Below are 288,358 nucleotides of genomic sequence, written 5' to 3'. Positions count from 1 at the left end.
AGTATGTCCAGAGCCAAGCACCCTGAGACAGCTCTAGCGGAGGTGAGATCTCCGGGACCACCACGATGCCGAGTGGAGACCAAGTAAAGAGCTCGCTGGAGCTGGCCATGCTCTAAAGCACCGAGGGTGGCAGGGTAACGGACCAGGTCTCTGAGGGGCCGGGACAGGGCAGGCACCGGATAGAACGGTGTGGCACGCACCCCAGAGAGTTCTGTGTCAGGATCTCTTCATCAAAGCCTTCCTGTTGAAGATGACAGTCCTCAGATCTGTCACCACGTGGTCTTGGAGCCAGCGCGCGTGGGATCCCTCACTGGGAGAGCAAATCGCGACGCTGCGTTTCTGCACCTCCCGATGGGGACGAGTGCCGCGGTCGGAGCTGTGAACACCAACGGGTCTCTACTTGGTGGGCCATTACGGAGGCACAAGCCAGTACACTCTTAGTGCCCGTCCCAAAAGCCTGGGTAAATGGGTAGGGTAGCATCCAGTGTAAAACGTGCCAAATCAAATATGCGGATCACAAATGGGAATTTCATGCCGGATCGGTCGAGGCCCGAGTTAACAATACCACCACAGGTATCATTAGCCAACAGGGTACCAGTGGAAATTGGGCTACTGTTGGCCGAAGGAGGAGAAGGAGAGAAGGAAGACGTCTACAGAGACTGCAGGAAAAGGGGAAGTGTAGGAGAGTGGAGGTTCGGGTTGGTACTTTAAATGTTGGTACTATGACTGGTAAAGGGAGAGAGATAGCTGATTTGATGGAGAGGAGAAAGGCAGATATGTTGTGTGTGACCAAGTGGAAGGGGAGTAAGGCCAGGAACATTGGAGGTGGATTTAAACTGTTCTTTCATGGTGTGGATGGAAAGAGAAATAATGTAGGGGTGATTCTGAAGGAAGAGTACAGTAAGTGGAGGTGAATAGAGTATTGATAGGGTGATAAATGTGAAGCTGATGAAGGGATGATTATAAATGTCATCAGTGCCTATGCTCTACAAGTTGGCTGGAGGAGAGGATGGAGGAGAAGGAAAGATTCTGGAGTAAATTGGATGAAGTGGTAGATGGTGTACCTAGGAAAGAACGATTGGTGATTGGGGCAGACTTTAATGGGCATGTAGGTGAAGGGAACAGAGGTGATGAGAATGTGATGGCTAGGCAAGGTTTTAAGGAGAGGAATATGGAAGGGCAGTTGGTGGTGGATGTTGCTAAAAGGATGGAAATGGCAGTGGTGAACACTTCTTTTATGAAGACGCATAGGGTGACGTATAAGAGAGTGTAGGAAGGTGCACACAGGTGGACTATGTTCTATGCAGGAGATGCAACCTGAAGAATATTGGAGACTGTAAGGTGTTGGCGGGGGACAGTGTAGCTAGACAGCATCGGATGTTGGTCTGTAGGATGGTTTGGAGGCAAAGAAGAAGAGGAGGAGAGTGAGGTCTGAATGAAGAATAAAATGGTGGAAACTGAAGGAGGAAGAGTGTGAGGTTCAGGGACGAGGTCAAACAGGAGCTCGGTGGTGGTGAAAAGGTGTTGGATGATTAGGTAACTACTGCAGGAGTGATGAGGGTGGCAGATAGAAAAGTGTGACATCTGGAAAGAGAAAGAGAAATGGTGGTGGAATGAGGAAGTGCAGGAGATCATAAGAAGAAAGAGGTTGGCAAAACAGAATTGGGATTGACAGAGTGATGAGAAAAGTAGGCAGGAGCACAAGGAGATGCAGCAGCAGTTAAGAGGAATGTGGTGAAAGCCAAGAAAAAGGCATATAAATATAATAGTTATTTTGAATATATTAAATTTCATATTCATATAAGTTCATATAAACTGTTGTAAACCAAACTGTTGTAAACTTCAAAAACTGAATCAAAATGGGCTGGAAAACCATAATTAATCAAAAACATAACAAAAACATAACAATAGCACATATCTCGTGTTGTTATGATGAGCTTCATATTCGCTGAAAACGCGATTCCGCAAGTCTCAGGCTTCTAGGACGAAGAGAAAGCGTTTTTTCGAAAGACGCGTATATGCACAAACAGCCTGCATTTCCCCATGATATTTATACATGTTTTGTGATGATATATGACATAACAAAACATTTTCTGATCGAAATATGACATGTTTCTTATAAACATTGAGATATTTTTGAAAAAATTAATTTTCATATTCATAATCATAAGTTCATATAAACTGCCAAAACTGAATGAAAATGGGCTGGACAGCTCAAATTAATCGAAAACATAACACTAGCACATATTTGGCAAAGCCTATTCCGTGCTGTCAAGAATGAGCTTCATATTCGCTGTAAACGCGATTCCGCAATTCTCAGGCTTCTAGGATGAAGAGAAAGCGGTATTTCAATCCATGCAAATTTAAACAAACAGCCTTCATTTTCCTCATGATAATTTTATACCTAACAAAACATTTTCTGATCGAAATATGACATTCTTCATATAGATATTGAGGTTATTTCGAAAATATTAATTTTCATATTCATAATCATAAGTTCATATCAAACTGTTGGAAACTGCAAAAACTAAATGAAAATGGGCTGGAAAGCTATTATTAATCGAAAACATAACACTAGCACATATTTGGCAAAGCCTATTTCATGCTGTCAAGAATGAGCTTCATAGTCGCTGAAAACGCGATTCCGCAAGTCTCAGGCTTCTAGGACGAAGAGAAAGCGGTTTTTCGAAAGACGCGTATATGCACAAACAGCCTGCATTTGCCCATGATATTTACACATGTTTTATGATGATATATGACAAAACAAAATAGTTTCTGATCGATATAAAACTTTTTCCATGGTAATATTGGTTATTTCGAAAATATTAATTTTCATATTCATAATCATAAGTTCATATAAACTGCCAAAACTGAATGAAAATGGGCTGGAAAGCTAAAATTGATCGAAAACATAACACTAGCACATATTTGGCAAAACCTATTTCATGCTGTCAAGAATGAGCTTCATAGTCACTGAAAACGCGATTCCGCAAGTCTCAGGGTTCTAGGACGAAGAGAAAGCGGTTTTCAAACCATGCAAATTTATACAAACAGCCTTTATTTTCCTCATGATAATTTTATACCTAACAAAACATTTTCTGATCGAAATATGACTTTTTTCTTATAAATATTGAGATCTTTTTGAAAAAATTAATTTTCATAGTCATAATCATAAGTTCATATAAACTGTTGTTAACCGGAAAAACTGAATGAAAATTGGCTGGAAAGCTATAATTCATCGAAAACGTAACACTAGCACATATTTGCCAAAGACTAGTTCGTGCTGTCAAGAATGAGCTTCATATTCGCTGAAAACACGATTCCGCAAGTCTCAGGCTTCTAGGACGAAGAGAAAGCGGTTTTTCGAAAGACGAGTATATGCACAAACAGTCTGCATTTCCCCATGATATTTAAACATGTTTTATGATGATATATGACATAACAAAACATTTTCTGATCGAAATATGACATTCTTCATCTAAATATTGAGGTTATTTCGAAAATATTAACTTTCATATTCATAATCATAAGTTCATATAAACTGCAAAAACTGAATGAAAATGGGCTGGAAAGCTATAATTAATCGAAAACATAACACTAGCACATATTTGGCAAAACCTATTTCATGCTGTCAAGAATGAGCTTCATAGTCGCTGAAAACGCGATTCCAAGTCTCAGGCTTCTAGGACGAGAGAAAGCGGTTTTCGAAAGACCCGTATATGCACAAACAGCCTGCATTTCCCAATGATATTTATACATGTTTTATGATGGTTTATGACAAAACAAAATAGTTTCTGATCGATAAAAAACTTTTTCCATGGAAATATTGGTTATTTCGAAAATATTAATTTTCATATTCATAATCATAAGTTCATATAAACTGCCAAAACTGAATGAAAATGGGCTGGAAAGCTAAAATTGATCGAAAACATAACACTAGCACATATTTGGCAAAACCTATTTCATGCTGTCAAGAATGAGTTTCATATTCGCTGAAAACGCGATTCCGCAAGTCTCAGGGTTCTAGGACGAGAGAAAGCGGTTTTCAAACCATGCAAATTTATACAAACAGCCTTTATTTTCCTCATGATAATTTTATACCTAACAAAACATTTTCTGATCGAAATATGACTTTTTTCTTATAAACATTGAGATCTTTTTGAAAAATTAATTTTCATAGTCATAATCATAAGTTCATATAAACTGTTGTTAACCGGAAAACTGAATGAAAATTGGCTGGAAAGCTATAATTCATCGAAAACGTAACACTAGCACATATTTGCCAAAGACTAGTTCGTGCTGTCAAGAATGAGTTTCATATTCGCTGAAAACACGATTCCGCAAGTCTCAGGCTTCTAGGACGAAGAGAAAGCGGTTTTTCGAAAGACGAGTATATGCACAAACAGTCTGCATTTCCCCATGATATTTAAACATGTTTTATGATGATATATGACATAACAAAACATTTTCTGATCGAAATATGACATTCTTCATCTAAATATTGAGGTTATTTCGAAAATATTAACTTTCATATTCATAATCATAAGTTCATATAAACTGCAAAAACTGAATGAAAATGGGCTGGAAAGCTATAATTAATCGAAAACATAACACTAGCACATATTTGGCAAAACCTATTTCATGCTGTCAAGAATGAGCTTCATAGTCGCTGAAAACGCGATTCCGCAAGTCTCAGGCTTCTAGGACGAAGAGAAAGCGGTTTTTCGAAAGACGCGTATACTATGAAGCTCATTATTGACAGCATGAAAAAGGTTTTGCCAAATGTGCTAGACTTAATATTGGCTGGCTGTATGTGCATACATACAGCCAGCATTTCCCCATGATATTTATACATGTTTTATGATGATATATGACATAACAAAACATTTTCTGATCGAAATATGACATTCTTCATCTAAATATTGAGATTATTTCGAAAATATTAACTTTCAAATTCATAATCATAAGTTCATATAAATTGCAAAAACTAAATGAAAATGGGCTGGAAAGCTATAATTAATCGAAAACATAACACTAGCACATATTTGGCTAAACCTATTTCATGCTGTCGAAAATGAGCTTCAGATTCGCTGAAAACGCGATTCCGCAAGTCTCAGGCTTCTAGGACGAAGAGAAAGCGTTTTTTCGAAAGACGCGTATATGCACAAACAGCCTGCATTTCCCAATGATATTTATACATGTTTATGACAAAACAAAATAGTTTCTGATCGATATAAAACTTTTTCCATGGAAATATTGGTTAGTTCGAAAATATTAATTTTCATATTCATAATCATAAGTTCATATAAACCGCAAAAACTGAATGAAAATTGGCTGGAAAGCTATAATTCATCGAAAACGTAACACTAGCACATATTTGCCAAAGACTAGTTCGTGCTGTCAAGAATGAGCTTCATTTTCGCTGAAAACGCGATTCCGCAAGTCTCAGGCTTCTAGGACGAAGAGAAAGCGGTTTTTCGAAAGACGCGTATATGCACAAACAGCCTGCATTTCCCCATGATATTTATACATGTTTTATGATGATATATGACATAACAAAACATTTTCTGATCGAAATATGACATTCTTCATCTAAATATTGAGGTTATTTCGAAAATATTAATTTTCATATTCATAATCATAAATTCATATAAACTGCTAAAACTGAATGAAAATGGGCTGGAAAGCTATAATTGATCTAAAACATAAGTCTAGCACATATCTGGCAAAACCTATTTCATGCTGTCAAGAATGAGCTTCATAGTCGCTGAAAACGCGATTCTGTAAGTCTCAGGCTTCTAGGACGAAGAGAAAGCGGTTTTTCAAACCATGCAAATTTAAACAAACAGCCTTCATTTTCCTCATGATAATTTTATACCTAACAAAACATTTTCTGATCGAAATATGACATTCTTCATATAGATATTGAGGTTATTTCGAAAATATTAATTTTCATATTCATAATCAGAAGTTCATATAAAACTGTTGGAAACTGCAAACACTAAATGAAAATGGGCTGGAAAGCTATTATTAATCGAAAACATAACACTAGCACAAATTTGGCAAAGCCTATTCCGTGCTGTCAAGAATGAGCTTCATATTCGCTGAAAACGCGATTCCGCAATTCTCAGGCTTCTAGGACGAAGAGAAAGCGTTTTTCGAAAGACGCGTATATGCACATACAGCCTGCATTTCCCCATGATATTTATACGTTTTATGATGATATATGACATAACAAAACATTTTCTGATCGAAATATGACATTCTTCATCTAAATATTGAGGTTATTTTGAAAATATTAACTTTCATATTCATAATCATAAGTTCATATAAACTGCAAAAACTGAATGAAAATGGGCTGGAAAGCTATAATTAATCGAAAACATAACACTAGCACATATTTGGCAAAACCTATTTCATGCTGTCAAGAATGAGCTTCATAGTCGCTGAAAACGCGATTCCGCAAGTCTCAGGCTTCTAGGACGAAGAGAAAGCGTTTTTTCGAAAGACGCGTATATGCACATACAGCCTGTTTTTCCCCATGATATTTATACATGTTTTATGATGATATATGACAAAACAAAATAGTTTCTGATCGATATAAAACTTTTTCCATGAAAATATTGGTTATTTCGAAAATATTAATTTTCATATTCATAATCATAAGTTCATATAAACTGCCAAAACTGAATGAAAATGGGCTGGATAGCTAAAATTGATCGAAAACATAACACTAGCACATATTTGGCAAAACCTATTTCATGCTGTCAAGAATGAGCTTCATAGTCACTGAAAACGCGATTCCGCAAGTCTCAGGCTTCTAGGACGAAGAGAAAGCGGTTTTCAAACCATGCAAATTTATACAAACAGCCTTTATTTTCCTCATGATAATTTTATACCTAACAAAACATTTTCTGATCGAAATATGACTTTTTTTCTTATAAATATTGAGATTTTTGTGAAAAAATTAATTGTCATAGTCATAATAATAAGTTCATATAAACTGTTGTAAACTGCAAAAACTGAATGAAAATTGGCTGGAAAGCTATAATTCATCGAAAACGTAACACTAGCACATATTTGCCAAAGACTATTTCGTGCTGTCAAGAATGAGCTTCATTTTCGCTGAAAACGCAATTCCACAAGTCTCAAGTTTCTAGGACGAAAAGAAAGCGGTTTTTCGAAAGACGCGTATATGCACAAACAGCCTGCATTTCCCCATGATATTTATACATGTTTTATGATGATATATAACATAACAAAACATTTTCTGATCAAAATATGACATTCTTCATATAAATATTGAGGTTATTTCGAAAATATTAATTTTCATATTCATAATCAGCAGTTCATATAAACTGTTGTAAACTGCAAAAACTGAATGAAAATGGCTGGAAAGCTAAAGCTATAATTAAACGAAAACGTAACACTAGCACATATTTGCCAAAGCCTATTCCGTGCTGTCAAGAATGAGCTTCATATTCGCTGAAAACGCAATTCCACAAGTCTCAAGTTTCTAGGACGAAAAGAAAGCGGTTTTTCGAAAGACGCGTTTATGCACAAACAGCCTGCATTTCCCCATGATATTTATACATGTTTTATGATTATATATGACATTCTTCATCTAAATATTGAGGTTATTTCGAAAATATTAATTTATTATTATTATTAATATTAATATCATATAAACTGCAAAAACAATGAAAATGGGCTGGAAAGCTAAAGCTATAATTAATCGAAAACTTAACACTAGCACATATTTGGCAAAACCTATTTCATGCTGTCAAGAATGAGCTTCATAGTCGCTGAAAACGCGATTTCGCAAGTCTCAGGCTTCTAGGACGAAGAGCAGTAATGTCGCAATATGACATTTTTCTCATAAATATTGAGATTCTTTAGAAAATATTAATTTTCATATTCATAATCATAAGTTCATATAAACTGCAAAACTGAATGAAAATAGACTGGAGCGCTATAATTAATCGAAAACATGATACTAGCACAAATTTGGGAAAGCCTATTTCGTGCTGTGAAGAATGCGCTTCATATTCGCTGAAATCGCAGTTCCGCAAGTCTCAGGCTTCTAGGACGAAGAGAAAGCCTTTTTTCGAAGGACGCGCATATGCACAAACAGCCTGCATTTCCCCATGTTTATGATGATATGACATAATCTGATCGAAATATGACATTTCTTATATAAATAGTTATTTCAAAAAAATATATATATTTTTCATAATCATAAATTCATAAACTCGATTAAAAACTGCAAAAAGTGAATGAAAATGGGTTGGAAAGACATGTTTAATAAAAAACGTAACAACAGTATATATTTGGCAAAACCTTCTTCTTTCTGTCAAGAATAAGCTTCATATTCGCTTAAAATGAGATTCCGCATGTCTCAGGCTTCTAGGACGAAGTAAAAAGCGTTTTTTCGAAAGACGCATATATGCACAAACAGCCTGCAGTTCCCCATGTTTATGATGAAATATGACATAAAACATTTTTTTATCAAAATATGACATGATTATGAATATGAAAATTTATATTTTTGTACAGCAGGCCAAGTGGAATCAAACTGGACGCAGCTGCCATAAGCCCTAGCAGTTCCTGGAACTGCTCGACAGTGAGAGGCTGCCCTTCTCTGACCTTCCTGACGGCCGTGAGGATGGCCACAATGTGGGCAGGGGAAGCTGCGCACACAAAGTAGTGAATCCCATATGACACCGAGATAGGTGGTTCTCTGTCAGAAAGCACACTTTTTCCGGCATTCAGCCGAAACCCCACATCTTCATGTGCGAGAACGACATCTCGATGCTGGACCCCCAACTGCTCATATTGAGCTACGATCATTAATGTAGTTGGGGCTGCGGATGCCCTGAGACCTCAGGGGAACCAGAGCTCTATCCACACATTTCGTGAAGGTAAGGGGTGAAAGGGCACGGGAAAACAGAAGAACCCGGTGTAACTAACTCTAAGAAAAGAGTAAATAAGGTAATCCTTTTTTAGCTCCATTTTGTTTGGTCTCTTCTGCCCCATATGGTATAGTCTTTTCATCCCACCCCCATACGGTATAATCCTTTAACTCTGCCCCCACTAGTTAGTGTGACGCACACATGGTAAAGGAAAGTCATGTTGCTAAAATGCTCTGAAATCGTACAAGGTTCTTAAGGAAAGTAAGGGATATTTAAGCACCTAGCTGGAACGGGAACAAACTCTTACGGTGTTTCACTAAGAAAAGGTTTTCATCAAGGAAAGGTAGATTTTGTGTTTCCAGAGAAAAGGCTGACGGCTGAACACAAAATAAAGGCTTTTTGAAACATCAGTACGCTTCACCATTGTCTGGCTGGGGGTTTGCTACAGTAAGAGCTTGACCTGCATCGATTCAATAACTGTTGTCTACAACGGGCCACGGAGGGTCTTCAAAGCGCCAGTTACAGCTTCTGCTACATCACCGTCACAAGGCATCAGCATGTACTCATCAAGCTGCTTCCTCGTACCTGACCTATACTTCGGACAGCAGTCTCACAGATTCGGTGCAATGGTCAAGTATACTGTAAACCCTAATTCTGTCATTACTTAAATAATCAAGTAATCTTGAGTTAACACTACTTGAAATTTTGTATTTTCTAACCCTAACGCAAAAATATAAGTTTAGATTAACTTACTTAGCTGCAAAATACTTCAACTTAAAATTTTGACTGTTATGAACTCAAAATCCTGATTCATCAAAATAGCCACTCTGGTCTCCTTTCATGGTGATTGGTTATTTAAGGACTTCTGCCAAGAGAACTAATGCAGTGATTGGTAGAATAATCCTATAGGCGGTCCTTAATGCCTGTTGCTGAGACCGGAAAATTCTGGAATTGTTCTTCTCGTCTTTCGCCATTTTCAACTCGGTAAGTAAAGTTATTATGTAGAAATTAACTTGAATATATTATTTTAATTGTCAAATATGTTTAAAGCTTAATTTTACATTTAACAAAGAACCGCCCAGTCATCCTTACAAATCTTTCAGACACGTTGTGTTTCCCATTTGCTAACTTTGCTAACATCGCTATCAATTTTGTGAACATAACTTTAGAAATCATATTGAGAAACTGAATTTGACTTGTAAGATGTAAATTCTTTATACATTAGTTACTCGTGTGTAGTCCATCTTCACATTTATCATCAATAATTAATTGTCTAGCTAGCCTATCCGTTTTTGCTGGTTTAGGCTGGTTTAAATGAAACATTAATTTTGAATATTATTAATTATAATAAAATATAATTTTCTTCATGATGTTTTGTACAGCAACTTGAGGTTAGTGATTATTAGTCTCATTTACTATAAGACAACTTGAAAGCCTTTCATGTTTTCAACATTCATTTCAAATTAATTGTGAATGGTTGTGGCATTAATGGAATTGTATGTTTTCTCTAAAGTCAGCCCAGCCAACTGAGGTCCGAACCCTTGTGCTGCGAGGACTGCCTGTCCTGCTCGGGGATGATGAGTCTGCTTTTTTTAAGTCATGTTTGGTAAGTTCATCTGATTATAACCTGTTTACATTTTAAGAGCTACCTGTGCTCACAGCAGTCTCAGTATTTCAGGATCATGTTGATTTTAAAGCAATAGTTCACCCTAAATGAAAATTTGTTTAAGATGTACTCATCTTACAACAGTCTCAGGAAACAAAGGAACAGAATTGTCAATGCCCTGACAAAGGCCTTTTCAAACGACTAATAATAATCCGTTTAAGGGTAAATAAGGTACAAAATTGGCTGCCCTGGTCACATGTATGTATGTATATATACATTATTACACATGTATATTTGTTGCAAAACATTTATGAATAATAAAAATACATTTATATATGTAAACAATTTGCTTTGTGCTTACTTGTGTGTGGCTAATGTGGTAGTATGTGGCTAATAACAGTGTCAATATAAGTGATGTGCATATATTTAGTGTGAAATCTGCTAAATATGCATTGATGTTCTACAATAAATGCATGACCACAATATAGATTTATTCTTGTCTTCACTAGGTGTCTGATCATCGCAATTCTATCCATGATGTGCCACTGGGGATCTTATTTGAGCACACCGATCTTCAGCCCCCCAACTCCTTGCATTTCAATTCCTCGATTGGCATAATTCTTGAAGGTCAAATGGTGATGGACAAGATGCCGGACCTCACACAAGCAATGTGTGTCCTCTTTGGGATAATTTATGCGTTAGACCTGAATTACCCCAAATCCCTTGCAAACACTTTTGATTTTATACAGCGGGTACTGATGTCAATGGGACAGAATGCCCTCAAGCCCAAAGTACAGTCTTTGGCAAACCAGCTTTACTGTTAATAATGTTTAGTTGTTTATGTGCACAAAGTTGCAGCAGTGATGTTGTGCAGCAGTTAAGGTGATGTTAATTCTGATGTTTTTTTTTATTTACACTGAAATTTAATTCATTTATCTGTACATTTTTGTAGAGTGTGGCTGTGACCAGTTGTGTTTTATTTATTGAAATTTAAATGTTTTAACATATAAACAATACATGTTCAATGTTCAATATGATGTTCAATGTGTTTTTTGGACTGAATAAAGATTTAACAGTCAAAAGAAAAATAATATTAGTCAATTCAATTTATAATCATTTGCAATTTCAGTTTAATTGTTAAGTTGACTTGAATATGTAAGTAAGTGAACTTAATACTTTAAGTGCAAATTATAAAACACCAAGTTAGATGAACTTAACAATTTAAGTACAGTCTACATGAGCACCAAGTTAACTGAACTTAACAATTTAAGTACAGTCTACATGAGCACCAAGTTAACTGAACTTAACAATTTAAGTACAGTCTACATGAGCACCAAGTTAAGTGAACTTAACAATTTAAGAACAGTCTACATGAGCACCAAGTTAGATGAACTTAACAATTTAAGTACAGTCTACATGAGCACCAAGTTAAGTGAACTTAACAATTTAAGTACAGTCTACATGAGCACCAAGTTAGATGAACTTAACAATTTAAGTACAGTCTACATGAGCACCAAGTTAAGTGAACTTAACAATTTAAGTACAGTCTACATGAGCACCAAGTTAAGTGAACTTAACAATTTAAGAACAGTCTACATGAGCACCGAGTTAGATGAACTTAACAATTTAAGTACAGTCTACATGAGCACCAAGTTAAGTGAACTTAAATAAACAAGTTAGGGAAAATACATTACTCAATTCAATTGAGTAAACGAGTTTACTCAATAGGTTGAGTTCATTAAACTTATTAGGGTTTTCAGTGTAGAAGCCTGAGACTGTTCAGCGAATATGAAGCTCATTCTTGACAGCACGAAATAGGCTTTGCCAAATTTGTGCTAGTGTTACGTTTTCGATTAATTATAGCTTTCCAGCCCATTTTCATTTAGTTTTTGCAGTTTACAACAGTTTATATGAACTTATGATTATGAATATGAAAATTAATATTTTCGAGCTAACCTCAATATATATATATATATATATATATATATATATATATATATATATATATATATATATATATATGAAGAATATATATTTCATATTTTGATCAGAAAATGTTTTGTTATGTCATATATCATCATAAACATGTATAAATATCATGGGGAAATGCAGGCTGTTTGTGCATATACGCGTCTTTCGAAAAACCGCTTTCTCTTCGTCCTAGAAGCCTGACACGTGCGGACTCGCGTTTTCAGCGAATATGAAGCTCATCATAACAACACGAGATATGTGCTATTGTTATGTTTTCGATTAATTATGGCTTTCCAGCCCATTTTGATTCAGTTTTTAAAGTTTACAACAGTTTATATGAACTTATGATTATGAATATGAAATTTAATATATTCAAACTAACTATTAACTATAACTATTATATTTATATGCCTTTTCCTTGGCTTTCACCACATTCCTCTTTACCTGCTGCTGCATCTCCTTGTACTCCTGCCTACTTTTCTCATCACTCTGTCAATCCCACTTATGTTTTGCCAACCTCTTTCTTCTTATGATCTCCTGCACTTCCTCATTCCACCACCATGTCTCTTTCTCATTCCAGATGTCACACTTTTCTATCTGCCACCCTCATCACTCCTGCAATAGTTACCTAATCATCCAACACCTTTTCACCACCACCGAGCTCCTGTTTGACCTCTTCCCTGAACCTCACACTCTTCCTCCTTCAGTTTCCACCATTTTATTCTTCATTCAGACCTCACTCTCCTCCTCTTCTTCTTTGCCTCCAAAACCATCCTACAGACCAACATCCGATGCTGTCTAGCTACACTGTCCCCCGCCAACACCTTACAGTCTCCAATATTCTTCAGGTTGCATCTCCTGCATAGAACATAGTCCACCTGTGTGCACCTCTTATACGTCACCCTATGTGTCTTCATAAAAGAAGTGTTCACCACTGCCATTTCCATCCTTTTAGCAAAATCCACCACCAACTGCCCTTCCACATTCCTCTCCTTAAAACCATGCCTAGCCATCACATTCTCATCACCTCTGTTCCCTTCACCTACATGCCCATTAAAGTCTGCCCCAATCACCAATCGTTCTTTCCTAGGTACACTATCTACCACTTCATCCAATTCACTCCAGAATCTTTCCTTCTCCTCCATCTCAAGGCCAACTTGTAGAGCATAGGCACTGATGACATTTATCATCATCCCTTCATCAGCTTCATATTTATCACCTTATCAATACTCTATTCACCTCCACTTACTATACTCTTCCTTCAGAATCACCCCTACATTATTTCTCTTTCCATCCACACCATGAAAGAACAGTTTAAACCCACCTCCAATGTTCCTGGAATTACTCCCCTTCCACTTGGTCACACACAACATATCTGCCTTTCTCCTCTCCATCAAATCAGCTATCTCTCTCCCTTTACCAGTCATAGTACCAACATTTAAAGTACCAACCCGAACCGCCACTCTCCTACACTTCCCCTTTTCCTGCAGTCTCTGTAGACGTCTTCCTTTGCTCCTTCTCCTCCTTCGGCCAACAGTAGCCCAATTTCCACTGGTACCCTGTTGGCTAACGATACCTGTGGCGGTATTGTTAACCTCGACCGATCCGGTATGAAATTCTCATTTGTGATCCGCATATTTGATTTGGCACATTTTACACTGGATGCCCTTCCTAACGCGACCCTACCCATTTACTTTTGGAACGGGCACTAAGAGTGTACTGGCTTGTGCCTCCGTAATGGCCCACCAACGAGATCCCGTTGGTGTTCACAGCTCCGACCGAGGCCCTCGTCTCCATCGGGATGTGCAGAAACGCAGCTTCGCGACTCGCTCTCCCCAGTGAGGGATCCTGCCCGCTCGCGTCAAGACCACGTAGGTGACAGATCTGAGGACTGTCATCTTCAACAGGAAGGCTTTGATGAAGAGATCCTGCCACAGCCCTTTCTGGGGATCCGGCCGTGAAGGGGCGTGCCACACCGTTCTATCCGGTGCCTGCCCTGTCCCGGCCCCCTCAGAGACCTGGTCCATTACCCTGCCACCCTGCTCGGTGCTTCAGAGCACGGCCAGCTCCAGCGAGCTTTCTACTTGGTCTCCACTCGGCATCGTGGTGGTCCCGGAGATCTCACCTCTGCTAGAGCTGTCTCAGGGTGCTTGGCTCTGGACATACTGGAGGTCGGTCTCGAGAGACTGATACCCTGAAGCGTACCAATACCGGGTTCTTCCATTTTCCTGTGCCCTTTCACCCTTACCTTCACAAAATGTGTGGATGCGGCTATGGTTCCCCTGAGGTCTCAGGGCATCCGCATCCCCAACTACATCAATGATTGTGGCTCAGTATGAGCAGTTGGCGGTCCAGCATCGAGATGGCATTCTCGCCCACATGAAGGTGTGGGGACGAGTGTGCTTTCTGATTTACAGAGAACCACCTATCTCGGTGTCATATGGGATTCACTACTTTGTGTGCGCAGCTTCCCCTGCCCCTACAACAAAACCGGTTGTAGCAAACCCCCAGCCAGACAATGGTGAAGCATACTGATGTTTCAAAAAGCCTTTATTTTGTGTTCAGCCGTCAGCCTTTACTTTGGAAACACAAAATCTACCTTTCCTTGATGAAAACCTTTTCTTAGTGAAACACCGTAAGAGCTTGTTCCTGTTCCAGCTAGGTGCTTAAATATCCCTTACTTTCCTTAAGAACCTTGTACAATTTCAGAGCATTTTAGCGACATGACTTTCCTTTACCATGTGTGCGTCACACTAACTAGTGGAGGCAGAGTTAAAGGATTATACCATATGGGGGCGGGGTTAAAGGACTATACCATATGGGGGTGGAGTTAAAGGACTATACCATATGGGGCAGAAGAGACCAAACAAAATGGAGCTCAAAAGGATTACCTTATTTACTCTTTTCTTAGAGTTAGTTACACTCCCACCAATCATGAGTGAATAATGGGACGTACACAGACTACATTAAGCACGAATGATTTGAACTGAAAAGACAACTTATGCCAAAGTTGGAAACTTAGCAACGACTATGTACTATTATGCACTATTGAGGGAAGGAGCAGATTTAATTAGACTCCAGCAACAGAACAAGCTTCTGGATTGGGCGCTCAACTTCTGACAACTCGTGAAGACGCTCCCCTTTTTTGCCAAGCTTACGGTCACCAAGCTGGAGTTTAACTCTCCGTACAAGTCCATCTTTGTCAGTAGTGACTTTTGAAACTCTACCCAATCTCCACTCATTCCTCTGCAAATCCTCTTCTTTCAGGATTACGATATCTCCAACTTGTAAATTCCTTCTTGGAGCATGCCAGCGCTGTCTAAGAGCTATGTTGGCGAGGTATTCCTTTCGCCATCGACTCCAAAACTGTTCTGCAAGGTATTGAACATGTCTCCACCTTTTCTTGCCATACATATCTTCTCTGATGAATTCACCTGGAGGAGGTAAGGCCTGGACAGATTTCATTGTCAGAAGATGATTAGGGGTGAGTGGTTCGAGGCCATGGGGATCACTGAGATTGTCAACAGTCAGAGGACGGCTGTTGACTATAGCCATAGCTTCATAGAAAAAGGCCCGTAAGGAAGCATCATTTAGTCTACCAGAGGAAAGGGCGAGAGTGGATCTTAGGATGCTTCTCACAGTCCTTATATGTCTTTCCCACACCCCTCCTGAATGGCTAGCATGAGGTGCATTCATTCTGAAGTCGCACTGCCTATTTGCAAGAAATACAGCAAGACGAAATACATCAACTTCCTTTAGAGCTTCTCTGAACTCATTTTTGGCTCCTACAAAGTTGCTTCCTGGGTCAGACCTGATCAGACGAACAGCACCACGTATGGCGATGAAACATCCAAGGCCGTTGATGAAAGCATCTGTTGACATGTCTTCGAGAATCTCAATATAGACAGCACAGGAACTAAGACAAGTGAAAAGAAGACCGCATCTCTTGTACTCTTTTCTTCCTTGTTTTGTAAGGAATGGCCCAAGCAATCCATGCCACAGAAAGTGAAAGGAGGATGGCTCCAACCGTTCCGGCGGTAGATCGTCCATCTTTTGCTCCTCCATAGGTCTGCATAGCCGTCTACAGATGACACATTGACGAATGTAGGATGCAACAGCCCGGTTGATTCCTGTAATCCAGTAGCCACTGCGCCTTATTTCATTGATAGTAAGACCTTTACCTTGATGTTTCATCTTTTCGTGATGATAAGCAATAATCATCCTTGTGATGTGATGATCTTTGGGAATGATTGCAGGGTGCTTGAAGAAGTTGGGAAGAGAGGTTGCATAGCCTCCTCCCACCCTGAGTATGCCATCGTCATGGAGAAAAGCGTCAAGAGCGTGCAAAGGATTATGCCGTGGTAGAGGGATTCCTTTGCTCAGCAGTTTCAGCTCTTCTTGATACACATTTTTCTGCAGCATTTTGATTAGATGATGTTCTGCCTCTTCACGTTTGGTTACAGTGGTGAGATTGTTTGATCTGTTATTGCTTATGCACCTTAGAATGCGTGCAATCGCTCGTATAGCTAGCAACCAAGATGAGAACTTAGACAGACGATCAACGATGCTTACGTGTTCCGTGGTTTTAGTACTGAGTGCTAGAACACTCCTGACCTCTGGATCTCCGACTGATAACTCTGGTACTTTCTCTGTAGCCAGCTTTATTTCCTTGTTCCATAAGAACATAGGTAGATGATAAAAACTCACTGGCAGTCAAGACCCGGGAGGCGTGGTCAGCAGGATTCTCATTTGTCGGGACATATCGCCACTGTTGTGGGGCTGAGCTGAGCTGAATCTTTTGAATCCGGTTAGCTACAAACATTTGGACGGTCGCGCTTCATTTCTTATGTATCCTAAGACCACTTTAGAGTCAGTCCAGAAGAATTCTGGTGATTTTCCTACAACCAAGGCACAATGAATATCTCCCTTTTCGTTTTGAAGCCGCAGGTATGAACACTGGCGTAACCCTTCATAATGGCATCAGAGAAGTGATGCAGCTCTGTCTTAGAGACCCTTCCAAATCCAGCAGGTGAGTAGGTACGGGCTATGGTAAAATTATCTAAGTGGGCTAGATCTCTTTTCCATTGTTCCCATTTATGTCGAAGCTCATCAGTAAGAGGATCGTCCCAGCCAGTACCTGCAAATCTCTTGAAGAATGCTCTTTGCTTTGAGGACGACTGGCGCTACAAACCCAAGAGGATCGTACAGTGAAGCTACTGTAGATAAAATGCTAGATAAAAAAGGCTGTTCTTTGAGGCTGACGTTAAGCTTGAAGCGGTCAGACTCCAAATCCCATTGAATCCCGAGAGCTCTCTCGAGTGGCAATTCATCAAATGAGAGATTCTTATCCTTCACGTTGGTGGCTCGTTCGGAGAGTGGTATACTCTCTAATACCCTTTTGTCATTGGACACAAATTTATGTAGTCGGAGACCGCCCATGGCGCAGAGTTCACGAGCTTCCATGGCAAGCTGAATGGCATTTTCAGTGTTTTCGACGCTTGCGAGCCCATCGTCCACATAAAAGTTCCTCATAACAAGTCTTGGGCCTTGAGGGCAGATGTCGCGATTCTACTCAGCTAGATGTTTCATCCCATAGTTTGCACATCCTCATCGTCAGAAGAAGCTGCACCGAACAAATGTACCTTCATGCGAAACTCGGTTCAAATTTCCTTGTTTCCACCAGAGGAAGCGCAAGAAGTTGCGATCAGATTCAACCACATGGAACTGATGGAACATCTTCTGAATGTAGAACATCAACGCAACTGGGTGCTGTCGGAAACGGATGAGAACTCATGTCGGGCCCAGAAAGGAGGTGCTCAGTCAAGCTTGTTCCTTTGTATCTGGCTGAGCAATCAAACACCACACGAAGTTTATCTGGCTTCTTCGCGTGACGCACACCATGATGGGGAATGTACCATCTCTCCCCTTCACTCCCAACGTCATTGACCTGCTCAGCATCTCCCTTCCCAATGACATCCTCCATGAACTCAACATAATGATCCTTATACCTTTCATCCCGTTGTAATTTCCTTTTAAGGTGAAGAAGGCGTGTAATAGCTGAGCCTTTGTTGTCAGGCAGGCTGGGTCTGGTTTTGAAGGGCAGAGGCATTTCATAATGTCCAGACACATTTTTCCTTATTCCCTTCTCCAATATATTAAGAAATGTGATGTCGTCTTGTGACACAACTTTGCTGTCGTCATTGCCATCTTTGAAGTCAGACTCTAGAACGCGAATGACATTGGTAGGAGTTAACGGAGGTAGCTCTTTAACTGTAATTCTGTGACACAGATGATATGTGCTCAACGCATCCTGAGTTTGTAGTGAGCGCCCTACAATACTCCATCCTAAATCAGTCCTTACAGCATAGGGTTCCTTGTCGTCTCCTAAAAGGACCTTCCTTGATGCCATAGCTCTTGAGCAGTTGTAGCCAATCAAAAGACCTACTACACAGTCCTTCAGTGGTTGTATTTCATCCACTATTTCTGCCAGATGACTCCATTTTTTAGCCGTCTCACAAGTGGGAATGTGAGAGCGGTTGACAGGTATGTAGTCCTTTGTATAGGTGACCGGAAGATCGACCTGAACTGCAGAACTATATCCTCTAACACGAAGCCCAGAGACACCTTCGCTTGTGATCACCGTATCCCTGCCGCTCATAGTCACCAACTTCAGTTTCACTGGATACTTGTCAGCATTAAGACCATCACTCACTTCTTGGTCAATAAACGTAGTATCGCTTTAAGTGTCGAGCAGTGCATAGACGAGTTTCTCAGTGGTTGGATCATTTTTTGATGAAACCCAGACTGGTATCACCATAGATGTGTTTGATGAGCCTTCACCTGCTACACTGAGTGCAGCAACACTTTGATTTGTTTCTGGTTCTGATGTAGTCCTTTCTCTTTTATAGTTGTCATCATGCAGGGCTGTAGGATGCTTTCCTTTACAGTGGTCACAGAAAAGACGATGACGGCAGTCTCTCACGCTGAGTTTCTTCTCCGTTATATATTTGTGTCGCGCAACTAATACTATCTCAGTGAACTTGTAGCACGCGTGTAGTTGGTGTCTATTATCTTGACAAAGGATACATGAAACCTTAACTTTCCCTTGTTCTGACTTGTGTTTTTCATTTTTAGTGACTATTTGAGTGGTAAACACACTAGCTTTGGTTTTCTTCACATCTCTGAGGTTTCTCTTCTCAGTGATAGAATCTGACAAATGAAGGGCATAAAAGGACGTAATGGGATTACAAGCAATCTCGGCTTCATCTGACGTGAATCGAGCAAACTTTTTGAAACTTGGGAATTCTTGATTCTCATTTAGGCTTTGTGTGACTTGTCGGTTCTTCCCAGTCGTTTAATATGTGGAGACCCTTGACATGAGGCATAGCATTTTGACAAGCATTCAGAAAATCTGAGAAGCGTCTCAGTCCTTCAGCATCCTTCGATGGAATTCTCGGCCAGTTGGTGAGCTTCTCTCTAAACGCTCTCTGAATGGCTGGCCAAAGCGACGATTTAGTTTGTCCCACGCGTCTTGGTATGCTTCATTGTCATTTCGGTAAAAGTTGCCATCTAAAGCCTGCCGTGCTGGGCCACCAACGTACTTTTTTTAGGTAGTATAGTTTTTCGGCTGGCGTGATTGCCCTTTGGTCTATGACTGAAGTGAATGCTACCTTCCATTCAATGAATTGTATGGGATCGCCATTGAAGACAGATGGCTCAGGAACAGGAAGCCTATTTAAGGCTATGTTGTCTTGAAAGAGCTGAGTGAGAGAGGAAATGTCTGTATGACGGGCGTTGCAACTTGAGAGAGGGGCACTGTAGTTACAGGTGTATTCTTTGCTTCCATGTTCCTTTCCTTCTTGAGATAAATAGCATCCTTGTGATCCGTCTCCCTTTCGTAGAGCTTCAACTTGGCTTGAGCAGCCCTTATCTCTTTCGCTGCCTGTAATCGCTCCAACTTACGCCTTTGGGTCTTGCGTTGTTGTTCCTCTAGCTCTCTTATAGATTCCTTTTGATTTTCTCCTTCCAGCAGCATCTGATAATTTGCTTCCTTTACTGCTAGTTCAGCTGCTGCGTCCACGCGTTTTAATATCATGGATGAAGTTATTGAGTAGAGATCGGACTGGCTGTGACTTGTCCAAAAAGCTGCGGATCCATAGACAGACTTTGCATAGTCGTGGCGTAGCAGTTCGTGAAGGCGGTGTCTTTCCTGCGGCTCATCAAACCCGCTTTTATCATTTATAGCTCTGCTGTATGCAATGTTGATGATTTCTGTGGTCACAGCTTCACACGTATCAACTCTTCCTCTTATGTCGATGGAGGGTCAGGTGAGATTTCATAATAAATGTTCATCATGTTATCTTTACTTTTCTTAAGCTCGTGAATGAGAGGCTAGAGTTGACTCTCTTAGATATTAGTCTTTAGCTGCTCTCTTGCCTTCCTTGCATGGAGCTTCCACTGTTCGTACATGGCGAACAGGCTTTTCTCTTTTCTCTTGGCCTCTTCATATTGATGCGCGAGCATCTTCTCTGTAGGATGGCGTGTGCGTTCAGAGCGTCTTGGACGTTCAAGAGCATTATCATCCTTATTAAATTTGCCTTGGAGCTCAGTTAGACATTGTTGTTAAACTTCATTTGTTTCCTTCAGACACGGTCGCTCTGATTGGTCTACCATTATGTGGGTTTCACCTTGTAAATTTTCATGCTGGTAACTAACCATCTGCTCCTCCACCTCTATCTCATTTCCTCACTGTGACATTATCACTTTAAATTTTTACTCTAATGGCGGAAAAAGACCCCCCTTAACAGATATGGAAAAACCCTGAATATAAACTTTATAAACATAAAATATCAGAACATCAATTCTGACACATATGCATGTACATATAGACACTAGAAATATTGTAAATGTCAGGGTAATTATTACAATGAACAAGTTATCAACAATAATAAATCCAAATGAGGGAAATGTGAATGTTAAATCCTCAATAAACACTGTTAACTAAGTGGATAAATGCAAAATCCAAAAAACAAAATCTATGTCCTTAATTAGACAAAGTCCGGATGCCTGCAGGGATGCGCGCAACTATAATCACAGTTTATCTTGTTGCTCTTGTTGCTGAGAATTGAATGTTCAGTCCGAGAAGCCGTTCTTCCGTTGCCCGTCGTATTATAGTAGATTAATACTCACGGTCTTAAATCAATGTTCGTAAGTGTGGCAAGACGAAGAGAAAGCGGTTTTTCAAACCATGCAAATTTTTACAAACAGCCTTCATTTTCCTTATTATAACTGTATACCTAACAAAACATTTTCTGATCTAAATATGACATTTTTCTTATAAATATTGAGCTTTTTTTGAAAAAATCAATTTTCATATTCTTAATCATACGTTCATATAAACTGTTGTAAACGCCAAAAACTGAATGAAAATGGGCTGGAAAGCTATAATTAATCGAAAACATAACACTAGCACATATGTGGCAAAACCTATTTCATGCTGTCAAGAATGAGCTTCATATTCGCTGAAAACGCGATTCCGCAAGTCTCGCTTCTAGGACGAAGAGAAAGCGGTTTGTCGAAAGACGCGTATATGCACAAACACCCTGCATTTCCCCATGATATTTATACATGTTTTATGATGATATATGACATAACAAAACATTTCCTGATCGAAATATGACATTCTTCATCAAAATTTTGAGGTTATTTCGAAAATATTAATTTTCATATTCATAATCACAAGTTCATATAAACTGCAAAAACTGAATGAAAATGGGCTGGAAAGCTATAATTAATCTAAAACGTAACACTAGCACATATTTGCCAAAGCCTATTTCGTGCTGTCAAGAATGAGCTTCATATTCGCTGAAAACGCGATTCCGCAAGTCTCAGGCTTCTAGGACGAAGAGAAAGCTGTTTTTCAAACCATGCAAATTTTTACAAACAGCCTTCAGTTCCCTTATGATAATTTTATACCTAACAAAACATTTTTTGATCGCAATGACATTTTTCTTATAAATATTGAGTTTTTTTGAAAAAAATAATTTTCATATTCATAATCAAAAGTTCATATACACTGTTGTAAACTGCAAAAACTGAATGAAAATGGGCTGGAAAGCCATAATTAATCGACAACATAACAATAGCACATTTTTGGCAAAGCCTATTTTGTGCTGTCAAGAATGAGCTTCATATTCGCTGAAAACGCGATTCCGCAAGTCTCAGGCTTCTAGGACGAAGAGAAAGCGGTTTTTCGAAAGACGCGTATATGCACAAACAGCCTGCATTTCCCCATGATATTTATACATGTTTTATGATGATATATGACATAACAAAACATTTCCTGATCGAAATATGACATTCTTCATCTAAATTTTGAGGTTATTTCGAAAATATTAATTTTCATATTCATAATCACAAGTTCATATAAACTGCAAAAACTGAATGAAAATGGGCTGGAAAGCTATAATTAATCTAAAACGTAACACTAGCACATATTTGCCAAAGCCTATTTCGTGCTGAAAACGCGATTCCGCAAGTCTCAGGCTTGTAGGACGAAGAGAAAGCTGTTTTTCAAACCATGCAAATTTTTACAAACAGCCTTCAGTTCCCTTATGATAATTTTATACCTAACAAAACATTTTTTGATCGCAATATGACATTTTTCTCATAAATATTGAGATTTTTTTGAAAACATTAATTTTCATATTCATAATCATAAGTTCATATAAACTGTTGTAAACTGCACAAACTGAATGAAATTAGGCTGGAGAGCTATAATTAATCGAAAACATGATACTAGCACATATTTGGGAAAGACTATTTCGTGCTGTGAACAATGAGGTTCATATTCGCTGAAATCGCAGTTCCGCAAGTCTCAGGCTTCTAGGACGAAGAGAAAGCGTTTTTTCGAAGGACGCACATATGCACAAACAGCCTGCATTTCCCCTTGATATTTATACATGTTTATGATGATATATGACATAATCTGATCGAAATATGACATTTTTTATATAAATATTAAAGTTATTTAAAAAAAAAAAATAATATATATATATATATATATATATATATATATATATATATATATTTTTTTTCATAATCATAAATTCATAAACTCGATTAAAAAGTGAATGAAAATGGGTTGGAAAGACATAATTAATAAAAAACGTAACAACAGTATATATTTGGCAAGACCTTCTATTTTCTGTCAAGAATAAGCTTCATATTCGCTTAAAATTTGATTCCGCAAGTCTCAGGCTTCTAGGACGAAGTAAAAGCGTTTTTTCGAAAGACGCGTATATGCACAAACAGCCTGCAGTTCCCCATGATATTTTTACATGTTTATGATGAAATATGACATAACAAAACATTTTCTGATCAAAATATGACATGATTATGAATATGAAAATTTATATTTTTGTACAGCAGGCCAAGTGGAATCACACTGGACGCAGCTGCCATAAGCCCTAGCAGTTCCTGGAACTGCTCGACAGTGAGAGGTTGCCCTTCTCTGACCTTCCTGACGGCCGTGAGGATGGCCACAATGTGGGCAGGGGAAGCTGCGCACACAAAGTAGTGAATCCCATATGACACCGAGATAGGTGGTTCTCTGTAAATCAGAAAGCACACTCTTCCTGACATTCAGCCGAAACCCCACACCTTCGTGTGCGAGAACGACATCTCGATGCTGGACCCCCAACTGCTCATACTGAGCTACAATCATTAATGTAGTTTGGGCTGCGGATGCCCTGAGACCTCAGGGGAACCAGAGCTGCATCCACACATTTCGTGAAGGTAAGGGGTGAAAGGGCACAGGAAAACGGAATAACCAGGTGTCACTCACTCTAAGAAAAGAGTAAATAAGGTAATCCTTTGAGCTCCATTTTGTTTGGTCTCTTCTGCCCCATATGGTATAGTCCTTTAACCCCACCCCCATACGGTATAATCCTTAAACTCTGCCCCCACTAGGTTCTTAAGGAAAGTAAGGGATATTTAAGCACCTAGCTGGAACGGGAACAAGCTCTTACGGTGTTTCACTAAGAAAAGGTTTTCATCAAGGAAAGGTGGATTTTGTGTTTCCAGAGAAAAGGCTGACGGCTGAACACAAAATAAAGGCTTTTTGAAACATCAGTACGCTTCACCATTGTCTGGCTGGGGTTTTCTACAGTAAGAGCTTGACCCACATCGATTCCGAATGTCTACAACCGGCCACGGAGGGTCTTCAAAGCGCCAGTTACAGCTTCTGCTACATCACCGTCACAAGGCATCAGCATGGACTCATCAAGCTGCTTCCTCGCGCCTGACCTATACTTCGGACAGCAGTCTCACAGATGGTCAAGTACAGCCACACTTACGAACATTGATGCAAGACCGTGAGTATTAATCTACTATAGTACGACGAGCAACGGAAGAACGGCTTCTCGGACTGAACATTCAATACTCACCGGCTCAGCAACAAGATAAACTGTGATTATATTTGCGCCCATCCCTGCAGGCATCCACATGGACATTGTCTAATTAAGGACATAGATTTTGTTTTTTGGATTTTGCATTTATCCACTTAGTTAACAGTGTTTATTGAGGATTTAACATTCACATTTCCCTCATTTGGATTTATTATTGTTGATAACTTGTTCATTGTAATATCTACACTGACATTTACAATAATTCTAGTGTCTATATGTACATGCATATGTGTCAGCTGCTTAAATTGATGTTCTGATATTTTATGTTTATACAGTTCATATTCAGGGTTTTTCCATATCTGTTAAAAATTTAAAGTGATAATGTCACAGTCAGGAAATGAGATAGAGGTGGAGGAGCAGATGGTTAGTTACCAGCATGAAAATTTACAAGGTGAAACCCACATAATGGTAGACCAATCAGAGCGACCGTGTCTGAAGGAAACAAATGAAGTTAAACAACAATGTCTAACTGAGGTTCAAGGCAAATTTAATAAGGATGATAATGCTCTTGAAGGTCCAAGACGCTCTGAACGCACACGCCATCCTACAGAGAAGATGCTCGCGCATCAATATGAAGAGGCCAAGATAAAAGAGAAAAGACTGTTTGCCATGTACGAACAGTGGAAGCTCCATGCAAGGAAGGCAAGAGATCAGCTAAAGACTTATATGTCAGAGAGTCAGCTCTAGCCTCTCATTCACGAGCTTAAGAAAAGTAAAGATAACATGATGAACATTTATTATGAAATTCGAAATCTCACCTCACCCTCCATCGACATAAGAAGAAGAGTTGATACGTGTGAAGCTGTGACCACAGAAATCATCAACATTGCATACAGCAGAGCTATAAATGAGAAAAGCGGGTTTGATGAGCCGCAGGAAAGACACCGCCTTCACGAACTGCTCCGCCACGACTATGCAAAGTCTGTCTATGGATCCGCAGCTTTTTGGACAAGTCACAGCCAGTCCGATCTCTACTCAATAACTTCATCCATGATATTAAAATGCGTGGACACAGCAGCTGAACTAGCAGTAAAGGAAGCAAATTATCAGATGCTGCTGGAAGAAGAAAAGCAAAAGGAATCTATAAGAGAGCTAGAGGAACAACAACGCAAGACACTTGAGGCACAAAGGCGTAAGTTGGAGCGATTACAGGCCGCGAAAGAGATAAGGGCCGCTCAAGCCAAGTTGAAGCGCTACGAAAGGGAGACGGACCACAAAGCTGCTATTTATCTCAAGAAGGAAAGGAACATGGAAGCAAAGAATACACCTGTAACTACAGTGCCCCTCTCTCAAGTTGCAATGCCCCATCATACAGACATTCCCTCTCTCACTCAGCTCTTTCAAGACAACATAGCCTTAAATAGGCTTCCTGTTCCTGAGCCATCTGTCTTGTAAGAATTACAGAATGCCTCAACCCAGATTCCACCCCACGCTATATCAAATTAAGCTCATCCGCAAAACGGCTTACATTTCACAAAAGTATTTATGTAGTTTGACATAGAATTTCAGTTGTATCAATCCTAATCATAGTCTTGATTGAATCTGTCTGGAAGAGACAGCAAGTCTTCAAGGACCATTTCTAACCAAAAGGTGTCTGAGACCATGATTATCATTTAAACAATACCCTATCCTGTCCTGCTGGGGGGCCGGCACCAGCAAAAGTGTCGACAACAGAGACCTCCGCCTCGATCACCCAGCCAGTTGTTTCCTCATGCATGTCCTATGTCTAATTTACATTTAAAGAATACTCTGGTCTATACTTCAAAGGGAAGAACAATGTAAAATATCTGGGCAGGGTTTGTTCTTTCTGACTCCGATGAACCGAAAGTGCTTCGTGTATTTTGTCACTGCTACGCTGTTATAAACTTCTTCATTACGTTCTTCGTTGTCCTCTTCATTTTTTTCTTACAGTCTTCAATGGCGATCCCATTGATTGGAAGGCAGCATTCACTTCACTCATAGACCAAAAGCCAATCACCCCAGCCGAAAAACTATACTACCTAAAAAAGTACGTTGGTGGCCCAGCACGGCAGGCTTTAGATGGCAACTTTTACCGAAATGACAATGAAGCATACCAAGACGCGTGGGACAAACTAAATCGTCGCTTTGGCCAGTTATTCGCCATTCAGAGAGCGTTTAGAGAGAAGCTCACCAACTGGCCGAGAATTCCATCGAAGGATTCTGAAGGACTGAGACGCTTCTCAGATTTTCTGAATGCTTGTCAAGATGCTATGCCTCATGACAAGGGTCTCAACATATTAAACGACTGGGAAGAAAATCGGAAGCTCGTTCACAAACTACCAGACTGGACAGCTTTACGCTGGAACCGACAAGTCACGCAAAGCCTAAATGAGAATCAAGAATTCCCAAGTTTCAAAAAGTTTGCTCGATTCACGTCAGATGAAGCCGAGATTGCTTGTAATCCCATTACGTCCTTTCATGCCCTTCATTTGTCAGATTCTATCACTGAGAAGAGAAACCTCAGAGATGTGAAGAAAACCAAAACTAGTGTGTTTACCACTCAAATAGTCACTAAAAATGAAAAACACAAGGCAGAACAAGGGAAAGTTAAGGTTTAATGTATCCTTTGTCAAGATAATAGACACCAACTACACGCGTGCTACAAGTTCACTGAGATGGTATTAGTTGAGCGACGCAAATATATAAAGGAGAAGAAACTCTGTTATGGATGCCTGAAACACTGAAAAGACCACAGCGTAAGAGACTGCCGTCATCGTCTTTTCTGTGACCACTGTAAAGGAAAGCATCCTACAGCCCTGCATGATGACAACTATAAAAGAGAAAGGACTACATCAGAACAAGAAACAAATCAAAGTGCTGCTGCACTCAGTGTAGCAGGTGAAGGCTCATCAAACACATCTATGGTGATACCAGTCTGGGTTTCATTAAAAAATGATCCAACCACTGAGAAACTCGTCTATGCACTGCTCGACACTCAAAGCGATACTACGTTTATTGACCAAGAAGTGCGTGATGGTCTTAATGCTGACAAGTATCCAGTGAAACTGAAGTTGACGACTATGAGCGGCAGGGATATGGTGATCACAAGGTGTCTCTGGGCTTCGTGTTAGAGGATATAGTTCTGCAGTTCAGGTCGATCTTCCGGTCACCTATACAAAGGACTGCTACCTGTCAACAGCTCTCACATTCCCACTTGTGAGACGGCTAAAAAATGGAGTCATGGATGAAATACAACCACTGAAGGACTGTGTAGTAGGTCTTTGATTGGCTACAACTGCTCAAGAGCTATGGCACCAAGGAAGGTCCTTTTAGGAGATGACGAGGAACCCTATGCTGTAAGGACTGATTTAGGATGGAGTATTGTAGGGCGCTCACTACAAACTCAGGATGCGTTGAGCACATATCATCTGTGTCACAGAATTACAGTTAAAGAGCTACCTCCGTTAAATCCTACCGATGTCATTCGCGTTCTAGAGTCTGACTTCAAAGATGGCAATGACGACAGCAAAGTTGTGTCACAAGACGACATCACATTTCTTAACATACTGGAGAAGGGAATAAGGAAAAATGTGTCTGGACATTATGAAATGCCTCTGCCCTTCAAAACCAGACCCAGCCTGGCTGACAACAAAGGCTCAGCTATTTCGTGCCTTCTTCACCTTAAAAGGAAATTACAACGGGATGAAAAGTATAAGGAACATTATGTTGAGTTCATGGAGGAAGTCATTGGGAAGGGAGATGCTGAGCAGGTCAATGACAGTGGGAGTGAAGGGGAGAGATGGTACATGCCCCAACATGGTGTGTGTCACGCAAAGAAGCCAGATAAACTTTGTGTGGTGTTTGATTGTTTAGCCAGATACAAAGGAACAAGCTTGAATGAGCACCTCCTCTCTGGGCCCGACATGTTGAACAACTTAAGTGGAGTTCTCATCTGTTTCCGACAGCACCCAGTTGCGTTGCTGTGCGACATTCAGAAGATGTTCCATCAGTTCCAATGACAAAGGGTATTAGAGTATACCACTCTCGAACGAGCCACCAACGTGAAGGATAAGAATCTCTCATTTGATGAATTGCCACTCGAGAGAGCTCTCGGGATTCAATGGGATTTGGAATCTGACCGCTTCAAGCTTAACGTCAGCTTTAAAGAACAGCCTGCAACGCGACGCGGCATTTTATCCTCAAAGCAAAGAGCATTCTTCAAGAGATGTGCAGGCGAGGTACTGGCTCGGACGATCCTCTGACTGATGAGCTTCGACACGAATGGGAACAATGGAAAAGAGATCTAGTCCACTTAGATAATTTTACCCGTACCTACTCACCTGCTGGATTTGGAAGGGTCTCTAAGACAGAGCTGCATCACTTCTCTGATGCCAGTATGAAGGGTTATCCTTTGCACGCTCTTGACGCTTTTCCCATGACGATGGCATACTCAGGGTGGGAGGGAGGCTATGCAAATCCTCTCTTCCCAACTTCTTCAAGCACCCTGCAATCATTCCCAAAGATCATCACATCACAAGGATGATTATTGCTTATCATCACGAAAAGATGAAACATCAAGGTAAAGGCGCAGTGGCTACTGGATTACAGGAATCAACCAGGCTGTTGCATCCTACATTCGTCAATGTGTCATCTGTAGACGGCTACGCAGACCTATGGAGGAGCAAAAGATGGCCGATCTACCGGAACGGTTGGAGCCATCCCCTCCTTTCACTTTCTGTGGCATGGATTGCTTCGGGCCATTCCTCACAAAACAAGGAAGAAAAGAGTACAAGAGATGCGGTCTTCTTTTCACATGTCTTAGTTCCCGTGCTGTCCATATTGAGATTCTCGAAGACATGTCAACAGATGCTTTCATCAACGGCCTTGGATGTTTCATCGCCATACGTGGTGCTGTTCGTCTGATCAGGTCTGACCCAGGAAGCAACTTTGTAAGAGCCAAAAATGAGTTCAGAGAAGCTCTAAAGGAAGTTGATGTATTTCGTCTTGCTGTATTTCTTGCAAATAGGCAGTGCGACTTCAGAATGAATGCACCTCATGCTAGCAATTCAGGAGGGGTGTGGGAAAGACATATAAGGACTGTGAGAAGCATCCTAAGATCCACTCTCGCCCTTTCCTCTGGTAGACTAAATGATGCTTCCTTACGGGCCTTTTTCTATGAAGCTATGTCTATAGTCAACAGCCGTCCTCTGACTGTTGACAATCTCAGTGATCCCCATGGCCTCGAACCACTCACCCCTAATCATCTTCTGACAATGAAATCTGTCCAGGCCTTACCTCCTCCAGGTGAATTCATCAGAGAAGATATGTATGGCAAGTAAAGGTGGAGACATGTTCAATACCTTGCAGAACAGTTTTGGAGTCGATGGCGAAAGGAATACCTCGCCAACATAGCTCTTAGACAGCCCTGGCATGCTCCAAGAAGGAATTTACAATTTGGAGATATATTAATCCTGAAAGAAGAGGATTTGCAGAGGATTGAGTGGAGATTGGGTAGAGTTTCAAAAGTCACTACTGACAAAGATGGACTTGTACGGAGAGTTAAACTCCAGCTTGGTGACCATAAGCTTGGCAAAAAAGGGGAGCGTCTTCACGAGTTGTCAGAAGTTGAGCGCCCAATCCAGAAGCTTGTTCTGTTGCTGGAGTCTAATTAAATCTGCTCCTTCCCTCAATAGTGCATAATAGTACATAGTCGTTGCTAAGTTTCCAACTTTGGCATAAGTTGTCTTTGTCCTTATACGGGTTCCGGAAAGATACATTTTCAGTTTAAATCATTCGTGCTTAATGTAGTCTGTGTACGTCCCATTATTCACTCATGATTGGTGGGAGTGTAACTAACTCTAAGAAAAGAGTAAATAAGGTAATCCTTTTGAGCTCCATTTTGTTTGGTCTCTTCTGCCCCAAATGGTATAGTCCTTTAACTCCGCCCCCATACGGTATAGTCCTTTAACCCCGCCCCCATACGGTATAATCCTTTAACTCTGCCCCCACTAGTTAGTGTGACGCACACATGGTAAAGAAAAGTCATGTCGCTAAAATGCTCTGAAATCGTACAAGGTTCTTAAGGAAAGTAAGGGATATTTAATAGATATACAAGCTCTTACGGTGTTTCACTAAGAAAAGGTTTTCATCAAGGAAAGGCAGATTTTAAGTTTCCAAAGAAAAGGCTGACAGCTGAACACAAAATAAAGGCATTTTGAAACATCAGTACGCTTCGCCATTGTCTGGCTGGGGGTTTGCTACAATTGGTTTTGTTGTAGGTGCAGGGGAAGCTGCACACACAAAGTAGTGAATCTCATATGACACCGAGATAGGTGGTTCTCTGTAAATCAGAAAGCACACTCGTCCCCACACCTTCATGTGGGCGAGAATGACATCTCGATGCTGGACCGCCAACTGCTCATACTGAGCTACAATCATTGATGTAGTTGGGGATGCGGATGCCCTGAGACCTCAGGGGAACCATAGCCGCATCCACACATTTTGTGAAGGTAAGAAGTGAAAGGGCACAGGAAAATGGAAGAACCCGGTATTGGTAAGCTTCGGGGTATCAGTCTCTCAAGACCGACCTCCAGTATGTCCAGAGCCAAGCACCCTGAGACAGCTCTAGCAGAGGTGAGATCTCCGGGACCACCACGATGCCGAGTGGAGACCAAGTAGAGAGGTCGCTGGAGCTGGCCGTGCTCTGAAGCACCGAGGGTGGCAGGGTAACGAACCAGGTCTCTGAGGGGGGCGAAACAGGGCAGGCACCGGATAGAATGGTGTGGCATGCCCCTTCATGGCCGGATCCCCAGAAAGGTCTGTGTCAGGATCTCTTTATCAAAGCCTTCCTGTTGAAGATGACAGTCCTCAGATCTGTCACCTACGTGGTCTTGCGGGCAGGATCCCTCACTGGGGAGAGCGAGTCGCGAAGCTGCGTTTCTGCACCTCCAGATGGAGACGAGGGCCGCAGTCGGAGCTGTGAACACCAACGGATAGAATGGTGTGGCATCAAATATGCGGATCACAAATGAGAATTTCATACCGGATCGGTCGAGGTTAACAATACCGCCACAGGTATCGTTAGCCAACAGGGTACCAGTGGAAATTGATGCACAAACAGCCTGCATTTCCCCATGATATTTATACATGTGATGATATATGATATACCCAAACATTTTCTGATCGAAATATGACATTCTTCATATAAATATTGAGGTTATTTCGAAAATATTAATTTTCATATTCATAATCATAAGTTCATATAAGTTCATATAAACTGCAAAAACTGAATGAAAATGGGCTGGAAAGCTATAAATTATTGAAAACATAACACTAGCACATATTTGGCAAAACCTATTTAATGCTGTCAAGAATGAGCTTCATATTCGCTAAAAACGCGATTCTGCAAGTCTCAGGCTTCTAGGATGAAGAGAAAGCGGTATTTCAATCCATGCAAATTTAAACAAACAGCCTTCATTTTCCTCATGATAATTTTATACCTAACAAAACATTTTCTGATCGAAATATGACATTCTTCATATAGATATTGAGGTTATTTCGAAAATATTAATTTTCATATTCATAATCATAAGTTCATATAAACTGTTGTAAACAAAAACTGAATGAAAATGGCTGGAAAGCTATTATTAATCGAAAACGTAACACTAGCACATATTTGGCAAAACCTATTCCGTGCTGTCAAGAATGAGCTTCATATTCGCTGAAAACGCGATTCCAAGTCTCAGGCTTCTAGGACGAAGAGAAAGCGGTTTTCAAACCATGCAAATTTATACAAACAGCCTTTATTTTCCTCATGATAATTTTATACCTAACAAAACATTTTCTGATCGAAATATGACTTTTTTCTTATAAATATTGAGGTTATTTGAAAATATTAATTTTCATATTCATAATCAAGTTCATATAAACTGCAAAACTGAATGAAAATGGCTGGAAAGCTATAATTAATCAAAACATAACACTAGCATATTTGGCAAAGCCTATTCCGTGCTGTCAAGAATGAGCTTCATATTCGCTGAAAACGCGATTCCGCAAGTCTCAGGCTTCTAGGACGAAGAGAAAGCGGTTTTCAAACCATGCAAATATACAAACAGCCTTTATTTTTCATGATAATTTTATATAACAAAACATTTTCTGATCAAATATGACTTTTTCATAAATATTGAGATTTTTTGAAAAATTAATTTTCATATTCATAATCATAAGTTCATATAAACTGCAAAACTGAATGAAAATGGGCTGGAAAGCTATAATTAATCGAAAACATAACACTAGCACATATTTGGCAAAACCTATTTAATGCTGTCAAGAATGAGTTCATATTCGCTGAAAACGATTCCGCAAGTCTCAGGCTTCTAGGACGAAGAGAAAGCGGTTTTCAAACCATGCAAATATACAAACAGCCTTTATTTTTCATGATAATTTTATACCTACAAAACATTTTCTGATCGAAATATGACTTTTTCATAAATATTGAGATTTTTTGAAAAATTAATTTTCATATTCATAATCAAAAGTTCATATAAACTGTTGTAAACAAAAACTGAATGAAAATGGCTGGAAAGCTAAATTAATCGAAAACATAACAGCACATATTTGGCAAAACCTTTTCATGCTGTCAAGAATGAGCTTCAAATTCGCTGTAAACGCGATTCCGCAATTCTCAGGCTTCTAGGATGAAGAGAAAGCGTTTTTTCGAAAGACCCGTATATGCACAAACAGCCTGCATTTCCCAATGATATTTATACATGTTTTATGATGGTTTATGACAAAACAAAATTTTCTGATCGAAATATGACTTTTTCATAAATATTGGTTATTTCGAAAATATTAATTTTCATATTCATAATCAAAAGTTCACATAAACCGCAAAAACTGAATGAAAATTGGCTGGAAAGCTATAATTGATCGAAAACATAAGTCTAGCACATATTTGGCAAAACCTTTTTCATGCTGTCAATAATGAGCTTCATAGTCACTGAAAACGCGATTCCGCGAGTCTCAGGCTTCTAGGACGAAGAGAAAGCGGTTTTCAAACCATGCAAATTTATACAAACAGCCTTTATTTTCATCATGATAATTTTATACCTACCAAAACATTTTCTGATCGAAATATGACTTTTTTCTTATAAATATTGAGATTTTTTTGAAAAAATTAATTTTCATAGTCATAAACATTTTCTGATCGAAATATGACATTCTTCATCTAAATATTGAGGTTATTTCGAAAATATTAACTTTCATATTCATAATCATAAGTTCATAAAAACTGCAAAAACTGAATGGAAATGGGCTGGAAAGCCATAGTTAATCGAAAACATAACACTAGCACATTTTTGGCAAAGCCTATTCCGTGCTGTCAAGAATGAGCTTCATATTCGCTGAAAACGCAATTCCGCAAGTCTCAGGTTTCTAGGACGAAAAGAAAGCGGTTTTTCGAAAGACGCGTATATGCACAAACAGCCTGCATTTCCCCATGATATTTATACATGTTTTATGATGATATATAACATAACAAAACATTTTCTGATCAAAATATGACATTCTTCATATAAATATTGAGGTTATTTCGAAAATATTAATTTTCATATTCATAATCAGCAGTTCATATAAACTGTTGTAAACTGCAAAAACTGAATGAAAATGGGCTAGAAAGCTATAATTAAACGAAAACGTAACACTAGCACATATTTGCCAAAGCCTATTCCGTGCTGTCAAGAATGAGTTCATATTCGCTGAAAACGCATTCCGCAAGTCTCAGGTTTCTAGGACGAAAGAAAGCGGTTTTCGAAAGACGCGTTTATGCACAAACAGCCTGCATTTCCCATGATATTTATACATGTTTTATGATTATATATGACATTCTTCATCTAAATATTGAGTTATTTCAAAATATTAATTTATTATTATTATTATTAATATTAATATCATATAAACTGCAAAACAATGAAAATGGGCTGGAAAGCTAAAGCTATAATTAATCAAAACATAACACTAGCACATATTTGGCAAAACCTATTTCATGCTGTCAAGAATGAGCTTCATAGTCGCTGAAAACGATTCCGCAAGTCTCAGGCTTCTAGGACGAAGAGCAGTAATGTCGCAATATGACATTTTTCTCATAAATATTGAGATTCTTTAGAAAATATTAATTTTCATATTCATAATCATAAGTTCATATAAACTGCAAAACTGAATGAAAATAGACTGGAGCGCTATAATTAATCAAAACATAACACTAGCACATATTTGGCAAAACCTATTTCATGCTGTCAAGAATGAGTTCATATTCGCTGAAATCGCAGTTCCGCAAGTCTCAGGCTTCTAGGACGAAGAGAAAGCCTTTTTTCGAAGGACGCGCATATGCACAAACAGCCTGCATTTCCCCATGTTTATGATGATATGACATAATCTGATCGAAATATGACATTTTTTATATAAATAAAGTTATTTCAAAATAATATATATATTTTTCATAATCATAAATTCATAAACTCGATTAAAAACTGCAAAAAGTGAATGAAAATGGGTTGGAAAGACATGTTTAATAAAAAACGTAACAACAGTATATATTTGGCAAAACCTTCTTCTTTCTGTCAAGAATAAGCTTCATATTCGCTTAAAATGAGATTCCGCAAGTCTCAGGCTTCTAGGACGAAGTAAAAAGCGTTTTTTCGAAAGACGCATATATGCACAAACAGCCTGCAGTTCCCCATGTTTATGATGAAATATGACATAAAACATTTTTTTATCAAAATATGACATGATTATGAATATGAAAATTTATATTTTTGTACAGCAGGCCAAGTGGAATCAAACTGGACGCAGCTGCCATAAGCCCTAGCAGTTCCTGGAACTGCTCGACAGTGAGAGGCTGCCCTTCTCTGACCTTCCTGACGGCCGTGAGGATGGCCACAATGTGGGCAGGGGAAGCTGCGCACACAAAGTAGTGAATCCCATATGACACCGAGATAGGTGGTTCTCTGTCAGAAAGCACACTTTTCCGGCATTCAGCGAAACCCCACATCTTCATGTGCGAGAACGACATCTCGATGCTGGACCCCCAACTGCTCATATTGAGCTACGATCATTAATGTAGTTGGGGCTGCGGATGCCCTGAGACCTCAGGGGAACCAGAGCTCTATCCACACATTTCGTGAAGGTAAGGGGTGAAAGGGCACGGGAAAACAGAAGAACCCGGTGTAACTAAATCTAAGAAAAGAGTAAATAAGGTAATCCTTTTTTAGCTCCATTTTGTTTGGTCTCTTCTGCCCCATATGGTATAGTCTTTTCATCCCACCCCCATACGGTATAATCCTTTAACTCTGCCCCCACTAGTTAGTGTGACGCACACATGGTAAAGGAAAGTCATGTTGCTAAAATGCTCTGAAATCGTACAAGGTTCTTAAGGAAAGTAAGGGATATTTAAGCACCTAGCTGGAACGGGAACAAGCTCTTACGGTGTTTCACTAAGAAAAGGTTTTCATCAAGGAAAGGTAGATTTTGTGTTTCCAGAGAAAAGGCTGACGGCTGAACACAAAATAAAGGCTTTTTGAAACATCAGTACGCTTCACCATTGTCTGGCTGGGGGTTTGCTACAGTAAGAGCTTGACCTGCATCGATTCAATAACTGTTGTCTACAACGGGCCACGGAGGGTCTTCAAAGCGCCAGTTACAGCTTCTGCTACATCACCGTCACAAGGCATCAGCATGTACTCATCAAGCTGCTTCCTCGTACCTGACCTATACTTCGGACAGCAGTCTCACAGATTCGGTGCAATGGTCAAGTATACTGTAAACCCTAATTCTGTCATTACTTAAATAATCAAGTAATCTTGAGTTAACACTACTTGAAATTTTGTATTTTCTAACCCTAACGCAAAAATATAAGTTTAGATTAACTTACTTAGCTGCAAAATACTTCAACTTAAAATTTTGACTGTTATGAACTCAAAATCCTGATTCATCAAAATAGCCACTCTGGTCTCCTTTCATGGTGATTGGTTATTTAAGGACTTCTGCCAAGAGAACTAATGCAGTGATTGGTAGAATAATCCTATAGGCGGTCCTTAATGCCTGTTGCTGAGACCGGAAAATTCTGGAATTGTTCTTCTCGTCTTTCGCCATTTTCAACTCGGTAAGTAAAGTTATGTAGAAATTAACTTGAATATATTATTTTAATTGTCAAATATGTTTAAAGCTTAATTTTACATTTAACAAAGAACCATGATCATCCTTACAAATCTTTCAGACACGTTGTGTTTCCCATTTGCTAACTTTGCTAACATCGCTATCAATTTTGTGAACATAACTTTAGAAATCATATTGAGAAACTGAATTTGACTTGTAAGATGTAAATTCTTTATACATTAGTTACTCGTGTGTAGTCCATCTTCACATTTATCATCAATAATTAATTGTCTAGCTAGCCTATCCGTTTTTGCTGGTTTAGGCTGGTTTAAATGAAACATTAATTTTGAATATTATTAATTATAATAAAATATAATTTTCTTCATGATGTTTTGTACAGCAACTTGAGGTTAGTGATTATTAGTCTCATTTACTATAAGACAACTTGAAAGCCTTTCATGTTTTCAACATTCTTTTACAATTAATTGTGAATTGTTGTGGCATTAATGGAATTGTATGTTTTCTCGTAAAGTCAGCCCAGCCAACTGAGTTCCGAACCCTTGTGCTGCGAGGACTGCCTGTCCTGCTCAGGGATGGTGAGTCTGCTTTTTTTAAGTCATGTTTGGTAAGTTCATCTGATTATAACCTGTTTACATTTTAAGAGCTACCTGTGCTCACAGCAGTCTCAGTATTTCAGGATCATGTTGATTTTAAAGCAATAGTTCACCCTAAATGAAAATTTGTTTAAGATGTACTCATCTTACAACACTCTCAGGAAACAAAGGAACAGAATTGTCAATGCCCTGACAAAGGCCTTTTCAAACGACTAATAATAATCCGTTTAAGGGTAAATAAGGTACAAAAATTGGCTGCCCTGGTCACATGTATGTATGTATATATACATTATTACACATGTATATTTGTTGCAAAACATTTATGAATAATAAAAATACATTTATATATGTAAACAATTTGCTTTGTGCTTACTTGTGTGTGGCTAATGTGGTAGTATGTGGCTAATAACAATGTCAATATAAGTGATGTGCATATATTTAGTGTGAAATCTGCTAAATATGCATTGATGTTCTACAATAAATGCATGACCACAATATAGATTTATTCTTGTCTTCACTAGGTGTCTGATCATCGCAATTCTATCCATGATGTGCCACTGGGGATCTTATTTGAGCACACCGATCTTCAGCCCCCCAACTCCTTGCATTTCAATTCCTCGATTGGCATAATTCTTGAAGGTCAAATGGTGATGGACAAGATGCCGGACCTCACACAAGCAATGTGTGTCCTCTTTGGGATAATTTATGCGTTAGACCTGAATTACCCCAAATCCCTTGCAAACACTTTTGATTTTATACAGCGGGTACTGATGTCAATGGGACAGAATGCCCTCAAGCCCAAAGTACAGTCTTTGGCAAACCAGCTTTACTGTTAATAATGTTTAGTTGTTTATGTGCACAAAGTTGCAGCAGTGATGTTGTGCAGCAGTTAAGGTGATGTTAATTCTGATGTTTTTTTTTATTTACACTGAAATTTAATTCATTTATCTGTACATTTTTGTAGAGTGTGGCTGTGACCAGTTGTGTTTTATTTATTGAAATTTAAATGTTTTAACATATAAACAATACATGTTCAATGTTCAATATGATGTTCAATGTGTTTTTTGGACTGAATAAAGATTTAACAGTCAAAAGAAAATAATATTAGTCAATTCAATTTATAATCATTTGCAATTTCAGTTTAATTGTTAAGTTGACTTGAATATGTAAGTAAGTGAAGTTAATACTTTAAGTGCAAATTATAAAACACCAAGTTAGATGAACTTAACAATTTAAGTACAGTCTACATGAGCACCAAGTTAACTGAACTTAACAATTTAAGTACAGTCTACATGAGCACCAAGTTAGATGAACTTAACAATTTAAGTACAGTCTACATGAGCACCAAGTTAATGAACTTAAATAAACAAGTTAGGAAAATACATTACTCAATTCAATTGAGTAAACGAGTTTACTCAATAGGTTGAGTTCATTAAACTTATTAGGGTTTTCAGTGTAGAAGCCTGAGACTGTTCAGCGAATATGAAGCTCATTCTTGACAGCACGAAATAGGCTTTGCCAAATTTGTGCTAGTGTTACGTTTTCGATTAATTATAGCTTTCCAGCCCATTTTCATTTAGTTTTGCAGTTTACAACAGTTTATATGAACTTATGATTATGAATATGAAAATTAATATTTTCGAGCTAACCTCAATATATATATATATATATATATATATATATATATATATATATATATATATATATATATATATATATATGAAGAATATATATTTCATATTTTGATCAGAAAATGTTTTGTTATGTCATATATCATCATAAACATGTATAAATATCATGGGGAAATGCAGGCTGTTTGTGCATATACGTCTTTCGAAAAACCGCTTTCTCTTCGTCCTAGAAGCCTGACACGTGCGGACTCGCGTTTTCAGCGAATATGAAGCTCATCATAACAACACGAGATATGTGCTATTGTTATGTTTTCGATTAATTATGGCTTTCCAGCCCATTTTGATTCAGTTTTTAAAGTTTACAACAGTTTATATGAACTTATGATTATGAATATGAAATTTAATATATTCAAACTAACTATTAACTATAACTATTATATTTATATGCCTTTTCCTTGGCTTTCACCACATTCCTCTTTACCTGCTGCTGCATCTCCTTGTACTCCTGCCTACTTTTCTCATCACTCTGTCAATCCCACTTATGTTTTGCCAACCTCTTTCTTCTTATGATCTCCTGCACTTCCTCATTCCACCACCATGTCTCTTTCTCATTCCAGATGTCACACTTTTCTATCTGCCACCCTCATCACTCCTGCAATAGTTACCTAATCACCCTACATTATTTCTCTTTCCATCCACACCATGAAAGAACAGTTTAAACCCACCTCCAATGTTCCTGGAATTACTCCCCTTCCACTTGGTCACACACAACATATCTGCCTTTCTCCTCTCCATCAAATCAGCTATCTCTCTCCCTTTACCAGTCATAGTACCAACATTTAAAGTACCAACCCGAACCGCCACTCTCCTACACTTCCCCTTTTCCTGCAGTCTCTGTAGACGTCTTCCTTCTCTCCTTCTCCTCCTTCGGCCAACAGTAGCCCAATTTCCACTGGTACCCTGTTGGCTAACGATACCTGTGGCGGTATTGTTAACCTCGACCGATCCGGTATGAAATTCTCATTTGTGATCCGCATATTTGATATGGCACATTTTACACTGGATGCCCTTCCTAACGCGACCCTACCCATTAACCCGGGTTTTTGGGACGGGCACTAAGAGTGTACTGGCTTGTGCCTCCGTAATGGCCCACCAACGAGACCCCGTTGGTGTTCACAGCTCCGACTGCGGCCCTCGTCTCCATCTGGAGGTGCAGAAACGCAGCTTCGCGACTCGCTCTCCCCAGTGAGGGATCCTGCCCGCAAGACCACGTAGGTGACAGATCTGAGGACTGTCATCTTCAACAGGAAGGCTTTGATAAAGAGATCCTGACACAGACCTTTCTGGGGATCCGGCCGTGAAGGGGCATGCCACACCATTCTATCCGGTGCCTGCCCTGTTTCGGCCCCCTCAGAGACCTGGTTCGTTACCCTGCCACCCTCGGTGCTTCAGAGCACGGCCAGCTCCAGCGAGCTCTCTACTTGGTCTCCACTCGGCATCGTGGTGGTCCCGGAGATCTCACCTCCGCTAGAGCTGTCTCAGGGTGCTTGGCTCTGGACATACTGGAGGTCGGTCTTGAGAGACTGATACCCCAAAGCTTACCAATACCGGGTTCTTCCATTTTCCTGTGCCCTTTCACCCCTTACCTTCACAAAATGTGTGGATGCGGCTACGGTTCCCCTGAGGTCTCAGGGCATCCGCATCCCCAACTACATCAATGATTGTAGCTCAGTATGAGCAGTTGGCGGTCCAGCATCGAGATGTCGTTCTCGCCCACATGAAGGTGTGGGGACGAGTGTGCTTTCTGATTTACAGAGAACCACCTATCTCGGTGTCATATGAGATTCACTACTTTGTGTGTGCAGCTTCCCCTGCACCTACAACAAAACCAATTGTAGCAAACCCCCAGCCAGACAATGGCGAAGTGTACTGATGTTTCAAAAAGCCTTTATTTTGTGTTCAGCTGTCAGCCTTTTCTTTGGAAACACAAAATCTACCTTTCCTTGATGAAAACCTTTTCTTAGTGAAACACCGTAAGAGCTTGTATATCTATTAAATATCCCTTACTTTCCTTAAGAACCTTGTACGATTTCAGAGCATTTTAGCGACATGACTTTCCTTTACCATGTGTGCGTCACACTTACTAGTGGGGGCAGAGTTAAAGGATTATACCGTATGGGGGCGGGGTTAAAGGACTATACCGTATGGGGGCGGAGTTAAAGGACTATACCATATGGGGCAGAAGAGACCAAACAAAATGGAGCTCAAAAGGATTACCTTATTTACTCTTTTCTTAGAGTTAGTTACACTCCCACCAATCATGAGTGAATAATGGGACGTACACAGACTACATTAAGCACGAATGATTTAACTGAAAATGTATCTTTCCGGAACCCGTATAAGGACAAAGACAACTTATGCCAAAGTTGGAAACTTAGCAACGACTATGTACTATTATGCACTATTGAGGGAAGGAGCAGATTTAATTAGACTCCAGCAACAGAACAAGCTTCTGGATTGGGCGCTCAACTTCTGACAACTCGTGAAGACGCTCCCCTTTTTTGCCAAGCTTACGGTCACCAAGCTGGAGTTTAACTCTCCGTACAAGTCCATCTTTGTCAGTAGTGACTTTTGAAACTCTACCCAATCTCCACTCATTCCTCTGCAAATCCTCTTCTTTCAGGATTACGATATCTCCAACTTGTAAATTCCTTCTTGGAGCATGCCAGGGCTGTCTAAGAGCTATGTTGGCGAGGTATTCCTTTCGCCATCGACTCCAAAACTGTTCTGCAAGGTATTGAACATGTCTCCACCTTTACTTGCCATACATATCTTCTCTGATGAATTCACCTGGAGGAGGTAAGGCCTGGACAGATTTCATTGTCAGAAGATGATTAGGGGTGAGTGGTTCGAGGCCATGGGGATCACTGACATTGTCAACAGTCAGAGGACGGCTGTTGACTATAGCCATAGCTTCATAGAAAAAGGCCCGTAAGGAAGCATCATTTAGTCTACCAGAGGAAAGGGCGAGAGTGGATCTTAGGATGCTTCTCACAGTCCTTATATGTCTTTCCCACACCCCTCCTGAATGGCTAGCATGAGGTGCATTCATTCTGAAGTCGCACTGCCTATTTGCAAGAAATACAGCAAGACGAAATACATCAACTTCCTTTAGAGCTTCTCTGAACTCATTTTTGGCTCTTACAAAGTTGCTTCCTGGGTCAGACTTGATCAGACGAACAGCACCACGTATGGCGATGAAACATCCAAGGCCATTGATGAAAGCATCTGTTGACATGTCTTCGAGAATCTCAATATGGACAGCACAGGAACTAAGACATGTGAAAAGAAGACCGCATCTCTTGTACTCTTTTCTTCCTTGTTTTGTGAGGAATGGCCCGAAGCAATCCATGCCACAGAAAGTGAAAGGAGGGGATGGCTCCAACCGTTCCGGCGGTAGATCGGCCATCTTTTGCTCCTCCATAGGTCTGCGTAGCCGTCTACAGATGACACATTGACGAATGTAGGATGCAACAGCCCGGTTGATTCCTGTAATCCAGTAGACACTGCGCCTTATTTCGTTGATAGTAAGACCTTTACCTTGATGTTTCATCTTTTCGTGATGATAAGCAATAATCATCCTTGTGATGTGATGATCTTTGGGAATGATTGCAGGGTGCTTGAAGAAGTTGGGAAGCGAGGATTTGCATAGCCTCCCTCCCACCCTGAGTATGCTATCGTCATGGGGAAAAGCGTCAAGAGCGTGCAAAGGATAACCCTTCATACTGGCATCAGAGAAGTGATGCAGCTCTGTCTTAGAGACCCTTCCAAATCCAGCAGGTGAGGAGGTACGGGCTATGGTAAAATTATCTAAGTGGACTAGATCTCTTTTCCATTGTTCCCATTTATGTCGAAGCTCATCAGTCAGACGATCGTCCCAGCCAGTACCTCGCCTGCACATCTCTTGAAGAATGCTCTTTGCTTTGAGGATAAAATGCCGCGTCGCGTTGCAGGCTGTTCTTTAAAGCTGACGTTAAGCTTGAAGCGGTCAGATTCCAAATCCCATTGAATCCCGAGAGCTCTCTCGAGTGGCAATTCATCAAATGAGAGATTCTTATCCTTCACGTTGGTGGCTCGTTCGGAGAGTGGTATACTCTCTAATACCCTTTTGTCATTGGAACTGATGGAACATCTTCTGAATGTCGCACAGCAACGCAACTGGGTGCTGTCGGAAACAGATGAGAACTCCACTTAAGTTGTTCAACATGTCGGGCCCAGAGAGGAGGTGCTCATTCATAATGTCCAGACACATTTTTCCTTATTCCCTTCTCCAGTATGTTAAGAAATGTGATGTCGTCTTGTGACACAACTTTGCTGTCGTCATTGCCATCTTTGAAGTCAGACTCTAGAACGCGAATGACATCGGTAGGATTTAACGGAGGTAGCTCTTTAACTGTAATTCTGTGACACAGATGATATGTGCTCAACGCATCCTGAGTTTGTAGTGAGCGCCCTACAATACTCCATCCTAAATCAGTCCTTACAGCATAGGGTTCCTCGTCATCTCCTAAAAGGACCTTCCTTGGTGCCATAGCTCTTGAGCAGTTGTAGCCAATCAAAAGACCTACTACACAGTCCTTCAGTGGTTGTATTTCATCCATGACTCCATTTTTTAGCCGTCTCACAAGTGGGAATGTGAGAGCTGTTGACAGGTATGCAGTCCTTTGTATAGGTGACCGGAAGATCGACCTGAACTGCAGAACTATATCCTCTAACACGAAGCCCAGAGACACCTTGTGATCACCATATCCCTGCCACTCATAGTCGTCAACTTCAGTTTCACTGGATACTTGTCAGCATTAAGACCATCACGCACTTCTTGGTCAATAAACGTAGTATCGCTTTGAGTGTCGAGCAGTGCATAGACGAGTTTCTCAGTGGTTGGATCATTTTTTGATGAAACCCAGACTGGTATCACCATAGATGTGTTTGATGAGCCTTCACCTGCTACACTGAGTGCAGCAGCACTTTGATTTGTTTCTTGTTCTGATGTAGTCCTTTCTCTTTTATAGTTGTCATCATGCAGGGCTGTAGGATGCTTTCCTTTACAGTGGTCACAGAAAAGACGATGACGGCAGTCTCTCACGCTGTGGCCGGGTTTCAGGCATCATAACAGAGTTTCTTCTCCTTTATATATTTCATATATCAACTAATACCATCTCAGTGAACTTGTAGCACGCGTTTAGTTGGTGTCTATTATCTTGACAAAGGATACATGAAACCTTAACTTTCCCTTGTTCTGACTTGTGTTTTTCATTTTTAGTGACTATTTGAGTGGTAAACACACTAGCTTTGGTTTTCTTCACATCTCTGAGGTTTCTCTTCTCTGATAGAATCTGACAAATGAAGGGCATGAAAGGACATAATGGGATTACAAGCAATGTCAGCTTCATCTGACGTGAATCGAGCAAACTTTTTGAAACTTGGGAATTCTTGATTCTCATTTAGGCTTTGCGTGACTTGTCGGTTCCAGCGTAAAGCTGCCCAGTCTGGTAGTTTGTGAACGAGCTTCAGATTTTCTTCCCAGTCGTTTAATATGTCGAGACCCTTGACATGAGGCATAGCATCTTGACAAGCATTCAGAAAATCTGAGAAGCCTCTCAGTCCTTCAGCATCCTTCGATGGAATTCTCGGCCAGTTGGTGAGCTTCTCTCTAAACGCTCTCTGAATGGCGAATAACTGGCCAAAGCGACGATTTAGTTTGTCCCACGCGTCTTGGTATGCTTCATTGTCATTTCGGTAAAAGTTGCCATCTAAAGCCTGCCGTGCTGGGCCACCAACGTACTTTTTTAGGTAGTATAGTTTTTCGGCTGGCGTGATTGGCTTTTGGTCTATGAGTGAAGTGAATGCTGCCTTCCAATCAATGAATTGTATGGGATCGCCATTGAAGACTGTAAGAAAAAAATGAAGAGGACAACGAAGAACGTAATGAAGAAGTTTATAACAGCGTAGCATTGACAAAATACACGAAGCACTTTCGGTTCATCGGAGTCAGAAAGAACCCCGAGCAAACTCTGCCCAGATATTTTACATTGTTCTTCCCTTTGAAGTATAGACCAGAGTATTCTTTAAATGTAAATTAGACATAGGACATGCATGAGGAAACAACTGGCTGGGTGATCGAGGGGGAGGTCTCTGTTGTTGACACTTTTGCTGGTGCCGGCCCCCCAGCAGGACAGGATAGGGTATTGTTTAAATGATAATCATGGTCTCAGACACCTTTTGGTTAGAAATGGTCCTTGAAGACTTGCTGTCTCTTCCAGACAGATTCAATCTAGACTATGATTAGGATTGATACAACTGAAATTCTATGTCAAACTACATAAATACTTTTGTGAAATGTAAGCCGTTTTGCGGATGAGCTTAATTTGATATAGCGTGGGGTGGAATCTGGGTTGAGGCATTCTGTAATTCTTACAAGACAGATGGCTCAGGAACAGGAAGCCTATTTAAGGCTATGTTGTCTTGAAAGAGCTGAGTGAGAGAGGGAATGTCTGTATGATGGGGCATTGCAACTTGAGAGAGGGGCACTGTAGTTACAGGTGTATTCTTTGCTTCCATGTTCCTTTCCTTCTTGAGATAAATAACATCTTTGTGGTCCGTCTCCCTTTCGTAGCGCTTCAACTTGGCTTGAGCGGCCCTTATCTCTTTCATGCCTGTAATCGCTCCAACTTACGCCTTTGTGCCTCAAGTGTCTTGCGTTGTTGTTCCTCTAGCTCTCTTATAGATTCCTTTTGCTTTTCTTCTTCCAGCAGCATCTGATAATTTGCTTCCTTTACTGCTAGTTCAGCTGCTGTGTCCACGCATTTTAATATCATGGATGAAGTTATTGAGTAGAGATCGGACTGGCTGTGACTTGTCCAAAAAGCTGCGGATCCATAGACAGACTTTGCATAGTCGTGGCGGAGCAGTTCGTGAAGGCGGTGTCTTTCCTGCGGCTCATCAAACCCGCTTTTCTCATTTATAGCTCTGCTGTATGCAATGTTGATGATTTCTGTGGTCACAGCTTCACACGTATCAACTCTTCTTCTTATGTCGATGGAGGGTGAGGTGAGATTTGAATTTCATAATAAATGTTCATCATGTTATCTTTACTTTTCTTAAGCTCGTGAATGAGAGGCTAGAGCTGACTCTCTGACATATAAGTCTTTAGCTGATCTCTTGCCTTCCTTGCATGGAGCTTCCACTGTTTGTACATGGCAAAGAGTCTTTTCTCTTTTATCTTGGCCTCTTCATATTGATGCGCGAGCATCTTCTCTGTAGGATGGCGTGTGTGTTCAGAGCGTCTTGGACCTTCAAGAGCATTATCATCCTTATTAAATTTGCCTTGAACCTCAGTTAGACATTGTTGTTTAACTTCATTTGTTTCCTTCAGACACGGTCGCTCTGATTGGTCTACCATTATGTGGGTTTCACCTTGTAAATTTTCATGCTGGTAACTAACCATCTGCTCCTCCACCTCTATCTCATTTCCTGACTGTGACATTATCACTTTAAATTTTTAACAGATATGGAAAAACCCTGAATATGAACTGTATAAACATAAAATATCAGAACATCAATTTAAGCAGCTGACACATATGCATGTACATATAGACACTAGAATTATTGTAAATGTCAGTGTAGATATTACAATGAACAAGTTATCAACAATAATAAATCCAAATGAGGGAAATGTGAATGTTAAATCCTCAATAAACACTGTTAACTAAGTGGATAAATGCAAAATCCAAAAAACAAAATCTATGTCCTTTATTGAACAAAGTCCATGTGGATGCCTGCAGGGATGGGCGCAAATATAATCACAGTTTATCTTGTTGCTCTTGTTGCTGAGCCGGTGAGTATTGAATGTTCAGTCCGAGAAGCCGTTCTTCCGTTGCTCGTCGTACTATAGTAGATTAATACTCACGGTCTTGCATCAATGTTCGTAAGTGTGGCTGTACTTGACCATCTGTGAGACTGCTGTCTGAAGTATAGGTCAGGCGCGAGGAAGCAGCTTGATGAGTCCATGCTGATGCCTTGTGACGGTGATGTAGCAGAAGCTGTAACTGGCGCTTTGAAGACCCTCCGTGGCCGGTTGTAGACATTCGGAATCGATGTGGGTAGAAAACCCCCAGCCAGACAATGTTGAAGCGTACTGATGTTTCAAAAAGCCTTTATTTTGTGTTCAGCCGTCAGCCTTTTCTCTGGAAACACAAAATCTACCTTTCCTTGATGAAAAGCTTTTCTTAGTGAAACACCGTAAGAGCTTGTTCCCGTTCCAGCTAGGTGCTTAAATATCCCTTACTTTCCTTAAGAACCTTGTACGATTTCAGAGCATTTTAGCGACATGACTTTACCATGTGTGCGTCACACTAACTAGTGGGGGCAGAGTTTAAGGATTATACCGTATGGGGGTGGGGTTAAAGGACTATACCATATGGGGCAGAAGAGACCAAACAAAATGGAGCTCAAAGGATTACCTTATTTACTCTTTTCTTAGAGTGAGTTACACCTGGTTCTTCCGTTTTCCTGTGCCCTTTCACCCCTTACCTTCACGAAATGTGTGGATGCATCTCTGGTTCCCCTGAGGTCTCAGGGCATCCGCAGCCCAAACTACATTAATGATTGTAGCTCAGTATGAGCAGTTGGGGGTCCAGCATCGAGATGTCGTTCTTGCACACGAAGGTGTGGGGTTTCGGCTGAATGTCAGGAAGAGTGTGCTTTCTGATTTACAGAGAACCACCTATCTCAGTGTCATATGGGATTCACTACTTTGTGTGCACAGCTTCCGCTGCCCACATTGTGGCCATCCTCACGGCCGTCAGGAAGGTCAGAGAAGGGCAACCTCTCACTGTCGAGCAGTTCCAGGAACTGCAAGGGCTTATGGCAGCTGCGTCCAGTGTAATTCCACTTGGCCTGCTGTACAAAAATATAAATTTTCATATTCATAATCATGTCATATTTTGATCAGAAAATGTTTTGTTATGTCATATTTCATCATAAACATGTAAAAATATCATGGGGAACTGCAGGCTGTTTGTGCATATACGCGTCTTTCGAAAAAACGCTTTTTACTTCGTCCTAGAAGCCTGAGACTTGCGAAATCAAATTTTAAGCGAATATGAAGCTTATTCTTGACAGAAAATAGAAGGTCTTGCCAAATATATACTGTTGTTACGTTTTTTATTAATTATGTCTTTCCAACCCATTTTCATTCACTTTATAATCGAGTTTATGAATTTATGATTATGAAATATATATATATATATATATATATATATATATATATATATATATATATATATTTTTTTTTTTTTAAATAACTTTAATATTTATATAAAAAATGTCATATTTCGATCAGATTATGTCATATATCATCATAAACATGTTTAAATATCAAGGGGAAATGCAGGCTGTGTGCATATGTGCGTCCTTCGAAAAAACTCTTTCTTTTCGTCCTAGAAGCCTGAGACTTGCGGAACTGCGATTTCAGCGAATATGAACCTCATAGTTCACAGCACGAAATAGGCTTTCCCAAATATGTGCTAGTATCATGTTTTCGATTAATTATAGCTCTCCAGCCTAATTTCATTCCGTTTGTGCAGTTTACAACAGTTTATATGAACTTATGATTATGAATATGAAAATTAGTTTTCAAAAAAATCTAAATTTTTATGAGAAAAATGTCATATTGCGATCAAAAAATGTTTTGTTAGGTATAAAATTATCATAAGGGAACTGAAGGCTGTTTGTAAAAATTTGCATGGTTTGAAAAACAGCTTTCTCTTCGTTCTAGAAGCCTGAGACTTGCGGAATCGCGTTTTCAGCGTATATAAAGCTCATTCTTGACAGCACGAAATAGGCTTTGGCAAATATGTGCTAGTGTTACGTTTTAGATTAATTATAGCTTTCCAGCCCATTTTCATTCAGTTTTTGCAGTTTATATGAACTTGTGATTATGAATATGAAAATTAATATTTTCGAAATAACCTCAAAATTTAGATGAAGAATGTCATATTTCGATCAGGAAATGTTTTGTTATGTCATATATCATCATAAAACATGTATAAATATCATGGGGAAATGCAGGCTGTTTGTGCATATACGCGTCTTTCGAAAAACCGCTTTCTCTTCGTCCTAGAAGCCTGAGACTTGTGGAATCGCGTTTTCAGCGACTATGAAGCTCATTCTTGACAGCATGAAATAGGTTTTGCCACATATGTGCTGGTGTTATGTTTTCGATTAATTATAGCTTTCCAGCCCATTTTAATTCAGTTTTTGCAGTTTACAACAGTTTATATGAACTTTTGATTATGAATATGAAAATTATTTTTTTCAAAAAAACTCAATATTTATAAGAAAAATGTCATATTTCGATCAGAAAATGTTGTGTTAGGTATAAAATTATCATAAGGGAACTGAAGGCTGTTTGTATAAAATTACATGGTTTGAAACCCCGCTTTCTCTACGTCCTAGAAGCCTGAGACTTGCGGAATCGCGTTTTCAGCGACTATGAAGCTAATTCTTGACAGCATGAAATAGGTTTTGCCACATATGTGCTGGTGTTATGTTTTCGATTAATTATAGCTTTCCAGCCCATTTTCATTCAGTTTTTGCAGTTTACAACAGTTTATATGAACTTATGATTATGAATATGAAAATTAATATTTTCGAAATAACCTCAATATTTAGATGAAGAATGTCATATTCCGATCAGAAAATGTTTTGTTTTGTCATATATCATCATAAAACATGTATAAATATCATGGGGAAATGCAGGCTGTTTATACGCGTCTTTCGAAAAAACAGCTTTCTCTTAACCTAGAAGCCTGAGACTTGCGGAATCGCGTTTTCAGCGAATATGAAGCTCATTCTTGACAGCACAAAATAGGTTTTGCCAAATATGTGCTAGTGTTATGTTTTCGATTAATTATAGCTTTCCAGCCCATTTTCATTCAGTTTTTGCAGTTTATATGACCTTATGATTATGAATATGAAAATTAATATTTTCGAAATAACCTCAATATTTATATGAAGAATGTCATATTTCAAACAGAAAATGTTTTGTTATGTCATATATCATCATAGACATATATAAATATCATGGGAAAATGCAGGCTGTTTGTGCATATACGCGTCTTTCGAAAAACCGCTTTCTCTTCGTCCTAGAAGCCTGAGACTTGCGGAATCGCGTTTTCAGCGAATATGAAGCTCATTCTTAACAGCATGAAATAGGTTTTGCCACATATGTGCTAGTGTTATGTTTTCGACTAATTATAGCTTTCCAGCCCATTTTCATTCAGTTTTTGCAGTTTACAACAGTTTATATGAACTTATGATTAAGAATATGAAAATTGATTTTTTCAAAAAAAGCTCAATATTTATAAGAAAAATGTCATATTTAGATAAGAAAATGTTTTGTTAGGTATACAATTATAATAAGGAAAATGAAGGCTGTTTGTAAAAATTTGCATGGTTTGAAAAACCGCTTTCTCTTCGTCCTGCCACACTTACGAACATTGATTTAAGACCGTGAGTATTAATCTACTATAATACGACGAGCAACGGAAGAACGGCTTCTCGGACTGAACATTCAATACTCAGCAACAAGAGCAACAAGATAAACTGTGATTATAGTTGCGCGCATCCCTGCAGGCATCCGGACTTTGTCTAATTAAGGACATAGATTTTGTTTTTTGGATTTTGCATTTATCCACTTAGTTAACAGTGTTTATTGAGGATTTAACATTCACATTTCCCTCATTTGGATTTATTATTGTTGATAACTTGTTCATTGTAATAATTACCCTGACATTTACAATATTTCTAGTTTCTATATGTACATGCATATGTGTCAGAATTGATGTTCTGATATTTTATGTTTATACAGTTCATATTCAGGGTTTTTCCATATCTTTTAAGGGGGTCTTTTTTCCGCCATTAGAGTTAAAAATTTAAAGTGATAATGTCACAGTCAGGAAATGAGATAGAGGTGGAGGAGCAGATGGTTAGTTACCAGCATGAAAATTTACAAGGTGAAACCCACATAATGGTAGACCAATCAGAGCGACCGTGTCTGAAGGAAACAAATGAAGTTAAACAACAATGTCTAACTGAGCTCCAAGGCAAATTTAATAAGGATGATAATGCTCTTGGAAGGTCCAAGACGCTCTGAACGCACACGCCATCCTACAGAGAAGATGCTCGCGCATCAATATGAAGAGGCCAAGAGAAAAGAGAAAAACCTGTTCGCCATGTACAAACAGTGGAAGCTCCATGCAAGGAAGGCAAGAGATCAGCTAAAGACTTATATCTGAGAGTCAGCTCTAGCCTCTCATTCACGAGCTTAAGAAAAGTAAAGATAACATGATGAACATTTATTATGAAATTCGAAATCTCACCTGACCCTCCATCGACATAAGAGGAAGAGTTGATACGTGTGAAGCTGTGACCACAGAAATCATCAACATTGCATACAGCAGAGCTATAAATGAGAAAAGAGGGTTTGATGAGCCGCAGGAAAGACACCGCCTTCACGAACTGTTCCGCCACGACTATGCAAAGTCTGTCTATGGATCCGCAGCTTTTTGGACAAGTCACAGCCAGTCCGATCTCTACTTAATAACTTCATCCATGATATTAAAACGCGTGGACGCAGCAGCTGAACTAACAGTAAAGGAAGCAAATTATCAGATGCTGCTGGAAGAAGAAAAGCAAAAGGAATCTATAAGAGAGCTAGAGGAACAACAACGCAAGACACAAAGGCGTAAGTTGGAGCGATTACAGGCAGCGAAAGAGATAAGGGCCGCTCAAGCCAAGTTGACGCTCTACGAAAGGGAGACGGATCACAAGGATGCTATTTATCTCAAGAAGGAAAGGAACATGGAAGCAAAGAATACACCTGTAACTACAGTGCCCCTCTCTCAAGTTGCAACGCCCGTCATACAGACATTTCCTCTCTCACTCAGCTCTTTCAAGACAACATAGCCTTAAATAGGCTTCCTGTTCCTGAGCCATCTGTCTTCAATGGCGATCCCATACAATTCATTGAATGGAAGGTAGCATTCACTTCAGTCATAGACCAAAGGGCAATCACGCCAGCCGAAAAACTATACTACCTAAAAAAAGTACGTTGGTGGCCCAGCACGGCAGGCTTTAGATGGCAACTTTTACCGAAATGACAATGAAGCATACCAAGACGCGTGGGACAAACTAAATCGTCGCTTTGGCCAGCCATTAAGAGAGCGTTTAGAGAGAAGCTCACCAACTGGCCGAGAATTCCATCGAAGGATGCTGAAGGACTGAGACGCTTCTCAGATTTTCTGAATGCTTGTCAAGATGCTATGCCTCATGTCAAGGGTCTCGACATATTAAACGACTGGGAAGAAAATCGGAAGCTCGTTCACAAACTACCAGACTGGGCAGCTTTATGCTGGAACCGACAAGTCACACAAAGCCTAAATGAGAATCAAGAATTCCCAAGTTTGCTCGATTCACGTCAGATGAAGCCGAGATTGCTTGTAATCCCATTACGTCCTTTTTTTGCCCTTCATTTGTCAGATTCTATCACTGAGAAGAGAAACCTCAGAGATGTGAAGAAAACCAAAGCTAGTGTGTTTACCACTCAAATAGTCACTAAAAATGAAAAACACAAGTCAGAACAAGGAAAAGTTAAGGTTTCATGTATCCTTTGTCAAGATAATAGACACCAACTACACGCGTGCTACAAGTTCACTGAGATAGTATTAGTTGAGCGACGCAAATATATAACAGAGAAGAAACTCAGCGTGAGAGACTGCCGTCATCGTCTTTTTTGTGACCATTGTAAAGGAAAGCATCCTACAGCCCTGCATGATGACAACTATAAAAGAGAAAGGACTACATCAGAACAAGAAACAAATCAAAGTGCTGCTGCACTCAGTGTAGCAGGTGACGGCTCAACAAACACATCTATGGTGATACCAGTCTGGGTTTCATCAAAAAATGATCCAACCACTGAGAAACTCGTCTATGCACTGCTCGACACTCAAAGCGATACTACGTTCATTGACCAAGAAGTGAGTGATGGTCTTAATGCTGACAAGTATCCAGTGAAACTGAAGTTGGTGACTATGAGCGGCAGGGATATGGTGATCACAAGCGAAGGTGTCTCTGGGCTTCGTGTTAGAGGATATAGTTCTGCAGTTCAGGTCGATCTTCCGGTCACCTATACAAAGGACTGCATACCTGTCAACCGCTCTCACATTCCCACTTGCGAGACGGCTAAAAAATGGAGTCATCTGGCAGAAATAGTGGATGAAATACAACCACTGAAGGACTGTGTAGTAGGTCTTTTGATTGGCTACAACTGCTCAAGAGCTATGGCATCAAGGAAGGTCCTTTTAGGAGACGACGAGGAACCCTATGCTGTAAGGACTGATTTAGGATGGAGTATTGTAGGGTGCTCACTACAAACTCAGGATGCGTTGAGCACATATCATCTGTGTCACAGAATTACAGTTAAAGAGCTACCTCCGTTAACTCCTACCGATGTCATTCGCGTTCTAGACTTCAAAGATGGCAATGACGACAGCAAAGTTGTGTCACAAGACGACATCACATTTCTTAATATACTGGAGGAGGGAATAAGGAAAAATGTGTCTGGACATTATGAAATGCCTCTGCCCTTCAAAACCAGACCCAGCCTGCCTGACAACAAAGGCTCAGCTATTACACGCCTTCTTCACCTTAAAAGGAAATTACAACGGTATGAAAGGTATAAGGATCATTATGTTGCGTTCATGGAGGATGTCATTGGGAAGTGAGATGTTGAGCAGGTCAATGACGTTGGGAGTGAAGGGGAGAGATGGTACATTCCCCATCATGGTGTGCGTCACGCGAAGAAGCCAGATAAACTTCGTGTGGTGTTTGATTGCTCAGCCAGATACAAAGGAACAAGCTTGAATGAGCACCTCCTTTCTGGGCCCGACATGAGTTCTCATCCGTTTCCGACAGCACCCAGTTGCGTTGATGTTCTACATTCAGAAGATGTTCCATCAGTTCCATGTGGTTGAATCTGATCGCAACTTCTTGCGCTTCCTCTGGTGGAAACAAGGAAATTTGAACTCGCAGCCCACCGAGTTTCGCATGAAGGTACATTTGTTCGGTGCAGCTTCTTCTGACGATGAGGATGTGCAAACTATGGGATGAAACATCTAGCTGAGGAGAATCGCTACATCTGCCCTCAAGGCTCAAGACTTGTTATGAGGAACTTTTATGTGGACGATGGGCTCGCAAGCGTCGAAAACACTGAAAATGCCATTCAGCTTGCCAGGGAAGCTCGTGAACTCTGCGCCATGGGCGGTCTCCGACTACATAAATTTGTGTCCAATGACAAAAGGGTATTAGAGAGTATACCACTCTCCGAACGAGCCACCAACGTGAAGAATAAGAATCTCTCATTTGATGAATTGCCACTCGAGAGAGCTCTTGGGATTCAATGGGATTTGGAGTCTGACCGCTTCAAACTTAACGTCAGCCTCAAAGAACAGCCTTTTTTATCTAGCATTTTATCTACAGTAGCTTCACTGTACGATCCTCTTGGGTTTTTAGCGCCAGTCGTCCTCGAAGCAAAGAGCATTCTTCAAGAGATTTGCAGGTACTGGCTGGGACGATCCTCTTACTGATGAGCTTCGACATAAATGGGAACAATGGAAAAGAGATCTAGCCCACTTAGATAATTTTACCATAACCCGTACCTACTCACCTGCTGGATTTGGAAGGGTCTCTAAGACAGAGCTGCATCACTTCTCTGATGCCATTATGAAGGGTTACGGCCAGTGTTCATACCTGCGGCTTCAAAACGAAAAGGGAGATATTCATTGTGCCTTGGTTGTAGGAAAATCACCAGAATTCTTCTGGCCTGACTCTAAAGTGGTCTTAGGATACACTGAAAACCTTAATAAGTTCAATGAACTCAACCTATTGAGTAAACTCGTTTACTCAATTGAATTGAGTAATGGATTTTCTTTAACTTGTTTATTTAAGTTCACTTAACTTGGTGCTCATGTAGACTGTACTTAAATTGTTAAGTTCACTTAACTTGGTGCTCATGTAGACTGTACTTAAATTGTTAAGTTCACTTAACTTGGTGCTCATGTAGACTGTACTTAAAATGTTAAGTTCATCTAACTTGGTGTTTTATAATTTGCACTTAAACTATTAAGTTCACTTACTTACAGATTCAAGTCAACTTAACAATTAAACTGAAATTGCAAATGATTATAAATTGAATTGACTAATATTATTGTTCTTTTGACTGTTAAATCTTTATTCAGTCCAAAAAACACATTGAACATTGAACATGTATTGTTTATATGTTAAAACATTTAAATTTCAATAAATAAAACACAACTGGTCACAGCCACACTCTACAAAAATGTACAGATAAATTAATTAAATTTCAGTGTAAATAAAAAAAACCATCAGAATTAACATCACCTTAACTTCTGCACAACATCCCTGCTGCAACTTTGTGCACATAAACAACTAAACATTTTTAACAGTAAAGCTGGTTTGCCAAAGACTGTACTTTGAGCTTGAGGGCATTCTGTCCCATTGACATCAGTACCCGCTGTATAAAATCAAAAGTGTTTGCAAGGGATTTGGGGTAATTCAGGTCTAACGCATAAATTAGCCCAAAGAGGACACACATTGCTTGTGTGAGGTCCGGCATCTTGTCCATCACCATTTGACCTTCAAGAATTATGCCAATTGAGGAATTGAAATGCAAGGAGTTGGGGGGCTGAAGATCGGTGTGCTCCAATAAGATCCCCACTGGCACATCAAGGATAGAATTGCGATGATCAGACACCTAGTGAAGACAAGAATAAATCTATATTGTGGTCATGCATTTATTGTAGAACATCAATGCATATTTAGCAGATTTCACACTAAATATATGCACATCACTTATATTGACATTGTTATCAGCCACATACTACCACATTAGCCACACACAAGTAAACACAAAGCAAATTGTTTACATATATAAATGTATTTTTATTATTCATAAATGTTTTGCAACAAATATACATGTGTAATAATGTATATATACGTACATACATACATGTGACCAGGGCAGCCAATTTTTGTACCTTATTTACCCTTAAACGGATTATTATTATTCTTTTGAAAAGGCACTGACTTTGCCTTTGTCAGGGCATTGACAATTCTCTTCCTTTGTTTCCTGAGAGTGTTGTAAGATGAGTACATCTTAAGCAAATTTTCATTTAGGGTGAACTATTGCTTTAAAATCAACATGATCCTGAAATACTGAGACTGCTGTGAGCACAGATAGCTCTTAAAATGTAAACAGGTTATAATCAGATGAACTTACCAAACATGACTAAAAAAAAGCAGACTCATCATCCCCGAGCAGGACAGGCAGTCACAAGGGTTCGGACCTCACTTGGCTCAGTTGAACCTCAGTTGGCTGGGCTGACTTTAGAGAAAACATACAATTCCATTAATGCCACAACCATTCACAATTAATTTGAAATGAATGTTGAAAACATGAAAGGCTTTCATGAAAGGCTTTCAAGTTGTCTTATAGTAAATGAGACTAATAATCACTAAGCTCAAGTTGCTGTAGAAAACATCATAAAGAAAATTATATTTTATTATAATTAATAATATTCAAAATTAATGTTTCATTTAAACCAGCCTAAACCAGCAAAAACGGATAGGCTAGCTAGACAATTAATTATTGATGATAAATGTGAAGATGGACTGCTAAAGGACACTTTTTTTCACGATTAACTAATGTATAAAGAATTTACATCTATCAAGTCAAATTCAGTTTCTCAATATGATTTCTAAAATAATGTTCACAAAATTGATAGCGATGTTAGCAAAGGTAGCAAATGGGAAACACTACGTGTCTGAAAGATTTGTAAGGATGACTGGGCGGTTCTTTGTAAAATGTAAACTTTATTTGACAATAAACAAACATATTTGACAATTAAAATAATATATTCAAGTTAATTTCTGCATAATAACTTTACTTACCGAGTTTAAAATGGCGAAAGACAAGAAGAACAATCCAGAATTTTCCGGTCTCAGCAACAAGCATTAAGGACCGCCTATAGGATTATTCTACCAATCACTGCATTAGTTCTCTTGTTGCCAGGCAGAAGTCCTTAAATAACCAATCACCATGAAAGGAGACCAGAGTGGCTATTTTTATGAATCAGGATTTTGAGTTCATAACAGTCAAAATTTTAAGTTGAAGTATTTTGCAGCTAAGTAAGTTAATCTAACATATTTTTGAGTTAGGGTTAGAAAATACAAAATTTCAAGTAGTGTTAACTCAAGATTACTTGATTATTTAAGTAATGACAGAACTAGGGTTTACAGTGTACATAAGAAATGAAGCGCGACCGTTCCACATGTTTGTAGCTAACCGGATTCAAAAGATTCAGCTCAGCTCAGCCCCACAACAGTGGCGATATGTCCCGACAAATGAGAATCCTGCTGACCACGCCTCCCGGGTCTTGACTGCCAGTGAGTTTTTATCATCTACCTATGTTCTTATGGAACAAGGAAATAAAGCTGGCTACAGAGAAAGTACCAGAGTTATCAGTCGGAGATCCAGAGGTCAGGAGTGTTCTAGCACTCAGTACTAAAACCACGGAACACGTAAGCATCGTTGATCGTCTGTCTAAGTTCTCATCTTGGTTGCTAGCTATACGAGCGATTGCACGCATTCTAAGGTGCATAAGCAATAACAGATCAAACAATCTCACCACTGTAACCGAACGTGAAGAGGCAGAACATCATCTAATCAAAATGCTGCAGAAAAATGTGTATCAAGAAGAGCTGAAACTGCTGAGCAAAGGAATCCCTCTACCACGGCATAATCCTTTGCACGCTCTTGACGCTTTTCTCCATGACGATGGCATACTCAGTGTGGGAGGGAGGCTATGCAACTCCTCTCTTCCCAACTTCTTCAAGCACCCTGCAATCATTCCCAAAGATCATCACATCACAAGGATGATTATTGCTTATCATCACGAAAAGATGAAACATCAAGGTAATGGTCTTACTATCAATGAAATAAGGCACAGTGGCTACTGGATTACAGGAATCAACCGGGCTGTTGCATCCTACATTCGTCAATGTGTCATCTGTAGACGGCTACGCAGACCTATGGAGGAGCAAAAGATGGACGATCTACCACCGGAACGGTTGGAGCCATCCCCTCCTTTCACTTTCTGTGGCATGGATTGCTTCGGGCCATTCCTTACAAAACAAGGAAGAAAAGAGTACAAGAGATGCGGTCTTCTTTTCACTTGTCTTAGTTCCCGTGCTGTCCATATTTAGATTCTCGAAGACATGTCAACAGATGCTTTCATCAACGGCCTTGGATGTTTCATCGCCATACGTGGTGCTGTTCGTCTGATCAGGTCTGACCCAGGAAGCAACTTTGTAGGAGCCAAAAATGAGTTCAGAGAAGCTCTAAAGGAAGTTGATGTATTTCGTCTTGCTGTATATCTTGCAAATAGGCAGTGCGACTTCAGAATGAATGCACCTCATGCTAGCCATTCAGGAGGGGTGTGGGAAAGACATATAAGGACTGTGAGAAGCGTCCTAAGATCCACTCTCGCCCTTTCCTCTGGTAGACTAAATGATGCTTCCTTACGGGCCTTTTTCTATGAAGCTATGTCTATAGTCAACAGCCGTCCTCTGACTGTTGACAATCTCAGTGATCCCCATGGCCTCGAACCACTCACCCCTAATCATCTTCTGACAATGAAATCTGTCCAGGCCTTACCTCCTCCAGGTGAATTCATCAGAGAAGATATGTATGGCAAGTAAAGGTGGAGACATGTTCAATACCTTGCAGAACAGTTTTGGAGTCGATGGCGAAAGGAATACCTCGCCAACATAGCTCTTAGACAGCGCTGGCATGCTCCAAGCAGGAATTTACAAGTTGGAGATATCGTAATCCTGAAAGAAGAGGATTTGCAGAGGAATGAGTGGAGATTGGGTAGAGTTTCAAAAGTCACTACTGACAAAGATGGACTTGTACGGAGAGTTAAACTCCAGCTTGGTGACTGTAAGCTTGGCAAAAAAGGGGAGCATCTTCACGAGTTGTCAGAAGTTGAGCGCCCAATCCAGAAGCTTGTTCTGTTGCTGGAGTCTAATTAAATCTGCTCCTTCCCTCAATAGTGCATAATAGTACATAGTCGTTGCTAAGTTTCCAACTTTGGCATAAGTTGTCTTTGTCCTTATACGGGTTCCGGAAAGATAAATTTTCAGTTTAAATCATTCGTGCTTAATGTAGTCTGTGTACGTCCCATTATTCACTCATGATTGGTGGGAGTGTAACTAACTCTAAGAAAAGAGTAAATAAGGTAATCCTTTTGAGCTCCATTTTGTTTGGTCTCTTCTGCCCCATATGGTATAGTCCTTTAACTCCGCCCCCATATGGTATAGTCCTTTAACCACGCCCCCATACGGTATAATCCTTTAACTCTGCCCCCACTAGTTAGTGTGACGCACACATGGTAAAGGAAAGTCATGTCGCTAAAATGCTCTGAAATCGTACAAGGTTCTTAAGGAAAGTAAGGGATATTTAAGCACCTAGCTGGAACGGGAACAAGCTCTTACGGTGTTTCACTGAGAAATGGTTTTCATCTAAGAAAGGTAGATTTTGTGTTTCCAAAGTAAAGGCTGACGGCTGAACACAAAATAAAGGCTTTTTGAAACATCAGTATGCTTCACCATTGTCTGGCTGGGGGTTTGCTGAGGGTTTTGTTGTAGGGGCAGGGGAAGCTGCGCACACAAAGTAGTGAATCCCATATGACACCGAGATAGGTGGTTCTCTGTAAATCAGAAAGCACACTCGTCCCCACACCTTCATGTGGGCGAGAACGCCATCTCGATGCTGGACCGCCAACTGCTCATACTGAGCCACAATCATTGATGTAGTTGGGGATGCGGATGCCCTGAGACCTCAGGGGAACCATAGCCGCATCCACACATTTCGTGAAGGTAAGGGGTGAAAGGGCACGGGAAAACGGAAGAACCCGGTATTGGTAAGCTTCGGGGTATCAGTCTCTCGAGACCGACCTCCAGTATGTCCAGAGCCAAGCACCCTGAGACAGCTCTAGCGGAGGTGAGATCTCCGGGACCACCACGATGCCGAGTGGAGACCAAGTAGAAAGCTCGCTGGAGCTGGCCGTGCTCTGAAGCACCGAGCAGGGTGGCAGGGTAATGGACCAGGTCTCTGAGGGGGCCGGGACAGGGCAGGCACCGGATAGAACGGTGTGGCACGCCCCTTCACGGCCGGATCCCCAGAAAGGTCTGTGTCAGGATCTCTTCATCAAAGCCTTCCTGTTGAAGATGACATTCCTCAGATCTGTCCCCTACGTGGTCTTGACGCGAGCAGGCAGGATCCCGCACTGGGGAGAGCGAGTCGCGAAGCTGCGTTTCTGCACCTCCCGATGGAGAAGAGGGCCGCGGTCGGAGCTGTGAACACCAACGGGGTCTCGTTGGTGGGCCATTACGGAGGCACAAGCCAGTACACTCTTAGTGCCCGTTCCAAAAGTAAATGGGTAGGGTCGCTTTAGGAAGGGCATCCAGTGTAAAATGTGCCAAATCAAATATGCGGATCACAAATGAGAATTTCATACCGGATCGGTCGAGGTTAACAATACCGCCACAGGTATCGTTAGCCAACAGGGTACCAGTGGAAATTGGGCTACTGTTGGCCGAAGGAGGAGAAGGAGAGAAGGAAGACGTCTAAAGAGACTGCAGGAAAAGGGGAAGTGTAGGAGAGTGGCGGTTCGGGTTGGTACTTTAAATGTTGGTACTATGACTGGTAAAGGGAGAGAGATAGCTGATTTGATGGAGAGGAGAAAGGCAGATATGTTGTGTGTGACCAAGTGGAAGGGGAGTAATTCCAGGAACATTGGAGGTGGGTTTAAACTGTTCTTTCATGGTGTGGATGGAAAGAGAAATAATGTAGGGGTGATTCTGAAGGAAGAGTACAGTAAGTGGAGGTGAATAGAGTATTGATAAGGTGATAAATATGAAGCTGATGAAGGGATGATGATAAATGTCATCAGTGCCTACGCTCTACAAGTTGGCTGTGAGATGGAGGAGAAGGAAAGATTCTGGAGTGAATTGGATGAAGTGGTAGATGGTGTACCTAGGAAAGAACGATTGGTGATTGGGGCAGACTTTAATGGGCATGTACCTACAGGGAACAGAGGTGATGAGAATGTGATGGCTAGGCATGGTTTTAAGGAGAGGAATGTGGAAGGGCAGTTGGTGGTGGATTTTGCTAAAAGGATGGAAATGGCAGTGGTGAACACTTCTTTTATGAAGACACATAGGGTGACGTATAAGAGGTGCACACAGTTGGACTATGTTCTATGCAGGAGATGCAACCTGAAGAATATTGGAGACTGTAAGGTGTTGGCGGGGGACAGTGTAGCTAGACAGCATCGGATGTTGGTCTGTAGGATGGTTTTGGAGGCAAAGAAGAAGAGGAGGAGAGGAGAGTGAGGTCTGAATGAAGAATAAAATGGTGGAAACTGAAGGAGGAAGAGTGTGAGGTTCAGGGAAGAGGTCAAACAGGAGCTTGGTGGTGGTGAAAAGGTGTTGGATGATTAGGTAACTATTGCAGGAGTGATGAGGGTGGCAGATAGAAAAGTGTGACATCTGGAAAGAGAAAGAGACATGGTGGTGGAATAAGGAAGTGCAGGAGATCATAGGAAGAAAGAGGTTGGCAAAACATAAGTGGAATTGACAGAGTGATGAGAAAAGTAGGCAGGAGTGCAGCAAAAGGTAAAGAGGAATATGGTGAAAGCCAAGGAAAAGGCATATCAATATAATAGTTATAGTTAATAGTGAGTTTGAATATATTAAATTTCATATTCATAATCATAAGTTCATATAAACTGTTGTAAACTTCAAAAACTGAATCAAAATGGTCTGGAAAGCCATAATTAATCGAAAACATAACAATAGAACATATCTCGTGTTGTTGTAATGAGCTTCATATTCGCTGAAAACGCGATTCCGCAAGTGTCAGGCTTCTAGGACGAAGAGAAAGCGGTTTTTCGAAAGACGCGTATATGCACAAACAGCCTGCATTTCCCCATGATATTTATACATGTTTATGATGATATATGACATAACAAAACATTTTCTGTTTGAAATATGACATTCTTTATCTAAATATTGAGGTTATTTCGAAAATATTAATTTTAATATTCATAATCATAAGTTCATATAAACTGTTGTAAACTGCAAAAACTGAATGAAAATGGGCTTGAAAGCTATAATTAATTGAAAACATAACACTAGCACAAATTTGGCAAAGCCTATTTCGTGTTGTCAAGAAAGAGCTTCATATTCGCTGAAAACGCGATTACGCAAGACTCAGGCTTCTAGGACGAAACGAACGCGGTTTTTCGATCGACGCGTATATGCACAAACAGCCTGGAATTCCCCATAATATTTATACGTTTTATGATGATAACATAAAAAAACATTTTCTGATCAAAATATGACATTCTTTATATAAATATTGAGGTTATTTCGAAAATAATAACTTTCATTTTCATAATCATAAGTTCATATAAACTGCAAAAACTGAATGGAAATGGGCTGGAAGAATATAATAAATCGAAAACATAACACTAGCACATATTTGGCAAAACCTTTTTCGTGTTGTCAAGAAAGAGCTTCATAGTCGAGAAAACGCGATTACGCAAGACTCAGGCTTCTAGGACGAAACGAACGCGGTTTTTCGATCGACGCGTATATGCACAAACAGCCTGGAATTCCCCATAATATTTATACATGTTTTATGATGATATATGACATAACAAAACATTTTCTGATCGAAATATGACATTCTTCATATAAATATTGAGGTTATTTCGAAAATATAAATTTTCATATTCATAATCATAAGTTCATTTAAACTGCAAAACTGAATGAAAATGGGCTGGAAAGCTATAAATTATTGAAAACATAACATTAGCACATATTTGGCAAAACCTATTTAATGCTGTCAAGAATGAGCTTCATATTCGCTGAAAACGCGATTCTGCAAGTCTCAGGCTTCTAGGACGAAGAGAAAGCGGGTTTTCGAACCATGCAAATTTATACTACCAGCCTTCATTTTCCTCATGATAATTTTATACCTAACAAAACATTTTCTGATCGAAATATGACATTCTTCATATAAATATTGAGATTTTTAAAAAAAATATTAATTTTCAGATTCAAATTTTTACAAACAGCCTTCAGTTTCCTTATGATAAATTTATACCTAACAAAACATTTTCTGAACGAAATATGACATTTTTCTTATAAATATCGAGATTTTAAAAAATATTAATTTTCAGATTCAAATTTTACAAACAGCCTTCAGTTTCCTTATGATAAATTTATACCTAACAAAACATTTTCTGAACGAAATATGACATTTTTCTTATAAATATCGAGATTTTTAAAAAAAATATTAATTTTCATATTCTTAATCATAAGTTCATATAAACTGTTGTAATCTGCAAAAACTGAATAAAAATGGGCTGAAAAGCTATAAATTATTGAAAACATAACACTAGCACATATTTGGCAAAACCTATTTAATGCTGTCAAGAATGAACTTTATATTCGCTGAAAACGCGTATCCGCAAGTCTCAGGCTTCTAGGACGAAGAGAAAGAGGTTTTTCGAAAGACGCGTATATGCACAAACAGCCTGCATTTCCCCATGATATTTATAAATGTACCTTATGATATTTGACAAAACAAAACATTTTCTGATCGAAATATGACATTCTTCATATAAATATTGAGGTTATTTCGAAAATATTAATTTTCATATTCATAATCATAAGTTCATATAAACTGTTGTAAACTGCAAAAACTGAATGGAAATGGGCTGGAAGGTTATAATTAATCGAAAACAAAACACTAGCACAAATTTGGCAAAACCTTTTTCGTGCTGTCAAGAATGAGCTTCATATTCGCTGAAAACGCGATTCCGCAAGTCTCAGGCTTCTAGGACGAAGAGAAAGCGGTTTTCGAAAGACGCGTATATGCACAAACAGCCTGCATTTCCCCATGATATTTATACATGTTTTATAATGATCTATGACATAACAAAACATTTTCTGAACGAAATATGAAATTTTTCTTATAAATATTGAGAGTTTTAAAAAAATATTAATTTTCATATTCTTAAACATAAGTTCATATAAACTGTTGTAATCTGCAAAAACTGAATATAAATGGGCTGGAAAGCTATAATTAATTGAAAACATAACACTAGCACATATTTGGCAAAAACTATTTCTTGCTGTCAAGAATGAGCTTCATAGTCGCTGAAAACCCGATTCCGCAAGTCTCAGGGTTCTAGGACGAAGAGAAAGCGGGTTTTCGAACGACGCGTATATGGACAAACAGCCTTCAGTTCCCTTTTGATAATTTTATACCTAACAAAACATTTTCTGCTCGAAATATGACATTCTTCATCTAAATATTGAGGTTATTTCGAAAATATTAATTTTCATATTCATAATCATAAGTTCAAATAAACTGTTGTAAACTGCAAAAACTGAATGAAAATGGGCTGGAAAGCTATAAATTATTGAAAACTTAACACTAGCACATATTTAGCAAAACCTATTTCATGCTGTCAAGAATGAGCTTCATAGTCGCTGAAAACGCGATTCCGCAAGTCTCAGGCTTCTAGGACGAAGAGAAAGCGGTTTTTCGAAAGACGCGTATATGCACAAACAGCCTGCTTTTCCCCATGATATTTATACATGTTTTATAATGATCTATGACATAACAAAACATGTTCTGATCGAAATATGACATTCTTCATCTAAATATTGAGGTTATTTCGAAAATATAAATTTTCATATTCATAATCATAAGTTCATATAAACTGTTGTAAACTGCAAAAACTGAATGAAAATGGGCTGGAAAGCTATAAATTATTGAAAACTTAACACTAGCACATATTTAGCAAAACCTATTTCATGCTGTCAAGAATGAGCTTCATAGTCGCTGAAAACGCGATTCCGCAAGTCTCAGGCTTCTAGGACGAAGAGAAAGCGGTTTTTCGAAAGACGCGTATATGCACAAACAGCCTGCTTTTCCCCATGATATTTATACATGTTTTATAATGATCTATGACATAACAAAACATTTTCTGATCGAAATATGACATTCTTCATCTAAATATTGAGGTTATTTCGAAAATATAAATTTTCATATTCAAAATCATAAGTTCATATAAACTGTTGTAAACTGCAAAAACTGAATGAAAATGGGCTGGAACGCTATAATTAATTGAAAACATAACACTAGCACAAATTTGGTAAAGCCTATTTCGTGTTGTCAAGAATGAGCTTCATATTCGCTGAAAACGCGATTCCGTAAGTGTCAGGCTTCTAGGACGAAGAGAAAGCGGTTTTTCGAAAGACGCGTATATGCACAAACAGCCTGCATTTCCCCATGACATTTATACATGTTTTATAATGATAGATGACATAAAAAAACATTTTCTGATCAAAATATGACATTCTTTATATAAATATTGAGGTAATTTCAAAAATATTAACTTTCATATTTATAATCATAAGATCATATAAACTGCAAAAACTGAATGGAAATGGGCTGGAAGACTATAATTAATCGAAAACATAAAACTAGCACATATTTGGGAAAACCTTTTTTGTGCTGTCAAGAATGAGCTTCATAGTCGCTGAAAACGCGATTCCGCAAGTCTCAGGTTTCTAGGACGAAGAGAAAGCGGGTTTTCAAACCATGCACATATTTAGAAACAGCCTTATTATAATTTTATACCTAACAAAACATTTTCTGATCGAAATATGACATTCTTCATATAAATATTGAGGTTATTTCGAAAATATTAATTTTCATATTCATAATCATAAGTTCATATAAACTGTTGTAAACTGCAAAAACTTAATGAAAATGGGCTGGAAGGCTATAATTAATCGAAAACAAAACACTAGCACATATTTGGCAAAACCTTTTTCGTGCTGTCAAGAAAGAGCTTCATATTCGCTGAAAACGCGATTCCGCAAGTCTCAGGTTTCTAGAACGAAGAGAAAGCGGGTTGTCATACCATGCAAATTTTTACAAACAGCCTTCAGTTTCCTTATGATAAATTTATACCTAACAAAACATTTTCTGAACGAAATATGACATTTTTCTTATAAATATCGGATTTTTAAAAAAAATATTAATTTTCATATTCTTAATCATAAGTTCATATAAACTGTTGTAATCAGCAAAAACTGAATGAAAATGGGCTGGAAAGCTATAAATTATTGAAAACATAACACTAGCACATATTTGGCAAAACCTATTTAATGCTGTCAAGAATGAACTTTATATTCGCTGAAAACGCGATTCCGCAAGTCTCAGGCTTCTAGGACGAAGAGAAAGAGGTTTTTCGAAAGACGCGTATATGCACAAACAGCCTGCATTTCCCCATGATATTTATAAATGTTCCTTATGATATTTGACAAAACAAAACATTTTCTGATCGAAATATGACATTCTTCATATAAATATTGAGGTTATTTCGAAAATATTAATTTTCATATTCATAATCATAAGTTCATATAAACTGTTGTAAACTGCAAAAACTGAATGGAAATGGGCTGGAAGGCTATAATTAATCGAAAACAAAACACTAGCACATATTTGGCAAAACCTTTTTCGTGCTGTCAAGAATGAGCTTCATATTCGCTGAAAACGCGATTCCGCAAGTCTCAGGTTTCTAGAACGAAGAGAAAGCAGGTTGTCATATCATGCAAATTTTTACAAACAGCCTTCAGTTTCCTTATGATAAATTTATACCTAACAAAACATTTTCTGACCGAAATATGACATTTTTCTTATAAATATTGAGATTTTTAAAAAAATATTAATTTTCATATTCTTAAACATAAGTTCATATAAACTGTTGTAATCTGCAAAAACTGAATATAAATGGGCTGGAAACCTATAATAAATTGAAAACATAACACTAGCTCATATTTAGCAAAACCTATTTCATGCTGTCAAGAATGAGCTTCATATTCGCTGAAAACGCGATTCCGCAAGTCTCAGGCTTCTAGGACGAAGAGAAAGCGGCTTTTTGAAAGACGCGTATATGCACAAACAGCCTGCATTTCCCCATGATATTTATAAATGTTCATTATGATATAGGACAAAACAAAACATTTTTTGATCGAAATATGACATTCTTCATATAAATATTGAGGTTATTTCGAAAATATTAATTTTCATATTCATAATCATAAGTTCATATAAACTGTTGTAAACTGCAAAAACTAAATGAAATTGGGCTGAAAAGCTATAATTAATCGAAAACGTAACACTAGCACAAATTTGGCAAAGCCTATTTCGTGTTGTCAAGAATGAGCTTCATTTTCGCTGAAAACGCGATTCCGCAAGTCTCAGGCTTCTAGGACGAAGAGAAAGCGGTTTTTCGAAAGACGCGTATATGCACAAACAGCCTGCATTTCCCCATGACATTTATACATGTTTTATGATGATAGATGACATAAAAAAACATTTTCTGATCAAAATATGACATTCTTTAAATAAATATTGAGGTTATTTCAGAAATATTAACCTTCATATTCATAATCATAAGTTCATATAAACTGCAAAAACAATGGAAATGGGCTGGAAGGCTATAATTAATCGAAAACATAACACTAGCACATATTTGGCAAAACCTATTTTGTGCTGTCAAGAATGAGCTTCATATTCGCTGAAAACGCGATTTCGCAAGTCTCAGGGTTCTAGGACGAAGAGAAAGCGGGTTTTCAAACCATGCAATTTTATACAACAGACTTCATTTTCCTCATGATAATTTTATACCTAACAAAACATTTTCTGATATATGACATAACAAAACATTTTCTGATCGAAATATGACATTCTTCATCTAAATATTGAGGTTATTTCGAAAATATTAATTTTCATATTCTTAATCATAAGTTCATATAAACTGTTCTAAACTTCAAAAACTGAATGAAAATGTGCTGGAAAGCTATTATTAATTGAAAACATAACACTAGCACATATTTGGCAAAAACTATTTCTTGCTGTCAAGAATGAACTTCATAGTCGCTGAAAACCCGATTCCGAAAGTCTCAGGGTTCTAGGACGAAGAGAAAGAGCGTTTTCGAACGACGCCTATATGGACAAACAGCCTTCAGTTCCCTTTTGATAATTTTATCCCTAACAAAACATTTTCTGCTCGAAATATGACATTCTTCATCTAAATATTGAGGTTATTTCGAAAATATTAATTTTCATATTCATAATCATAAGTTCATATAAACTGTTGTAAACTGCAAAAACTGAATGAAAATGGGCTGGAAAGCTATAAATTATTGAAAACTTAACACTAGCACATATTTAGCAAAACCTATTTCATGCTGTCAAGAATGAGCTTCATAGTGGCTGAAAACGCGATTCCGCAAGTCTCAGGCTTCTAGGACGAAGAGAAAGCGGTTTTTCAAACCATGCACATATTTAGAAACAGCCTTATTATAATTTTATACCTAACAAAACATTTTCTGATCGAAATATGACATTTTTCTTATAAATATTGAGATTTTTTTAAAACATTAATTTTCATATTCATAATCATAAGTTCATATAAACTGTTGTAAACTGCAAAAACTGAATGAAAATGGGCTGGAAAGCTATAATTAATTGAAAACATAACACTAGCACAAATTTGGCAAAGCCTATTTCGTGTTGTCAAGAAAGAGCTTCATATTCGCTGAAAACGCGATTCCGCAAGACTCAGGCTTCTAGGACGAAGAGAAAGCGGTTTTTCGAACGACGCGTATATGCACAAACAGCCTGCATTTTCCCTTTCCCATGATATTTATACATGTTTTATGATGATATATGACATAAAACATTTTCTGATCAAAATATGACATTCTTCATATAAATATTGAGGTTATTTCGAAAATATTAATTTTCATATTCATAATCATAAGTTCAAATAAACTGCAAAAACTGAATGAAAATGGGCTGGAAAGCTATAATTAATCGAAAACATAACACTAGCACATATTTGGCAAAACCTATTTCGTGCTGTCAAGAATGAGCTTCATAGTCGCTGAAAACGCGATTCCGCAAGTCTCAGGCTTCTAGGACGAAGAGAAAGCGGTTTTTCGAACGACGCGTATATGCACAAACAGCCTGCAGTTCCCCATGATATTTATACATGTTTATGATGAAATATGACATAAAACATTTTCTGATCAAAATATGACATGATTATGAATATGAAATTTTTTACATTTTTGTACAGCAGGCCAAGTGGAATTACACTGGACGCAGCTGCCATAAGCCCTAGCAGTTCCTGGAACTGCTCGACAGTGAGAGGCTGCCCTTCTCTGACCTTCCTGACGGCCGTGAGGATGGCCACAATGTGGGCAGGGGAAGCTGCGCACACAAAGTAGTGAATCCCATATGACACCGAGATAGGTGGTTCTCTGTAAATCAGAAAGCACACTCTTCCCGGCATTCAGCCGAAACCCCACACCTTTATGTGCGAGAACGACATCTCGATGCTGGACCCCCAACTGCTCATACTGAGCTACGATCATTAATGTAGTTGGGGATGCGGATGCCCTGAGACCTCAGGGGAACCAGAGCTGCATCCACACATTTCGTGAAGGTAAGGGGTGAAAGGGCACGGGAAACGGAAGAACGGAGTGTAACTAACTCTAAGAAAAGAGTAAATAAGGTAATCCTTTTGAGCTCCATTTTGTTTGGTCTCTTCTGCCCCATATGGTATAGTCTTTTAACCCCACCCCCATACGGTATAATCCTTTAACTCTTCCCCCACTAGTTAGTGTGACGCACACATGGTAAAGGAAAGTCATGTCACTAAAATGCTCTGAAATCATACAAGGTTCTTAAGGAAAGTAAGGGATATTTAAGCACCTAGCTGGAACGGAAACAAGCTCTTACGGTGAAAATGTTTTCATCAAGGAAAGGTAGATTTTGTGTTTCCAGAGAAAAGACTGACGGCTGAACACAAAATAAAGGCTTTTTGAAACATCAGTACGCTTCACCATTGTCTGGCTGGGGGTTTGCTACAGTAAGAGCTTGACCCGCATCGATTCCAATAACTGTTGTCTACAACGGGCCACGGAGGGTCTTCAAAGCGCCAGTTACAGCTTCTGCTACATCACCGTCACAAGGCATAAGCATGGACTCATCAAGCTGCTTCCTCGCGCCTGACCTATACTTCGGACAGCAGTCTCACAGATTCGGTGCAATGGTCAAGTACAGCCACACTTACGAACATTGATGCAAGACCGTGAGTATTAATCTACTATAATACGACGAGCAACGGAAGAACGGCTTCTCGGACTGAACATTCAATACTCACCGGCTCAGCAACAAGAGCAACAAGATAAACTGTGATTATATTTGCGCCCATCCCTGCAGGCATCCACATGGACTTTGTCTAATTAAGGACATAGATTTTGTTTTTGGATTTTGCATTTATCCACTTAGTTAACAGTGTTTATTGAGGATTTAACATTCACATTTCCCTCATTTGGATTTATTATTGTTGTTATTGTTGTTTATAACTTGTTCATTGTAATATTTACAGTAATTCTAGTGTCATGCATATGTGTCAGCTGCTTAAATTGATGTTCTGATATTTTATGTTTATACAGTTCATATTCAGGGTTTTTCCATATCTGTTAAGGGGTCTTTTCTGCCATTAGAGTTAAAAATTTAAAGTGATAATGTCACAGTCAGGAAATGAGATAGAGGTGGAGGAGCAGATGGTTAGTTACCAGCATGAAAATTTACAAGGTGAAACCCACATAATGGTAGACCAATCAGAGCGACCGTGTCTGAAGGAAACAAATGAAGTTAAACAACAATGTCTAACTGAGCTCCAAGGCAAATTTAATAAGGATGATAATGCTCTTGAAGGTCCAAGACGCTCTGAACGCACACGCCATCCTACAGAGAAGATGCTCACGCATCAATATGAAGAGGCCAAGAGAAAAGAGAAAAGACTGTTTGCCATGTACGAACAGTGGAAGCCCCATGCAAGGAAGGCAAGAGATCAGCTAAAGACTTATATGTCAGAGAGTCAGCTCTAGCCTCTCATTCATGAGCTTAAGAAAAGTAAAGATAACATGATGAACATTTATTATGAAATTCGAAATCTCACCTGACCCTCCATCCACATAAGAAGAAGAGTTGATACGTGTGAAGCTGTGACCACAGAAATCATCAACATTGCATACAGCAGAGCTATAAATGAGAAAAGCGGGTTTGATGAGCTGCAGGAAAGACACCGCCTTCACGAACTGCTCCGCCACGACTATGCAAAGTCTGTCTATGGATCCGCAGCTTCTTGGACAAGTCACAGCCAGTCCGATCTCTACTCAATAACTTCATCCATGATATTAAAACGCGTGGACGCAGCAGCTGAATTAGCAGTAAAGGAAGCAAATTATCAGATGCTGCTGGAAGAAGAAAAGCAAAAGGAATCTATAAGAGAGCTAGAGGAACAACAACGCAAGACACTAGAGGCACAGAGGCGTAAGTTGGAGCGATTACAGGCAGCGAAAGAGATAAGGGCCGCTCAAGCCAAGTTGAAGCTCTACGAAAGGGGGACGGATCACAAGGATGCTATTTATCTCAAGAAGGAAAGGAACATGGAAGCAAAGAATACACCTGTAACTACAGTGCCCCTCTCTCAAGTTGCAACGCCCCGTCATACAGACATTCCCTCTTTTACTCAGCTCTTTCAAGACAACATAGCCTTAAATAGGCTTCCTGTTCCTGAGCCATCTGTCTTCAATGGCGATCCCATACAATTCATTGAATGGAAGGCAGCATTCACTTCACTCATAGACCAAAGGGCAATCACACCAGCCGAAAAACTATACTACCTAAAAAAGTACGTTGGTGGCCCAGCACGGCAGGCTTTAGATGGCAACTTTTACCGAAATGACAATGAAGCATACCAAGACGTGTGGGACAAACTAAATCGTCGCTTTGGCCAGCCATTCGCCATTCAGAGAGCGTTTAGAGAGAAGCTCACCAACTGGCCGAGAATTCCATCGAAGGATGCTGAAGGACTGAGACGCTTCTCAGATTTTCTGAATGCTTGTCAAGATGCTATGCCTCTGTCAAGGGTCTCGACATATTAAACGACTGGGAAGAAAATCTGAAGCTCGTTCACAAACTACCAGACTGGGCAGCTTTACGCTGGAACCGACAAGTCACGCAAAGCCTAAATGAGAATCAAGAATTCCCAAGTTTCAAAAAGTTTGCTCGATTCACGTCAGATGAACCCGAGATTGCTTGTAATCCCATTACGTCCTTTCATGCCCTTCATTTGTCAGATTCTATCACTGAGAAGAAAAACCTCAGAGATGTGAAGAAAACCAAAGCTAGTGTGTTTACCACTCAAATAGTCACTAAAAATGAAAAACACAAGTCAGAACAAGGGAAAGTTAAGGTTTCATGTATCCTTTGTCAAGATAATAGACACCAACTACACGCGTGCTACAAGTTCACTGAGATGGTATTAGTTGAGCGACGCAAATATATAAAGGAGAAGAAACTCTGTTATGGATGCCTGAAACAGCGGCCACAGCGTAAGAGACTGCCGTCATCGTCTTTTCTGTGACCACTGTAAAGGAAAGCATCCTACAGCCCTGCATGATGACAACTATAAAAGAGAAAGGACTACATCAGAACCAGAAACAAATCAAAGTGCTACTGCAACGTCACTCAGTGTAGCAGGTGAAGGCTCATCAAACACATCTATGGTGATACCAGTCTGGGTTTCATCAAAAAATGATCCAACCACTGAGAAACTCGTCTATGCACTGCTCGACACTCAAAGCGATACTACGTTCATTGACCAAGAAGTGCGTGATGGTCTTAATGCTGACAAGTATCCAGTAAACTGAAGTTGACGACTATGAGCGGCAGGGATACGGTGATCACAAGCGAAGGTGTCTCTGGGCTTCGTGTTAGAGGATATAGTTCTGCAGTTCAGGTCGATCTTCCGGTCATACGAGCGATTGCAAAGGACTGCATACCTGTCAACCTCTCTCACATTCCCACTTGTGAGACGGCTAAAAAATGGAGTCATCTGGCAGAAATAGTAGATGAAATACAACCACTGAAGGACTGTGTAGTAGGTCTTTTGATTGGCTACAACTGCTCAAGAGCTATGGCACCAAGGAAGGTCCTTTTAGGAGACGACGAGGAACCCTATGCTGTAAGGACTGCTTTAGGATGGAGTATTGTAGGGCGCTCACTACAAACTCAGGATGCGTTGAGCACATATCATCTGTGTCACAGAATTACAGTTAAAGGGCTACCTCCGTTAACTCCTACCCATGTCATTCGCGTTCTAGAGTCTGACTTCAAAGATGGCAATGACGACAGCAAAGTTGTGTCACAAGACGACATCACATTTCTTAACATACTGGAGAAGGGAATAATGAAAAATGTGTCTGGACATTATGAAATGCCTCTGCCCTTAAAAACCAGACCCAGCCTGCCTGACAACAAAGGCTCAGCTATCTCGCCCCTTCTTCACCTTAAAAGGAAATTACAACGGGATGAAAGGTATAAGGAACATTATGTTGAGTTCATGGAGGAAGTCATTGGGAAGGGAGATGCTGAGCAGGTCAATGACGGTGGGAGTGAAGGGGAGAGATGGTACATTCCCCATCATGGTGTGCGTCACGCGAAGAAGCCAGATAAACTTCGTGTGATGTTTGATTGCTCAGCCAGATACAAAGGAACAAGCTTGAATGAGCACCTCCTCTCTGGGCCCGACATGTTGAACAACTTAAGTGGAGTTCTCATCCGTTTCCGACAGCACCCAGTTGCGTTGATGTGCGACATTCAGAAGATGTTCCATCAGTTCCAATAACAAAAGGGTATTAGAGAGTATACCACTCTCCGAACGAGCCACCAACATGAAGGATAAGAATTTCTCATTTGATGAATTGCCACTCGAGAGAGCTCTCGGGATTCAATGGGATTTGGAGTCTGACCGCTTCAAGCTTAACGTCAGCTTTAAAGAACAGCCTGCAACGCGACGCGGCATTTTATCTACAGTAGCTTCACTGGGACGATCCTCTTACTGATGAGCTTCGAAATGGGAACAATGGAAAAGAGATCTAGCCCACTTAGATAATTTTACCATAGCCCGTACCTACTCACCTGCTGGATTTGGAAGGGTCTCTAAGACAGAGCTGCATCACTTCTTTGATGCCAGTATGAAGGGTTACAGCCAGTGTTCATACCTGCGACTTCAAAACGAAAAGGGAGATATTCATTGTGCCTTGGTTGTAGGAAAATCACCAGAATTCTTCTGGACTGACTCTAAAGTGGTCTTAGGATACATAAGAAATGAAGCGCGACAGTTCCACACGTTTGTAGCTAACCGGGTTCAAAAGATTCAGCTCAGCTCAGCCCCACAACAGTGGCGATATGTCCCGACAAATGAGAATCCTGTTGACCACACCTCCCGGGGCTTGACTGCCAGTGAGTTTTTATCATCTACCTGGCTTGCCAGACCTAAGTTCTTATGAAACAAGGAAATAAAGCTGGCTACAGAGGAAGTACCAGAGTTATCAGTCGGAGATCCAGAGGTCAGGAGTGTTCTAGCACTCAGTACTAAAACCACAGAACACGTAAGCATCGTTGATCGTCTGTCTAAGTTCTCATCTTGGTCGCTAACTATACGAGCGATTGCACGCATTCTAAGGTGCATAAGCAATAACAGATCAAACAATCTCACCACTGTAACCGAACGTGAAGAGGCAGAACATCATCTAATCAAAATTCTGCAGAAAAATGTGTATCAAGAAGAGCTGAAACTGCTGAGCAAAGGAATCCCTCTACCACGGCATAATCCTTTGCACGCTCTTGACGCTTTTCTCCATGACGATGGCATACTCAGGGTGGGAGGGAGGCTATGCAACTCCTCTCTTCCCAACTTCTTCAAGCACCCTGCAATCATTCCCAAAGATCATCACATCACAAGAATGATTATTGCTTATCATCACGAAAAGATGAAACATTAAGGTAAAGGTCTTACTATCAACGAAATAAGGCGCAGTGGCTACTGGATTACAGGAATCAACCGGGCTGTTGCATCCTACATTCATCAATGTGTCATCTGTAGACGGCTACGCAGACCTATGGAGGAGCAAAAGATGGCCGATCTACCACCGGAACGGTTGGAGCCATCCCCTCCTTTCACTTTTTGTGGCATGGATTGCTTCGGGCCATTCCTTACAAAACAAGGAAGAAAAGAGTACAAGAGATGCGGTCTTCTTTTCACTTGTCTTAGTTCCCGTGCTGTCCATATTGAGATTCTCGAAGACATTTCAACAGATGCTTTCATCAACGGCCTTCGATGTTTCATCGCCATACGTGGTGCTGTTCTCTGATCAGGTCTGACCCAGGAGCAACTTTGTAGGAGCCAAAAATGAGTTCAGAGAAGCTCTAAAGGAAGTTCATGTATTTCGTCTTGCTGTATTTCTTGCAAATAGGCAGTGCGACTTCAGAATGAATGCACCTCATGCTAGCCATTCAGGAGGGGTGTGGGAAAGACATATAAGGACTGTGAGAAGCGTCCTAAGATCCACTCTTGCCCTTTCCTCTGGTAGACTAAATGATGCTTCCTTACGGGCCTTTTTCTATGAAGCTATGGCTATAGTCAACAGCCGTCCTCTGACTGTTGACAATCTCAGTGATCCCCATGGCCTCGAACCACTCACCCCTAATCATCTTCTGACAATGAAATCTGTCCAGGCCTTACCTCCTCCAGGTGAATTCATCAGAGAAGATATGTATGGCAAGAAAAGGTGGAGACATGTTCAATACCTTGCAGAACAGTTTTGGAGTCGATGGCGAAAGGAATACCTCGCCAACATAGCTCTTAGACAGCGCTGGCATGCTCCAAGAAGGAATTTACAAGTTGGAGATATCGTAATCCTGAAAGGAGAGGATTTGCAGAGGAATGAGTGGAGATTGGGTAGAGTTTCAAAAGTCACTACTGACAAAGATGGACTTGTACGGAGAGTTAAACTCCAGCTTGGTGATCGTAAGCTTGGCAAAAAAGGGGAGCGTCTTCACGAGTTGTCAGAAGTTGAGCGCCCAATCCAGAAGCTTGTTCTGTTGCTGGAGTCTAATTAAATCTGCTCCTTCCCTCTATAGTGCATAATAGTACATAGTCGTTGCTAAGTTTCCAACTTTGGCATTGTCTTTGTCCTTATACGGGTTCCGGAAAGATACATTTTCAGTTTAAATCATTCGTGCTTAATGTAGTCTGTGTACGTCCCATTATTCACTCATGATTGGTGGGAGTGTAACTAACTCTAAGAAAAGAGTAAATAAGGAAATCCTTTTGAGCTCCATTTTGTTTGGTCTCTTCTGCCCCATATGGTATAGTCCTTTAACTTCGCCCCCATACGGTATAGTCCTTTAACCCCGCCCCCATACAGTATAATCCTTTAACTCTGCCCCCACTAGTTAGTGTGACGCACACATGGTAAAGGAAAGTCATGTCGATAAAATGCTCGGAAATCGTACAAGGTTCTTAAGGAAAGTAAGGGATATTTAAGCACCTAGCTGGAACGGGAACAAGCTCTTATGGTGTTTCAATAAGAAAAGGTTTTCATCAAGGAAAGGTAGATTTTGTGTTTCCAGAGAAAAGACTGACAGCTGAATACAAAATAAAGGCTTTTTGAAACATCAGTACGCTTCACCATTGTCTGGCTGGGGGTTTGCTACACCCGGTATTGGTGTAGGGGCAGGGGAAGCTGCGCACACAAAGTAGTGAATCCCATATGACACCGAGATAGGTGATTCTCTGTAAATCAGAAAGCACACTCGTCCCGGCATTCAGCCGAAACCCCACACCTTCATGTGGGCGAGAACGACATCCCGATGCTGGACTGCCAACTGCTCATACTGAGCTACTATCATTGATGTAGTTGGGGATGCGGATGCCCTGAGACCTCAGGGGAACCAGAGGCGCATCCACACATTTTGTGAAGTAAGGGGTGAAAGGGCACGGGAAAACGGAAGAACCCAGTATTGGTAAGCTTCGGGGTTTGAGTCTCTCGAGACCGACCTCCAGTATGTCCAGAGCCAAGCACCCTGAGACAGCTCTAGCGGAGGTGAGATCTCCGGGACCACCACGATGCCGAGTGAAGACCAAGTAGAGAGCTCGCTGGAGCTGGCCGTGCCCTGAAACACCGAGGGTGGCAGGGTAACGGACCAGGTCTCTGAGGGGGCCGGGACAGGGCAGGCACCGGATAGAACGGTGTGGCACGCCCCTTCACGGCCGGATCCCCAGAAAGGTCTGTGTCAGGATCTCTTCATCAAAGCCTTCCTGTTGAAGATGACAGTCCTCAGATCTGTCACCTACGTGGTTTTGACGCGAGCAAGATTCCTCACTGGGGAGAGCGAGTCGCGACACTGCGTTTCTGCACCTCCCGATGGAGACGAGGGCCGCGGTCGGAGCTGTGAACACCAACGGGGTCTCGTTGGTGGGCCATTACGGAGGCACAAGCCAGTGCACTCTTAGTGCCCGTCCCAAAAGCCCGGGTAAATGGGTAGGGTCGCGTTAGGAAGGGCATCCAGTGTAAAACGTGCCAAATCAAATATGCGGATCACAAATGAGAATTTCATACCGGATTAGTCGAGGCCCGGTTTAACAACGACCGCCACAGGTATTGTTAGCCAACAGGGTACCGGTGGAAATTGGGCTACTGTTGGCCGAAGGAGGAGAAGGAGAGGAGGAAGACGTCTAAAGAGACTGCAGGAAAAGGGGAAGTGTAGGAGAGTGGAGGTTCAGGTTGGTACTTTAAATGTTGGTCCTATGACTGGTAAAGGGAGAGAGATAGCTGATTTGATGGAGAGGAGAAAGGCAGATATGTTGTGTGTGACCAAGTGGAAAGGGAGTAAGGCCAGGAACATTGGAGGTGGGTTTAAACTGTTCTTTCATGGTGTGGATAGAAAGAGAAATAATGTACGGGTGATTCTGAAGGAAGAGTACAGTAAGAGTGTAATGGAGGTGAATAGAGTATTGATAGGGTGATAAATGTGAAGCTGATGAAGGGATGATGATAAATGTTATATATATATGCTCTACAAGTTGGCTGTGAGATGGAGGAGAAGGAAAGATTCTGGAGTGAATTGGATGAAGTGGTAGATGATGTACCTAGGAAAGAACGATTGGTGATTTGGGCAGACTTTAATGGGCATGTAGGTGAAGGGAACAGAGGTGATGAGGAGGTGATGGGTAGGTATGGTTTTAAGGAGAGGAATGTGGAAGGCCAGATGGTGGTGGATTTTGCTAAAAGGATGGAAATGGCAGTGGTGAACACTTCTTTTATGAAGAAGCATAGGGTGACGTATTAGAGTGTAGGAAGGTGCACACAGGTGGACTATGTTCTATGCAGGAGATGCAACCTGAAGAATATTGGAGACTGTAAGGTGTTGGCGGGGGACAGTGTAGCTAGACAGCATCGGATGGTGGTCTGTAGGATTGTTTTGGAGGCAAAGAAGAAGAGGAGGAGAGTGAGGTCTGAATGAAGAATAAAATGGTGGAAACTGAAGGAGGAAGAGTGTGAGGTTCAGGGAAGAGGTCAGACAGGGGCTCGGTGGTGGTGAAAAGGTGTTGGATGATTGGGTAACTACTGCAGGAGTGATGAGGGTGGCAGATAGAAAAGTGTGACATCTGGAAATAGAAAGGAAGACAAAGTGACATGGTGGTGGAATGAGGAAGTGCAGGAGAGCATAAGAAAAAGAGGTTGGCAAAACAGAAGTGGGATTGACAGAGTGTTGAGAAAAGTAGGCAGGAGTACAAGGAGATGCAGCAGCAGGTAAAGAGGGATGTGGTGAAAACCAAGGAAAAGGCATATGAGGAGCTGTATGAGAGGTTGAACACAAAGGGAGGAGAAAAGGATTCATACCGATTGGCCAGGCAGAGGGACCGAGCTGGGAAGGATGTGCTGCGATTAAGAGGATGAATTAAGAGGATGAATTAAGAGAATGAAGACTGGAAAGTCGGTTGGACCAGATGACAAACCGATAGAATCATGGAGATGTTTAGGAGGAAAGGCACTGGAGTTTTTAACCAGGTTGTTTAACAAGATCCTGGAAGGTGAGAGGATGCCTGAGGAATGGAGAAGGAGTGTGCTGGTACCTTTAAGAATAAGAAAGATGTGCAGACCTGCAGTAACTACAGGGGAATTAAGTTGATCAGTCAGAACATGAAGTTATGGGAAAGAGTAGTGGAAACCAGACTGAGGGAGGAGGTGAACATCAGGAAAAGGACCACAGATGTCTTATTTGCTCTGAGAATGTTAATGGAGAAGTATAGAGAAGATCAGAAGGAGTTGCATTTTGTGTTTGTGGATTTAGAGAACGCATAAGACAGAGTGGCAAGAGAGGAGTTGTGGTATTGTATGAGGAAGTCAGGTGTGTCAGAGAAGTATGTGAGGGTGGTGCAGGACTTGTATTAGGACAGTGTGGCAGCAGTGAAGTGTGCAGTAGTAACGACAGACTGATTCAATGTTACATTGAGAAGAGGTGGAGAAGGTGGAGGAGATCAGGTACCTGGGGTCAACAGTGCAAAGTAATGTAGAGTGTGTTAGAGGAGTGAAGAAAAGTGTGCAGTCAGGGTGGAGTGGGTGGAGAAGAGTGGCAGGAGTGATTTGTGATTGAAGAGTGTCTGTAAGAGTAAAAAGGAAAGTTTATAGGACTGTGGTGAGACCTGTGATGTTATATATATATATATATATATATATATATATATATATATATATATATATATATATATATATATATATATATATAAGAGAGAGAGACAGAGAGAGGCTGAGGGCTTTGTTGTAACTGTGTCCCATTCAACTACAGGTCTCTAAATGTGCTCAGGTTATGTACGCAGGCAAGTATGAGTAGTGCATCACACTCTGGAACTGCCGCACGACAGCTATGTTTGTGAGCAACACCCAAACCCAACATCCATGCCTGGCTACAACTTCAATTTTTTTGTTTTCAGGTTTAACCCCTGAGTGAGAATCAAGAGTACAGTTTCCTACATACAGTTTCCTACATACAGTTTAGAAAAAGGGAAGGAGTGACATACTCAAAAGTATCTGCTTTTCATAGTAATAAATATATTACGGGTCTAGTATAATAATAATGTGGTCTGCTGTAAATCTAACATAGTGCTTTGACTCCTTCTTCATTTAAGCAGGACGTTGCATTTTTAACAAATATTTTTCTCCTCTGTAGGGTATTGATGTCTCTAAAACAAAGTTAGAGGCAGTTTGTATCATGGCTTGCATTAAATACACCAGCAAAAAAAGGTTTGGTTTAAGATGGAAAAAAATATCGGCAAGGAAGCGGCAAAAACAACATCAAAGAACTCTACTTAACACAAAAGTTAAAACTGCAAACAAATTAGCAGTTATATTCGAAAAGAGTTCAAACAGAAGTATACACATGGAATTTATGAAAAAAGAGTGATTAGGATAAAGGTTGAAATGCTCAAACACTAAATAAATTGTTGTAACTAGGGTTGCATTGATCCCAATACAGGCAAAGTCACACTCCTTTACCTGCACATGTAAAATGTACAGTATATCATAAAGGTTAATACACCCCTCACATTTCAGCAAATAATTTATATTATTTATATTTATATACTTATATTTCAGAGTAGTCAATGTGCAGCTTGTATAGCAGTGCAGATTTACTGTCCTCTGAAAATAACTTAACATACAGCCATTATTGTCAAAATAGCTGGCAACAAAAGTGAGTACACCCTAAGTGTGTCACTAAGTGTGTGTTCATGTTCATGCAAAGCCACATGTTCATCACATTCATCATGTTCATATTTTTGTCCAACCTTACAGGACCATACAAATTTGTGTATCATGTATCAGATCAGTTAAAATTTGAGTACAATTCTTTCATACTGACCACCATGTTTAACATGGCACCTCATGTCAAAGAACTTTCTAAGGATTTGAGAATTAGAATTGTTGCTGTCCACAAAGATGGCTGAGGCTATAGGCTATATCGATAAACTGAGTTAAAGTACAGTGGTCAGGGTCATACAGAGGTCATAAGATGGGTTCCACTCGGAACAGGCCTCGGAAGGGTCAACCAAAGAAGTTGAGTCCTTGTGTGTCAGGTGCAGAAGCTGACTTCAAATAACAGCGCACCAGTGCTGCCAGCATTGCTTTAGAGGTTGCAGAAGTGGAAGGTCCGCTTGCTCAGACTGTATGCCACACAATGCAACAAGTCTTGCCTACAGTCAAGCATGGTTGTAATAGCATCATGGTCTGGGACCGCATGAGTGCTGGTACTGGGGAGCTGCGGTTTATTGAGGGAAACATGGTTTCCAACATGTAGTGTGATATTCTGAAGCAGAACATGGTTCCCTCCCTTCGGAAACTGGGCCGAACGTCACTTTCCTACATAATAACACCAAACACAAGATGACAACTGCCTTGCTTAGGATGCTGAAAGTGACGGAGTGGCCAAGTATATCTCCAGACCTGAACTCAATTGAGCACTTGTGGGGCATCCTCATTGGAAGGTTGAGAAGCGCCTTGTGTCTAACATCCATCAGTTCCAGGATGTCATTATGGGAGTTGAAGAGGACCCCAGCAACATGCCCAGGATGATTAAGGCAGTGGTAGATAATCAGAGATGTTTTTAAATATTTCAGTAAAAGTTGAAGTACTGACTATACCTTTTTAACCAAGTTAAAGTAAAGAAATTTGAGCTCTGACGTGTACTTAAGTAAAAAAGTACCCATTACTACTATATGTTTTAGTGTCATGCTGGTAACTGGACGTATTAATATTAGGGCTGTCAATCAATTAAAATATTTAATCTAATATTAATACAGATTTACAGATTCAAATTATGTATAGCTGCATCTGTATGATAAAAAAGACAGAGTAATTTAAGTTTGTTTCGGCGTTATGAGGAAAAAATGTGACAAAACACATCAGCGCATTTGTTGACCTCAGAGGGTTAATTGTCTGATGTGTGCGTCATGGCGGATTATGGTGCTGATTTGAGACTTGACGCATCAGTAAAACAAATGATTACTGATTACAAAGTATTTTTCAGGGGAGTTTATTTATTTATTATATCTGAGTAAAAAAAGGAAGTCTTCTTTACTCAGATATAAACGTTTGTTGCACTAAAGGTTTTTATTTTGCCTTTTTAATATTTATTTATTCATATTTTTAATTATATTAAAATAATAATTCAAATATCATATTTTTTTCATATAATAATGGCTGCATGTTGTTATTTCCAGAGGACCGTAAATCTGTACTGCTATACAAGCTACTACTCTAAAATATATCCAAGTTTTATTTCTATAGTATCATCGTCTCTTGAGAAGATTTACTAAAACGGTTGCTGAAATGTGTGGGGTGTACTCACTTTTGTGAGATACTGTACACTGCCATGATAATGAAGTAGCTGCATCTGAACATATTGAATGATTAATTACATTGTATGCAAACTGTACTCTTATTTCTACTAAGCATCAGACATATAATGACATTAACTCAGTGCAGGGAGTTCTTAACAGCACACAGCAGCAAATGCTGTTCATTTGAGAAAAGAGGGTCTTTTCAATCACATAATATTTAGAAGAAAATTTTAACACTATAAAGGCTAACATACAGCTATACAGAATCACTTTTCTGAAGTGGACCAAAACCCCTGTTTAACCCAATTTCAAAAGCATTTAACAAATAATTTTCCTCAGCACCAGGGGATTTAAAGCTCTGGCTCAGCAAACAATAAGTACTATAAACCCAAAACAGGCTCATAAAGGAAACCAAATAAATATAATGCTGTTTATTTACTGTCTAATTGTCTCATGTCATGTATTTCAGGAACAGTTTGTCCAGATGGCAGATCACTGGGCAAAATGGGCATTGTAATTAGTCACAAATGTATCTGTGACTTATTACAAAGCCCATTTTGCCCAGTGATCATGACTTTCCATTGTGATTTTGGGTACTTTCTATGTAGTCCATTGTATTAACACTTATGTAATGGCAGTTTGATAATGTAATAAATGGTAAAGACTGCTTGCTGCAGCTGAGAGGTGGACATTGTGGTCAAGGATCAATTCATTTCTCTTAAACTAGGCTTATTCTATTCATTATTCTTACTTGGTCAAAGTATTAATACTTGCTTGGTTATGAGTAGTGCTGCACGATTAATTGTATCACAGTCGCGATGTCAGCTTGTGCGATTTTTGCGCTGCAACAAAAACAAAAAAACCCCAGATTGTCTCAGTTTAGGCAGTGCACGTGTGGCGTGTGTGGTCACGTGACTTTCCGGTGTGTGGCGCCGAGATCAGGTGAAGATGGATGCAGAGCAGCCTGACACTGGGCTGGTAGCCACACACAAAAAAAAAACGCTACCTCTGTTATATGCCAATATTTTAGATTTAACATCGCCATCACTGAGCAGAGAAAGGAACTGTGCAAGATTTGTTAAATGAAAGTTGCTACATCACGTGGCAATATGATAAATCTGTAACAGATCTCACTCCGGGTTGAAGGAAAGAGACGACAGGTGATGGTTAAACAGACCGAGCTTTCTTTTATTTTTTACTCACTTTTGTATTTTTTTATTTATTGTTTTATTAAATTTTGCTGTACCTTGGAAAAAAACTTTTTGCATTAATGCAAATGTTCTTTCATTTTGTAAAAAAAATGAATAATTAACAAAAAACTAGTTTTTCAAATACACATTTTAGCATTATCACTAAACTGTGCAATTTCCTTGATTACCAATCAAGTGGACTCATGAATCAGAATCAGAATCAGAATCAGGTTTATTAACCAAGTGTGTTGACACACACAAGGAATTTGGTTCCAGCTGTTTGTTACTCTCAAAAGTACAGACATAAATAAAAACCTATACAAGACAAAACAGACACGACAAGACAAAAACAGACTATACAAGACAATACAGACAATACAGACAATATGAGACAGTATAGACAGTGTAAATAATAGGGTAATAAATGATACCATTTATTATATCGCAATCGCATATCGCAATATTGACCACAATAATCACAAGACATTTTTCCCAAATCGTGCAGCCCTAGTTGTGAGTTTTTACTATGGTTATATTGAAAAATGTGTGTTAAAGGAGTCACACTTAGCTTGTGTGCTTGAGCTTTGGCTGCTTTCCAGAGTGCTGTATCCTACCTCTTTTGTCCCCCAGCCCAGTTGTCTGCAGTTTGCAATAAATCTTTGATCTTGCATGTTTTCCTGTTTACCTTTTCTATTTGTATAAGTTTGTCAATAATGTACATTTGTCTTAGAGTACAGTTCTTTAAACAAATGCACCAAGGCTGTGGTCCAACACTACTCATGTCCATCTTTTAGCTTATTCATTTTGTGATTGTAAAAATAAATGTTTTGTACACTTTTCTTTTAATTATTTTAATAGACACCGACATGTTTGTGCCTGTTTTATAGGAAAAGCAGATCAGCTCCCTTGACGCTGCTAACTCTCGCCTCATGAGCGCCCTCAGTCAGGTCCTTTGCAACCTTTGCAATGGCCTCACTTACCCGCTAATCCTACCAAGCTCTCCATCACTGAGAATGGAGAGTTCAAGAACAGCGGCTGCTGATCAGGATGTTTGCACCTGTCAAAATGTGTTACTTAATTCTCAGACATGTGATCACTATCTCCATGTAGACTTTGGACTAAAATGCAGAGTCGGTGGCCATGCTACAAAATTATTTTTAAGGAATGTCTGGTTACAAAATGTTTATATATTGTATCTTGCATCAGATTTGTACAGAATGGAGTATTCAGTGCTTCTGTTTAGAGGATGTTTAATTTGTTTAGAGATATACTATAAAAAAAAAAACTAAAAATCACTAAATCAATGATTTTATGTTTTAAATACTGAAAATGCCATACATGCAGAGGTGGCAAAAGTACACACATCCTTTACTTCAGTAGAAGTACAGATCCTCATGTTTTAAAATACTCGGGTAAAAGTTGATTTACTGATTATACTTTTTTACTCAAGTGAAAGTAAAGAAGTTTTGGCTCAGACATGTATTTAGTAGTTATTACTGATACCTTTTTTTAGCTGTTAATTGGACCTCACATCATTTTAGATAGATAGATAGATAGATAGATAGATAGATAGATAGATAGATAGATAGATAGATAGATAGATAGATAGATAGATAGATAGATAGATAGATAGATAGATATAGTCCACACTGGTAATAAGGTTTCAAAGCCAGTCCTACATGCCTTCTTTCTTATTGCGCTGGCATGAAACAAAGTATGAACCCTCCAAAAAGCACACATGCTTTTCAGCAGTGGTCGCTCAGTGGTTTAAGGCTTGTGCCTCATCTAATCATGCATCCCAGTCTGATCTCTTCCATGGTTCATCCGATTAAGGTTGGTGCCTCACTTATGGTAAGGATCAGGGTTTGAATCCTGCTAGTTGCGATGTCAAATATGTTCCTGCTTCCTAAATCTTTCTTTAGCTTTATTTTCTTGTGTTGATGGTTTAAAGGTAGATAGACCTGCTCTAAACAAACTACCTGGCCTGTCTTCTCTGATGGTTCAGTGGGTTCAATCAGGTGTTGTGCTTTTGGTGGGGTTCAGGGTTTGAATCCTGCTTTTTGCGTGCCAGTCACGATCAGGATTCACTTCCTACATCTTTCTTTAGCGATATATTTTTGTTTTTAATGGGTTAAAAAGAAAGATAGACCTGCTCTAAACAAGCTTCCTAGCCTGTCCTCACCGATGGTTCAATGGGTTAACCTTGGTGTCTTGCTGGTGGTGGGGATCTTGGTTTGAATCCTGCTATTTACAATGTGGGTTCAACTTGTGCATCTGTATTTGCTTTCTACATCTTTCTTTAGCATTAAATTCTTGTGTTGATGGTTTGAAAAGAAAGATAGACCTGCTCTAATCAAGCTTTTCATCCTGTTTTTTCCTGATTGCTTAGTGGGTTAAGCCTGGTACTTTGCTAATGTTGGTGGTCAGGGTTCAAACCTGGCTTTCTGTCTGCTAGTCATGAGGTAGGTTAAATTCCTGATTCCTACATCTTTTTGTTTTGATGGTTTGAAAAGAAAGACCTGCACCCCGGTTCAGAATACACCCTCTGAAACCATCCACATCCAACACAGCCATTTCTGACATGTTCCACACACTTAACTTTGAGCCTTGGCCAGGGTTTGAACCTGCAACCTCTTAAACCAGAGGCAAAGCTCTTTCAATTGAGCCACAGGATCTCCTACAAGAACCTGATTTTAGGACCTTTTTTGGTTCTTTAATAAAATGTTTTAAACAATTTAAAGGATAGCTAAGGGGTAGGAATTGAACCAGGTGAGTCAGATAGCAGAGGCTGCATTACTAACCACTACACTACCAGAGGGGTGGCAATCAATTTGCTTATTGGACTCTTGGTTTTTCTATAGTTAAGAGACCACTGTTTTCTCTTAGATCATGATGGCAGAGGGTCAAAACTTCTCCTTCCTGTTCATTCTCTCAGTTACTCAAAGTCTATGAGAAGTGACTCAGGTACAAGAAACCACAAAACGCCACCCAGAGGGTTAATTGTGTAAAACATGGCGGATTTGGTGTTTGATTTGAGACTTGGCGGAGAAATAAAACAAAAGTTTACTGATTAAAAATTTTTTTAGCTGAAGTTTTATTTTTTGCCGAAGGTTTTAATTGCGCCTCTTTTTTATTTAGTTATTTATTTATGTATTTACATTTTCTATAAAAATGGTAAAACAGAAATGCGCGCTGAATTGAGAGCGTGTTAATAAAATTTTGTGCCGTTTACAATTATTTAAATTTTGACAGCCAAATATACATTTATATATATATATATATATTATATATATATATATATACAACATTTTTAATTCGTTTTGTATTAATATATATACACAGTGTATATAGGCATCAAAACTATGAATTAACACGTGTAATTATATATGGAATTATAAACAGCTGAAAAATGTCATATTGTAGGTTCTTCAAAGTAGCCACCTTTTGCTTTGATTACTGCTTTGCACATTCTTGGCATTCTCTTGATGAGCTTCAAGAGGTAGTCACCTAAAATGGTCTTCCAACAGTCTTGAAGTAGTTTCCCGAGAGATGCTTGGCACTTGTTGGCCCTTTTGCCTTCACTCTGCGGTCCAGCTCACCACTAAACCATCTCGACTGGGTTCAGGTCGGGTGACTGTGGAGGCCAGGTCATCTGGCGCAGCACCCCATCACTCTCCTTCTTGGTCAAATAGCCCTTGATGCCTTCAGTGTGACTCTAAAATTTTCATAGTCATGAAAATAAAGAAAACTCTTTGAATGAGAAGGTGTGTCCAAACTTTTGGTCTGTACTGTATATATATATATATATATATATATATATATATATATATATATATATATATATATATATATATATATATTGTATATATTAATATTAATATATATATATATATATATATATATATATATATATATATATATATATATATATATATATATATATATATATATATACACAAACTTAAATTACTAAATTACTTAAATATATATATATTTTTACAAAACGAATTAAAAATGTTGTTACCTAATGAATGTGTCCAGGCTGAAGATCCACATATAGAACACAAGCAGAGAAAAGATGATGATGATCAGGAATGTGTCTGTTCTCAGTCATGTTTACATTATTGACTCCCTCTGTCTTATCCACATTAACCCCAAACTTCTTACTGCCTTCTGCCTGCTGATTCTTAGCTCTGTAAACTAGTTTACATCTGTGGTGAGAGAGAGTCAGGACTTTATACACCAGTGGATTGAAAAAGACACGCAGCAACAGGAAATCGGTTGTTCGGCTGAAATCGGTGCACAGTGAAAATAAAAAAAATATTTCACAAAATCAATGGATTAAAACTAAAGTAACGAGCCGGTTTTGAAAATGTAAGAAGTAAAAAGTACAAATATTTGTGTAAAAATGTAATGAGTAAATGTTAATGCACTCAATTTTATAACCAAAATTTTCTATGCTTTTGATCTCCCATTTAAATTCTTAGTTTTATTTTCTTGGTTTTTTTTATTTCATGTTCTCTGATTTATGGGCAAGTTTAGTACATAAATCACCTAGTTGGTATGGGGAGGGAGGGAGTCATTTTAGCTTTTACACCAGTGAAAAAATGTTTGATTGAAAATACATATTAGATTTGTCATCTACCTTTCCTGCTGCTCTATATGAATACAGGTTTGTGGACACTTTCTGGCAACAGTTTAGGAAGACCCACATATGGGTGTGATGATCTGGTTTCCACTTAATTTTGGCCAGATAGTCTATTAAGTATGTTTTCTGCTTTTCTCTTTTTATGTTAAAGTAGGTTTAGTGCAGTCTAGGGATTTTTTATTTTATTTTATTCATAGCCTAATAAAAAGATCTAACTAAACCAAAGTTGGCACTCTTAACTTCCTGCTGCTTTAAACAATGGTGGTCAAATAGATATTCTGTTGGATCATCAGTTACTTTCAAATTCCTGCTTGTTTGCTATCTTATTTAACGTTTACCAATGACTACTGTTAAATCACACTGTTATGCCACAATGGCTTCATGTTAATGTAATCTATTTTGTAGCAAATGCTAAATGCTTTTTTGCCATTGTCACTGTTTTGTAACATTATGACAAAATTGCCGGGAATAAAGTGGTTGAGACTCAAATGTTAGATTATTTTAATTTGAGTTTAAATTTAATGTGTTCCTTAAAAAATGTAATATTTACATTGTTTCAGTGCATGGAATTCCCTTCTTATATTATGTTCCACATGTCAGCATATATTATTTCCAAACCACAATGGTTATTGTTAAAATTGCATACTGCCTTACGAGCCAGTTCTGATCAAAGATTAATAGTAACCATGTTCTACCAACTCTTCTTTAGAAATATTTTAGCAAAGCATTTCTGAGGTTATTATACAGTGCATTCAGAAAGTATTCAGACAATTTTTTTTTCCTCATTAATCTACACTCAATATCCCATAAAGACAAATAAAAAAAACTGAATTATAGAAATGTCTATATTTTTTTGAATAAAAAAATTATAATAAAAAGTTAAATATCACATTCAGGGGTTCAACCTTTAGCCCAGACTAAGATCCTGAGCACTGTAAAACTGATTTTTTATTGAGAATATTTCTGTACTTTGCTCTATTCAGCTTTCTCTCAACCCTGACCAGTTACCCTGTCCATGCTGCAGAAAAACTTCCCTACATCATGATGGTTTTGGGTAGGTGTTGAGCAGTGCCTGGTTTCCTCCAGACATGACATTTAGAATTGGGATCAAACAGTTCAAGCTTGGTTTTATTAGCCTCAATAATCTTTAAATCCTTAATGTGCCACATCCATTGCAGTAGACTTCGTCAAGAACCTGGTGTACTGTCTGTAACAGGACTTGTGGTATCGCACCTCCAGAGAGACGCAGTCTTGTCTTGAATATGCACAAGAATGCTAGTGTCTTTCTTCATCTCGGCAGCTTTTAGCAACTGGCCTGTAAATAAATATTATATATTATACATTACAAAGGACATTGTAAATAAAAACCATTATATAAAAACAGTTATTAACAATATTGAGTATTTTGGTTGTAGCAGTATGCAAAACAATAAATAATTTATAAACATTACATAAATTATGTAATTGTGATTTAAATTTAGCATAAAACTTTAAAGTTAATACTTGTGTGTGTGTGTGTGTGTGTGTGTGTGTGTGTGTGTGTGTGTGTGTGTGCCCACCTGCACACAACGGTTCTGCCTGTGAAAGATCTGTCGTTTGCCTGCCACAGTAATGTACTTGTCCGTTTTCTTACAAATTATGCACAAGGCAGGAAGCACAGGACCTGTACAAGCTACTGGCAGGCCCGTCGTGGATAATATATATTTATACCCACATACATTTCTTTTTAGGACATTCAGTTGTTGATGTAATGCTATTTGATGACACAGATTGGTCTTTGTGAGCATCTTGAATTTCAGGATGCTGTATGACGTGTCTAGAATTTCAGGATGCTGTATTATGTGCATTGAATTTCAGGATGCTGTTTGACCTGTCTTGAAGACCAGTCTGTGTCATCGAGTAGTAGTACCTCAACAACTGAATGTCCTAAAAAGAAACCTAGGTCCATGGCGGGCCTGCCAGTAGCTTGTAGCAAGTGGAATTAAACCCAGCGTCTTCAGGAACATTTTTAAATTTAATTTCTAGACAATGTTTGTATGTTTCTGCTATTCTCTGATTCTCACCATGCAAACCAAGCCACCGTTTGATGCTATTTATGTATGTATCCCATCGTGTGTGTGTAAAATCCTTCGTTTCATCTTTCTTTATGGATGCGAGATGCATATAGCATTGTTTATCCTCCTTTTTACGGAGTTTAGAATGAGGTCTGACAGTAATTTCCAATTCTTCGCTACTCGATGTTGACAACAAGGGCGCAAACATCTTGGATTCATCGTTCCAAAAGCGGCCACCTTATTGGTTGTGCTTCCTACGTGAAGCCGGACCACTCATGATCAAAATACGATTACGTGATGAAGGAACTATTGCCGACTTTAAACACTAATAAAAAAAATAAGATGCAGGATTATACATGGATAAGTTTTATTTTCTCGTTTAAAACCAATAGCTCTTTTTATTGGAATGAAAATAATTTTGTGCCCTATATACAGTGCCCTCCACAATTATTGGCACCCCTGTTTAAGATGTGGTCGTGGACTTCTAAAAATTCTCCTTTTTTTTTAAAACAACATAGAACCCAAATGCAAAAAAAGAGAAAAATCCAACCTTTCATTTAAGTACATAACTTTGGTGGTAAAAAAAATCATACATTTAGAAAAAAAAAAAAACTTGAAATCATGTGTCCCACAATTATTGGCACCCCTAACAATTCCTCTGAAAAATTTAATTGTTTTTTTTTTTTAATATATTTTTCTGTAGTTGCTAAGGTTGTTCAGGGTATCTAGGGACTTTTAATTAGTAATTCATGATTTCCTGTTTCCCTGGGGTATAAATATGACGTGACACAGAGGCCTAATTCTCTTACCCATTTGTCAACATGGCAAAGACAAGAGAACACACCATTCAAGTAAGGCAGATGTGTGTCGACTTCATAAGTCAGGCAATGGCTACAAGAAAATAGCCACCGCCTTAACTTGCCGGTATCTACAGTCAGAGGAATCATTAAGAAGTTTAAAACAACTGGAACAGTGACAAACAAGGCTGGAAGAGGTCCCAAGTTTATCTTGCCACAACGCACAGTGAGGACGATGGTAAGAGAAGTAAAAACATTTCCCAAGCGCACCGTCACAGAATTGCATCAAAGAGTGGCATCTTGGGGTCACAGAGTCTCCAAAACAACCATCAGACGCTCTCTACATGCCAACAAGCTGTTTGGGAGGCATGCAAGGAAAAAGCCTTTTCTCACTAACACTCACAAACGTAAACGTCTGGAGTTTGCTAAGCGGTACTGGGACTTCAACTGGGATCGTGTGCTTTGGTCAGATGAGACTAAGATTGAGCTTTTTGGCAACAAACACTCTAAGTGGGTCTGGCGTAAAACAAAAGATGAGTATGCCGAAAAGCACCTCATGCCCACCGTGAAGTATGGTGGAGGATCTGTGATGCTGTGGGCCTGTTTCTCTTCCAAAGGCCCTGGGAACCTTGTTAGGGTGCATGGCATTATGAACGCTTTGAAGTACCAGGATATTTTAAATAAAAACCTGATGGCCTCTGCCAGAAAGCTGAAGATGGGTCGTCATTGGGTCTTTCAGCAGGATAATGATCCAAAACATGTGGCAAAATCTACACAAAAGTGGTTCAGCAGTCACAAACTCAAGGTCCTCCATGGCCATCTCAGTCCCCAGACCTCAACCCAATCGAAAACCTGTGGGGCGAGCTAAAGAGAAGAGTGCATAAGAGGACCCAGGACACTGGATGATCTAGAAAGATTGTGCAAAGAAGAATGGTCAAAATCCTCTCTCTGTGTTCTCCAATCTTGTGAAATGTTATAGGAGGAGATTAAGTGCTGTCTTGTTGGCAAAAGGAGGTTGTACAAAGTATTAACATCAGGGGTGCCAATAATTGTGGCACACATGATTTCAAGGTTTTTTTTTTTTCTAAATGTGTGATTTTTTTACCACCAAAGTAATGTACTTAAATAAAAGGTTGGATTTTTCTCTTTTTTTTGCATTTGGGTTCTATGTTGTTTTAAAAAATGGAGAATTTTTTGAAGTCCACAACCACATCTTAAACAGGGGTGCCAATAATTGTGGAGGGCACTGTATGGGAACGGGATGAAACGAAAAACGGCTTCACCTTACGGCCTACTAGTAGACTAGGAGAACCCGTGCAAGGAATCCAAAAAGTGTTTTTTTGGTTGGCACTATTGATGTTTTTTAAGTGCAGGTTGCAGGTTGTTTTTTATTTTATTTTATTGCTTTTATTTATTTGATTATTATTTTAAAGAAGCTAATTATTTTGAGTTCTTTACTGTTTAAAAATGTTAACATGTAAGTTAAAATATAAAAAATGAGAACTATTTATACTTCCATACAAAACAATGCCTTATTTTTAATTAAAAATTAAAAAATTAAAAGTTTGCAGTATTTCAGATTTGAGTTCTGTGTAATTTTTTAAACATTATATTGTATTATATTTGATTAGATTTTTGGATATTGTAGGAATTGTTACTGAAAAAATTGTAATTATTAACTTTTTGTTTACTGGGACATGGGCACATACCACATTTTAATTTATAATAATTTAGGGTGAAAAACAGACATATCATGTCTTTATGAATGATATATGTAGATAGGACCTATGGCAAAATAATATAATGCCAAATAATTGTTAATAGGAGTATTTATTTGCAAGACAAGTTTAAAAGAGTAGTAAAAGAAATAATGCATAATTTTACTGTATGTAAAAATACTATTATTTTACATTAATAACTTCGCTTTAACCCTTATATGATTGACTGTCTTCATTGGTAATACCACTGACTAAATTATTGAAAGAATAATCTGTAAATATTAGATGTCATTCTATGTAAAGTAGTTAAGTAAAGTAAAAGTTAGTAAAGTTATTCTGTGAAAATACAGCTAATTTCTTTAAAAAAAAAAGACAATTTCTATAATATCAAAATACAATGAATTTTTGATCAATTTAATGACCGAACGTTAAAATACAGAAAATATATGTAAAACAACAGGCATTTTGTTGTAAATTGAAAAAAAGGTAAATTTCTATAAAAAAATACAGACTTACAGAAAAAATACAGACAAAAAACAGTGTATGCTTTAGACTTTGTATCAGGACCTGCTGATTAGGCACAAAAGGGTGTGTTGGCTTTTCTGTGGGCAGAGGAAGAGTAAGTGAGACATCAGCACTAATAGAATTCAATATTCGGGAAATGTCGGCCTATTAGAATTTCAAAAGTGACAGTTTAGTAGTTAAAGATGGGTTTATTTTCATTTCTGTGGGTACTGCCGGGCGAACAACAGTCCATTTTCGGCCTGTTTTAATGCAGGCTTTAATAACACATTCCTTAATGGTTCTGTTTGTTCTCTCTACCACTTCAGCTGACTGTGTGTGATAGGGAATATTAAAATAGCAATCAATTGCTAAGCTTTTAGCCAAAAGTTGTGTTACTTTAGAAGCAAAAGTAAGTGCGACCAACTCTTTTGCAGATGTGTATGGTAATGGTTTAGCTTCAACTATTTCATCAGGTAATCTTACAACCGCATATCCACATAAATACACACCAGAGGGTTTTGAACACGATTTTTCTACATATTGGCAATCCCCCTCTTCAAGGGCCGTATCTAAACGATCGGGCTTACAAGATGTCTTGTACATATAACATAATTCAGAAGACCTAGAGCTGGAGCAGACTGAATAGCCTTTCTGTATTTCTTAGTGAAATTATGGTTATGAGTACTTTTTGCAATGAATATTTTCACTTTTAATGGTTTTTAGTTAATAATGATTACGAGTATGAAAAGTCATAATTTCACAATAACTTGTGAAAAGTTTTCAAGTAGTTTACCTATTAATTTCATATTTCTAAGAGAAAAGTCAATGTTATGTCAAAACATGGTATAATCATGAAACCTTTTTCATTTATCGATTGCACTTTTAACAATTCTTAGTGAAATGATTCTTTTGAATATGAAAATTCGTATTTTCACAATACTTATCACATTTTTTATGAAAAGTCATATTTTTGTCAAAACGTGAATGATTTGCCAATAATTTGCCATATGTGCTGTTGGTTCGGTTTTGATTAATTATGACTTTCTAACCCATTTTTTTGCAATAATTAATATATTTATATGAAAAATGTAATTAAAAAAAGTCAATTTAATGTCAAATTAATGAAATTTAATAAAAACAATATGACTTTTATTGATAAGAATATGATTGTTATCAGGAATGAAAAAATGTCATATTCATAAGCACATTTTTAATAAAAACCATTTAAATGTGAATAGGTAAATGAAAAATGTGTCATAACAAATTATTGTTGGACAAAAATATGCCTTTAAAAAAAAAGGAGATATTTATTTCAAAAATAAAAAGTATTCATATTCATAAGTATAATTCCATTAATAAACATAATTAATCGAAAACATAACAATAGCACATTTTTGGCAAAGCCTACTGCTGTCAAGAATGAGCTTCATATTTGCTGAAAATGCGATTCCGCAAGTCTCAGGCTACTAGGACTAAGAGAAAGCCGGTTTTTCGAAAGACACGTATATGCACAAACAGCTTGCATTTCCTCTTAATATTTATACATGTTTTATGATGATATATTACATAACAAAACATTTTCCGATCAAAATATGACATTTGTCATATAAATATTGAGGTTATTTCAAAAATATACATTTTTATTTTCATAATCATAAATTCATAAAAACTGTTGTAAACTGCAAAAACTGAATGAAAATGGGTTGGAAAAGATATAATTATTAAAAACGTAACAACAGCACATAATTGCAAAACATTCCACGTGCTGTCAGGAATGAGCTTCATATTCGCTGAAAATGCGATTCCGCAAGTCTCAGGCTTCTAGGACGAAGAGAAACCGTTTTTTCGAAAGACGCGTATATGCACAAACAGCCTGCATTTCCCCATGATATTTATACATGTTTATGATGATATATAACATAACAAAACATTTTCTGAATGAAATATGACATTTTTCATATAAATTTTATAGTTATTTAAAAAATATAATTTTTTATTCGTTTGAATATGAAAATTATGAAATTATGAAAATTATGTTTATTAATATTAATATTAATATTATTAAATAAAAATTCTATTAAATTTAATTATATATTTAATATAATTTAATCAACAAAAAAAAAGAAAATTAGATTTCTTTCAAACCATTGTTTGTCATCACTTTTTGCTATGAATAGTTTCACTTTCAATGGTTTTTAGTGAATAATGCTTATGAATATGAAAAGTCATAATTTCACAATAACTTGTGAAAAGTTTAAAAGTAGTTTACCTATTAATTTCATATTTATAAGGAGAAAGTAATTGTTATGTTAAAACATGGTATATCATGAAACCTTTTTTGTTCACTTTTAACAATTCTTAGTGAAATCATGCTTTTCAATATAAAAATTCATATTTTCACAATAATTTGTAAAAACTTGGTAATTTCACATTCCTCATTGAATTTTAGCATTTTTTAAAAGTTTTTTATTAAATGGTGCTTATGAATATGAAAATTCGTATTTTTACAATAACTATCACATTTTATGAAAAAGTCATATTTTTGATAAAAAAAAGTTTTTGTACTTTTTTGTTTTTCCTTCACCTATGGAACTTTTTTAAAGGTTTTCCATGATCATATGATTTATATTTTTACAATTACTCATATTTTCATGGTAAAGGTCAAACATTTTTTTAATGAAATTATGATTCATGAAAATTCATATTTTTCCGACCTTAAAAAACGTAAAAAGACTGGCAGAAATAACCATTTTACAAAATTACTAGCCTTTATGGTCAAATGTACTTAAATTACAGAACATTACTGTTGATAAATAATTTTTAAACTATAGAAAAACAGATAAATTCTGTCAAATAACACAGGTTGCAGGTTGGTTTTTCATTTTATTTTATTTTATTGCTTTTATTTATTAGATTTTTTTTCAAAGAAGCTAATGAATTTAAGTTCTTTACTGTTTAAAAATGTTAACGAAAGGTTTTTTCAGTTAAAAAATATAAAAAATTGGAACTTTTTATACTTCTATACTTACCAATGCCTTATTTTTAATAAAATAAAAAATGAGTTTGCAGTATTTCAGATTTTAGTTCTGTGTAATTTTTTAAACATTATATTGTATTATTTGATTAGATTTTTGGATATTGTAGGAATTGTTATTGAAAAAATATAAATCACAAAAACCTAAATTATTAACTTTTTGTTTACTGGGACATGGGCAAATACCACATTTTAATTTATAATAATTTAGGGTGAAAAACAGACATATCAATAACACGTTCCTTAATGGTTCTGTTTTTTCTCTCTACCACTCCAGCTGACTGTGGGTGATAGGGAACATATTGCTAAGATTTTAGCCAAAAGTTGTGTTACTTTAGAAGCAAAAATAGTGCTGTTATCACTTTTTTATTCAATATTTTATTAAATATTAACTATCATTAAATATAATCAATTTCATGGTTCGGCAAAATCATACACAGCACCATAAGCATACAAAGAATCAGTGTATAGTCACTACTTTACATTCAGACAACTGACATGCACTTGTAAGTGCGACCAGATGTGTATGGTAATGGTTTAGCTTCAACTATTTCATCAGGTAATCTTACAACCACCTATCCACATAAATACACACCAGAGGGTTTTGAACACGATCTATCTACATATAGGCAATCCCCCTCTTCCAGGGCCGTGTCTAAAAGATCGGGTTTACATGTCGCTTGTTCAATGTGTTTAAGGTAATCGTGTGCGTCGTCAAAACCATCTAAGTCAATAAAGTCTAGCAGATCACGCAGCGCTACTACAGCTGAATGTGGCTGAGAAGAAGCCTTAATGGTTACGTTTACTGTCGCCAAGAGCATGATTTCATAACCAGATCTACATCGTGCTGTCATATCTTGTGTGTTGAGGTTATGAAAAATAGCTCTTACCTGATGTGAGGTGTTCAGTACCAAAGGATGTGACAGCACCGTTTTCTCAGCATCCCAGACCTTGTGCTTGTTGCTTGTGTGCAGCCACTGCACACAACCTTTTGCTATGTTGTCTAAAGATTTGGAAAGATATCCAGGGCGATATCTGTCAATGTCTTCCTGGGCCTGAATATCCGGAGCCGTACCACCATGGTTGTTAACCTGGGCCTCGACCGATCCGGTATGAAATTCTCATTTGTGATCCGCATATTTGATTTGGCACATGTTTTACGATGGATGCCTTTCCTAACACAACCCTCCCCATTTACCCGGGCTTGGGACCGGCACTAAGAGTGCAGGCTTGTGCATCCATAATGGCTGGGTTATGATTTTTCCCTTATAAATATGAAATTAATAGGTAAATTACTTGTAAACTTTTCAAAAGTTATTGTGAAATTATGACTTTTCATATTCATAAGCATTATTAACTAAAAACCAATGAAAGTGAAAATATTCACTGCAAAAAGTAATGACAAACAATAGATTGAAAGAAATCTGATTTTCTTTTATACATTTTTTTAATTGTTTTTATTAAAATATAACATTTTATACTCATAACCATAATTTCACTAAGAAATACAGAAAGGCTATTCAGTCTGCTCCAGCTCTAGGTCTTCCGAATTATGTTAAGCATTTTCACCTTTATTTGCACGAACGTGGTGGTACGGCTGCGGGGATTCTAACCCCGGAAGACGGTGACAGATATCCCCCTGTTGCGTATCTTTCCAAATCTTTAGACAACATAGCAAAAGGGTTGCTTGTGTGCAGTGGTTGCTCTGGTGGTCTGGGATGCTGAGAAAACGATGCTGTCCACCTCACATCAGGTAACAGCTATTTTTCATAACCTCAACACACAAGATATGACAGCACGACGTAGATCTGGTAATGAAATCACGCTCTTGGCGACAGAAAACGTAACCATTAAGCCTTCTTCTCAGCCGCATTCAGCTGTAGTATTGCTACGTAATCTGCTAGACTTTATTGACTTAGATGGTTTTAACGACGCACACAATTGCCTTAAACACATTGAACAAGAGACATCTTGTAAGCCGGATCTTTTAGATACGGCCCTGGAAGAGGAGGATTGCCAGTATCTACATACTGGCAATCCTCCTCTTCCAGGGATCATGTTGAAAACCCTCTGGTGTGTATTTATATGGATATGCGGTTGTAAGATTACCTGATGAAATAGTTCAATCTTAACCATTACCATGCACAAGCTGCAGAGATGATCGCACTTAAAAGAGCATGTCAGCTGTCTGAAGGTAAAGTAGTGACTATATACCCTGATTCTTTGTATGCTTAAGGTGTTGTGCATGATTTTGCCGAAACACGAAATTAATTATATTTAATGATATTTAATATTTAATGAAACATTGAAAGTGATAACGGCACAACTTTTGCTTCTAAAGTAACACAACTTTTGGCTAAAAGCTTAGCAATTGATTGCTACTTTAATATTCCCTATCACACACAGTCAGCTGGAGTGGTAGAGAGAACAAACAGAACCATTAAGGAACATGTTATTAAAGCCTGCATTGAAACAGGACAAAAATGGACTGTTGTTCTCCTGGCAGTACTCACAGAAATAAAAATGAACCCATCTTTAACTACTAAACTGTCACTTTTTGAAATTCTAATGGGTCAAGAGACGCACTGGCATTTCTTCCTTAGGTAACCTGGAAGTGATGGTGGATGACTACATTTCTGCCCTGGTTAAAATTTTTTATTTTATTAATGCTGATGTCTCACTAACTCTTCCTCTGCCCACAGAAAATCCAACACACCCTTTTTTAGCCTAATCAGCAGTCTGAAGCCTACATACCTAAGGATGGAAAGATATGAATTTGCTTGAATCATAATTTCATTTAAAAAAATAACCTTTACCATAAAAATGAGTAATTGTAAAAATATAAATCATATATTTATCATATGGAAAAACTAAAAAAAAATTTCATAAGTGAAGGAAAAACAAAAAAGTACAAATCACATTTTGACAAAAATATTCACATTTCATAAAAAATGTGATAGTTATTGCGAAAATACAAATTTTCATATTCATAAGCACCATTTAATAAAAAACTGTTAAAAGTGCAAAAATTCAATGATAAACATGAAATGACCAAGTTTTTACAAATTATTGTGAAAATATGAATTTTCATATTCAAAAGCATCATTTCACTAAGAATTGTTAAAAGTGCATTCAATAAACGAAAAAGGTTTCATGATATACCATGTTTTAACATAACAATGACTTTTCCCTTATAAATATGAAATTAATAGGTAAACTGCTTGTAAACTTTTTACCAGTTATTGTGAAATTATGACTTTTCATATTCATAAGCAAAGTCTGAAGCCTACAAAGGTCGGTGCGTCGAAATATCCAGCGACTGTTCTAGCTGTAGCCAGAACGGAAGTTCTGACTGATTATCAGCCAAAAATTGGTCTGTTGGCCTATGAAGCCTACTTAAGTGAGTATTCAGGGCAGAAATAGTTGAGAGCCACAGAAAGATCCTTTCTTTATAGTAGAAAGGGGGCCACGTCCAGGGTCTGACTCACTCAACTGTTTTGTTTAGCTTACCCTGATAGGTAACGGATTAAATCACTAGGTCTAAATTCTATAACAAAATGTGCATAGTTGTAATTACACTCCGAATTTTCCTTATTCTCTTTGAACACATCATTCAAAGAGAAGAAACTGCTACGTATACCTGATAATAGTGCTTATAGACATATTGAACAAGCACTGAGTAACAATTGTCTCATGATGTCTTGGAGAACGTGAAATAAGTGCGTTCATAAAGTTTTTGAGAAGATTAAGAATTTATTTACAGTGGAACCCCGTTGTACGAGCATAATTCGTTCTTGAAAATTGCTCGTGTGTCCATTTGCTCGTATGTTCGAACTGATTTTCCCCATAGGAATGAATGTAAAAGTGATTTAATCCGTTCCGAGATCTCATCCGTTCGCTTATTTCTGCACTTAAAAAGTATTTGTAGCCTATTTTTAAAAACAAATACACAGCTCATGTGATAGTGGTTGATTGCGAGTGTGAGACGCACAAAACGCTCGTAACCTTCTCGGTTTCCATGTAATTCTATTTACTTTCGTTTTCTCAGCACCATCACTAATTTTCTTGGGAGACATTTTTCAAGATTTCTAGTGAAATAAAAATATAAAACTAAAAAAAGTTACTGTGGGAGAGCGTATAAATATGGGAATAAGGAACGCCACAACAGGTCAGGTGCAAAGGCTTCACATCCACTTTTATTTGTTTTTTTTGTGTCGGTCTGCTTAGTGCCCCACGCAGCACGTCTCTGGCGCATGCACGCACACACACACACACACGCACGGTCTCCTCCTTAAATGCACCCTCCGATCACTTGAAAAGAGAGAACAATCATTAGGTCACATTAACTTCAGGTGAGGCAATACCCTGCCTATCTGCTCCCGGACCCGCCCTCCATTCACAAACCGCCGCTCGGCCACGCCCCCGCTGCCACAGTTTTTTGCTGCACTAAACAATGAGAGCGACTGAGTGATACGTCATCAACTAAGCGACTGATGCTACCCTCCGCCGAAAACGGGGAACCGGCAGCGTGAGTTTGCTCGTGCCTTAGAAATTTGCTCGTGAAACAGGGTAAAATTTTGCGAGCTAGTTTGCTCATATCTCCGTTTGCTCGTACAATAGGATGCTCGTACAACGGGGTTCCACTGTACTTTGTTTTAGGATTGATTCTTGTATTGATTGTTGGAATTGTACTTTGTATGTTGCCATGTTTGATGACGATGGTAAATAGGCCATAAAGGCCTCGATTGGAGTGGTAATGATGAAGGATTATGTTCATGTAGGGATAGAATGAAATGAAATCTGTTGTTTTTGTTGTGTTATTATCTTTTTATTTGCAGTTTATATCACAGATCCTGTTCCCAGGAAAGAACATCCTATTTTATTGGTGTGTGATGCTATATTATAAATGATTTAAAGTGGCCATTGTTAGTGTTAAGATGGTTCTAATTTATATTTACATTTACATTTGCGGCATTTTTGATTTTTGATTGTTTTTATTAAAATATTGCATTTCATGTTCATAATCATAATTTCATTAAAATATATGTTTACCTTAATCATACAAAATATGAGCAATTTTGAAAATATGAATTTTCATATACATTAGCATGATTTCAATAAAAACTATTAAAAAATTGCAATAATTGCACGAAAGGTTATGACAAAATATGTTTAGACAGAAATATAAAGTTTTTCATAAAAATAGTTATTGTAAAAAATATGAATATTCATATTCATAAACACAATCAAATGCAATCCGTGAACGAAAATCTTGACCATGATTTTTGTCAAACCATGGTTTGACAAAAATATCATTTTTTACATAACAAAAATAATTGTCATTATATTCATAATATGAATTTTCATATTCAGAAGCACATGTTCATGGAACACCTTTGAAAAAATTATTGTCAAAATATGAATTTTCATATTTATAAGCATCATTTAATAAAAAACCGTTAAAAAGTGCAATATGCAAGCAAAAAAAACGTGCATTAAAATCCATGGTCTGAGAAAAATATATAACTTAAAAAAAAAAAAAAATTAATTTGTAAAATTATAAATTCTCATATTCATAAGAATCATTTTATAAAAAAATTTAAAAGTGCAAAAATTCAATGAAAACGTGAAATGACAAATCAGGTTTTTAGAAGTTATTGTGGAAATATAAATGGTCATATTCATAAGCATAGTTCACAAAAAAAAATTGTTAAAAGTGCAATTAGTAAAAGAAAATGGTTTCATGAAATGTTTGTAGACTTTTCTCAAATAAATATGAAATTAATTGGTAAAATATTAATTTTCATATAAAAAGGAATAATTTAATTAAAACTTTTTTTGAGGAGTGAAAAAAATCAATGAAAAACGTGCAAAACAAGATATTGTGAAATTAAGACTTTTCATATTCATAAGCCTAATTTAACCAAAAACTGTTAAAAGTGCAATTATAATTATAAAAAATATTCTTCGCAAAAAGTGATAATGTTTTGAAACAAATCTGACTTTCTTTTATACATTTTTTTTTGTTTTTATTAAAATTTTACATTTCATGTTCATGTCCATAATTTCATTAAAAAAATAATAAAAATGTTATTGTGAAAATATGAATTTTTATATTCATTAGCATAATTTCACAAACAAGTCGTTAAAAGTGCAATAAGTGAAGGATTTAATTATAAACCGTTTTGACATTATGACTTTTCTCATGAGAATATGAATATAATTGGTAAAATATAAATTTTCATATTGAAAGGAATAATTTCATGAAAAACTAAAAAAAGTGCAAAAATTCAATGAAAAACGTGACATTACAAGTTTTTGTGAAAAATATGACCATAAAATATTACATTTCATATTCAGAACCATAATTTCATAAAAAATGTTAACTTTTTCATAAAAATGAGTTATTGTGAAAATATGAATTTTTATATTCATAAGCATAATTTCATTAAAAACCATTAAAAAGTGCAATACGTAAATGAAATATGAAATATAATTTTTATATACAAAGGAATAATTTAATGAAAAACTGTTAAAAAAAAAAGTGAACTAATTCAATAAAATTACGGGATATGACAAATCAAAATATGACTTTTCATTAGCACCATTTAACTAAAAACAATTAAAAGTTGAAAAAATGAAATGACAAACAAAGGTTTGGAAAAAAAAATAAAGGATTCGTAAGGGCATCCAGCATAAAAACGTGCCAAATCAAACATGCAGATCATGAATACAGATGATCCGCTGTGGCGACCCCTAGAGATGCCGAAAAAAAGTTGTATTACATTTCATATTCATTTTCAAAATTTAATAAAAATACGACCTTTATCATACAAAATTAGTTTTTGTGAAAATATGATTTTTTTGTCAAAAACTTTAAAAAGTGCGAGACGGAAACGAAAAATGTTACATGACAAATAGTGGTTTGAAAACAATGTCTTTGTTGATTAGAATATGATTGTTTTGGGAAAATGTAAATTATTCATATTCATAAACTAATTTTAATTGAAAAACTTTCAAATCTGAAATAAGTAAACGAAAAAGGTGTCATGACAAATAATGGTTGGACAAATGATTTGTTCATTATATTAAAAATGAAAATAAAAATTATTTATATTCATAAGCATACTTTTATGAATTAACGTAATGAATTTATATGTCACAAAAGAAAAACCTAACAAAGCATGTTTTGATAAAAATAAGAATATTTTTTCGGGCTTCAGGACGGAGAGAAAACGGTTTTTCAAACCAAGCCCAAACAGCATGCATTTCCCTATTATAATTTTACATGTTCATGATGAAATATGATATACCAAAACATTTTCTGATCAAAATGTTAAATTTTTCATATAAATATTAATTACTAAAATATAAATTTTTATAATCATAATTTCATAAAAACTGTTGTAAACTGCAAAAAGTGAATGAAAATGAGCCGGAAAGCCATAATTAATTAAAAACGTAACAATAGCACATATTTGGCAAAGCCTTCTACAAGAATGAGCTTCATATTCGCTGACAATGCGATTCCGCAATTCTCAGGCTTCTAGGGTGAAAAGAAAGCGTTTTTTGAAACCATCGTATTTGCACAAACAGCCTGCATTTCCCCATGGTATTTGTACATTTATGATGAAATATATGATATAACAAAACATTTTCCGATCAAAATATAAAATTTTTTATATAAATATTGAAGTTATTTCAAAAATATAATTTTTTTTTCATAATCATAAATTCATAAAATCGATTAAAAACTGCAAAAAGTGAATGAAAATGGGTTGGAAAGATTAATTAATCAAAAACGTAACAACAGCACATATTTGGCAAAACCTTCTACTTGCTGTCAAGAATAAGCTTCATATTCGCTGAAAATGCGATTCCGCAAGTCTCAGGCTTCTAGGACGAAGAGAAAGCGGTTTTTCGGAAGACGCATGTATGCACAAACAGCCTGCATTTCCCCATGATAGTTTTACATGTTTATGATGAAATATGGTATGACAAAACATTTTCTGATCGAAATATGACATTTTTCATATAAATATTATAGTTTTATAAACTTTCTTTCAGCTTCTCCCATTAGGGGTCGCCACAGCGGATCCTCCGCACGTTTGATTTGCCACGTTTTACGCTGGATGCCCTTTCTAACGCAACCCCTTCCCAATTTATCCGGGCTTGGGACCGGCACTGAGAGTGGCTGGGGATGGTTCCCTGACCGGGGAACGAACCCGGGTCGCAGCAGTGAGAGCGCTGCATCTTAACCACTAGACGACCAGGGGACCCCAAATATTATAGTTTTATATATATATATATATATATATATATATATATATAGTTATTTCAAAAATATACATTTTCATATTCATAATCATAAGTTTATAAAAGGTCATAAGTTCAGAAGTTCATTAAATCTGTTGAAAATTGCAAAAAGTGAATGAAAATGGGTTGGAAAGACATAATTAATCAAAAACGTAACAACAGCACATGTTTGGCAAAGCCTTCTACCTGCTGTCAAGAATGAGCTTCATATTTGCTGAAAATGCGATTCCGCAAGTCTCATGCTTTTAGGATGACGAGAAACCATTTCTTCAAACCAAGCGTATTTGCACAAACAGCCTGCATTTCCCTTGTGATAACTTTACATTTTTATGATGAAAAATGATAACAACAAAACAAAAGCCTTCTACGTGCAACAAAAAGCCAACGCTTTCTCATATTTTCACAGTAAAGGTAAACTTTTTTAAAATGAAATTATGATTCATGAAAATTCATATTTTTCCGTCCTTGGTAGGCTTCAGACTTTGTATCAGGACCTGCTTAGTCACAAAAGGGTGTGTTGGCTTTTCTGTGGGCAGAGGAAGAGTTAGTGATACATCAGCACTTATAGAATTAAATTTTTTAACCAGGGCAGAAACGTAGTCGTCCACCATCACACCCAGGTTACCTAAGGAAGAAAGAGTCGGAAAAAGGCCGGCCCAATAGAATTTCAAAAGGTTACAGTTTAGTAGTTGAAGATGGGGTCATTCTCATTTCTGTGAGTACTGCCGGGAGAACAACAGTCCATTTAATAACACGTTCCCTAATGGTTCTGTTTGTTCTCTCTACCACTCCAGCTGACTCTGGGTGATGGGGAATATTAAAATAGCAATCAATTGCTAAGCTTTTAGCCAAAAGTTGTGTTACTTTAGAAACCCAACTGTCAAACTTCTGACAATTGCAGATGTCACCACGCTCATCGGACTCATGACGAGTCTGCATATGAGCAGGGGGGTAAAGCAGCTGGTGCTATGGTGCAGTCAGAACAACCTTAAATTAAACACACTTAAACCTCTGGAGATGATAGTGAACTTTAGGAAACACCCTCCAACACCCCTGACAATATCCAACATCCCTGTGTCATCTGTGTAGAACTTCAAGTTTCTGGGCACTACCATTTCCCAAGACCTGGAATGGGAATCCAACATAAACTCGATTCTGAAAAAGGCCCAGCAGAGGATGTACTTTTTACGTCAATTAATGAAGTACAGTCTGCCACAGGAGCTGTTGATACAGTTACACTGCAGTTATTGAATCTGTCCTGTGCAATCACCATCTGGTTTGGAGCAGCAACAAAACAAGACAGAATCAGACTGCAGAAAACCGTTAAAACAGCAGAAACAAATCATTGGTGCTCCCCTTGCCCACTCTCCAGGACTTGTACCATACAAGAACCAGAAACTGGGCAGAAAAAATCTTCAATGACCTTTCACACCCTGGACACAACATCTTTCAGCTCCTCCATTCTGGCAGGTGCTACAGAACTTTGTTCACCAAAACTGCCAGACACAGGAACAGTTTATTTCCCCAAACAATCACCCTCACTTACAACTGACCATAATTATATTCCCTGCTCATATCTATCTACGTACTGCACAGAACTGTCATTCATCACATTATCTGCATATGTTGCACACACTATGGCTGCTATATACTGTACAAAGTTTTATAGTAAACTCTCTATCATACCTGACACACAAAACTGTCATTTGCACTACCATGCACTCCCACACTTTTTGTACATTACTGAGCTGTATCCATATTTATTACCCACCTGTCTATACTGTCTCACATTGTCTGTATTGTCTTGTATAGTCTGTTTTTGTCTTGTTTTGTCTGTTTTGTCATGTATAGGTTTTATTTATGTCTGTACTTTTGAGAGTCACTAACAGCTGGAACATCTCTAGGCTACGGAAGTAACCCTAGTTCGCTGAGGGAACGAGACACTGTGTCGAAACGCTTTAGGAACGTGCCTGAGTGTTCATGCTCTGAATGACGTGTGTAATCAGTTAAAAATTGGACGCTGGCCTTCACCGATGAGATAACGTCATGACCAGAAGTATAAAGCGCATATGAGAGAAGCCAGCAGCAGCTTCTGTAAGGGAGAAGGAAGTAGGAAGTACTGCAGGGACGCCAGAGGTGTGTCTCATTCCCTCAGAGAACTAGGGTTACATACGTAATCTAGAGATGTTCTAGCTGTTAGAGGAACTCGACCTGCGTTGAAATGCTTTGGGAACAAGTGTCTAATTACGCCAGACTGACCAGTCCTTACCTAGTGTGTGTCTGTCACCACAGCTAGAGAAGTAACCAACTGTACAGGAGTACAGGAAGGCACCTGCCATACTCTTGATTGAAAGGTGCCTCCAAGTTGCCTCAGAAAAAGGCTCAAAGGGGGGTTCAGAAAGAGCCCCCAAAACAATGGCCAGGGCCTCAGCCTCCGGGTGCTGTGGAGAAAAACGCGTTACCATCGGGTCTCGCCCAGAGATGGCCCAACCACAAGGGCATGATAGGCCGAAATAGCAGATGTGTAGATTTCCTTGGCGAACCATCCCTGGAGGAATTCTAGCACTGAACCATCCGGGCAGTGGACTGGATCCAGCTGGTGGTGCTCACACCACGAGCAAAACAGATGCCACCTGGAGGAAGCTCTGGAGTGGAGAACGACCTCTACCACCTCGGTGGAGAGACCAGAACCTCAGAGCTGTGCCCCCTCAGGGGCCACAGCCTCCACAGCTCTGGGTGGGGGTGAAATATGGCACCCCCCAGCTGGGAAAGGAGATCCCTCCTCAAAGGAATCTTCCATGGAGGATGCTCGAGGAGAGCTACCAGGTCTGTGAACCACAGTTTGCACGGCCACGATGGCGCTACCAGGAGGAGACTGACTCCGTCCCGGCGAACCCTCTCCAGAACTCCCGGAAGAAGCGCGATGGGGGGAAAACTGACAGACGCAGCCTTGGTCACGGCTGAGATATGGCATCCAGCCCCAGCGGGGCTAAAGGAGTAAGGAAGAACCAGAGGGGACAGTGTTACGTCTTTTGAGACGCAAACAGATCCACCTGGGCTCTTCCGAATTGCTGCCACACCTGCTCCACCACATCCTGGCATTCTCCGGGTCTCAACATTTGCCTCGACAGGGTGTCTGCTGCCTCATTCAACCAGCCCGTGATGTAAACCGCCTCAATGAGAAGTGTTGGGCCCAGGGAAACACTTCTCATTGAGGGCGGTTTACATCTGGTGTGGCAGCCTGCACAGATAGTTGATTTAGGAGACCACCGCAGTATTGTCCGTATGGACCAACACGTGGTGACCCCTGAGGCCTGAGAGGAAATGCTTTAGTGCTAGAAGCATGGCCAGCATCTCTAGACAATCGATGTGCCAGCATAGATGGGGCCCCTCCCACAGACCTCTGGGGGAGCAACCACTCATGACCGCTCCCCACCTCATGAGGGACGTACCCGTCATCAGCATTAAGCGACGACCGGGGACTCCCAGCACAGGGCCCAGAGATAGGAACTGGGGATCTCTCCAAACATCTAAGGTCTTGATAGTGCGGAGGGGGTTGCCCCTCCATATAGAACCCTGAGCCACCACTGAAGGGGACTCATGTACAGCAGGCCAAGTGGATTCACACTGGACACAGCTGCCATAAGCCCTAGCAGTTCCTGGAACTGCTCAAAGTGAGAGGCTTCCCTTCTCTGACCTTCCTGACGGCCGTAAGGATGGCAACAATGTGGGCAGGGGAAGCTACGCACATAAAGTAGTGAATCCCATATGACACAGAGATAGGTGGTTCTCTGTAAATCAGAAAGCACACTCTTTCTCATTCAGCCGAAACCCCAACGCCTTCATGTGGGCGAGAATGACATCTCGATGCCGGACCGCCAACTGCACAGACTGAGCTAGAATCAACCAATTATTGATGTAGTTGGGGATGCAGATGCCATGAGACCTCAGGGGAACCAGAGCCGCATCCACACATTTCGTGAAGGTAAGGGGTGAAAGGGCAAGGCCAAACAGAAGAACCCGGTATTGGTAAGCTTCGGGGTATCAGTCTCTTGAGACAGACCTCCAGTATTTCCAGAGCCAAGGTAGCACCCTGAGGCAGCTCTAGCGGAGGTGAGATCTCCGGTACCACCACCAAGGAGAGAGCTCGCTGGAGTTGGCCGTGCCCTGAAGCACCGAGGGTGGCAGGGTTAACAGACCAGGTCCCTGAGGGGGCCGGGACAGGGCGGGCACCAGATAGAAAGGTGTGGCACGCCCCTTCACGGCCAGATCCCCAGAAAGGTCTGTGTCAGGATCTCTTCATCGAAGCCTTCCTGTAAAGATGACAGTCCTTAGATCTGTCACTTACATGGTTTCGACGCGAGCACCATGCAGGATCCCTCACAGGGGAGAGCAAATTGTGACGCTGCATTTCTGCACCTCCCGATGGAGACGAGGGCCGCGGTTGGGGCTGTGCCCACCAACGGGGTCTCGAGGGAGAAAGTGATCCCGGGGAAGAGATAGCTCACAAGCGTCTCTCCAACCCACAGCATTGCTCTATATTCGTGTACTTTCTGCCCCATAACGTGTGAATACAATGTTGAATACAATGTTGAAAGGGGCTGAAGGGGCCATGCCTATGACATGACATGACAGTGTACCTCTGCGAGGTCTATGTGAGCCCGGGAACTGCCGTGTCGGGGCAGACTGCCGTGTCGGGGCAGAACCCGAGACGTGAGCTCTCTCCGCCCGAGATGTGAGTGCTGCTCGGAAACGGAGCAATATCATTGACATGCAGCCGGATCTCTCGAGAACCGACTAGCATGCACCGAGGGTGGCAAGATTCTGATTCCGATTAATGGTTACGTTTTCTGGCACCAAGAGCATGATTTTATAACCAGATCTACATCGTGCTGTCATATCTTGTGTGTTCAGGGTTATGTAAAATAGCTGTTACCTGATGTGAGGTGTACAGTACCAAAGGATGTGACAGCACCGTTTTCTCAGCATCCCAGACCATCAGAGCCACTGCACACAAGCTATGTTGTCTAAGGATTTGGAAAGATACGCAACAGGGCGATACGCTTCCTGGGCTAGAATCCCAGCAGCCGTACCACCACATTCGTGCAAATAAAGGTGAAAAGGCTTATCATAATTCGGAAGACCTAGAGCTGGTGCAGACTGAATAGCCTTTCTGTATTTCTTAGATGGTTATGAGTATAAAATGTTATATTTTAATAAAAACAATCAATTTTTTTTATATAAAAGAAAAACAGATTTCTTTCAAACCATTGTTTGTCATCACTTTTTGCGAAGAATATTTTCACTTTCATTGGTTTCATTGGCGTTAAGAAGGGCATCCAGTGCAAAACGTGCCAAATCAAATATGCGGATCACAAATGAGAATTTCATACCGGATCCGTCGAGGCCCGGGTTAACAACGACCGCCACAGGTATCATTAGCCAACAGGGTACCAGTGGAAATTGGGCTACTGTTGGCCAAAGGAGGAGAAGGAGAGGAGGCAGACGTCTACAGAGACAGCAGGAAAAGGGGAAGTGTAAGAGAGTGGAGGTTCGGGTTGGTACATTAAATGTTGGTACTATGACTGGTAAAGGGAGAGAGATAGCTGATTTGATGGAGAGGAGAAAGGTTGATATGTTGTGTGTTCAGGAGACCAAGTGGAAAGGGAGTAAGGCCAGGAACATTGGAGGTGGGTTTAAACTGTTCTTTCATGGTGTGGATGGAAAGAGAAATAATGTAGGGGTGATTCTGAAGGAAGAGTACAGTAAGAGTGTAGTGGAGGTGAAGAGAGTTTCTGATAGGGTGATGAATGTGAAGCTGGAAGTTGAAGGGATGATGATAAATGTCATCAGTGCCTATGCTCCACAAGTTGGCTGTGAGATGAAGGAGAAGGAAAGATTCTGGAGTGAATTAGATGAAGTGGTAGATGGTGTACCTAGGAAAGAACAATTGGTGATTGGGGCAGACTTTAATGGGCATGTAGGTGAAGGGAACAGAGGTGATGAGTTGATATGTTCTATGCAGGAGATGCAACCTGAAGAAGATTGGAGACTGTAAGGTGTTGGCAGGGGACAGTGTAGCTAGACAGCATCGGATGGTGGTCTGTAGGATGGTTTTGGAGGCAAAGAAGAAGAGGAGGAGAGGACTGAAAGAAGAATAAGATGGTGGAAACTGAAGGAGGAAGAGTGTAGTGTGAGGTTCAGGGAAGAGGTCAGACAGGGGCTCGGTGGTGGTGAAGAGGTGTTGGGTGATTGGGAAACTACTGCAGGAGTGATGAGGGAGGCAGCTAGAAAAGTACTTGGTGTGACATCTGGAAATAGAAAGGAAGACAAGGAGACGTGGTGGTGGAATGAGGAAGTGCAGGAGTAAAAGGTTGGCAAAACAGAAGTGGGCAAAACAGAAGTGGGATAGACAGAGTGATGAGAAAAGTAGGCAGGAGTACAAGGAGATGCAGCAGCAGGTAAAGAGGGATGTGGCGATAGCCAAGGAAAAGGCAAATGAGGAGCTGTATGAGAGGTTGGACACTAAGGAAGGAGAAAAGGATTTATACCAATTGGCTAGGCAGAGGGACCGAGCTGGGAAGGATGTGGTGCAAGTTAAAGCACATCACGTTTATCATTGAATTTTTGCACTTTTTAACAGTTTTTCATTAAATGGTGCTTATGAAAATTCTTATTTTTACAATAACTATCACATTTTTTATTAAAAAGGCATATTTTTGTCAAAACGTGATTTGTACTTTTTTGTTTTTCCTTCACTTATGGAACTTTTTTAAAAGGTTTTCCATGATCATATGATTTATATTTTTACAATTACTCATATTTTCATGGTAAAGGTTAAGATATTTTTTCAATGAAATTATGATTCATGAAAATGTATATTTTTCTAAAAACTCTAATATTTATCTGAAAATGTCACATTCTGGTCATAAAATGATTCGCTATATCATATTTCATCATAAACATGAAAAATTGGGTCATGGGCATGTTTTCTGTAGAAATATGAAAAACCGCTTTCTCCTCGCCCTAGAAGCCTGAGACTTGCAAAATCGCATTTTCAGCGGCTAAGAAGCTCATTCTTGACAGCACGTAGAATTATTAGCCAAATATGTGTTAGTTTTTGATTAATTATGACTTTCTAACCCATTTTTTTGCAATAACTAATGTATTTATAAGAAAATGGTTATATTTTGGTCGTTTTCCTTTAAGTATTTCATTTTATCTGGATAAGGGTGTCTGCAAAATGCCGCAAATGTAAATGTAAATATAAATTAGAACCATCTTAACACTAACAGTGGCCATTTATAATTTAGCATCACACACCAATAAAATAGGATGTTCTTTCCTGGGAAAAGGATCTGTGATATAAACTGCAAATGAAAAGATAATAACAAAACAAAAACAACAGATTTCATTTCATTCTATCCCTACATGAACATAATCCTTCATCATTACCACTCCAATCGAGGCCTTTATGGCCTATTTACCATCGTCATCAAACATGGCAACATACAAAGTACAATTCCAACAATCAATACAAGAATCAATCCTAAAACAAAGTAGTGTTTAACACTTGTCTTCTCAAAAAACTTGAAACTCTCAAAAATAACTTGTCAGCAGTTATTTCACGTTCTCCAAGACATCATGAGACAATTGTTTCTCAGTGCTTGTTCAATATGTCTATAAGCACTATTATCAGGTATACATAGCAGTTTCTTCTCTCTGAATGATGTGTTCAAGGAGAATAAGGAAAAATCAGAGTGTAATTTTAACTATGCACATTTTGTTATAGAATTTAGACCTAGAGCAACAAAACAGTCAAGTGAGTCAAACCCCGGAGGTGGCCCCCTTTCTATTATAAAAAATTGATCTTTCCGTGGGCTCTTAACTATTTCAGCCCTGAATACTCACTAAGGTAGGCTTCTTAGGCCAACAGACCAATTAGTGCACAGATTAAGGGAGTGCTGTTTTGATCCTGCTTGCATGTATCCACTGTGACTGATAATCAGCTAGAACTGTTGCTGGACCCAGATACTTCGACTCACCGACCTTGGTAGGCTTCAGACTTTGTATCAGTACCTGCTGATTAGGCACAAAAAGGTGTGTTGGCTTTTCTGTGGGCAGAGGAAGAGTTAGTGAGACATCAGCACTAATAGAATTCAATATTTTAACCAGGGCAGAAATGTAGTCGTCCACCATCACTTCCAGGTTACCTAAAGAAGAAATGCCAGTGCATCCCCTGACCCATGGGGTCGGGAAAGGCCAGCCCATTAGAATTTTAAAAGGTGACAGTTTAGTAGTTGAAGATGCGGTCATTTTCATTTCTGTGAGTACTGCTGGGCGAACAACAGTCCATTTTTGTCCTGTTTCAATGCAGGCTTTAATAACATGTTTCTTAATGGTTCTGTTTGTTCTCTCTACCACTTTAGCTGACTGTGTGTGATAGGGAATATTAAAATAGCAATCAATTGCTAAGCTTTTAGCCAAAAGTTGTGTTACTTTAGAAGCAAAAGTTGTGCCGTTATCACTATCAGTGTTTCATTAAATATTAAATATCATTAAATATAATTAATTTCATTGTCCGGCAAAATCATGCACAACACCATAAGCATACATAAAATCAGTGTATATAGTCACTACTTTACCTTCAGACAACTGACATGCTCTTGTAAGTGTGACCAACTCTGCAGCTTGTGCAGATGTGTATGGTAATGGTTTAGCTTCAACTATTTCATCCGGTAAACTTACAACTGCATATCCACACCAGAGGGTATCCACACCAGAGGGTTTTGAACACGATCTATCTACATATAGGCAATCCCCTCTTCCAATCTTATTTAAAAGATCGCACTTACAAGATGTCTCTTGTTCAATGTGTTTAAGGCAATCGTGTGCGTCGTCAAAACCATCTAAGTCAATAAAGTCTAGCAGATCATGCAGCGCTACTACAGCTGAATGCGGCTGAGAAGAAGGCTTAATGGTTACGTTTTCTGTCACCAAAAACGTGATTTTATAACCAGATCTACGTCGTGCTGTCATATCTTGTGTGTTGAGGTTATGTAAAATAGCTGTTACCTGATGTGAGGTGTTCAGTACCAAAGGATGTGACAACACCGTTTTCTCAGCATCCCAGACCATCAGAGCCGCAGCAGCCACTGCACACAAACAACCCTTTTGCTATGTTGTCTGAAGATTTGGAAAGATACGCAACAGGGCGATATCTGTCACCGTCTTCCTGGGCTAGAAGATGCACTTTTAACAATTCTTAGTGAAATGATGCTTTTGAATATTAAAATTCATATTTTCACAATAACTTGTGAAAACTTGGTCATTTCATGTTTATCTTTGACTTTTTGCACTTTAACAGTTTTTTATTAATTATGAATATGAATATATATTCGTATTTTCACAATAATTATCAAATTTTTATGAAAAAGTCATATTTTGTCAAAACATGAATGATTTGCCATATGTGCTATTGGTTCGGTTTTTATTAATTATGATCTTCTAACCCATTTTTTTGCAATAACGCAAAAGTAATATAACGCTTTACTTTCTATAAAAAGTAACTAAGTAACGTAATTATTTACTTTTTTGGGTATATATTCAATATTGTAATGCATTACTTTTAAAAGTAACGTTGCCCAACACTGGTGATGATGATGATGATGATGATGATGATGATGATGATGATGACGATGATGATGATGATGATGATAATGCAGCTTCCTATGTCGGTATATCTAGCCGTAATTACAACAACCGTGCTTGGGTTAATGACATCGACAACATCAGTGATCGTTCCGATGGCGACAAGGAGCTGCCAAAGCCCCCTCCGGCTGCGAAGAGGGTCCGAGAGGGGTAGATTACACCGAAAATGCACTATTCACTTTTTTGGTCTGCTTGGTATGAGTTCCGCGGCAGATATGTTATCACCTTTTATGGCAATATCAATAAACTTCCTCATTCATGACTCCTACTGTGTCTGTGGGTGTTATTTTTGCCTATGATAGGTGGGGCTCTTATTACATGTTGTTATTGAGTGTCATATGAACTATGGGACTTTCCTATGGGTTATGTTTACTCGAACACAAATAAGCTAATATTTAATCCTACAACGGGAGAAATTTCATATTCATTTTTAAAATTTCATAAAAATACGTTGACCTTTATCATACAAGAATAACTGTTGTGAAAATATGATTTTTTTTTTTGTCGAAATCAAAAAAAAGTGCAAGACATAAACGAAAAATGTTACATGACAAATGGTGGTTTGAAAACGTTTTTTTCAAACCAAGCACATTTGCACAAACGGCTTGCATTTCCCCATGATAATTTTACATGTTTTTGATGAAATATGATAAAACAAAAAATTTTCTGATCGAAACATTTTATTTTTCATATAAATATTAGTTATTTCAAAAAATATAAATTTTCATATTCATAATTATAAGTTCATAAAAACTGTTGAAAATTGCAAAAAGAGAATGAAAATGGGTTGGAAAGTCATAATTAATCAAAAACCTAACAATAGCACATATTTGGCAAAGCCTGCTACGTGCTGTCAAGAATGAGCTTGTGAAAATATGATTTTTTTTGTCAAAAACATTAAAAAGTGCAGGACGTAAACGAAAAATGTTATATGACAAACAGGGGATTGAAAACAATATGGCTTTTATTGATAAGAATATGATTGTTATTGGGAAAAAAAGAATTTTCATATTCATAAGCAAATTTTCATTAAAACCATTCAAATGGGAATAAGTAAATAAAAAATGTGTCATGACAAATTAGAGTTTGGCAAAAATATGCATTTTTTAATAAAGAGATATTCATTTCAAAAATAAAAAGTATTCATAATCACAAGCATAATTTAATAAATAAACGTAAAAAAAATGATTTTAGATAAAATATACCTAACAAAGCATGAGCATGTTTTGATAAAAACAAGCAAATTTCTCATACAAAGATAACAGATTTTTTTAAAACATGATTTTGGATTATTATAATTTAATTGAAAATCATTAAATATTGCAAAAAGAACAAAAAACAATAAACTGACATGAAAAATTATTTTTGGACAAAATCTTTTTTCATAAAAAAAAAGTTTTGACAGTTATTGATTTATCATATTCATAATCATAGTTTATTTTTTATAAAAAACAAACTTTTTAAAAATTGCAATAAGTGAACAACAAAGGTGACATTACAAATCATGTTTGGATAAAAATATGCATTTATAGAGAAAATATGATAGTTATTATGAAAATATACATTTACATATTAATAAATGTAATTTCATGAAAATGTATATTTAAAAAAACAATACATAAAAGAAAAACGACCAAAAGATACAATTTTTCATATAAAAATATATTTATATGAAAAATCTTTTGGTCGTTTTTCTTTTATGTATTGTTTTTTTTATATACATTTTCATGACCGAATGGTTATACATTCACGCATGACCGAAATGATATCCACCAAGCAAAGTAAAAAATAAGGAAATGAAAACAGTGGAATATGTCCCCACCTTTGTTGTTTTGTTGTTTAACCCTTTTAAGGTGATTATAATAGGCCTTTGCATGTGGAATATTTGAATGTTAATGATGGCTAAAAATACTTGATGATGAATAATGAACATCTAAAAATTTCCAATAATGGTAATAACTGATGGCAACTGAGGAGGGCACAAATTTGGGGAGTTATCAATGTTAAGGGTCAAAACGTATAAAAACAGGAGGAAATGCCAGGTGTGGTCAGACCATCGAGGTCATGACATGCGGATGCTCTCGGGTTGATTGTGGTTTGCCGCAAAAATTCTACCTTTGCTCTACTCTTCCTAGTGTCTTGGCTTCTTTTGAAGAGACTATTTTACATAGATTGTGTAAGTCCCAACTAAAGTCGGAAGCCACTCGGTCTAGGAGGGCAAAAAATTTCCAAACACCATTAGGGGTCGCCACAGCGTATCGTCCGTATTCATGATCTGCATGTTTGATTTGGCACGTTTTTACGCTGGATGCCCTTCCTAATCCTTTAATATTTTTTTTCAAACCATTGTTTGTCATCCCGTTTTGAGTTGAATTTTTGCACTTTTAAAGTTTTTAGTTGAAAATGCTTATGAATATGAAAGTCAAATTTTTCACAATAACTTGTAAAAACTTGATTTGTCATATTACGTTATTAATAAACTTTTTGCACTTTAAAAAAAAAGTTTTAATACAATTATTCCTTTCTATATGAAAATTAATATTTTACCAATTAATTTCATATTTATATGAGAAAAGTCAAATTTATGTCAAAACATTTAATTTTCGTTTACTGATTTCATTTTCATTTACTGATGAAATTAAGCTTATAAAATTTTATATTTTCACAATAACACATTTTTATGAAAACGTATTTATGAAATTATGGACATGAACATGAAATATTTTAATTAAAAAAAAAATTTATAAAAAAAAGTCAGGTTTGTTTTAAACCATTGTTTGTTATATCGCTTTTTGCGATGAATATTTTTTATAATTATAATTGCACTTTCAACGGTTTTTAGTTAAATGATGCTTATGAATATGAAAAGTCATAATTTCACAATATCTTGTAAAAACTTGATTTGTCATAGCACGTTTTTCTTTGAATTTTTGCACTTTTTTTCAAAAAGTTTTAATAAAATTATTCCTTTCTATATGAAAATTTATATTTTACCAATTAATTTCATATTTATATGAGAAAAGTCATATTTATGTCAAAACATTTCATTTTCATTTACTGATTGCACTTTTAACGATTTTAGTGAAATTATGCTTATGAATTTGACCATTTATATTTTCACAATAACTTGTAAAAACTTGGTCATTTCACGTTTTCATTGAATTTTTGCACTTTTTAATTTTTTAAATATTATTTTTAATTTAAACTTATGCTTCTGAAAATGAAAATTCATATTTTCATAATGACTATTATATGTTGTAATATCACTTTTTGCGTAGCATTTTTACACTTTTAATGGTTTTTAGTAAATGATATGAAATATAAAAAGTCCTTACATAATAACATTGTAAATATTCTATAGACACTGAACAGACAAAGAAATGTGTTCACTTGATGTAGCTTTTAGCCTAGCACTAGCCCCCGCTCGCTTTCTGTGCTTCCTCGCACAGCGCTTTTGAATCCCCCTCCTCCGTCCATCCACCGCAGGCGACGCCAAGGTCTGGAGGCCTGGTTCTCGAAGCACGTCGAGGAGCATCTGCCACAGAATATTGTTTATTGTGTTGTTGGGGTTGGAACCACCCAAGGCGTTGGAGCCACCCAAGGCGTTGATGAGAAACCATCCCCAGCTGTACAGAGTGGCCTTCAATTGAAGAGAACACTATATGGAGTCAGGCCTGGATTAAATGGGAAGATCCGAGGAGGAAAGAGGGGCAGGAACAGTGGTCAATGGAACTTCAGGAGCATGTTTAACTTGACCGAGAGAGAGAGAGAGAGAGAGAGAGAGAGAGAGAGAGAGAGAGAGAGACAGAGACAGAGACAGAGAGAGACAGAGACAGAGACAGAGAGAGAGTGAAGAGGGGTGACAGGAAGAGAAGGATTATTATGTGTCCTTATTGTTGTATGAAAGCTAAAGACACTGTGCAGTCGGGGACTCCGACAAGACTCGCTATGGCAGCATAACTAAAAGGGAGAACCAGAAGGTAACACAGACATGAGGGATCTCTGGGATAAGAGACAATGCACCACACCACTGTCAACAAACCTGAGTTAACGTGTGAGAGTGAGGGGACGACAGCATATAAATATCCCAGTTCACCGAACACACTATATCCATGATCCCTCCAGATCTGCTGCTTTAAAATCTACTGATCAAAGACTAGTTTAGTTTGTAGTTTCTAGTCTATAAGTTTTGTTTCTGGCCAGAGCCTGCCATGTGTTGCATGTGCTGATTATTAGAAAAAAGAAAAGATGAAAGGGCTTTGCCACCATTTAATCACTATACTGAGAAAGCATTGTAAATTTTGGTGATGACTGTGGCAGATGATGTACCTGTTGTCAAAAAAACAACAAGTCAGTAACCATTGACAAATAAGAAAGAGAGGTGTAACCTAGACTTTAAGAAAAAGAGTATAAAAAGGCTGTGTTTTTGCTGTAAATTTGAACACTTTCATTGAAGGTTCTGAAGTTGTTTCTGTTGGAATAAAGGCTGAAGCTTTCACAACACAACCCTGGATTCTGCACTTAGTCTTTTGTTTTTGAGGTCAGTCTGTCTTTTTACTGAATTTGTTTGTTTTTGTTTCAATTAGCCATGACAGGAGCAAGACAGTCAGAATCCCAAGAATACTCATTGAATAGAAGAATGGCTAAGAATGTGGACATAAAATTTATGGAATATTGGGGACGGTATCCAGGGACTAGCACTCCTCGAGGGACAATAAAAATCAAGCAGACGTATTAAAACAAAATAGGAAAGAGTGTCAAGTAACAGTTAAGTTACTTTAACAACATGAAGTAGGTGAAGAGATTGCAGAGCTGTTCCCACAACATCAAGATATTCGAGATAGACTTCTGTATAAAAGGTTTAATATGACAAGTAAAGAAATTAATCTTATGGAGATATCATTGCATGGTACCGTAATCAATTTACACTTTCTTGTAATCTGGAACATGAAACACTGCATTTGAATGATTTTCCTAAACTGGAGTCAAAAATGTTGGAATAATGTCATTCACAAAACACATATATGAAAAAGAGAGCGAAAACAAGAGATATCAAACCTTTTGCAAAGAAATTACATGACTAAAGTTGTTTAATTAAAAAATAATAATAAATAATACCATAATTCATTGATTGTTCCAAACTGAAGTCAAAAATGCAAAAAATATGGAATGATGTAACACCAATGAGGTCTTCTGCATAATGTGATGACATAATTCTTATTTAAGCAATATTTCTAAGGTGAAAGAAGTTATCATGGAAATATCATGGAAATATTATTCACATTAGCCTCAAAGGACAGACTAGTCAAATTCAGTCAAATGAGGCCTAAGCCAAGAGAGATCTGTTCCCACAACATTTGCTGGTCTAGCAAAAAGGATATTGTGATCAGTGATGTCAAAAGCTGCACTAAGTTTAAGCAACACAAGCAAGGACACACAGCCCTGATCAGAGGCCAACAGTCCACTTTAACCAGTCTCTGTGCTATGATGAGGTCTAACTCCTGACTGATACATTTCATGAATATATCTATTCAGGTGTGAGCACAATGGCTGTGCTACAACCTTTTCTAGGATCTTGGAGATAAAGGGAAGGTTGTATATTGGACAATAGTTCGTTTTAACAGGTTCCTTCTGAAATTATCTGTTTGAGGAAACACATAGGTATAGGATCCAGAATACAATTTTATGATTTTGATGTGGAAATAAAGGCATAAACCTTGGCCTTCCCCTTTTCCTCCTTCCTGACGGCCCATCCTCAGTATTCTTCTACCGATATACCCCATGTCCCTCCTTAGCACATGTCCAAACCATCTCAATGTTGCCTCCCTCACCTTTTCTCCACAATGAATTCCCTTTACTAAATTAGTTTCTAATCCTGTCCATCCTTGTCACTGCCAATGAAAATCATAACATTTTTAGCTCTGCCACCTCAAACTTCATATAACATAGCATTTACATTTACATTTAAAATTGCGGCATTTAGCAGACGCCCTTGTCCAGAGCAATGTACAAAAGTGCTTTGAGTCTCTAGCAATGAATAAATCTACACTAGTACCCTAAAGTATAAACTTAATATAAATATAACTCTTGAATTCTACAAAGCAAAAGCAGGTCCCACTATAGTCCTATAAACTTTCCCTTGCACTCTCAGAAGATACCCTTCTATCACAAATCACTTCTGCCACTCTTCTCCACACACTCCACCCTGCCTGCACTCTTTTCTTCACTTCTCTAACACACTCTCCATTACTTTGAACTGTTGATCCCAGGTCATCCACCTTCACCACCTCTTCTCTCTGGAATCACACCACTTCTCTGCCTTCCCTCTTATTCACACATGTACTCTGTCTTTCTCCTACTGACTTTCATTCCTCTTTTCTCCAGCACATACCTCCACCTCAACAGGCTCTTCTCAACCTGCTTCCTACTTTCGCCACAAATCACAATATCATCCGCAAGCATCATAGTCCACGAAAACTTCTGTCTGACCTCATCCGTCAAGCTGTCCATTCACTGCAAACAGGAAAGGTCTCAGAGCCGATCCTTGATGCAATCCAACCTCGACCTTGAACCAGTCTGTCATTCCTACTGCACACTTCACTTCTGTCACACTGTCCTGCACCACCCTCACATACTTCTTTGGCACACCTGACTTCCTGATACAATACCACAACTCCTCCCTGTCCACCCCGTTGTACGCTTACTCTAAATCCACAAACACACAATGCAACTCCTTCTGACGTTCTCAATGCTTCTCTATCAACATTCTCAAAGCAAATATTGCGTCCATAGTGCCCTTCTTCATGAAACCATACTGTTGTTTACAGATGGTCACCTCATGGTGTGACTGATCAACTTTATTCCCTTGTACTGTTACTGCAGGTCTGAACATCTCCCTTATTCTTAAAAACTGGTACCAGCATATTTCATCTCCATTCCTCAGGCATCCTATCACCTTCCAAAATCTTGTTAAACAATCTGTTTAAAAACTCCACTGCCATCTCTCCTATACATCTCCATGTTTCTACCAGTATGTCATCTAGTACTACCAACTTTCCACTCTTTTTTCTCTAAATTGCTGCTCTCACTTTCTCCTTACTAATCCTATCTACTCCCTGCTTAACCATCTCTGCACCATCCAACCTTTTCTCTCTCTCATTTTTCTCATTCATCAGCTGCTCAAAATAGCTTCTCAACACACTCTCCTCGCTACTGAACACATTTCCATCTCCATTGTTTATTGCTCTAACTGGTAGCACATCCTTCCCAGCTCTGCCCCTCTGCCTGGCCAATTGGTACAAATCCTTTTCCCCTTTCTTAATGTCCAACTTCTCATACAGCTCCTCATATGCATTTTTCTTGGTTTTAGCCACATCCCTCTTCACCTGCTGTCACATCTCCTTGTACTCCAGCCTACTTCTCTCATCTCTCTGCCAATCCCAATCCTGTTTTGCCAACCTATTTTTCCTTATGCTTTCCTGTAGTTCCTCATTCCACCACCACATCTCTTTGTCTTCCTTTCTATTTTCAAATGTCACACCAAGTACTTTTCTAACTGTTTGCCTGATCCCTTCTGCAGTTGCCCAATCATCCAGCACCTCTTTCACAAAACCAAGCCCCTGTCTGACCTCTTCCCTGAAACTTCCTCCTTCAGATTCCACCATCTTATTCTTCTTTCAGTCATCTCTCTCCTCCTCTTTTTCTTCACTTCAAAAGCCATCCTACAGACCACCACCTGATGCTGCCTAGCTACACTGTCACCTGCCAACACCTTACAGTCTCCAATCTCCTTCTGGTTGCATCTTGTACATAGAATATAGAATACTTATCCTTAATCTTTTTTAAATGTATTCACCACAGTCATTTCATTCCAGGTTCACGTTCATAACCCTATCAAAACTCTCTTCCCCTCCAATACACTCTCACTGTACTCTTCCTTTAGGATCACTCCTACACAATTTCTTTTTCCATCCACACGATGGTAGAACAGTTCAAACCCCCCCAATGTTCCTGGCCTTACACACAAAATGTCTACCATTCTACACTTCATCATATCAGCTATCTCTCCCTTTACTAGTCATAGTAGCAATGTCTAAAGTACCAACCCTAACCACCACTCTCCTACACTTCTCCTTTCCCTGCTGTCTCTGTAGATATCTTCCTTCTCTCCTTCTCCTCCTTCGGTTAATTTCCACCAGTACCCTGTTGGCTGTAGCGTCTGGCACGTGTCATTTAGACTTCATGTCTTTTAACCCTTGTCACCAGGTAGGAGGAAAAGAGGAAGGCCAAGGAGGAGGTTCATGGATGTGGTGAGGGAAGACATGCAGGTAGTTGGTGTGAAAGAGGCAGATGTAGAGGACAGGGTGGTATGGAGACGAATGATCCGCTGTGGCGACCCCTAATGGGAGCAGCCGAAAGAAGAAGAAGAAGAGTCTTTTAACCCTTGACATCTGCTTTTCAATCAAAGGATGAGCACCACGGCTTACACTTTTATTGAGAGCTTGTAAACCACAGTGTCATACCCCCCCAAAGACTGATAACACAAGCCAGTCTCTATACCTTACACACACACACACACACACACACACACACACACACACACACACACACACACACACCCGAAAGCCAGATAACCCCCTGGCCTCTCTGGTTGAATTCACAGGGACCCTCAAACCATAAAATAATTCACTCTGGGAACTCGGCCCTAGTATGTCTGTTTGTGACACACACATATACAGATACACACACACCAAAAGGGAGCATTCTTTTATTAATTAAATAATAAATAGAATGTCCCACTTCACATGACACAAACATACATCTTGTTTGTATCTTCTACTAATATCTAAACGATCACCAAAATTATTGTTTCTTATTTTGCAAACAATGGTGCATTTTAGCGACCCTTCGGGATGAGATCTGACTCCATCCTATTTTTAACTTTTGTTTATTTTTATTTTAATTTTAATTTTCTTTATTTTCTTTTGTTTGTTTGTGTAGTTAGTATTATGTTGTGTTTGTCTCATTCATTAAACGCCCTATTTTTTATAAGTGATTGTCTTTGAGTGCCGCTCACATTTTAAGGTTCCTGCAACATTCGATCTGAACTACAAGATGTAGTAATTGTACGGTATAAAGTAAAGGGGGGGTTGTGTCATTCTCGGCCGGGGAGATACCTCTTTTATAGAATTAATAAAAGATTATGCTGTCTGTTCGCCGGACAAACAGAACAAATAAGTGTAACGTTAATTCCATGACCGTGAATTCAACTTAATTTAAATATTTTGGAGTAACTATAACCTGTTATAATTACTTATAAATATTTTCTTTTCTTTGCGAGCTAAATTTGCTACATATAATGGTGGAGAATGGGGCAAACCTATTATTTAAACTTTATCCTCATTTTGTCTTTATTAATGTCTTTTCCCTCTTTGTGGAACCGATGGTCTGACAGCTTTCCCTTGATGATGGAGATGCTTCTGGACTTGCTCGGCTTGATCTTCAATGTTGCCCTGGAGCTTACTTAATAGCTGTACAGTGCAAACCTTGGTTGTGGTGAGAGTTGTGAGGTCATCCATGTAGGCTCTGACTGGCTCTGATACCCCCCCGGAAGATTGATAACACAAGCCAGTCTCTATACCTTACACACACACACACACACACACACACACACACACACAAACACACACACACACATGCAGGTTTATGTGTATTACAAGGACACTTCAGCCCAAACCAGTATTTTGGTGTATTAGATGGACACCCCTTTCCACTTGTTGTACAACAAAGATGTCACAAAAACTATTTTAAATCATACTGTTAGTGTTAAGATGGTTTTCACACTCTGTAAGGTAAACAGGGAGTCTTTTCTGGGCTCACACATCTCCGGCTAGTATATCCTCTTGTCTAAACAGGAAACAAGTTTAGGACAGCCTTTTCTCTGTATGTGTATATATACATTCTGTGTCTGCAATAAACGAGAAGAGGAAGAACATGCATTCTGTGTGCTGTGTATTTCTTCTTCCCTTATTTCAGAAAGGCACCAAGGGCATAGCAGATCGTATGGAAAACCTCTCCAAGAATGAAGTTTCGTTTGGGCATAATAAAAATCTAACAGTTTTGGTGTCAGAAGCGAGATACTTTCGGCAATATCCAAAGGGAAATCACGCATCAAGGTAAGTTTTAAGATACTTCCCTGTTTGCGGGGATTGTCCCATATGCCAGCAAATAGGGCTGCATATGTGTTTGTGTCTTGGTTATGCATTAATTGTTTAATTAATGATAATTTCCTTTGGTGGGATGATTTTGTCGCGACATTGGTTTCCTCACCTTAGATGTAAGATGCAAGATTAGAAGATGTTTTTTACGGTCTGTCTAATATAGGTGATATTGTCTGAAGTATCCAAAAGAATCCACGATAAATTATATGCCCGAAAAAAATAGATAAATAAAAAATTATTTGTTTAAAAAAAAAAAAAAAAAAAAGAGAAAACAGAAAAGGAAAAGACTTTAAAAATTTTCAAAAGACTTCAATCTTGTTTTGGCTTTATAGTCTATTTTTTTCTCCTAACTTACAAAATTTGTGATCCAATTGGAGAGACTGGATTACCTTTTTTGTTTGAAGACTGCGATCCCCCTGGTGCCTAGTGCAGCTGTATTGTCTAAGTGTTATGTGTTGTGTGTATTGTCTGTGTATTAAGTGTTGTGTTCTTTGTTCTGTGTAAGGAAGATGGGTCATGACATTTCTCGCTTATTGCCGGAAGAAAATCCCAAAGATTTTATGTATAGGAATTGTGCCGGTTATTGAACTAATCCTTATTAAGACCATTTGGCATTATGGAGTGAAATTGTGTCACATCTAGATACTTTTTTCTAGAGATTTAGATGCTGCTAGAGGTTTCTACTATGCTCCAGGTTACGTTAACCCGTTATGCTCTGCACTGCAACAGGAAGTGGTGCATTCCAGCCTCAGCACAAAACTTAAGGAGGAGGTCCTAGGAAAAAGGGGAAGTTCATCTTTTAGGGAATAGATAGATTTCCAATTTCATGTCCTGTAACTCACCTTTTGCCTGTGGTGAACCCATATCATGCACTCATGAAAACACACCATCCATTGTCGAAAGAGAAGACTGTTGGCATTGCTCCAGTTATTAACAATTTATTGTCACAAGGTGTTTTGATCGAGACACATTCACCATATAACACACCAATTAATCCCGTCTTGAAGGCAGATAAAAAATGCTAGAGGTTAACACAAGATTTACAAGAGATTAATAAATTAGTTATTCCATTAGCTCCTTTGGTGCCCGATGTAGCTACCATTGTTAACTCTATACCAGCGACTCACAGATTTTTTACTGTGATTGATCTTTGTTCTGCTTTTTTCAGTGTTCCTTTGGCCTCAGAGACGCAGCCGCTTTTCGCGTTTACCTATAGGGGATGTCAATTCACCTGGACACGTCTTCCTCAGGGCTTTGTTGACTCGCCAGCCGTATTCTCCGCTGTAGTGCACAGAACTATGGCTGATATCCACCGGCCAAAAACAACCTGAATCCTTCAATACGCAGATGACATCCTTGTCACAGGACTGACTGAGCAGGACTGAGTACAGCTTGTGACCAGGTTTTCAAGACCTCAGACTGTGAAACAGATGCAGAGCTTCTTGGGACTGGTGAACTACTGCCAAACATGGATCCCTGACTGCGCACAGCATGATGAAGTTTTGCGTAGTTCTATTGATCACAAAGCTCCTCCATCACATCTTATTCTGTGGACTCATGAAATGACTGACAATTTTGCTGCCCTCAAGAAGGCTATACAGCCTGCTCCAGCTCTAGGTCTTCCGAATTATGCTAAGCCTTTTCACCTTTATGTGCACGAACGTGGTGGTACGGATCCTAGCCCAGGAACACGGTGACAGATATCGCCCTGTTGCGTATCTTTCCAAATCTTTAGACAACATAGCACAAGGGTTGCCTTCGTGCTTGCGTGCAGTGGCTGCTGTGTATTTCTTCTTCCCTGATATCAGAAAGGTACCACGGGCATAGCAGATCGTATGGAAAACCTCTCCAAGAATTAAGTTTCGTTTGGGCATGATAAAAATCTAACACATACAACACAGATCTCACTTCAAAGTTTGTTTACACACAACACAACCTATAATGCAACAATCAGAAAATATGCAACGTTATGAGGACATTGAATAATTAGACACAAAAGCCCCACCTATGACAAAACACAGAATTATGAGGACTACCATGATTTATAAGGACATTGGCTATACACTACACAAAAGTGTCATGTGGGTGTATTAAAGGGACAAATGTGAATTAATGGAACGTGGCTATCCACAAACACAATAGTGAATATATTGTGTTTTAAAGGGACATCACTGATATACGAGGATAAATGATTTATCACAAACACAATAGGGAAGATAGTGTATTAAAGGGACACACCCGATATGTGAAGCCACGAGACCAGACTCAGCAAATTGTACACAGCACTGTATATTAAGAAATATCCATTATATTTTTGTGTAGCAAGGAAAACATGCAACTGTTTGTCTCTTAACAAGAAGGAAAATGTGTTTTTTTTTTTTTTTTAAAGCAACACTACAGAAAATGGTCTTATGTGACAACATACTATTTTTGGAAAGCAGATAATGCATAACAAATCCTATAAAAAATACTGAACAGCATAGGAACGTATCTCGCACATTATAACCAAAAGTAAAACTACAAAAATAACATTTTTATTTTTAAGTATTAAGCCTTGATTCCTCACAAAACCTTGTATGTTTTGGACAGAGGGACTAGCCAATGCAGGATGCTCAGCATTCTTGCACTGCTGACATTCAATTTTTGTAGCAAGTTTGCCCCTTGCAATGCGGTGCCGGAAATATCTCATTACTGCAGAGACTTCTGTTGGAGACCATATACGATTCTGGTGCCTTCTTGCATCCACCCTCTCAGCAGAGTTTTCAATGACAGCCACAGCTCATCGCCCACTTCTCCAAAACAAGGCTTGATGTCAAAGTCAACATAAAATTATCTTCTTTTTATTTTCCTAAAAAGGGCGCATTTTATATACCTGAAAATAACATTGTATCAACAAAGTTATACCTTAAATACTGGTATGTTAATAGTATGTTAAATGTTAACTGGTATGTAATGTACCTTTGTGTTAATGCTGTCTTTGCTTTCCATGTCTAATATAAAAACTATCACCAAAATTATCTGTTCCTTATTTTGCAAACAATAGTGCATTTTATTTGATCATGAAATGTACCATACTGTCAGGAATTCCATGCCCCCTTTGGGTGGCTGTCAAACTTTGGCATTCCCCAAAGCACCTCGCTCCTTCTCTCGTGCGTGCCCCGCCCGCACGGAGCTGCTTGCAGTCGGGCTTCATGGGGAACACCTGAGGCTCATTTTACTCGCTCTTGTAAAAACCTCACATTCACCCACACTCCCGGGCCATTATTGTAGGTTTCATACGGTATGTCTTGTTGCGTATGCGTATTCCCGCTAAGTACCTGTGGTAAACGGACTCCTCACTCTCTCCACGGCTGTGCTTCCTTACTGAAGCGCATCCCTGACTACCGCTACTGCTATCTGTGTTCTCGCGTTGTGGATTACGTTAATCCGTTCCAGCCCAGCGCCGCGCTTTCCCAAGCGCTCTGGTGGATGGTCTATTGTCTGCCTTTTCGCTGTCTCTGTAAATAAACCTCTGTTTGCTGTTACGTCGGCTTCCGCCTAACTTCCACGCATAACAGAATAACGGACCCCCGAAAGGGAAAGGACAAGAAAGAAAAAAAAAAAAAAGGAAAAAAAGGACATGATCGGATTATTGCCGTGGTCCTGGCGTGATTGGCACCTGGGGGGAAGGATTTGCTTTGCTGCGATGAAGCTGCCGCCAAGCTCCGCCTCCGGGAAAACCCGGCAATCCGCTGCCGTTTCACGCGGGTCATGCTCGGCAGCGCCACGCCCCCAAGTCGACGTCATGGATTTCCCGGCTCGCTTCTCCGACAACAGAGCTGAATGGGGTGGACTTTTACGGAGCGTGGATCGGTACGTGGAGTCGAATCCGTCCAGCTTCCCGACGGAGAGAGCAAGGATCGCATTTTACATTTCTCTACTGAAGGGGAAACCCTCTCTCTTGCCAGAGAGTTGTGGGACGCGACTGGAGGGGAGTTCAGCTCATGCGCCCGGTTCCTCCAGCTTCTCCCCAGGGAACTCGGGATGATCACGGCTGATCTCCATCTTTTCCCCCCCTGCCGAGAGCGCTGGTGAGCACTGTCTGGAGGAAAACACCACCGCACGGCCTGTGGAAAGCCCCATCGCCATCCAAGGCCCCTCTGACAGCCGTAGACCATTTCCCGAGCCACCCGATCGGGAGGTCGCAAGCCCAGAGACCTCTAAAGGCAACTTCACAGACCGAGGTTTCGCCGAAAGTGACGTTTCGTTCCCGAGCTCCTCCCATGTTGGTCCTCCAGGTTCCTCATTGGGTGACAAGGCACTCCAGCGGCCTCCAGACTCCGCCGGTGATGTCCTCCAACCTCCAGTCGGTGTCGTAAGCACCGTCCAGTTCCGGTTCCCCGCCGTGGAGGTCGCTCCGCTTCCGATAGCTGCCAGGGACGTCACTCAGCCTCCAGTCTTCCTCGAGAGCATGGCTCCGTTCCTGGAGCAAGCTTTATCTTCAAGTCAGTCTGCCAGGTCAAGTTAACTCGCTCGAGGGAAGGGCCCAAAGGCCCAGAGAGTCAGACGTTCAGAACAGCTTGGACGACTCTCTCTTCCTACAAGATCTTCTGGAAAGATTCACTTTCAAGAACAACAACTGCTCTGATCTTCAGGAGAACCTGGAAGAACATCTGACTCCATCCTAACTGACACTTCAAAGGTCTCTTTGTCTCATCCGGACTCTTGTGCAACAAGCCAATGCAAGTAACCGTTTAACCAACCAATTTAGATGCCTATTTAAGTTTGAGCCCCTTAATTAATTTAAGGTGAATTTGAATTTTCTGTGACGATTTCTCAGTTAGGGTGTGATTAATTTTGAAGTTTAAGCTTGCCATTCCTTTCCTTTCTTTCTCTCCCTTCTTCTTTTCCTTTCTCTTTATCCTTTTCCTATGTTTAACTTTTTGTTTATTAGGGCCCGAGCACTGAGGAGCAGGCCAGAGTGCGAAGCCCTATTGTTTTCCATAGAATTTCTTCTTTTTTTTTTTTTTTTTTTTTTTACACACGTTGGCCATTTGGGGTCCCTTAACATGTTCGAAAACTCTTGAAATTTGGCACACACGTCAGAGTCCTTTGTCACTAGGGCCGGACAAAGGCTGGAATACGAGCGTGGCAGGGAGGCTCTGTAGCGCCCCCTGTAATGCAAAAACAAACATTAGTGCACAGATCTGGCAATTATGTTCGCACATGCACGAGTTGGTACGCATATAGATCTCATCGACCCGAACAACTTTCGCCCTCAAAAATATGAGCTCTGCACAACAGGAAGTCAGCCATTTTGGTTTGTTTTAAAAGTGCATGCGGTGAACTTTTAAATACTCCTCCTAGGGAATTCATGCGATTGACATCAAACGTGGTGATCGTGATGCGGAGACATTGGAATTGCTAAATTGCGAAGGGATTTTTGATATCTCGAACGGTGCTGCCATGGCGACAAATCTATGGCGAATTCGGAGAACAGGTAGTGTTTAATATCTAAAGGAAAAAATGTCTTATTCGGATGACACGCGGTGTATATGTTCGGCCAAGGATTCCGATCGCATTGATGTGCCTATTGTGAATCTCGGACATAGCGCCACCAACAGGCGCCACGAAGTGTGTCAGTCACAAAAGGTGGATTTTTTGACAGTTGCATGTGGTGAACTTTTAGAAACTCCTCCTAGGATATTCATGCGATTGACACCAAACGTAATCAACATGATGCCGAGACATGGTAGATGATAAATTGCAAAGTGATTTTTGATATCTCGAACGCTGTTCTCATGGCAACGCGTCAAACTTTACTTTTATTTCAGGCATATTTAAGGCTTTTGGCGTGCTTAGATTAACTTGAAATTTGACACATACATCACATTTGACAAGTCACATACATCACAAGTGTGGACAAAAAGGTCGGACAACGGTGTGTCTCTTAAGTGGCTCACTAGCGCCCCCGTTTGTCTAAAATGTGGGGTTTCTTTTACCTACAGTCCCCAAATGGGTCAGTAACAACTTAAAATAGTCCACTGATATTTACCCACTTGATGCACTTGTCCACCGTGCATTGGTTTCTGGGAGGCACTGTATAGCGAACACAAACGTGCGAGGGCCCGCCATCGCTGCTTGCAGCTATATTTTTTAATTTAAAATTTTATTTTCTTTATTTCTTTTCGTTTTTTTGTGTAGTTAGTTTTATGTTGTGTTTGTCTCATTTATTAAACGCCACATTTTTCATAAGTGATTGTCTTTGAGTGCCGCTCACATTTTAAGGTTCCTGCAACATTCGATCTGAACTACATGCTCTATTAATTGTACGGTATAAAGTAAAGGGGGGGTTGCGTCTTTCTCGGCCGGGGAGATACCTGTTACAGGATGTAATGGATCATGTAATCGACGGTCGATTGCTCATGCCTTGTTGTTGTTTTGGGGCTAGTTTTGGCTGTTCTGTGATATACATAAAAGTTGCTGAGTTACACTCTCGTGTCTGCCTTTTATGTATGCATATACTGATGCATAAACATGGTGTCAGAAGATGCCTAGCGCGTTTTCTTAAGTTGACGCTGTGTTTGCTAATTCCAACCTAAGAAGTTTAGCGATTATGGACGCTGATGATGCTGCGGTCGCGCTTCGCCCGCCGAGCGGCATACCGGCTAATATACCTCCGCCATTACCAATGAACATGAACGGAGACTGGATCGCTAACTGGGACTTATTCAGAGCCGAGTTCGAGGATTATGCGCTGGTCACTGGCCTGGCTGAAAAGACCAGGGAAGTACAAGCTGCTACATTGAGAAGCGTGATGGGATCTGAATGCAGACATGTTTACCGGCACAATCTGAATCTCACAGAGGAGACATTAAAACCATCCTAGATGCATTGGAAGCATACTTCAAACCTGCCAGAAATGTCATTTATGCGAGGTATGTGTTCGGCTGTTGTAAACAGGAGGAAGGGGAATGCATAGAAAATTTTGTGACCAGATAGAGAGAAAAAGCAATGACTTGTGATTATGGTGGATTAAAGGATGAAATGATTCGTGACAAGAATTTCAGGATCCTGGTGGAGACGGTATGCAGCACATCACCCACAGCGAGGATCATAGTGTCAGGACCTCTTCCCACTTACCAGCGAGGGGCTGAGAAGTTTAGTAGACTCATAGCTATAAATGAATGGTTACAGTCATGGTGTCGAGAACATAAACTTCTCTTTGTTAATAACTGGAACTGTTTCTGGGAGCGTCCTAGGTTCTTCCGCCCTGATGGCCTGCACCCCAGCAGAGTTGGAGCAGCAGTACTATCAGATAACATCTCTAGGATACTTCACACCATCTGACTGGTAAGACATCAGGAAATCTTCGACAATGAGAACACGCATACTACAGACCAAATAGTTACAAGTTCACACACAGCCCAGTTTATAGAAACCGTATCTATTCCTCGTGTAGTAAAACCAAGAATTAAATACACAAGATCCAGAAACAATCTCATTGAAGTTAAAACTGAAAATGCCAGATAAACAAACACCAAAAAGTTCTAAAGTTTGGTCTTTTAAACATTAGATCACTTGCACCCAAAGCACTGATTGTAAATGAGATGATCACAGAGAATAATCTCGATGCACTCTGTCTCACTGAGACCTGGATTAAACCAGGTGATTATATGGGTCTAAACGAGTCGACACCGTCAGGATATGTTTATAAGCATGAGCCCGTCAGACTGGTCGTGGGGGTGTAGGAACCATTTATACTGCCTCTTAATGTCAGTCAGATATTAGGATTCAGCTTTAAATCATTTGAAGTGCTCGTTCTTCAAGTTGTACTTTCAGACAGACATAGAAAACTCGCTCTGGTCACCGTGTACAGACCCTCAGTGCCCTACGCTGATTTTCTTCAAGAGTTTGCTTGTTTTCTTTCAGATCTCTTGATCAATTTTGATAAAGTGCTGCTTGTAGGAGATTTTAATATTCATGTAGATGATGTAAAAGATGCTCTAGGATTATCATTTGTTGACTTATTAAACTCTTTTGGGGTTAAACAAAACGTCACCAGACCAACTCATCGCTTTAACCACACATTAGACTTAATAATATCACACGGCGCAGACGTCACTGATATAGATATTTTACCTCAGAGTGATGACATCACAGACCATTACCTCATACTGTACACACTACCGGTAGAGCAGATTAGCCGTGTTGCACCACGTTATCGACTTGGTAGGACTATTGTTCCAACAACTAAGGACAGATTCATAAATAACCATAAATAACCTGCCTGATTTATCTCAATTTCACACTAAACCCATAACTGCTAATAATCTTGATGAAATGACTAACAACATAGACCTTATCCTCACTAGCACATTAGACACCGTTGCTCCCATCCGGTTAAAAAAGGTTAGAGAAGAAGCACCTGCACCTTGGTATAATAGTCATACGCATGCCCTCAAGAGAACAGCCCGTAATCTGGAGAGAAAATGGAGGAAAACTAAATTGGAGGTATTTAGAATTGCGTATAAAGACAGTATGCTCAGCTACAGACAGGCGTTAAAAGCTGCTAGAGCTGAACACCTGAGCAAACTCATAGAAAACAACAAAAACAATCCCAGGTTCCTTTTTAGTACTGTAGCTAAACTAACTACAAATCAGGGCTCTGAAAATTGTGTTCCATCACAGTTTAGTAGTGAGGACTTTATGATTTTCTTCACTGAAAAAATAGATAACATTAGAAAAACAATTGTGGCAGTTCAACCTCTGACAGCATCTCCTGAGACAGTGTTACCTTCAACTCCACTGTTTTACATGTATAGGACAGGAAGAGCTGTATGATGTTATTACCAAAGCTAAATCGACAACATGTCAGTTAGATCCCATTCCTACTAAATTACTGAAGGAAGTGTTATATACAACTGGTGAACCTCTTCTAAATATTATTAACTCCTCACTATCGTTAGGACATGTCCCTAAATCCCTCAAGTTAGCAGTTATTAAGCCCCTCATTAAAAAACCTAATCTGGATCCAAACACGTTATCAAATTACAGACCAATTTCAAATCTCCCATTTATGTCTAAGATTTTAGAAAAGATTGTCGCTGCCCAGTTATGTTCCTACCTGCAAGAAAACAATATCTTTGAAGAATTTCAGTCAGGTTTTAGGCCCCATCATAGCACAGAAACTGCTCTAGTTAAAATCACTAATGACCTGTTTTTAGCTTCAGACCAAGGCTTCATCTCGCTGTTGGTTTTACTAGATCTTAGTGCTGCATTCGACACTATAGACCATGATCTCCTCCTAGATCGCTTACAAAATTACATCGGCATTCAGGGACAGGCATTAAGCTGGTTTAAATCCTACCTGTCCGATCGTTACCATTTCGTATATTTAAATGGAGAGCTATCCAGGCTAATGCAAGTAAATTATGGCGTGCCGCAAGGTTCAGTTCTAGGACCCCTGCTCTTCACAATATACATGCTTCCTTTAGGAAATATTATTAGAAGGCATAGAATTAGCTTCCATTGTTATGCTGATGATACTCAGCTATATATTTCATCTAAACCAGGCGATACAGCTCAATTAACCCGGATAACTCAGTGTGTTAAGGAAATAAGAGATTGGATGACCCATAACTTTCTACTTTTAAATTCTGATAAGACTGAGATTTTGCTCATCGCCCAAAACTAGTATACAGACGCTCCAGCATCTCAACCTGCATTTAGACGGATGTTCTGTAACCACTAGTTCAACGGTAAAAGACCTGGGTGTTATTTTAGACAGCGACTTGTCTTTCAAAAATCACATCAATCAGGTTACAAAACAGCCTTCTTTCACCTTAGAAATATTTCTAAGTTAAGAAACATGTTGTCTATATCCGATGCAGAGAAGCTCGTCCATGCGTTCATGACCTCCAGAATAGACTACTGTAATGCATTACTAGGTGGATGTCCTGCGTCATTAATAAACAAGCTTCAGTTAGTCCAGAATGCAGCAGCCAGAGTTCTTACAAGGTCAAAAAATATGATCACATAACCCGATCTTATCGTCCCTACATTGGCTTCCTGTTAAGTTTCGAATAGACTACAAACTATTACTTCTCACTTATAAAGCACTAAATGGTTTGGCTCCCATGTATCTATCCAGTCTTTTAACACGCTACAATCCGCCACGCTCCTGAGATCTCAAAACTCTGGGCTTCTAGTAGTTCCTAGAATAGCAAAGTCCACTAAAGGTGGTAGAGCATTTTCACATTTCGCTCCTAAACTCTGGAATAGTCTTCCTGACAGTGTTCGGGGCTCAGACACACTCTCCCAGTTTAAGTGTAGATTAAAAACATATCTTTTTAGCAAAGCCTACACATAACACACATCACATATCATAACCTTGTGCTCCAGAACATCTGATCACATGCACATTATCAACTTGTGCTGTTAATATCATGAACAGCAGCTACGCTAATTCCTCTCCACTGCTTCTCTTTCTCTCCCCATCCCGAGACACCCTGAGGTTTGGCCAGCTCCAGTCACCTCCCACCTCGTGATGATTACGGACCTTTGAAGAAGTAGAACTCGCAAACATCCCGAACCATCTAGAGACGTTCCAGTGCCATTTGGATCTCGCTACATGTGTGGAGTTTTGTCATTGGACCTCCTGGAGTGTTTAAAGGCTCTGGCATGGAGAAGCTGATGCTGGATCTGTGGTGACCACAAATGCTGAGCTCATAAAACTCGGAGCTACTAACCATATAGACTGTTTAAGACTGCAGAAAGAACATCACTTATAATCTTATACTCCAGTAATCATGTTAGTTCTCACTCTCCAGTGTTCTGTATTGTTGAAAGATTTATGATCAAACTCTTGATGTCACCCAGATGAGGATGGGTTCCCCTTTTGAGTCTGGTTCCTCTCAAGGTTTCTTCCTCATAACATCTAAGGGAGTTTTTCCTTGCCACAGTCGCCACGGCTGCTCATCAGGGACAAATTCACACCATTCACCATCACTGTTGATTTGTGTAAAGCTGCTTTGTTGTGAAAAGCGCTATACAAATAAACTTGACTTGACTTGACTACGTCCAGAGATGCTCAAGCGCATACATTCAAGCCATATAGGAGGCGACGCATGTTATCGTCAGGCCCGTGACACACTGTATTGGCCTAGTATGCAAGCAGAAATCAAAGACTTTGTGAGTAACTGTCCAACTTGCAATGAATTTGCACACAACCAACAGAAGGAAACCATCCTATCTCACGACATCCCCAGCAGGCCATGGCAGATTGTCAGCATGGACTTATTCAGTCACAGACAAAAGGACTATCTTATAATTGTGGACCATTTCTCGGACTTTTGAGAGATTGAACTGCTTCCTGACCTATCTGCAGAGATAGTGAAACTGAGCGCTGCAAGGCTCAGTTTGCTCGACATGGTCAGCCAGATAGAGTTATCACAGATAATGGCCCATAAGTTCGGTGCTCTGTTTAAGCGCTTCGCCTCCAACTGGGAATTTGAGCATGTCACTTCTTCACCAAGACATCCTAAATCAAATGGAAAGGCTGAGTCAGCCGTCAAGATTGCAAAAAACCTTCTGCGCAAAGCCATGCACGACAGAACTGACCACTGAAAAGCAATACTTTATTGGAGAAACACCCCAACTGAAAATATGGACAGTAGCCCTGCACAAAGGTTGATGTTGCGCAGACTGAAAACGTCTCTTCCAGTAACAAACAAGCTTCTGGAGCCATCTGTGGTCACTGGGGTTGTTGAGAGGCTTCAACACCGAAAGCAGCAGGCAAAATCCTATTATGACAGGTTAGCTTGTGATCTGCCAGAACTGAACAGTGGTGAGAAGATACGTATGAAGCCCCTTCCACAGAAAAACCCTGCACTCTGGAAGGTCGGCACCTGCCTTTAGAAAGTAGCACAACGATCTTATCTTGTTAATGTGGATGGATCCTTATATAGACGAAACAGAGTGCACTTGAGTCAGAGTCAACCGCCACACAAGCATTGGACACAAGTAAACCCGAGATGCCTCTTATGCCGGAGAGTAGCGTTGCAGGAGCCCTTGCTGATTCATCTCTTGTGAAGCCCTTGCCACAGGCTTCACCTGACCTTGTCAAACTCTCACCATCAGATGGACACACGTATACTAGGGCTGGCCGATTGTCCAAGCCACCTAAAAGGCTGGATATTTAATATGTTATAAATGTTATTGTGGCAGTTTACTTAAAGCAAAGTAGGGCAGTCAGTAATAAAAATATCTGCCCAAGTAATAATAGTATTTTGTTCTTATTTAGTGTAAAAAGGGGATTCCCTTTGTTCATATTTGTTATAGGATGTAATGGATCATGCGATCGACGGTCGATTGCTCATGCCTTGTTGTTGTTTTGGGGCTAGTTTTGGCTGTTCTGTGATATACATAAAAGTTGCTGAGTTACACTCTCGTGTCTGCCTTTTATGTATGCATATACTGATGCATAAACAATACCTATTTTATAGAATTAATAAAAGATTATACTGTCTGTTCGGCAGACGAACAGACCAAATACATTTACATTTACATTTACATTTGCGGCATTTAGCAGACGCCCTTATCCAGAGCAAATAAATCTACACTGGTACGCAAGATTACAAAATTAATATAAATATAACCCTTGAATTCTACAAGCTTGGAAGTGCTAATTTAAGTATTTCAGGAAGAGGTAGGTCTTCAGTCGTCGCTTGAAGATAGTCAGGGAAAATAAATAAGTGTAACGTTAATTTACACTTATTTCAATTCAACTTAATTTAAATATTTAGGAGTAGCTAAATTATAATTGCTTATAAATATTTCTTTTTCTTTGTGAGCTAAATTCGCTACAACTGAAATTTCCTGAAATCATTTATATCTTTGATTATGATGAGTTGATTATGTAAACTTGGTGTTACAGCTAATCTATGAGATGCATCGAGCACAACGTTTGGGACCTTCTGATTTCTGACTATCACTGACAGCAAGTTATGACCAGGTAACTAAATCAGTTATTCTTAATGAATGAGCAAGCACTGAGCATTCTACTTAAAGAATATTAGTTTACCGTTATATCCTCTGTCTATGGTACAGTCTGGCGAATTTGTGTCCGTAAGCAGGTATCATTAGCCAAGCACAAGGCTCTAAGTGACTCCCGGTCCATAATGACTGAATAATTGAAAAAACAGAATGTTTAGAATAATCTATTAAAATTATAAAAGAAATACATATATATTCAAGTTAAATCTTTATTATAATTGGATTCATGTAACAAAGTGCAATCCATTCTAGTAGACTTTTACAGCAGCGCGAGAAAGACTAACACACAGCATACCTTGACCCACACCAGTGGATTTTGTCGTTGGGACATTGGGTGTGCACTCTACACCTCGTATAGAATTACCATTCTAGCAGGGGTTGTGGTGGTGTTATTGAAAAATAATCCTTACCAGGGTAGTGTGATTAAACCCTAATGATCATGGGTTTACCAGCCACCCCAGTTGATCATGAATGTGCACCCATTTTTCAACATCAAATTCAAGTGCTAAATGACAGTAGAGAGCTCAATGAGTTCCATTACATTTTTTTTTTTACTTTGTAGACATATTTGAGTAAAACCAATGCCTTTTTCTACTGTAAACTGTTCTAACATACTCCCAGTAAGGATTTTGTATCTTAGCCAGCTTAGTGACATACACCAAGGCTGCTAACACAATCTAAATTTCATAATTTATTTACTGTATGACCTTGGCAAACACTGAAAGTAAATTACATACATATTATGATGTAAGCTAGCTAACAAATAGTACCTCAATCATGTCTAAAGACTAATTTCGAATAATTTCCTGACAGTGTGTTTCCATCCAGAGTTTTAATTAATGAATTTATGGTATATAATTATCATTCATTTTGCATTGAAGAGGGGAGTGTCTGCCTTGTACAACAAGTAGCTTTGTTGTATACCATATATCATTGTAAAAGATTGGCAAAACAATGCCATCCATCCATCAATCCATGCAACCACACGGCTATGCATACATACATCTATACATTCATACATGATACACCCATACATACATTCACACATACATATATCAGAATCAGAATCAGAAATAGCTTTAATACCAAGAATGTTAACACACACACAAAGTATTTTTCTTTGGTGACTGGAGCTTTCTGTGCAGGAGAAAGTACAGACATAATATTACAAGATATAAGTAAAATAGATAATTAATTAAGTATTATCCAGAAGTAGAAATATTGTTTAAATTAATGTACAGATATGTTATTTACAAGTGTGCAGTTTACAAATGTAAACTTTGTATTCTATATATGAATGTGTCAGTTATGATGGACAATGTGTAGTTATGAATGTTGTAATTGTTCAGGCTGAGTATAGCCTGCAGGAAAAAACTGTTTTTCTGCCTGGCTGTTCTGGTGGATGGTGGATGGCATTGTAGTGCTGACCAGAAAGCAACAGTTTGAAGTTGGCTGGGCTGGGTGTGTGGGGTCCAAAGTGATTTTCTTAGCCTTTTTCCTCACTCTGGAGGAGTAAAGATCTTGGAGGTTGGGTAGTTTGGCACCCTTAATCCAAATCCAATAATTCAATCCTGACCGTCTGCTGCTGTCACGGATAGACCAGGGGTCAGAAACCGGGAGTAAAAAGGAATGTCTTTATTTGGTTTAAACATTCACACACAGGAGAGCTTGAGAAGTGACTGGAGCAAATGGTACACTTAACTGAGTGCTTCCAGTGAAGTGTAGCCAGGAGCATGGAAGCACAGGGAACAAGAGAGGTAGGAAGTCCGGGTGATCTATGGTGGTAACTGGTAGATCGGATGGTGAGTGAGGGGGAATTAGGACCGTATAAAGGGGATAGGTAAATGGGGAACAGGTATAGGTGATTAGTAGGAGTAGGACAGGTGTAGGTGATTAGTAGCAGAGAGAGGCTGAATGAGAGTGTGAGCCTTGGAGGGAGGCATGGCTGGTGGTTCTTTGACACAACCCCCTCCTCCAGGGGTGGCTCCTGACACCCCAATCCCACCTTCGCCAAGTGGGTCAGGGCACTTCTAAGAAGGCCTCACAACCCATCCAGGGTGGGTGAAGGGAGTCTGGAGGAGGAAAGTCTTGGACAGGCACACAAAACCTGGGGCATGAGAAAGGTCGGGCTGCAAACTGCCACTGGCTGGAACACCTTTGAGGCCAGGAAAGGTCTGAGGCAGAGCGATGTCCTTGGTGGAGGTCTGGGGTGGAGCTCTGCTCTCTGCTGAGGTCTGAGGCTGGGCAGCGCCCTCTGTGGAGGTCTGAGGCAAGGCACCGCACTCCAGAGTCCTGCCAGACGCCCTCATCAGTGATTTGGGTAGAGCGACAGCCTCCCCGGGGCTCGGGTGTGGAGTGACTGCCTCCTCGGGGTTCGGGGATGGAGTGACTGCCTCCTCAGGGCTCGGGCGCAGAGCGATTGCCTCATCGATCAGTGCCTGCGGTGCGACGCCCTCGCCGGTGCCCGGGGACAGTGCGACGCCCTCCTTGTCAGTGCCCTGGGGCGGAGCAAACCCCTTGTCGGGGGCTCCGCTCGGGGCCAGATCGAAGGAACCAAAGTATTGTACCTCTTAAGGTGAACCTCTAAGAGATGGTGGTACCCAGAAACTTGAATGACTTCACTGTTGTTACAGTGCTGGTAATGAGGGGGTGAGTGTTGGGGGATTTCTCCTGAAGTTCACGATCATCTTTACTGTTTTGAGCATGTTGAGTTCCAGGTTGTTGTGATTGCACCAGACAGTCATCTCTTTAACTTCCTGTCTGTAAGCAGACTCGTCTGTGTCCTGGATGAGGCCAAAGTGGATGTGAGTTTGCCCAGCATCACTATCTGATGCCTGTCAGTTTGAAAGCTGGTGATCCACTGACAGATTGGGGTGAGCACAGAGAACTGGGACAGTTTGGCTGAGGAAAGGCCAGGAATGATAGTATCAAAGGCCTAACTGAAGTCTACAAACAAGATCCTTGTGTAGCTCCCAGGTCTATCAAGATGTACCCATGTTGATTGCATCATCTGCAGACCTGTCTGCTCTGTAGCTAGCTAGCTAGCTAGCTAGATAGATAGATAGCTAGATAGATAGATAGAGGGCCGTGCATTTAGTACCTGGGCCTTCAGTGGGGACTTACCCGACTTAATCCACTTCATGATACCATCACGTCGCAATTAAAGAAACCATCAATACTATACAAAACACGCAATATAAAAACACCTGGCATTACAGAGTGAGGCATTTCACCGACCGAATAACCGACCAAGATGGCGGCGCTGCACAACGCGAGGCCCAGCGTCTCTCAGATTTTGCGATTTAGTAGCAATTTCTCCATCAACAGCAAGTTTATTTACTCAGAACCGATACTTGCACACATCTCATACAGCCGACACGCATTACTAGACATTGGCTACACTCACAGATACGGGCTTTCGACAGACTTTGAACTTCCTCGGGAAATCGCCCGAACACCGCGGACCGCTGATCCAGCTCAGCCGACAACGAGACCACAGCGCCGGCGCCGAGACCGTAAGCAAAGGAGGATGAAGCGAGGCAGCATTTATGTTAACAACTCATGGTGCATGGACTCTACTGTCACTGAAAGTCTTTGCTCTGTTCATTTAGAGTATTTGATGATTAAGTGCAGACCCTTTTATTTACAGAGAGTTCTCAGCCCTTGTTGTGAATGCAGTGTACATTACGCCGGATGCTAATGCTAAGCTAGCTATGGAGGAACTGCATGCAGCTATCAGCAAACAGCAGTCTGCACATCCTGAAGGAGCTATCGTTGTTGCTGGAGATTTCAACCACTCCAACCTGAAATCTGTTTTACCAAAATTTCACCGCAATGTCTCCTGCTCTACCAGAGGAGACAAAACACTGGACCAGGTATACACAAACATACCTGGGGCATACACAGCCATTCCCCTCCCCCACTTGGGTCAGTCTGATCACCTCTCTTTGTTCATGCTACCCAAATACACACCACTGATCAAACATGTGAAACCAGCTCTGAGGACAGTAAAAGTATGGCCAGAGGGGGCCATTTCTTCTCTACAGCAACAGTTTCAGGATACTGACTGGAATATGTTTGCCTCACAGGCCACACTGGACTCTCACACGAACATGGACATTTACACATCATCTGTTTTGAACCATATTAACACATGCATTGACAATGTCACTACTGTCAAACACGTGAAATGCTTTCCTAATCAGAAGCCGTGGATGAACTCTGAAGTCCGTCTCCTGTTGAAAGCAAGAGATGCTGCCTTTAAATCTGACAGTGCAGAGGACTACAACAAAGCCAGGGCCAACCTGAAAAGGGGCATCAGGAAAGCAAAACTCACATTCAAACTCCACATAGAAGAGCACTTCCACAACTCTGACCCCAGACGCATGTGGAAAGGCATCCAGACCATCACAGACTACAAACGCACAGCTCAACCAACCAGCAGTGCCTTCCAACCAGACGAGCTCAATCACTTTTTTGCTCATTTTGACCAAAGCACAGGACATTACACAACAACCATGGACTCTTCTACTGCTTTCAGCCCACTTTCACTCTCAACAATGGACGTCTATTCAGTGTTTAGCAGAGTGGATGCACGTAGGGCAGCTGGCCCGGATGGCATACCAGGACGTGTTCTCAGAGCATGCGCTGGACAACTGGCACAGGTTTTTAACTGACATTTTCAACCTGTCACTGGCCCAAGCCACGGTACCTACATGCCTGAAGACCACTACTATCGTACCAGTGCCTAAGCACTCTGCTGCTAAATGCTTGAATGACTTCCATTGCTATGAAGTGCTTTGAGAAACTGATCCTGAATCACCTCACTGCGGGCCTACCACCTACACTAGACCCATACCAGTTTGCCTATCGCCCGAACAGGTCAACAGAGGATGCAGTTTCCACGGCTCTTTATTCAGCTCTCAACCACCTGGATAAAAGCAACACATACATCAGAATGCTGTTCATTGACTTTAGCTCCGCATTCAATACAGTCCTCCCCACTGTACTGATCACTAAGGTCAGTGAACTGGGTATCTGCACCTCCACTTGCAGATGGATTCTGGACTTTCTCACCAACAGACCTCAATCTGTCAGGTTGGGAAACCAGGTATCCTCAACCCTCATTCTGAACACTGGCATACCGCAGGGCTGTGCCCTGCTTTACTCCCTGTTCACCCACGATTGTGCTCCTCTGTATAACTCCAACATCTTCATCAAGTATGCAGATGACACCACCGTGGTCGGCCAGATCGACAACAACGACGAATCGGCCTACAGGGAAGAGATCCAAAATCTGACAGCATGGTGTGCCAACAACAACCTGACTCTCAACGCCACCAAGACCAAAGAGTTTATTGTGGACTTTCAGAAATCCAACAGCAGGAGACTACCTATCAACATCGATGGAAATGTGGTAGAACGAGTCTCCAGCTTTAAGTTCCTGGGAGTTCACATCTCTGAGGATCTGACATGGCAGCAGAACACGTCGGCTCTGGTTAAAAAAGCACAACAGCGCCTGTACTTCTTGAGAAGTCTCAAGAAATCTTATCTGTCCCCGGGGATTTTAACAAGCTTCTACCGCTGCATCATTGAGAGCATCCTGACCAACTCCATCACTGTATGGTAAGGAGGCTCTACTGTGAGTGAACAAAAAGCCCTGCAAAGGGTGGTCAAAACCGCCCAACACATCACTGGCACCAAACTACCTGCCATTGAACACCTTCACCACAGCAGATGTCTGCGCAGAGCTCCCAGCATTATCAAGGTCTCGTCACATCCCAGTCATAAACTGTTTAACCTCCTTCCTTCACGAAGGAGATACAGGAACTTGCGCACCAGAACCAGCAGGTTCAGGGACAGCTTTTTTCCATCCACCATCACACTACTGAACTCTACACTACACCGCTAATCACTACAAAACAAAACACAAAACAAAACATTGTATATAACCTCTGTACAATACATGTAAATATTACATACTTTTCTATTACTCATTACATCTGCACAATTTTTATCTATGTATCTTTATCATTACTGTACATTATGCCCAACATTTCATTCATTTGTGTATATAATCTGTGTGTATATATTTTTACACATATATATATATATATATATATATATATATATATATATATATATATATATATATATATATATATATATATATATATATATATATATATATATATATATATGTATATATATATATTTATATATATATATATATATATATATATATATATATATATATATATATAGTCGACTTGTTATTTAGTTGCTAATTCTTAAATGCCATAATTTTTTAACCTTCACTTCTGCACATTACTCTTTAATGCCATAGCCTCAGAACCATTCCTGTACTCTAAATTGATGTCCACACATCTCTGCACTGTTACTGACTTTATATTTATTCACTTTACATATGTTTACATCTATCTATCTATCTATCTATCTATCTATCTATCTATCTATCTATCTATCTATCTATCTATCTATCTATCTATCTATCTATCTATCTATCTATCTATCTATCTATCTATCTATCTATCTATCTATCTATCTATATGGAAGGTAAATACCATTTTTACTAAAGCAAGCTCCAAATCTCTAAACTAACATCATCTGGAGCAGTTCAGAACCAATATTTGACTAATAATATGACAAAAACATAACAAATTGTTTACAAAAACATTAGAAAACCTACTCAGAGATGCATATAATATGCACCGCTCATAATATGCACCGCTCCTCAGAGACTGTAAGTCAGTGGTACTGCTCGTGTTCACTGGTCTGGAAGTGGCAAACAAACCCTTTCCCGGGCTGAGACAAGCTAGCTAGCTTTGGGGTTGGCTGACCTATCCTCACGATATCTAGCTTTTCTGGAAAATGGATTTTTAAGTATGTCCGAGACCAAATCAATTTATCTTCCTCTGTAGGCATAAAAAATTTTAACTCTGATGTATTAATTGTGTGCAGAGCACTGCAGACATGTTCTGCCAATCAAACTTGTCTGTGACAGTTCCCCTCTGACCAACCATTCAGATGATGGAAAAATGCTGATGCTATTCTGGGCCAGCTAGCAGAGAATGCTTTGCTGGCCCTGACGGCCCACCATTGATGTAAACATATGTACAGCAAAAAATATTTAAAAGCTATAGCAGTGAGAAATTTACAGACACTATTGAAAAGTACAAGTACATAGTTATGGGGCTATGGTAGTGAGAAATGTGCAGACACTGTTCTAAAGGTACAACAAGTACTATAGAAGGTTATAAGGCTAAGGCAGTGAGAAAAAATGTGCAAATAAGGGAATAATCAAGTACACTAATATGTACATGTATATGTGAGATTTTAGGCAGGATGTACAGTATGTAAGGTATATAGATACAGAATACAGGATAAACATTATGTAAGGTATATATAGATACAGCATACAGAATGTACAGTATGTAAGGTATATACTGTATAGATACTTATACATAATTAAATAATAGTGCAGATCAGTGTTGTGCTAGTTACTAAAAAATAAGGGAATAATCAAGTACACTAATATGGTTACAGGTACTTGTTACAGGTACTTGTTACTTCATTCAATAAGTAACTTAGTTACTTTGTTGATTACTTACACCAAAAAGTAATGCGTTACTGTTTAAAGTAACTTTTTAGTTACTTTTTTAAAGAACCTTCTTTAATGTTCCCATTAGTGCCCTTTTATGCGTTATGGTCTATACAAACACAAAACTGACTTAAACACAAAGTAATTTTTAAACACTATTTTATTAAATTCAGACCAGCACAAACTGAATATATCACAAGGATTTCTGAAATAAATAACAAAACAAGCTGAATAATATATTCACAATCAAAAACTAAAGTGGCTTCTGCTTCATAAAAGCTGTTGTGTGGAGCTCTTAAAATGTTACTTTCAAAACTTAAGTATGAAAACTATGAACAATGTAAAACAGAACTTAGCTTCTAGCTTCTAGCTCCTCAGGCATGGGGTCCTGGAGGTGCTTCAACAGATTGGAGTTGCTGTTTACCGCAGTAGATACGAGCTTGAACCAGAAAGACACAGCTTAGATTTGCCTTAAAAGTTTTTGTCTTTATACTTAACTAAAGTGAAATAATGAGCATATTTCCACTTTGAGAAACTTGTCTTGCTCTTGCCTCGATTCACCATTACTGCTGCACAGACCTGAATAAACAGAGACACGCCCATAGTGCGTCTTCTTCGTGTTTACAGTGGGTAATCCACCAATCCTACAATGTGACGCTGCTGTAAGCAGGTTAGACTGTAGGCTACACTTCAGTCCAAATTCATTTATTTAAAAAAGTAACGGGTAACGCACCAAACGGTAACAGAGTTACTTTATTTTTAAAAGTAACACGTTACAGTATTAGTTACTAAAAAAAGTAACACGTTACCGGTAACGTGTTACTTTAAGAAACTTTAAGTACTTTAAGGTTCTGAATCACCCCACTGCAGGGACAAAAAAGTTCATTGTGGACTTTCAGAAATCAATATCAATCGGAACTGAGGTAGAGAGTCTCCGTCTTTAAGTTCAATAGGAGTTTACATTTCTGAGGATACAGAGCATCTGTTTAACAATTTATAAACACTTTGTATAACTTCTGTACAGTTGTACACACAATCTACATATTGCATATTGTAAATTGATATACCCCTTATTCTCAATTTACAATATGCAATATGTAGATTGTGTGTACAACTGTAAGCTGGTGATCCACTGACAGATTGGGGTGAGCACAGAGAACTGGGACAGTTTGGCTGAGGAAAGGCCAGGAATGATAGTATCAAAGGCCTAACTGAAGTCTACAAACAAGATCCTTGTGTAGCTCCCAGGTCTATCAAGATGTACCCATGTTGATTGCATCATCTGCAGACCTGTCTGCTCTGTAGCTAGCTAGCTAGCTAGCTAGATAGATAGATAGCTAGATAGATAGATAGAGGGCCGTGCATTTAGTACCTGGGCCTTCAGTGGGGACTTACCCGACTTAATCCACTTCATGATACCATCACGTCGCAATTAAAGAAACCATCAATACTATACAAAACACGCAATATAAAAACACCTGGCATTACAGAGTGAGGCATTTCACCGACCGAATAACCGACCAAGATGGCGGCGCGTGCACAACGCGAGGCCCAGCGTCTCTCCAGATTTTGCGATTTAGTAGCAATTTCTCCATCAACAGCAAGTTTATTTACTCAGAACCGATACTTGCACACATCTCATACAGCCGACACGCATTACTAGACATTGGCTACACTCACAGATACGGGCTGACAGACTTTGAACTTCCTCGAAATCGCCCGAACACCGCGGACCGCTGATCCAGCTCAGCCGACAACGAGACCACAGCGCCGCGCCGAGACCGTAAGCAAAGGAGGATGAAGCGAGGCAGCATTTATGTTAACAACTCATGGTGCATGGACTCTACTGTCACTGAAAGTCTTTGCTCTGTTCATTTAGAGTATTTGATGATTAAGTGCAGACCCTTTTATTTACAGAGAGTTCTCAGCCCTTGTTGTGAATGCAGTGTACATTACGCCGGATGCTAATGCTAAGCTAGCTATGGAGGAACTGCATGCAGCTATCAGCAAACAGCAGTCTGCACATCCTGAAGGAGCTATCATTGTTGCTGGAGATTTCAACCACTCCAACCTGAAATCTGTTTTACCAAAATTTCACCGCAATGTCTCCTGCTCTACCAGAGGGGACAAAACACTGGACCAGGTATACACAAACATACCTGGGGCATACACAGCCATTCCCCTCCCCCACTTGGGTCAGTCTGATCACCTCTCTTTGTTCATGCTACCCAAATACACACCACTGATCAAACGTGTGAAACCAGCTCTGAGGACAGTAAAGGTATGGCCAGAGGGGGCCATTTCTTCTCTACAGCAACAGTTTCAGGATACTGACTGGAATATGTTTGCCTCACAGGCCACACTGGACTCTCACACAGACATGGACATTTACACATCATCTGTTTTAGACCATATTAACACATGCATTGACAATGTCACTACCGTCAAACATGTAAAATGCTTTCCTAATCAGAAGCCGTGGATGAACTCTGAAGTCCGTCTCCTGTTGAAAGCAAGAGATGCTGCCTTTAAATCTGGCAGTGCAGAGGACTACAACAGAGCCAGGGCCAACCTGAAAAGGGGCATCAGGAAAGCAAAACTCACATTCAAACTCCACATAGAAGAGCACTTCCACAACTCTGACCCCAGACGCATGTGGAAAGGCATCCAGTCCATCACAGACTACAAACACACAGCTCAACCAACCAGCAGTGCCTTCCAACCGGACGAGCTCAATCACTTTTTTGCTCATTTTGACCAAAGCACAGGACATTACACAACAACCATGGACTCTTCTACTGCTTACAGCCCACTTTCACTCTCAACAATGGACGTCTATTCAGTGTTTAGCAGAGTGGATGCACGTAGGGCAGCTGGCCCGGATGGCATACCAGGACGTGTTCTCAGAGCATGCGCTGGACAACTGGCACAGGTTTTACTGACATTTTCAACCTGTCACTGGCCCAAGCCACGGTACCAACATGCCTGAAGACCACTACTATCGTACCAGTGCCTAAGCACTCTGCTGCTAAATGCTTGAATGACTTCCATTGCTATGAAGTGCTTTGAGAAACTGGTCCTGAATCACCTCACTGCGGGCCTACCACCTACACTAGACCCATACCAGTTTGCCTATCGCCCGAACAGGTCAACAGAGGATGCAGTTTCCACAGCTCTTCATTCTGCTCTCACCCACCTGGATAAAAGCAACACATACATCAGAATGCTGTTCATTGACTTTAGCTCCGCATTCAATACAGTCCTCCCCACTGTACTGATCACTAAGCTCAGTGAACTGGGTATCTGCACCTCCACTTGCAGATGGATTCTGGACTTTCTCACCAACAGACCTCAATCTGTCAGGTTGGGAAACCAGGTATCCTCAACCCTCATTCTGAACACTGGCATACCGCAGGGCTGTGCCCTGCTTTACTCCCTGTTCACCCACGATTGTGCTCCTCTGTATAACTCCAACATCTTCATCAAGTATGCAGATGACACCACCGTGGTCGGCCAGATCGACAACAACGACGAATCGGCCTACAGGGAAGAGATCCAAAATCTGACAGCATGGTGTGCCAACAACAACCTGACTCTCAACGCCACCAAGACCAAAGAGCTCATTGTGGACTTTCAGAAATCCAACAGCAGGAGACATCTACCAGTCAACATCGATGGAAATGTGGTAGAACGAGTCTCCAGCTTTAAGTTCCTGGGAGTTCACATCTCTGAGGATCTGACATGGCAGCAGAACACGTCGGCTCTGGTTAAAAAAGCACAACAGCGCCTGTACTTCTTGAGAAGTCTCAAGAAATCTCATCTGTCCCCGGGGATTTTAACAAGCTTCTACCGCTGCATCATTGAGAGCATCCTGACCAACTCCATCACTGTATGGTAAGGAGGCTCTACTGTGAGTGAACAAAAAGCCCTGCAAAGGGTGGTCAAAACCGCCCAACACATCACTGGCACCAAACTACCTGCCATTGAACACCTTCACCACAGCAGATGTCTGCGCAGAGCTCCCAGCATTATCAAGGACTCTTCACATCCCAGTCATAAACTGTTTAACCTCCTTCCATCACGAAGGAGATACAGGAACTTACGCACCAGAACCAGCAGGTTCAGGGACAGCTTTTTCCATCCACCATCACACTACTGAACTCTACACTACACCGCTAATCACTACAAAACAAAACACAAAACAAAACATTGTATATAACCTCTGTACAATACATGTAAATATTACATACTTTTCTATTACTCATTACATCTGCACAATTTTTATCTATGTATCTTTATCATTACTGTACATTCTGCCCAACATTTCATTCATTTGTGTATATAATCTGTGTGTATATATTTTTACACACATATATATATATATATATATATATATATATATATATATATATATATATATATATATATATATATATATATATATATATATATATATATATATATATATATATATATATATATATATATATATATATATATATATATATATATATATATATATAGTCGACTTGTTATTTAGTTGCTAATTCTTAAATGCCATAATTTTTAACCTTCACTTCTGCACATTACTCTTTAATGCCATAGCCTCAGAACCATTCCTGTACTCTAAATTGATGTCCACACATCTCTGCACTGTTACTGACTTTATATTTATTCACTTTACATATGTTTACATCTATCTATCTATCTATCTATCTATCTATCTATCTATCTATCTATCTATCTATCTATCTATCTATCTATCTATCTATCTATCTATCTATCTATCTATCTATCTATCTATCTATATGGAAGGTAAATACCATTTTACTAAAGCAAGCTCCAAATCTCTAAACTAACATCATCTGGAGCAGTTCAGAACCAATATTTGACTAATAATATGACAAAAACATAACAAATTGTTTACAAAAACATTAGAAAACCTACTCAGAGATGCATATAATATGCACCGCTCATAATATGCACCGCTCCTCAGAGACTGTAAGTCAGTGGTACTGCTCGTGTTCACTGGTCTGAAGTGGCAAACAAACCCTTTCCCGGGCTGAGACAAGCTAGCTAGCTTTGGGGTTGGCTGACCTATCCTCACGATATCTAGCTTTTCTGGAAAATGGATTTTTAAGTATGTCCGAGACCAAATCAATTTATCTTCCTCTGTAGGCATAAAAAATTTTAACTCTGATGTATTAATTGTGTGCAGAGCACTGCAGACATGTTCTGCCAATCAAACTTGTCTGTGACAGTTCCCCTCTGACCAACCATTCAGATGATGGAAAAATGCTGATGCTATTCTGGGCCAGCTAGCAGAGAATGCTTTGCTGGCCCTGACGGCCCACCATTGATGTAAACATATGTACAGCAAAAAATATTTAAAAGCTATAGCAGTGAGAAATTTACAGACACTATTGAAAAGTACAAGTACATAGTTATGGGGCTATGGTAGTGAGAAATGTGCAGACACTGTTCTAAAGGTACAACAAGTACTATAGAAGGTTATAAGGCTAAGGCAGTGAGAAAAAATGTGCAAATAAGGGAATAATCAAGTACACTAATATGTACATGTATATGTGAGATTTTAGGCAGGATGTACAGTATGTAAGGTATATAGATACAGAATACAGGATAAACATTATGTAAGGTATATATAGATACAGCATACAGAATGTACAGTATGTAAGGTATATACTGTATAGATACTTATACATAATTAAATAATAGTGCAGATCAGTGTTGTGCTAGTTACTAAAAATAAGGAATAATCAAGTACACTAATATGGTTACAGGTACTTGTTACAGGTACTTGTTACTTCATTCAATAAGTAACTTAGTTACTTTGTTGATTACTTACACCAAAAAGTAATGCGTTACTGTTTAAAGTAACTTTTTAGTTACTTTTTTAAAGAACCTTCTTTAATGTTCCCATTAGTGCCCTTTTATGCGTTATGGTCTATACAAACACAAAACTGACTTAAACACAAAGTAATTTTTAAACACTATTTTATTAAATTCAGACCAGCACAAACTGAATATATCACAAGGATTTCTGAAATAAATAACAAAACAAGCTGAATAATATATTCACAATCAAAAACTAAAGTGGCTTCTGCTTCATAAAAGCTGTTGTGTGGAGCTCTTAAAAATGTTACTTTCAAAACTTAAGTATGAAAACTATGAACAATGTAAAACAGAACTTAGCTTCTAGCTTCTAGCTCCTCAGGCATGGGGTCCTGGAGGTGCTTCAACAGATTGGAGTTGCTGTTTACCGCAGTAGATACGAGCTTCGAACCAGAAAGACACAGCTTAGATTTGCCTTAAAAGTTTTTGTCTTTATACTTAACTAAAGTGAAATAATGAGCATATTTCCACTTTGAGAAACTTGTCTTGCTCTTGCCTCGATTCACCATTACTGCTGCACAGACCTGAATAAACAGAGACACGCCCATAGTGCGTCTTCTTCGTGTTTACAGTGGGTAATCCACCAATCCTACAATGTGACGCTGCTGTAAGCAGGTTAGACTGTAGGCTACACTTCAGTCCAAATTCATTTATTTAAAAAAGTAACGGGTAACGCACCAAACGGTAACAGAGTTACTTTATTTTTAAAAGTAACACGTTACAGTATTAGTTACTAAAAAAAGTAACACGTTACCGGTAACGTGTTACTTTAAGAAACTTTAAGTACTTTGGGTTCTGAATCACCCCACTGCAGGGACAAAAAGTTCATTGTGGACTTTCAGAAATCAATATCAATCGGAACTGAGGTAGAGTCTCCGTCTTTAAGTTCAATAGGAGTTTACATTTCTGAGGATACAGAGCATCTGTTTAACAATTTATAAACACTTTGTATAACTTCTGTACAGTTGTACACACAATCTACATATTGCATATTGTAAATTGATATACCCCTTATTCTCAATTTACAATATGCAATATGTAGATTGTGTGTACAACTGTACAGAAGTTATACAAAGTGTTTATAAATTGTTAAACAGATGCTCTGTATCCTCAGAAATGTAAACTCCTATTGAACTTAAAGACGGAGACTCTCTACCTCAGTTCCGATTGATATTGATTTCTGAAAGTCCACAATGAACTTTTTTGTCCCTGCAGTGGGGTGATTCAGAACCTTAAAGTACTTAAAGTTTCTTAAAGTACTTCATAACAATAGGGGTGAGTACAATTCAGCAAAAACCATTCAGGCATTTTGCAGCTGAATGCTTACACACTGGTATGATGGTTGTAGTCTTTAGGCATGTAGGAATCATGTCTTGGGCCAATGATAGGTTGAAAATGTCAGTAAAGACCTGTGCCAGTTGTCCAGCGCATGCTCTGAGAACACGTCCTGGTATGTCTTCCAGACCAGCTGCCTTGAGTGCATCCACTCTGCTAAATGTGGAATAGATGTCTGTTGTTGAGAGTGGACTGTGAGCAGAAGACTAGTTAGCGATTGTTTTGAAATGTCCTATGCCTTAAACACAAATTGAGCAAAAAAAGTGATTAAGTTCATCCCATAGGAAGGCACTGGGGGTTGCTGGTTTGCAGTATGTGATGGTCTGGATGTCTTTCTACATGTGTCTGGGGTCAGAGTTGTCGAAGTACTTTTCTATATGGAGTTTGTATGTCTGTTTGGCTCTCCTAATACCCTTTTTCAGGTTGGCCCTGGCTCTGTTGTAGTCTTCTTTGTTGCCAGATTTAAAAGCAGCCAAATATAAAAGCAGATGGACCTCGGTGTTCATCCATGGCTTCTGATTAAGGAAGCATTTCACGTGTTTGACGGTAGTGACATTGTCAATGCATGTGTTGATATGGTCCAAAACAGATGATGTGTCGAGAGTGAAAGTCCAGTGTGGCCTGTGAGGCAAACATGTTATAGTCATTATCCTGAAACTGTTGCTATAGAGAATAAATGGTTCCCTCTGGCCATACTTTTACTGTCCTCACGGCTGGTCTCACTCTATGGATCAGTGGTGTGTATTTGGGTATCATGAACAAAGAGAGGTGAATTGACTGACCCAGATGGAGGGGGGGAATGGCCGTCTATACCTCAGAAATGATTGTGTATACCTGATCCAATGTCTTGTCCCCTCTGGTAGAGCAGGAGACATTATGGTGAAATTGTGATAGTACAGATTTCATGATGGAGTGGTTAAAGTATCCAACAACAATGAAAGCTCCTTCGGGATGTTGTTTTGAGACTGCTGTTTGTTGATAGCTGCGTGCAGTTCCTCCATAGCTAGTTTAGCATTAGGGTCCAGAGGAATGTAAACTGCAGTCACAACAATGGCTGAGAATTCTCTCGGTAAAGCAAAGGGCCTGAACTTAATCATCAAATACATTAAATGAACAGAGCAATAACTTTCAGTTACAGTAAAGTCTGTGTACAATTTTGTATGATTTGATCATAGACCTCTACCCTTGCGCTTACCAGAGTCCACTGCCATCCTGTCTACCTGGAAACACTGTGACCCTCGAGCTCAATGTTGTTGCTGGAAATGTTCATTGAGCCATGTGCAATGTTAACCGTTCGCAAGAGACCATACATTAGCAAGTAAAACACTTGAAAGAGATGGTTGATTCGGGTATAGCCTTAGCCTAGCCCTAATGCCGACTCACTTCCCCCTCTTTTGTTTACGGTCTCGGCACCGGCGCTGGGGTCCCACTGCTGGCTGAGCTGGATCAGCAGTCCGTGGTGTTCGGGCGATTTCCCAAGGGAGTTCAAAGTCCCTAACTGTTTTGTGACCGATGACTATTAGTGTTTGCTCGAGTGGGTGTTGATTCTCCACAGACTGTGGGGGAGGTTTTCAGAGTAGGATTTTTTAGCCAATTTGATCTCCTTTGTTAGTTTGTCCTTACATAGTCCTTAGTACAGGTTTAGCTGATTTCAGTTTCTGTCTGTAGGTTGGTATGAAATTAACTAAACTGTGACCAGAGAGCCCCAAATCTGCTCCTGGGACAGAGTGATATGCATCATTTATTGGGGTGTAACAGTGATCCAAAAGTTTACTGTCTCTGGTGGGACATGTAACGTGCTGTCTGTTTTTTGGCAGTTCATGGAAAATATTTGCTTTGTTAAAGTCTCTAAGAATGATTAAAAGAGAGTATGGGTACCTTTACTCCATTTTAGTTATTTGTTCAGTCAGTTGTTTCAGCACTCTGCTCACACGCGTTTGAAGGAATTCACGAGAATGAAAGAGAAAAACTCCCGTGGCGAGTGGAAAGGTGTACAGTTCATGAAGAGTGCCTCTACATTAGGACAGCATATCTTTTTCAGGGTTGTAACGTCCAAACACCAACTTTCGTTGATATATAAACACAATCCATCACCTCTTATTTTCCTGGTGAACTCTGCAATGCAATCCGCCCTGAAGAGCTGGAAAATGTAGCGTGATGAATGACTTAACACAGAACAAACAAACAAAAACAGATAAGAATTGCCATCATGCTTGAAACATACATACACATACACATACACACACATCCATCCATCCATCCATACATACATACATACATACATACATACATACATACATACAAAATAGAGCAGGCTGTTGCCTCCATCCAGCCAATCATTTGCTCTACTAATTTCATTATTTGACCTTTAATAGTTTTTGTAACAGGACAATTAACATAAAATGTATTTAAAAATGGTGGAAAAATAAAACTGATTAAATGGAAAAATTTAAATCATGTATTCTGCTTAATGAAACAGAATGAGACAAAAATTATTTAAACAGTGTAACTGTAGGTCAAACACAAAGGTTTAGGGGAATTCCAAACCTTCTTTTAACCCTAGAAAAGCAACTAAGCTTTAGTTTTCTTTTGACATGTATGGCAAGTATTACAGTAGTAAGCAACATTTGACTTCATAGCAGGCAAAATGAAAACCATGCAGGCAATTTAAGAAAAGTTTAAAACATTGTCATCAATCTAAAGTCTAGCCATTTCTTTAAAATAAAGTGACTTCTCTGATATTACAGATTAAAAAATAAACAAATGTAGCTAACCTTAGTAAAAAATAACATTTTGTGGAATACTGGCAAATGGCAAATAGAGATGCAGACACTGAAATCACACTGAAAGTTTCAATGAAAGTTATATCCAAGGTTTTGTGCAAAACCTTATTTATTTTATAGCTTCTTAAAATAAATACATAATATAAAGAAATACAAAATATAATAAAAAAAATAATAATTTAAAGTAACATCTTTCAGCCTGTTGGGAACACTACATATGTGCAGTTTGTAGTTTGCTTCAAAGAAAGATCCGGAAACCACAAACACAGATTAAAAAAAAAATCCCATAGGTTGTATATTTGGAATTCAACAAATGTTATATTGTGTACTTTTAATTAAACATTTATGCCATTTGCTGTAATTACCTCTGGTGCTTTAAATATGTGGGGTTGTAGTTTTTAATCATGAGTTTTACTGTTGAAGATAAACTTATAAAACTCTGTAAGACATGAAGCTTGTCTAGTCATATACATCTTTTAAAAAGTATTAAAAATGCATTGTAAATATTGTGTTTAATGAAATGGCTTGCTTTATGGTTTAGTTGCAGGGAAATTAAAAAAAAGAAAATCTGCTGCAGCAGTTTGTGGTTGTGTCACATGTGCATGCATGTGACTAAATAGGTTTTCTTTGCTTTGCCAATGAAATGAGCACAGACAGCAAACAACACTGAGGTGGCATTCTTTCATACCAAGATGGGTCATGTTTTAGATTATCTCTACAGCTATTATGACTATGAATTTAATGATACAGTGATTCCAACATCAGTCACTGCAATGAAGGAGCAACCTTTCTCCCCATTTCACATCTATCTCCCCACATTTTATTTCATCATGTTCTTTGCTGGATTCACTGGGAACCTGTTCGTCATCATAGTTATTGGTAACAGACACAAGAAGAATGCACGTTTGGTAGACACATTTGTGCTGAACCTTGCTGTGGCAGACCTGGTGTTTGTCTTCACTCTGCCTCTATGGGCTATCTCAGCTTGGCAACATGACAAATGGCCCTTTGGGGAGCTGCTGTGCAAAATTAGCAGCTATGTCATTGCAGTCAACCGCTTTTCCAACATTTTCTTTCTCACATGCATGAGTGTGGATCGATACCTTGCCATTGTGCGCCTCATGGACTCCAACTTTCTCCGGAGCAGCAAATGTATACATCTCACTTGTGGAGCTGTATGGGGAGTATCTCTGTTCCTGGGTACACCATCACTGGTTTATCGCAAGTTGAATGCTGAAAATGGCTCTTGTATAGATTACATGGACTCCTCATTTTTCCAAGGTATGATTCTACTGACAGTATTTCTGACTTTTGTGCTACCTGTGTTCATTATTCTCTTGTCTTATGGCTCAATCGTGGTTCGACTGCAGCACCACTGCGTCACTGCTGGAAATTCACATGCTGAAGCCAGATGCCGCCACTCTTTAAAAATTGTTTTCACCATCATTATAGTCTTTCTGGTATCTTGGTTACCCTACAATGTATTAAGAACAACTCAAGTCATATGCAAAATCAGAAATGATAAGCTGGATGATGACACCTACACATATTTGGCTCAAGGGCTGATCATATCTTCCTGCATGGCCTTTTTGAACAGTTGTCTGAATCCTGCTATTTACTTATTCCTGGATAAGCATTTCAGGCATAGCGCATCTGCACTGTTCAAGTTCTGCATGGGCAAGGATATACAGTCAAGTTACATGTCTTCTAATTCAACTGCCTCAAATGGTATCTCAGACAACCTGGGAAGTGCTGCAATCCGTGGCCTTCAAAAGAAATGATCTCCGCATGTGTCAACAGGTTATAACTTTACATAATTTAGCATTATTAATAAAAACATAAATATATTACTATGTATTTTTATAATATTATTTTATATATGCTTTAATAAATTCGATTTTTTAAGGCATATATAAAATTATATATATCATATATGTGTGTGTGTGTGTGTGTGTGTGTGTGTGTGTGTGTGTGTGTGTGTGTGTGTGTGTGTGTGTGCGTGCTTTAATAAATTAGATTTTAAGCAGTTAATACCATTGTTTTACCTTTTTGCTTTTGTTTTTAAACTCCTTAAATGTGTGCCAGAATATATTTTCAAAATTTTAATCCTGTTTTTCAAAAACCTTTAATTATTAAAAAAATACAGTTACATATTTTATAAAGTTGTGTATGTTACTTATTGTTTTGCTTACCAGAATATATTCCAAATGTAAAGCTGGGGACTGAGGGCTGGGGACATAATTAACAAATTATGAACAACTGCAGAATTAATACAATTATGCAATAAATGCAGAAATTATAAATGTTGTTGGTAATTTCGGCCCCGTATCCTTTATGACTTTAGATAAAACTGCTTATTATGAATTTCAAAATGTCTAACATTAATTTATTATTTCGTATTATGCATATACTTTACAATACACAACGTATGCCCATTCTTAAAGTATTCGTTTTTTTTTCATGCTCACTTTTACATTTTATTCATGTAATATGGAATTATTTTTTGTATTTACTTTTGTCTGTATTAAATCTGTAAGTTCAACAATATCAGTGATGTATTTGTAAGTGCTATATAACCTAAATGTAATTTTTTTACACCTTTCAGAAATTAAATCAAACTGTATTAAAATGTTTATTTAATATAAATATTAAATAATGTTTCATTTTTCATATTTGTAATCTTTTTTCAGTTCTTTGTCACCTTTCCTTCCTTGTTCAAGAATTTCACATTAGTAGTGGAAAAATGTCAAAATAAATCAAGTTTTTTAAGTTCATTTTAGCCATTTGCATGCTAAATTCAAATAAAAATGGTATCGTGACCAACACAGCAGTTCGCTTAAATTTTTATTTTCTCATGAGAAAATAAGTTGTAGAAGCAACATATGAGAGGTCAATGGTTCACCCTTGGCCACACAGCCTTGCAATTCTCTTTACAAATGACTCACACGGCAGTTTTTTTTAAGTCAGTGGTTAGTGAATGTGCCAGCGAGAACTCTCAATTTATCTCAGACAACCATCACTAGCAATAGTGTTTGTACTCGAATAGTTAAAACTTCCACTTGCTGCTTTTTATTCCTGCTATAAAAAATAATTACATTTGAGCATCAAACAAGAAAAATGTAATTAGCTTTTGAAAGATTATATTCAACTCTAAAATTGTCTGAACATTTGAAGTACTCATAAAAGGACTTGCAAATACATTTTTCGAACAGAACAGATCAAAATAAAAGAAACGTATATGTTTCGTATAGGTTGGTGTAGGGGCACCGCAGCCGCTGAAGGCAGAGGGGCAGAGGGGTCCTTGCCCCTGGGCCACCCCCTGTGCACGCCTTGCATATTATATGAGTATATAGATATATATTTTTACTAAGTGCAAAATGATGTTTTGTTAGTATGACAGAGCTGGTTCTGAGAGTTCAAGTATTTATTTTATATGCCAACTGTGTTTGGAAATTTAATCTGTAAAAATGTTTATTTTTAAAGTTTAAGGTTAACAGTAAAAATGTAGGTTGGTATTTTCATTTTTACATCATCACAAATTCATGGTTAAATTCATTGAACTGGAAAAACCCCACAGAGTTTATTTTAGCACAGTTACTTTTTGTAGTAATAAAATAACTACGAAGTAAATTGATTAATTTAAACTATGCAGTATATTGGTGTAAGTCTCCCATTGGTAATAAAAATGTTGTAAATACATTTAAGGACGAGACTAACATTGGTTTGACTTAATATAATCAAAACCAAAAGTGTTCTTTTGCAGAGAAGGCAGGGGAACCCCCCCATGAAAATTACTGACTATTCTGCTAGTCTAAAATACATCTGGTAATCACCTTAACCAGAAAACACAAAGACAAAATCCTTGCTGTTTGCCACTGAAATAACATTTTATTGACCAAAGTGGAAACAAATACATGGTTATATTATGTATATAATAGGCCAAATGGCAAATTATTATAAAACTCTTTTTGGTATTGCTTTTATTTTGTTTTATTTTGTATTAAATACTGTCTATAATGAATACTTAATAATTCAATACTGTCTATATTTAATACAAAGTAGTTTAAAATTATTCAAGGAAATATTTTTAGAAATAAATAATAAAAAAGTAATCTCAGCAAAATTAAGGTAAACTGTGAAGGGGTTTACATCCTTTTGTACCCCCAACAACGCAGACTGTTGGGGGTACGGTGCAGGAGCAATTTGAGTTCATTTAAAATCTTGCGTGCTGATGTTATTCACTAATTTTCCTCCACTGGAAGTGCAACATATAGCTAAATTGCCACAACCACAGATTTTAATTGTAATTAGGTATAAAATGTATATGATTATGAGTGCTTTATTTGTATTAGGTTGCAAAGATTTGTTTATTTAATGTAAATGCATGTTACATTTAAAAGTCCTGCACCACAATGGATTGTATCACATTCCATAATTACACCTTTAATCTTAACCTGGTTAGGTTAAGCATTGTTTGATTGTGTCTAGTTAGCTGTAAAAACATTTTCAATTAAACTTGAAAAACTTGACCTCAGGTCTAAGTGCTCTATTATGTATGGCTGTTATGGAGCATATATTGTGTCAGAGTTTTACCCAATAATTTTCAGATATTTTGTGTGCACATGAATGGGTTTAAAATGTATGTGTTTCAGCTGCTAATTTAAATTGCATTGAGATAAAGACAGCCAGTGATAGTGACACAGGATTGCACAGTGGTGGATTATAATCTAGTTATTTATAATACTTTTTTTTCTGGCCCAATACCACTGTAATATAATTAATTTTGTGTTTATGCATACATCATGTACAATACAAAATTGTGAAAATAATGAAAGAACACAAAGTTAAATGATTAAAATGTACAAACTTTTATTGTAAAGGTGCCAGCAGAATAAAAGAGATAGCATATGTAAAACTTAAGAATTGCGCATTACAATATATCATTTAAATTAGTTAAAAGTTTAAACTACTGCATATTTAACTAGAATGTTTAGGGGGAATTCTCAGATCAGTTCAGAAGAGGAAGTGCATAATTAAGGAAGTCTCTAAAAGTCTAAAAGTGGTAACCATAATTTAGGCCTAATTTAGTGCTGCCAACTCTATAAGCCACCATTTGCTAAAATCTTCTGCCTAATTTGGAGATACAGTAGCTTTTGAACTATGCATGCAAAATTTTAAAGTCAGGCATATTTCGATTCTCTGGTTTGAACTTCTTTAAACATTTTAAAAAAAAATTTATACTTCTCTTAAACATGACTTTTTTTATACATAATCTTCAGATGCCTCACAAAAGTAATCAAAAGTATTTTGAAGGCTTTGAATACAAACAGTTTGCCTGTAATGAGACAACAAATGTTAAAAGCCACTAAGTGATGTGGAACAGGAAGTGATGCGGTTTCTCCTACATTATGCAGTAAAGCAAAAACCGATAAGCATCTTTTACCATAAGTGGAACTATGCAACACATTTTGTTACATTTAAATAACATGTTAAAATGCTTACTTTTAAAGTGCCATTTTCTACAAAATTTTAATAATATTATTGATAATTAAAAATGTTCTCCTGTCATGTGCTGGCAAATGCAATAAACAGAAAATGAGGGTATATCTCATCAATGCACTATTGTAAAAAAAAAAAAACACACAAATGTAACACATTAAAAGTTCTTACATCAACATAAAGGATTTTGTGTGTGAAAAGCAAATTAAGTCAGTCAATTCCATTTATTATTATTTATAGACACCTGGGCCATGCTCTGCTTTTTCTTTATAGAATTTGAGATTTCATCACAAATCCAGCTACTTCTTTAAACAAAGCAATTATTGTTGGTGACTTTAATAATCATAAACTTGTATTCTCGATCCCTAACATACATACATACATACCTAAACATTTAATTCCAGAAGTTCTTGAACCTGTTAATACACTCTTCCATTAGCACTGGTTATGTACCTAAATCATTCAAACTGGCAGTTATCAATTTAGAAACCTGACCTTGACCCTTCTCAGCTGTCCCACTTGAGGCCAATGTTAAACCTTCCCTTTATTAGCAGTGGTTATGTACCTAAATCATTCAAACTGGCAGTTAGCAATTAAGAAACCTGACCTTGACCCTTGTCAACTGTCCCACTTAAGGCCAATGTCAAACCTCCCCTTTATTTACAAGATTCGAGCAAAGGTTGTAGCACAGCAATTATGCTCACACCTACTTAGGAATAACATTTTCGAAATGTATCAGTCAGGATTTAGGCTCATCATAGCACAGAGAAAGCGCTGCCTAAAGAGGTAAAAGACCTGCTATTGGCCTCTGATTAGGGTTTTGTCTCCTTACTTATTTTGCTCAATTTTAGTGCAGCTTTTGACACCATTGATTCATAATCTCCTTCTTGCTAGACCAAAAAATGTTGGAAGAAAATGAACAGCTTTCTCCTAGCTTAGGTCTTATTTGACTGACTAACAAACAGTTTGTTGATGTAAATGGTGAGTTCTCTACACTCTCTAAGGTAAAGTTTGGTGTTCTGCAAGGATGTGTCTTAGGCCCACTGCTTTTCTCTTTGTATATGCTGCCTCTGGTGAAATTATACGTACACATGGTATCAGCTTCCATTCCTGATGATCCTGCTGATGATCAGTGTTGTGCAATAACGAGTTACTAGTAACACGTTACTGTAACACAGTTACTTTTGACAGTAACTAATACTGTAATGCATTACATTTTAAATAAATTAACTCCGCTACCATTACCGTATGGTGCGTTGTCCGTTACTTTTTTAAATGAATTAATTTTGGCTGAAGTGTAGCCTACAGTCTAACCTGTTTACAGCAGCGACGCATTGTAGGATTGGTGGATGCCAACCACTGTAAACATGAAGAAGCCACTGTGGGCAAGTTTATTTTTATTCAAGTATGTGCAGCAGTAATGGAGTCAAGGCGAGAGCAAGACGAGTTTCTCAAAGTGGAAATATGGTCATTATTTCACTTTAGTTGAGCATAAAGACAAAAACTTTTTAGTCAAATGTAAACTGTGTCTTTCTGGTTCGAAGGTCATGTCTACTGCGATAAACAGCAACTCCAAGCTGTCGAAGCAACTCCAGAAACTACATGCCTCTTTAGTTTTTGATTCTAAATATATTATTCAGTTAGTTTTGTTATTTATTTCAAAAATCCTTGTGATATATTCAGTTTGTGCTGGTCTGACTTGAATAAAATACTGTTTAAAAATTACTTTGTGTTTAAGTCAGTTTTGTGTTTGTATAGACCATAACACATAAAATGGCATTAATGGGAACATTAAAGGACGTTCTTTAAAAAAGTTACTAACTAAAAAGTTACTTTTAACAGTAATGCATTACTTTTTTGTGTAAGTAATTAACAAAGTAATTGAGTTAATTTTGAATGAAGTAACTAGTAACTGTAACTAGTTACTATTTCTTAGTAACTAGCACAACACTGCTGATGATACACATTTATACTTCTGCAAAGCCAGATGAGAGATCAGCTTAACAATGTGGAGTGTGTAAAGGAGGAGTGTGTAAAGGACATTAGACAGTGGATGCTTGATAGCTTCCTTCTGCTCAATTTGGGTAAAACAGAAGTACTTTTACTAGGACCACATGCAGCTAGAAGTAAACTTTTTGATTACGTAACATCTCTGGATGGTGTTTCTATCTCAGTGTGTACAGCAGACAAAGACTTTGGTGTAATTATTAACTCTAGTCTTTACATTGAGTCTCATGTGAATAATAGCCAGTATAGCATTTTTCCACCTTGGAAATATTGCTAAAATTTGAAATATGATGTGGTTAAAGGATGCAGAAAAACTAGTTCATGCTTTTGTTACATCTATAGTTAGACTACTGTAACGCTTTACTTTCTGTGTGTTTGAGTAAGTGCACATGCAGCAACAACAGTCCTTACTAGATCTAGAAAACATGACCACATCACCCCTGTTTTAATCAGTCTACACTGGCTCCCAATTAAATCCCACATTGATTATAAAATACACATCAAACACTTCACAGTCTCATGCCGCAGTATCTGAATGAACTTCTGTATCATTATGATCCCTCATGCCTACTTAGATTAAAAGGTGCAGGCTATTTGTTAGTACCTCAAATAATGAAGACTACAGCAGGGGCAAATCTTTCTCTTATAAAGCCCCACAGGTATGCCCCCACAGGTATCAAATTACTTTTCAGGACTCAGACATAGTCTCAGTGTTCAAGTCGAGTAGGTTTTTCTTAGTTGAAGGAGCAGATCTGGATGGATCATGGATATAGAGTGTTTGGTGAACTAGGATATTTGTATGCTGTCATCCCCTCTCTCTCACTCAGGTTTAATGTTAGTGGTGTGGCAGGCCGTCTCTTATCCCAGAGATTCCTCATGTCTGTTTTACCTTCTGGCTCTCCCGTTTAGTTAAGCTGTCATATCAAGCCTTGCTGGAGTCACCCCTCTTCTCTTTCTCACTCTTGGTCAAGTTAGACATGCTCCTGAGGTACCAGTGACCACTGTTCCTGCCCTTCTCCTCTCCTCGGAGTTGCCTGTTTCGTCCCGGGCCTGCCTCTGGATGATGTTCTCTTCGATTGGAGGCCACTCTGTACAGCTGTGCGGCCTGGGGATCACTGAAATTATGGAGATTTTCACAGAATATTGAACCCCTGCCCAAGTTTATTTCTGAGGGGCTCTGTCTCTTTAAGATTCCTTTTTCATACAATTAGATTATGTTCCTAAATTGTTGCCAATGAACAAAATTAGTTGCAAAATGTTCCTCCAGATGTTTTTTTTCAGTAACACTTAATTTACAAGCCATTTGTTGCCATGTCCAAACTTTTTTGGGCACGTATTGCTGCAAACAAATTCAAAATGAACCTATTTTATTTATTAAAACGGTACATTTCCTCTTTTTACAGGTTTCAATTTTCTATTGTGAATAAATTACAATAGTTACAAGTGTTAAATTCACAAATCATTGCATTCTGTTTTCATTTAAATTTTATACAGGATGGCAAATTTTTTTTCGTGATAATTTGATAATATTAAGTTTTGTTTAATACTGTAGCAAAATTGTTTTAATAGATGTTTTGCTCATTACAAGTATATAAAACCATGATTCAAGGTATTTATGTATAAAAGTGTACTTAAAATGCAAAAGCCACATACTGAGTTTAACCATCTTTAATTTTGAAATTTTAAAGCTTATAGTAGCTATTTGTTTAGGAGTGCATGGGGGATTTCTCTGAACAAATTCACTTATGCTGTGTTGTTGATTTAGGTATAACAGAAGTCAGAGCTAGCTCCAAGTGGGTGGGACTTGAGCTCCAAATGGGTGGGATTTGAGGTCCAAATAGGATATACAAACCTCCTGGGGCTTTGTGATCGATTTATTTGATGTCTTGTACATAAGCTGGAGAAGGTAGTGCACGAGTGACCCAGTGTGTTGTGCCAGTCCAGAGTTGAAGTGACATTCAACAGTAAAAAAAATTATTGTGAAGTGAAGGAAAAGGGAGACAGAGAGAGAAGTCCAGGTACTAAGTGCTAGGTTTTTCCTGGTTTAGACTCCGAATGGCCTGCAGGGAAAAAACTCTCTCAACACTCTTTCGAGCCATTAAATCGCATAGGGTTGAGATTTGTCTCCCTTAAGACAGTGCTGCTTGTAGCTCTGGTGACAGCTATGTGTGTGAGTGAGCTGCAAGCCCAAGTCAGTCCATACTGTTTACAGTTTGCCCCAGGGCTCACAAAGGTTTCCTTTTGCCCTAACCCAGTGTTTGTACCTAAAGTAGTGGATTCTTCTTATAGATGTACAGAGCTTTCGGCTTTCCACCCATCCACCATTAATTTCTCGGGAGTAGGAGAGGTTGAATTCCTTATGTCCAGTGTGGGCTCTCCATACATATGTCAAAAGAACAGCAGGCTTCAGGAAGAATGACCAGCTGTTTGTGTCTTGGGCTGCTCCTCACAAGGGGAAGCCGTTGTCAAGACAGTGGCTTTCCCACTAGATTGTTGGGGCTATATCTCTGGCATATGAATGCAGAGGTTCTCAGGTGCCTGAGGGTCTAAAAGCCCACTTGTCTAGCGGGGTGGCGACATCATGGGCCCTACTTAGGGAAGTTTCTGTTTAGGATATTTGTGCGGCAGCTGGTTGGGCTATGCCACACACTTTTGTGTGATTTTAGATGTTGAATGTGTCTGAGTCATCCTTAGCACTGTCTATGACTCAGACACATTCAGTCTATAAAATCACTCAAAAGTGTGTGTCATCCTTAACACAGGCACTGCTAGGAGCCAGAAGGTCAGAGCCCATGTAATTTAGGTATAATGGGATCATGTGCAAGAGGTCAGAAGAAGAAAAAGAACGATGGGATACTTAATCCCGGGTTTTTTGATAACAGAGTGAGGGGTTTCACCAACACTTCCCTCCCTGCACAGGAACGGGAAGAAATCTTGCTACAATGATGTTGTAAGGGGTCAAAACAGACATGGTGTCAGGAGCTTCCGTAGTTGGTCACACCCAAAGTGATTCCCATAGTGCAACACCACTCTATCATAAAAGAACCCGGGATTACGTGAAGTAACCAATCGTTCGCCTAAAATACTTTTACGCTGAATGGCATATTAAAATCAGGCAGTGTCGCAACTTAAGCACAGGTTAACACATCTATCTGATAATTGAATGACCGTTCACAATCAAGTTGCATTTTTGCCCACAAGCAGGTTAATCTGAGCGGCATGTTTAGAAAAAAATCTTTTACAAACCTTCTGTTGTGGGAGCAAAGTCCAAAAAAAGCTCTGAATGAGAATGAGACTTGGGTGTCGGCCAGTTTTTCACCTTTTCCGTATTACGTGGGTCCGGCTGAAGTCCCTCCTGGGACACAACATGGCCCAGAAAGACCACGTGATCTCTAGCCAATTGGCATTTTTTTGGATTTAATTTCAAACCTTAATTTCAGACCCAAATCTTGTAAACACTTTCTTTAAACTAGGTAGATGTTCCTTGAATGTTTTGCTGTAAATTAAAACATTGTCAAGATACACCATACAGATGTGCCATGGGAGGCCTCTTAAGACCTCTTAATACAGGAACACTATTAATAAGGTGGAACATGACTTAAATCGAAATATGGCAGTGTCAGTAAATGGTCAGTGAACTACAAGCATGCATTACCACAGTATATAATCAAATAAAAAAAAAAAATAAGTACAGCAATAAAAGCTTTTTCTGTGCACAGCCACATTGTTTAGTGTTATTAAATGAGCATTTGTTAAAGTCTGTTAGTAAGCACTACCAGCCTTCACCTGATAACAACTGAACAGTTGCACTTTACTGCAATTAACCACTATTTATATTAGAATTTTATTTGTACATTATTGCCATTTAAATATACTGTGTTTCCCTGAAAATAAGACTGGGTCTAAATGTACATTTCTGCTCCAAGAAATAGGGTTTATTTTCGGGGGATGTCTTATATTTTCATGTACAACAATCTACCGTTGCAGATGATAAATCTATTACACACACTATGCATTGAATTATGAAGATCTATAGACACAACCTGATACAACCTGTATTCTGTTCGATCATCTGTTTACCGTACCTCTCTCACACAAAAGCACCCACTTGGGTATTTATAAATACTTACGGTAATTATAATTCATTTTATGGTATTATATTAATATTCTATTAATATAATTATTATAAAATATTTCTATATTATTTTATCATTCATCATCGTGTGTTGCAACAGACCTATAGTACTACTGTAAATGCTGGCTGACAATTTTAACTAGGGCTTAATTTCGGAGTTTCTTTTACAAGCACCTTGAAAAATCATGCTAGGGCTTATTTACGAGGAAACACGGTATGTTAATAATTACCACATCAATATGTATGCATAATACCTCTAACTGGACCTCCTGCACCATTATGACTTATTTGCTTTAACCCTAAGACTATTGATATGCATCATCCCTTACTTGTTCAGTGGCATTAACCCCTGCACCATAAACATACCATTTAATTTATTAGCATGGTTGGATGCAAACTGCATTTCATTGTCTATGACTATCCTAACCACAAGTGGTTTTCTGGAGCAACTACTAATGAAATTATTGGACTCGCACAGCTAACTATCTCTAAAATATAAAAGTTAAACATATTCAATTCGAAATGTGCATTCCTACATTTTAAAAAGCCAATTTTAAGTAATTTGTTTTTCATTGGTAAACATTTTTTTATTATATTAAATTTGCCTGACTCAATATAAAAAAATTTTTAGACAGACATTCTCTGGCATTGTTTGGCTTGATAATAACAATCTTACTTTTTGTATGCTGTTCTAAATGTTTGTATCATTCAATTATTTGTATAAATGTGAATTTTCAGCATCACACACAAAATAAACATAAGCCAGAGAAAATTCATGGTTGACTGCTATTCATGTTTACATCAGTTGGAGTCAATTCATCAAACAAAAATGAACAATTTTTTGCATTAATATTACCAACTATACATTGTACAATAGACGGAAAAAAAAGCATTGGTTGCAGTATTCACTGAAAAAAATAAAGCCATGTTCTTTGTGACACAGGCACAGTTAAAATAGACTGAGGTACCGCTCAAAATATAAATATAATAGTCCAGCCAGAGGCTCCCCACAGCCACAGGATATGAAGGGAATGCTGAACAACAGTTTAACAGAGAAAGAGGACATACAATTTATTGTGGTTAGAGTCTGCATAATGGGCCAATAATTCATATTAAATTATATAATAATGGTGCCACAAATCTAAATGGGGGAAAAAAAATCTTATAAGCAGCAAAAAAAAAAAAGAAAAAAAAAAAGTATAAAGTGTAGAATTACACACAATAAAACAATTTCATGATCAAGTAAATCAGACCTGGTCAATCTTCTGAACATGAGGAAGAATCAGAATTTTTAGGTGCCATAATTATATCATCCAATACAGCCTCCCTATCAGAGCTATCATATCCAATAGTTGACAAAGCATCTCCTTTGTCCATGTCAAGTGATCCAGCCTCCACCTGTGCATCATAAGTAGAAGTCAGGAAGTGGTGAGTACTGTCCAGATCATCATCATCCATGATGTAAGCCCCATCAGAAACCAGTGTCTCATTTTCCCCTTCTTCCAAATGAATCTCAGTTTGGGCTGAAGGATTGGTGAGGTAATTGTGGCTCTGTCTGGAGACTGACGTGTGCAACAGTTGGTGGAAGAAATGTTCTGGCAGGAAGCCCTGAAAAAGTAATATAATTAACAATTAGTAACAGCATGTTGAACGTCTTGTGTATTTGATTTTAGTAAACTAGTCAATTTATTATTATTTTATTTTCTAATCAAATTGAGTTGCTACTTCAGTTTAACCATCTGCAAACAGTTGGTCCTATATCAGGACATTAAGTATCATGTGGCCCCTATTATACTGTTCTTATATTATGTGGACCTTGACATATTACACAGCCATTTGTTTTTTTTTTAAACAGAAACCATGTTTGAAAGAATTAAGTACACCATACGGTTCTATAGCTTGTAAAACACCTTTAACAGCAATGAAATGAAATGAAGCAATTTTGTAGGTGAGTGATTCAAAAATGATGTGATACTGAAAAGGTCATACAGAACATGATTGAGTTTTGTGGGCATTTGTTTATGCAAAGCTCCCTTAAGGTCTTGCTTCCAGCATTTCATTCCGGTTGAGTTCTGGACTTTGACTGGTTGCATCTTGATTCTGTTGCTATTCAGTTTTAGACTAGCTGGTTTTGTTGCATGACTCACTTTCAAGTTTTAGCTGTCAGACATGTCCTCATATTTCACCTTAAAATACTTTGGTATACAGAGGCGTTAATGGTCAACTAAATAACTGCATTCTGCAACGGGATCCTGAAATTCCTGACTGAGAGACCGGGATCGGATTGGGAACAGCACTACCACACTGAGCACTGGGGCCCCTCAGGGCTGTGTTCTCAGCCCACTGCTCTTCACTCTGCTGACTTACGACTGGGTTTAAATGCACATTTCGAATCACATAATCATGTTCACTTATGACACAACCGTGGTGGGTCTTATCAGCAAGAACGAGGAGTCAGCATACAAAGAGGATGTGCACCATTTAACAGCCTGGTGTGGAGCAAACAACCTGTCTCAACGTTGACAAAACCAAAGAGATGGTTGTGGACTTCAGGAGAGCACAGAGAGGCCATTCTCTACTAATCATCGATGGATTCTTAGTGCAGATCGTCAAGAGCAACAAATTTCTTGATGTTCATTTGGCGGATAACCTCATCTGGTCACTCAACACCAGCTCCATCAGCAAGAAAGCCCAGCAGCGTCTCTACTTTCTGAGAAGGCTGAGGAAAGCTCATCTCCCTTCCCCCATCCTGACCATGTTCTACTGAGAGACAACTGAGAGCATCCTGAGCAGCTGCATCACTACCTGGTTTGGGAACTGCACCATCGCAAGTCCCTACAGAGAATAGTGAGGACAGCTGAGAAGATCATCAGAGTCTCTCTCCCCTCCATCATGAATGTTTACACAACACGCTGTCAAAGCCAACAGCATTGTGGACGACCCCACACACCAGTCACACACTCTTCACCCTCCAGCCACCAGGAAAGCGGTTCCGAAGCATTCACACACACGCACACACACGTGTTACTGAAACTGTACAACCTGAACTTGACACACACTCATCTCAATCCATTCTACCACCATTTATTTATTATTTATACTGAAATATATTACACTGTTTACATGCTGTTTTTTGCACCTTTCGACTGCTGCTACTGCTGTTTTTGCACTGCATTGTGTTTGTATGTATGTATGTATGTATGTATGTATATATATATATATATATATATATATATATATATATATATATATATATATATATATATATATATACACACACTCTTGTTTATAGTCTTTATAGTCCTCTTTGCACAGTACTGTATATTCAAAGTGGTAGATAGTACAGTAGGTTTACTGGTTGGCACTATCTTGTGTTATGTGTATTTGTCCCACACTGTCTTGTGTTGTCGGTCTGTACTGTTCTTTGTCTGTTTGTGTTGTCTGTCTGTACTGTTGTTTTTCCACTGTTTGCACTAGGTTGCACTGAATGCACTTTATAAAGCTCTGTATTATGTGTTGTAGCTCTATGTTGTTTAGTGTACCACCCAGGTTCTGGAGGAACGTTGTCTCGTTTTTACTGTGTACCACTGTGTATAGTAGAAATGACAATAAAAGCCTATAGCTGCAAAACAAGCCCACCGCTGTGCGTTATGGTATATATTGAGTGTTTGTGCTAATATTCTGGGTTTGGTTTTCACCAAATGTGGTGCTATATACAATGGCCAAGCATCTCTATATTGGTATAATTTTTTTAAAGGACATTGTTCCAGAAATCTTGCTTGTTAATACAACTTTGTTGACACAAAGTAGTTATACTGCATCAGCAAAGTCTACCAGATAAAAGACACATCTTAAAATAGTAAGAACAAAAGCCAAAGGGGTAACATGAAACATCGATTTGATTTGGATGCCTCTTCTGTTCTTCTTCCTCTTCTTTCGGCTTCTCCAATTAGAGGTCACCACAGTGGATCAATCTGTCTCCATACCCCCCTGTCCTCTACATCTGCCTCTTTTAACCCAACTACCTGCATGTCTTCCCTCACCACACCCATAAACCTCCTACTTGGCCTTCCTATTTTCCTCCTTTCTGGTGGCTCTTTAGATACCTGGGGTCAATTGTGCAAAGTAATGGAGAGTGTGTTAGAAAATCGAAGAAAATAATGCAGGCAGGGTGGAGAAGAGTGAAAGGAGTGATTTGTGATAGAGGCTTCTGCAAGAATGAAAGGGAAAGTTAATAGGACTGTGGTGAGACCTGCTATGTTGTATAGTTTAGAGACAGTGGCATTGACTAAAAGACAGAAGGTGGATCTGGAGGTGGCAGAGCTGAAGATGTTGAGATTTTCATTGGTCGTGACGAGGATGGACAGGATTAGAAACATTTATTAGAGGGAGTATGTATGTAGATGCATGTAGCACGTTTTAGAGACAAAGTGAGAGAGGCAAGATTGAGATGAATTGGACGTGTACAGAGGAGGGACATGGGATATATTGGTAGGAGAATGCTGAGGATGGAGCTGTCAGGAAGAAAGAAAAGAGATAGACCAAAAAGGAGGTTTATGGATGGGGTGAAAGAAGACATGAAGGTAGTTGGTTTGAAAGAGGAAGATGTAGAAGACAGTAGTATGGAGACGGGTGATCTGCTGTGGTGAACCCTGATGGGAGCAGCCAAAAGAAGAAGAAGCAGCAGCAGCAGCAATGAGATGTCTGAGCGATCTTGTTAATATGTGCTTCAAAAAAATGTTGTCAAGGATAACACCCAAGCTCTCAACCTGTGTTGAAGAAGCAATTGTGCAATAGTCAAAACACAGACACACACACTGGTCACAATGGTCTTAGATTATTTTTTTTGTGCCCACGAGGAGTATTTCAGTTTTACTACTGTTAAGTATAAGACAATTATTTGAGAACTAAGCTTTAAATACAGACTCACAGATGGAATAAGAAGATGGAGGAAGGTCAAAAGTAGGTTTGGACAGACAGAGCTGTGTACTCAACATAACGGAACAGAATACCATGTTTCTGAAAAATACATCAAAGTGGCTATAAATAAATGACAAATAGTAAGGGGCCCAAAGCTGAACCCTGCAGTGATGCTTGAAGATTTAGATTTGAACTGGCCTAACTGAACAAATTGAGCACGACCAGAAAGATAAGATGCAAATCAAGCCAAGGAAGTATCTACAATTCAAATGGACTGCATGGCAGATAGTGAAAGAGATAGAAGGTGATTGTGCAAATTGACTCTTGAGTTTTTAACCAACGCAATGCAAGGGCAATTGTACATACACAATTTAGATATATTTGGAAAGAACACACTTTGGGCTTTACTGTCAATCATTCAAAGTTAATGATGCTCAAAAAGATTTTTCATTTTCCATCAATCATGTTGATTCCATAATGCTACTGTCTGAAAAGAAAAGGTCTAAAATAATAGGTGGTGCATAAAAAACATCACCACACCTGCAGAGAGTGGATGCTCAGGTCCAAGATTCCACCCATCTATGCCTTTTTTTTGTGAGTTAATTTGTTTTGTAACACTAAATTCCACCAGCCATATTTGTTTGTTTTTTTACCACCAAAAAGTTTTTTTTTTTTTATGCGAAAGTTATTACGAAACATATACAAACAATACACCCCATGAAGTACTGTGACCTATAGAAAAGAATAACCATCTGAATTATGGTTTCGTTGGACCAAAAATGCATGTTGTTCAGTGGATCTTTATCTTTCCAAAAAAAAAAACAGGGATTTGCAGCAGTGGATGCATTTGTGACTTGTCATAGTGTAAGTACTGCATTTTTTATGCATGTTGTTGGTGTTTCACTTTCACAAATTCAGCAATACATTTGTTAGACGTTTTTTAACTGAAAAACCGATGTAAACTCTATGCTTGAGGCTTAGACATTTAGAATGAAATAGAGTTTGTCATGGTTACTCTTGTCCCTTGTTATTTAATCTACTGTTAAACAATTTATTATGAAGGCTAATGGGTTAAGCAAGCTTTGAAGGAAACCAGAAAATGTTCAGTGTTTATATAAAAAAAAAAAAAGAAAAAAAAAAGTGTAAGGTCAGCAGAGAACAACGAAAAAAATCCAGTGTGTGGCATACAATTACATTAAGAGTAAGTAAAAAAATATTAAAAAGTTATTTAAAAGGTTAGTATTTGATAACTTTAGGAGGACGGCAAATATTAACAATATTTATGCTTCAAGTGTCATTTAAACATAGGCAATCATACTTCTAGTCAAATAATAAATCATGGCGCACAGGACCTTTAGTTGAGAGTGATGGCAAGTTCCATAGTACAAAAAAAAGGATAGCACTTTCAGTACCTATAACGGCAGACCCGATAGGGCTGCCAAAACGCTGACATCAACATATCGTGTAGTATTTATTTTTGGACGACATTTTGAAAACCAAAGTAAGCATATTGCTCTTGAGTTGTTGAAGCTGTAGCTCCAACGAAAGCCCAGATGGAAATATTTACAATGAGGTATGTAAACTATATCCTTATGGGAGGGCAGTACTGATGGTAGCTAAGCATGACTAGATCGAAGTTGAAGAAGTTCCAATGTCGTATAGCAAAGTATTGAGGCCACTGGATGGCCAATAAATGAGAGAAACAGAAATTTTGCATGCCCCCATTAATAAAATGTGTTAAACAACCCCTAACAATCCTATGATGTCGTTTTGGACAGAAAGGTTTTGGGATCTGGCCACCATGTGTACATGAGCAATTTCTACATTAGACCAAAACTTCTAACAGACAGTTTGCGACGAGGTTTGGTGTTTGTTGGACCAAAGAAACGCAGCTAAATCACTGACAAAAAATCATCCAAAGGATCCATCAAGTGGATTTGAGATTAACCGCTTGTGTTTTGAAGTTCAACCCTCCATGCTGAATATACAGATGATGTGTAAAGGAGCACCCCTCCTATACACAATTTACATAGAGGGCTGAGTTTTCCATCCCGCACCCACCCCCTTTGTGAAAAACACTGGACCCCTCTGATCTAAAGGAGCTAAAGAAATATCAGATCTTTGTGACTTTAAAGGGCCCCTTGAATGAGAGACAGTTTGGAGGGTGGAAATGGCTTATTGATAAGAGAGCTCCAAAAGAGAGTGGCTCAAGTTGCCAGAAAGGATGTGTTAAATCAAATAATCACTATTTTTACATCTCTCACACAAAACATGAAACACTGACATGGATGTGCTACAACAGCAATCTGTTCTACCATAGTTAAATCTCCCACCTGGTCTTTTCTAATCTTTTCCAGCTCTGCCCAACAAGACTGCATATACTGCCTAATTTGTATTTTGGTTTTACCATGCAGGATGCTACTAAATATGCTAATCTCTGTTAAACTTTTAATTACAAAAACATTACATTTTTGGTAGCAAGGAAAAACATCAATGCTAAACTGTACTCCTAATAATGCTGATTTAATATATACATATACATATATATATATATATATATATATATATATATTTGCAGCCTTTAAGGCTTAATAGCATTTACATGCAAATCAGGTGAATGGAGTAGAATTTACTGCTTTTTATTCATTAAATATACAAGTAATTTGCAATAGGTGTAAAAGACTAACCGAGTTGCGAACAGTTTCAACCCATTCTGGTGCTACTGCATGGTCAGGATTCTCTTCAAGATACTCCTTTAGGTTCTGTAATGCAGGTCCATACACCCCACCAAACTGCACCTGAGATCCACAAATATAAGCAAGCCAACTCATAAAAACATATGAGAAAAACATTGCGAGTTAACCGATCATCAGCACTCGCACCCTGTTTACCATTTCACAGCTTCCTAAAACTGTTTTTGCTAAAGTAAACAGGAAAAATTCATAAAATAAATGATGGTTATTTCTGCTAACCTTCTTGCCAGTCTTCATGTCTATAACTTTAACTCTTTCTCTGCCAGTTGGTGCTTGTTCATTTTCTATTCTCTTCTTTCTCCTTTTCCTTTTGGTCCTGTTCACCAGCAGCTGTGATGTAGCAAGAGAGTGATTTTCAGAATAAATGTTTAAGTTTGCATGATGGTTGTGGTAAAGTGAAATGGGACTAGGTAGAAATTACAATGCTTCTGGAACAATTAACCTGAACATACAACTGAGCCAGCAGATCTTAAAGTGACAAATTTTTATTATTAGCTTCCAACTATTAGACGTAATAGTTGAGTATAAGACTGCATTTAAACATTATTGACAGTTTGAAAAATGGAATATATTTTTATGACCTTTTCTTCTTAAATGCAATCCGAAATAAAACTGATTAAATCTGCCTATGCCAGCTCCCTATTCACAAACCCATGGAAATTTGTGAGAATTACAATGTTGAGGATTATCTCAGTGATATAATCTTCGATAGATGACAATTTACACATGCTTATTAGTGCTTGAACAGAACAAGTTCTCTTCACACCTCTAGCATGTCACCCTCATATTCAGGATTTTCTTTGAGCCAGTTGGGCAAGACCCTCTTACGAGGAGCACAGAGTACTCCATCCATATCTAATGACTAAGGAGGGAAAAAAAAATCTGCATCAAGGCAGGTTTTTTGTATGTGTATTAATGCTGGCTAGTATTTTTGAGAAAGTTTAGGCTCCCATTATGGTACCTCTTGATCACTGTGCCTTCGTCGTCCACTTGTGTCTTTTGTTGACCCATTTGGTATTAGTGCCTGTTTGGAGAAGGTCAATTTCAGCCCTTCCTCCTAAAAGTCCATTAAACAAACACAATTAAAACAAACATATATACAGGTGTTAGACAATAAAACTGAGATTTGTAGGGCCTTCTTTTGCAGCCAATACAGCATCCATTCCTCTTAGGAATGACAGAGACAAGTCCTGCACAGTGAAGGATTTTAAAACACATTTCACACAGAACAGGGGTCAGATCACTATGTGATGCTGGTAGTCGTAAACGTTTCCTGAGTTGTTCCTCCAAAACATGCCAAAGTGGCTTAATAAAATTTAGATCTGATGACTGTGCAGGCCATATTTCAGGATACAATGTTTGAATCTCACACACACACACACACACACATACATATATACAATACCACGCAAACGTCTCAGGCAGGTGTGAAAAAAATTATGTTAAAGATGACTGGTTTCAAGTGTTAATACAGTACTTTATTCTTAGCAACAAATACAACTGAAAGTAAATGAACAGAAGATAAATCCAGATCAAAGCAGTCCGTGTTCTACACTGAACATAGTTCTTAATGACATTGGTGGTATAGTTGGGGTCATTGTCCTGCTGCAGAATACATTTGAAAGTATTTATTTAAAATATTTTTCACAAACATTAAAAAATATTTAATTCTGCCATTTTATAGCACCCCCACAACCATTTCCTATGCTTTTGTGCATAGCTAATTTTTTTCTTTTCTTTTAGCCTTGTTTTCATTTTGGAGGTATGGCTTTTTGACTGCAATTCTTCAACGAAGACCACTTCAGGCCAGACTTCTCCAAAAGGTAGATGGGTGTATCTGGGTTCCACTGGTTTCCACCAGTTCTATGTTGATGCCACTGCTGGTAAGAAGGAAAGAGTTTCCATGGCCAACCACTGAGTCAATGGCCCTCAATATTGTGGGTTTCTTTGTGATTCTTCCTGATTATCATTAGCACCTGCTTAGTATAACTAGTAGGGATGTAACGATACATGTATTCGTACCGAAATGTTTCATTACAGTTCTTTTGAATCCTTTTCATGTGCGGAACAAAGTAAAAATCTGAGTTCCCTCAGGAATGTATTAAATGGCCGCCTCGCACTTTGAATGCATTTTTTTATTGTTATTAAACGTGAAAAACATACACAACAATGTCAGGGGTATAAAAAAGAAACTAGAGTTAGCACAGTGCCACAGGAAGTGGTTAGTGCCTAACGCTAGTGCAGCGTTTGAATAAATCAAGCCATTTGTTAATGCATACTGAAAAAAGTAGAACAGTTTAGTAGATTTAGAAAATTCAATATTAAATGTAACACACACACACACACACACACACACACACACACACACACACATACACACACACACACATACACACACACCCCAAATTGGGTCTAAGAAATGTAAACTATTTAATTAAAGTTTTTCATTTATTATATTTGCGTGAATTTAATTTGTGCCAATTTAATTGATTACTAAATGAAATTAATATAATAAAAAAGTATACTGCATAATTTGATTTATTCTATTAGTTTTTTTAATATTATAAAATATTATTTTATATATTACTTAATCAAGCAGGCATTTTATTTTAAATTGCTGATTACGAATAAACTGCGTTACTAAAAACTGACAAGCTAGTTTATGTTTTGCATTCCATCCCGCTAACTGTACCAAAATTGAACAGAACCATGACTTAAAACCCGAGGTGTGTACCGCATTGTCAATTTTGTGTACCATTACACCCCTAATAACTAGTTAATCATACACCTGACTTTGATTCTACACAATACCTGTCAAAAGGAAGTCACACCAAATATTAATTTAATTTAGATTTTTCTTCTGTTCTCCAACTTTGTATTTTGTAAACTGCAGAATAAAATAAAAAAATTAAAGAGAACGTATTCTGACTTTACACCTGCCGAAAACTTGCACAGAAGTGTGTACACACCAAATGTGTGTATACACAGGGGTGTGTATACATCAAATGTGTTACAGCATTTCTTACTTTCAACAGTTTGACAGTAAACTCTGTTTCTTCTCCATCCTGTGAAGAGAGGGTACTGTTGCCTTTGCGGTATATAGGGGTGTAGCCCGATCCATCTCCAAACTCCTGTTTATCATAAGCCATAGGAAGCTGATAATCAAAGGTGTATCGTCGTCCAGATGGCCAATGTCCAGTCAGAACCAGGGTACAAAGGTTATCTATTCGGTTTATTATTACACGATCCTAAAAAAATAATAATAAAAGATTTAGTAAGAATCATAAGCTTCACTAAGCATGCTCAGCCCCTGCAAAAAAACATACATTTGATAATTTTGTTCATGATCAATATGATTTTTATTCATGCATGTTTGGACTATTGTGCAAGCTACTAGTTTTTAGTCCAGTTTTTAACAATTTATTTTAAAAACAAACATGCATGTACACAGTGTACAGAAACACCAGGATAAAGATACAAATTTAGTCTTTCATAAATCCATACACTTTGTGCTACCATAACAAATTAAAAAACAATTAATAATACTTAATTTGAGAGACATTTATCTCAGTTCTTATTCACTCTGTACTCCCAACTATCTGGGAAACTTTTTAGACCAAACTTGAACCGAACCAAACTACGACAAAGGATTTGATTGAGTAAACAATTTTTATCAAGGGGTACTGCAGCAGCATAATAATCTTAATCACAATTAGACTGAACTAAGTCACCTCCTCCAATCTCACTCTCAGCACTAGGGTTCCTCAGGGATGCGTACTGTCCCCTCCCTCTCTTATTCTCCTATTCACCTATTACTGTGCCTATGCCTCAAACAGCATCATTAAGTTCACAGATGACACTGCGGTGATAGGCTTGATCAGAGGTAACGATGAGACAGCTTACAGAGAAGAGAGTCAGCACCTAGTAGCATGGTGTGAGGACAATAACCTGGAACTCAACACCAAGAAGATGGAAGGAGGTCATTGTGGATTTAAGACAAGCCGACATTTACACTCATGCTCCCATTCACATCAACAGAGCTGCTGCTGAGTGTGTACCCAGCTTTAGGTTCCTTGGAGTCCACATCTCTGAGTATCTCACTTGGTCTCTAAACTCTTCTCTCCTGATCAGAAAGGCACAACAGTTCCTGAGGAAACTTAAAAAGTCCCATTTGTGATACAGGATAGTGGAGAACCTTTACAGCTGACAGCATCCTCACAAACTGCATCTCAGTGTGGTACATCAGCTGCACTGCTTTGGAGTGTAAAGCCCTTCAGAAGGTGGTGAAAACTGCCCAATGTATATGTATAAAGCAATCAGCGTTTACACCTGCCGCAATCATAGATAACGGATAAAGACAAGAGCAAGAATGTTCTGTTTTTTTCCCTCATGTGCTTATTCTCTAAACTGTAAAGTCAATCTGAGTTCTCTTACTCCCTGATGAGTTGTGCTACTGATTCAACATGCAGAATTGACCGAAAAACAGCTGACATGGTCCAACCGGGCCAACGATGCAGAAAAAATAAAGCCGACCCATGCTCAACCCCCCCAAACATTTCCCAACGACTGACTGCCAGCTTGGAGTGTCCCAGGCTTTAAATTCTTATCATTCATACTTGATCTTGCCCTATATTTCATATGATGGTAATTTTGGGGAAAAAAAAGAAGTGTCCTGTGGAAAAGGTTTTAATTGAGGATATCTCTGTACTTCACACCATGCAGCGTTTCCTGAACCGTAACCACGCGTCAAGTCCCTGCTGCAGAAAAACACCCACACACCATGATGCTGCCACCATCATGCTACTTTTGGTATGGGCAGGTAGTAATTAATCAGAATAAATATTTGAACAAAATTCAAAAGAATTGAACAAGGTATACACACATCCTAAATAAATAAATGTGTTGAGTTGAAGGTTTCAATTTTGCCTTTCTTTTATTTATTTCTATTGTTAATAAAAATGGTCAAACAAATATACACACTGAATAAAACAGAAAAGAATTGCATTCAGGTGTCAACTGTATTGCTCTCTCAAGGGGTCTAAAAGTGGAAATGTTACATGTGAACTTTTAGTACCTCTGTACACATTTCAAAGCAAGCAAGAATAGTTAAAAAAAAAATTCTGTGGCACTGTTCCCCAAGAAGAAATATAATAATATCAACATTTAAAAAATGTAGGGTGTAAAATAATACTGAAAATCACTAAATATCAAGTTACTCAAGGTAGATTTTTTTTATTTTAATGTGTATTATGCAAGTAAATTGTTCATATTTTGGTAGCAACAAGCTATAAAGGGATCTCAATATTTTCTGAAGGCTCTGTGAGAAAAAAAATGAGTGAGAAAGAGATACCTTAGGCCAGTCAACTCTGATTTGGTCACTAAGTGTTTCCGGTTGAGCACCGTCTTGGGACAGAGTGAATGAATGGGTGCTGTTGTCTTCATCTGCATCACAGATCTTCAGTGGTTCTGCAGAAAGACTCTAGGATTCAGTGATGTATACACAACACAAAACACAGACATGCGCACACAGAAAGAATGACAGACCTTGCTCATCTCTCTCAGCATCACTGTCCCCACTGACATCTGAACTAGGAGATTGATGAGAAGAGGTAGATGATTCGGAATCGGAATCGGATTCAGAGTCTGAAGGGCCTCCGTCTGTCACCCCCTGTTTCCTTCCGGCTACCCTGGGGTCAATTTTATTCCAGGACCAGTCTGATTCTTCTCTCCTTTTGCTTTCACTCTGAGAGAATGGATTGGCTGGAATAGCTGAGGAACAAATTGACTCCAAAACTTGTTTCTCATCACCAATTTTTACTTCACTAAAATTGTCTCCCTGATGTGGTAAGTTATGTGTGAGGGTTTGTGCAGCAAGGCATGCTTGCTGCTTCTGGACATACTCATGATGGGCTTGGACAAAGGAGAACTGCGAATCTGAGAATATGGATTGCTCCGTGCGACTTACACCACAGCTAGCAGCACCTAGAAGCAGTTCATGATCATGCTCTGGAGTTCTCCACCAGTTGGGTAATTCAGAGCTTGGTGGTGCCAGGGCAAGGTGCTCCTGTAGGGAGGGGTGAGGAAGGACAAGTTCACGTAGGCGTGACAACAGGCTAATTCTATAGAGAGTCCTTGAGGCTCGCTCCTCAGAAATGGGTGCTAGAGACTGGGACAGATCTGTAGATACTGATCAAAGAAAGGAATAAAACAAAAATGCAAAACTATTTATTATATGGGGTGGGAAATCTGGCAAAAATAATATACTGTAAAATGACATATTACAAAATACATTTTACATCGTATTCATTATAATATTCATTGTAATAAACAAATCCCATAAAAAGAACACCAACTGCCTATTTATTTTAACAAATATAAAAAAAAAAAAAATGAAAAATACTGTACCCTCTCCATGAGCAAGATGCATACGACAGACTCTGCGACACATAGCCACAAAGGAATGGAAGTATCGGTTAAGACTTTCATCAGTTTTCTTGTCTAGTCTTGCATATGTTCGGAAACGTGTCCAGTCCAGTCTGGCCTCCCTTTCCTCCTGGATTCCCATCTCATTCTTCATGCGTTCCACACCAAATGTGGACACCACTCGATAAAAGTCACACTCCTCTCTGCGAGTCCACCTGAAATAGATATGTTCATTTGCTATTATGCATATGCCACTTGAAAAAATGTCTCAAAAAAAACAAAAACAGATGCCATAGAAGACATGCCTTTGTTGTCGCTCTTGTCGTGCAAGCTCTTTCAGCTTAGTGGCTTGTTCACATCGACGGCGTCGCCGATCTCCTTTTTCAGCTGCCTCCATCTTTAGTTGTTCCCGTCTGTAGCTGCGCTGGTATGCTGTGATTAGTCTCCGTAATCGAGCTGTGAGGGATGAACTTGTTGGCCAGTAGCAGGTCCCCACAGAACCTGAGGATTGTGCCTCACCTTGCATGGCAGTGGAATATGTGGAGTGATCCTCCACGAAGAACTCGTCTATGTTCCTGGAGTCAGTCTAGGGGAAAGGAAAAAAAGCAGGCAAAAAAAAAAAAGATAACTTACTTTTTAAAATGTATTCTCTGAGCAGAGACTATCACACAACTAGACTACTTAAGCAACCAGCTTTTCTATTCTAAAAACATATTTCAAAAGTTACTAATACATGCTAAAATGTGCTGCAAGATTCAAGACAAATCCATTTTTGACATTAGGAGTTTAACTAATTAATTAATTAGATTATTAATTTATGACATTTCAGTGTTCAATTCAAAAGTATACTGGTCTATCAAGACTGTCTAGGATACCAGAGTGCACTTTTTATAACGTGGCACTGTGTTCATGTGAAATGTTGTACAACAATTCTTAGGCAACAATTTAAATGTATACATTTTGAAAAAATAAAAAATTGAAACATTTGGAAGAAAATGACTATACATCTGGCATAACAATTAAAAGAAACTGTCTATAAAGATCTCGCTTTTATTACCTCTTCATACAGTTCTTTGCTGTGCCTTTTTAGAGGCTTGAACTCTGGATCCTCTGAAAACTTGTCATAGGCACCTCTATAAAAAGATACAGTGAAATCAAGTCAAAACATGTAAATATCAAAATATTTGTTTATCACTGAGAGAAATAAAATCTGACAATATGCAGGTTACCCATCTCTCAAATCTGGATCTGCTGAGTGCTGTTCAGCCTTTATGTCCTGGTCATCAGGGCGACCACATTTCTCCAGGAAACACAAACAGGGATCAGCACGCATTGTAGTGTACATCTCGTATCCTAACAAAGGAAATAGGGAAAGTTTATATCATTGGGCAGGCTTTTAAATATAATTTTCATGCTTCTGAATTCCCTCATTAAGGGTTTTTTGTAGAAACACACAAAAAAGAAGCTGCTCACCATGTTTGAACACTCCAATTAGCAAACAACGATCAGCCTCTGTATTCCACCAACCAGACGGAACATCCTGCTGTTCCATCTCAGGCAACCAAATATCAACATCCCTGCATAATTTACTACATTTAATGTGTGTCCATAAAATATTTGAATAAATGCTTAAAAAAAAAAATAAAAAATACACTGCTGTCTCAGACCTGCTGTCAGCCCCTCCAAGTATAGAATTCACATGTTCTCCAATAACTTCCTGTTTCAGATAGTACAGCATGCGTACTCGCAGCAATACCCTGACAAACAAGAATACAAGATTAGTTGCAAAATTACACGATTAAAAGTTATCTTAAAAAGGATTATCATTAAACAAAGCTTTAGTACTTGTTACACTGGTGTTTGAGGTGTTTGCGATAGCCGTCATCCAACAGAAGCGTATCTGGGTTATACTTGCGGATCCACTCTGCCTTTTGCACATCAAAAGAACTCTGAGTCTTAACTCTTTTCCCTTTTCTTCCACGAGGCACAGGAATGGACAGACCTGTGAAAGGTAAACATGATATTCAAGTCAAGTCAAGTCAAGTCAAGTTTATTTGTATAGCGCTTTTCACAACAGACATTGTCTCAAAGCAGCTTTACACAAATCAACAGTGATGGTGAATGGTGTGAATTTGTCCCTGATGAGCAAGCCGTGGCGACTGTGGCAAGGAAAAACTCCCTTAGATGGTATGAGGAAGAAACCTTGAGAGGAACCAGACTCAAAAAGGGAACCCATCCTCATCTGGGTGACATCAAGAGTTTGATCATAAATATTTCAACAATACAGAACACTGGACAGTGAGAACTAACATGATTACTGGAGTATAAGATTATAAGTGATGTTCTTTCTGCAGTCTTATACAGTCTATATGGTTAGTAGCTCCGAGTTTTATGAGCTCAGCATTTGTGATCACCACAGATCCAGCATCAGCTTCTCCATGCCAGAGCCTTTAAACACTCCAGGAGGTCCAATGTCAAAACTCCACACATGTAGCGGGATCCAAGTTCAAGTAAATGCATAAAAAAGCTTCAGTTAGTCCAGAATGCAGCAGATCTAGATCTAGAAAATATGACCAAATCACAAGTTATTGATATTGGTTATAAAATACTACTGACATATAAAGCACTCAATGCTCTCGTGCCACAGAACCTGAGTGAACTTCTGTGCCAATATGATCCTCCATGCCTACTTAGATGAAAAGGTGCAGGCTATTTGTTAGTACCTCATATAATGAAGACTACAGCAGGGGGCAGATCTTTCTCTTATAAACCCCAGTTATGGAACAGCCTTCCAATCAGTGTTCAAATCACAGCTAAAAACATATTTATTTAGTCAAATCTTATCAGTAGATTTTTCTTAGGTAAAGGTGTTCGGTGAACTTGTAGAAATTTGTATTCTGTCATCCCCTCACTCTCACATGTTCACTCAGGTTTGTTGAAGGTGGCGTGGTGGGTCGTCTCTTATCCCAGAGATCCCAGTTGGTCCCCAACTACACAGTGTCCTTAACTTTCATACAACAATAAGGATACATAATAATCCATATCGTCTCTCCGTCTCTCTCTCTCTCTCTCTCTCGAGTTAAATATGCTCTTGAGATACCAGTGACCACTGTTCCTGCCCCTCTTCCCTCCACGGATCTGCCTGCTTCGTCCCGGCCTTCCTCTGGATGTTGTTCTCTATGATTTGAGGCCACTTTGTGCAGCTGAGGGTGTTCCACATCTATGGCCAGGGGATCCATGAAATTACGGAGTAAGAACAGGAGCTTTGAGGATATTTGGACTGCAGTTAATGTCAACTGTCTGCTATACTGACACAGAACTATAGTTTGCATCTGATCATCACTGCACACCTCAACATCGTTTATCTGTAATAAATGGACATTCTTTGCCACCCAGATGAGGATGGGTTTTCTCTGGAGTCTGGTTCCTCTCAAGGTTTCTTCCTTATACCATCTCGAGGAGATTTTCCTGGCCACAGTCACCACCGTCTCGCTCATCAGGGACAAACTTACACTTATAAAGACCATCTTATTCATTATTTATTACCATATTATCTGTTTAAAGCTGCTTTGAGAAAATGTCCATTGTTAAAAGTGCTATACGAATAAAAACGAATTACCTTTGTCTGCATTAACAACAGTGCATCACTTGCATCATTAGATTCAAACCTGTTTAACTGAATAGGTTTGAAAATCTCCTTGCCATTTTCAACATGACATTCAATTTACTTTGACTATTTGAGGCTTTAGGAAATAATTAAACCTGTATTTTATTAAACTCATACCTGAGTGGTTGAGGAGTGTGTTTGGTTCCTGGCCATTCTCTGGAGGAGTGATGAGCTCCCATATGAAGCTTTTGATATTTTCATCTCCACGGTAATGTAGCAGGCAGAAGACAAGGATGACCCTGCAAATGGTCTCCACATCCTTTTCCCCAAGACGGCGCTTACACCTAGCATGGGACAGGATATCATGCCAACGTCCCCAGCTGGACACAAAGGGGAAAAAAAAAACTCGTAAAACATTCCATGTAAAATAATTTACAAAACAAAAATGATAATACTTAGAAAAAATTACTTGTAGATCTGCTGCAATTGATAAATTGGCATTAGATTATTCCTATTAAATGTTTTTGGTTTTCCTGAAATTAATTTAGTCATCAATTACTTGGTAAGATTATAAAGATTACATTGTGTGTCCTTTAAAAGTAATTAAACGCTGTATTGCATGTTTCCACAGAAAACAAACTGTTTTGGCAGCCAATTAACAGCTTCTTTATCTAAAAGCAGTTCTTCACCATGTTTATTTCAAATGGTTGACTCTGTATTAGGCATTGATTGTCAGGTATCAAGTCCAAATATACAAAACATGCTATAGTCCTTTTACAACTTTTTAAAAACAACAAAAAAAACCTGTACATTACCCATAAATCAGCAGGTGTTTCTCCACTCTGAAGCAGTCAGTGCGGCCATAGCCACCGCCAGCATGACGGTCAGACCGACGTGAAGCTCGGGCCTGCCGAGAATTCTGGGGTGGATACTCCTCATCACTGTCTAAGTCTGAAAGCTCACCACTTTCCCCACGAAGAGAAGAGTACTGTCGTGTTTGTTTTCGTATGCGTGGAGTATCAATCACAAGGGTATTCTACAAAGAAAGTAGAAAATAAAAAGAAACAAGAATAACATGCAAATCACCAGATTATAAAATGTTATTTGTAGATTGGTGCCCATTCTATTAATGAGTATAGACTGGTGTTGAGCAAGAAAGCCTGGGAGATAGTTGGAATTCCATTTCATTGGTGTTGGTGATTGAAAACAAACAATGAAGACAAACTAAAGACAAACATTGTCTTTATGGCTGAGGCCCTTAGCAACTGTAGCAACAGCTGTAATACTAGAGGGTATAAAGTCATTCTATAGCCATGTGAATCCAACCTTTCAGTTTCAGATCAGGTGATGAAATAATTTTGGTTATATACGTAGCATCCAGTCCGAATACTAAAACTGAACTGTATTTGTAATTCACAATGTTTAGGTGAGGTGCTTAAGTAATTGCTCCTGCTTTTCTCAGCTTCAAAATGGCTTGCTTTTCTCCACACAGATCTCTGGTCTCTCTCTTTTTAAATTTAGTTTTCACAGGAAAAAAACTTGGAATTAATGAATCCATTCATTTCTTAAATCAGAAAATGAAAGCTGAACTTTTGATCTATGGTCTCACTCATTCTAATTCTCTATGAGGTAATGATGAAAGACACACTGCCTGAGAAAGTTGCAAACTAATAATTTGTCTGTCCGTTTTATTTATTTATCCCTTATCTGTTTTTCCACACTATTAACCATAGACTAACCAAAGATATGCTGGAAACAAATAAAAACTGGTTGGACATTTCAGCAAAGATCTGATCAGAATTGTATCTTTGCTGTACCAAACCGCAAAACACAGCTGTCTCCTTTTGAGATGTTGATGAGCAGACCATTTTCTACCCCATGGTCTTTGTAGGTTTGCTTTACAGGGGATCTGGATATGACCGTTGACTTCAATTGAAATATGACCTACAAAAAAGCCTACTCATCAATTTCATCCAGGTGTCGCTGTGCTGATAAAGAGCCCTAATTGCCAAAAGGTTAGAGAAGCAGCTGCAGCTGTTACATGGTCTGCTGAATCTCAGCAGATGTTTGCAAGCATCTTGAAGTGTTGCCCTACTGCTGCACACTTCAATAAAGGAGAAAAATCCCAAGCAAACAGTCCTTAGGGTGCTTCTCCTCATACAAATTATTTTTGTATTTGCTTCTCACACATTTACTTTAGTGAGCACATGAACTACTGAGTTCTGCATGTCCTCCAATTGCAATGTATTCAGGGAGAGATAAAGTTAAACTGTAATGACCCACTCTTTCTGCATTGTCAGACTGCAAGAATGTGCAGTCACAGGTCTCAGATCTGAATCTGTTTTGCCTTGTTTTATTCGTATATGATTTCCTGTAGATGCCCAAGCACATCATCAAACAAATCGCTGATTAATAGTCTGTCCAGAGGTAAAACATTACAGATCAACAATTCTGTTAATGCAAAAAAAAAAAAAGGAAAAAAGAAAAAGAATAAAAGGAAAAAAAAAAAAAATCAAATTCATTAGTTTAGGTGGCTGAGACCGGCTGAGAATGTCAGCTGTCATTTCAAGAGTGGCCTCTAGAGGCGAATCACTGATGCTACGTACAGTTTGTTTTTATATGCGAGACTGTGTGATGCACAGAGAACACTATAACACATACATCCTGACATCAGTAAAACATCTCATTTTACTGATATGGCACTAAATAATCATTTTAGAGTCTATAGAGGAATCAAATATTTTGCAATAAACATATCCATACCTTTCTATTTATAGTGTCCAAGTCAATATCAGCTTTCTGGGCCCACTTCTGCCAAAATTCTGGGTCATCCAGAGCAATGTCCGTCCTATTTTCGGACGCCACAAAGCTGGCCTTAGAAAAGGTGGATCCCTTGCCTTCACTCTCAATGGTGATAGTGGTGGCCCTCCTCTGAAGAATCTGGTCAATGTCTTCTTCACAGAAACGGCTGCCCTCATCATTCTCATCCATAATAGCAGCATAAGCTCCTTTTCTTAGCAAATCTTCAATTTCCTTCTTGGTGAACTGCTGAACCTATTTTAAATTCATACATTTTTTTTTTTTATTCATTTACGATGAGACAAAGGATAAAATAATGACACTTAAATTACACTAAAACACTTACCCCATTGACATTACTGTCTTTATTGGTACTCATGCTTTGAAGCACAGCTCTATCCAATCCCAACTTTAAACTAGCTTTGTCCAGCATCTCCCGCTCATAAGAGTTTCTGGTGATGAGGCGATACACCTTTACAGCCTTAGACTGGCCAATACGGTGGCAACGTGCCTGGGCCTGGGCAAAGAACCAGAATGAAGAGATTTTTAGTGCATTTATGCAGTAGTAAGCAATCAGTCTTTTAAATAATAAAGGTGAGGCAGTGCTCTATAGTGCATTCAAGCCATACACTGAATCCAAAACACTCAATCCATTTATTTGTTTTAACACTAGAAAAAAAAAAAATATATATATATAGTTGATTAAAAGTATATGGTAAATGCAAATATAGTGAGTTGAACACAATGTTTTAATAGAAAAAAAAAATTGGTCTTCTCTGATATAATTTATATGATTTATTATGTTTATTTTTTGTATATGATTCACAATGAATTATTTTTTTTATTCAGTCGATGTTGATCCACATTTCACCACACACAGTAGCTGAAAGACGTCGTTTCATTCACATTTTCTCCCCACTTCTCTTGCATAGCTCTACATAAATAAAAACTTTGTGGAGCAATTGTGTTACAAATGTTATTCCCAGCATTATACAAGGGCACATAGCCATGTGAATTTGCACTGGGACAACAAAATTTGTTTCTTTATCCTAATCAAGTTTTAGATTATTTACAAAGGGGCAAGGGCCTATTGAGCTTACACTTCAAGCTGGTGTGTGTGTGGGGGGGTTTAAACTAAAGAAACATGAATATGGATTTGGGCTGTAATTAATGTAAACATTCTGCTACAGTGGCTGAGGACTGCAATTACCATAAACATTTTTGCTTTTAAGTGCCCATCAGCAAACCTCGACAATGATTGAACTACAATGAACCGATGCTTGATGTCACTCAGATGAGTCTCAGATGAGTTTTGCTCGTCACCATTGGCTTTTTTACTGGAGATAAACTTATAGGAACTATTTTATAATTAAAAAAATGTATATTTGTGATATTTCTGTAAAGCAGTTTTGGGACATTGTGTTTATGGTTAAAAACACTAACAAAATTGAGTTGCCCAATTTACTCACTCCCCAGAGAGCACAAGGGTAAATTTCTGATATTTCCAGTGCAAACCTAATAGAGCATCACAAAGATGCAAAAAATGGTTGCAAAAAGCAAAGTGACCTCAAGGCCATGTTCGACAGGATGTAACTGAGCAGTCTTACATTGATTGAAGCAGCGCAGTGGCGCCATTTGCTAAATGCAGCAAATTTGTGTGTGGGCTTAAAACAAAACAAAAAAAAAAAAAAAAAGACTTTCCTGAGATCCTTGAGATGGACGTAACCCACAGCATCTAAATGAGTGTGCAAAAAAATCACTTGTGTCATGGACAGATGTGTCCCCGAAACTGATATGCCAGTAGTGATTACAACGTGCCGAAGACCCAAGATGAAAAAGGGGGTTAAGCCCTTTCCGGTACCTGTTTCATCCATAATGAAATTCATTGTCAACAAATGCTGTTACCGATTTGTATATTTGTAATTTGGATTTGGATATATATATATATATATATATATATATATATATATATATATATATATATATATATATATATATAAATATAAATAAACCATCAGCAGTGTGTTTCCCCACGGACCATTATAACTGCTGCAACACCCGTCCAACTCTGGAGTGCTCTGGACATGTAAACACATGAAAAAAAAAATGGAGGAAAACGGAGAAAACAGAGAGGGGCAAGAAGAAGATTCATATGGAAACCCGTTTCTGCCACATTAAAAAAAAGAAAAAGGTTTGCCTAATTTTTTGTCTCGCAATTCCAACTTTATTTCTGCCAAATCAGAGGGTTTTTTTTTCCTTTCTTTTTTTTTAGGCATCTACACCCCTCTGTAGTGCAAGAATGATTTACACATCGAAAATATAATGACCAATCAGCTCTGGAGCAGAAGGGACAAGATTAATGTGAAATGTTTTATATTTTTATTCCAGATTTTTTATATTTGTATTTGCCTTTGAAGTAATATGGCAATTAAACGCATTTAATTGCAATCCAAAAAGAAAACAAATTATTTGTTTGTGTTAGGAGACCCGTCTTATTTTCTATTGGATATTGGAGATTACTCGATTAATCGTTGGAATAATCTAAAACAGGGGTCTCCAAACTACAGCCCGCGGGCCGGATGCAGCCCGCAAGGCCCTCTCATCCAGCCCATGGAGACCTTTTTTTCTATGAACAAAAATGACGAAAATTTGCGTGTACCCTGCCAAGATCAGCCGCCGCTTACGTGGACGTTATGTTTTTACCGAATTAAAATAGAGGCGTGCAGTAGTGCGTTACCGTAATTTCCGGACTTCGTTGTTTAAGGGTTCAAAGCTCTGGAAAAAAATTGCGGTTTATAATCCGGAAAATACGGTATGTTTTCCAACCGATCACTACATTGCAAAACCTTATTAGCTGCTTACTTTTTCTACTTCCATTCACAGATAAAGAGATGACAATGCCATCTAGTGGCAGAGTTTTTAAATGGTTTTAAAAGTGCCCAGCGAGGGCAGAGAAGAGGAAAAGAAAACTAGATGATGAGTGTCAGCAATTTCAATTTCAGTGCAAGGTCTTCATGGCTGAGGCAACAGCTGAGTTCAGCACGTCATTTGCATGCAAGATCATCAAAGTCCTCCAGCTGCAGTTTCAGCAGCGGTTTTCTGACTTGGATTCAAAGGCAGAAGAAGTGAGACTGTTTCAAAACCCATTTGAAGCAGATGTGGCCAGTTGCACAGATGAACTGCAGCTGGAGGTGATCGAGTTGCAAGCAAATTACCTCCTTAGGGACAAGTTCAAAGAAGGACTGGTGGGTTTTTGTTTTACCAGTTTTTGCCCAAGGAAGACTTTCCTAATGTCAAAACTTTTGCATCAAGGTACCTTTCAATCTTTGGGACAACATATCTGTGTGAACAAACATTTTTTAAAAATGAAGTGAAGAACAATACGTGAAGAACAATTTGAGAACAAACTTGTCTGATGATAATCTCAGGTCACTGTTGATGTTAGGGACATCAAATCTAAAGCCAGAAATGTCTGCTATTCTGGCATCCAGAAAACAATTTCACCATTCCCAATAATACAGGGGTTCATGTGTAGTGTATAAATGTGTTATTAAATAATAACTGAATAAAATAATATTACATAAATAATTCAAAACATCATCCATCTTTTGATTCTTTTTTATTTGGACCTCGAGTGTGTAGTCGGCCCCTGAACTGCTGTTTGATAGTTAATGCGGCCCTCGGGCTGAAAAGTTTGGAGACCCCTAATCTAAAACAATCAATAGCTACAGCCTCAAAACAGGCTGTAGTGTTTATACAGGATGGTGCAATAAATGACAATTTTTAATAATTATTAAGCTTATTTATTAATATTTAATTATTATTAGACAATTATTAATCTTTAATAATAATAAATAATTATAAAGAAAAAAACTACAACTTGATTCATATTTAAAAAGAAGAAGCACTGCAGACTCTTACCTGAAGGTCATTCTGTGGGTTCCAGTCAGAGTCGAAGATAACACAAGTGTCAGCAGCGGTCAGATTAATTCCCAGTCCTCCAGCACGGGTACACAGCAAAAAGACAAACCGGTCAGAGTCGGACTTACTGAAGCGATCGATGGCTGCCTGACGCAGGTTTCCTCTTACTCGCCCATCAATGCGTTCGTACAGATATCTGGGAATATTAATTACTTTTATTAATAATAATTACATCCTGTAACTTTACCAGTGAAATGAATCTGCTTCACCACACTGTCTACTGTAAGATGCAACCACACTATATGGCCAAATGTTTGTGGACAGCCGACCAAAATCCAGTTAAAAGGCCTTCTCAGAAATGAAAACGACAGTATGTGTGTGTCTGTATATAAAACATAACTTAAAAAATTGTCTACTGTGTTTCCCATGCCTAGATCTGATGAACTGCCATGTGGCTTGATTTGATTTAACAGTGGATTTAAATAAAGGGGAATGGCAGACCTCCAGTATTTGGTCTTCAATAGACTATGACCGTTTTCTGTTTGCGTGGTTTGGCACCCCAGAAATGTTTTGCAATTTCCTGTGCAGTCACCTACTGGGATGATAATAACTTAATAGTAATGATTGGCAGAAAGCATCTACAACACCTTAGGGCTCTCCTGAGATCCATGAGATTGACGTAACCCACAGCATCTAAATATATGTGCGAGCAATTCACTTGTGTCATGGGGAACTAAATCTAAAGCACATAATATTGTTATAATGTGGCTTTTGGTCATATTGTACTATTGATAAGGGTTTTAAAGGCTTGTCTTATCTGCCATGTAACCAAATGTGTGTCTTGCATGCTATCATAGATAATAATAAGAAATTTCAGCAGCCATAATTCTGTCAAGTATTATTTTTTACAAATTATTTGAATATTTCTATTTATTGACAGGGCACAATTATCTGTTCACAAAAAGACCCTAAATACCTTCACAATGTGTGTGTGTTTGTGTGTGTCAATATGTATACGATTAAGCTGGAATTTGCATATAAAAAATAATTTTAAATAAATAGCAATAAAAAAATGAAATACTGAGAGTTTTTAAATAAAAATTTCTACCTTTTGTGGATGAGATAATCTTCTAGGATGTCAAGACAGCGAACCATCTGAGAGAAGATAAGCACTTTGTGTCCACCAGCCTTGAGACGAGGCAGCAACTTGTCTAAAAGTACCAGTTTTCCTGCTGAGCGCACCAAGGCCTGAAGGTGGAAGTCTGGAGCTGAGGCACTGTACACCTCCCTAAGTTCAGCCACTATTTTCTCTTCAGCTCCTGAGCAGATACACAAAATTTGAAATGATAAAATACCCATGTAAAAGAACCAAGAATAAAACCTGTGCAAGCAATAATTATTTCTAAATAAATCATTATGCACCAAACATGGGATGACTGACATAACAGCTGGAACTAACTCTTTCCCCATGTGTGAGCTAAGATCTGGGAATCAACTGCAGTAATTGTTCATATGTCTTGAATGAAAGCACTTTCCCAAGTCACTTTTGAGTGATGGGGAGAACTAGCTACTAGAAGAGATAAGCTCATGACTAAACTTAGGGGAGAAAAATAGTTTAAAACAATAATGAGGATACAAGTCCGATACAAGTAGCATAAATGAAGTGGAATAAACAGGGGTTTTGAATAGAAACCTGTGATTAAATAAGGGTGGTTGCAGCATTTGCGGAGCTCCATCATGGTATTGAGAAGATTGGGCACGTTGCTGTTCTGATTAGCTCCCATGCTCAAGAAGCTGAAGTTACGCTCTAGAATAGCACGGTAATACTTCTTTTGCACATCAGTCAACTCCACCTAAACGGAAAAAAGATTTTGCAGATATTTAGAATACTAGACACGCCCTTTCATTTTAGCGTACATCATTACAGTGATTGCACAGGTCTGTCAGAATAATATTTATATTCAACACTTTGAAAAAAAAAATACAGACATACAGTGGAACCCGCTTATCTCGACCTCCCCAACCCTATTAAGTCGACGTTTTTGAAGTGGAACCGCCAAATTCTCGCTTTGTCTTAGCATTTTCTCATCGGTTATGTTGATTCTTTTATGTCGACGAACCCTAATATATCAATCACAAGGGGGGGGGGCAAATTTGCCACTTAACGTCGGTTATCTCGAGCTGCATGACCAATCGCTGGCTTTTGCCACGTCACCGTCTCACTACCGAATATTCGCGTCTTATATACGTGAAAATACGGTAGTGAGATGGTGACGTGGCAAAAGCCAGCGGCACTGTGCAGCCGCAGAAAAACCCACGGAAGTGGCAGAAAAATCAAGTCTTACAGATGCTACAGGTGTAGGATACTTTTCAGAGCTGTGGACACAGTGAAATGACTCGAGAATTTAATGTTGACACTGGTTAGCTTTTTGTAAAAACGAACTACACCCCACAAATTTTTTTTGTGCTTTTGTGAGCGATCTGTGTTTATAATGTTGGAGAATATAATAAAGGTTTGTTTTGAGAATCGACGGTGGTTTGTATTGTATACTGGTGAATCTCTGCTGTTAGTTTGTGCACTTATGCCTTTTGTTGTTAACAAACATGTATGTATTTTTATAGCATGCCGCCTTCAAACAAATCGCGGCAACGATGTTGTGTAAAAACCCCTCCAAAAACACATGCATGCACATTCTCATTTATTAACGCACATCATGTACATAAAGAAATTTCAAGCACGTTAATATATTGCCCCCATATTGGTTTTCGTTTATCTCGATCATCGGTTATCTCGACGCTTTTTGGCGACCCCCTAGGACATCGACATAACCGGGTTCCACTGTATATACTGTACCATTCAAAAGTTTGGACACAACTTCTTTACTTTGTTTTTTTTCTTTATTTTGTATTATTCTCTACATTGCACATTAATACAGTGGAACCCGCTTATCTCGACCTCGGTTACCTTGACAACCCTATTAAGTCGACGTTTTTGAAGTGGAACCGCCAAATTCTCTTTTTTTATGTCGCCGAACCCTAATATCTCGAGCACAAGAGGGGAAAAATTTGCCATTTAACGTCGGTTATCTCGGTGCAGCCGCAGAAGAACTCGTGGAAGTGGCGGAAAAATCAAGCCTTACAGCTGCTACAGGTGTTGTATTGTATACTGGTGAATCTCTGCTGTTAGTTAGTGCACATATGCCTTTTGTTGTTAAATGTTATGCGATGAACGGGAGGCGAAAGTAGAAGCGCGGCGCTGAACAGCGCACGGGAGAACGTGGGATGAGCAGCAAAAGCATAGAATGAACACCGGCAGGATCGGAGGGGAATCCACGATGCGCTTTGGGAAGAAAAGCGCAGCCGTTGAGAGAGAGCCGGTGGGAAGACACGTACCGGGATACGCATGCGTGATAACAACGACCGCCGTGAACCAACATATACCAACAATAACGGACGGTGAGAGTGTGGAAGTTTAAATAGGAGCTGGTGATGATGATAAACGAGCACCATATGTGCGCGATTGAAGCCGGGAGCTTCAGAGAAAGCGGCCGAGAAAGCACCTGACACGCCGAAGGGGGCCGAAGGGGGCGTGGCAGGTGGATTCCTGACAGATAAACATGTACTGTATGTATTTTTATAGCATGCCTTCATCAAACAAATCGTGGCAACGCTGTTGTTTAAAAAACCCCTTCAAAAACATGTGCATGCACATTCTCATTTATTAACGCACATCATGTACATAAAGAAATTTCAAGCACGTTAATATACTGCCGTCATTTTGATTTTCGTTTATCTCGATCATCGATTACCTCGATGCTTTTTGGCAACCCCCTAGGACATCGACATAACCGGGTTCCACTGTACTGACATTATCCAAACTAGAAAATTATGTAGTAAACAAGTGTGTTAAAAACACTAGACCTGCCACAGTCACTGCTAGCACTCTGATGACAATATGCATCTCCTAAATCATCACAGGACAAGGGCATATATAATATGTTCTTTCCCTTTATATATATATATATATATATATATATATATATATATATATGTATATATATATATATATATATAAAGGAAAGAACATATATATGCCCTTGTCCTGTGATTTAGGAGATGCATATTGTCATCAGAGTGCTAGCAGTGACTGTATATATATATATATATATAAAATAATCTATTAATCTATATAATCTATTATATACACATACAGTACAGACCAAAAGTTTGGACACACTTTCTCATTCAAAGAGTTTTCTTTATTTTCATGACTATGAAAATTGTAGATTCAATTGTAGAATTGTAGATTCACACTGAAGGCATCAAAACTATAATTCCACATGTGTTAACATGTGGAATTATATACATAACAAAAAAGTGTGAAACAACTGAAAATATGTCATATTGTAGGTTCTTCAAAGTAGCCACCTTTTGGTTACTGCTTTGCACACTCTTGGCATTCTCTTGATGAGCTTCAAGAGGTAGTCACCTGAAATGGTTTTCACTTCACAGGTGTGCCCTGTCAGGTTTAATAAGTGTGATTTCTTACCTTATAAATGGGGTTGGGACAATCAGTTGTGTAGTGCAGAAGTCATGTGGATACACAGCTGATAGTCCTACTGAATAGACTGTTAGAATTTGTATTATGGCAAGAAAAAAGCAGCTAAGTACAGAAAAACAAGTGGCCCTCATTACTTTAAGAAATGAAGGTCAGTCAGTCTGAAAAATTGGGAAAACTTTGAAAGTGTCCCCAAGTGCAGTCACAAAAACCATCAAGCGCTACAAAAAAACTGGCTCACATGCGGACCGCCCCAGGAAAGGAAGACCAAGAGTCACCTCTGCTGCGGAGGATAAGTTCATCCGAGTAACCAACCTCAGAAATCGCAGGTTAACAGCAGCTCAGTTTAGAGACCAGGTCAATGGCACACAGAGTTCTAGCAGCAGACACATCTCTACAACAACTGTTAAGAGGAGAATGTGTGAATCAGGCCTTCAGGGTAGAATATCTGCTAGGAAACCACTGCTAAAAAAAGGCAACAAGCAGGAGAGACTTGTTTGGGATAAAAAACAAAAGGAATAGACATTAGACCAGTGGAAATCTGTGCTTTGGTCTGATGAGTCCAAATTTGAGATCTTTGGTTCCAACCACCGTGTCTTTGTGCGACGCAGAAAAGGTGAACAGATGGACTCTACATGCCTGGTTCCCACCGTGAAGCATGGAGGAGGAGGTGTGATGGTGTGGGGGTGCTTGGAGGAGGAGGTGTGATGGTGTGGAGGCATACTGAACCAGCATGGCTACCACAGCATCTTGCAGCGGCATGCTATTCCATCCAGTTTGCGTTTAGTTGGACCATCATTTATTTGTCAACAAGACAATGACCCCAAACACACCTTCAGGCTGTGTAAGGGCTATTTGACCAAGAAGGAGAGTGATGGGGTGCTGCGCCAGATGACCTGGCCTCCACAGTCACCGGACCTGAACCCAATCGAGATGGTTTAGGGGTGAGCTGGACCGCAGAGTGAAGGCAAAAGGGCCAACAAGTGCCAAGCATCTCTCGGGGAACTCCTTCAAGACTGTTGGAAAACCATTTCAGGTGACTACCTCTTGAAGCTCATCAAGAGAATGCCAAGAGTGTGCAAAGCAGTAATCAAAGCAAAAGGTGGCTACTTTGAAGAACCTACAATATGACATTTTTTAGTTGTTTCACACTTTTTTGTTATGTATATAATTCCACGTGTTAATTCGTAGTTTTGATTCCTTCAGTGTGAATCTACAATTTTCATAGTCATGAAAATAAAGAAAACTCTTTGAATGAGAAAATGTGTCCAAACTTTTGGTCTGTACTGTAGAGTATCTACTGCCACACAAAAGGCTCCCTTTTGAGGTTTCTGCTGGTTTTCCTCATTTGGAAATAATTAAATTGTAAATAATGACATATGATGACACATTGTACATCTGAAATGTTCTGCAAAGTAACTGTGACAATACCCTTTATTGAAACAGCAAAGGAGAGAGTTACAGGTAAAGGAAAGAGCTTAAGGTAAATTTACTGCTATTTCTTGCTAATAAATCCATCACAAACAGGAGGCTAAGCTCTACTCAGACATTCCACATTTAATCAAATACCTGACTGTTCAGGATGCCAGTACTCAATTATTAACAATTACTTTCAAAGACGACTTTGTGTGCAAGTAGTGGTGTGCATCTACGATGAGAGCAATGGTCACTGTAGTATACAAGGGTGATCTTTACAGATATTTTAAGATATTATTTCCTTCTAAACATTACGGAATTGAATTTTAACTGATACCAGATCACGTGCTGCTACAGTAGGTGTTCGGACTGAACAGAGTTAATGTTCAGTAATGCAGACGTTCAAATAATACCTCAATAATGGTCTCCTGCTTTGGTGCCAAGTTCTTTTCAACATCCTCCTTCAATCTGCGTAGCATCATAGGTTTCAGAATAGCTTGCAGTTTCTGCACCTAATGCGAGGGTGAAAGTTTTTATTGATAAATGTCAAAAAAACAAAAAAAGTTTTTAACCAAGTCTAATATGCATGCATGTAAATGCACATATGCCTGTATACCTGCTCCTCGGTTTTGAGATCGCCGAATTCACGCAGGAACTCTGTCTCTGAAGGGAACTGTGCCGGCTCTAAGAAGTGCAACAGGCTGAACAATTCTTCCACAGTATTCTGCAATGGCGTACCTGTTAACAGCACTTTATGCTCCTGTAATTAGAAAATAAGACAAGTGACTGTCAGTCTTTTTATCCTCTATGAGCTATTTGAAAAAGAAAGTATGATGAGCAATATTGCTTTACACAGTCATTTGAATTGAAATGCTGAAAAAGCAGTTTAAAACAGTTAGGAGGACAGCAGACTTTACTAAAAGAACAGTAATCTTAAACAGAAACCAGATATGGCAAAACATACATGGTAAAAACATTTTTAAAAGTGTTTTTTTCCCCATTTGTTTTTTTATTTTTTTTTATTATTTGTGTGTTTTTTGGCTTGACGTTACATGCCCCAAATCTTCCGGTCATCTCTCCTCCAACTACTCCAAAGAGCAAGATGCAAAGAATTGAGTGAAAACCTTTTAAAATGTAATGGTTTTATTTATCATCAAAACATCATAAAAATAATCTGGTCCTTAAAATAAACTAAATACAACCTCGGATGAATACCACATTACGCAACATTATTTTTACAAAAATCTAACTGGAAAAAATGTGCAAAAGTACACTTTAAGTTCAATATCTTGTAAAATAACCTTTAGCAGAAATAACTAGAAGTAATCATGTTCTTTATGACTATCAGTCTCCAGAGACGGAAAGTAATGATTACTCATTATTGTACTTCAATAGATTTTTCTGGTATCAGTAATCAAATCAAATCAAATTTTATTTGTCACATACACATACATACACAGGGTACGACATGCAGTGAAATGCTTTCAGTACTTTACTTCACTATTTTTCTTTCAATAAATTATCTGTACTTTCTACTTTTTACATTTTCAAAACAGGCTTGTTTCTTTAGTATTAATCTATTTGGTAAAATGTTAATTTTTTTTTCTCACTGAGCGTCGTTTTGCCGTCTGTCATCTGTCTTCACCCAAACTTCTTTACTTCAACTTTTAGTGAAAGTGCAGTCAGTACTTCAACTTTAAAAGTAGCTTAGTGCTGAATCACATGGCTGTTTTCTATGACAAAACTAAAGTATCGAACTTTTTTGGATTATAACACCTTGTTTATCATCAGTGGACTGAATAATTTAATGATTATAGGCTTATCAGCTGCTGAATAATTTAAAACAAAATGCAATTCAAGTTATTTTAGATATAGCTTAGTTTGCACACTGAGTTCATCAAGATTTAATAAAAGCATAACAGTTTATATGTTCAGTCTGCGCACTCACCAAATTTAGCATCTTAAGACTGTCAAGCAGTTTGCAATTTCTGTTCTTCAGACGATGTGCTTCATCAATGATCACACAACGCCAATAGATCTCCCTCAGCTCTGGGCAGTCAGACAGAATCATCTCAAACGTTGTGATTAGCGCATCAAATTTATAAGCTCCTGGAATAAGGTGCCCCTTAAGTGAGGAAAAATATAAAACCCATTAATTTGCATTCAAGATAATGAACATGATGAACATAATGAACGTGAACAAACTGAATACTCATTAAAATCCATAATACAAGACAAACGGCTAAAAAGGCAATACACATCTGCTCATAATTTGGTATATGAAATGTATTTTTTTATGTATATGGAATATGCAAACCAGAGATTATTTTAAGTCGAAAATTTTAGGCAAAAGAATTCGTATTACACATGGTTCATGTTTAATCACCATAAATGGCAGAATGTAAAAAGCATCTCTTTTAGATAATTAGAGTGATCTATAATGGCCTGCTAGACTCAAATATCCAACAGTGGAAAATACTTTGTGCTTGCTATACTGAATAACAATTTCATATTTTACTAAATTACTGAAATGAAGTACTATTTAACACTATGGCTACATTTACCCAAACTGGTGTTCAATTTCCAAGTCATTCCAGTGGATATCACTGGGGTTGGGCAACACCTCTAGGCTAGTCCTATTCTATTTAACTTCTGATTTATTGATTTGTTTGCAAATAATTACAAAAAAGTTGCAAAATGGAGTAACTGATGAAAAGCACCTAACATGGTTGTACATTCATTTAAATAAAAAACATGACATTCAGCAAAACAGAGTCTAAATTGTTTCACACTCCAGTTACACTATTTTGCGGTTCATTGGTTTAATGTATGGAATAAAGAAAACCACTTGGCATAGTAAGTTTCTACAAGTTAAAGCCAATGAAAATGTTTTCGATTTTCTGCCTTGTGTGTGCATTCACAAAGACCAACCTTATTATCTTTGCAGTACATCTCATACTGCTGTATCATCTGTCTGCTGGCCAGGCTGCCATGATAAACAATGGCATTCATTTCTGTCCATGTGGAAAATTCTCTTTCCCAGTTAGTGATGGTGGAGAGAGGGGCAATTATCAGAAAGGGTCCTTGGACTCCAGAAGCAAATATTTCAGAGAGTAGAGCAATTGACTGGATGGTTTTACCAAGACCCATCTCATCTGCCAGAATACAATTCTGCCTAATGTTCATGTAAGAAATAATAATTAAAAAAAGCTGTTAGGCAAAGACAAATTAAGCACAAGTATAACAAACAAAAGAATTCTGCCATCTCAATTGAAATCTTTCTAAGAGAATGCCAGCTCTCTGTAGTGATGAGCAACTCATATAGGATAAACAATCTCTATATAAATTACATAATCTTACCACCATTAACAGCAGAATTTACACAAACATTCCAAACTCACATACTCTATAAACAGTGTGGAGACTACATTAAAAAGGCAGTAAATAAATTTAAAAAGATTCGATTCAGCACCTGTTATACCAGTTGAAAAGTAGCCAGTTGACTCCCTCTAGCTGATATTCTCTGAGGGTGTTTGCACTAAGGTATTCTCGTGATTGCTCTAGCTTCTTCCATGCACTTGCGGGTGGACGAGGCTAACAAGAAAATCATTTTTGGATAAATATCATCACAAATATAATTTAAATGTATCCATTTAGAATCTAGTATAGCACATGCATTATAAATGTTAACACTACAGAGGTGTGCAGAAGGCGATCATATGCTCTGAATTCAATGTGTTTAAGCGATGACAACAGATTAGGGTCACTACTAATTCATATTAGTTTATAGTGTATTAACAAAAGTTAACAAATGAAATGAAAATTACCCGAATTTCAAAAATGCATTAGTCATTGTTGAAATGAACAAACACAATACTTGCTACCATTTCACATAAATCCAAACATTCATGCTTGAAATGGTCATCTTTAAATGACTTCAGAAAGACCAGAGGACTGAAATTACATTTATTTATTATTTTTGTAATAAAGTTCAGTACCATTTTAAATGCAGTGTTATGTTTTTTTTTTTTAAATCCAGTATTCAATAGTAAAATCGGTTGATTAATTGTTTATTTTCAATACGACACAATCTCAACCTCTAATGTATAACTCATTAGAAGAACTCTTTAGTAACCAAACAAAAGTTGCACACTTCCACTCAAATGTAGTAATTTCAGTAGATAAAGCACCAATTAATAAATACTTTTTTTGATAACTCTTATAAATGTTTATTTAAAAATACTTCAATATTTTAGTCAATATTAAAAAACAGCCAATTAAAAATCTGAAATCCTGTTAATCACAATTAAACTTTAAAAGAGACAACACAAAAATTACCACACACATGATCTAAAACTACACTGGTAGACATTCAAACTGCATAAATGTGGAGCCTTGCTTGTAGAAAGGTGCTTACTGCTGACAGATCAGCATCTGTCCACTCTACTACAAATATTCATAGTTTATTATTTAATAAACATTAACAAAGAATAAAACTAAAACACATTATGTAGTAGCAGTGACTTTAAATTAAAACTAGGGATGCACCGAAATGAAAATTCTTGGCCGAACCGAAAACCGAAAAAGAGAAAACAAGGCTGAAAACCGAAACACCGAAAGAAATTATGCCAATTAATATTACCATTGCATTTATGGCTATGATTGTGTACTAACCTTACTAAAATCAAGGCATTTCAATTGCATAAATTAATATTAAAGTTTCAAAGAACAAATCAATTACAAATTATGAAATAAATAAAAAAATAATAAATAAAAATTTAGTTTTAAATGTTTAACTTAAATGCACTCGTGTACATTAAATAATTATGTACAGACCCTCTGCCCTGCTGAAAGGTTGTAAATTTAAATATGTTCTTTCATAAAAACAAAGTGCATTCAGAACAAGTGCAACTGCTTAAAGATACAAAACAACACTATCACTGGGAAACTTCCTGCCTTTCCAAAAACGTCCACCACAGACGGAGTGCGCATGCTCGGAGGGGTTTTGCTTTTCTGTGCCGTGTTTCTCTCATATTCAGCATAGCGGTCGGAATGTTTGGATTTCAGGTGATAAATTAAACCCGACGTGGAGAAAGTCTTTGCAGACGAAATTTCGGCATTACATGTTTTGCAAATCGCTATCCGTGGGTCTTTCTCAGATATACTGAAATACGTCCACACCGCAGACATGTTGATTTAGACAAGCAAGTGCAGGCCGCGGTTTCTGTTTGCGTCATCATAAACTGTTTCAGGTGTTTTTTTCGGTGATCAAAGTCTTTCTGAAAAACCGAAAATGCACTTTTGGGCCATTTTCGGCCGAAAATTTTTGGTGGCCTAATATTCAGTGCATCCCTAATTAAAACTAAGTAAATTCGAGCAGGATTAACCCGAGACAGCACTGGCTGAAGTTGTATATACAGTAATCCCCCATTTATCGTGGTGGTTACGTTCCAAAACCACCCATGATAAACGGACGCCACCCCAAACATGCTTTTTTATGTATTACATTTTATGTAATTTTATGTATCTACATTACTGTATTACATTTTACAATTAATAACTATATTTTTATTCATAAATTTCATTATTTCAACATAAAAACAATTCCCTATAAGTTATCTGGTCTATTGTGCTATTCGCGAGAGACCGGGAAAATCAGACAAACGAATTACCGTAATTTCCGGACTATAAAGCGCACCCTTACATAAGCCGCACGACAAAGATTTTATTTTATTTTAATAACTTTACACAGGCTTTAACGAAAGACACTGAATGCAATATGTTGCGCTTCTATTAGGAGCATAGCGGCACTGACCGGCACTGCATTATTCCGGTATTACTGCATGTGTGGAGACCGAGGATTATGTCCTTATTTTCTGATGCACATTTCTTTGACTAACCCACACTGTTGCCAAGAAAAATAAAAAAAGCACGAGTTTTGGAAACCTGTCTGTGATTATATGATTTCTGTTGTAACTAAAGTTTTAGTGAGCTCTCCTTCACCCAGACTCAACGCGCTACAACGGCTTGTATCTAAACAGTAGCCGACCAAGTAAGTCATTGTTCACTGTCTTCCTCCTTCCTTTCACAACTACAGTGGTACTTTGACCTACGAGTGCATTAATGTACGAGTTTTCCGAGATAAAAGCGGTCGCTCTGTCGATTTTTTTGCTTTCTTACGCGAGGAAAAAAGTTGAGGTACGAGCTCGAGACTAGATGGTGAAGCGAAGCCAGAAAGCAAAGATTGTGATGAAAATTAAGATAAGCAAAGAAGAAAAAGTAAATATTTAAAAGTTTAGGGATACGTAGTGTACAGGAGTGATAGTAAAAAAAACAAGTTTTCCCTCCGCCTCTGCTTATCGCCTCTACTTTTCTGGCTCTTATTTCACTGATTATACATTTTTTGTATATTTTTGAACAATTATATCTGGAACTTACAGGTCTCTTGATTCTGGGCTGGCGACTCTGGATCCGTTTGAACTCCTCCACCTTCCCTTCATCTACATCTTCTTTTAGCTCCCATGTGGCATCCTCATAAGGCAGAGAGCACCATTTGACTAAGTAGTACACCACCGGCTATTAGAGAAGAGCAGAATAGCAGAAATGTAACTTAATGCAGACATACAGTCTTTTTACAAATTCTGAATAAAAAAGCTAGAGATTAGGAAATTAACAAACCTCTCCATTTTCTTTGTCCACACTATGGGATTCATCCAGGATGCGGTCCGCTTCTACATAATCTGAATTGAATGGCTCCTCATCCTAAAACAATGATAAAGAATATATCTTAATCCTAAAAAGACAATCTAATGTACTTTCTTTGGGTTGTATTTGTTTCTGGTGCGGCTGAGAAGGTCCGCTGTCGTTATACAGTACGAATGGCCTCTAGAGGCAAATTACTGACACCAGATGCTGTTTGTTTTGACACATGAGACTGCACACTGTACCTCATTCATGTTAGTTTATAGTGTATTAACGAAAGTTAACAAATAAAAATTACCCACATTACAGAAACGAATTAGTAATTGTTAAAATAAACACACAATAATTCTAAAAGCATTTATTAACTTCAGTTAATGTTAAAAATAGAATCTTACTGTAAAGTGTTACCATTTCACATAGATCCAAATAGTTATGCTTTAAATGGCTTCACAAAGGCCAGAGCACTGAAATTACATTCATGTGTGTGTGGTTTGTTTTTTAATCCAGTATCAATTTTTCAAATGGAAACTGGATAAAAAAAAAATAAACCACACACACAACACTCCATGTAAAATAGTGCTGAAGTTTGTTACAAAAAAATAAATGAATGTAATTTCAGTTGTTTTTAATTGTTATCATAATAATCAACCCACCACCCCCACCCCCAACATCCCCAGAAAAACCCAACTCACAAGCAGCAAATACACACATGTATGATGTAACAATGCACTGTTGCACAAGCAATTTAACACATTCATGTCATCACACATTCAAAACATGAGCCAATACAAATCAGAACAATACAGATAAAGGAATACAAGAAATCAATACCCCGAGGCAGATCATATCAAAGATAAAACAACAAGAAAAGACAGAACTGAAGAGGAAAAGAAAAACAGAAAGGAAGAAAATCCAACAGAATCATTAATTTCTGAGTAACACCTTTAGATTCCTAAACAATGACTAAATGGTTTTCCATTTTAAGTAAAAAAATTTCACTGAGCCATTAAGTGTAAATCTCATCATTTCTAGAAGAGATAAAAAAAAAAAAAAAAATACAAAATAAATAAAAACATAGACCTCTAGCTTAACAAAATGATCCTGTGGGCCAGTAGAGTGTGGTAATGTCTCTCTAATGTCTTGTAGTCAAACTGCTATTTGTTGTCATCTGATGTTTAAAAAATAGTTATTGAAAGCCAGGTTATCAACATTTCCACAAGGGCATCACTAATTTAACAAAAAAAAAAAAAAAAAAAAAAAACCTACGGCCAGTATTTATGCAGACAAAAGAAGCCCAAAAACATATGTGCCAGGTAAGCTGGGAAAAAGAGCATCTCTCACAGACAGTGTCTAACCCAACGTATAGATTCCCACATGCCGATACTTAGCCTAAGCCAGAGGGTGATGAATGGACCATTTTAAGTACCTAATCAGATAGATTTATACCCAGTTCACCTTCCCTTTTAGATTTCATTATATCCAGGTTGTGGTTTGCTGAGAATAAATAGTACAGATCAGTTATTTAGCTCTAAAATTAAGTGTAAGTGTATCCAAACCAAGGCCAGCAGAAGAACCGGGGGGAAAGGGATAAATGTCTTGACAAAGTGTTGTCGGAAGGCTGTATGGGACATCACAGATTTTGCAAAGAATTTCAAAACTATTAAATAAACAATTAGTACACAAATCTTTGACACATCAAACCACTGCCTAATGTCTAATTTAAAGTAGATGAAAAAAGAAATGATTGTTGTTAATACAGCTCTGGACCGATTCTGATGTAAACTTATGACAGCAAAATCTGCTAAGGATCCTAAAAGTAAAAAGCTCTACAAGGCGGGATGTAAATTGTGAGGATTTCAAAGGTAAAATAGAGTATGATTAATGTGTGTCTGCACAGTGAATTCAGCATAGTATCTTCTAGAATGTTGGATGCCCAGTAAAAGTGAATAAACCTTAAAATACCAATGTATGTCCCTCATGTCTCCTCTGAAGAACATCCTTATTAACCCTTGAATTTTTTTTTTTTTTTTTTTCTAGGTGAAGGAGGACATGGATTTATTGATTAAACAGAAAAAAAACAGACAAAACAAATAAGTAAAGACTAACAGATAAAGTAAATAAATAGGCATTTTTCAGAAGGTACTCTACTGGCTAAAGAAATTGGAGGACTATTCCTTCTCTCCAACTCTGCTCTTGTGCTCTTTCTGATCTATTCTTCTCAACAAATGTCACATATAGCAAGATACATAAAGACCTCCTGAGAAAAATGAAGGAACAATGATTCCAGTTTGATCTGCAAGGTTAAATTGTTGATGGGAAAATATTGTTTCATAGATTTTTAATTTCTAAACCAAAATAAGTGATCCAAAGGTGACAATTGCTGATCAATAAGCAAAAGATAATCAGGACAAACCAGGGTCAATTTTTAATTCCTTGGAATAGTGTGGTTGGAATTCAGTGCTGCTGAAAGGGGTTTGAGTGTGACTGAAAAGAGAAATTGGGATAGTGGGCATCCTTGATGAACGCATTGTAGAACACGATAAGAATGGAGAATAATTTGTTAGAATGAATACTAAAAGATGTATAAAATTTTTTGCAGTTTTTCCTTGAATTTCTTATAAAACTCAATAGGTTATAATATGGTTGCCACTGGGGGACAGAGCTGCCACTCTTCATTGCCATAATGACCTTATTAATCTCTTTTAGCTCAAAATCATGCTCAATCATTTCATTGTAAGGTTGGATCTTTCAGCTGAATATTATGTTGCATCTGAAGGGATGTGGTTGGAAGAGGTAATAAAAAGACGCATCTTGGTGTTTCAGCTGCCTAGATTTGTTGCCATATTTACAGTATCGTCCTAAATATTAATTGCTCTGCATGTCTTGTAGATAAGAGATTATATTTAGTCTTTAAATCAACCCTTTTTTAGTGTAATTTGGCTGTTGGCATTTAGAACACAGTCTGAGTCTAGTATCGATTCTAACCATGTTTATTGTTACTTCTGAATTGTGACAGTGCTTGCAGTCTCTTGTAAAATTAATAAAATATCATATCCCCTTATATAAGCATTTAAAATCTCAGAGTACTGAGTAGGACAGACCATTTTATTAGTCTTAGGAAGGCATCTAAACTGATCCATGAGACAAGAGAATATTTCATTAATCGTAGTAGTGGAGTCATTTTCCACTGAGGTGGTTTTCTGATCTGAACAGAAAGCATATGTCTAGAACTATAGGGTTTGACATAACTATGATGAAAATTCTTGGCCGAAACCAAAAAAGAGGAAAGCAAGCCCGAAAACCAAAACACCAAAAGAAATTAAGCCAATTATTATTACCATTGCATTTATAGCTATGACTGTGTACTAACCTTACTAAAATCAAGGCATTTCAATTGCATAAATTAATATTAAAGTTTCAAAGAATAAATCAATTATACATTATGAAAATATGTATTTTTGCACATTGCAACAATGCACAGAATAAAATAAATTAAAATTCAAACTGAAATGTTTAACTTAAATGCACTCATGTGTACATTAAATAATAATGTACAGGCCCTCTGGCCTGCTGAAAGGTTGTACAATTAAATATGTTCTTTCATAAAAACAAAGTGCATTCAGAACAAGTGCAACTGCTTTAAGAATCTTTTAATGCCTTTTAAATATAATTTTTTTTAAATTTGATTTAATTAAATCTTTTGCTTTTTGAATGCATCAGAAATGGCTGCTGCTGTATGTGACCCTCAAAACTCTTGTGAATGGAGCAGAATCTTTTGCAGCTGGAAATCGGTGTCGATCCATTGTGCGGTTAGACTGAGCATACTGGTAAGGCTGACGTCTGAGCTCCATATGTCTGTCATGAAACTGATTTCTGAAATATCTGCAGTTATATGCTTATGGACATGAGTTCCAACAACATTAAACAGCTCAGGTAAACACACCTCTGAAAAAAGTTGTCTGCTCGGCATGGCATAACGGGGCTCAATGTGCTCGATCAGCCTGCGAAACCTCACAATGAAAGGCAATGAATTCCATAATCTTTTGTGTAATGACCTTTGCCTTGACACTATCACTGACACTATCACTATCACTTCAAACAAGCATGTGCACTTCTGTTTGTGTCATCACAACAAACTATTTTGGCCATGTTGTTTCGGTGATCAAAGTCTTTCGGGCGAAAAGCGAAAATGCACTTTTGGGCCATTTTCAGCCGCTGAATATTCGGTGCATCCCTAGTAACTAAAGCGGAGTAATCCTGTTTAACTGTTAATAACCAGGTTATCTTTGGAAAAACAGCCCATCCTGGGAAAAGGAATAATGAACAAGGGAGTGAAAAAAGAATTGAATTGAATTTTGGGTTGAATGTGTGGACCGCGGGAGACTACATAACCCAACAACCATAAACTAGAGGACGCTTCGACTTTTTACTGCTAAACACAGACTTAAACCTTACACCAAATAAGGATGACTTCAAATATTGCATAACAAACTTTCAAAATGTACAGAACAGCTAAGATTAAAGTCTGGATGTAGCTCCTCCTAAAAGAGGTTAAAAAAATTGTCCCCATATGAGAAATTAAGAACAATATCCAGCTAATAATAAAGGATGCATGAAGAGTGCATTTCAAGCGAATAACTGACGTAAATTTGACCTATTAGAGTAATAAATAAATAAATAATTATTGCAATTTTATCAACCACGGTGAGATTGTAGAAATCGTTGACTTTCTCTAGTGTATAAAGAGTAGTGCATTTTCTCTTCATTAGTTATATGTACCCTTGCTGGATGCCAGAGGCTGAATTTAAATGCCGCTCACTAATACCCCAGCGCTGCACTAAAAGTGTCATGGACACTTGTGTCCAACGAAATCAGAGGAAGATGCAATACTTGTCTTAGAAGAACTGAAAATGCACCAGAAACACCTAGGCTCTGCTAAGTTTGGCCTGATCATCATCAGCTAGTTCAGGTAGGACTCAGTGAGCTTGTGAGAGAACGAAGGGGCTCGCAGAAACTATAAACTATATAAAGTGTAATATCTTTAATGTAGAGATTGGTGACTATTTGACTTGCTTTGGGTGCTCCAATCAGGATTTTTGGGGGCGATCAACGATCATTAAAAGCTGTATCGTCTGATACCAATCACTGATTACAGGGTCTATTTGAAGTCTTTTAATTATCTACCTATTTATGCTACATGATAAATATCAAATAGCATCTAAATTAAAAATTGAGAAAATTAATGTTGTTGTAAGGTACCCTAACTGATGTTTTAATTTACTTGCATTAATGACCTAATCCAATGTTTGTGTTTTCTTTGAGTGTATGTACTATTTTTTATTGAGAAAAAACATAAATTAAGGTTTATTAAGAACACCACAATATATACAGGGAGTGCAGAATTATTAGGCAAATGAGTATTTTGACCACATCATCCTCGTTATGCATGTTGTCTTACTCCAAGCTGTATAGGCTGGAAAGCCTACTACCAATTAAGCATATTAGGTGATGTGCATCTCTGTAATGAGAAGGGGTGTGGTCTAATGACATCAACACCCTATATCAGGTGTGCATAATTATTAGGCAACTTCCTTTCCTTTGGCAAAATGGGTCAAAAGAAGGACTTGACAGGCTCAGAAAAGTCAAAAATAGTGAGATATATTGCAGAGGGATGCAGCAGTCTTAAAATAGCCAAGCTTCTGAAGCGTGATCATCGAACAATCAAGCGTTTCATTCAAAATAGTCGACAGGGTCGCAAGAAGCGTGTGGAAAACCAAGGCGCAAAATAACTGCCCGTGAACTGAGAAAAGTCAAGCGTGCAGCTGCCAAGATGCCACTTGCCACCAGTTTGGCCATATTTCAGAGCTGCAACATCACTGGGTGCCCAAAAGCACAAGGTGTGCAATACTCAGAGACATGGCCAAGGTAAGAAAGGCAGAAAGTCGACCACCACTGAACAAGACACACAAGCTGAAACGTCAAGACTGGGCCAAGAAATATCTCAAGACTGATTTTTCTAAGGTTTTATGGACTGATGAAATGAGAGTGAGTCTTGATGGGCCAGATGGATGGGCCCGTGGCTGGATTGGTAAAGGGCAGAGAGCTCCAGTCCGACTCAGACGCCAGCAAGGTGGAGGTGGAGTACTGGTTTGGGCTGGTATCATCAAAGATGAGCTTGTGGGGCCTTTTCGGGTTGAGGATGGAGTCAAGCTGAACTCCCAGTCCTACTGCCAGTTTCTGGAAGACACCTTCTTCAAGCAGTGGTACAGGAAGAAGTCTGCATCCTTCAAGAAAAACATGATTTTCATGCAGGACAATGCTCCATCACACACGCCCAAGTACTCCACAGCGTGGCTGGCAAGAAAGGGTATAAAAGAAGAAAATCTAATGATATGGCCTCCTTGTTCACCTGATCTGAACCCCATTGAGAACCTGTGGTCCATCATCAAATGTGCGATTTACAAGGAGGAAAACAGTACACCTCTCTGAACAGTGTCTGGGAGGTTGTGGTTGCTGCTGCACGCAATGTTGATGGTGAACAGATCAAAACACTGACAGAATCCATGGATGGCAGGCTTTTGAGTGTCCTTGCAAAGAAAGGTGGCTATATTGGTCACTGATTTGTTTTTGTTTGGTTTTGAATGTCAGAAATGTATATTTGTGAATGTTGAGATGTTATATTGGTTTCACTGGTAAAATAAATAATTGAAATGGGTATGAATTTGTTTTTGTTGTTGCCTAATAATTATGCACAGTAATAGTCACCTGCACACACAGATATCCCCCTAAAATAGCTAAAACTAAAAACTACTTCCAAAAATATTCAGCTTTGATATTAATGAGTTTTTTGTGTTCATTGAGAACATGGTTGTTGTTCAAATTAAATCCTCAAATAAAATTAATCCTCAAAAATACAACTTGCCTAATAATTCTGCACTCCCTGTATATATATCTTGCTGTTTATTGCACCCCATCTGTCATGGCTTTATTCCCCACTAGAGGGCCGCACCCCACACTTTGAGAACCACTGGTGTAATGTGAATCCAAGTAGGACATGAGTCGCCAGAACCCTTCACCTTCCACCATAGACAGTGGATGAAGATCGAGGCGTAGGAATTCCACTATGTTGTTCGATATTTCTTCATGCTTCTTACTGTCCTTGCAGTAGGATTGCTGTCTTAAAAGCATCTCTGTTACCAACAGCCGAGTGAGTCGCACTTGTTGATTTTGAAAACCGCTCATATTCCACGAGGCTGGAAGCAGCCGAAACACCGCCAACCTTATCAGACATTTAAAGTTTAGTCACGTAAAGAAATATCTTTATGTGACTAAACTTTAAATGTCTGATAAGGTTGGCGGTGTTTCGGCTGCTTCCAGCCTCGTGGAATTTTCTTGGTACACGTTGCTGAGGTATTGTCTTTCTCACAAATCTTGCAGAATTGTTACGTATAGCCATTTTTAGCAGTGCATGAAAAGTTTTCATCATCTGGTCGGCCCTTCTTGACAGGACTTAATAGAAACTGCCGATCAAAATTCCCAACGTGATTATTGCCCGATTATTATCGACGATTGAACAATCGGCGTACCCTTAGTTTGACTTTTGTAAATGAGGTCACATTCACAAGAAAACACCTCATTTAACTCTCCACAGATGTTTTTGTACAAGGCTACATTTAATTTCTCCTATAAAAATCAACAAAGTTGGGGCTCGGTGATTAATGATAAAACAATGCATTGATTTGAAAACTTAAAATACACATTAGCATGAAATATTTAAAGTGAGGAAATGTACCATTCAAGCAAAATAGTTCAGTTTGCATTTAATGGCTGCAACATCTCTCAAAAAAGGCAACAAAAGGCTGGAAAGTGCCTTACTGGAAATGTGTTACTAAAAAATGACAGCTGGAGGAACATTTCAGGACCAGTTATGTTAATTGGCAACAGGCCATTAACATGACTAGGCATTTAAAATAAATAAATAAATAAATACATTTAAACAAAACGTAGAGTATCTGTGAGAGGCTCTCAAAAGTAAAGAATTCACCAATCTGTAAAAAACTGCGTACAAATTGTGGAACAATTTCAGAATAAATGTTCCTCAACCACAGATTGCAAGACTTATATTTTCTGCGACAGTACATAATATCAATACATTTCGAGATTCTTGAGACAAAACCAATATTGGAAGTTCATGGTGGCACTGCATGAAAAACTGGCATGATTTTGTAATAAAAATCACTGCATGGGCTCAAAAACACCTCAATAAAATCAATATATGAAGACCGTTTGCTGTGTCAGCAGCTATACGTGTACATGATCTAGAAACACCAGCATCTAAATTGGCCCGAAGTGGAAAACTGTTATGTGGTTAGATCTAAACTTGAAATTCATGAAACAATGGATGAAACACCCCCTGGAATAAAGATGAGAAGGATCATTTGGCTTGCTACACTAGCAGCCCAATTAAAAGTCTGTTTGTCTGATGGCATTAGTGCCTATGGAATGGACAGCTCGCACATTTGGAAAGTCACCTTCAGTACTGAAAGGTATAGATCGTGTTTAGAGCAACATATGCTTCAATACAAATGATGTCTTTCTCAGAGAAGACTGTGCATATTTCAGCAATAGACCAAATGCTAAACTGGCCAGCCTAAACTAAACATGAAACAAAAAAAAAAAAACCATGACAGACAGAGAACTGTTGTACATCCCTCTCCCAAACTTCAGCAACTAGTCTCCTCAGTTCCCACACTTATATGGACTGTTAGAAGAAGGAATGCCACACAATAGTAAACATGGTTCTGTCCCAAATTTGTTTTGAGACACAAGCTGCTCTTTACCCTCTAACGCTGAGGCTCAAATCAAAACTGATTCGGATATTACTTCTGTCTTTAACCTTAAACAGCTTGCTTAAGTTAACAGGTAGGTAATTTGTATGCATGTGTGTGTGCGTGTGTGTGTTGTAACGTACATGAGACCAGCTAGCTGCTTTCAGGATTGAGTGATCTTGTGGGAAATTTAAAATCCTGCAAAAAAGGGGCTACATTCTTTATACTCATTTCCTTGCTCGTGAGTTTGACATCTTCATTTTCCTGCTGTGCTCCAGCTGCTAAAACTCTTTCTCCAGCTAATACGGCTGCAATCAAGACCTAGATGACCCTTAAAAGGTACAGTTTTTCTTCTCTTTTTTATGTAAAGTTGAATGACATCAGCTAGAACAGCAGTGATCCACTGGATCGGAATTTTAGTGAACAGGTAGATTTATAAGCTGTCATTCAAATACATAATACATTCAATAAATTGTAATAAATGCACTTTTAATTTTGACAGAAACTTTACAGACACCTATCAATCCAGAGAAATCTAACAATTTTATTAGTGCCATCAGTGAACAGTTAATAACCTCAACAATGGTGGAACTAGAATTAATGAACATGTGGTGCAGCCCAAATAAGGATGCTCTCCCCTTTTGTGTCTGGTTCATCTCAAGGTTTCTTCCTCATACCATCTCAGGGAAATTCAGCCACTTTCAACACTAGCTAAATACTGAAGATAAACTTGTAGGGATTCATTTCTGATGCTGAAATTTATATTCGTAATCCATGTATTTCTGTAACGTTGTGTCTCCTGTAACAGCACAAACCTAATTAACCTGAACCAAAAATAAATCCTACATACTGACAACACTGTTCAATGCCAAACTGTAGTGGTTTGAAAAGCACAGCAGGTGGCGCCAATATACAAGTACAGATGAGCAAAACACCTACAGCGCAATTCAAGCTTGGTACCAATTAGCAGTGTGAAAATCTTTAGTTTAGAACACTGATTCTACCTATTGTCATATGAAGAACTTTTGTCATCTCTATTTACCTTTCTTACATAAAAGGAAGATAACGGTAGTTTTTTAGTTTTAGTCACTGGTTGAGATTAACATTTTCATGAACACAAAAATGAGTAACTTATTGTGGTTTGGAACTCGGTGAATTCTGTGGTTAGAATAGAAATAAGATATGGCGCATTGTTTCATTATATGATATGATAGTGGTGCAACTGTACACCAAATTCATGGTTTGGAACGTACCTCGGTTAGAGTTCAGTACCGTAAGAGGGATGAAATGAAAACATAAAATTGCTTTTTTTTTTTTATAAACGTGGTATATAGATGTTCACATATGTTAATAACAGTTTACATTTTTTAAACAATTTCAAATAAAATGCCTGCTGGTTAAATAATATAGAAACTATTTATTCAAAAAGAATAAAATGAATTAATGCACCACACTTTTAACAAAATTAAATAAAGGAAAACATTTAATGAAATATTTTACATTAGTTAAACTCCATTTGGGTAATATGTATACAAGTGTTTTACATTCAATATTTACTTTTCTAAAGATAAGATCTACTTAACTGTTCTTATTTCAGCATATTTTAACAGATGCCTTTAATCCTTCCTTCATTCACTCCCTCGATATGTGGAATTGTCAGGAAATTCTTGAAATTGTAAATAAAACGCAAGAGAAACCCTGATGTAAAAAAAGAAGTGGGAGCGATTTCACGCATGTGCAAAACAGAATCGAGTTTAACGTGCATTAAATCGGATTTGCGACAGACTGAGAAGCCAAAGTGACTGTGCCCTAACTTTATTTTGTTTTTTAGAAACTCGACATGGTTGTGTATGCGTTCAAGTTGGATAATAATAAAAAATAACTAGAGCAACACTGTGCTTAAAGTGCAAGGTGGAGACTAAACAAATTTGCGATCTGCCAATGAATATGTCCCGTAAAGGAACTCAAGATATTAATTATGTTCCACATGTAAAAATGATTGCATTCAGTACATAAGCAGTGAACTGAAAGCGCTGTACTCAAGCGCTTCGGTTTATTTATGTATACTGTTACACCCCTAATAGTCCCTAAAGCTCTTCACTAATCGCACTGCACCACACACCCTTAGATCTTCTAGCACTGCTCGACAGGACCCACTGTCTCTCAGGGAAATAAGTAGAAATATATTTATATCATATATATTTTCTGTACTGGCACCAAGGTGGTGAAATTAACTTCCTCTAGAAGTTTGAAAAGCTTAAAACCACAGATAAAGACCAACCTCTTCCTGAAACACCTGAGCTGGCACTTATTTTTGCTGATTGTTTCATGTATATAAAAAAATAAAAAATAAAACAAAAACTCCTCCAGAGTTTTTAGGTTGATGGTATCCTAAGATTGCAACTTAGTAAACCAGTGTTGATTTATTTACTGATAGAGACTTGGATAAAGGGGTCTGATAAACACCCTGAATATAAATGCCCGTTCACTGCAAAAGGTTCAAACTGTTTAAAGAAGCCGAGCATTCAGTCAGAAGAAATGAATGTAGCTACACCAGAGGATCAGAACAAGACTGTTAACAGTGAAGCTTCTCATGTGCAGAATTCATCACAACTCAACAGTCACGAGAGAATGGTGTTGACCAAAGCAATATTTGTATAGCATCTGTATGTGAAAGATCCTCTGGTGTTTGTGAAGTGGACAATTATAGAAAATCTCTGTGTATTGTATCTTGTGTCTGCACTTAAATATGCAGATGCTGAAATTTGCCCTCTACAGAAAGGGTGGTTGAAATGTACTAAACCCACCTTACAAAATGAGAAGGTGGTATTCTTTTTTTGCTTTTATTGTTCTGTTCCAAAGTGCTGTGCAAGATTTCAGTACAATTTGCAAATGTGCTCACTTTCTTTTTACTGTTTCACTGATTCCCTCATGATGTGCTCCATGTTCTATGACGTGCTCCATGTTCTATGACGTGCTCCATGTTCTATGACGTGCTCCATGTTCTATGACGTGCTCCATGTTCTTTGACGTGCTCCATGTTCTATGACGTGCTCCATGTTCTTTGACGTGCTCCATGTTCTATGACGTGCAGCATAAATGTTTTTTTTTTATCTAAATATTTTATTAGTATGGAGGTGGTCAGCTGTCATCTACTACTGCATTTACTGGATGTGTGCAAACAGTGCAGCCATTGTCTTTTAAATTTCAATTTAATTGATTTGTGTGTAAAGCACATCTAACAATGGCCATTGTCTAAAAGCAGCTTATAAAGAGATTATAAAGCTGATTAAAGGAGAAGTTTTGTGCGTATAAGTTTGTTCCTTATAAGTGTGGGTTTATCGCTAATGAGCAAGCCAGCGTTTTTAACCCTACCGATGTTACTTTTATTCATCTGTTTTACTGCAGACATTTACATACAACTTTTGTCAAATTTCACTGACAAAATGGCTGCTACCACAGTAGAGAAATGCTTTTCATAGAAATTATTTTACAATAAATAACCAAACAGTTTTAATTGATATTGTAGCTGGTGCTGGAAAAACACTAAGACACAGTCTGGAATCAGACTGAAGAAAGATGCACAAATCAGGTTGTCACAACAAATCGAGTTTCCCCAATTTCCTTTCAGAACTTGTGTGTCAGAATGTATATCCAAATACTTTAACAAAGACCCACCTCGTGGAAGAAGGTTCTCATCTGAGACTGTTTAGCCTTAAATCTCTTCAGCTTCTGGTGGATCCTCTTGTCTCGCTCAAGTTGCTCCAGACTGGCCCATTCACAGTGCAAGTAGGAACTAGAATGTTTGTTGCATGTAAGTTCAATCTCGCAGAAATACATTTATGTCTTTGATTATATATATTTCATAAAATAAAAAGCCAGTACTTACTAGTTTTTGTATTTGACAAAGAATTCCTCTACATTTATATACTGGCCTGGAGATACCTAAAGAAGTGCATGTAGGTTAGGAGGTTTCTAACACAACAATGAGAATAGGTCACGGGTGTTAACTTACCTCCTTTTTGGTAAGGCGCATAGTCAAAATTTTATCTACAATTGCCGCATCTTCTTCACTTGGATTTTCCTGAGGTACACAAAAAATTTTTTAATTGCATTTACATTTCAAGTTGAAAATCAGAACAACGTTAACACGACAAAAGGATGTGGCCTGGTCATCTCCCAGGATGTGTACGAAGTTTAACACCCCATCCTGCCTCATGACTGACTAACGCACTGTAGCGTTCACTTCCACATTGTTAGAGTGCTTTGAAAAACAGGCAGAGCCTTCAGCTACTCCTCCCAACAGCTACATCTCAGTCCAACAAAATCAAAAACCACCAACCACAGCCTGCACACCGCTTTCTCTCACCTGGACCAAGGAAAACAGAACTATTCAGGGATGTCTATCAGGATTATTGTACACCAAGTGAATGTTAACAGCCCCTGGCATGTAATTAACATGCACCATTGGCAGATTCAAGAAATATACTTACTCATAATTAAACATTTGATTGAAATATAACTAAAAGCTACAAAAATATTTTCCGCCTGAACAAAATTGTGTGGAGATGTGAGATTGCATACCATTTGACAGTAGCATCTTCCAATAACAATGCAAAAAAAAAAATACAAATGTGAACAGTAATGCCACAACAGTTTTACCACAAAGAACTGCATGCTGGGAAGGCCATCTCCTTCTAGCTCTTGAAATGGAGGCCCCATAGACTGAGAATGTCCTGTAGTCAATATGGTGATTGGGGTGGTCACATCCACATCTTCCCCTGGCTCATCTTCATCATCCGTGATTTTGATATCCAAATCCTCTGTATACTTTTTCCTTTTCACTTGACGATTAGAACGTCTCATCTTTTGGGAGGTCAAAATTAGGAAAAGAAAAAAAAAAAAAAGCAAATCATTAGTAAGACGAACAAACACAACAATGGCCCATATTTTGTTTTGCAGCTCGGACATTATTTCACCAACAATTTCATAAAAGGTCAGCCTGAATCCTGGAACTAGTAAACAAACAAAACACAAGCAACAAGTAGCTATGTTTAATTATATCACACTATACAAATAAAATATTGTTAGAAAACCTGGTAAAGTGCTGAGGTAGTGAATATGACCATAAGATTAAAGTTTGTTAGTAAATAAATAATTGTATATTTCAGAGATGTTCTATAGAAGGGATTGTGAATGCTCCCTTAAGATAAAACATACCTTCAATTAATTTCTTTCTACCTCAACATTCCATGCATGGTCTTCTGATAGCTTAAATATTGAAAGAACTTTTTTAAATAATGCAGGAGTGGTATTGAAGAAGAACTTTTACATCCCAGGTTCTGAACTCAGTGTTAATGCAGTACCACCAATCACCAACATAATTACTCTAATCAGCTTATTTAATCCTCCTTCCTGAGATGTAGTGAACATGTTAATGTAGGGAAAACGCTAAGCTTTTAAAGGTTAGTGACTTTCCAAAATGTTTCCATTTTTCGCCTTCAGGTGGACATTATAAAGAAATGTGAAATGGGAACTAGGCATCCGATTATGCATGGCAACCTCAAGTTCAAAATATGTGCAGAGTGAAAACCAGGCCTTACCTGAGAAAGGCTTTCTTCCTGTGTGAGACTTGTAGCAGGAGGGTTCAGTTCTCCATCTGAATGGTCTGAAGATGCATTTCTTTTCCTTTTTTTGCCACCCACTAGAGTGATAGTGCTGCAGAGAAACAAAGAAAAGATAAAAAATAACAAAACTGACCTATAGATCTGAGAAAATATTCCACTTGTACATATAAAAGAAACTTGGGTATTTAGTTTAAAGCCTGACACCAGGTGTGTCAAACGAGATCCATGTTACACACTGTCTGATATCAAGAGTGTTGAATAATCAGTGTATTAGACCACCATAACATCAACTTTTTAATTTGTTCAATTGAAGTACAGATCAATATATATATTTAAAGCTTTTTAAAATTAATGAACAGTAATTGATAAATGGATCCAGAACGACACTGGCACAATCTAAATTACAAGGAAAGACTCTTAATGAACTTTACTGGTGCAACAAAAACATCAGGAATAATGTTTTCTTCATTACTAAAAAAAGCTTATTTACAAAGACATAAGGTAGGAAAAAAAGTCATTAGATTTCGCTAGTTAAGGTTTGTAAATGTAGGATAGGCATGCAAGAGGCAACTAATACACATGTCCATGTTCAAAATGTTTTTCAACTTTAAATCACAATCATCTTCCCAGCAAAATCTGAAGCCGGCTTTGTCCATAGTACTTTTGTCCATTTAAAATATTTTGTTGAAATAAAACATGAAAAACAAAGCTTGTCATTTTTAAGCTACTTCTTTTTTCATAAAAAAAAAAAAAGATTTCGGTGGCAGAAGATTATTTAGCTGGTATTTAAAGCGATCACCACAAACTCGGGGCAAAGTAGACAGCAAGTTTCCCAAAAACACGCAGTCTGTTTGAGATTAGATTCAGATTCAAGAATTTGTACAGTAAACAGACTGATACACCATGCAATTAAATTCATACTCTGAATTCTACAAGCAGCCCATGGAAACCTATTACAGAAGTAAAAAGTGTACAGCTGGCACTGTAAAAATGGGTCCATATTGGTATTCCCAGTGTAAAGGGGTGTGTGTGCCAAAATAGTACACAGAGGTAGTCTTATGTAATATGTAATATGAGATCCGGATTTGTGTGTGTGTGTCTGTATGTGTGGTAGTAAACACCTCTTGGGTTCAGAGGGTGGGTGTCATTAACAAGCCTGATGGTCTGTGAGTAAAATCTTTATCAGACTTGACGTTCTGCCTTAAACACACCTGTAGCCTCTGCCTGCTGTTATGAGTGTAAGAAGTCTGTGCTGGTGTGTTTATCGTATTTGACAATGATGATCTCCCCTGATGACTCTGGCTTGGTAGAGGTGTTGATAATGCTGCTCCAGCAATGGCTTAACCAGCTCTCACCACCCTTACAATCATTTGCTGTGCAGCTTAGAAACCAGTATGTGATGGAGCTGGTGAGGACACTCTTAACAGCACACCTATCAAAGCCTCTGAGAATTCAGCTTGGCACACCATATTTCCTCAGCCTTCTTAAGACGTGATTATGCTGACGTGATTTCCAGTGACCAGCTGTGTAGGGTTATGAGACCAGGTGAGATCCTTTGTCATGGGAACACCCAGGAAACAGAAGCTGCTCACCCTCTCCAGATCTCAACTATGTATAAAGCTGTGTGCTGCTCCCTGCTCCTCCGTGGATCAACAACCATCTCCTTTGTTTTTCTGGCATTCAGAGAGGGTCTGTTATCCTAGCACTGCACCAAGTCAGCTTCCCTTCACTTCCCTCCTGTATGCTGACTCATCACCTTGTGTAATCTGTTTAACGTCTGTTGTGTCATCAGCAAATTTGAGAATGCTGGTGTTGTTCTGTGAGGCCATGAGCTGTGGGTGAAGAGTGTGTAGAATGTGGGGTGCAGTACACAGCCCTGTGGGGTACATGTGTTTATGATTAGTGACCTGGATTTGTGGTTCCCAATGGTAACCGTCTGAAGTCTGCCCATTAGAAAGCCAAGAGCTGCAGAGAAGGAGTGGTACACCAAGTCTGTGCAGCTTTTTGGAAAGCTTCAATGGTATTACTGTGTTGAAACGATAAAAAGCTTTCAAACATAACTGTCTTTATTTTCCAGGTGTGGAAGATTAGTGTGTATTGTATTGTTGGGAATCTCAATTCATCAAATATGTTGCGGCTGTCAGTGATCTCACACCTGCTTCTGCCCTGAAATTCTGCGATATTCTGTTGTCACTGCCACAGCAGTAGAGTAATGAGACGCCAGTCTCGGTCTGTATTCCCTTTGGCATTCCTAATGGCTCTTTAATGATCATATCTGGCCTTCTTGTAATCACTGGTAGTAACTGGATCAAATGCAGCAGAGTAGCTCAGAGCATACATCAAACTTTGCAGTTTATCCACGGCTATTGGTTTGAGTGGGTCTAAATCTTTTTGGAGAGCACAGTGTTGTCAAGGCAGGTGCGAATGTATCAGTTATGGAGATGCACATCCCTGTTGTTAAATCAATCAGATAATGAATATAAATCAATGGCCATGCTGTGAATAGCCAGGGCACTATTTAAAACAACACAGTAACAAAGTGGGATATGACAAAAAACTAAACTGCAATTTCTCTGGAACTGTTTAATCAATTTCCAGTCAGATTGACACGAGGTCTAAAGAACAAATTATAGGTAAAAATAGCAACATTATTCTAGCAACATTTCAAAAAGTCCACCAAGTAGTGAGCAGAGGAACATGGTATGTGGAGATACACTTTAAAATATCACTCAAGTAAAAGTGCTCCTTTTAAACTTTCACTTGGGTAAAAGTACAAAAATGTACATAAGTATCCAAAGAATTATGATTAATTATGGTTAAAAAAAAAAAAAAAAAAAAAAAAGACTTTCTGCTTAATCAGCTCAGCACACCAAGCCATTAATAGAATGATATTAATGAGTCAAACACTGATTGAAATCTATTAAAATTATCATGAGCTCAAAACTACTTACAAAAAACCCTCAAACGAGGCCACAGGTGTTGTGACGAGTTCGAGTCAGTAGTTTCTTCCAGCATTTAATCCTCTCAAAATGTTCTGCTCTTTGTTGAACTGATGCTGAACTGTATGTTGGTAATAAGTAGATACACCAAGCGCGAATCAAAACAAGTTCAAAACAGAGAGCACGCTCGACCCTGATTGGTGGCTTGCTGCGTGTTTGACCAGTTATGTTTTTATCCACTCATAATTAAAAAAAGAACGACTGATTTTCCAAAATGTACTTGATATTTAACTTTGAAATGTAGTAAAGTTAAAGTCTACCCAAAACGAAGCACTACAGATATGAGAAAAAGCTACTTAAGTACAGTAACAAATTAAATGTGTGTTGCTACTGTCGACCACACTACATACCAGATTGCAGAGGCGACCACACAGTAAGAAACGGCCATCAAGTCCAGAAGTTTATATTATTATGGTTTTATAATTCCAGCTCTGACAGAGGACATACCAATATCATCATCATCATAGTCACAAGCTGTTACACAGATAAAGTCCAACATGTGGACAAGTTGGAATGGAAAAGATCTGTGTCGCTGATGTATTTCTTTCAAAACCTGCATCTCAGGTTTTGAAAGCTCTCAGCAGTTAGCAATCCACAGGCACAACCCAGGAGTATTGTGGAATTTTCTGTTTTAAATTCTGAAAAAAGATCCTTCCAACATTAGCAAATATTACATGTAGAATATCAGTGCTCGTGTTTTACCACAACATTAATTGTGATGCTGTCTAGTGATGTGCGCTGCTGGAAAATAATATGGATAAACTTTTTCCATACAAAATTAGTCACTTTTATAATTGACTAGTTCTGGATGGAAAGAATGGAAGAATGTAAACATGTACATTACAGCACGGTGAAATTTGCATATATTGCAGCGATGTTAGGAAGCTGGGGTCAGAGCGCAGGGTCAGCCATGATACAGCAACTCTGCAGCACACAGCGTTAAGGGACTCGCTCAGGGGCCCAAGAGTGGCAGCTTGGCGATACTGGGGCTTCAGACCACAACTTTCCGATCAGTAAACCAGAGTCTTAAACACTGAGCTACCACTTCCACATTACAGGTTTCACCTAACTGTCCATTTATCATTTGTGATAACACACACACACACACACACACACACACACACACGGGGAGAGGGAGAGGGGGGGGAGAGAGAGGAAGAGAGAGAGAGAGAGAGGGAGAGGGAGCAAGAGAGAGAGAGGAGAGAGAGAGAGAGAGAGAGAGAGAGAGAGAGAGAGAGAGAGTGACTACTTACTTGGGTTTTGTTTTGCCTTTACTCTTACAGCTTCCACTTCCTCCGGACACCACCGATCCAGAACTTTTCAACTTCACCTTCTTGTCTCCCACTGAAGCTTTCACAGTAGGTGCACCCAATGTAGGGCTTTTCTTTTTGTTCCCTCCTGCAATTTTCTTCTTCGTCCCAGTTGGACCACCATCACCATCCAGATCATCGGATGTCTGTCTAGCAGGTAATTCATCTTGACTGAGCACCCGTGGAATGTTTCGCTCACCACGAGCTTTAGCCCGTGCGATGGCCTCAGCCACAATCCGGTTGGCTTTCTCCTGCTTACACAGAGTTTCTACTTTCCTCAAGGGCTCAGTGGACTTGACTATACGTAAACCCTGTGAGGCAGTTGTGGAGTTAGCAGAAGATCCAGCTGTGGTATTGATGACCTTCACCACCGAAACAGCACCCCCAGAACATGAAGCTGAGCTTGTCTTAAAACATGCAAGACATTAAGAAAAGAAAAGTAATGGTTATCTCAGCTGTGCCAAATATCACAAAATACTTGTATTTTAGATTCACTTCTTATATTGACTTCTTTTCTGGCTTTAAAAATAGCTGCAGCATTTAAACCCAAGAATGATTTGCAAATGTGTTTCCGTAATGAGCATCCAAGGAACAGATTTTTGGGGTCTAAACAGTGCAGGTTCTGCAATACTGAAAGAAATCTTGAATGATGGTGATCGGAGAGCACTTTAACTTTAATTGGTGAAATCTAATCGTAAAAAAGAGACACGTTTTCATGTAAGCAGAAATACTTTTCTTAAATGTTTTAAAAAAAAAAAAAAAAAAAAAAGAAGAAGAAGAAGGTTTTGGTTTGTGGATAGCTTTATATTTCTTTTAAGCATGCAAGTTCGCCCTTTTCCACATGTGCAAATCTGTGTTGTCGTCCCCTAGTGGTAACATTATGTCCTGAGCCCTTCTTATAGCATTACAGAATTCCTCTAATAATGACCCAGCAGTGTTCCGCTCCGCAATCAGTATCATCTGCCTCTGTTACTTATCATAAAGACAGACTTAAAACTATGAGACTGAAAGTTGGATGTGAAGGAGAATGGATATCGCTGTGCAGACAGTTTCAAAGAATGTGTTTTTTGCCTAGTTTTGTACAATTTGATAACTGTACACACTCATCACGGAAAAATATACAAATCCATGTTTAAAGGAATGCTTTCTAATGTAACTTTTAATTTGTCCATACAACGAATTATTGTACTTGATCCTGTATAAACTGTTCGTCTTACCTGTTGTTGTAGCAGAAGCTTAACAGGCACAGCCAGTCTTTGTCCTCCCTGGCCTTGAGAAACCTGGACTACTTGGTGGCAACCACTAGCATTTGCTGGACCAGAAACCAGCTGAAACTGAATAAGAACAAGCTTAGGAATTAGTGTTTATTCCAAGCTAACTTTAAGTTTTTATTTTTATTAACCAATTCTACATACATGAAGTTCAAACAAATGGCAATAATAAAAATGTCCAAAAAATAAAAATAAAAAATGTAAGTCATCTAAGGCATAGAAGATTTTATATTAAACACAAGACTGTAACCTGCAAGGTATGCAAAGCAGAGCTTGTGTGGGATGGAAGTATCACAGTGATGCATGAACACTTGAAGAGAAAACACACTGGTCATCCTCATCATGTGAAAGTTATAGTTTAATGAAGTGCTATTGTGTAAACTGTAATTTCAGGACAGTTGCACTGGATCTGTTCTGTTGTGACTCGCGAGCATCAGGTTGGGGTTTTTTTTGTGAAACACTGACTTGGCAGATCATGCTAAACAAAACATTTCTTGCATGTTTAACATTCAACAATATTTTGGGTGCAAGTCCTCCATAAGAGACCATATTTCAGAAAATCTTAAGCAAACTATTTAGTGGTTTGTATTAAACCAAAATATTTTAGACAGAAGCTAGCCAGGCACTTCAGTGTTATGCTGTTGGCCAATAAACAACCTTGACGTTCACTTGAATAAGCTTGTTCAAAGTAGCCCTGAATACTTCCTGAACTAAGGTACCATTGAATTTCCATCACTGAAGACTCGACCCTTCACCTAAACCCTATGAAAGCGTATTGACTCACCTTGGCTCCTTGTTGGTTGGGCTGCTGCTGTACCTGAAGCTGGATAGTGAGCACCTTTGGTTGTGCCCCTGTCTGGCCTGCTCTAGCCTGGGTAAAAGCGGCCAGCTGGCCACCTTGAAGGACTAATTTTCCCGGCAGAGAGCCCAATAAAAGCCTGGGCTGCTGGCCTTGTTGACCGGCTCCTGCTGATGGACTGCCACCAACTGTCACTGCACCAGCCTGGTTTGTCCCACCCTGTGAAGGCGGCTGTAGCACCAGCGTGATCCTTTTAGGTTCAGCCTAAATGATGGGGAATAAGAACAATAAAGACAGCTATTAACCTTATTCACTCATTTGCTATAGAGCAGAGATTACCAAACAGATATGCTAAACTTCCCAAAACCTCTTCTTAGCCATTAGCCGTTATCATATTTGAAGTAAAACTTTTTTTTTTTTACAAGCTTTACACCAAAACAGATAATTAAGCACCTCATCTGCTCAGTAAGAAAAACGTCTGTCAGTCTGGAAAATCAGTCTGTAACGCTTTTTCTCTTCCTCTCCACTGACTTCACTATATTGTGTGATCTCATTCTTTCCCAAAGCATTCATTTTGATTAGATGTTTGTTTCTCAAACCTCTGTTCCTTCTGTCCTGACCTTCCGATCCAGAGCCACTGAACGATCACCTTCCCCATAAAAGTTATTTTATAATTATACTTAAGTGTCAATATATGAGCTAAAACAAGCTAAATTTACATCACTGAATACATTCTACTAACAATACGCTACAATACAAGCCCTTATACAGGTCATAGAAGGCATGCACCTTTTACATGGATATATGCGAGACGCTGCTTGCTAACAGGGTTTTGGTGCAAAGGCAGAATGCGTTGAATAGGCTCAGACTTTATTCTGTAAAACTGTTTAGGTGAATGTCACACTACTGTGATTAAATCTTGAGCTAAATGGCTTTTTTAGAGGAAACGTCAATTTTATTGTCAAATAATGTTGGCATGATTAACCACTCACACATTCCTATCACTGCGGAATGTGAATGAGCTTTTTCCTTTAGTGAATTATCTGCCTGTATGGTTGATTGGGGTAGCATTAAGGTCTAATTACTTGCAAGGGGTTGCTTATAGCCCTGAAAAAAACTGAACAAAACACCCATTTATGCCTTTAACTCTATAAATACATTGTTATACATAAGTACATTGTTACTGACAACCAGGCAAAGCCACATGTCCTATTCATCATGTTCATGTTTTTGTCTGCATGACAGGACCATACAAATGTGTGTATTTTGTATTAGAGCAGTTCAGATTTGGTGCTTTGATTACAATTCTCTCATAGTGACTACTGGATGTTCAACATGGCACCTTATGGCAAAAACTCTGAGAATTAGAATTGTTGCTCTCCACAAAGATGCTGATTTAATAAGACCATCATTAACACTCTGAAACTGAGTTACAGCACAGTGGTCAGGGTCATTCAGAGGTTTTCCAAGACAAGATCCATTCGGAACAGACCTCGCAAGTGTCCATAGGTCCTTGCAAGGGCGCAGAAGCGGTTTAAAAAAAAGACACGGGTGCTGCAGCAGTGCTTTGCATTTAGAGGTTGCAGAAGAGGAAGGTCCACGTGTCAGAGCTCAGACTGTACACCAGACATTGTAACACGTCGGTTTGCAGGCAGTCATCCCAGAATGAAGCCTCTTCTGAAGCTGCTCACAAGAAAGCCTGCAAACACTTTGCTGAAGACGACCTGACCAAGAGCATGAATTATCGAAACCATGTTCTGTGGTCTGATGAGACTGAGATAAACTTGTTTGCTCAGATGGTGTCCAGCATGTGTGATGACGCCCTGGTGAGGGGAACCATTAAAATGGTCTTGCCTACAGTCAAGCATGGTGGTGGTAGCATCATGGTATGAGACTGCATGAGTGCTGCTGGTACTGGTGAGCTGCAGTTCATCTAGGGGAAACATGGCTTCCAACATGTACTATGACAATCTGAAGCAGAACAAGATGCCCTCCTTTCAGAAACTGGGCCGAACGGCAGTTTTCCAACATTATAACACTGGTGCGCTCACAAAATATTTATTATCCTTATTATTAGGGGTGTAACAGTACATAGTAAAAAGTTCCCACAGAAACGTAAAAAAAGTTGTGGACCGCAAGTTTGTTCAGACACTGCCTCGCACTTTGAGTGCATTGTTAATTATTAAACATGAAAACATACACAACCAGGGGTATAAAATGCCAGGGGTATAAAAAAGAAACTAGAGTTAGCGCAGTGTCACTGTGAGAACTAACTGCGAAAAGATTTGAATTTGCGCATGCACGAAAACGCTTAAGAATCCATAGTGCTATCGTTAGCTGCTAAACAGGAAGTGGCTAGCAGCTAACTATGGAGAAAATCCTGACAATTGTACATATCGAGGGAGTGAATGAGTGAAGGATGAAAGGACTTAAGACCTTTGTTAAAGTATGTTTAAATAAGTAGAGCAGTGAAGATCATATCTTTAAAAAAAGTTTAAACATTAAATGTAACACACACACACACACACACACACACACACACATTTACCAACACGTCTGTATTCCCAAATAGGGTCCAACCAATGTAAACCATAAAATTTTTCCATTAATCCTTTTTTTTTAATTTGTACCAATTTAATTGATTACTCAATTTAATCAAAGTAATAAAGTGTATTGCATTCATTTGATTGATTCTATTTTATTTGTATAGTATATTATACAATGTTAATTTATATATTATATAACCAAGCAGGCATTTTATTTTAAATTGTTTTAAAAATGTTAACTGTTCAAATGTTGATCTCATGTTAATAATAATAAACTGTTGATAATAAACGACAAGCAATTTTATGTTTTGCATTCATCAGTACAGTTTAGTACAATTTTCTCATTAGAGATTTAAAAAAATAAAAAATAAAAAAAAAGGTGGATTAAATTTAATTTTTTGCAGTTTAAAAGCTATGCACTTTGTGGTCAACATTCACGTTCATTTAGCAATATTTTTAGTTACATGCTCTGTGTTAAGTCTAGTTGGTGCATCAAACGCATATCTTGTCTAGGTTATTTTTAATTTGACCTATTGAGTTTTTGCGAGTTATGTTAAAGGAAAAGGAGGCAATGGGAAGCATATTAGCAGCGCTTCTTTAATGATCGTATATTTTGTCCGTTCTGTAATTTTGACTAACCAGTTATACATAAATGTTTGTAATGTCAGGAGTTTCTTCCATCATTTTATTACTCTCAATATGGTAAAGTGACGCTGAACTGTATGCTCATGCTAAAACGATAGCAGTTAAAAACTGAGCGTGCACTCGACCCTGATTGGTGGATTGCTGAGCATTTGACCAGTTAAGTTTTTATCTGCTCATAAATAAAAAGGAACAATTGATTTTGCAAAATGTAGTTGAGTAAAAAGTAAGGAATGACTTTGAAATGTAGTGAATTTAAAGAAAAAATCTCCCCAAATAGAAAATACTTCAATAAAATACAGATACGCAAAAAACCTACTTAAGTACTGTCACAAATCACATTTACTTTGTTACTGTCCACTTAATTTATTATAATACATTTACTGTTGTTAAATAACAACAAATGCAGGGGTCTAAAATGAACAAAATAGCTGTGAATAAACAGCTTCATGGCACCTGCATAACTTTATAAAATGCATTCATTAGTGCAAGTATATAACGTGTGTATTCCTTGCAGAAAGCATTTAAACTCATTAGAATGTAGAATCGATATGAAAAATATTTTAAAATTTATTTATCAGTCACTTGGATGAGTTACTCCTGACAGTGCCATGATTTCACTTGTTTTCATGCTAGTGATATTGCATATTTTAATCATTTTTATTGGAATGAGAAACATTGAGAGTTTGCATGACAACTCAAACGTTTGAAAATATGTGAACATTGTCTTAATGAATGATTAACTAGAAAGCAAGTACATTATGCATTGTTGGGCAGTGAGCACTGAATCTACTTGTCAATTAACCCTAAATTAATCCAGAAGCACTGAAAAATACACTATTCAATTTTCTTCTTTTACAAAATAAATGTTAGTAATATATTCTGCGTTCAGTCGATTCAACATGGCAAAAGGGTTTCACCTCGCATCAGTTAGTGAACTATTACTGGATTATGCCTGATTAGTTGCAGTACCAATACAGATGGTGATTAATCAAAATGAACAAAAACAATCTTGTAAAATGCACAACAGTTATTCACATTCTTGTAGCTTAAGGTAGATGTCAGCACTTTTAAATGTGCAAGAATGAGTAAAACTGCTTCTAAATCTGGTAGTATATTCAGTTACCATGTGTTAAAAAATACAACAATTTTAATCTCATCGCTTACAATCAAAAGGCAATACAGATTCTAGAATACTGAAATGGCTGTAATAAAAAGTCGTACCTGTTGTGCTACGGTTGACAGTGTGACACCTTGTGTTTGGGCTGCCACTGTACTTGCAGTTGTAACAGCAACCTGATCTTGACCCGGTGTCTGTAGCGACACCTGTGCTGACTGTACTTGAGTCTGAAGTTGCAACTTTGGCATTTCTGTCTGTGCTTGCATTTGTGTGGGTAACTGGACATGTGTCTGGGGTAACGAGGTTAGTAGCACCTGCTTCACAGGTCCATTAGCTGTTTGCACCAACCTCTGGACACCTGTCCCCACCTTGACGTGTCCCTGTGCAGACTGTGTAGCGTTTAATACAGTTCCTCCTGAGACAATGGACATTCCTGGTCTTATAGGCGTCCCCGTCACCACTCTTGCAATGGTAAGCTTCCCAGCGGTGCCGGGAGTTCCTGCGACACTCTGTAGAACTTGGGTCTGACCCTGTGGGCTCTTTAGAATCACTATTTTTGGGGCTGCCTGCCCTGCTGCCTGCTGTGTAAGAAGATGTTGGGTTTGCACCTGCTGTGAAGCAACTTGAGACCCCGATACAGTCAAAGGAGAACTCAGAAGAACAGCAGTTGACCCACTGCTACTACTAGCTATGGAAACAGACATCTGAGGTACTGTCTGAATGGAAACGGGAGGTGGAACAGAAGCGATGGTTGTTGTGGTTGTTAGTGGTGCTTGGACATTATCACTAAGGACAGGGATACTGTTCTCTGGACCAGGACCTGAATGTAACGGAGGATCCACTTGGCCCAGGGCCAACTTCAGCGCCTCCTCAACTGGGTCTGAGGAACCCTGAGAAAACGCATCTTCTGGCAGGGAATCCAAATTAAACAGTGGTGATTCATCAAAGAGGTCCATAATGGGATCTGCCATCTAGTCAAACAGTATAAAAGAAAAAAAGAAATAATACAAACCCCAGTCTAAACACATTTAGAATAAGAAATCAAGAAACTTGCAATATTACCCAGTACAGGTTGAAACATACTTACATTTTACTACTTAGAGTGAATCTGGACCTCCAGTCTCTCATCCATCAACCTTAGAAGAGAGGAAAAGTGAGACAGTCTTCTTTTTCACAAAACCCTCTTCCCTCTTTCGACCAATTATTTCTTCTCTAAGCGAATACTATGTCGTCTTTTACGAGAAAAGTCCCTTGAAGGGCCAACGAAGCAGAAGAATGAGATTCAGGTGGAGAATCAGGTCAGAAATCAGACATCATCTCAATTACGGCATGGTTTCATGTCTACCGGCACACCGCAGTACAACATCGTGCCCCGTCATAGATCACTTTCTATTATCAAACATGACGGAACGATATTAAATTATCATTCAGTAACAAAACAATAAATAACTGTAGAGTCTTATATGAGTTGTGATCATGATGTCTACAGTGTAGTGAAGGTAAGATCCAGGCGATGACTAGCAGGATATCAAGCTAAAATTAAACACCGACTATACACAATGCTATTAAATCTTTGCTATCTCCAACCAGTGATGTATGTATTTTTTAATAAAGCTTAAGATGGCTAGTTTTTATTGATGATTATGGTAGAATTGAACTTTTCGTCTTTTACTTTCGCCGCTCTTTCATTCGGACTCTTTCAATTCGTCTCATCAACAAACCGGACCAAAGACAACGTGCTACAAAAAACATAGCAGGAGTACGTACATGAACAGGCCGCATAGCTCTTACGATCGGCCAGATCTTTTTTTTATTTACAAAATATTAAAGCGATATCAATCAATGGTTACAAATGTTTTCTGATACAATTTCACTATGGTAATTTACCTTTGCCTGGACACACATGGCTTTCTCCCTCTCACAACACGATTACTGGAAACAGCTAGCGTAAAGCAGGAACTACCCTGCCAACACAAACGTCGAAAAAGAGCTTGGCCCATTCTCATCTTCTCACGCTGATTGGATCTTAGTGTGAGGGCCGGCAACACTGTCTAATCCTATTGGTCTAAACAAATGTCAATCATCATGGGGTGTGAAATAACTGGTTGGAACGGGTTAACCAACTCTGCCCAAGACCATAGTTTGGTTGAAGAAGCAGTACAGCAGTCGGTTCACCGTCGATGGTTTTCCCCCCGAATTTACATCAGATCTTAATCCTAATCAGGGTACAATATGGGAAACATGACAAGATGCGCCAGTGAATGTTATCTAAATCAAGAAAACATTTTAATACAAATTACTACTGATTGTAAAGTAACAGCTAAGCCAAAAAATCAAATGTACGGTTTTCATTGACCAAATAACAAAAATCACCTTTTTATTATTATTATTATTTATTTATTTATTTTTTTAGTTTTCAGTGCAATTATGAGGCTAATTTCTAACCTGCAAGTGACACTTGTGTAATCTATAATACAGTACAATGATCATACACCTGCCCCAGACATCATTTTAACTTAATTAGCAATGCCATTTGTCTAGAAGGTTACACCAAAATGGCCACACTGGCAACAAATGGCAACTGTAGAAGTCAAACAGATACTAAATGATCCTCCTAACACTGAAATTGAGTAGTACCAAACCCATTCAGAATGCCGGTGATGTGACAGCAATGCACCCAAAAGCTGATGGTTGACAACAGACATGTCAGATTTAAGGCCCATCCATTATATTATAATATATTAGATCCATTATATCTGGCCTTTGAGCTAATTTCATATTTTTATTATAACTGGCAAAGTTTGACTATGTGGGCGGTACACAGTTTCCACACTTCATCCCAGAAAAGATGCCTTGTCTCTGCTACAGGTTGCTTGCACACTGCAAGTTTGTAAGTACAAATTTGTGTGAGCAGTTAATTAACAAAAACACACACAGGATTCTTCTCACTGATGCACACCTTCACTCTATTCTGAGACTGACCACAGCACAGCACAGAACCGAACCCCAAACCTTAACCTGAACTGACAGCCAAGAAAAGATGCCACGCATCTTGCTCAGGCAAATGATACATAAAAGCAGAATCTACTGCTTTTACTTAATCTTTTACTTTTGCAATATATTCTGTATCCTGTTTGTCTTGTGCATTGAATTCTGACAGGGTTTGGCCCTCTATTAAAATATTGTATTTAATTTTTGAAGAGAAGATTTACACAGAAATGGACATGAAGCCTACCAATCAATCAGCAGTGCATCAGAACTAGAGCTAGCCCAGTGACCTCTCTATCTGACAGTAATAGTGCTGTTTTGTATACAGGAAGGTACTTCCGTGGACGTCAGTGACATTTTTAGCCAGCATAGTTTTCTCCTGATAACTGTTCAGACCAAGCTGGATTTTCTAGAAAAGTTGTGGGGCAAAGAAATTGCTACATCGTTACTATGCTGCTTACCTAAAGGTAGCAGCTCAGCTTATGTTATCGCTCAGCTGTCAAAATTACGTAAAAGAAAATTAATTGAGTAAAATCAGAAACTTTCTTTTAATTTTATTGATTGTATTGTTATGTTTACTTGAACAACATTACAATGGCTTGTCATTAGATTATGTTAGCTAAATATAAATAGGTAGCTAACTGCATGCTCTATAGCTCAGGTTAGCATTTCACCATCAGATTGTCACTAAAAGACACTTAAAATAATGACTTTTAGCGCACTAACATGAACACGTTAACAGGCACTTAACAAGTTCAATGTATTTTGCTGCTCCAGAATTCTTTCATGCTAAGATTAAATTAACATACTGATTCATCCCGACTGAATCTAGAATAAACACAATTGCTGTTTTCATAGGGTCTACTGAATTATCAAAATTAATATTTATGTGAAAAGAATAATTATATGATTAAAAAAAAAATAAAGCAGCAAATTGTAATAGTATTAATACATTCAAATGCTTTTATTTATGCCCAGGTTTTTGTGTAAAACTTGGATTATGATCAAACTGCTTTCCAGACAAGGCTGATGTATAAAACTGAATCAAAGGGGACAAGGTAAGTGGCAATTGGTGTCCAGTTGATAAGATCTCCAACATGATGTAACTGATAGAGAGGAATCAGACAGGTCTGGAGAGCAGGGATTAGGTTACCAGGTTAGGATCACTGATATCTGTAGCAGGAGAAAGCGGGAGAAAGACGCACAGATTATTAGGTATGCTTATTAAAGTGTAACAGTTACAGACAATGTACGTTGTGAGCAGAGTGCAAGCAGGGAATGTAGCAGACTACCTTTGACAACTTAAATAAAAGAAATAACCTGAAGGTAAAATAGACATTAGCTGAAGAAAAAGCTTGATTAAACAAATATATTTGTCTTTGCACGAGCAGTTCTGCACCAAGAATGTGGAGTACACCTCCACAAAGAATTTCATTATTTTGAATGTACATTTGGCACCACCCAGATGAGGATGAGTTGCCTATGAATCTCAAGGTTTCTTCATCATACCCTTTCAGGGAGTTTTTTCATGGCACATTTGCCACTAGATTGCTCCAAGAGCCAGAATCTGTACTAGTGCTGTCTGCATTGCTGGAAGGGAGGGTGCTGTCCTAAGCAGAGCAGGAGAATGTAAATGTATTTTCTATATGTAATCTGTATGTTAGTTTTAGATCAGGAATGTGGCCAGCAAGGTGGATCCTAAAACGTATTAATTAACCTCAACTAAATCTAGAATAGACACAAAAAACCTTTTGGGTTTTATCATACTGCAATACCTTCTTCTCTTTATCATTATACTATACATGGCACCTAAAAAACAGTCACAACTATGCTAAGCACTATATACCTCAATTGAGTGTTGACTAATGCATAACAAGCTTTATATAAATGTGATTCCCATAAACACATGTGGTAGTAAAAATGATTAAACTTATTGTGGTTTCTTAATGCTAATACAGTGTGCTAATATATGTGCTTAAACATTGCCTGTAATAGTAAATAGTACAGGCTTCATTTGGATTGTTGCTATTGCATAATAAGGTCATTATAAATGCGACACTGAAATGTTTCTTTATGGAAAGATGAAAGAAGTGGGTCAATTATGTGAAGATAATTATTAGCAACCAATAATTGTATATCATATTAATAAAATCTTGAGAAATTACATTTTTGTATCATTACATGATTACTGTATGATGTCTATATAAAATATTTGTGCTTTATACTGTATAAAGCACAGACACTAATAATTATGTCTTTCTTTTTTTTTTCTATCATAGCCTGTCATGATAAAGACGGATACTTGACCCCTTGCATTCCTTACACCCCACTAAACTCCCCTGTGTTGTGCAGTGTGAGATGTGATAAAACTGATACAAGCTCAAGAAATTCAGTGGGTGTATAATGGGGTGCTCAGTTATGTGAATTTGCACAGAGAGATAAAGTGCTTGTTTCACTGCCCATTGAGCTATAAAGTATTTGCCAAGATTTGCACATCTAAGTCACACGGTGAGGGGACAATGACATTGAGATCACATGAACAAATAGGAGCACGATAGAGGAAATTTACCACCCAGCTCTCTGTAAGCTGTGGAGAGATGTGATCCCCATGTAATTGGCAACAGTTGTTTCTTGGAGATTGAGGAGGTGGGGCCATTGGTAAACTTAAAAACAGCAGCCCAATTCACTCCCAATGTGGAGAGGTAGTTAAATTGCAGTGGGAATTATTCAGTTTCTCTTCCGGTCACAGTAATATTATAGAACACCCCATTAGGGCACAGGGGTAACCGTAACCCCTATCATTTGCCTGAGCACATAAAAACAGCTAAATTAAACAAAAGATCACTAACTGTGTAAAAGATTGCTAAAAACTATTACATGCTGTATAATGGGAAAGAACTTGTACAGTATAAGTTTATACATTTTTGAATGGTGTATGAGAATATGACAGTAAAGGAAAAAAATATTCATGCTAACACAGTTTGTTAACTATGAAGACTGAAGTGCAAAAGTAATAAAGGCTGTGAATAAAAAAACATTTTCCATTGTCTACCAAAACCTAAAACAGAAAGATTTACTGTCATTGAGTCCTCCTTGCCACTCTGTGTAATCAAGACCACCTCTTACCATCTCAACTAACACAAGCAGACAAGTTGCAGGTGGAATTATCCAGTGTGGCTTCATATTAATCTAAAGAAACTCCACAGGGATAGTGGTGCGGAGCTATTGTTTGCCTGATCACAATAACAAAACATTGTACAGGATGGCATAAGGCCATGCTGATATGGCAGCCATCAAGAACTGATTAGTGCAGTGAAGTGGTTTTGGTTGCCAAAGTCAACAATTTGGTGCAATTCTATATGGACATTATTCAATGTGGTGTCTAAATTTGACAAAAGAAGAGATGGAACATCTGGCTTGTCTTTAGAGCTCAGGTCAAAAGCTTGCATCTCTGATAGTATGGGCATGGTTTAGTGCCCATGGAATGGGCAGCTTTCACATTTGGAAAGGCACTATCAATGGTGAAAGGTACATAGAGGTTTTAGAGCAACAGGGAAGGTTTTGCATAGTTCAAAACAAAGCTAGATGCATACTGCATCTATTACAACAACATAACTTTATAGTAGAAGAGTAGGAGAGAATGATAAACTGTCCTGCCTGCAATTCACTTTTTCCCTTAAGGAAAAGAAAATCCTTGAAAATGTAATTTTTCCTTAGTTTAAATATGTTATATTGCGTGTGGATTTTGTTTTATTTATATTTTTACTCAGCATCCCAACTTTTTTTTTTCGGAAATGGGTTTGTATTATGCAGTTTGACACACACACACACACACACACACACACACACACACACGCACATGCGTGTGCGCACGCACGCACGCACGCACACAATTTCTTAATGAATAGCTTTGCACAATTTGATCCATTCTGCTCTATTCATTAATGAAAACATCATATCCATCAAGGAACACATGTCAGTGTCACTGTCCCCTGAATAACATCTGCTCAGTGGTGTACCTGAATAGAAAGATGATTCCTGAAGTTATCATTTACTGTCTATTCAGGATGTAAAGTCAATATATGTTCATGCAGGCAAAAAGAAACATACTAATGGACATTTTGAACATGATAGGATGTTCTGGTTCCTGATTTTACCACTTATCCTTAATTTTTATCACATACATTAAAATGGTAGTACATTCTGATGAGTATTTTGATGATGACAGGATCTCCTAGCCATGTTAAAGAGTATTCTGAGAACGTTTTGCCTGACGTTGGATTTCCCTTACTAAAATGATTAAACTGCATTTGGAAATGCTTCTACTAATTTTTCATTTCAATTACATCAAGCAAAAGCAAAAATCTAACAATTTTTTTTATCTAATTAATCAATATTAATTTCTTGCAAGATTTGACCTATTTGTCCTTTTTAGATCTTTAAATGCATTTTTTCATCACTTCATGATCACTGCTTCACTATCATCTTCCACACCAGAAGGGGTCACCCTATGACTGCATGACCATAAGAGTTCTTTCCACATGAAAGAGATGCAAAAAAGCACTTTTAGCAAAAGAAAAATTTAAAAAATAAATAATTCATTCAGATTCAATCATTAATTTGTTCAGATTTGGGAAATAGTGAAGTACAAATACTTTGTGAATGTAATTATGTAAATTTTTCTGGCATCAGTACTTTACTTCACTATTTATTTTTCAGACAGATTTTTACTTTCACTCATTACATTTTCAATCCAGGCTCATTACTTTAGTTTTAATCTATTTGGTGACATGATCAATATTGCGCACCTTTTTGAGCCAATCAACCTATTTCCTGTCATTAAGCGACTTTCTCAACCTAAAACTGGTGTATCATGTCCTGGCTCTCACACACCACAGATGTAGGCTAGTTTGTGAAGCTAACAATGAGCAGGCAGAAGGCAACAAGAAGTGTGGGTTTATGAAAACAGAGGGAGTCAGTGATGTAAACATGACTGAGAACTGAGACATTCCTGATCACATGATCATCATCATCTTTTCTTTGCTTGTGCTCTATATATGGTGGATGTTCAGCCTGTACACATTCAATAGATAACAAAATTTGAAATTCTTGTGTATTGATATATTAAACCTGAAACAGGTAGTAGTAATGGCTTTTCACTACATGTAAGAGCCCAAACTTCTTTACTTTATTTTGAGTAAAAAAGTGTAGTCAGAACTTTAACTTTTACCAGAGTCTTTTAAAACATGACTATCTGTACTTCTACTAGAGTGAAGGATGTGTGTTCTTTTACCATCTCTGTTGTTCAGTGACTATTTCTGTAAATGCACTCTAGTTTTGAGAGTGATAGGTATCAAAGTTTCATAGCATTATAGTTTCATAGCATTACTCCCTTTACTCCCTCTTCTCACATCCAAACTGAATGAACTTCTTTAGTTTATAAGTGAACAATAACCAGTTTGTTCAGTTTAGTTACAAAACAACACTTACCAGTTTGTTCAGAATAACTACCTGTTTCGCTCAGACTAAGTAATGAATCTTGTTCAATGCAAAGTGTTCTTTCAATATCTCCAATTAATAGCATGCTTTTCAGTCTCTAACATGTTTTACATTCATGGGTTTTAACAAAACAAGAAATATTACTATCTATCTATCTATCTATCTATCTATCTATCTATCTATCTATCTATCTATCTATCTATCTATCTATCTATCTATCTATCTATCTATCTATCTATCTATCTATCTATCTATCTAAACATAGAAACATAGCAAAGGCTTTTAATGATGTCCACACGTCTCTGCACTGTTATAGCCTTTATATTTAATCACTGTACATATGCTTACATACATATCACATGCTGTACATATGATACATATTTATCTGCACTATTTGCACGATTGCTACTTTTTGCACTTCTGGTAGATGCCAAACTGCATTTTGTTGCTGTGTACCTGTATTATGCAATGACAATAAAGTTATATCTATCTATCTATCTATCTATCTATCTATCTATCTATCTATCTATCTATCTATCTATCTATCTATCTATCTATCTATCTATCTATCTATCTATCTATCTATCTATCTATCTATCTATCTATTTATTTATCTATTTATCCCTACACTGGGGTTATTGTATTTGATCATTCAAACATATCTGAACCCAGAGGTGGAAAGAGTAATAAATATTTTACTCAAGTAAAAGTACTGTTACTTCAGTGAAATTTTACTTAAGTACAAGTAAAGTTACCGGTTTAAAAATCTATTCAGCTAAAAGTAAAAAGTCATTAATTTAAAATAAAAATCTACAGAAGTTACTTTTTTAACAGTGGGGGTGGGGGGTGGGGGATTCTAGTGTAGCTAAAAAAGAACAAGTAGATATAAATCTCAAACTAGTTGTTTTAAATTGAAGGAACACCTTCCAAAATTTAAATGCAATTTTTGTCAAGTTTTGAAGTGGACTTGTATGGAGTATTTACACAATACTTGTGTATTGCGCAACAGAAACTATTTTATCTCCCTAAAAGAAGTCTTTTTTCTGTGTTTCTGTGTTGCTGTCCCTGTGCTCAGCACTGTAGCTCTCCAGCGATGTCCCTGCACTGCTCTCTGCTCCTGCAGACTAGAAAAGTGCAGAACGCTGAATTTGTTTAGTGATTTATACAGATGAGAATAAAAACTGTTTATTTCAGTAGCAAACAATGCAAAAAGAAAAACACTACAATCCATCACTTGTGTCTAATGTGAGGTATGCAGTTTTGCAGCCTTTTTTTTGTCATTTATAATAAGAGAAATCGCAAATGCAGATTCAGGGTTCAGACATTGCTCGCATTGAACAACTCCGGCTTTGATTGGACACAGCCTTCTCAACATAAGTGTATGGTTGGTTATACAGTAATGCTCGATTTTAACACAACATCAGCAAATCTACTTTAAAATATAACACTTTTTATTAATTTCATATGATACTTAAATCGAGACACTAGAGCAAGCTTAATTCTGCAGTGACACTTTACCACCCAGTCCCTGTTAATTCCCATCTCTGGTGCTAACAAACACAGTCACACAGTGATGCAACGCACCAGTACAACAATTATGTAATCTAAAGATATGTTATTATTAAATGACCTCCATGTGCTTGTGCAGGTTTGATGAGTTTTTAGAAACCGGCAGTTCCATCACCTGGGGGGAAATCAGGACTTATACTACATAATAAAACTGCTGCTATTGTTGCACTTGAAGTCAAAGTGGTGGCTTATATATGTGTTTGTTTCAACCCTAAGGACCCGTCCCCCCATATCTGATTTTTTTTGCTGCATCAACAACAATCATTATCAACAAGCATATCAATTATTGTGTATTCAGTAAGAGACAAAGAACTAAATTTGAACAGGTTATTAAATTAACTGAAATTATCCATACTGTATACAGTAAAGCAACTGACACCATTGTGTGGTCTCTCACACACAGATAACTAAAACACTACCTGGATTATTATCAGCAGAGTGATAATAAGATAAGAGTGAATAAAGAGTTTCACACATCAGCAGCTCCAGAAAGAAATGCAGAAATGAGGATTATTGCATCAGTGATTTGAACTTGAGACAACAAATCATTTCTATTTGTGAGTAGTATCTTCAATTCATTGAAATAAACCGATTCAAACGATTCATTATTACAACAATAATCATTATTACTACAACACTCGTTTTATAAAAATGTAGATTGATGCCATACACAAAGCTGTTCCAAGGCTTTACACACATTTATACAGCACTAGTTTTATTGCTGCTTGGTGATGTTCCGTCGTTTCTAAAGCTTAAAGCCTATCTTTTACTGTTGCTCAGTTGCATGAGTAACTGATAGAATGTCCATTTTACATTCATTAAAACAGCTTCATAACACAGAATCATTCCCCAAAACAGAGAACATAAAGCACCTTTGGGTGGTTAGCTGACTTTCCCTCTTGCTCTCTTTTTAAGTTTTTCTTCCCTTTCCACTTTTCCACGTTCAAGTACAGTTATTTTTACCAGGGATTAACTGCTGTACGCAGTCCCTACGAGTCTTAAAGTGTTAGAAGTGCACCGCTGCTGAACGTCTGAATAGTCAAAAAACAAACAACAACAAAAAAAAGTTAAAAGTAACAGTAGCAGTAGCGCCACTGGAGAGCTCCACACCAAAGCAGACACCAATAATTTCAGTATTATTCTTTTAATCCAAGCTAGATGTGGCTGCAGTCCAGTCTCACAGCATTTCCTGAGATAGTCACAAAATGTATTCTATTGATTCGTGTTTATAGACACAAATTTCTTTTTTTCTTGTCAATAAGGACGACTGTATTTTTTTAATAGAAAGTATTTTGGTGCTATTATATTATAGCACTATTATACAACATTTAAGCATGAGATTTCATTCTTTTTTATTGCTTTATATTCGGTAAGCTACTCGCTATTATAAACCATTGCCAGTGGTTCCTTCCATCAAAATACAGTAAATTTATTCTCCTGGTTAATTGAGAAGACTTCGTGAATTAGATACACACACATTTATTACAGTATAAACCTGTCACTTACCTTAACACTTTTTTATTTGCTGCCTTATTCTCTGATTAAAATAGGAGAAAAGATTACTGTTGGCATTTCTGTCAGCATTACCCATCATGATCTGCTGAGTGACACATAAAAACCTTGAACATGAATCAATAGATTACATTTCGTGACTATCACGAAATGCCGTGGGACTGTGTTTAGTCTCATGTTCTGCTCAGATAACAAAGTTCCTTCTTATTAGCAATTAACCTGCTTATCCATGCTTTGTACAGTGCAGTCATTTCATTCACAGTTAAAAAACGTGAATGATGTACTGTATTCATTACTTTTTTTTTTTTTTTATTGAAAGCAAAAAGGAGATGACGTCTTATTATTGTTTCTGATCAAAACCAATTTGTCTTAATGAAATGTCCACTCTGGAGGCATTTGTGCAAATTATATGTTCTATAATATAAACTAGAGCTACATTTTCAGTGCTAGCAGACAATCTTGTAGAACACTGAGTGTGCTGTGGTGTGGTGTGGTGTGCTGTGCTGTGGTGTGGTGTGCTGTGGTGTGGTGTGGTGTGGTGTGGTGTGGTGTGCTGTGGTGTGGTGTGGTGTGCTGTGCTGTGGTGTGTGTGTGCTGTGCTGTGCTGTGCTGTGCTGTGCTGTGCTGTGCTGTGGTGTGATGTGGTGTGCTGTGGTGTGGTGTGCTGTGTTGTGGTGTGGCGTAGTGTGATGTGGTGTGCTGTGCTGTGCTGTGCTGTGCTGTGCTGTGCTGTGCTGTGGTGTGGTGTGCTGTGATGTGGTGTGTGTGGTGCTGTGGTGTGCTGTGCTGTGCTGTGCTGTGCTGTGGTGTGGTGTGATGTGGTGTGGTGTGGTGTGCTGTGCTGTGGTGTGCTGTGCTGTGCTGTGCTGTGCTGTGCTGTGGTGTGCTGTGCTGTGGTGTGCTGTGCTGTGGTGTGGTGTGCTGTGCTGTGCTGTGCTGTGGTGTGCTGTGCTGTGCTGTGCTGTGCTGTGGTGTGGTGTGGTGTGGTGTGGTGTGATGTGCTGTGGTGTGGTGTGATGTGGTGTGGTGTGGTGTGGTGTGCTGTGGTGTGGTGTGATGTGGTGTGGTGTGGTGTGGTGTGCTGTGTGCTGTGGTGTGGTGTGGTGTGCTGTGGTGTGCTGTGGTGTGGTGTGGTGTGGTGGTGTGCTGTACTGTGGTGTGCTGTGGTGTGCTGTGGTGTGGTGTGATGTGCTGTGGTGTGGTGTGGTGTGGTGTGCTGTGTGGTGTGGTGTGGTGTGCTGTGTGTGGTGTGGTGTGGTGTGGTGTGGTGTGCTGTGGTGTGCTGTGGTGTGGTGCTGTGCTGTGCTGTGGTGTGCTGTGGTGTGGTGTGGTGTGCTGTGGTGTGGTGTGTGCTGTGGTGTGCTGTGTGGTGTGCTGTGGTGTGGTGTGTGGTGTGCTGTGGTGTGGTGTGGTGTGCTGTGCTGTGTGGTGTGCTGTGGTGTGGTGTGCTGTGGTGTGCTGTGGTGTGGTGTGGTGTGCTGTGCTGTGGTGTGCTGTGGTGTGGTGTGGTGTGCTGTGCTGTGGTGTGGTGTGCTGTGCTGTGGTGTGGTGTGGTGTGCTGTGGTGTGGTGTGTTGTGGTGTGCTGTGGTGTGGTGTGGTGTGTTGTGGTGTGCTGTGGTGTGGTGTGGTGTGGTGTGCTGTGCTGTGCTGTGCTGTGGTGTGGTGCTGTGGTGTGGTGTGGTGTGGTGTGGTGTGCTGTGGTGTGGTGTGGTGTGCTGTGCTGTGGTGTGCTGTGGTGTGCTGTGGTGTGGTGTGGTGTGGTGTGGTGTGAGAAGAGGACATGTGTGATAGTCCCATTTACTGTCACAATCTTGTTAGTTTTGAAAATGTTGTGATCCATATAAACTTCTCTGAGAAAATTCGAAATGTTGCATAAAGACACTGCTGGATTATGTGCTGATTGTTGATCAATTATGTTACATCTGGGTTGTTCACAATTACCATAAAACAAAATAATTGAAAATTTTTTAAAGTATTATAAGTATTAAAAAATGGCAGAAATCTATAAATATGGCATTTTGAACAAAAATGTAATAGTTATTTTATTATGTATTTTTTATTCATAACAGTGAATTCAATGTACACAAAAATATATGTTTCTCTGTAGACTTTTGCTGGTAATGAATTTCCCAATTTTTTTCCGAAAAGACACGATGTTTAATTTGGTAAGTGAGATTATACAAGATTAGTTCTTTACTTTGTGTATGTGAAAGCAAGTTGTGTTAATACAAATACCTTTACAAACACATGAAAGCATCAGCTATTTAGTAACACTGGTTCTGGCATTAATGGATACAGTAGAACAATGTTATTAAGCTACCATTAGCATCCCAGAACTTTTTTATGACAAACAAGGTGTTTCAGGAGGTTCTGGGTTAAGCGTTCTCCCTAACGCTTGCTTCCAGTTAAGGACACTTTCTGTGATTATAAGGTATTTTGATTCATTTTACATGTCTGGCAGAGCAGTCATTAGTCATTGAGTAAGTTAGTCAGCAACAGTATCTTGTGAACCAGGTAGGCTAAGAAAAGCTATATTCAGCTATTATATATGGTAGTCAGAAACTGCCAAGAAGGACGGAGGTAAACTAAAACCAACCCATGTATAAGCTCTTGTTTACTACAACAATGTAGTCAGAAAAGGTAAATAGCACCCCTGAAAGTGCTGACCAGGTTTAAATATAAATCCACTACCCTAGTTTGTCCTACAATTCTACCCAATGCATGTATTCAACAAAAGTCATATTTAGGGTATTTAACCCACAAGCTTATATCAGTCACGCCCTTGGCTATGATAATCAGTACAGTTAGATGCTGCTTCTGCTTCTTATTTAAAACATTTTGAACAACAATGTTATTTTATATATATTCAGGAGATATATATGCATTTATATAGAGAGAGAGAGAGAGAGAGAGAGAGAGAGAGAGAGAGAGAGAGAGAGATGGAATGGGCTGTTCTAGAGGGAGGGTCTTCAGTAGATAGGATAAATAAGGTAGGAGTCATATGCTTCATAGATTTGTCAGCTTCTTCTTGTGTTATGCATCACTGTGGAGAAGAAATGGATACAGCACACAGGTGACACTCTTTCAATTACTAAGTTTCTAAGCAATAATTTAAAAACATTTAATATTTGCATGACTTGTATAATAACCGTGTTTATATTTTTTAGTTATATTGGAAATAAAATACAATTTAGTAGTTTAATGGGGGGGGGGGGTCGGGGTTAAAATAAACAATCCTTGAAAAGGGAGAAATGTGTGTGTGTGAGTGTGTGTGAGTGTGTGAGTGTGTGTGTGAGTGTGTTATATATTTTATGACTTTGTTGAAAAAATGAGTTTGTAATGTGTGAATTATAAAAGAATCAGCTAAAAAGTTATAGTCACATGTTTGCCAAGATTTAAGATGTTACTTATCAAAAATACCTAAAATAGGCAAAATATTTTCAGAAAATACTTATAAAAATATATAGCATTCACCAGAGAGATACTATTTAAATAATATTTTGGAGGAATGGGAATAGGGTTGGATGTCGGTGGGTGCATGTTATGGAACACCAGGAGGGAGGGGAAGTGTGTGAAAGACAGATGGTCACTCAGCGGAGTTGTTCCTTTTTCTCCTCCTGGCACATACTCCCTCTTGGATTCTGTTTCCGTATGTTGACAGTAAGCCAATATGGTACCTGATGATGAACAATTTCTTCTTTTACCTCTAAAAATTATCTTTTGGTTGACAAGCAAATTTTCTGATGACCAAGAACTATTTCTAATCCTAATCTATTTATTTTCTTTTTTCTTTCCTGCAGATCCTTTGGTGTTGACCCTCAAATTTTGTTTTAGTTAACAACCTACATATTTGTTTCCTATAGATAGTATAACTTTACTGAAAATTACAGTAGTTGCTTTTAGGCTTTTGGTTATTTAAACCTTCTTTTACTTAGTACACCACCAGTGCACCGTTTAAAAGCATGCATACAGTGTTAGGAAGTCCATCCAGTGGAGTGGCAACTCTTTTAGGGTTAATTCTGCTTTGGTATCCCTTGTTGGTGACAAGTCAGAATGACACTGAGCCCATTGTACTGGAAGGTAAATGTTTAGTGGTGTGTGACTCAACACCATCTTCAGAACCAGCTAACAATGCATTGGGCATGTCAGTACGCTCTGGCACCGGCCGAGTGGCCTTCTCTGCCACTCGCCAGACCAACCATGAACCCACAGATATGAGCAATCGTACCATGATCATCTACTTTGACCAGGTAAACATAGAAATAATTAACAACTATAAAGCTGTTTTTTGGGCAATATATCGTTATTACTGCATAGTCTTCTGTACAGATCTTGGTGAACGTTGGTGGCCATTTTGACCAGGAGAGCAGTGTCTTCTTAGCTCCAAGAAGAGGGGTGTACAGCTTTAACTTCCATGTGGTGAAAGCTTACAACAGACAAACTATACAGGTATATCTTACTTTGAAATTTATGCTAAATTCATAAAAACAGATAGAGTCATCAGAAAGCAATAGAAATGTTTTTTTTTTTTCCACTGTTGATCTGTTGTAGGTGAGCTTGATGCTTAATGGATGGCCAATGATTTCTGCCTTTGCTGGTGACCAGGATGTAACCAGAGAGGCAGCTACTAATGCAGGATTGGTGATCATGGAGAGGGGTGACAAAGTCTACCTTAAACTGGAGCGGGGCAATTTGATGGGAGGCTGGAAATATTCCACTTTCTCAGGTTTTCTGGTCTTCCCCCTGTAAATTAAGTACACTTGATATAATAATATTGGTTATAAAACTGATTAAAATTATAGAGCGTGGAAAATATTTCATGTTGTCCAAGTAATTTAGACTAGACCAACATATAATAAAATATCAGATGATTTGTAAAGCTGCATATAAAATGTATTTTTAACAGAAATTAATTCACAGTAAATTAAAGATCAATAAAGTAATTGAGAACTAAGGCAAATTAAATGGCTCCATTTAAATGTATTTCCTGTACAGTATTGTACAAAAGTACTGTACAAAATCACGCTTTTTTTTTGCATTTTTTTTTTTATGGAGAAAAAAGAAAAAAAGTCTGCTGAGATGCGCATGCAGAAAAGAAGTATGGTGAGTTAAACAGTCAGAAGTCGAAGACTCCAGAAAAGCTGTAGCAAATTATCCAAGATTTTCCGTCAAATTTACCAATTTTAGAAAACTGGACAAATTGTACCTGCTCTTGTAGACAGCTAATTCAAAAGAATTAAAAGGAAGTGTGGTAAATCCAGTAGTAAACTTTGCTTAGTTTATAACTATTTCAAGGCTCAATGATGTTCAATGTTTTTTTGTCACATAGTCACTTGTCCCCAAAGAAAAAGAACATGCACACAATATAATAGTATATAGTAGAAATAGTCACTCTGCGATTGATCCTCAGAATCTGGCTGCGCTTCCATGATGGGAGCACGAAGAAGAGTCTGTGTGCAGGGTGCTGGAAGTCTTGATAGTTCTCATGGCTCGCACCCTGCAATTCTTGTTGTAGATGTCTGTGATGCATGGAAGAGTCCTGATCGTTCCCAGAAAATTAATTTTAATTTGATTTAGCGACTCAATTAACATTAAATTTGATAAGGCTGAATTCATAGCCAGTGCCTTTGGTCTGGAGATGGGACTGTTAAATATTAGATCAACACTTTTATTATAGATATCAAATCAAATCAAATAAAATCAAATTTTATTTGTCACATACACATTCATACAGAGCATCACGTAGTGAAATTACATGTAGCTTTTTACAACTGTCAAAAGTGGCAAAAGTACACACATCCTTCACTCTAGTAGAATCAAATCAAATCAAATCAAATCAAAGTTTTATTTGTCACATACAAATAAAAAAGGTAGATAAATAAAAAAGTATAAACTACATAAAATATATGAAAATATATGTATATACATGGATTCGTATGGCAGATATTGACAGTACAAATTAGAGTGATTTGGTGATTGTCCTTAAAGTGTCCATGTGCAGTATGATGTGGTATAAAGTGGAAGAACAGATTGAAAGTTGAAGTACTGACTACACTTTTTCTCTCAAGTTAAGTAAAGAAGTTTGGGCTCTTACACGTCGTTAAGTCAAAAGCTATTACTACTACGTGTTTTAGTGTCAGGCTGGTAACTGGACCTCACATCATATCAATATATCATTACAAAAGGATTAAACATTATAATGAATGTCTCTGTTCTCGGTTTACATCACTGACTCCCTCTGTCTCATCCATGTTAGCTTCATAGTTCTTGCTGACTTCTGACCTGCTCATTGTGAGATCCATAAACTAGCCTACGTCTGTGGTTTGTGAGAGCCAGGAAATGATACACCGGTGGTAGATTCTAAATGCCGCACAATACAAAAAATAGATTGATGGGTTTAAAACAGCATGCAATGAAAAGAAAAATTATTGATCATGTCACTAAATAGATTAAAACTAAAGTACAGATATTTGTTAAAAAAATGTAATGAGTAAAAGTAAAAAGTTGTCCAATAGTGAAGTAAAATATGAATACCAGTAAAATCTACTTAAGTACATTAACAAAGTATTTGCATTTCATTTCTTCCCACCTCTGGATTGGGCTACTGAATGTCTAGAATAAATATTCCGCTAAACGTTAGATAATGTATCTCCCCTTACTAGCACCATGGTATAACGATCGTATGCATATCTTAAAACAGACCACATTTGGAAATTTTAATGTAAATGGCACCAAAATAAATGAATAGTATTTTAAACAGAATGTAAGGAAAGCCTTCTGAGTTATAGAAAAACCCCTTAGTGCTGCTGGATCAGTATCAAACTCTCCCATTATCTCCAAGATCCTAGAAAATATAGCACAGCAATTATGCTCACACCTATATAGGAACAACAATTATGAATGTATCATTCAGGATTTGGGTTTCATCATAGTTGACCTGCTACTGTCCTCTGACCAGGGTTGTGTCTCCTTGCTTGTGCTGCTTGACCACTGTTCATAATATTCTCCTTGCTAGAGTAGAAAATGCTGTTGGAGTAAAGAGAGCATCTCTCTCCAGGCTCAGGTCTATTTGACTGATCATTATTAGTTTTAAATGTAAATGGTGAGCTCTCTATACTTACTTTACTGAGGATGTGTCTTAAGCCCACTGCTCTCTCAAAGAAACTGAGATCCGACACAGTCTTTCCTTCAATGCATAAAATATTGCTAAATTAACAATTATGTTGTTTAATGATGCAAAAAAAAAAAAGGATGCTTTTGGTACATCTAGGTTTGACTATTGTAATACCTTACTGTCTGGATGTTCTAGTATTTAAATAAATACTCTCCATTTAGTTTAGAATGCAGCAACAGAAGTTGAACCAGAAAATATGACCACACCAGTCTAGCTGGTGATGCTACCAGCAAGAAGATTCTTCACAGTTCTGCAGTGTAGAAAGCCTTAAGCACACTGTGGGATGCCTTGAACCTGGCCAGGTGTCATCGAGGATAGAGCTGCTAGTGCATCTGTTGTCAAAAAAGGCCTTCTCTGAGATCGACTTTTGAAAACTGCTTTAAGATGTAACCCAGTTGATGATTAGGGAAGGTGAGCAGTTGAACACCAATTTACTGCTCCTTATAATATTTTGTTAATGTGGAAACATTTAATTTAATTCACAAAAGACATAGTTGTTTACAGCATTACTTTTATGTGTCTTTTGCCCAGTACAGTATATGAGAAATTTCTACTATACAATATTGCGCAATAATCTTAGGCATGCTTTTTTGAACACTTTTTTTAGGACTTCAGCATTATTGGATCAGTACAAATAACATTTTGGATTTCTTAACATTCTAAACTATAAATGTGCAAAGAACGTCAGTAGGTGTAGGCCCTGACCCTGGATAAAAGAATAAATGCTGGTCGTCTAGTAATACATGTATCAGTAAAAATGGGTGAACGTCATAAGAGAAGTATAAAAGTGAATCTAAAATGTCTCTGAGGCCCCCTTGTGGCTAGTCTTGTGCTGGTTCCAATGATAATAAATAAGAGGATTATTTCAGGAGGGCATCTGTCATAAAGACCTGTGTCACATCTAATATGCGGACCCCCCGTAATGACCCCTGACAAGTCAAGGAAGACCCTTAGGAACAGAAGTTACTGTTGGCCTGGTTATCTACCCCAGTTTAAAAAAAACAGTGAAACCTGCTCCAAATACAGGGCAAGTAAAACATAAAAGTGCACCTCACCACCTCCACCTGCAGATGGCAGAGTTAGATGAAAGTAAAATAAATAATTTCTAGTGACTTTGACACCATTAAAACTGAAATACAGGTAATTAAAATTAAATTTGTTAATAACATTGCACTAGTTTTGTCTAATTTTTGAAACAGTAAAGCGCTTTCAAACCTTAATTCCAAAAAGGTTTGGGAAAATGAAAAAATAAAACCAGAATACAGTAATTTGCAAATCTCATAAACCAAATTTTAATCTACAATAGAACATAAAAAACATAACAAGTGCTTTAACTGAGGAAATGTACAATTTGAAGAAAACATGGGATCATTTTGACTATGTTTACCACTGTGTAGCATCCCCTCTTCTTTAAACGTTATGTCTGGAAAGTGAGGAGACAAGTTGCTGGAGATTTGGGTAAGAAATGTTGTCCCATTTATGTCTGATACAGGGTTTTAACAGTCCAGGGTCATCTTCGTCATATTTTTCATTTAATGATGCGTTTCTGGGTCATGTTTGTATATGGCTTTAACTTACATTTGTTGATGACACAGTGAACATTCACATTCATGTTCACATTTGTTCTGAAGGTGTTTCTAAACCCATCTAGTGATTTCCATTACAGACTCTTACCTGATTTCATGCAGTCTTGCCTAAGAGCCTGAAGATAACATGCAACTAATATTGATTTTTACACTTGTCCCTTGTACACAGAGATTCTTAGAACTTTTTGATGATATTATACAAAGTAAATCAGGGATCCCAGGCCAATAGGCAGTGGACCGGTACTGGGCTGTGGATCATTTGGTATTGGGTACTAAAATACTTACATTTTTTTTTATTTTCCTTTATTGACTTTCGCTGTCTACAGAGTATATTATTTAAAAAGAGATTCACTTCTGCTGATGCCATTGTCCTGTACTTGTTTCAGTCTATGCATCATTAACTCACAATGTTCATGCATGCTCCCCAAACTTCCCATGTGCATGTGCTACAAACAGTCCCAGAAGTACTTCATCACAGTGAAACCACTTTGGGCAAGATTTTTAATGTTAACAGAATCCGCATCACTACCCACAATACCATGCAACCACAAGACCATTCAACCCATTCACAAACATACACACAATATAAGACTCATGTTTCCACTTATCAACCACAAACTATATGCTTTCTGTTTCTATAACAGTGGCTGTCAAACATTTGGTATATTTTAGTCAATGCATCTCTGATGTTTGTTCTGTTTTTTTTTTCCTTTAAGTGTGAATTTTGTTTTGCTCTCTCTATGATGTTTAACAAATCACCTGACCAATGCCTTTTGTACAACCTTGTAAGTGGCTCACATTTTGTATCTTTCTGAATAAAGCCATCATTTATCTGTATTTAAATCTGCATCTTCTGCCTGCCATTTTTTCTATGTAAAACAAAGTGTCTGAACAGTGATTTAAAGCTGGTTGAAAAGGTTTACATTAGTCTTCTTGTGCATAAATCTACACAAACTCAGTAGGACATAAACATAAGTGGGATTCGAACATTTTATATTCGTAACATTTTTACTCTTAAAATATGACTATTGAACACAAACCGTGCTACAATAAGTACTAAATGATCAGATTGTGCACCATTTTCTGCCTGCCTGGGCTGGTCATGAATGTCTTTTGAAGCAGGAGGCCAATTCACCAAAGTCTGTTCAAAAGGGACTAAATAACATTTAAAACTCTGGTGTTAGATGACCAAAACCACTAATCTCTTCAAAATGTGAAAATTGCACAGAACATTTGTAACCTCCATTTCCAAAATAAAGGGGCATCTTAATAAATTAGAATGTCATGGAAGTTCATTCAGTAATTCAACTCAAATTGTGAAACTCGTGTATTAAAGAAATTCTTGGGTTAGGGCTAGGGTAACCCTAACCCTAAATTCTTTGACACGTCTCTGTGTGATGGCTCTTGATGCCTTGACCCCGGCCTCAGTCCATTCCTTGTGAATTTCACCAAAAATCTTAAAGCAGCTTTACACAGATAAAGCAGTTACAATGTTATATAAAAGAATGTGTAACTTTATTGCCTATAAGTTTGTTCCTTATACTTGTTTATCCATGATGTACAAACCAGTGGCGACTGTAACAAGGAAAAACTCCTTGAGATGGTACGAGTAAGAAACCTTGTAAGGAAACAGACTCAAAAAAGGAACCCATCCTCATCTGGGTGGCGCCGAAGGTCTATCTATTCCATTCCATTGTTGAGGTGTGAAGTAGGTGTGCAGATGTGTAGAATGTGCAGAATGCAGAACTATCCATGCCACCTGTGGTTCTGAGCCATTGTAGACTGTGATATTAATTACTATCCGAATCCATCCTCAAAGTTCCTGAGGTGCTCAGTGGCTTCAAGGATCTTTGGCTGTGGATGTGAAAAAATCCCCAGCTGCACATAGTGGTCTCTGAATGAGAGGAACTCCATCCATAGGTATGCTATACAATGTGATCAGGGTTTGAGTTAGGACTCCGTAGAAGAAAGGTCGAAAACTTAATAAAGACGTACAAAAGGCTTGACTAAATAAAAATGACTAAAAATAAAACATGCAGTGAAACTTTCAGTTTCTGGTAACATTACTAATATGGTGAGATGTGCCATAAAACCAACAAAACCTTTGTGCCACAACTTTTTCTGCTACATCTACTGTATCACTATGATCCTAATTTCTTCATCGCCAGTGAAATTAATTCCCAGCTGTGCCGTGGTAATCTAGGTTTCTGTCTTGTTTACTATCAGATGGTATTTCCCTTAATTTACCAAACAGCCTTTACAAAATGTACTTTTTTTTGGCTTCTGAAGGAATCTTTTGGTTTTTATATTAATGTCACACCCATGAAACCATACAAGAAATCTGACAGTGCTATGGATCATTTCTGACTCCAAAGTGGAGTTTAGATCTTTAAGCAAGCATGTTTTATCAGCATTTAAAAATTCAGTTTTTGCACATTATCCATGTTAAGACCATACATGTATATCAAACACAAAAAATGTCATGATTCACAAGTAAGAGGAAGATTAATACAGCTGAGTCTGCACAATAAACAGTGGAAGTCCACAAGACCTTCTGTAGGTCTGCAATCCAGAAGTGCAGCACAAAAGAAAAAAACCACAAGGTTGCTAATTTACTTACAGTAGACAGTTTTGACTCAATAAACCACTAAATGAGTCAAACAATGAACTCGCAATCCTGTCAGCAAAGAAAGCGAGGGCATTTTTTTTTTATTTTGTCAAATCTGTTTATCTCTGGTGACTCTTAATGTTACTGTGGGATTCTTCATCAAATAACGTGTTTGGAGTATTTATTGATAGTAAACCTTGCAAACACTTTGAAGCAAAACAATTTGTTGTCAAGATTCTCTCATTTTTTTGTTTTTTTTATTCATTGTTTTATCTCAGTTTCGTTCTCTCCTTCCTCTCATTGGAGTCAAGCTCCATATTTGTGTGTCTTGTTAACCACAGCAAAGCAACTCTGTCCTCTTCTGTTCTGTTATTAGTATAGCAAAGGCTGAGCTAAGCATTTTTCCATCCTGATGTAATCTTCCAACTGCAAAGCAGCTGAGCTCGCTAAGTTTTCCCCTCACAATCTTGCTGGCCCAGCTTATCCTCACTGTCTATTTTTTTTTTTTCCTGGAACCTGGAATGGTTTGGTTTTCTTAAAAAAACTGACTAGTCTGCTCTATTTGAATACTGGTTAACATTACAACTTTTGAAGCACAGCTGTTTTCATGATTGCACTATTTAGCTTGGAGATATGAGTCTTGTTCTGCTATAATGTTGTCAGTAAATTAAAATTTGTGCAAGTAGAATAGAAAAATACTTAAAACGTTATATTAGAATGTAATTATTACAAGCAATTGCACCTTAAAGATGATCTAAAAGAAGAAATACATTCTATAGATCAGAGCCAATATAGCTATGTGTGAACAGACCAGAGCTCCTGCTCTTAAAACTTTATTTTCATATCCAAGTGGAATTGCAAGTGGCACCCACAAGAAACAGCAAATCAATGTGTTGGAATATTGCAGCACTAAAAGTGATGTCTTTCTACCAGCTGATGTTAATAACTCTGGATAAAAACAGAGAGCTGTCCAAAACCTTTATACTGGGTTAAACAGGACTGGGTCCTGGCGCCTGCCTTTTCCTGCATGATGTTCTCATGCTGTAGAACTGCGAGGAACACTCTGAATTCATGTTTTCAGTATAATATAATGAAACTCACATTAGTAAGAACTTACTTTACTGCATTTTGAAATAACTGGAGCTTGAATGGCATCAGTTAACCACTGTTCCTGCCGCTCTTCCCTCCGCAGATCTTCCCACTTCATCCAGGCTTAGCTCTGGATAGTGTCCCCTTCATTTGGAGGCCACTCTGTGCAGCTGGGGATGGTTTCTCATCAACGCCTTGGGTGGTTCCATGAAATTACAGAGTAAGAATGGGAGCTTTGAGGATGGATTTGGACTGTAGTTAATGTCAACAGTCTGCTACACTGACTCAGGACTACAGTTTGCTTCTGATCACCAACACTGCACCCCGTAACATTGTATATCTGCAATAAATGGACATTCGGTGCAACCCAGATGAGGATGGGTTCCCTCTTGAGTTTGGTTCTTCTCAAGGTTTCTTCCTTATGCCATGTCTGGGAGTTTTTCCCTTGCCACAGTTGCCACCGTCCTTCTCATCAGGGACAAATATACTTATAAAGAACATCTGATTCACTTTTAATCACCACATTATCTGTGTAAAGCTGCTTTGAGACAATGATCATCGTTTAAAGCGCTATACAAATAAAAACCAGGTATGTGCTAAGCAGCAGAGATTTTTCTCTTTGCACCAGAGGCCAGAGCTCATGCCTGCTCACAGAGTTTACTCTATGTTGGCTTGCAGCTCTACAATTTACTTCCGGGTTTATTTTGGGTCAACTCTTTTCATGTGCATCTTTGTTTTGACTCATATTATTTCTTCACCACCGCCTCATCTTTGTTTCCTTGTAATTAGTTGCATATGTAATTTGTGCGTATAAACCACTTTGTGTGTGTATGCCTATTGTGATTCGGAGGCACCTGAGCTAGCAGTTTGCTGTGGGTGCCGACCCATTGTTCCATGTTACTTTTTTCTTCCTGGTTTTGATCTTATTTCATTTTTCACATTTACGTTCTTGTTTTTGCTTCATTTACAGTGCATTCGGAACGTTTTCAGACACCCTTCACTTTTGGAAGAATCCTGGTTATGCTGAAATTCTTCCATTTGAGACTAATGGAGGAGATTCCTCTGAGGAATCTTCAGTGGAGAATTATTTTGTAGCCTTTTCTAAATTGCAACAATCATGTCACTGAACTCTGCAGGCAGTTGCTTTGACCTCATGTCTTGGTTTTTGCTCAGACATGCATCAGAAGAAGAATTAAAAAGAGAATTGAGAAGAGAATTGGGAGGCACCTGAGCTAATTTTCAAGTGTTGGTGCAAGGGGTCTGAATACTTATGTAGATGTGATATTACAGGTTTTTCTTTTCAATAAATGTACAGACATTTTACTTTATCATTATGGGTTACTGAGTGTAAATTATTAAAAAAAAAAACTTTTTGAAAAATGTTATCAACAATTGCAACATACAACATTGAAAAAGGGGAACGGGTTCTGAATATTTTCTAAATGTACTGTATATAATTTGTTATCACTATGCTTGTATTAAGTTCTTGATTTTGGATTGTGATTTGCACTTTTTAGCTTGTTTGGTATATAAACTTGATTTATTCTGATTTGCATCAATCCATATCGTAGTACATTACACCAAGACTATGAGAGTAAGAACTGAGTACTTCTGCTCTGCTAAGTGATGCGAAAGTAACTTGGTTGTCTGAAACAATGTAAATTCTGCCATATATTTTAGCATGTGCTAAATAGTCATGCTTATTGAAAAAGCCAGGGTTTCAAATATTTTATGTTCAGTTTCAACGTGTACATGTGTTTTAACCTATGATGACATTTTTTCCAAAACACAAAACCTTGGTATAAACTGTATATAAAAACACCCTTGGGGATATCCTAGCCCTAGTAAACCACAACCTAAACCCAAGCACACTAAAACAATGGTCATTTCACAACTTTTGGTGCTTTTGGCAGTGTGGGCAGGTGCCAAATCCTGCTGGAAAATGAAATCAGCATCTCCATAAAGCTGGTCAGCAGAGGGAAACATGAAGTGCTCTAAAACTTCCTGGTAGACCGCCGTGCTGACCTTGGACCTGATATAATACAGTGGACCAACACTGCACCGCAGATGACATGACTCCCCAAACCACCACTGACTGTGCAAACTTTACACTGAACCTCAAGCAACCTGGATTCTGTGCCTCTCCTCTCTTACTCCAGACTCTGGGACCTTGATTACCAAATGAAACTTTCCTTTCATCTGAAAAGACGACTTTGGCCCACTGAGCAACAGTCCAGTCCTTTTTGTCCTTTGCCCAGGTAAGACAACTCTGACATTGTCTCTGGTTCAGCAGTGGCTTGACACAAGGAATTCATCAGTTGTGGCCCATGGATACGTCTGTGTGTGGTGGCTCTTGAAGCACTGACTCCAGCTGCAGTTCACTCTTTGTAAATTTCCCCCAAATTCTTGGATGGGCTTTGTTTCACCTTTTTCTACCACATTTTTTTACTTTCCATTCATGTGTTTGGATACAGCACTCTGTAAAGAGCAGCTTCTTTAGTGATGACCTTATGTGTCTCACCCTCCATGTGCAGGGTGTCAATGATTGTCTTCTGGACAACTATCAGGTCAGCAGATTGTGTAGCCTGAACCAGACTGAACCATTTAATGGTTTAGGAAACCTTCACAGATGTTTGGATTTAATGAGCTGATTAGAGTGTGACACCACAAGTCTCCAATATTGAACTTTTTCACAATATACAAATTTTCTGAGAATTTGGGGTTTTCATTCAAATTAAAATAAATAAACACTTGAAAAATACCAGTCTGTGTGTGATGAATATAATATACGAGTTTTACTTTTTGTATCGAATTACAAAATAAATAAACTCTTTTTATGATATTTTAATTTATTGAGATGCACCTTGTGCTCCTTTTGGTTGCTGTAAGGCGCTATATAAATAAAACTTGACTTGACTTGACTGTATGTATACACATTTCCTACAGAAAGTCATCATACCCAGTGAAAATCTTTAAAAGTTTAACGTTTCTAATCTGTATTTACACATCACTCATCATCAAAGTGAAAATAAATAAAACATTCTGGTGGGTTCTTAACAAGTAATTAGTGAAATACCAAAATGATCAGCCCCATAGATTATACCACTGTAAACTTGCTCAGGTGCAACCAATCAACTTCTAGATCAAACACTAGGGTAATTGCCCACCTGACAATAGTGTTGGTTTTGTTTACCTCAGAATAAAACCAGCTGCTTTTTGAAGATTCCACTGTTAGTAATGCATAGTGCTGCATTTAATTCCAGTATGGTTGGGAAAGTGATTTCAGAAGGCCTCAAGGATAAAGTTGTTGAAAGGCACAAGAAAAAAAGCTACAAAAGATTTTAAAGTCATTGGCTATCTCTCAGAGTAGTGTTCAGAGCATAACTGATGAAAGTGGAAAGCGTATGATACCACCACCACATTAACTAGATCAGACCTTGGAAGACAAAGGCAGGGGGACTGTGATCACAGAAGCTACCAAGAGGGCAAAGGCAACTTACAAGGAATTACAGTACAAGGCTTTTGGGCTGTAACTGGTCAGTCTGTGCATAATAGGGTAAAAAGAAAAGTGTCTTTCTGAAAATGTGCCACACTCAAAAAATCAAACAGCGCACCACCCAAAATTCTGTGGAGAATAGTGGTGGCATCAAGTCAAACATAAACAACTGTATATACAACAATTAGTTGTTTCTGTTTGTATTTAATTTGTAAAAAATTTTTATTCAGAAATAAATTCAGAAATGTAAAAAATTAAGGCCACTGCATGATGAGGTTTGCCTGTCCAGCAGGACATCCTATAAACATTGTTAGTAACACAAGTTAATTTAATGCAAATGATGTTAGTAAGAGTAATAATAATCATGACATCAGCATCATCGTCATCCATAATGATATTATAATAAAAAATGTTTAAAGGAACATGAAAAGACAGAATACTTACACATTATATACTCATTTAAGTCACTAAAATGGTATGTGTAAGAAAAAGGCTACATCTGTTAGCAATTTTACCAAAGCAGACAACAGTAAACATTAAAACATTCTACAATCACATATGTAGAATGTATAAGTAAAACAATTAACCAAAACCACATTTGGGCATAAAATAGGTAAAGAAGACTAACTAACATTAAACACAAGGAATAGCATAAACCACTGCCTCTTCCCAGGTTTCTTTTCCCCAAAAATATATATATATAAAAAAAAAAAAAAAAAAAACTAAAAAAGGTCATTGGTAAACAAAGTACATCCCATTAGAACTTACAGCAACTTCTTAAAATTTAGTGGTTTAATTTTTTGCACAAAAAAAAAAAAAAAAAACAGTAAACATCTCATAAATAAAATACACCCAAGATTTATAAATGATTCTAAGCAATCATAAAAACAATTACAATTTTTGTCTATGCCATATATACTGAAAATCCCTCTACAGACAGCTAAATTAAAGTAGTTTGGAGTTTTATATATGTTTACATTTGTGTGTCTTTGTGTTTGCCACTAGTCACAGTGTCCGAATTGGTCATATGTTAATTACTACAGCTAAAATTTTGGAACAAACAAGAATAACACCATCAAGTAAAATTGTGTTTACTAGTCAAATATCAGTATTTCTCAGCTAAAGAAAACCCTGGTTTATATACAGTACCAGTAAGAAGTTTTGACATTCTATTTGTGTTGTTTTTTTATTACTTTCAACATTGTACATTAATATTGAAAAAATTACAACTATAAAAGAACATGTATGGAATCATGCAGTAAACAAAGAGTATAAATAACCCAGTATATGTTGGATATTATAGATTGTAAAGAGTAGCTACATTTAGCTTTGATGACAGCTTGGCACACTCTCATTAGATTCACCAGGTATTCACCTGGAATGGTTTTTAATTTACAGATGTGTCTTGTCAAGAGTTCATTTATTTTATTTCTTGCCTCCTTGATGGCTTTAGACCATCAGTTGTCTTGTACAAAGGAAAGGGTGAGTACAGAGTCAACTGCTGTACAAATGCATATTATGGCAAGAAACACTCATTTAAGTAAAAAGAAAAAACAGTTTATTACTAGTATTACTTAGTATTATTACTTTAAGAAATGAAGGTCAGTCAACACGAAAATCTCAAGAACATATTAAAACCCAGTTAAATGTTCAAGTGCTTTCTCAAAAACTATCAAATGCTATGATGCAACAGACTCTCATGGGCCGTAACAGGAATGAAAAACCAAGAGCTACCTCTGCTGCAAAGAATATGTTTAGAATTACCAGTCTCAGAAACCAGTGATTTACATTAATGCTTTTTGAAGTATAAGTGGCAGACATATCAAATAAACGAAGAACAACAAGCAGAAGATACTTGTGTTGGTCAAGAAACACAAGGAATAGGCATTAGATCAGTGGAATACTGTCCTTTGGTCTGATAAGTCAAATTTGAGATTTTTGCTTCTAGCCACCATGTCCTTTTTAGATGTACAAAGGGTGAATGGACAGTTCCTAAATATTTGGTTCACACTGTGAAACATGGAGGAGGAGGAGGTGTGATGGTGTAGGGGAGCTTTGCTAGGGACTTATATTGTTTGCTTTATTCAAAATTATGAACACACTTAACCAGCATGGCTACCAAAGCATTTAACAGCGACATGCCATCCAATCTGGTTTGCACTTACTGGGACCATCTTTGTTTTCCAACAGGACAATATCCCCAAACACACCTCTAGTTCATGTAAGAGCTTTGCATCAGACGAAATGGTTTGGGTTGAGTTGGAACAAGATTCATGATTCAAGACTCATGAGACTGACCAAGAGAATGCCAAGAGTGTGCAAAGCTCTCATCAAAGCAAAATGTGGAAGAATCAAAAGTATAAAACATATTCTGCGTTATTTAACAAGTTTGTGTTTACTACATAATTCTATATATTGTATGTTCTTTCAAAGTTTTGTCTTCAGTATTAATGTAACAATGTTGGAAATAATAAAAATAAAGAAAAAAACACTTTAGGAGGTGCATCCAAACTTTTGACTTGTACTATATATTTACATTTAACTCACAGTGAATATGGCAGTTTTGAAAAAAAATAGAGAACTAATTTTAAGAACTGGAGGAGATGACGGTAAAATAAGAAATGTAACAAAACACAAGTACTCACACGTGCAAAATCTCTGTCTACCTAAGTATTAAAAGACATTCAATTGAATTTAATTTCATCACACTACATTATGTATGTGATTTAGACTGGGCAGGATTCTAGATTTAACATTGATACCAGCTTTAACTTGTAAATACTGGCAATTGTGCATGGTATAAGTGCGACGAGCCACTGCCAGGTACACATTACTTGATTTTATTAACCTCCGTGCCATTAAAATTGTGTAACACACCTAGTCATGGATTATTCCTTACATATATAGGCACACATACATATAACATATAATATTAATGATAATTCTAATGCACTGTTGATTTCTCAATGATTCCCAAGAATTAGTATGACATTCATTGATCCAAGATTTAATAATGACAATGATAATTAATATTAAAAACAATCTATAATTAACTAATAATTAAGAAACTAATCCATTGGCATTGTTCTGGCTTTTGTTTAATTTTCAGCCTCTCCTCATAGACTGAAGTCTTTCCTCAGTGCAAGACACATGAAAGCTAAAAATTCTAATGTCTAAATTCTAAAGGCCTTCGTGTGTTTTGTAATAAGGAGATGCATCAGTTTGGCCACTCATACGGTGAAGTGTTGCAGTGATTATTAATCTTCCGCAAGTTTCTCCTATCTCCACACATGATCTTTGAGGCTGAACCATGAGTGAACACGTGACTAATAGAATCTTGGTCACCTTTCTGACCCATCACCCTGTTTTGCTCAGTTTGTGTAGGTAGACAGGTTTAGGAATAGTCCTGGTATTCCAAAATGTCTTCCATTCAGGAATAATGGAGATCACCATTGCTTTGTCATTATAGGGTTTGGTGTAGTTTTGTTTAATCTGAATGTACTGAATATAACAGGATATTATGCATTCTTAGGTTTTTATAAAATAAGGTAATGTTAATAGACTACACTGGACTGTATTTTTGCTTCGGTAATTTGAAATTGTGTCTAAAGTTTTGTGTCTAAAACCCTTTATAATGAATGAAAATAATAAATTAGGGATTTCAAATCTACAAATATGCCGTATAATAAAGTTTTTGATCTTGTGGCCTTTAAGAATTGTGATTAAATAATATCTTTAACACAGTGTTAAATTAAGGAAATTATAGGTTCTGCATGTTGTGTGCAAAAAAAAAATCACATTGATTAGGAAGCTGTAACACATAGTGATAAACTTTGTATGTGAAATAACATCACTAAGCATGTACACTTGAACTTTTCATTTTCCCTCATTTAGTCATGATCATGAGCTCAAAATTAATCACAATTAAAATTTGGGGTGGTCCACTGTCAAGTACTTGCACTCTACCAAAGGTCTAAGGTTTTGAGTAAAAAGGCTCTTGTGACCAGAGAAAATGGTCTAATGTTTATCCAAGTTTTCATAAACGGAAAAAAGCCCTACCATTTTTTAAAATCATATTTTGCAAAACTGAGATCAAAAACATCAACTACAATTTCTAAGGTTAACAACTTAAAGCAAAGGAATAATGTAATATATACTGTGCTTTCTGTACCTTTATCTTCAGCCTCCTCTCCTCCCCATAACTCTACACCTTGTCTAGTAGGGAACGCTGACAGTAGAGCAGATGACGTGGAGTGCCATATTTGCGGAAAAAGAGCAAGGCTCCCAAAGTGCAAATTAAACACACCAGCAAAATAAGTGGCACCACTACTGCTGCCATTCCTCCTTCATCATCAGACGTGCTGTCCACCTCAATGACAATCACTTCTGTCTTCTCATATTTTTCTTCTTCTTCAGTATTCTCTTTGTCTTGGTCATTGACATCAGTTCCACCACCTGCCCGACCTTCATCTGTTTTAGGGTCCTCTTCTGGACAATCGACCCAGTCACTTAAGGCAAACTTTGGGTAACCGGGTTCCACTCTCATTAGTTGGTTGCTGAACTTCCAGTATTTATTAGCTTTGTAGAAATATGTGTAACCTAAAAGAAAGATTTTGACTTTAATAATCTGTAAGATGTTTTTTTTACTTTATGCTTTCTAATGTAGCACCATTATTCAAGTTCTAAGAATGGAGTGCTAAATTGACTGTACTAAGCACTGACATATTATCCCCTAAACCCTCTGGCTTCCCTAATTTCCATAAAATTATATTTTAGAAGAGATTTTAAATCATCTTACTCTAATAAATAATGTAAACTACAATAATGTACTACTCAACAACTGTTGAGTAACAAACCATTGAATTTAACTCCAAATGTCCAAATGATCAATGACCAGTTTATTTATTAAAAAAATGTATAACTTATTAACTTGACTTTATTAGCCTATATTAAGCTACTTAATATAAAAAGAATTGTTACTTTGGTCTCGGCTCATGAAAGCTGCTTCGATGTTGTCAGGGATACCCTGCCACTTGCTGCTGGGTTTAGGATAATCCGGGTCTACTGATCGTTGCTCTTCATTGTATCGATAATATCTAAAAGAAAAAAAGAGACACTTACAGTGTGCTTTATGATAATCAATAATCTTACACAAACAGAAAAACTGTCACATACTTATTTCCTCTAAAGAAGTAGGTTTTGCCTGTGGGTGTATAAAAAAGGGCCGCATCAATTCTGTCCTGAGGGAGACCTCTGCCCATCGCTCTCAGTGTCTTTGGGTAACCTGGCTCCAAATTTGCTTCAGAAAATACCCAATGTCGGTCACCTGAGGAATGATTCTATACTTATTATGAAAAATCCACTAAAGTGTTTTAAGTCTCTTAGCTTTCTGCAACACATTTTAATATAAAATTACAAACTGAAACCAGCACTTGCCTTTGAAAAAAACAAATTTGCCATCCTCTCTCTCATAGGCAGCATCAATTGATGTAGGTAGACCTCTCCAGACATGTCCAATTGGCACTGGATAGTTTTCCATAACCCGGTGATTACGGACACGCCATAACCATTTATTCTAAATTCCAGGATGAAAAAGAGCTTTAAATTTGCACATTAACGTCGGGTTTTTATTGTTTACAAATGCGCAGTATTTTTTACCTTGAATATAAACATTTCTCCTCTCAAAATAGCAATTGTGTCAAAGTGACCTTTACAGATATCAGGGCCATAGTGAGGTACTTCTGGTTTGCGTGGGGTGTCACTGGGATGAGGGATATGGTAAGGGGGGTGGGGGCTAACTGAAGGTCTAGGATTTCCCCTAGGGTTTGGACCTACATGATGAAGATGCAGAAAAAATTCTATTAGCTGACACTGTTCTTGAGACAGGTTTGCACATATCTTGTTGTGGATGTCAGGAGACTGTTGTGATCTAACTTACCATAAAGCTGCTGAATGCCCCGGCGATCGTCGTCTGGAAGTTCAAAGTTTTCTGTGTCCATCCATTGGTAGAAAGGTGCCATGATGGCAGAGGGGTCATTAGAGTGCTCCATACCCAATGCATGACCCAGCTCATGTACAGCCACCAGGAAAACATCATTACCTAAAGGGAAAGGAAATTCATGACACGTAAAAATACAAATCTTTTTTAAATCCAGATGCAATATACCATTTGTTACAGGACCTGCTATCCAGTATATTTTCATATATATAATAGTTTTTTTGTTGTTGTTTTTTTATGGTATTGCATCAATACTAGCACTCTTTGCATAAGGCAGCACAAAGCCACAACATTTACCAATTAAAAAAAACAATTAAGATGTCATTTAATTTTTAGAATGATCTAAAACGTGTTCAAATTTGCGTGGTAGACATTCTGTGTGATCCGACTCAACTTTTTTCAATAAATCAAAGAAATCTTGTTTAGTAAATTTGGATTTGACAGATGCTAGGGAAATGCTACCAGAATGCTAAGAGTAATATTTGGTGGAGAAAGGATAATGATCTCAGGCTATTTTTCAGGGTTTGTGCTTGAGCATTTAGTTCCAGTAGAAGTTATTGTAAAAGTTGAAGCATGCAAAGGCTAAAATGCAAATGTAAGCATTTTAGCAAAACTGTGGGGAACATCTTTGGGATAAATTTGGACAGTCAGTTTTTACTTCTAAAAACAAACAGATAACAACCCCCAGATAACAAGAGAAAAACACAACATGTCAATATGCAGCCATTTGTTCCCAAAAAGTAAACCATTTAGAAACCATGGGGAATAAAACTAGTACACACTTTAATTCATTTAAATGCAGAGCAACGTTAATAGAAACAATTAACTTAGAACTAATGTTCTTAACTCGAACTGGTGTTTAAAAGTTTGGATGTTTTGAATACAATGTTAAAATGTTTTGAAATACTTAAACTAGTAAACAGTTAATTTATTCTTTAGCTTATTGTGAATCTTCAAACAAGTGCACTTATTCTTTCTTGTACATTTCTGCAAAATTCTGTTAAAAGTAGGGCTGTCAAAATTAATGCGTTAATAACGCGTCAACACAAATTAATTTTAACCGCACTAATTTTATTAAAGCATGATTAATGCAGCATGCATTTCTGTTTGACCATTTTAATTAAAAATATAATAGATATAAAAGAGGCGAAATTAAAACCTTCGACGCAACAAAAGTTTATTCACGACGTCCTTTCTTTGCTCAGATATTTAAAAGAAATAAAAAAAAACTACACTGAAAAATAATTTATTATCAATAAAAATGTGTTTTACTGATGCACCAAGTCGCAAATCAAACACCAAAATCCTCAGTGGTGCACACATCCAGCAATTAAAACCATCCGTGTGGAAACATAGCAAAAGTTCTGTTTGGTGTCCTGATGATTTACGTCATTTAAAACACCATAATTAGTTTAAACCGTTTGCAAGAATGTTTTGTCTTCATGCTCTATGTTGAGTTTGGCTTCACTAATAATAAACATACTTTTGCATCAAGCATCGATATTCGTCCATGTACATGTTGATTAGCGTTTTAAAAACTTGAAACATATTAGTTTCAGGTACATTTAGAAAAGATAAAAATGAGTGGGGGCACGACGGTAGTCTGATCCTTTGAATTATTATTTGCTTTATTTTCTTTGTATTGCCATTGCTGTAGTTTTCTTACATGATATTTAAGTTTATCTACTCTGCTTATTTGGCTTGTGAGGGCATGGACTACAGGTATATGTAACCCGTACACACACTTTTGGGGGCTATGGTTGCTATGTCCCGTCTCAATAACTGCAAGTCCTGTGGCTGCAAAACAAGTCCAATGTTTGTTTCGACAAACAAAACACTGTGCATCATAGCTAAACTTCTAAACTTTAGTTTAGAAGGATCCTTTTTTAATTCCAGAACTTTTGTGGTTTGTCCAAATGCAATACTGCAAACCCAAAGTCATGCTGTCATATTTTTCTTGGACAGAGGGGGCTTTTTCCTAGCCACATGATGTAGCCATTCAGTTTATATACCAGCGAGCGTTAAATGTCTGACCTTGGACTAAATCTGCTGCCGACTTCTAAAACCGTCTTAAATGCTCGTTATTTGTAAACAATCTATATATTTTTTTACTATGGATAAGCAGCAATAACTTCTTATTTTGTCCCCACCAATATTCTACATTTTGGTTTACTTTTTCTGAAAAACATTACTACAGTGTTTGTTTGTACAGTCATATATAATACTATTTGAAGATGTAAATGGTAACATTTGCAGGGGTTATATTGAGTGTCTCTATGCGCTATATATTTTCTGTGGCTAGAAAAACAAGTAGAAAGCTATTATGTAATGTCCTAGATACATTTTATGAGTATAAGAATATATTTTTTTCATCATTGTGATTTAAATCACTAAAAGGGTCTGTCAAAACAATATTTGCTGCATATCCTTTTGGCCCCATCTATTGATATAGTGTTTCTGTAGCCCTTGGGAAAAGCAAGGACCTATGTTTACTTCTCAGCATCTGATAAATTCTCAGCATCTGTCAACCCTTAACGTCTCTTACCCCACAAGTCTCTGTTTCCAATTGTCCAGGGCTCTGCAGCATCAAAGTGTGTGTCTCCTCCTATGCCATTTCCAGGAAAATAGGCATGTGCTAAAAACCCACCCTCACCATCAAATGGACTGGCATCATCATGAAAACCCTCAGCAAAGAAGATCATAATGTCTGCAAAGTCAGTAGTCTTGTCCCTAATGTAGCTGTAAGGGATCTCTCGGAATTGTAAAGGGGTTACACTCTCCCACACTTTGAAAGCTTTTCTGATTGCCTCATAGGTTTCATACTCTCCGATCTTAGGTGTGTAATTCTGTATGCTGGAAAAGAAAACAGAGAAGATAAAAAAGCCCATTTGGAAAGATAATCAGGTTTTTAGAAAACCCTAAACACTAGAAATATGCTGAAATGTAGAAAAAAACAAAGAGTAGAGAAACGGATGTACATATAAAACAATCACATGAGAATCTGTGCTAAACCTCACTGAATGTGGAATGGGTTACACTGTACGCCACAGAGTACTTCCATAAGTGTGGAAAAAATGTGTCATGCCCCTTAACCAGCTAGGCTCTTTAAACAATCTCTTCATTTTCTTTGTTACGTGTCGATATCTGCAGTATGATTCCTACCAGAATGTGATCTCCTTCTTTTTCCATTTCAGTCCCTGGATAGCATATCTTTTCTTTCTCAAGCTGCTCTTTAGCTCTGCTCCAAACTTATCTGGAACTCCACAGCGAGGCCTCTTCATTGCCCTGGAAAACAGACTTAAATCAGTTACTTTAGGCACATTTATTTAAGGTAACATTTTCTGTATTAGTTGTGGATTGGATTTCTTTACCTACGGAACCGAGGAATCCCCACATATTCATTTCACATTTTTGTCAAATTATATAAAGGAATCAAACTAAATAACCCTTTAGACAATAGTTACATGTGAAATTGACTCACTTCAGTGTGTCAGAGTCCAAATTTCCAGTGACATTTAGGCCGTATAATCTTTGCATTGCAATAATAGCAGAAGAAATGGATTGGGGTGATCGGGGTGTGTGTTTATGAAGGTCACCTGGAGGAAGGTACCCATACTGTTGAAGCCAAGCCTAGAGGACAAAAAGATATGACAAAAGACAACAATGGCAGATCAATATTCAACAAATTAAAGTTAAGTACAGGGAAGTTGTAATTGTGTTTATATTGTTAATAAAAAGTATGACTGTGGTCCGTCTGAGTGTGAATTGCAATATCAGCATGCATATTCACGAGCCTCCTCTTCATGACTGTTTCACTGATAAAGCTGTATATGCTCTGCATTGCCAACATCACACTCTCTATAAGATGCTTTTATAATTCCATTTTTAGATTTTTAGTTAAGTTACTTTTAACGTATAAAGATGCTGTAGTAAACCCCTTTTGTTATTTCCACATAGCAGGGTTTTAATGGTATTTGACAAATAACCAATATTAATATACAGTGCCTCTGCGTTTACTTTTAATCAACAATGCAAACATTCTCCAAAGCTCTTAAATACAGTAGAAAGCTTTGTTTCACAAGCTCTTCATTCATATGTTTTAAACTGGCCTTGTATCATTGTCCTGTTTTTGTGTATAGTTTTGGCTCCATCTACATTACACTTGATGGCAACAACTCCATCTAAAAATGAAATCCACAGAATGATCCTACAGTAAAACTGCTATGCCTGATGTTACCTCTGTGTTAGTCTGTATTTACTTTGTGCTAATCGTGTCGTTTCACAAGCAGTCTTGGTTCAATCTGATCTGACAAAAAGTCAGAAATATTTACTGTGCAACCATAAAACCGGACACATGAATATAAAATTAACACTTTGTTTAACACAATCTTTTTTTGTTTTTTTTCCCCCCATTTCCCCCCACTGCAAAAAACAGCTTTATGTCTGCTGCTTTGTGCTGTGTACACTGCTAACGCTACCTCGTTTGAGTTTTCTTCCCCTCTCCATCACCTCCATCACTGTCAGGGGAATTAAAAAACTTTCTTTCAAACTTTCTATAAGTTGTTCACTTACATTTCCGCTATTTATTTCCGCTCTGCTACAGACGTCATTTGGCATTACTTGTCATCCTTTTGCATTTGTTTTATTTATATCACTACGTGAGTCATTTACATGAATAGCTTTTAGCAGACGTCCTTAAACAGAACAAATTAGAGAAGTCATCCTAGTTACAAGCCTAGTTATGGTTCCACCATATGGATACCAGGACAGAAACTAATTTAGATACACTGTGTCCCCATTTCTGAGCCTGGGCCCACTGTTGCCTCTGATTCCCGTTCTTGGCTTTCAGAAGTGGAAGTCAGTTTTGATCCTTTGCGTTTGTAACTCAAGGTTTTGTGTGCATGCTGGCATGTTTTTTCTGCTCGCTGTAAGAGTGATTATATAAATTGCTAGATATTTTCTGCCAGTTTGTAAATACTGTGAATTTTCCTCTGATTTCTCTTATGAACGAGGCACTTCCTACCACTTTTGTTTTTCATACCGTACTGTATGAACCCGAGAACAAAAGAAATCCAGGGGATCAGCAGTTTCTGACTATAATAAACACATCTGGTGCTTGTGCCAGAGTTAAAACTACTGAAATCACATTTGAAACAACATCAACAGAAACTCTTATCAATAAGCTGTGTGTTTATTTTGCTTTGTGCTCCTGCCACATGTTAAAAAGATGTGGGTTTTCTTCCTGTTTGTTTTCTTTTATTTGATTGTCTTGTACGTTTGTTAAAAATGATTCTGCAAATTGTATTCATGGCTAAATATTTGTGATCAAATCTTGCTGTTTTCTTCTTTTGGTTCATGGCCAATACACACATAGTTTTGGCAACTCTTTGCCTTACTAAACATTTAGTTCTGATTTCACTCAGAGGTTTGTGGTCTGAGATATTCTGCGAATCTCCTCGCTGTTTGGAATAATCATCAGTGATCACGAGGAGCCTTGTGTCTGCCAGGCACCAATCACTTCCCATAGAGCATCTCTACCTACTTTTTTCATGCAATGTTAATAAAAAAAAACAAATCTGAAGCTTTGACTTCTGAAAGTGCTTCTGCTTCTTCCCAGACCCGGTGAGGTCTTTTCTAATAAAGCGCTTTACTCGTTCTCCAATGTGCCGCGAACAAATACATTTCATGCAATATTGTTATGTCTTTATGCCACTATTATTCATGCTGTATCTACTGTATCTACACCACCTACACAGTCTGATCGGCCTCCTTACCTCCGGACTCACGTCCCGCTCCGGCGCGCCGCCCTGCACGCGCAGCCACAGCGCGAGGAAAAGCAGCAGCTCCAGAAGCGCTTCAGACCAAATCGCCATTCTTCAAGTTTATATTTAAACAAATCCAGAAACTTTAGTTTGCTTTTCCCCTCTAACTATTAAAAAACATCGCCTTCCAAAAAAAATCACAAAAAACATTGAAATATAATAACGGAATTAAACAAAACTTTTACTTTATTTATATTTATATAAAACACCCAGCTGAGGGAAGTTGTGCCTTAGTGCTATTAGCAATAACTTTCAAAAGGCACAATGAAAGACGATGTCAGTGAACCACTGTTTTTCTTTAACACTAGTTCATTTCCACCCGAAACTTTGTCAACACGTCTTCATATTCAGAGCATTCGCAGCCATTTTCTCTCAGCTGTTGACGTGGTCGCTCGAGTTCGAGCCGAACTTTCACCAAACAACCGAAAGCCCTCCCCTTCTCTCTCTCCCATCCCTCTCTCTCCTCCCTTCTCTCCTTCCTTCTCTCTCCCATCCTCTCTCTCCTCCCCTTCTCCTTCCTTCTCTCTCTCCCATCCTCTCTCTCCTCCCTTCTCTCCTTCCCTTCTCTCTCCCATCCTCTCTCTCCTTCCCTTCTCTCTCTCCCATCCCTCTCTCTCCTCCCCTTCTCTCCTTCCCTTCTCTCTCTCCCATCCCTCTCTCTCCTCCCCTTCTCTCCTTCCCTTCTCTCTCTCCCCTTCTCTCCTTCCTTCTCTCTCCTTCCTTCTTTCCCTTCCTCTCTCCTTCCCTCTCTCCTTCCTTCTTTCCCTTCCTCTCTCCTTCCCTCTCTCCCATCCTCTCTCTCCTCCCTTCTCTCCTCCCTTCTCTCTCTCCCATCCCTCTCTCCTCCCTTCTCTCTCCCATCCCTCTCTCTCCTCCTCTCTCCTTCCCTTCTCTCTCTCCCATCCTCTCTCTCCTCCCTCTCTCTCTCCCATCCCTCTCTCTCCTCCCTTCTCTCCTTCCCTCTCTCTCTCCCATCCCTCTCTCTCCTCCTTCTCTCCTTCCTTCTCTCTCTCCCATCCTCTCTCTCCTCCCTTCTCTCCTTCCCTCTCTCTCCCATCCTCTCTCTCTCCCTCTCTCTCCTTCCTTCTCTCTCTCCATCCCTCTCTCTCCTCCCTTCTCTCCTTCCTTCTCTCTCTCCCATCCTCTCTCTCTCCCATCCTCTCTCCTCTCCTTCTCTCCTTCCCTTCTCTCTCTCCCATCCTCTCTCTCCTCCTTCTCTCTCTCCCATCCTCTCTCTCCTCCCTTCTCTCCTTCCCTTCTCTCTCTCCCATCTGTCTCTCTCCTCCCCTTCTCCTTCCCTTCTCTCTCCCATCCTCTCTCTCCTCCCTTCTCTCTCCCATCCCTCTCTCTCCTCCTTCTCTCTCTCCCATCCCTCTCTCTCCTCCCTTCTCTCTCTCCCATCCTCTCTCTCTTCCCTTCTCTCTCTCCATCCTCTCTCTCTCCTCCCTTCTCTCTCTCCTCCCTTCTCTCCTTCCTTCTCTCTCTCCCATCCCTCTCTCCTCCCTCTCTCTCTCCCATCCCTCTCTCCCTTCTCTCTCTCCCATCCCTCTCTCCCTTCTCTCTCTCCCATCCCTCTCTCTCCTTCTCTCTCTCTCCTTCCCTCCTTCCCATCCCTCTCTCCCATCCCTCTCTCCTCCCTTCCCTCCTTCCAATCTCTCTCCCTTCTCTCTCTCCCATCCTCTCTCCTCCCTTCCCTACTTGCGCTTCCTCCTTCCCATCCCTCTCTCACCTTCTCTCTCCTCCCTTCCCTTCTTCCGCTTCCATCTTTTCCTTACCTCTCTCCTTCTCTCTCCCTTCCCTCCTTCCCTTCTTCCGCTTCCATCTTTTCCTTACCTCTCTCCTTCTCTCTCCTTCCTTCCTTCCTTCCCTCTCTCTCCTTCTCTCTCCTTCCTTCCTCTATCCTCTTACCTATTTCCTTCTCTCTCCCTTCCTCCTTCCTTCCCTCTTTTCCCATCCCCTTTCCCCTTCCTTCCTTCCTTCCCTCTCTCCAGTTTCCCTCTCCCATCCCTCTCTCCCCTCCCCTTCCCTCATCCCTCTCTCCCATTCCTTCCTTCCCCTTCCCTCTCTCCCCTTCCTTCTTTCCCCTTTCCTCTCTCCCCTTTCCTCTCTCCCTTCCCTCTCTCCCCTTTCCCCTCTCCCCTTCCCTCTTTCTTACAGTCTGCGGTTCTCCTGTGGTCGAGTGAGAACCTCATTCTGGTATCTCATGTCAGGAAAGTAATAAACCAGTAAAATGCTGTGGGCTCAAGAACAGAAATTAATATACAATGACCATGAAACAGTTTTTACACCGAGGGTAAATGCAGTGCAGCATCATTTACATTTATAAGGTGGTGTAAAGCATTTGAGTAAAATATAAATAAAAATAATAATATATAGCTGAAAAATTCACCACCGCATTTCAGTCTAAACAACATTGTTTTTTTTGTTTTACTTTACAATTACTTACTTTCATTTTATTTGTCCATTGAGTATTACAGTTTTTCTCGATTGCTAAGACACATTTCTTGAAAGATGCTCTCCTTTTCTCTAAACTGTGAACACAAAACCCAATTCTCAAGCTACATTCACAAAACCTCAGACTTTTCTTGCAAAACCAAACTTTCACCTCAAAACAGTTCAATCTGTGCTTAAAACTTAACTATGTTGTTAAATCGTGCCCCGAGTCAATCAAAATTAAAATCACTACGGAACAGTCACTAAACACTACGTAGAAAAATAGAAAACACAATGCTCAGGACATCAAGCTGGAGAAACAAAAAAACCCTGTGCATTTAGCACTTGTACAAAAAGACAAAACAGAAATCTTGTGCATTTACACGTAGCACTTGTAAAAACAAACAGAAATCGTATGCGTTTGCCACGTGTGTACAGTAAGCCCATGTAAAAAATAAAGTACAAAAATATACATGGAATACGAGGCCTACAAACAGTTAGACCAACCCTCCATTACAATACTACAGTACACTGGTACAGTGATGTACTGAAACATATATTTACGTACAGTATACTGTGGTACAGTATGTAGTCTTTCATACAGTAATTGCTGTCAACATTTACATACTGTAATATAATGTAATGACCTGTTCTCTTCTCTAAATCTTCAGATTATGGTGGACACAGTGAGTCTACTGATGTTTGGTTGTACCCTTTGTCCAGCCTCCCTCATGCTCATACCATGGACAAGAACATGGTCAATCACAGTAGCTCTGATTTCATCAGATATTACTGTTCTTTGTCTTCGCTGACCACCTCGACCTTCTCTCACACGAACTCTTCCTCTCAGATTTCTATCCATTGTAGGGTCTCACAAACCAGTGCTCTCTGAACTGGATTACTGTATATGCTCCCTCACATCATTAGCCACAAGTGCGATCCATTTTGAGTTGTTGTGTTCAAGTGGTGACACTTGTGCTTTAATTGTGTTTGACTTTTGTCACCTGTGCTCACCATTATGCAGCACGGGTTCATCACAATGAAAATGTGTTGGCAAGTTGTGTCTAAACAGGTGAAAAGTGCTTATGGTTTTGCCAAAAGAGTGATTGATTCAATCAGTGGGTTCAGGCAACTGAGCATTTGGTTCAGACAATAGAGTTTAGTGTTTTAGCAATTGAGAAAAACTGTAACGGTTCTTCCACTCTGTGTTTTTGAAAGATTGCTTTACTACTTTGTCTTTTTACTGACCGACTTGTTTCATCTTTGTTGTGGTGTTGGTTAATGTAGTGTTGAGGTGTACAACCTGATTTGTATTTCGTGAAATAAGACCTCACAAATCAACTGCTTTTGGCTTTTCACTAACGTGTGTCTTTGCTTCGAGCACTAGTGCGTCTTTAAGCCTACGTTCAATATGAGTCAAATACTCGAGTGCTGTTCAAATCATAATACTCTAATACTTTTACTAGTCATATTGCAATTGGTGACTTTTAACTTGTAATGGAGTAAGTTTTGCTGTCAGGTATCTACACTTTTACTCAAGTATAAATTTTAGGTACTCTTTACACCTCTACATTTATTTTGCTGATGCCTTTATCTAGAGTGAGTTAAGTGCTTTAAAGTCTCCATCAATAAATACATTACAATGCTGGTTCATCAGGACACAGATGAAGAATAACACCAGTCTAAAACTCTGTTGGAAGAGAAAACAGAGTTTTTTTTAAAGAAAGGTGTTAATTTAAGAAGTGCTGGAGTAAGTTTACTCGGCTGTTTGAACATTACATGGAAGTAGAAGTACATTCTACTACTGAGATGCCAGAACAGAGAAGAGATTGACGCATGCTTTTCTTTAGAAGAAGGAACCATGCCTGTGCTACACGTCTACCCTGAGAAATGGTGGGACTGTTTGAGCAGTGATTGATGGCAAAAATGAAAAATGAGAAAACGTTTTATTCACTGTTTATTTGATTAAACAACATGGCTGGAATTTGGCTTATATTTTTTTGTTTGAGCTTTTTTATACTTTACATTACCCACAATAACCACATGAAACAATAAAGCAACGCTCACTTCCAAGCTTCGCATTATAAAGAGAGTATAACACTAAGTTCATTTCTAAATGTTGCTGTTAAGTATTGTATTTTCTTTTAATAAAGTTAGTTATCTGTTCAAGTCAAGCCATTGCTCACAGAAAATTACTTCTAGTTGTTTGAACATACAGTGTACACATACAATGTATTTACAAATGTTACAAAATTGCTTATGTGGCCATATGAAACACATGTCTGGTGCAGATCATAAAGAATAAAACATGTGCATCTTAAGGATGTGCAGCTCCATAAATGTGTCAGATGTGATTTGAATCTAGATGCATAGCCTAAAGTACAATACATTAAAGATCTATATGAAGTAGCTACTGGTGCAATACGAGGCAGTGCGATTCAATACAACACAATGCTATGGGAAAAAAAATTATGCAACGTGATTTCTTTGATTCAGACAGACAGCAAATCATAAATTTACTTAAGTGCCTTCTCACTTCTAACACATGGCCCTTTCACAAACACGCCTTTTTTTTGTCTTTTCCTGTTCTGTCTCCAGGAAGATGCAGCTCTACCTCTGCCATGTTAATCTATATTCAAATCAATTTATTTTTATTTGTATAGCGCTTTTAATATAATATAATACAAAGTGGTAATCAATAAGATTGTTCTTTATAGGTTTAAGTTTGTCCCTAATGAACAAGTCACGTAAACTCTGTGATTCTCAGGACACGCTGTGGTCTCTGTAGTGTTGTGATGTGTCATGTCAGTTTAGCGAGAAGAAATCAATCTAAAAAATAAAAGATCATAAAATATCAGTCACTTTCTAAATAATAAAGTATAAATAAAGTATAGTGCATCTATTAACAATTTTTGCATTTTTTTTTTTTTTTACCAGAGATGGCAAAAGTACACACATCCTCCACTCAAGTAGCAGTAAAGATACTTATATTTACATTATCTACATTTAGGGACTGTTTTAAAATGTGTTTTAAAAGAATGGGACTGACACAATAGAACAATGAAAAACAGGGTCACAACGATGACATGTTTTATGCTCTTTTAACAAAAGTTCTCACAAAAGTGACATTTTATTATCCAGCCTGTATTGAGGTGTATTGAGCGCACACACTGCGTCCTCGAGACCCCTTTGAGATTCAGTCTAATGATGATCACACTTGTACATGTTCACTATTAGATGATCATAAAACGTGGTAGTGTATTTCAGGTGTGAACAGGGCCTGTGTGTGAACTGGGGAACATCGTGAAAAGCGTGAGTAATTTTCCTCTACTCCAGATCCATAGGTGGCGATGTTACGCCGCTCTGCTAACCACGAAGAAGAAGAAACTTCCGCTTTATCATCTTAAGTTTCTATGACGAATATCAAACAGCAAACAAACAAAAACACACACAACTATAATAGATGTAAACGCGCGTGGGAGATTTCAGGCAGATTTCCAGTTAAAACAAATGGGACGATGTGAAAATTGGGTTTATTTTGAGCGGTTATGAGTTTCTTCTCTCACAGAATCGACAGGCGCTTGTTTTCTGTTCTGCATCACTCGTAAGTATTTTCCTTTTTTTCCTTTTTTTAAAGCGCACGTGCATAATCATGATATCATAAGTCTTTTTAGACTCAATCAAGTGAATCTTTTTCTCATGCATATATCAAAGCAAAAATATTACATATAATTCCGAATAACTGAATCGACTTTCATGCAGTTCATTTGTTAAATATATATAATGGCCTGCACAAGCAAAAGGTTAGTGGAAACCCGACCATAAGACTCATATGTTGCATTTTGAACATCAGATTCCACATTCTGTCTCCATTACCTCCTCCACTCTTCAGGGAAGATGTTCCACTGGATTCTGGAGTGTTTTTTGTGGAAATGTGTGCTTTATGTTTCCTAACTCGAGGTACTGGTGCAGGCAGCGTTCTAATTCATCCTAAAGGTATTTAATAAGGGTAAGGTTAGTGCTCTATGGCAGGCCAAAGAGGTCGGAATCTTCCACTCCATGTAATGTAATGTAAAGCCATGGATCTGGCTTTGTGCATTGTCATGTGCAGGTACAGGTTTGAGTCTTCTAGTACAAGTGAAGGGAAAAATTGCAATACTACTGCATCCAAAAACATGTTATACAGTAGCCTGGCAGTTTGAGGAAAAACATGTGGTTGGGGAAAAAATAATCAGGTGTCCCAATAATTGTGTATGTATAGTGTCGTTTTTATTTAATGGAAAACGTGCACTTTTTCTTTTCTCTTTTGTTTGATAAACCATGTGCGTCTGCAAATGATGTTTTTTGCACCATTGTGTATTAACTGAACTCTTGGCTTGTATCTGTGTGATTTAATGCACCGTGCTACTGCCACGAGTGATTTTTCACACGAAACATTTGTCCCTATATTTTTGCTTGCAGGTTACTTTTGAGAATTAGATAATTTTAATAATAATAATAATAATAAGTAGGTAATTGATTGTGGACAAGATGTTCTTTATTTGTGCTGACAAAGGCATATGGTGTATTGGAGGTTTGTAAGTACATAAGAAATATACAGATAATTTCGTTGTCTGCAAGTATAAAAACTGTGACACAAATAATGTTGAATGGTTACAGTAATGAATTATTCCTAATAAACAGAAATCGGTAAGTTTAACTGTGTAGTGAGCAGTGGGGCATTGAAACGCTTTTTGATGCTGTATATTTAGGTGCTATGGAACAGGGACTATAAATTAGCATTAGTTTTCAGCTACCTGAAAAAAATATCCGTACTTTCTAAGGGTGACTAATGGGGTCAGTGATTTGAGACTACTTATGACTTATATTTATCAATCAAATGCTTTAAAGATCAGTTTTTAAATATTGCATTTTGTGTATCTTAGAAAATGGCCTGGTTTCATCATGCCCTGCAAGAAGCAAGCCTACCACCGTCCACAATGGATAATCATGCATGCCTTGAGTCAAACCCCAGATCAGCTGTACCTGTAGCTTTATCTGAGGGCCAAGGCTGGCCTCAAAGCCTCCAATCACCCATCACATCCTATCCTACTGCTTCACAGGACATGGCATTCCCAAGAGTGGGAGAGCATTTGCATATCTCTTTCCTTAACCAGAGTGATGGTCCAGTGCCCCTCTCATATGTGACTCTCCAGGAACAGCGCTGTGTGATTAGCTGGTTTCTTGGCTGGGGTTCCTCTCAGAGAGAACGCTTTCTTCAAGATCTGATTTCAAAGGCAGTGCCAGGAAAGGTTTGCAGCTTATTGGAGCACCTTAATAATCTTCAGGTAATTATTATTATTATTATTATTATTATTATTATTATTATTATTATTATTATTCAGACTAATCAGTCAGAAATATCACATCGATTGTTCACGTCATCATTTTGACAAATGTAGCCTTGATTCTTTCCTTTATTGTTGCACTGCGCTTACATAAGTAAGAAGTAGTAACTACCGTATTTTTCGGACTATAAGCCGCTACTTTTTTCTCACGCTTTGAACCCCATGGCTTAAACAACGAATCGGCTAATTTATACATTTTTCCTGGGTTTTTCCCGGTTTCACAAACTTCAAGCCAAAAAAACTGAACCCCATAACATTAGACCAATGAAATTTCAGAACGGAAACGAAAAAAAACCCTGTATTTCACCCGTTACACCGTGTGTAACGTGTCTTTCGTTAAAGCCTGTGTAAAGTTCATTAGTGTAGACACTAATGTGTCTTATAGAGTGCGGCTTATAGACAGGTGTGGCTTATTTATGTTCAAAATTTATGTTCAAAAATTGTTACATTTTATTTAGCTTATATGCTATACAGAGGTCTTGGTGGTTGCAGAGTTTTTGGCTGCCTGGTTGTAAGCTGTCCTGTCTGCTTCTCCTTATCCTCCACTGAAAATGTTCATGGAGTGAGTTGAAGAAGAATAAATAGTGTATATCATTTGTACGTCATTTCGGGTTTAATTTTGGAAGCAATTTCCAAATGCCAGAAGTTACCACACACACAATACACTTATTAGGGAAAAAGACAAATTCTGCCTTCTAGAGAAGAATGTAATTTGGTGCAAAAAAAGGACATTCCCAGAACAATAGCTAATTAAAGTATTTCGATCCGCAGTAAAATAAAAATGCAGACTACACTTGGCATGTGCACATGGGGGCAAAGATTTGAGTTTTTGGAGAAATGTACAGTTGTGTTCAAAATTATTCAACCCCCAATGCTGTAAATGGTTTTAGAGAATTTAGTGTAAATTTGTAATTGTATTCAGAATGAAATCCTACAAGGACTTCTTAAAGAACCATATGCAACTAAAATGACATCAATTAGTTTTGTAATACAGTAGTAAATGTTTCTTTTGTAAAATTCTTCATTGACATAATTATTCAACCCCTTAAAGACTACCACTATGAAGAACAGAGGTTCAATGAAGTGTTTTCAATCAGATATTGAAAACACCTGTGGATATCAGGGAGCAGCAATAAAGCCTAATAAGCACCAATTAGGCAGCTTTAAAATGACTGTGATACTCAGCTCCTTCTAGACATTTACTGGTGTGGTTACAAACATGGTGAGGTCAAGAGAATGGTCCAGGAAGACAAGAGAACAGGTGATTACTCTTCACAGGAAGGGCAATGGCTATAAGAAGATTGCAAAGATGTTAAACATACCAAGAGACACCATAGGAAGCATCATTCGCAAATTCAAGGCAAAGGGCACTGTTGAAACGCTACCTGGTCGTGGCAGAAAGAAGATGCTGACTTTGACTGCTGTGCGCTACCTGAAGCGTAGAGTGGAGAAAAGTCCCGTGTGACTGCTGAGGAACTGAGAAAAGATTTGTCAGATGTGGGTACTGAAGTTTCTGCTCAGACAATACGGCGCACCCTGCGTAATGAAGGCCTCCATGCCAGAACTCCCAGGCGCACCCCCTTGCTGTCCCCAAAGAATAAGAAGAGTCGACTGCAGTATGCCAAAAGTCATGTGGACAAACCACAGAAGTTTTGGGATAGTGTTCTGTGGACTGATGAAACAAAATTAGAACTGTTTGGGCCCATGGATCAACGCTATGTTTGGAGGAGGAAGAACAAGGCCTATGAAGAAAAGAACACCTTGCCTACTGTGAAGCATGGCGGGGGGTCAATCATGCTTTGGGGCTGTTTTGCTTCTGCAGGTACTGGGAAGCTTCAGCGTGTGCAAGGTACCATGAATTCTCTTCAGTACCAGGAGATATTGGATGACAATGTGATGCAGTCCGTCACAAACCTGAGGCTTGGAAGGCGTTGGACCTTTCAACAGGACAATGATCCCAAGCATACCTCCAAGTCCACTAGAGCATGGTTGCAGATTAAAGGCTGGAACATTTTGAAGTGGCCATCGCAGTCACCAGACTTAAATCCGATTGAGAACCTCTGGTGGGACTTAAAGAAAGCAGTTGCAGTGCAAGCCTAAGAATGTGACTGAACTGGAGGCTTTTGCCCATGATGAATGGGCGAAGATACCCGTAGATCGCTGCAAGACACTTGTGTCAAGCTATGCTTCACGTTTAAAAGCTGTTATAACTGTAAAAGGATGTTGTACTAAGTACTAAGATTGAATGTCACTTGGGGGTTGAATAAAACTGATAATGATGTGAGCTCAGAAAAGACATTTGTGGTTATTTCATTATAAATGTTATGTTATATTTGTCTGACCTACACGTGCCTCTTTGATTTAATTGTAAGCAGGATGACTGAATGATCATAATCAATGTCAAACTGACCAAAACAATCAATTTCAGTGGGGGTTGAGTAATTTTGAACACAACTGTATAATAAAATAATAACAGCTGTTTGGCCGTATTGGTCATATTTATATTTCGGAGGAAAAAGAGTGAAGCTTTGAAAGAGGAAGAACACCATCTCAACCACAAAGCATGGGGCAGCATCCTGTGAGGTTCTTTTAAGTAACATCTCAATTCATCAGCCAGGAAATTCTAAATAAACAATGACCCTGGGAACACCACCAAAATTGAGCACAATTGCTTGAGGACATCAAATGCAAGAATTACCTTCACAAGCCCAAGCCTCTACTGGATACTGGAGACCTACACACTCGCACATTAAAAAACAATGCAGCCAAATGCAACTTTACACTTCACACTACTGATCGAACCACCTTCTGGAATAGAAGCATCGTACAGTACGTTTAGGTAAATTATTTACAACAGACAAGAAACTTGGCACAGCACTAGAGACATTTATTCAGAATTTCAGAACACTTCTGAAAACAATATCTTTAAAGACAAAATGACAACAAATTTGAAATATTTTTCATTTTGTTTAAAAAAGTTTACTTTTTCATTCTAAAAAAGACTTTGCCTTGCTGTTTGAAATAAATTACAATTAAAAAATACTTATGTTTATTTTGAACAAATATTTTCATGCATAATAACATGCATATTATTATACATTATATGATTAGATTATTAATTTATTTACATATATAATGAAAATGTAAATTACCATAATGCAAAGGTTTTTTTTGTTGGTTTTTTTATTTTTTATTATTTTTATTTTTTATGAAACACCCTTCAGACCAGGAAAGTCAATAAAATAGAAATAAATAAAAAATAAAAAAACTACCAAATGGTCCTCAGCCTGGTGCTGGTCCGCAGCCTGGTGAATGGGGACTCCTGCTGAACAATAACAGAACAATAAAGGATCAGTCCGTGTATTAATATCATTAATATCATTAATATCATTATAATTAATTAATTCATTAAGGTAACTGCTGCTTTAATTATATCCTTGAATATTTTAGTGTAACCACTGTGCACACAGTCTGAGCAGTAATTTCCCACCCTTTCTTACAGAACTGTCTTCAGTAAATCGTTATTTTTTAGTCCAGAAATAATGGGAATTCCAGCTCTTTTCGTGAGCCAGATCGTTTGGTGCAGCTCAGCAATATGAGCTGACTCCTTTGGCTCCTAAACAGCTGAGTCTGGTCTTTTTTCCAGTCTTTAGCTGTCTAGTTTGGGTGAGTCTGTACCCATGATAGCCTCAGATTCTTGGCGTTACTGTAGACTTCTAGTCTGGCTGTTTTCCTTTGATCTTGATAATCAACAAGATTTTAATTTATTGCACACCGTCTGCATACAGGATGTTTTTTGGTTTTTGCACCATTAATGTTAGCTCTAATCTGTTGTGTGAGAATTTCCAATGGGATCAGCTGTTTCTGAAATACTTTAAACAGCCTTTTGGCACCAACAGCTATAGCATTGCCACAAAGCTTACAGTTTTTCTTTAATCTGATGTTTGATGTAGACATGAACGGAAGTGCATGATCTGTGATTGTATGCATTGTGCTGCTTACACATGCGTGGCTGATTAGATAACTGTGCAGGTGTCTGTAAAATGGATCGTGAATGTAAATTTGCAATTTAACCACAGTTTCAATCCATATTCTTTAGATGTGTGCAAGACGAGAGCAACCAGTGTTGTAGCAGGTTGTAGCAAAGCCTTCCACTGCCAGGCATTGCTCCAACCCTCATGATCTGCTAGAATCACAATGAGTGTGTGATTATGAGTAATGGCCTTTCTATAGTCTTATACAGCCAGTTGAAGTTGTTGATCTCATAAAATAGCTAAATTTCTATGATCATTATGGATCCAACACCAACTGGATCTATAATGCATGGATTTTTTGAATGCATGTCATTATTTTCCTAAATATTTATTAATATAATTAATAGGGCTGCATCGTTATTTCGATAATTGATTAATCTGACGATTATGATGATTTTTTCCAGATTAATTGGGTTAAAGAAAATTTTTTTGCTTAAGTATAAATACTCTGAATTAGGGTTTTATTTGTATAAAAGTATAATACAAAAAATATAAAAGCCACATATTGAGTTTAGCTATCTTTAATTCAGACATTTTAAAGCTTCTAGTAGCTGCTTGTTGTGGAGTGAATGGGGGATTTTTCCGTGAACAGGTTCACTCATGCTGGGTTGTTTCTATTTTAAAAAACAGCATTTGAGTAGAAAAAGGTGAAACAATTTCTGTAAATCAACATTTGTATTGTATTTTGCAGATGGCAAGTTGCCAACCCTGTTTAAAAATTAATATAAAATATAATAGAACATTGTTTTGACAACTTTTGTTTAAAATACAGGCTTTTTGTTCAGTTATGATATAAGCATCTAGAACATATAATTAATTACATTTTGTATAATAATTAAATTACATGGATAAATTAAACATATAAACATTGAAAACAAGCACTTGAATGTTGTAAAGCTGCAGTAAAAATGCTCTATAAGAAATTTAACCAGTGCGACTGTTCCAAGTGCGAAGTTACAAACAGTATACACAGAGCACTTAATGAAGAACAGTCGCACTGGTTGAATTTCTTATAGAGCATTTGACTATTTTTACTGCAGCTTTACAACATTCAAGTGCTTGTTTTCAATGTTTATATGTTTAATTTATCCATGTAATTTAATTATTATACAAAATATACAAAACTATAACTTTTTCACATGATGAGGATTCTACAGTTTTTACTCACCGTGCTGATTTTTCACCTTCATCCTTGACACCAGTGTGTTTTCGTGTGCTCGTGCATCACTGCAGTACTTCCATCCCATACAAGCTCCGCTTTGCACAGCTTCCAGGTTACAGTCTTCTTTTTTGCGTTCTATATAAAAAGCTCCCATTGCCTTGGATGACTTTGGACCCACACTTGTTGCTGCTGCCGGTTGACCCTGTACTCCACTATTTTCGCTAGAGGCTCTTAATGTCACGCTAAACTGGAACTTGAGCAGGCCAACTAATCGATAATGGCAAGTTTAATTGTCAATTTGATCGATTAGTTGTTGCATCCCAAATATTTATAATTTTTTATTCATTAAGCACATTTTCATGATTCAGTAGCATTTTTATTATTTTTGTAATAAAGTTCAGTACTATTTTACATGGAGTGTTTTTTTAAAATCCAGTATCCAATTTATCAGTTGTTTAATCAGTTTAATCGGCAAGTACAATCCAATCTAGCTATGCTTATGGTCAAATCGGTTGACCTCTATCTACATTTTATTCATCTGTGGTAATGAGCCCACATTTATAAGCTTGGAAGATATTTTTTGTTTGATATTTTTGCATGAACAAAGCATCTTTTAATTACTAGAAATTTGTCTGTGAAAACATTTTTTTCCATTTTCCTTTTCAGTCACTCTGAAAAATGCAAATATGCACTTTGGCATGATGTCGACTGTAAAATCTGTCTCTCCCTCTGCACTTCAGGTGAAGGACTGCCCTCCCAACATTTTTGAGTGTCAGTTAAAGCTGTGGACACAGTGGTTTGATACATGGACTGATGAGGAAAGGAATGTCTTTTTGACCAGCCTGGAAGAAAAGGATCCAGTTTTTGTTGCACATTTCTACAAAGGGCTTGCTAGTACGGCAGGAAGAGACTGATGTTCTAATAAATTAGTATTTTTTTCCACTTTTGTTTCATGTTTGCCATTTTCATACCTACTGATATTAATGTAAAGTATGTTTACTTAAGAATTCGTTATCTAAGAAGAGTGGCAAAGTTGTATGTGCTCTGTACTTATGCATATATTGTACATTATGTGGTCTAAAAGCCAGATATTTTCTATTGTTCATTATGTCCTAAGATCTAGTTTATGTAAACCCCAGTTAAAATCAAAGTTGTAATAAATGCACATCATATGGCAGCAAAAATAAGTAATTATTATAAGTAAACCAGTCAGGTCATGATGGATCTGGAGCCAGTTCTGTCATGGCCACAAGGAAAAGAACTTACCCCAGATTGGACGGCAGTTAATCACAGAGTAATCCGCACACATTCACATCTAGTTTAGCATAGCGAAATCACCTACAGGCATGTATTTGGATGGGGTGGAAACTGGACAAATGACAAAGGGAATCAAGATAAGCAATGCTGATCATAGACAGTGTGATGCACATGTCCGGATAAACTGAGTAATTTAACAGTTACCCTCAATTCTAAATCATCTTACATGATCAGACATTTCATTCAGTACCATTTAAATCTACACATTTGAATAGAAAGCAGGTAGCATTTATCTAGCTGACGCTGACTCATCAAATGTGCACAGATCTCTTTTCAAACTTGATGACATACAGTTTAATGAATCAGACCAATCTAATTTAAGAAACTCAGTTCTACACCTGATTCAGGGCAGTTGTACTCCAGTTCACCACTTGAAAAAAGTCATCAGATAATTCTTTATTAGGTACAAATGTTTTGTTTTGTTTTACATTTTATTATATCTTTTATATCAAAGGTAATGAAATAGGAATCAGCAAACAAATGTATTTATCTCACAAACAGCACAGGTGAAACCAGTATAATATATTGAGATCAACATGAACATAAACAACTGATAATGTAGGAAACAGCAGTCAATTGTACACAGTTGATTAAATGATGTACAAAAGCATTCGCAATTTGATCAAAGCAACAAGAAATGTTCTTATGAGGTTCACATGTGACTAAATGAGGTGGAGGTTGAACAAGTAGTTTTGAGAATTTCATTTCTGATCTGAGAAACGCTCCAAAGCGACTGAGAAAAACTAATAATATCTACAGATTTCAGATTTTGCACTCCACCACTGTGCACATAGATGAATGAGAAAAAAACCTTAATATCAGTACATAAAAAGTTAAATGGTTTACCAAAATAACATGCTATTTATTAACCAAGACCAATCCATAATATTATAACCACTAACAGACGTGCATACTTTAGATCATCTTGTTTCAGTGGTTTCTGTTAAGAGCTTAGGGAAGTCTGTTACAGTGGGCACTCTTACAGTGGACAGTTCTGTTGAGAACAAGCTTAAGCCTGTGCAAAAAAAAGGGCATTTTATGTTAAGTTGTGCAGTAAACACCAAAAAAGAATGTCTGCGAAAAGTGTTTGGAAACTGGGCCCACTGGATCAGTGGGTTGATGTAAAAAAAACAAAAAAAAAACAACGAAAAAAACTGCAACACACTTGTGCCTCCTGCTGGTTAAACATTTAACAGCCGCCAAATCAAAGAAAAAAAGTTGAGATATTAGGAACTAATTTTACAGTGAAATAATGAGAGCTACAGGAGGTTATATTCTTAGTCTTAGGATCAACTCTTAAGCTCATCAGCTTTGTATACTTATTCATATACTGTATATTTACTGTATATGTTAATTCTCTTGTTATCTTAAAAAAAATGTACATGGCTAAATGATCTATCTATCTATCTATCTATCTATCTATCTATCTATCTATCTATCTATCTATCTATCTGCATGTCTGTCTGTCTGTCTGTCTGTCGGTCTATCTATCTGTCTGTGTTTGTTTGTTTTTTAGTTGTTCATCTATTTACAGAATATATAATTCTGTGTTTTGCTCTGTCTGTATTCACTCTCTAATTCAAAGTTCACAAGATTCACCTTTGACCTGTTTTAGAGAACTAGTTGATTATTGGTTGATCTGATGCCGTTCACTCTCTTCATTAGTTCTTCATTAGTGACATTCAAGTTTCATCTGCACAATTCATCAATTCAAGTCCCATTTACAAAAAATAAAGTTTATTATAATTAATATATAATTATTTAATAATTTTTCCAAAGCAACTGAGCAAAACTGTAATACTGCATTTTACAAACAAAAGCTAGATGCAGGTGCACATGATGCAGGAAAACTCCACAAATTTATTTTATGGTCCCTAAACCCACTGTCTCCTTCTACTCTTCTCACACCCCTTACTGCTGAAGACTTTGCCACCTTCTGCCACATCCTCACCCCATAACAAATCTTACAGTCCACAGTAGAAAATTACTACTACACCATTAATTACTTGCAACATGGAGTTTCAGTGCATTTGGAAGATAAAGTATTCAGACCCCCTTCATTTTTTTTATTTTATTTTATGTTGCAGCCTAATACCACAATCATTCAAAATCATTTTTTGTCTTATTGCAGTTTTTCTCAGTTGCTTTGGAGCGTTTCTCAGATCAGAAATGAAATTCTCAAAACTACTTGTTCAACTGCAACATCAGTCATTTGTGCTCATCATAAGAACATATCAAATTGCGAATGCTTTTGTACATTTATTTAATTGATTGTGTACAAGTGTCTGCTGTTTCCTACATTATCAGTTGTTTATGTCGTGTTGATCAAAAAATATTGCACTGGTTTCACTTGAATAGTTTTAACCCCCAAAACATCTCAGCATCAGTTTTTTTAATGCAAAATGGTTAAACCAGTTCTGATCAGATCATCTGTCGTCTAAAATCTATATTAAATATAGTTATATTTATAACTTTTTTTGTTAAATGTGTCTTGAATTGATGAATTGTGCAGATGAATCTTGAATGTCACTAATGAAGGTGAATGAGATCAACCAATGATCATCTAGTTCTCTAAAATAGGTCAAAGGTGAATCTTTTGAACCTTCATTTGGACAGAGCAAAACACAGAATTTCTTAAAATTTAAAAAACTCACAATTTCTGAAAATGGATGAACAACCAAGAAACGAAAAGACACCATTACATTTACATTTACATTTGATGCATTTAGCAGCAGGACCTTGTCCAGAGCGACGTATAAAAGTGCTTTAAGTCTCTAGCAATAAATAAATGTACACTGGTACGCTAGATTACAAACAATATAAATCAGACTACAACTCTTGATTTTTACACAGCAAATTGTAAATTGTAATTTAAGAGTTTTAGAAAGAGGAAGGTCTTCAACTATCGCTTAAAGATAGTCCGGGACTCTGCTGTACAGACATCTAGGGGAAGTTCATTGAAGCCTTGAACTATTACTGTTCAGTAAATGTATGAACGCGTTCTTCTGCAATTAAAAATAAACAAAATATGCAATCAAATACATGAATTTGTGCTGTTGAAATCTGTATTTGCCAGAAAAAATTCAACCGTGTGCATTTTCAATCTGTAATCCAAACCGTAGTTTATATCGTATCATGAAATCCTGGAACTGTGCACCGTCATACTGACAACATGACTAAACATTTTGATGATCTTGTTTGTGAACAATGACAAAGTGTCTTTTCATTTTGATAGGAATGAGAGGTTCACTGACAAATACTTACTTTTAAGAGATAAACTAAGGATTAGTTCAGAAAATCCAGGACAGAGAAGGTTCAAGCATAATGAAAGTAAGGAAAGGTAGAGTGGAGGTTTTGGCAAGTGGGAGAGAAATGTTGATAATTATTTGTAAGGTTGATGAGGAGGACAATAGTGAATGATACCAAGTGATGGTCGGAGTCCTGGACTGGGTAGCATTTACCTCTGTAGATAGAGAGCGGTAAGGTCTAGGATGTTTCCTCTCTTGTGTGTCAGAGGGCAGAATGCTACCCAGTCCAGGACTCTGATCATCACTTGGTATCATTCACTATTGTCCTCCTCATCAACCTTACAAAAGTCATTCATTACTTTTCCCACACTCTCTATATAAGCAGAAGACAGAACAGCCAGTGTAGCTGAATTCTGTGCAGATATCCTGGTTTTGGTCAGTGCCAGAAAATGAAGAGAGTAATGGGAGACTGAAAATGAAATAGAATCAACTTTCATTACAGCAAACTGGCAGTTGATTGCTGATTGAATGTATGGACGTTTTGGAGACAAGGTGAGAGAGGCACGATTGAAATGGTTTGGTCATGTGCAGAGGAAGTCCATGGGCTACATCGGTAGAAGAATGCTGAGGATGGAGCTCCCAAGAGAATGCTGAAGATGGAGCCATAAAGAGAAATTCCAAGGAAGAGGTTTATGGATGTGTTGATGGAAGTGATTTGGAGATGGATGATCCGCTGTGGTGACCCCTAACAAGAGCATCTGAAAAAAGAAGAAGAGGAATTAACTACCTGATATTACTAATTTGAGAAAGCAGACAACAAGAGAGAGAATCAACAAATTCCAACTAAGTAATATTACATAAAGTCCTCCCACCTTACCAGCGGAGAAAATAATTGTCAGAATAACTTAAAGCACACATACAGAAACAAACAGCACTAAATTCACCAACTAAATTAATGTACAAATTACTTCAGTGATAAATTTCATCTTGTGGTTGTAATCAACTGAAGGAACTTTATAAAATATAAAAAAGCCCCAGTTTCTATTATACCAGTAGGGGGCTACATACACCAAATTTAGTTCCAAATGCCCAGATTTATGGTCAGATAGAAATAAATGCAAGGCAATTCAATGCAATTAATTTTTGTTTGTATAGTGCTTTTAACAATGAACATTGTGTCAAAGCAGCTTTACACAGATAATGTGGTGATAAAAAATGAATATGATCTTTATAAGTGTAAGTTTGTCCCTGATGAGCGAGCCGCTGGCGACTGTGGCAAGGAAAAACTCCCCGAGATGCCATAAGGAAGAAACCTTGAGAGGAACCAGACTCAAGAGGAAACCCATCCTCATCTGGGTTGCACCGAATGTCCATTTGTATGTAAGACTCAAAATACAGCCGTTATTGTTTAAATAATTGGCAACAAAAGTGAGTACACCCTAAGGAGACATGTCAAAACTGTGTCCAAGGTGTCTGTAATTTGTGTGAGCACCAGTGTTATCTGGCACTGCCTTTATCCTCCTGGGCCTGGAATTCACCAGAGCTACACAGGTTGCTGCCTCTTCCTCTTCTCCATAATGAAATCATGGAGCTGCTGGATGTGAGACATCCAAGAGGCAAGAGGGCGTCATCACACATGCTGGACACCATCTGAGCCAAACAAGTTTATCTCAGTCTCATCAGACCACAGGACATGGTTCCAGTAATTCATGCTCTTGGTCAGGTCGTCTTCAGCAAAGTGTT

At 38.3% G+C, this 288,358-nt stretch overlaps 5 protein-coding genes and 2 long non-coding RNA genes across 9 annotated transcripts; 4 read left to right on the top strand and 3 right to left on the bottom strand.

Annotated features, from left to right (window-relative positions):
* Window positions 1-55,881: 55,881 nt before the first annotated feature.
* Window positions 55,882-57,463, bottom strand: LOC124387930. Its single transcript, XR_006926290.1, has 3 exons — window positions 57,403-57,463; window positions 56,732-56,836; window positions 55,882-56,206 (listed from the first exon to the last, which is right to left on the bottom strand). It is a non-coding gene; the product is annotated as an uncharacterized LOC124387930 (long non-coding RNA).
* Window positions 57,464-156,474: 99,011 nt separating this feature from the next.
* gpr25 (G protein-coupled receptor 25) lies at window positions 156,475-157,771 on the top strand. Its single transcript, XM_046852194.1, has one exon. The coding sequence runs from the start codon at window positions 156,503-156,505 to the stop codon at window positions 157,589-157,591; it is 1,089 nt and encodes a 362-aa protein (XP_046708150.1). The 5' UTR covers window positions 156,475-156,502; the 3' UTR covers window positions 157,592-157,771.
* A 10,452-nt stretch (window positions 157,772-168,223) lies between these two features.
* On the bottom strand, window positions 168,224-231,687 carry chd8 (chromodomain helicase DNA binding protein 8). 2 transcript variants are annotated; one of them, XM_046850896.1, is made up of 40 exons: window positions 231,580-231,687; window positions 230,780-230,828; window positions 229,797-230,663; window positions 225,370-225,648; window positions 224,532-224,648; window positions 223,258-223,721; window positions 218,982-219,096; window positions 218,041-218,244; window positions 217,394-217,462; window positions 217,268-217,323; window positions 217,057-217,174; window positions 204,527-204,610; window positions 204,287-204,424; window positions 201,321-201,442; window positions 200,780-201,023; window positions 199,797-199,973; window positions 198,465-198,608; window positions 198,262-198,360; window positions 193,568-193,727; window positions 192,983-193,193; window positions 191,875-192,070; window positions 188,300-188,470; window positions 187,918-188,208; window positions 185,970-186,190; window positions 185,332-185,534; window positions 183,393-183,549; window positions 183,215-183,304; window positions 183,021-183,124; window positions 182,777-182,900; window positions 182,605-182,680; window positions 181,853-182,133; window positions 181,530-181,762; window positions 180,669-181,310; window positions 180,475-180,590; window positions 178,151-178,372; window positions 176,086-176,181; window positions 175,891-175,986; window positions 175,344-175,454; window positions 175,059-175,169; window positions 168,224-169,059 (listed from the first exon to the last, which is right to left on the bottom strand). In XM_046850896.1, the coding sequence occupies exons 3-40, from the start codon at window positions 230,661-230,663 to the stop codon at window positions 168,709-168,711; spliced, it is 7,560 nt and encodes a 2,519-aa protein (XP_046706852.1). In that variant the 5' UTR covers window positions 230,780-230,828; window positions 231,580-231,687; the 3' UTR covers window positions 168,224-168,708. The 2 variants fall into 2 exon arrangements, with proteins under 2 accessions (XP_046706852.1, XP_046706853.1); XM_046850897.1 differs by lacking the exon at window positions 175,891-175,986.
* On the top strand, window positions 212,426-233,730 carry LOC124386882. Its single transcript, XR_006926043.1, has 3 exons — window positions 212,426-213,472; window positions 213,657-213,717; window positions 233,659-233,730. It is a non-coding gene; the product is annotated as an uncharacterized LOC124386882 (long non-coding RNA).
* Window positions 233,731-244,281: 10,551 nt separating this feature from the next.
* On the top strand, window positions 244,282-247,087 carry cbln12 (cerebellin 12). Its single transcript, XM_046850912.1, has 4 exons — window positions 244,282-244,334; window positions 245,062-245,511; window positions 245,591-245,710; window positions 245,813-247,087. The coding sequence occupies exons 2-4, from the start codon at window positions 245,224-245,226 to the stop codon at window positions 246,008-246,010; spliced, it is 606 nt and encodes a 201-aa protein (XP_046706868.1). The 5' UTR covers window positions 244,282-244,334; window positions 245,062-245,223; the 3' UTR covers window positions 246,011-247,087.
* A 10,315-nt stretch (window positions 247,088-257,402) lies between these two features.
* On the bottom strand, window positions 257,403-269,461 carry mmp14b (matrix metallopeptidase 14b (membrane-inserted)). The gene is made up of 10 exons (XM_046850904.1): window positions 268,987-269,461; window positions 266,694-266,842; window positions 266,375-266,497; window positions 265,758-266,065; window positions 263,153-263,314; window positions 262,873-263,045; window positions 262,651-262,789; window positions 262,390-262,540; window positions 262,195-262,310; window positions 257,403-261,813 (listed from the first exon to the last, which is right to left on the bottom strand). The coding sequence occupies exons 1-10, from the start codon at window positions 269,083-269,085 to the stop codon at window positions 261,419-261,421; spliced, it is 1,815 nt and encodes a 604-aa protein (XP_046706860.1). The 5' UTR covers window positions 269,086-269,461; the 3' UTR covers window positions 257,403-261,418.
* Window positions 269,462-274,807: 5,346 nt separating this feature from the next.
* Window positions 274,808-282,992, top strand: c6h14orf119 (chromosome 6 C14orf119 homolog). Of its 2 annotated transcripts, none has more exons than XM_046850913.1 (3): window positions 274,808-275,071; window positions 276,393-276,794; window positions 282,791-282,992. In XM_046850913.1, exons 2-3 carry the CDS (start codon window positions 276,396-276,398, stop codon window positions 282,962-282,964), a joined length of 573 nt encoding a protein of 190 aa, XP_046706869.1. In that variant the 5' UTR covers window positions 274,808-275,071; window positions 276,393-276,395; the 3' UTR covers window positions 282,965-282,992. The 2 variants fall into 2 exon arrangements, with proteins under 2 accessions (XP_046706869.1, XP_046706870.1); XM_046850914.1 differs by lacking the exon at window positions 274,808-275,071 and adding an exon at window positions 275,360-275,427.
* The last annotated feature ends 5,366 nt before the right edge of the window (window positions 282,993-288,358 follow it).

Source organism: Silurus meridionalis, chromosome 6 (assembly GCF_014805685.1).
Source record: "Silurus meridionalis isolate SWU-2019-XX chromosome 6, ASM1480568v1, whole genome shotgun sequence".
Taxonomy (NCBI): Eukaryota; Metazoa; Chordata; class Actinopteri; order Siluriformes; family Siluridae; genus Silurus; species Silurus meridionalis.
Note: the sequence above shows the minus strand (reverse complement) of the source record. Positions and strands in the feature narration are given on the sequence as shown.

Coding starts and splice junctions, on each gene's coding strand:
- cbln12 (XM_046850912.1), top strand. CDS start 245,224: ATGCATACAGTGTTAGGAAGTCCATCCAGTGGAGTGGCAACTCTTTTA. Junction 245,512..245,590: donor TGATCATCTACTTTGACCAG/GTAAACATAGAA, acceptor TCTTCTGTACAG/ATCTTGGTGAACGTTGGTGG. Junction 245,711..245,812: donor ACAACAGACAAACTATACAG/GTATATCTTACT, acceptor GATCTGTTGTAG/GTGAGCTTGATGCTTAATGG.
- chd8 (XM_046850896.1), bottom strand. CDS start 230,663: ATGGCAGATCCCATTATGGACCTCTTTGATGAATCACCACTGTTTAAT. Junction 223,722..224,531: donor AGCTTCTGCTACAACAACAG/GTAAGACGAACA, acceptor GCATGTTTTAAG/ACAAGCTCAGCTTCATGTTC. Junction 188,471..191,874: donor ACCCACAGAATGACCTTCAG/GTAAGAGTCTGC, acceptor TTCTTTGCCCAG/GCCCAGGCACGTTGCCACCG.
- mmp14b (XM_046850904.1), bottom strand. CDS start 269,085: ATGGCGATTTGGTCTGAAGCGCTTCTGGAGCTGCTGCTTTTCCTCGCG. Junction 266,843..268,986: donor AGCGGGACGTGAGTCCGGAG/GTAAGGAGGCCG, acceptor TTTGTCCTCTAG/GCTTGGCTTCAACAGTATGG. Junction 262,311..262,389: donor TACTTCTTTAGAGGAAATAA/GTATGTGACAGT, acceptor TTTTTCTTTTAG/ATATTATCGATACAATGAAG.
- gpr25 (XM_046852194.1), top strand. CDS start 156,503: ATGGGTCATGTTTTAGATTATCTCTACAGCTATTATGACTATGAATTT.
- c6h14orf119 (XM_046850913.1), top strand. CDS start 276,396: ATGGCCTGGTTTCATCATGCCCTGCAAGAAGCAAGCCTACCACCGTCC. Junction 276,795..282,790: donor AGCACCTTAATAATCTTCAG/GTAATTATTATT, acceptor TCTGCACTTCAG/GTGAAGGACTGCCCTCCCAA.